Source organism: Marmota flaviventris, chromosome 15, assembly GCF_047511675.1.
Source record: "Marmota flaviventris isolate mMarFla1 chromosome 15, mMarFla1.hap1, whole genome shotgun sequence".
NCBI lineage: Eukaryota > Metazoa > Chordata > Mammalia > Rodentia > Sciuridae > Marmota > Marmota flaviventris.
Genome location: NC_092512.1, coordinates 34,610,130 through 34,898,487, shown reverse-complemented (window position 1 = coordinate 34,898,487; position 288,358 = coordinate 34,610,130). Strand labels below are relative to the sequence as shown.

General features: G+C 37.7%; 2 protein-coding genes and 2 pseudogenes across 13 annotated transcripts; 1 reads left to right on the top strand and 3 right to left on the bottom strand.

Moving 5' to 3' along the window:
* Nucleotides 1-30,486: 30,486 nt before the first annotated feature.
* Rrm2b (ribonucleotide reductase regulatory TP53 inducible subunit M2B) lies at nucleotides 30,487-71,441 on the bottom strand. 2 transcript variants are annotated; one of them, XM_027952583.3, is made up of 10 exons: nucleotides 71,213-71,441; nucleotides 59,077-59,232; nucleotides 54,351-54,467; nucleotides 53,201-53,334; nucleotides 52,647-52,741; nucleotides 48,189-48,322; nucleotides 42,110-42,214; nucleotides 40,495-40,608; nucleotides 33,818-34,007; nucleotides 30,487-31,419 (listed from the first exon to the last, which is right to left on the bottom strand). In XM_027952583.3, exons 1-9 carry the CDS (start codon nucleotides 71,258-71,260, stop codon nucleotides 33,855-33,857), a joined length of 1,056 nt encoding a protein of 351 aa, XP_027808384.1. In that variant the 5' UTR covers nucleotides 71,261-71,441; the 3' UTR covers nucleotides 30,487-31,419; nucleotides 33,818-33,854. The 2 variants fall into 2 exon arrangements, with proteins under 2 accessions (XP_027808384.1, XP_071458303.1); XM_071602202.1 differs by having other exon boundaries at nucleotides 30,487-34,007.
* Nucleotides 71,442-75,426: 3,985 nt separating this feature from the next.
* Nucleotides 75,427-79,534, bottom strand: LOC114101802 (small ubiquitin-related modifier 2-like; annotated as a pseudogene).
* Nucleotides 79,535-96,372: 16,838 nt separating this feature from the next.
* Ubr5 (ubiquitin protein ligase E3 component n-recognin 5) lies at nucleotides 96,373-224,589 on the bottom strand. Of its 11 annotated transcripts, none has more exons than XM_071602200.1 (59): nucleotides 224,471-224,588; nucleotides 186,364-186,408; nucleotides 185,805-185,886; nucleotides 185,283-185,359; nucleotides 184,368-184,487; nucleotides 170,922-171,111; nucleotides 170,576-170,735; nucleotides 169,486-169,635; nucleotides 167,433-167,644; nucleotides 156,732-156,848; nucleotides 156,537-156,647; nucleotides 155,771-155,925; nucleotides 154,918-155,035; nucleotides 151,240-151,424; nucleotides 148,377-148,486; nucleotides 147,345-147,457; nucleotides 145,926-146,069; nucleotides 145,718-145,829; nucleotides 145,321-145,475; nucleotides 144,879-145,076; nucleotides 140,604-140,814; nucleotides 139,602-139,728; nucleotides 135,503-135,654; nucleotides 134,957-135,001; nucleotides 134,470-134,593; nucleotides 134,011-134,108; nucleotides 133,196-133,344; nucleotides 132,614-132,705; nucleotides 131,307-131,453; nucleotides 131,090-131,208; nucleotides 130,861-130,987; nucleotides 130,635-130,764; nucleotides 129,521-129,681; nucleotides 129,194-129,433; nucleotides 126,938-127,076; nucleotides 126,248-126,359; nucleotides 125,290-125,421; nucleotides 124,660-124,917; nucleotides 123,851-124,119; nucleotides 123,461-123,672; nucleotides 120,410-120,640; nucleotides 119,850-119,923; nucleotides 118,667-118,839; nucleotides 118,468-118,581; nucleotides 117,290-117,510; nucleotides 115,512-115,632; nucleotides 115,323-115,427; nucleotides 112,443-112,686; nucleotides 111,013-111,124; nucleotides 110,256-110,400; nucleotides 109,813-109,943; nucleotides 108,047-108,107; nucleotides 105,730-105,905; nucleotides 105,201-105,285; nucleotides 103,346-103,501; nucleotides 102,886-102,999; nucleotides 101,634-101,778; nucleotides 100,053-100,138; nucleotides 96,373-97,003 (listed from the first exon to the last, which is right to left on the bottom strand). In XM_071602200.1, the coding sequence occupies exons 1-59, from the start codon at nucleotides 224,530-224,532 to the stop codon at nucleotides 96,791-96,793; spliced, it is 8,367 nt and encodes a 2,788-aa protein (XP_071458301.1). In that variant the 5' UTR covers nucleotides 224,533-224,588; the 3' UTR covers nucleotides 96,373-96,790. The 11 variants fall into 11 exon arrangements, 8 of the variants coding, with proteins under 8 accessions (XP_071458301.1, XP_071458296.1, XP_071458297.1 ...); XM_071602195.1 differs by having other exon boundaries at nucleotides 134,957-135,052; nucleotides 224,471-224,587; XM_071602196.1 differs by having other exon boundaries at nucleotides 115,329-115,427; nucleotides 134,957-135,052; nucleotides 224,471-224,587.
* Nucleotides 224,590-281,641: 57,052 nt separating this feature from the next.
* LOC114101832 (small ribosomal subunit protein eS12 pseudogene) lies at nucleotides 281,642-282,108 on the top strand (annotated as a pseudogene).
* The last annotated feature ends 6,250 nt before the right edge of the window (nucleotides 282,109-288,358 follow it).

The window sequence follows — 288,358 nt, the reverse complement described above, 5'->3', positions numbered from 1 at the left end:
AACTGAACAGGACACTTTGAACGGGTAAAGTTTATGTTATAGAATGAATGATATGTGATTAAATAAATAATTTACAATATCTCTAGCTTTTAAAATGCAAAATTAGGAAAATTAGAAAGTACATATAACACAAAGGAGAAAATAAAATCACCTAAAACTAAAAATTATTAATAGTAGGATATAATGTCATTTCAACTTTCAAGGGACTCATATTTTGGTATTCAATATTGCTAACTAAAAGCAATACAACATACAAAGTGCAATGAAACTATGGCCTGCATACAAGAATTAAGTATTTCTAGATAATCTTTCCCAAGATGTGCACAAAAGGGATAAACTTCCTGCCAATCTTCCACCCATTATAATTAATAGAGAGGATTCTAGCAGTGATCATGTTTCAAAAAAATTGCTGAGCCACCCCCTGGCAATGATCTGTGCCTAGGTTGACTCTTAAAGAACTTTCTGAATTGTAAATGATCTGGCAGAGAAGACTAAGCCAAGAAATATCAGTGAAACTGGGTCCAGTCAAATGACTATGCTAAAAACTTTTGGTTATTGTACTTTTTGTTTAGCAATCCCCATCATATGTACCTATTCTTCAGGCTCTGGGCCACCTAGCAGCTTTTATGGCTGAAGGAACTTCAGAAAGTCGTCCCAAATATATAATTCTCTCAAAAATGTACCGACATCTTTCACAGATAGGCCCATGTTAGTGTCCTGCTCTTAGGTGCTGCTCCCAAAGTCTTTCTCAAATATCAAAACAGCATTCTAGAACTTTAGAGACTTTTCTCTCCAGAGAAGCTAAGAAACGATTATCTATAATCACTTTCTCTCTTCTCTCTCAGTGCCCGCCCCTCCACTCCCTCCAGCCAGCTACCATTACCCATCAGAGGCAGCTGGAAGAATTTCTTCAGAGAGAACCTAATTGCTTAATTGTGCATTGCAGTTGAGGATACTCTGCTCCTGGTGTTGCTCTTTGATGTGTCCCTGTTTTGCTTTTGTGGTGTAAGTGTGATCCTAGAGCGTGCCTATTTCCCTGTTCCTGGAAGCCATGTTTTGGTTCTGATGCACCAAAGTGCAGCAAGAACTCGTGGGCTTCACAACAGGAGAAACAGCCTCACAAAATCCCATTGGGAAGAGAAAAGAGAAAGGAGAGAGATTGGTGTGTAACACTGTGGGAAGGGGCAGAGGGGCCAAACCCCCAGGTTTCAAAGGCCCTGTGTCCTTAGCACTCACTTCCCACTCATTGCTTTAAATATCCAGCCTTTTGTTTCTGCATCCTTGTAATCAGTTCTGTCAGAGGGAATTGGACTGTGAATTCCCACCTAGAATTCTTTAGTTCTATGGCTAAATAAGAGCATAGGCCTAAAAGACCAATCTGAACAAAGTCCTAAGATGAGAGATGAGCATGAAAGGAAGGAAGAGACCATGGGGTGGCTCTCTCCGAGGAAAGGAAGCTGAAAGAGCCCAGGAAGCCCAAGAGCAGGATAAGCATTCAACACTTTGAATATCCTTAGTGTTTTAGTCAGCTTTTCATTGCTGTGACTAAAAGACTTGACATGAACAATTTTAGAGAAGGAAAAGTTTATTTGGGGGCTCACAGTATCAGAGGTCTCAGTCCATAGACAGACGGCTCCACTCCTCGGGAATCAGGGTGAGGCAGACCATCATGGCAGAAGAGTGTGGTGGAGGGAAGCCTCTTACCTGATGATCAGGAAGCAGAGACAGACTCCACTCACTAGATTTAAAATATGTACCCCAAAGTCACGCCCCCAATGACCCACCTCCTCCAGCCACACCCTACCTGCCTTCAGTTACCACTCAGTTAATCCCCATCAAGGGATTAATTCACTGATTGGGTTAAGGTGCTCATAATCCAATAATTTCTCCTCTAAACCTTCTTGCATTATCTCACACATGAGCTTTTGGGGGACACCTCACATTCTAACCATAACAGCAGCATAGAATTCAGGAAGTGGCATGGGTATTGCTGGCAGCTTTTAGCCAAGTTTATTGCAATGCTCAGAACAGAAGGCAGAGCAGAAAGTGAAAAACTTGGACTTGAAAGGCAAGAATAAAACTAGGGCTAAGGGAGTTGCCGTTGTTAAAGACATTACTGCCACTGAAGAAATGCTAAAGACTTTTCCCAGAGACTCTAAGAAAGATGGCTTGAGGTCATCTCAAGAGCTGGCAAGGCCACACCCATCTCAGACTCAAGGGAGTAAAAGTAAAAATTCTCTTGAGACCCATGCTGCACCCTTCTTGCACAGGGGGGCCTAGGAAATTTTTTAACATGCTCAGCTACCCAGGTGCTCAGAGGCTTCTACAGCCAGGGTCCCTGAAGTCTTGGCCACTGCTCGAGATGGCAGCAGACCTTGACATCAACCACATGGTGCTGGTTCTGCAGGAATGCATGACGCTGGAGTTAGGGGGTCATGGAGGCTTCCGTCAAGACTTCAAAGGACAGCCTGGGAGGCCAGGCAAAGCACAGCAGGGTCAGAGTCCCTGCAGGGTGCCCCTCAGAGGGCAAAGTGCGTAGATACAAGGAGGAAGCCAAAGCTGCAGTGTAGACCCCCAAGATTAATAAATGTCAGTACTGTGGAATGTCCTCTGAGAAAAGTCACAGGAATTGAACTGAGACAAGCCATAACCAACAAGGCCACAGGGGCAGAGCTACACAAACCCTTTGGAAAGAACATCATGATGCCTTGTGCCCCAGAGGCTGGACACGGAACTACAGGACTTGTTGCCCAGCTGGATTTCAGTCTTGCTTTGATCCCATTCCTTTGTTCTATGACCCTATTTTTCTGAATGGAAATGTTTACTCTGCGCCTTTGTATGTGGATATTAGTAAATTGCTTTAATTTTTACAGGTGCTCACAATAGGAGTTTGCCCTGAGTCTTAGAGGAGACTTTGGACTTGCATTTTGGGGCAATTTTGAAACTGTTGAAACTAGGGGGACTCTTGGAAATGGGCTAAATGTACTTTGCATTGTGAGATGGTCATGAGATTTTGGGGACCAGGGGAAGAATGTTAGGGTTTGGATGTGAGGTGTCTCCAAAAGCTCATGTGTGAGACAATGCAAGAAGGTTTAGAGGAGAAATGATTGGATTATGAGTGAGTTAATCTTTTGATGGGGATTAACTGAGTGGTAACTGAAGGCAAATAGGGTGTGGCTGGAGGAAGTGGGTCATTGGGGCGTAACTTTGGAGTATATGTTTTGTATCTAGTGAGTGGAGTCTGTCTCTGCTCCCTGATCATCAAATAAGAGGCTTCCCTCCACCACACTCTTCTGCCATGATGGTCTGCCTCACCCTGATTCCCGAGGAGTGGAGCCGTCTGTCTATGGACTGAGACCTCTGAAACTGTGAGCCCCCAAATAAACTTTTTCTCCTCTAAAATTATTCTTGTCAGGTCTTATTGTCACAGCAGCAAAAAAAGTTGACTAAAACAGTTTGCAAGTGGGTCCTTTGTTGAGCCCTCAATCACAATCCCATGGAATTAACAAGACATTGTGTCATTCAAGGCAGAAGTATGCATGGCAGAATTTGTTCTATTGTTAGTCCAAGGGGCCCAGCAGTTGGGTTGAATGGCATCAGAATCATGGTTTTTAAGTTTTCATACTCATGTATAATGCACACATGCATACTCATACAACACACCTGTCAAGAGAGATTCTAGAATGATTCCTAGTAGAGAAAGAGAGCAAGAGTGGTTTGGAAAACTCCCTAGGTTTTCTGTTATATGATTATCCTTGACCAAACCATTGCCCTGGTTTGACATGAGAAACCATAGGAACTCTCCTTTTCATCCTACTCACAAATATGCCCTTTGATATACCAGTTAGAACAGTAAGCACGTTTCAAACCAATTTAATAACTAGATGATATAGTGGCTCACCTCAGTGTGGATTTAGGTGCAACTTGATCTAGGATTCAATATCACCAGGATATACTCCCCATTTCCTCCATTTCTGCTCTCACTTCCTCAGGTTGCCTCCAACCTCTGGCACCCTGTGGTCATAGATGGGTATGGCAATCCATGCAACTATATCCAGTCTCCTTCATATCCACCAAAAAGAGAGTAAGAGTATCTTTCCCAGGATTCCTGGTGACTATATCATTGCATATCATTTGGTCATTCCTGAACTAATCACTGTGATCATAAGAATGTGACCCTGTAACACTACAGCAAGTACGTTCAGTAGTAACCCCCAAGGTCTTCTCCAAAGGGAATTACTTCTATTTACTTGGATAGCTATGCATTGAAGAAAGGGGACTTTTCAGGTCTTTCAAGAATTTCTATATTGAAATTATCACTCAGGAACCCAAATTGCTCTCATCGCTCCCAGTTAGAGCGGGAACATGTGAGGAGCAGGCTACAAATGGAATCATGTTTCAAGTCTGGCTCACAGTCCCACTGGGTTCAGAAAGCTAAACCTGGTGTTCCGATTCTCACATGTGTAATAGATGTGCTTGGCAGTTTCTGGAACAGATTACTTACATTGATTCTTTTACCTGTGGGGTATTCATTGTAAGGAAAAAGGTCAAGTAGGAGAAGTCTCTGAAACTGCCCAAACTACTGACCAAAAAAATATATAAAAAATAGGACTGCTTCATGGGAAAACACCACCAATTAGTACCAACTTGAAAAACTTATAAAGAATGCAAGGATAGTGGTTCTGTCATACCCACTTCTCATCTGGCCTCAATAGACCAGATGGAACATGGCAGATGATAATAATCAACCAACTAGTGGGCCAGTTAAGGTATCTCTGTTAGAGCAGGTTGATGTGGGCTCCAGCACAGAGAAGATGGTCATTGATCTAACAGCCATGTTCTTGTTCATTCCTACTGGGAAGGAGAGTGAGAGTAAATTCCCATTCACATAGGGCAGAAAATTGTATGTAGTTATGGTTGATCCAGAGCTATGTGAATTCTCTTGCCTTCTGGCATGATACCGTCAGAAGGTACCCAGACTGTCTGGAGGAGCTGAACAGTAAAAGTATGGTCCCCTATATCAATAATGTCATGCTAATCAGAACTGATGACCAAGGGGTAGAAAGTATATTGGAGCATCATAAGACTCCATAGGTACTCCTGAGGGAGAGAGAGAAATCCTACAAAGATGCAGAGTACCACCATGTCAGTGAAGATTTTACGTTGGTCCAGGACATGAACATCCTCTCCAAAGTGAAAAAAAAAAAAAAAAGTGTTCTCATTCCCTATCTCCCACCACAAAAATGAAGCTCATTTGGTAGGAGTTTGTGAGATTCTAGATGTGGCACATTTGAAACATCACTCCATCCCATCTATTCAGTAGCCCCACAGGATGACAGATTCAGGTGGGACCCTGAGCAAAAAAATGCTCTATAGCAGATTCAGGCTGAGGAGTAAGTGCTTGTGCTTCTTGAACCATTCAACCCAGTAGTCTCTGTAATATTTGAAGTGTCTGTGCTAGGAAAAGATGCGGTTGAGGTAGTTAATGGCAAGCCACAATAGGAGAATCACAATGTAGAGCCCTGAGAGTTTTGAACAAGACCACGACATCTGCAGCAAAGAAGCTTATACTGTGCACTATCCAAAAGAAGGATTAGCTTACTACTGAGCCTTAATAGGGATAAAGAATCTCATCTTAGAGAAGACAGAGCATAAAACACCAAGTGTCCCATGCAATCAGAGATACCCATCAAGAGGTAGGTTCTGTCAAAGGTGAGAAATCCATGATAAGACGAAAGTGGTAAATACAGGATTAGTCACAAGAAGAGCCTGAGGATACAAGCAAGTAGCACAAGCAGGGAGCCTGGAACCCCTCTACTTTAGCTCACGCCTATGGGTACCTGAGGGTGGGAAAGCTTGTGCCCACTTGAAAGAGGAAGAAAGTAGAGTTATTATGGTTTGTGGGTAGGATGCATACTGCTGCTTTACAACACCACTTAATAAGGGTTCTGAAAAGCAGGGACATCCTCCTGATTGGAAAAGTTCTAGGCAGCACACTTAGCCTTCTACTTTGTGTGGAAGAAAAAAGAATTAGCCTGAAGTAAGAATATATATGAACTCATGAGGTATGGGCAATAGCTTGACTTGTCAGTCAGGGGCTTGGAAAGAGAAATTGAATATCACATTCAAAAGATCTGGGAGGGCTGGGTTGGTAGCTCAGTGGTAGAGCACTTGCCTAGCACATGTGAGGCCCTTGGTTCCATCTTCAGCACCACATAAAAATAAATAGATAAAATAAAGGTATTGTGTCCATCTACAACTAAAAAATATTTTTAAAAAAACATCTGGGAAAGAAACATATGTATTTATGGGATGGGCAAAAATGTCCATATATCTCATGCTAACACCCCATGTAGATCACCCACAATAGAACAGGTACTAAACAACCAAGTCGACAGAATAATTGGCCAATTGATGTCAGCCAGCCTCTGATCATCATATGGCTGGTATAATGGGCTCATGACTGACAGCCAGGGTAGCAGGAATGGTGGTTATGCAGGAACCCAACAGCATGGATGATCACTCACCAAAGCTGATCTAGCTACTGCACTTATGATGTCCTCGCTGCCCACAACAGAACTAAGTTCCCTGACATGACACAACTCCTCATGGAGGGCGACTGAATATTTCCACACTGAAAGGGGCAGAAATTTATCTTGTCTAAAATTAAAATACATATTTTGGATATAAGTTTGCCCCTCCTGCCTGTAGAAATTTAGCCCAGTGAGAACTTGCTGAGTTTTCATCCTCCTGTGTCAAATACCAGATAGCACTACCTCAGAATAAAAGATCTACTCTCCAGGAAAGAAGGGGGAGCCGTGGGAACATGACGTGGCATCTGTTGTTCCTTTTACGTCTAAAAGGCAGGGGCCTGATGGCAGAACAACCTCTTAAACACAGAGATGAGATACAAAATCAGAGATGACAAAAATGAAAGTTTTTAGTATTGGGAGATACGTTCCCAACAGGTAGGAAATATGGAGTCAGGAGACCAAGGGATTGTAAGGTGGGCCCCACTTATCCTCACAACCCAGAACATAACACTGACCCATAATCTGTGAAATCTGTTTCCAGTGAGACAAACTTACTATAAGAATCAAGCCAATCTGAATGGTGCAAGGTTAGGCTGGAATGTCATGTTAGCTTTTCATCACTGTGACCAAAATACCTGACCAGAACAACTTAACGGAGGAGAAGTTTATTTCCTCTCACGCTTCCGAGATTCAGTCCATGATTGACCAACTCCACTGCTCTGGGTCTGAAGTAAAGCAGAACATCATGGTGGAAGGATGTGACAGAGGACAGCTGTTCAGCTATGGCAGCTGAAAAGCAGAGATAGATCATCACCTTCTGACACCACCAGCGACCCACCTTCTCTAGCCACACCCCACCTGCTTACAGTTACCACACAGTATAGTAGTCCTTCCACATTATTAATTCATCAAGTGAATTAATCCAGTGACTAGGTGATATCTCTCATAATTTAATCATTTCACCTCTAAACATTCCTGCCTCAATGCAGGAGATTTTAGGAGATGCCTCATATCCAAATCATAACAAATGGATTCTATGGAACTCCACCCAGATCTTTTGAGGGCCAATGAACTTATTCCCAGTTGCTGAGAATATCATCCACTAGCAGCTCACAGCTGCACTTCTCACTGAACATTGTCCTCATCCAGAATTATGCCTTGCTCAAGGTTAGGCCCCTTCCCAGAGGACAGGCCATGACTATGGTGGGTTGATTCCAGGTTATGAAGGCCCAACTCCTTTGCCTCCATGAGAGACAACCATGGAAGGCTTTTCCACCTTCAGTCTCCCCACATAGTGAGCTGAGGCCTCAGCTGCACTGTGTTACTAGTTAGCTTCTCACTCTGACCAATCCTGCCTTCCAGAAGTCAGTTCTTATGGGCACATACCCTAAACGCATAACTTCCCCCCACCAAAAAAGTCCTTCTCCATGCATCTCTGTTTCAGAATGTTTCCAGGGGAACCCAATAAAAAATCTAAAGCTTCCATTCATTCTAACAAGTAAACACAGTGAAAGAGAAAACAAGAAATTACTTTAATTTTAGGTTAGTACTAGGTGCAATTAAACTTTCATTTTGATTTTAGGCAACTTTGTTATTTTTTAAAGAGAAATATTGTACACTGGAATTCTCCTTGCTACCTCCACCAGCTCCTCCTTGGCACTCTAGACACCACAACTGCCTTCCAGACAGTTGAGAAATGGGTCTGAAGTGCCATCTGGAATATCCTGGAGTGGGAAAGAGGACGGTTCTAGCCAGAAAGAGAGAAAAGGAGAACACTGAGAGTTTTGTAATCCACATAGATTTCATCATACTACGTTCAAATTCTGCTGTGTATTGTCACTAGAAATTGATTTTGTGGCTGCCTTTTCACTAGATGGTTTTGAGGGAGCTAATGGCAGTTGGATGAGTAGCTGAATTGGGATAGACTAGGTTACATTGTGGTCATAAATGGCTCTAAACACCCAGTGGCTTATAACAACAAAAGTTTGTTTCTCCTTTGTTCTGCTTATCCAGTGAGTGTTATCTGTTGCTCTGATTTTATTAATTTTTGTCTTGGGACTCAGGTCACCAGTCAGTTGACATTGTGAACCATGCATGTGGGCTCTTAACAACTTCTGTGAAGAAGTGGCCCACATTTGATTGACCAAAGCATGTCATGCAACTTCTGAGTTCAGCAGGTCAGGGATGTATGATTTTCCCATAGACAGGGACACCTTAGACAGGAACGCCAAAAGTAAAGGTGAACAGCAATACAGTCAGCACAGTGAGGTGGTTTCTATTGTTTAAAATGTTCCTTAAAAAATACTCTTTATACTCAGGAACTGAACTGGAGTGGGCCTTTAAGTAGAGTGCTTTTTGTCTTCCTATATTACTAGAATTTAAAGATTAACAATAAGATGTATTCAATCTAAGACAACAAATATTTCTGATATGAGGTAAATACCCCATGGTCTTTCACATAAAAGGGCACTCTTTTATTGTTTTATTATTGATAAACACGTAGCTACTTATAATCACAAGAAAATTAGAATCTTAAAATATGAAATAGAAGGTAATAAATTAATATCTTGCTAATTCACAAATACATGAAAGGAAGGAGGAAGGAAAGTAAAAGAGCAAGAGCCAAAGACAGAGACAGAGAGCTACCAGAAATTCAGCACCATGTCTAACATTGGAAGGTCCAGATGTGACCTTGGCTTCTGCAAGGAACCACCATGGACAGTTCCCATGAGCTCTGCCATAGAGAGAACCACCATGGCCCAGTGCTAAGTTCATTCTGCACAAACCAAAAACTCCCTGCAAAAGTGACCATATTTCTCCTTGTTGAGAGGTATGGAGCTTAAGCTAAATAGTTAAGTTTATCATCTTTTCAAGGAAAAGGAACATTTGATTCCCAGAAAGCCACTTGTAGCATCTAATAATATAAGCACACTTGGGATAAAAACAATATCTTCAATTCACAAGCATTTTGAGTGGTTACAGAGCTTCAGTGGACTAATGCAGACACCTCTGTATCTCTGGGTGCCAAAGAAATGTCTGCAAGTTGATCCTGACAAAGAAGAGAAAAAGCAGAAGTGATCCTGTCTTGGTCAAGTCCACAAGAATCAAGGTGTGAGTAGCTCAAAAACTAACCCAAGGCTAATTTCTAATTTCTAAAATTTCTAATTTTCTTGTGATTATAAGTAGCTATGTGTTTATCAAGGCTAAGGAACTGAACAGACACTTTACAGAAGGAGAAATACAATCCATCAACAAATATATGAAGAAATGTTCACATCTCTAGCAATTAGACAAATGCAAATAAAAACTACACTGAGATTCCATCTCACTCCAGTCAGAATGGCAGTTATAAAGAATACAAGCAACAATAAGTGTTGGTGAGGATGTGGGGGAAAACATACATTCATACATTGCTGGTGGCACTGCAAATTGGTGCAACCACTCTGGAAAGCAGTATGGAGATTCCTCAGAAAATCTGGAATGGAACCACCATTTGACCCAGCTATCCCACTCCTTGGCATATACCCAAAGGACTTAAAATAAGCATACTACAGTGACACAGCCACATCAATATTTATAGCAGCTTAATTCACAATAGCTAAGCTATGTAACCTAGATTCCCTTCAACAGATGAACGAATAAAGAAAATGTGGTGTATACACACAATGGAACATTATTCAGACTTAAAGAAGAATAAAATTATGGCATTTGCTGGTAAATGGATGGAGCTGGAGAATATCATGCTAAGTGAAATAAGCCAATGCCAAAGAATGAATGTTTTGTCTGATATGTGGATGCTAATTCACAATAAGGGGGGGAGGGCTAAGGAAGAATAGAGGTACTTTGAATTAGAGGGGAGTGAAGGGGGGAGGGCGTATGGGGGTAGGAAGGATAGTAGAATGAATCAGACATTATTACCTTATGTGCACATATGATTACATGACTGGTATAACTCTACATCATGTACAACCAGGAGAATGAGAAGTCATACTCCATTTATGTATGATGTGTAACTAATTTGAATAAATAAATGAATAACCCAAGAGTTGGTATGACTTAGTCTCACAAAGTCAGTGGTGTTTGGAAGCAAGTATACCTGAGCCTGTCACTCACCAGCCATGCAACATTGAACAACTTACAACCTCTCTGAGCCTGATTTCCTCATCTATAAAATGGGAGTAATAATAGCCCTTAGTCATAGGTTGTGGTGAAAATTAAATGAGGTGATATTCCTGGTACACAATGAGTTCTTAATAATTTGTAGCTATCCGCAATAGCAGCTTCATCTTCTCCATCATCAATGTCATCATCATGGGCCAATCTCTTGAAGGAACTAGGGAGGTAGGAAGGTCGCTCAATCATGAAACATTCATGGCTGGTAGAGATAATGTTTGTTTTCACACATATATTCATAGTAATTATGTGTCCTAGATTTCTTATTTCAAAAGCATTATGATCAATCTTATTAATTAACTGACTAGGGATTTATTATTTTTTCAGGTTTAGGAAAAAACTGGGTATCACAATGCTAATTATTTTTCTCATTAAACTCAGCAGCAACCACAGCACTACAAAAAAATTTTAAAAATGAGTGTCTTCACAAACTATTTCCATCCTCATTGAGAAGTGTCTGGAATTTATGATTTTATTAACTGCAATCATTCTCTGTCCTCATTCAAAAAGAGAAAGCATCTGCTCCCTGATAATAATTCCATGAGAAAATTACCACAGAAATACTTGTGTATTTCCTTCTTGGATAAATTTGCAAAACTTTGTAACTTTGGGATCCCTGGAGGGAAAAGACGAATTTAAATCCATCGGAAAAAAAAAATCTTTCCTTCTAAACTTAGTTGCTGTTTTATTTGCATATTCATACTGCTATTGGGTGAAGCACAATTTGTGGGATGGTGTTTTTCAGAAAAGTATAGTGGGGGAAAAGTTAATTACAGAGATCTAGAATTTATTCACCCAGCAACATAGAAAATATATACTAGTAAATGACTTTGTGGTGGTAATGGACATATAGCTCAGGTATAGAGCGAGGCCCCCGTTCAATCCCCAGTAATACAAAAAAAAAAAAAAAAAAAAAAAGAAAGAAAGAAAAAGACTTTGTGTGGATAACTAGAGTTCATTCAGAGATAGAAAGACTACCCTCCCTGAGATAGGAATGAGCTTTTCTTGGGTATCCTGAGTAGCTATAGGCTACTTACCTGGAATATAGTCCTGAGCTTGCCAAGTCATTTCATTAAAATGCCATTTCATGTCAGTTCTTTGGCTATTTCATATAGTTTAATTTAATCTAATTTTTTTTCTTACTTGAGAACATGAAAATTGAAGATGGTTCATTGGTTCCCCCTCTTGTGGGAACACCCCAGCAGGTACTGTCCAAAAGTGGACCACTCATGAGAGCGGAACTTTATATAACTAGAAAACAAAAATCTGACCTGTCCAAAGCAAATTTTAGAAATTTTTTGTTTTCTTGTAAAGTTATCATTTTTGTAACAAATGCAAATACTAGCAAAAATGTTGAGAAATAGATGCCCTGTCCACTGTGGGCAAAATCACAAGCTGATATAAAATTTTTGAAAGGTTAGTATTGCATTTCCAAAGCCACAAATCTGGAAATCCTATGAAAGACAGGTTGAGCCCATAGGCTCTGTAGGAGTTCAAGGCCAGTCTGGGCAATGTAGTGAAAGTCTGTCTCTTAAAAAAAATAATAATAGGTGGCGGGGGTGTGGCTCAGTGGTAAAGCGCTTGCCTCCCATGTGTGAGGCACTGGGTTAGGTCCTCAGCACCGCATAAAATTAAATCAACAAAATAAGGACACTGCATCCATGTACAACTAAAAAAATATTAAAATAATAATAATAATAATAAAAGATCACAGGGTGTAGAGTTGAAAGTCTGTCCTCAAATTCTTACACATTGGGGCTGGGGTTGTGGCTCAGTATTAGAGCACTTGCCTAATATGTGTGAGGCACTGGGTTCGATCCTCAGCACCACGTAAAATATACAAAGGTTTAAAAAAAAATTCTGACACATTACTTGTTACATGATTCTGGTCATTTTCCTAACTTCCCTGAACCTCAGATTCCTTATTTATGAGTAATAAAACCATCAACCTCTTAAGGCTTTTGTGAAAATTAATTCAGATAATATCTACAAGGAATTTATCACAGCATGTTAGTTTTTGTATTGCTGCATATCAAAATCCCACAAATTGAATAGCTTAAAACAATACACAGCTCTTATCTCATATGGCCTAGGAGTTGAAATGGGCCCTTCACAAAGCCATGATCAAGGTGTCCGCCATGGTTGGCTGAAGATGGATCTGCAGAAGAATGCACTGTGGGCTCTTGAAGGGAGGTCCTTTCATCTCTTAAAGGCCACTTACTTCCTCAAATCCAGCAAGGAAGAAAGTCTTCACAATGAATTTGTTAGCAAGACTGAGTCTTATACCATGTAACATAATCACACAGTGACGTCTCACCACCTTTGTCATATTCTACTCATTAGAAGAAAGTCTCAAGTCTTGCCAACACTCAATGTCAGGAAATGACACAAAGCCATGAATGTCGGAAATGGGTGGCAGCTTAGTCTATCCACCACACCGAACCTGACAATAAATGATACCTATTGCTATATACAAGATGAAGTTTGTTTATAGAATTATGTATGACATTGAAAAATGTGAAACGACTTAAATGACCACCATTCAAGAAAAGCAAACTCAATGTGGATGAAGCACTGCACGATGCTATACCAGGGGGCACACATCAAAATTCTCCTGTGATACAAAAACCACACTATTATTATCAGAAAGTTACCCCGAGCACCACAGTGACAGGAGTAGCAGGAGTCGGAGCTGGGACAGTGTGAAACAGCTCTTCCCAGCTCCCATCACCTGTCCACACCTGCTGTTCTCCTTGTCCTTGGCATCAGATCTTTCCATCCCATCCATGCCCTTCTTGGGGATAGTCTCTAATTTTGTTTCACCTTTATGCTTGGGTCTATTAGGGTCTAAGAAAACTACCCCCCCAAATCCTTCCATGCTCTCAACCCACTTCAGCCATCCTTATCTATGATGCTGCTCTCCATTTATTTGGACAATCTCAAAACTTTTAGATTCTGTCTTCTTTCCTGAGTGTGGCATTTGATCATTCCTGTGCTCTCAAATGTTCAGTCCCACTTCATCAGCCTTCTCCCTCAGCTAGGCACCCAGAACCAGGGCCTCTCTTTTCTTTCTTTCCATATCCAAGGCTTTTTGTGACTATGACTTTCCTTATCCAGTCAGATCCAATGGTCTGTCTCTTTACTCTCTCACCTCTTGAATTTCTTGCCTTAATTAATTTTAACTTTCATATTATTATTTGTGTGTGTGTGTGTGTGTGCAGTTAGAGTCTCCATTCCCCTACATCTGGTTCCAATCCCCACTCTGCTTTGCTCTTGCCCTAAGAGGCTGATACCTGGGGATGGTGTCTTCCAGTGTCCATTGTCACCTGGCTTCTGGTTGGGTACAACCAATGGGAAGCACCAGAGGGAGACTGGTGGGAGGGAAAGAGGTTCCAATGCTCCTCACCTCTACACACTCGCCCAGCTCTGATATAGTGGCTCTAGAAGGAAAAACATAAAACTGCCCAAACCTTTCTCTACAGAAAGAAAAGCCTTAAATCACTAGGTATGAGCAAATTCTGTTGGCCCCAGGGAACAAGAGAAGACCTATTACAGCTGGGGAAAGGGCAGAGAAAAAAAGAACTTTTCCCCCAAGGGAAGGGCAGGCAAAGGTCCTGAGCCCAGAATACTATCCCAATGTGATTACAGGTCTCCTACCACCAGGGAGGAACAGGAAACACTCTCCCACAAGAGATGCTGTGCCAAACGTACAAGCAGAGGTTGGTTTCCAAGGAGGAGAAGCAGGATGACTGAGAGACTTAAGCCCTGGCACAGAACCAAAGACTGGGGATTAAACCAACACAACAGAAAAACCCTGGCCAACCCTGCCCGGAGTAGCAAGTGCCAAGTACAAAAGCAACAGTGGCCCCTATAACCAGGGGCAAGAATAAGGAGAGAGAGCCCTGGAGAACAGGTGCACAAGGACAGCAGAAAGCTGAAAGTGAAAAAGGAGAACAAGGAGGAAAACTTTCTGGCACCATCACCCCACTCCAGCAAGGTTAACACCAGAGGAATCTGAAGTTGGTGGTACACAGAACATAACCATAGCAACGGCACCCAGCTCCAACCCAACTCCTGACTGGAGTGACTCATCCTGTCTCACCCACCACCACCAAAACACACACTAGCAGACAAATCTGTGCACCATTTCCAGGCACAAATACCATATTCCTTGTATCCTACTATCCTCCATTCAGTGGACTGCATTCAATAAAAAAAATTATGAGATATACGTGCACATGCGCACACACATATACACACCTTTGTGGGAAGAACCTACTGCCAAAAGATAAAACAATCAACAGTATCCAACTAAAGGAATAACTTAGGTGCTAGAAATATCACAGAGACTATAAAATTACTATGATTAATATGGTAAAGACTCCAGTGGAAAAGCTGGATAATATGCATGGATGGGTAAAATTTTTCATTAGAGAGAAAAATCAAATGGAAATACTTAGAAGTTTAAACACACAGAGAGAGAGAGAGAGTAAAAAAAAATGCCTTTAATGGTATCATCAATACAATTGACACAGTTAAGGAAAGAAAAAGGTAAATCAATGGCAATTACTTAAACTAAAACATAATGAAGAATAAAATCAAACAGAGCAGAGCATCTAAGAATTGTTTAAAAATATCAGTGGCCCAATTAAAAATCCAGAAAAGAGAAAGAGAGTTGGAAAGAAAAGATATTTGAAAGAGAATTTGGTTGAGAATTTTCTAAAAATAATGAAATACATTAAATCATAGAGCCAAAAATCTCAGGGAACCTCAAAACACCCTCCCCAAAGCACACAGGTACATCATAGAAAAATTTCAATATGTGAACTGCAGAGAAAGAGAAATCTTAAATGCAAACAAAGAAAAAGGGACACTTTGTATGCAAAGAAACAAAAGAAAGGACTACAGAGACATTTTCTCAGAAACTATGCACGCCAAAAGACAATTGGAGAGATACGCAGAAAGGAGCTGGGAACTCTCAAGCCAGATTTCTATATCTGGCAAATATATCATTCAAAACTAGGAGTGCAATAAAGACTTTTTAAGGTTAAAAAAAATGTTCAGAACCCCAAGAGCTGCAAAAATAAGAAACAATTCCTGCCCTCAGAAAGATCAAAGAGCCTATCAGAAAAAGAATTTCAATACAATGCTGTAAGTGATGGGAAAGATAATGAGTTTGATTTAGATGACATCTGTGCCTGTAGGATGAGTAGATGGAAATGCAGACTGGAAGTCACAAGAGAGGAAGGAGGTCTACAGTTAGAAGAATGGCCTGGAAACACATGAAATCACTCCACAAGAGTATGTAGCAACAGAAGAAAAAGAAGGTGGTCAAAAGGCGGAGCTGCAGAACACCAGGTCTAAAAGGGACAAAGAGGGTTCCATTTTCATCTGCTGTCTTCAACTATCCATGAGCCCAGGAACAAGGGGAGGAGGCCAGAGGAAGAACTAGCACGGATGTTGCTCTTAGCAATGCCAGATATGGCTCTCAGCACTTTACATTTCTATTCTTATCACTGTTATCTTATTCAGTTCTCACAGCAGCTCTCTCAGGTGGGTGCTTGATTCCATTTAACAAATGAAGAAATGGAGGCACAGAGGTTAAATAAGCCACCCCAGAGTCACGGAGTAAATGGTAGAGGGATCCTAAGCTCAATGTTTACCCAAACCCTGTCTGCTTCTTCCTATTTTATACAATCTTCAAGGAAGGAAGCAAAGAAGCACCACTGTGCTGAGAGCCACAGCCGAGTCCGAGTCCGGATGGCACCAGAAGGAGTGGTTAAGAGGTGATGCCAGCGAGCCATTAAGATGATAATTAAGTTAAGCTGTGATTAATTGCTGTGACTGCATGATCCTGGATTGAAACAGGCTGTGTATTCAATTGTATATAGACCCCTGCTGTCCGCCTCGGCACCCGCTACTTTGGAGTTTTGGGATTCCTGGAAAGTTCCCATTGATTGGTGAAGTTCAGGGGGAGGGAGTTCCGGTTGGTGTGTGGTGTGCCTGGAAGGGCCGCGTGGGTGACGTTTGCGTGAGTTGGGAAATAAAGTTTGTTCCTGCTTGAGTGGCTCTTGATTTGTGCCCAGCCAGACTGTGGCACCACTGTATTCATGAACACTCAACCACAACCAGAGAGGAAGTAGATACTCCAGTTTTTATAGGAGATGATCAGAGGTGCCTGGGGGAAGATTTCTAGCATCAACTTCCCATGAGATACAGGCCCTCGTACTCACTACCGTCCAGTTCAGACCCAGACTTCACATTTGGTTTCCTTCTAAATGGCTGTGCTGGTCCTAAGGCCATGTTAACCCATTTAACAGAAGCCTGGTACATCTACAGAACAGCATGGGTAGATCAACCGGAGGTAGATGGCATTAGTCATGGGGTTCTTTAAAAATAACATAAAATATTTCTTTAAAAATAACATAAAATATTTTGTGATGCACATAATTTCTATTGGTCATAGAGAGCAGAATTAGGCTCTAAAATACTGATTCTGAATAGCCAGGGGAGAAAGTTTATAAAGTTTGCAAATCCAGTAAATATAATGGATTAAGGGTTCATTTGGTGGCAGGAAAGACAATTTTCTTAACAATGCTCTGTCTCAAAGATATTTTTTTTTTCCTCAAACCTGTTGCCTTCTCAGCCCATTTGCATTCTGGTCTAGCAAGTGTTTAAATCTATTTTCTTGCCATGGCAACAAGTGATGTAGTTAGTTTTGTCTCGGGGCCATCACATGCAGTTGTACAAGTTGGGCACTGGACAACTCCAGGGGAAGGGGAAAGGGCCACCATTCGCATTCATAGACTTTTTCCTGGTTTTCACAGAGTCTGCTTGGCAGGGCATTTCTGGGTTTTCTCTCTAGCTCCCATTGCTCCAGCTTGCCTGGGTCAGGATTGGGGAAGGACGCCTGGGAAGAGAAAGAAAACTTCCTCTCAAACCTGTTGCCTCCTTGGCTAGTTTGTACTCTGATATGACAAGTGTTTAAAGCTGGCTTTTTCTTTTGTGGGCTCCTATGAAGATTTGGGGAGCACTTCCCCACAGCCCAGCCACTCGAGCTGCGAGCCTGCAGTGTGGGCAATGCCAGGCTCCCTCCATCTGGAAGCTCCGAGGCCCTCTGCTCTGTTTTCCTGGGGGTTCCTCACATTCTCTGCTGGCATGTCTTGCCCCTGGTGAAAGCCCCCCTGATTGGGACAGGAGCAGGGGGCGGTTCCTTCAGGCAGATCCATGGGGCTTCTGCATGCTTACCCCAAGCCCTGCCTGCTGCCCCAGGACATGAGCTCCTTGGGTGGGAATGGAGGGCTCTGAGTCTCCTCTCAACTCAGGGAGCATGTCCAAGGGACCCACAGAGGCCATTCACCAGGCTTGACACTGAGGTGGCCCTGCCCTTCCCAGAGGGTAGCAGGCTCACAACAGGACAGCATTCTCCCCCAGAAAAATCATCCACATCATCTGTTTATTCCACTCCAACTCTTGTTGAGCTCCTCAATCTGCCTGAAGGGCCCAGGCCTACAGAACAGGTCAGCCCAATTTCCAGTGTGAATTCTGCATATGGAGCCAGCCATCAATGGCCATGATATTGGGACCTTCTGAACTTAGACTCTAATTCTACTTTTTCTTTCCTATTTTTTCTTTTTGTGGGGTGGGGGAAAGCTACCAGGGATTGAACTCAGGGGCACTGACCACTGAGCCACATTCCCAGCCCTATTTTGTATTTTATTTAGAGACAGAGGCTCACTGAGTTGCTTAGTGTCTCACCATTGCTGAGGCTGGCTTTGAACTGGCGATCCTCCTGCCTCAGCCTCCCGAGCTGCTGGGATTATAGGTGGGCGCCACCACGCCCCGCACTTTCCTAGTGTTAACTGAAATATTAAGACTAAAATTTCAAGGAAAGCCATAATTCTCCTTTTAGATCAGCAGGAAAGATGACACCTGAGCTCACTGGGGTCATAAACTCTGTCCAGATCCGTGGGCACCTGCTGGGAGCCACACTGGAGACCTGCTTGGGATACTGAGGGCTCTGCCCTAGCTTCACCGGAATCATGCTGCCATGGGACAGTGTGGTTCTTTCCATCAATTTAGTAAGTGTCCCAGTGCTAAAGAACCAAATGTAAGATACATCAAATTAAAGAAAATCTTGAAAAAATAATAATTATTGAGAGGGAGAGATAATACCCCCCAAAGCATTTGGTTATGAGATGAAAGAGAATTCTTATAATTACATTGTTAAATTTTTTATTTAACATTTTGAGAAGTCCCTCTCAGACTCTCACAGAACGATTCCCAGAGATGTCCCTCACTAGTGCTCCAAATCAGCATAAGAAGGGTTCAAAGATGCCTTCTGTGCTCCCCTGACCAGCTTCCCTGGGCTTGCAGAACAAAACTCTCAGTTCTTGGTAATTGCACAGAGGCTGTGCAGAAAGGAGGAGGTCCTGGGGCTACTGGCATCCTGGCTACTACAATGGACAATGGACTGGAAACCCCAGAGTTTCCATGATGATACTCTGAAGGGCTCTGCAAAAACAGCATATGCTTAGGCACAATGATGTCCCAGCTGAGTCCAGACTAGAATCTGGACTCTGGCTCATTGAAAACCCCGTGGGCTGGGGACTCTTTAGGGTACTCATTTGCACAGGTTGGTGTGTATATATACATGTCTCTAGGTCCCTGATTATTTTTTACTTCCTCTAAAGAAAAATTTGAGACAGACACTGGAGGAACTGTCTCCATGAGGGAATTTGTAAGATGCAGGGCAGACACAATATTGCTTCAAGACTCTGGGGACAGATGAGGTGTAAAACTGGGGACAGGACTATCGCTGCCATCCTAGCATTGAGTCTAGGACCAGGGGATGACACTTAACCCAGACACTGGTGTCTCATAGGTACGACACAGGCTACCACTGGGTTTCTGGGGGTGCTCTGTAAGCAGAGAGCAGCAGCAGGGGCTATCAGAGATGGGATATGATGGGTGGTGGGCTGTACCTGGCAGACTGGCTCCTGAATGGACCTTCAGTGGCCTCTCAAGGCACCTGAGCCTAGGGGACTTCACAGAGCAGGTGAGGGAAGAATGGGAAGTACAGGAGACTGACCGTAGGGGCTTCATTCCCACCCACAAACTGACTCGGCCTTGGTTGCTGACATGCAGCCAAGAGGCCTCTGCTAAATGAAGCCTTTACATAACAGTGGAACCTGCTTCCCACAGACCCACCTTGCATGGATCAAGGTTTATTCTGGGGCAAATCCTTACTGGAAACAAGTCTGATGCCTATTGGAACTTTGGGGTATATGAAGAAACCCTGCAGGTTCCTCCTAAGCATGCAAACTCTGGGCCCCCCTCACCCAGACTGAGCAGAGCTGGGTGAGGCCCAGGAATCTTCCAGCAAGCACCCTGTGCTGAGAGAACCAGTGAACTGAGGCCCACGCTCGGCCAAATGCTCTGTATAACCACCAGGCCGCGTGCGCAACAAAGGGTTGGAAAATCCAAGTCCTGCAATAAAATGAAGGCTGCAGATGCATCTGCCCCCTCTACCTTCCAGAGTGGCTCTTCCAGCCCCTCTCCTCTGGGAGCTGGAATAGACTTTGAGAGAGGCCTGTGGCTAAAGGTCTCAAAGAAGTGTCACCTAGCTGCCAGGACAAAGAACTGGCCTTTGTAAACAGGAATTTCTCCCATGAGGACATCCACAACTCCCACCTACTTATGTTGGAATAGATGAGATCAGTAGTGAAGGGACCCTCAGACAAAAGGAAGAATGAATGGGCAGCTGTGTCAGGTGGCAATGCTTTGCTCTGAAGTTTAAATATAGAAGACATAAGTTGCCCAAAGAGAAAGAGGATGCAAAGGAACCGTCCCCCGTGAAGGGAATATCTATTCCCATGATTTTTAAGAGAATAAAATAGTCACAAAGCTGAGTTCTCCAGATTCCCAGCCCCAGGGACCCAAAGTTGGGAAGTGAGTGAGGGGAAATGATGGGCAGGAGGGGCCCTCTCCACCACAGTGTTGCCTCCTTAGCCCTGAAAGTGCGTGGAGGGGAGGGAAGAGGAACAGGAGCTGGAGAGTGAGCTGAGAGGAGGCCAGGGGTGGCACTGGAGAGACAGGGGACAGGCGACCATCCAGAGACAGGCTTTGCCAAAACACCTCGCATTTGCCGTAACACCGGGGCGGCATTCTGGGCAATGTGTCTCATCATGTGGTTGTTGACTTATTTTCTGCTCTTAGCTAATATTTAATAAATGGCAGGTGTTAGTCTGCCCCACAGTCCACTGGCTCTCAAACTTCCGTGTGCCTCAGAACCACCTGGAGAGCTTGTTGAAACATATCTGTGGGTCCCACCCCAGGGGTTCTGGCTCAGTCTTTGGGGGTTGGGCCTAAGAATTTGCCTTCTCACAAGTTTCCAGTGTTGCCAGTGCTTAAAGCGCGACCAGGTGCCACACTTTAAGAACCACTCAGCCAGCACCTCCTCCCTGGAACAGGTAAAAGAAGATGGGAGGAAGCTGGAGGGAAAAAATAAAAAGGGAAAAAGGACCTGAGAAGAGGTCGTCAGCAACAGTGTGGAGAGGCCAGGCTACTCTGTGGAAACTTAGTGGTCATAAGAAAGTTAAGAGTAAACCTGGTGAAGTGGCACATGCCTATAATCCCAGCTACTTGGGAGGTTGATCACAAGTTCAAGGCCAGCTTGGGCAACTTAGCAACCTGACTCAAAATTAAAAACAATGTAAAGGTTGTAGCCAGTGGCACACACCTGTAATCCCAGAGGCTCAGGAGGCTGAATCAGGAAGACATGAATTCAAAGCCAGCCTCAGCAATGGCAAGGCATTAAGCAACTCAGTGAGCCCCTTTCTCTAAATAAAATACAAAATAGGGCTGGGCATGTGTCTCAGCGGTTGAATGCCCCTGAGTTCAATCTCTAGTACCAAAAAACAGAAAAAGAAAGTTTAGAATAAAACAAAAAGTTTCTATCAGCCAAAGGATACAAGAAATTCCCCATGCAGAACTCACTGCACTGATTTGAAAGCAAATATCCCTGGAAGAAATAATACTCAAATCCACCATTGGTCATTTATACCTTACTCTAAATGAGTTATAAAATTCATACCTACAGGCCAGACATGATGACACATATCTGTAACCTCAGTAGCTCAGGAGGCTGAGGCAGGAGGATTGCAAGTTCAAGGCCAGCCTCTGCAACTTAGCCAAGGCCCTAAGCAACTTAGTGAGACCCTGTCTCAAAGTAACACATATAAAGGGCTGGGGATGTAGCTCAATGGTAAAGCACCCCTGGGTTCTATCCCTGGGACAAAAAAAAAAAAAATCATACCTATGAGTGAGATTGTCATAAGCAAATAGAGATAATTTTACTTCTTTCTTTCCAATTTGGATGCCTTTTCTTTTTCTTGCCCTATTGCTCTGGCTACAACTTCCAGTACAATGTTGAATAGCAGTGGAGGAAGTGGACAACCTTGCCTTGTTCCTTACCATAGGGGAAGCTTTTAGTTTTCACTGCCAAGTTCAAGGTTGCCTGGGGGTGAGATTCATGTCTGAAAAGGTTGGGAAAACAGAAAGAGCAGAGAACCCCCAAGGTTGGGGATGGCCTATAATTTATTCAAATATCTCATTTTACTCTTGGCAGAACTCAAGCTTGAAGTCAAAGTCACTAAGCAGTAAAGTAAAAGCAGATAATCTATTTGTTCTAGCTGAAGTTGCTGTTCTGTCTTGGGATAGCTGCGGAAGCTTGGGCAAGGTTCTTGATGTTTCTGGACTTTCTTCTCCTTCTTATAAAATAAGACTGCCAGTGTGAGTACCACAGCTTCATGGCAAGGTGGCGACTGGCCTGAGCTTGCCATCACTTTCAACCCACCAAGACCAGCTCAGCCACAGCTGGTGCTTGGCACCCCTCCCCCTCCCCCAGTGCTCGTCCCTGACCACACTGTTCTAATTCAAGCTCCATGATTTTTCCCATGGGAGTTTGCCAAGCCTGTTTTGTCACTCCTTTAAACACCTGGTCAGCAGGCATCCCTATATTACACGTGGGAAAACTGAGGTTGGGAGTTTAAGCCACTCCCCCAAGGTCTCATGGTTAATGAATCCAGAACTATTTCCTCTTTCCACTTTACCGTGCTACGAAACTACCAGCCCAGGAGTTTTTAATGTACCACAAAATTGGAGCCCCCATTTCTGTTGAGTGCAGCTAGCAATACCTCCACTTGAACCCCTGCCCACCCCCTGCACTCCCTCTTTAGTTATGGAACCCTGCTGAGGGCCATTGCTAAGTAAGAATGACACATGGAAATTTATTTGTCAGCCTACCCAATGTTGCTTAGAGGAAGGACTCTCCATATTGACCCAGGTCATTTGCAGTGTCATTGCATGTAAGGTGACCTTGCTCAAGGATCAGGGCGGATCCGGGTTTAGGGCGGATCGGGGTTTAGGGCGTTAGTTCTCGTTGAGTTCTCGTGGGATTCAGAAAGTATTTGGGATTTTGCCCAGAATGTGATCGGGACCCAGAACGTGAATTCCCCCAGAACGTGTTTGTAGAGTGCCGGTGTGAGTTCGGGAATAAAGAATTGCTGTTTGAATCTACAAGGCTGTGAGTGGCTCGTGATTTTGTGCCCAGCCAGACTGCGGCAGAACCCTGAACCAAGGAGGGCACATTCCTTCTGCTCCTGTCCCTTCCCAACCCAACTGTGCATGGCATGAGCATGTGGTCCCACAATCTCCCCAAAGGCTATTCGTGTAAGGTATGGGCCATCGGGTGAAATAAGCCCTGCAATTTAGTCCTGTCTCAGGAAACTTGAATATTAGTTAAAACACAACAGGAAGGCAGCCATCCAGGAATAATGCAATCCAGCATCTTATCTGTCCCACATACCTGCAGAAGGGAGATGGTTCCTGCTGCCATACAATCCAAAGAGATTGCAAGGTCCTTTGTATTCCAGTCATATCTGAGGCACTGCTTTGAGACACAGGTTCTCATTTGAACATTAAGCACTCCTAACATGGTATCATTTAAAAGGTCCCACCTGCCCTCACCCCTCCCCAGGAAGAAGGGCACTGGGGTATGGTCCTGGAATGATAGGCAGGCAGGACAGCCCAGTAGCAGAACCCAGGAAGCCCTTGGAAACTTCCTTTTCTGATCTTAGCACCACTGGGGGATGAGGCCATGAGAAGGCAGCCAACCAACCGCTAAGGGCCACTTTGTCCCCTCTGCCAAAATGCAGAAGAGCCAGGCTAGACACAGGCTGGGTGGGGATGAGTGTTGATGAAGGATCCTAATTGCTGAGCAGTGGATCTGGGTGTCTTGTATTTTTAAATGCTTTCTAAAAATGTAGTGAGCATAGGGATATTGAAAGTACCCTGTGGGTGAGAGAGATAGGCTGAGATGGGAAGGATAATGATCTCATTTTGAATTATTATTAAAAGGGGAAGTTATTTTAATTAAGATTCATTTGTTATAACTAATTGAAGCCATGAATAAGAGTGGCTCAGGTAATCTTAACATTTATTTTCTTGCAGAACAGAAATTGAAGGTAGGAGGTTACAAGACTGGTTCAACCATGTAACAAACAATAATAGCTTAAAAAAACAGGCTTGGGCTGGGGATGTAGCTCAGTGGTAGAGCACTTGCCTAGCATGTCCAAGGATCTGAGTTCAATCCCTAGCTATAACTTATTTTTTTTAATATTTATTGTTTAGTTGTAGTTGGACACAATACGTTTATTTTATTTTTTTATTTTTATGTAGTATGGAGGATTGAACCCAGGGCCTCACACATGCTAGGCAAGCACTCTACCACACAGCCCACAACCCCAGTCCTATAACTTATTTTTAATAACCAAGAAAGAAAGAAAAGAAGCAAAAAATAGGCTTGTTTTTCGTTTTACCTTTGCCATTATCAGTACATTTTCATTCTTCCTTGTGTTTGTGGCCTTATGGTCATAAGATGGCTGCCACTGTTCCAAGAATTACAACTTCACACTTCTGTTTGGAGGGTATAGAAAGGATGCCTGGAAGATATCTTATTTTCACAAGCCTCATCCTTTGCAGAGAGGGGGGAGAAATTCTTCATAAGACCCCAGTCAGCTTTTCTATCTCATTAGCCAAACTGGACCACTTGATCACTTCTAGGTGCAAGGGAGTCTGGAAAATCAAGTCTGCAGTTTTCCCAACTTATACCACTGGAAGTAAGCAAGGGCTCTGAAAGGTTTTGGAGCAGAAGACTACAAGTATCTGCTATAGGGATAAATAGAAATGTGGCCAAAATTGAAAGTGAAATAAAAGTCCTTCCCCTAAGATCAGAGGAAAGGTTTTTGAAGATATCTACAGTTTCAGTAAAAAGGAAGTTTCTATTGTTTAAAAAAAGAAAAACTGACCTTAAATATATCTACACATGTCCACACTCAGTTCAAAACAAAACAAACAATGAGTCAGGGAAGCTTCAAAATTCTGCATTCCTCTGACCAAATTTATCTCAGGAAAAAATTCTGTCTGGAAATGAAGTTGCACGTGTCAGGTACAGGGGTATGTATATAATTATACAGAGAAATGTTCAGTACAGAAGTTTATAATAGCAAGCAGCTAGAGCAAACCAAGCACTCCTCCTACCCAGTCCTGCTCTGCAAGGTACTGAGGTCAAGTACAAAGCTGGCCTGCAGAGGAGAACAGCCCCTCCCCTCGTGCTGTCCTCTCTGTGCTGTCCCCACAGGGGAAGGTTTTATGAAACCACCCTTTTAAGTACTACCTTCACCCCATTCTACCTGAGAGGGTTTGCACAATGGCCTTTATGCTACATTTAGAAGCTCTTCTTCATCCCACCTCGTGGGGGCAAATCTCTCAGGCCTGTGTCCTTCCCCCAGGGTAGCTTCTCTCCTAGGAGACCCCCTGCAAACAAACATCAGGTGGGCTGGGCGTGGTGCTGCATGCCTGTAATCCCAAAATAAGAGAATCCCAAGTTCAAGACCAGCCTCGGCAACTTAGTGAGGTCTTGTCTCAAAATAAAAAGGGGCTGAGGATATAGCTCAGTGTTAAAGCGCCCCTGGTTCAATCCCTAGAAACAAATATCAGGTAAGATACCACAGCTCTTTCCTCCACATACCCAGCCACGCTTGACTCCCAGAAGGTGGGGCTTAGGTGCAAGTAGATCTCCCTGCTGCAAATGATAACCAGGCAGAATTCCATCTGGTTCAAAGAGGGGCTTTAAAGACAGAGTAGCATTGAGTCTGGATTTTCAAACTGTCAATCAGTTGAGGGAACACAGGTGAGATCTCCTGGGACTGAGGATTCTTTTTAGAGTATGATACATTGTGCTACTAAAGCTACATGAGACTCTCCTACTTGCAGAACAGACAAGCGAATTATTCATTATTAAAACTTGTGATTTGTTTGCTAACCTTAAAGGGAAATGTTCCCGATAACAGCAACAAAGGATATTAAACGTGTACAGATAATAAAGGTGAACTGAATTTCACTTGCTCCTAATTACCATGGGCAGAGTAAAGCTATCTTATTAAGAAAACAGAAGATTATATCCCAGCTAATGAAAATGCTTTATACTAAGACAACTTAGAAATACAAGCTAAAAACGTGCATGGTCAGTCTGCAAAATGGAAATGAACACTTATACGATGAAGAAATTATTAAAGATGACATAACAGGAAGCTCATCCTTGAAGAACCATTGGTTTTAGATCCCTCTAAAAGGAATGTTCCTGCATAGGGTTCTATTCTAGTGCCAGATAGAAGCAATGTGACAGCAATTATACTTATTGAGGGCTTATCATGAGCTGGGTGTTGTTTTATGTCTTCTACATACTCCTACCGCACGGAAGGGCCATTCTATTGTCTGTCCAAGTTTATAGGTAATAAACTTGAGGCATAAAGAAGGCAGGTAACTTGCCAAAGTCACCCAGCCAAGATGTGGCTCCAAGACCTGTGCTCTTCCTTATATCAAGCATAGCACCCCACATTTGGAGGTACTTTCTATGGGCTGCAAGTGAATTATCTGAATCAACATGGATTTATTTTGCAAGGTGTGGTGTCATTTAATGACCCCCCCCACCCGCCAGCTCCCAGGAAACCTGCCCCTCAGACCCGTATAGGGAAAATACTGTCATTCTGTCCTGACCTCAGGCTGAGATGAATGACCTTCAAGTAACCAGAGCCAAAGGAACTTGTGGGACCCTTGCGTACAACAGACAAGAGCTAGAATGTCCCCTCTGTCCCCAGCTCCTCTCTGAAGGTACCAGAGGAGGGTAAGTGATAATTTTCTGCCATTTCTAAACCTCCCCTGTCCATCTAATCCATGGATAAGCAAATACCAAAATCCCCTCGGACTCTGCACCTTGTCCAGGCCCTCCGACACCTCTGAGATCTGTGACTTGAACCATTGTTCTTTAACTGCTTGGGATCTGTTACAGAAACACTCTTCCTCTTTCAGTTGGTTCAGAAATCAGGGTTTCCCTGAGCCACTGTGGCCTAGACTTTCATCTCTGTACCCAGGGCTGAAATTCCCCAGGGACTTCTGCTGGCATTGGTCATCCTAAAGGGGCCGGAACCAAGAATGCAGATCTTCTTTGTGTCTACAGGCCTCACTCCTGCTGGGCATGTTTCTCTGAAAACAGAATCTTCCTTCTTTAAAATCTTCCTTCTGTGTCCTGCAATGAAGAAGCAGTTTCTGAACTGAGAAGCCAGTGGCTCAAGGGCTCCACCGTGAGGAAGCCAAGAAAAACTCATCTTCAGGAGCAGGTGCCACCGGTGGGGTGCCCAAGGGGGGAGATGGGGACCAGACAGCAGTGGGGCACCCAGGTCATGACCCTGGCCTGTCTGGAAAGGGAAAGACTTGACACAGTGTCTCCTTCTGCCCACATCTTTGCTTTCCTCGACCCAGGGAAGGCAGGAGGCCACACCAGCCTCCCCTGGCTGGCTTTCTTCTGCCTCCATGCCAGGCACATTGGGGACAGATGACTCTGAACTCGTTTGTTGCAGCTGGAAAGTTGCTGAAACTGTTCTTCCCTTTCTGAGAATTAGATTGAATTGGCTTCACTAAATTCTCCCATCAACCCTGCCCACCAAATCCCCACCCAGACTGCAAGGCCAGCATTGACTGCCAGCTGCTAGCAGGATGCCACGGTCCCTCTGCTGGCTTCTCCTCCTGGAATCTGACCCCTCCTGCAGCCTGACCCCTCCTGTAGCTGCCTGCTCTCCCTGCCCCCTCCCCAAACTGCTGCCCATCAGTGGCACCAACATCTTGACTAGAGGATTCTGAGCAAAGTTTTTTATGAGCTTTGACATCAACTGGAACGGACACAGAATGCTAACTCTATCTGTACCACTTTAGGAGTAGACATTCTCTGAAACTCACCTTGAAAATGAGGGCAAAATTTTATTGACTTTATTGTGTGTCTGCCCTGCTACAAGGTTGACAGTATGTCTTGTCTTTTTCATGATTTTATCTCTAGCACCGCGATGGTACCTGGCATGTAAGAGACCTCTATAAAATTTAAAGGGAAAAAATATCTTCCCAATAGAATTGTTAGGAGAGTAAATGAAATGACATATATAAAGCACATAGGTCACACGTGGCCTGTAAATAATGGTTTCTAGCTACTCAGTTATTTTGATAAGATAACAGGTTTCATGATGCAAAATAATTCTGTCACCCATCCAATCATTGAATACTTATTGAGCATCTGCTACATGTTGCACAGGACAACACAAGTATATTTTGCTATTTTTTCGCAGTACTGGAGATCAAACCTAGGACCTTATGCATGCCAGGCCAGTGTTCTAGCAATGAGCCATGTCCCCAGCTCAGGGTGAAGAACACGGTCCCTACCTTAAAGTGGCTCAACCACAACTTCAGGACATAGTGTGCCAAGATGGCCATAAGTATAGAGAGCCATGAGCATACATAGACTAGGCAGTGAAGAAGGCAGGAGCAGTGGAAAAGAACATTCTATATGACACTCTTGTGCCCATTGATAAGGATGAGTCTCTGGAGATGAGAAGATCACACAAGGGAGACATGCTTAGAATAGCTTTTTTTTTTTTTTTTTTAACTAGTCTATTTGTTCAGAGAGGAAAAGGCTGATTATAGCTGGCTGTTGCCTTCAGCTGGCCAGACTCTGTTTCAAAAGAACTGTGTGAAGGGCTATGGGAGCCTTGAGATTTTAGGTTCCAAACCAAGAGACCAAAACCAACAGATGGCAGGAATGAGAGGCAGGTGCTGCCTTACCGTCTGGAACTTACACAAATTGTAGTAAGCATATCTTTGTTGGCCACCACTTTATTACCCTGGGTTCTGGGCAGGACTTCTCAGGAAACTCTTCCAAACTCCTTAGGCAGCTCTGAACATTCTAGACAGGCGATCACATAGTGTGGCCCACGGTTAACACTTACCACATGCAATCACTGTCAGCATATGCCATTCTGAGTTCTATCTGTACTACTGCTGTTCCTAATATTTTAAATTACTTTTTTATTTAAAGAAATGTTTTCAGAGGATATCTATTTCCCTTGCAATATGGATGTCTTTACACATTTTTGCCACTCTGGTCAGGCTCCAGCAGACAGCGCCCCTCCACTCCTTCTACAGAGTGAAGCTCAGACAATTGCCATCGTGCTGAGGGGCAGGACCTCAAGACATGCAGATGAAACTAAACTGGCACCTGCAATGGAGTGTGTTACAGGCTGTGCAGGTCAAGGGGATCATATCTCTCGAAGATCTTCTTGAGTACCACCAGAAGTAGGAATAGAAATTTGGGTTAGTCGGTGAACAGATGATGGGATTTAGAGCCTTGACACCTTGATTGGAGAGCTGCTGCTAACATCTGCTAGCTCTGGGGCCTTGGACAAGAAAATGAACTTCTCTGAGCCTCAAGTCTTATGACAGCAATTCCTCATAAAATAAGTGAACCAACAAAACAATTGGCATGACAGGACTGCAGAAGCACTTTGTAAACTCTTCAATTTTCACAAATACCAATTTTATTGAGAATTAAATTTTCAAGACACATGAAGTTGGACTTTATCATTGATGAGGGGCTATCATGATCATGGTCAATATCTTGACCAGTGCTCAATTAAGTAAGCAAATGAAGGATGCCTCTTGCCCCTTTTTCCTGTGTATAAACAACCTGGATAAATGAACAGAAGGCAGGTGTGGTTGTGAGAGCTGGCACAGGATGCAGAAAACCCAGATGCACGATGAGGGCTATCCTGCCATAAACATGTCCTCTAGAAAGGTCGTGGAAAACCTAGACAGCTGGATGGTGGTTCTTTGCCCCTCCTGCCACACCTCAACTCAGCAGGTTTTAAAAGGCCAGTACTCTCCCAACTACCACCACCTCAGCATCGTCCCCACAGTGTTCCATATTGGCCTCATTCTTGACCCACCCCCTCATGTCTTCTGCCACCCAAAGCCTTGCCCTGTGCCTTTGGTGACCCCCTGCTCCAAAATCAGTCCACTCTGCCCCTCTACTGCCTCTGTTATTGGAAAGTACTTTGCTCTGGGAACTTTTTTTTCCCACGCAGTCCTCCTAAGAGATTTTTTTATTTTCTCATATGTCAATGGACTCCCAGGTCTATGAGGGAAAGTAGGGCTGGATTCTCAGTGGTCACACTGCCACCTCTGGACCATGAGTACCCCATTCTTTTGTAACAAATACATTTGAGAATCACAACTCATCTCTATTCCCCTCTCCTTCTCCTGACAATACCCCTCATTCAGTGAAGACCTAAATATCTAGCTGCAGAAACATTCTTATTCAAAAAGGACATACACATAATGATGTAGCAATGATAGTTTATTTTAACATACTAAACCAAAAATTAACAATTTCTTTCTTTGAAAAAAATATGAATTCTGTACATGTGGGGTTGGTTTAAGTGACCATAATGTATTTTACCAAAAAACAAATTGTTATAGCCCATCTTATAAAGATTTCTATACAGAGAGTAGATGCTAAATAATTTTGCTGAATGATTTTTAAAAAATCTACATATAGTTGTAAAATAGTTAAGTTCATAAATTAAGAATACTGTGAATTTACTTAACTGTACAAAAGAATCATTCTCTGATCTTCCACTTTTACATATATTTTCTTTTACAGAATTCAATGATTAAATCCTCTCTCCTAAGGTCCTAAGAATATTCTTCAAACCTTCAGCAGTTTACAAATGAGCAGACCACTTAAAGGGAAATGGTGAAAAAAGGATTTCATTTCTATGCTACTCATTCAGAATCTGCTGAGTTGGCCACCCATTCACTCAACCTGGTTCAAAATCTTGATACTTGAATATAGGTTTGATTTGGCTTTCATGCAGCCCATCAGCATTCATGACATTTATCTCTTACTTAAGCTGTACAAAGGAAATCTGGAAATCCTATGACAGTGATGTTATCATACTTAAATGCAATATGCAAAATTCTGAAAATTAAATAACTTATTTTTTTAAATATACATACCACAATCTTTTTTTCAGTAATCACTTTTTCCATGTACAAATGAAAAAAAAATGGCAAAAGAAACAGAATAATCTGGATATTCCAAAATAAAATGACTATAAAATTTTTATTTAATAAAACATGGTTGAGGTACACTTTTATTGTATAAGTAATTGTTAATTACTGTATATAATTGGACAGCAAAATCCAGCCCTGTCTGAAAGCACTGGGTCAAACTGTCTTTTTAAGTCCTTCCAGGCCATGATTCTTCATGCTGCAATAAAATATTTTTTAATAAGTGCAATTTATCATAGAACTATGTATGCACTTTTATGTTCCTAAATATAAAAACTTAATTGTAACTACCACAGACATGATTTAAATATATGTGTTATGAAGAGAAACAGTATAAACATACTCAATTTTTTCTTGTGAGATATTAAAAAGGGATTTCATGTCATGATTCTGAAAAACCTAAGAACAAAAGTACTGAACATAATAAATAAATATGCAATCTAGAGGCATTAAAAATGGTCTAAAATACTGAATGTAACAAAATCCAGTGTATTAAAGTTCAGTATTTTAGTATTAAGCATTCTTCCCCAAATGCAGTTACATAAGCTTCACATTAAGGCACCTGTCATTCCCTATAAGAAAGATCTGGATTCAAATAAAGGCAAAATGCACTATAAAACTTTTATTCTTTCATTCTGATACCTTTATATATTACCATCTTTAAATAATTTTGAACAGTGTAATTTATCATAGATATATAAATATCTTTGAATATAATACTTGAATATAGTTCAAATGGTTCCCAGTGGTATTTTGAGACTCTAATTAAAGTCTGTCTATATATTAATACTGTGATACTATGTGACATATTAATTAACAAGGAAATAGGTAAAAAACAAATCAAGATGGATGGAAAAGAACCAAATTTTAAGAGATGTGACAACCTCTAAAAAAATTATACCGTAGGGACAGTGACTATGAGATCTTGATCAACTTTTTTGAGACTCACTCTCTCCATCTGTAATGTTTCAATAATAGCTCCCTATAAAGCTTAGAAAGCTTTTGTGTGATCAAATGAGATGATGTAAAAATAAAAACACTTGGCAAACTGGGAACAAATAGAATTATGATAATCAGAACATCTCAAGTTTGATATTCTAATAATAAAAGTTATGACCTTCATTCATCACTTGAGAACTCCAGTTTTGATCAATTAGTTGATGAACAGAAGCAAAAATTTATACAGAGAGAAAATCTCTCAATTTTAGCTTCCAGAATTTTATAAAGTACACTTGGCTGTGAATAGGAAGCTACCTCTTGACACTTCCTAAAACTGAAGAAGGGGCAGATTGCCCAGACACCTTGGCTCTTGGTCTTTACTCTGTTTCCATTAAAGAGACTTCCATCTCCCTCACCATCTGTTATCATGCAAGATACATGGTTTCATTGAAAGACACTTTCCTTTAATAGCATAGAAAGATTTTAAGGATATTAAGAAATAGCTGGAATCAGTCTTGGATACCTTCCTCAGCTTGATACAAATATGAAAGGATTCAATAATATCTATCAAATTTTCCCTTTGTTAGTCCATTTCTTGTATGTAGAAGTGATTCTAGGCCAGCTTTTCCCAGTGTATGTTCTGAGGAACACTAGGTGAGGGGGGATATTAATAGGTGAAAAACAGATCTGTGTTGGGTATGTTTGAAATATACAAGGAGAGATTAGTGTCTGGACTGTAGACTTTCTCAGTCTTTGAAGTCTCACATATACATTCTAAAGAAAGATGGAGAGTACCACTTTTCCCAAAATCATCTGACCTCCAAATCCCTTTTACTCACACATACACATACAAAAAAAAATCTAGAGGGGCTAATAGTTCTGGGAATATTCTTTGGGAAATGCTATTCTAGCCAATTCATCCTGGTTCTAAACATTCCAGGGCTAAATCTGGCAACAGTTACCATTTTATTTCTGAAGTAGAAGAATCATTTTGCTTTCAAGGTCAACCACCATAATAACCTCCTAGATTCTACTCTATGAATATCCCTTCCAAAGCAACTAAGAACTAAATTTCCTTTCTACTGAGAAATTCAATGAAGTTATTCTCATGTAGATAATTATGTCTTTCTAAGGAAATTCTTATATTATTCCCCCAAACATTAAAAATAGGGATCTAATTATTTCTAGATCTTAGGACCCAGAATCATAACTATTTGAAAGAGAGGACATTTTATCATAATATCACTCCAATTAACCCTACCAATAATAATGATAGTGGTGGTAGTATTAACTAAGCACTTGATCCTCATATTACTCTATGAGTTTAGGATCTATTATTATACCTATTTTAAAGATAAGTACTCTGAGGTTTACAGAGATTAACTGATCTGCCAAGAGTCACACAAAGGAGTAAGGGCAGAACCTCAAACCCATATCTGACCCTTCACCCCAAACTCTTAACCACTAAATAATGCCATCATATACTCTAGTAACAATAACAAAAAAGCAATTCCTATTACAGGAAAATTAGAGTGTATTTATATAAATTCAATGTAATTAAAATTTGGTTTTAGATTTCCTTTTGATCAAATTCCCATTTCTTTAAAGTAAATATGTTAAGTTTTTTTTTAAGTAGAGAAAAATAGACTATTATTTACCAATGAAGGCTACAGGGTCTTTAAATAGAAGAAGGTTTTAAAAATCTGCATCCAAAGTGAAGACATTATCTGTGGTTTCTGCCATAACGGCAAAACGCTGATACTCTGAAACTCGTTTCTCAAAGAAATTTGTTTTCCCTTCTAAAGAAATGTTTTCCATAAAATCAAAGGGATTTTCTGCCTGAAAAATCTGAAAAGAAAAGACACATTATTAGATATTCTGAAGAAGCCAAATAAATGATATCCTACAACAATGGCAAAAATGACAATCAATCAATCAATTTTATTTTATTTTTCTCTCTGGAGATTCTTTTTTTTTTCTTTTGGTGCTGGTTCAAACCCAGGGTCTCATGCATGCTGAGTACCTGCTCTACCACTAGCTACAACCCTAGCACATGCCAGTATTTCCTTTTTTTTTTTTCAGTTTGAGTATATTTTATTTATTTATTTATTTATTTTTAATGTATTGGTTCTTTTTAGTTATACATGAATAACAAATAGAATCCATTTGAGCTTAGATTTCCCAACACCTTTCTAGTCACCTACATGGTCATATTGTTCTCCTAAGGTCCTGGAGGCACTGAAATATGACCTAGTCAACAATCAAGCTTGACAAATTTTCATATGAGTGACGTCACCTACTAACCTCCTCCAAGAATACCTTTGGTATTCTAATAAACAGGAAATATTTCAGGAAATGAAATATCTAATACTAACAACCCAAGGGAATGTTCTCATGGCTTGCAAGATTCAATACACCATAGAAACTAGAGGCATTTTTTCATAGGAATTACTATCAGGTAGTCATCTATACACAATATACAAAATATTAAATTATCAACAATGTCCTGAGCTCTTAAGTATGCTTCTTAGTTCATAACAGAATACATAAGGTCAAATTGACCTTAACAGGTCATAATCAGGAAAGATAAAATTAACTCTATCCAGAGTGACTAGATATCTGCAAACAAAGTCCATTTCCTGTATGTAGAAATGATTCTAGGCCAGCTTTTCCCAATGTATGTTCTGAGGAACACTAGGTGAGGGGGGATACACGCTGGACACATGCTGGACACATGCTGACAAGAAGTTTTTTCACTACTGAATTAAAGAAGAAGGGCTGGAAATACAGCTCATTGGAAACATTTCAGTGATTCACAAGGTACAATAAAAAAGGATTTCCGAGTTTAGGAGTATGCAAGCAGGAATTACAAACATCACAGATGAGAATAGATTCAAATAATCCAATTTTTTAAATGGGTAAAGGATCTGAATAGACACATAGACATTTCTTCAGAGAAAATATACAAAAGGCCAATAAACACATGAAAAAATATTCAACATCACTATCCATTAGGGAAATGCAAATCAAGACCCCAATGCTCGAATAAGAGAGATAACAACTGTGGGTGAGGAGGTGGAGAAATGGAAACCCTCATATACTAGTGGGGATGTAAAATTGTGCAACCACTTTGGGAAACAAGCAGTTCTTCTTATGATTAAACATGGAGTTACTGTATGATACAGCATTCTCAGCCCTAGGTATATATTCAAGAGAAATGAAAACATATGTCACAGCAGCATTATTCATGATAGCAAAAAGTAGAAGTAACTCAATTGTTTGTCAACTGATGAATGAACAAATAAAAATTCCATATAGTCATATAATAGAATACCATTTGGTCATAAGGAGTAAATAAGAATTGATGCATGCTACATTGTGAATGAATCTACTAAGGAAAGAAAAGAGTTACAAAAGTCATGCATTTAACAATTCTATTTATATGAAATGGAATACACAGAAGAGTCAAATTTATAGACAGAAATTAGATTAGAGATTGCCTAGGAGTGGAAGGGATGAGGGGAAAGAAGGGGTGGCTGACTGTTAATAGGGTAAACTTTCTTTCTGATATTATAAACATGTTACCATGTTCTAAAATAGATTGTTGTGAAGATTGTGCAACTGTGAACATACTAAAAACCACTTAATTACCAGGTGGGATAATGCACACTTGTAATCCCAGCAACTCAGAAGGCTGAGGCAGTAAGAAGGCAAGTTCAAGCCAGTCTCAGCAACTTAGTGAGGCCTTCGACAACTTAGAGAGACCCTGTCTCAAAAAATAAAAAGGGCTGGCAATGTAGCTCAGTGGTAAAGCACCCTTGGTTTCAATCCCAGGGCTAAAAATAAAAATAATAAAACAACTATACATTTTAAATGGGTGAACTGCATGTTATATGATTTATATCTAATATATATATATATATATATATATATATATAATCTGTAAACATAAGTGCACATATGTATGTATATGTATGTGTGTGGATATATAAAGATATATAGATAAATAGAGTACTCATATGCTGTGTGTGGCTGATAACTGAATCCTGTGAAACTGCCTCTCAGAGAGAGTGAAGCTGCAAGACACAGCAGAAAAGACAGTGTACCAATAATAGATTCACTGGATTTTAGAAATGGGGAACTTCAGTAAATTAGATCTGAATCATTTATGGCATGGACAAGGTAATCAAGCTAAATTAAGCAGCTTTTTTTTAACACATAGAAAATTTTTAATGTTTTTTGACTAATCTGTAGCTAAGAGAAGTTGATAACATCAATAATGTGACTTCTATTTAAGAAACTGTTAAAATGGCTGGGGATGGGGCTCTGTGGAGGGTGCATGCTTAGCATGCCCAAGGCCCTAGTATTCAATTCCCAGCACCACAAAAAATAATAATCATAAAAAGAATCCATTAAATGATGATCATTTACTAATAATCTTCTCAAAAACTGTCAGTATAGAATAATTGTTTTCAAGCTCCTTGGGTTCAAAATTTAGTTCATGTGCTTGAGATTGTTTTCTTAATATTCACATGAACTTTCTGAAAACCTCTCTGGTTGCATTCTACAAGCTTTGAAATATAGTAATCTTACTGTTATATTTTCAAAGTTTATTTTATTTTTTATTTTTTGGTACTGAAGATTGAACCCAGGGGTGCTTAACCACAGAGCCACATCCCTGGCCCTTTTTTAATGTTTTTGAGACAGGGTCTGGCTGAGTTGCTAAGTGCCTCCATAAGTTGCTGAGACTGGCCTTTTTTAAAATTTTTTTAATTTATTTGTTCCAATCAGTTATACATCACAGCAGAATGCTCCTTGATTCATTGTACACAAATGAAGTACAATTTTTCACTTCTCTGGTTGTACCCAAAATATCTTATATCTTATACAAAATATAAGAGGTTTGTGCAATTTCTGATTTTTCATTCATGCAATCATACATGTACCTAGCGTAATAAAGTCTGTCTCATTCCACCATCTTTCCTACCTCCATCCTCCCTCCCTCCCTCCCTTTGCCCCATCCAAAGTTCCTCCACTCATCTCATGCCCCACCCCCATTATGATAAGCATCCAGTTATCAGAGAAAACATTTGGCCTTTGGTGTTTTGGGATTGGCTTACTTCGCTTAGCATGATTTTCTCTAACTCCATCCATTTATCTGCAAATTCCATGATTTTATTCTCTTTTACATGTATATATACCACAGTTTCTTTATCATCTATTGAAGGGCATCTAGGGTGGTTTCACAAAGGCTATTGTGAATTGTGCTGCTATTGATGAGGCTGTGTCCCTGTTTTTAAGTCCTTTGGGTATATGGTGAGGAGTGAGATAGCTGGGTCAAATGGTGGTTCCATTTCAAGTTTTTTAAGGAATCTCCATATTACTTTCCAGATTAAAAACTATTTTGAATGGTTATACAAAATGAAAAATTTACTTTTGTCTTTTCACTTTTCTTTTCATCTCCCCTGCCTGACAGGTTTGCAACAGTTTCAGAATCTGACCTTGTACAACCTTTAAAATAAAATTCTAAAGTCAAAACAAAACAAAACTATTTTGAAAATCTATACTCCAGTAAAACAGAAAATCCTGAGGCTAGCTTTGAACTCACGACCCTCCTGCCTTGGCCTCCCAAGCCACTGGGATTACAGGTGTGTACTACCGCGCCTGGCTCAAAATTTATTTTTTAATTTTTAATTTCTCTCTCTCTCTCCCCGCCTCCCCCTCCCCCTCCCTCTCACTCCCCTTCCTCATTTTGGTACTAAGCACACTACCACTGACCTACACCCCTAGCCCCTTTATTCTCCTTTTGATGAATACTTTTTTCCATTTCTAAGTAGATGGAGCTCTTTGGCAACCTTTTATTGTTAACCTTTTGTATGTTTTTTGCCTTCAAAAATATAAGAGGTTTGTGCAATTTCTGATTTTGGGAATTTATTCAGATATTTTGAAGACCCAGGAGAAGATTTATACCGAGTTTAGATTTTCTTTTGTAAGAATGTTTTATATAACTACAATTATCAAGTTCCCAAAAGAAAAACTGAACCCAAGGGTCAGCAGTTTTCCCAATAAGCAAGAGATCATGGATATGAGGATATGGTGGAGGTTAAAGAACAATGAATTCATTTTAAGGTTTACATAAGCAAATTAATTTTCCTAAAACCAAACATATCAGTAAAAGTTACTAACAAATAGAGAGTGTCTTGCAACTAAAACAATAAAATAAAATGGTTTGTCTCTTCATATATATATTTTTTTCATTTTTTAAATTTTTGGTACCAGGGATTCAACCCAGGGGCACTTACCACTGAGCCACATCCCCAGCCCTTTTTATTTTTTGAGATAGGATCTCGCCAAGTTGCTTAGTGCCTCCCTAAGTTGCTGAGGCTGGCTTTGAACTTGCAATTCTTCGGGCTCAGCCTCACAAGTTGCTGGCATGGTTTATCTTAAAAAAAATTTTGCCACCACTTGACTATTTCAATAAGTACTTCTGCGGTTACCATAATAGAAATGCACTACCAAAAGAAGTAATGACTGCACCGAACATTGTGGATTTTATAAGTTTTATCATTAAATATAATTTAAACTTACAATTCCAAACTAAAAAATTAAAACTTACAATTTCTACTTACCATGTAAGAACATAGATACAGAACATAGTTAAGTAAGGCCCCTAAAACATGTTTTACAAAAGCATTTTCTATGACCATTTCACTTACATTGAGTACAAAATGACCATTTACTGTGCATTATTGTGTCTGAGATTATTTTAAGTGTTTTAGGTATCATCAACAATTATTTGTGGCATTATTATTTTTTTTATTTCCACTTTATGGATGAAGAAACTGAGATAGAGGTTAAGCAACTTGCCAAAGGTCACAAAGCTAGAAAGCAGTGGAACCAGGATTCAAACCTAGGTAGTCTGATTGCAGGCTCCATCTCCTGTGAGTAAGGTGAAAACCAAATATCTTTTAAAAATTCAGGTACATTATCTCTGATATACAAAATAAGAGAAAAAAACTTATACACAACTAATTTCAAAGAGTCAAATCAGGAATGGGAGCATAGCTCAGTGGTAGAATACTTGCCTAGCATGTGCAAGACACTGGGTTTAATCCCCAGCACCACAAAAAAAAAAAAAAAAGTTTAAAAAAAAAAGTCAAATGATGACATTTAATGTCTTCCTAGAAACTATCCCCTATTTAAAAGTATTAACCTCTAACTTGCCAAGTAAACACGTAAGAATTTAAAAAAGGGTAAATTTAAATGTAGATCAAATAAAATTACCTGAACATAATTCTATTAAATTATACCTGCAATATTACAAGGTAATGTATTGAACTTATTAGTGCTAATATTTACCAGCTTCCTATTTCTATTTTGAATTTCATTTTAAATTTCAAAGTTTTTTATAAAACCAATTTGTTCATACAAAATACATTTCTGCCAGTCAAAAATGGCAGCTACTAAGAATATAAACAACAATAAGTGTTGACAAGGATGTGGGGGAAAAGGCACACTCATACGTTGCTGTTGGGACTGCAAATTGGTGCAGCCGATACAGAAAGCAGTATGGAGATTCCTTGGAAAACTGGGAATGGAACCACCATTTGACCCAGCTATCCCTCTCCTCGGTGTATACCCAAAGGACTTAAAAACAGCATATTACAGGGATATAGCCACATCAATGTTTATAGCAGCACAATTCACAATAGCTATGATTGCAGAATCAACCTAGATGCCCTTCAGTAGATGAATGGATTAAAAAATGTGGTATATATATATACACAATGGAATATTACTCAGCAATAAAAAAGAATAAAATCATAGCATTTGCAGGTAAATGGATGGAGTTGGAGAAGATAATGCCAAGTGAAGTTAGCCAATCCCAAAAAAACAAATGCCGAATGTTTTCTCTGATATAAGGAGACAAATTCATAGTGCGGTTGGGAGGGGGAGCATTGGAGGAACAGACGAACTCTAGATAGGGCAAAGGGGTGGGAGGGGAAAAGGAGGGGGCATGGGGTTAGAAATGATGGTGGAAGGGGATGAACATCATTATCCAAAGAACATGTATGAAGACACGAATGGTGTGAATATACTTTGTACACAACCAAAGATATGAAAAATTGTGTTCTATATATGTAATATGAATTGTAATATATTCTGCTGTCATATATAACAAATTATAATTTAAAAAATTAAAAAATTACATCTCTGTCATGAACATTTTAAAAGTAGAATTATATATTATAAATGCTTTTGTAAAACATTTTAGGGGCTTTACTTAACTGTAACATTTTACCTGGTAGTAAAAGGGTGGTTTTGAACACCTTACCTTTGAGAATCCCAGTTCCACAAGTAATCTGTCAGCTACAAACTCAATATACTGTTTCATCAAAACACAGTTCATCCCAATGAGGCCAACTGGCAAGGCTTCTGTTAAAAACTCCTGGAAGGTAAACAAAACCAGAATAAAGTACAAAGACAGAACAATAAGGTATTTTCCAAATAGAGAGAAGGTTTTGGTTTTATTAATATTCTAAGACAACGATTTTGCTCAAGGAAAGTGTACTAGGATAAATTCTTTCAACATGGAAAATGATCACCACTGTTGCTTTGTTCTGAAATACCTAGAAAAAGATTCACCAAAGATGATCATCATGGGAAGCATGACTATGAAAGAGAGGTGGAAAGACAGAAAACTCAGTTAACAAAGAATATGAGATAAAACAGAAATGGATTAAGGGGTTGGGAGATAAACTGAACTCTACATTCAAAGACAATGTTAATAGATAAAAAACAAAAACATATTAACCACATGCTTTCCTCCTTCCAATATGAAAACCATGCTTGTTAAACTATGCGATGTTTTTAAAGCTAAGCAAATTTTATTTTTAAACTAATTTTTTCTTTCTTTTTTATTTTCATCTATTTATTTATTTATTGTGTGTGTGGCAGGGTGTACTGGGGATGTGTGTGGTCCTGGGGATTAAATCCTGGCCATCGTACATTCTAGGCAAGCACTCTATTGCTCAGCATCCTGATAAATTAATTCTTTAGAATAAATAAAAACACATTTTAAGTAGAACATCCAGCTTTTTGTAATCAGAAATCTTTACATACCATAAGTTAAGTTTTACTATTCAATAATTCATTTACTTATTGATCTTATAAACTGTACGTGCTTCATGTCAGGTGCCCTGTGAAGTTATTGAGAATAAAAACAAGAAACCACAATTGTCGGGCACAGTGGTGCACACCTGTAATCCCAGAGAGTCAGAAGGCTGAGGCAGGAGAAACAAGACTAGCCCGGGCAACGTAAGTATGACCCTGTCTCAAAATTTTAAATTTTAAAAACAGCTGGTGGTGTAGCTCAGTGGTAGATGATCCCTGGGTTCAACACCCACTACCACACACACATACACACACACAAATAGAAAACATCATTATCATCCAGTAGTCATTAAATTTAAAAACATAAAGCTATAACAATTAAAATAGTTTGTTATACCATGAAATTTGACAGATAAATCAATGAGACAAATAGCCCTAAAGCAGATTTTACTTATACAGAAAACCTTAAAATATAACAAACACTGATTTGTAAACCAAATTATAAACTGACATGAAAATTGCAATACATCATGAAATCATCATCTTGTAGGTAAAAACAAATATAAGCAGGTTTATATAGTCAATTTGACAGTACAAGATGATGATTTCATGAATCAAATATAATAATGCTAAAGTGGGCACAGTGGCACATGCCTGTAGTCCCAGCAATTCAGGAAGCTGAGGGAGGAGGATCAATTGAGCCCAGGAGTTCAAGGCCAGACTGGACTGTATAGCAAGACTGTCTCAAAATAAATAAATAAATAACACTAATAAAATAATGGCACAAACATCAGAAAAAGCGAGATGTGCTAAACTTTATAAATTTCCCTACTTACCTGCTCAATTTTGACAGCATTAACAATGATCTCCCTCACTCTTTCTTCTGAAGGCTTATTTACTAAGTACTGAAACATTAGGCAAGCAAAGTCACAGTGAAGTCCCTGAAATAGAAGACAAATGCCATTGTTAAAGCTTTTAATCTGCTATTTGCCCACAGTGATGCATACTGTATAAACATTGTGTAAACATGCTGGTGGGACTGCAAATTGGTGCAGCCAATTTGGAAAGCAGTATGGAGATTTCTTGGAAAGCTGGGAATGGAGCCACCATTTGACCCAGCTATTCCCCTTCTCGGTCTATTCCCTAAAGACCTAAAAAGAGCATGCTACAGGGACACTGCTACATCGATGTTCATAGCAGCACAATTCACAATAGCTAGACTGTGGAACCAACCTAGATGCCCTTCAATGGATGAATGGATAAAAAAAATGTGGCATTTATACACAATGGAGTATTACTCTGCATTAAAAAATGACAAAATCATAGAATTTACAGGGAAATGGATGGCATTAGAGCAGATTATGCTAAGTGAAGCTAGCCAATCCCTAAAAAACAAATGTCAAATGTCTTCTTTGATATAAGGAGAGTAACTAAGAACAGAGTAGGGTCGAAGAGCATGAGAAGAAGATTAACATTAAACAAGGATGAGAGGTGGGAGGGAAAGGGAGAGAGAAGGGAAAATGCATGGAAATGGAAGGAGACCCTCAGAGTTATACAAAAGTACATACAAGAGGAAGTGAGGGGAAGGGGAAAAATAATACAAGGGGGACAAACGAATGTCAGTAAAGGGGGCAGAGAGAGAAGAGGGGAGGGGAGGGGATGGGAGGGGAGGGGAGGGGGGATAGTAGAGGATAGGAAAGACAGCAGAATACAACAGACACTAGTATGGCAATATGTAAATCAATGGATGTGTAACTGATGTGATTCTGCAATCTGTATATGGGGTAAAAATGGGAGCTCATAACCCACTTGAATCAAATTGTGAAATATGATATATCAAGAACTATGTAATGTTTTGAACAGCCAACAATAAAAAATTAAAAAAAAAAAAATAAAATAAAATAGATTCTAAGAACACAATGTGGAAATTTATAGGGAATTAAAGAGAAATTAATAAGACCAAGAACTTCTTTCCTTCAAATCTCATTAAATGCTAATTCAATAACTTATAATAAAAAAATTCACTGCCAGAAAATCTTAGTTCACCAACATTAAAGAAGAATTAATTTACAAACAAACCAAGAAAAAATATACACAACCAAAAGCATTTTTAAAAAAGAAAACAAGATGAGAAGAGCCAAAATGAAAATTCATTAATCCCTAAATGTCAAAAAAATTAAGGGATGATTGAAAAATAATAAGTAGTATTTAAAAAATGGATGAAACTCAGAGATATTTCAAAAAGATATCTCAAGAATAGCTCAAGATAAAAATGAATTCAGTACAATGATAATGGAAACTATAAAATAATAAATATCATCTGAAGCTGTAAAAAGCAGAAGTGACATTACCATTAACTAAACCAAGAAAGAAAATAAACATACGAAATGCCCCGAGAACAAAATGATTATGCAAATACAATTAATATTATAAAATGTTCAGTAACTGGAGAACAAAGAGAGTCAACCTATAATCAGGATTCTGATATACAGAACAGATGGAGCAAAGCTGAAAATCAAAAGAACAACAAAAGAAAATTTTCACAAATTCAAAACAAAACTAAACTAAAGGGCCATACATAGAAAAATAATGGAATTCCCAGCAAAATTTACATGATAGCAAGGTAAAAATCAATTAACATTTCTAAATTACAAAAAATAATAATAATTTTGTAAGCAACCAAAGAAGGGAAAGGGGAAAAGGAACATATATTTTAAATGATTACAAGTAAGAGTTGCCTAGGTTTTTATAAATGAATCAACAAAACTCAAAGACAATTCAAAGATCCCTAAATCAAAGGTTGTTATTACAAGGATTATTTACCTGGTTAAGTTATCAATTCCCAGAAAAAAAAAACTAAAAGAAAAAAAAAAAAAAACACACATCTCTTTTAACAACTAATCTTAGAAAATTTACTAGTGAAATGTTCTTTTTCTGCAGACTTGATTCAAGAAGAATACTTCAAATTACAAGAAAGTTTATGTCAAATAAACTACTGAAAGATGTTAAGGAAAGAGTTGACGAGAACTGACAACTAGCTACCTATTACAGAGACCAGTAAATAAAAGGTAGACACTCATAATTGTCAAATCAATAAATGAATAAAACTAATTTTGTGTTTAAAGAATTCCAATCAAAATCCCAGTGGGATAGTGGGGGTGTTGGTAAGAAAGAATGAAGGACCTTTGGATTGTGCAGAGGGAGTGAGGGTAGGGGTGGGGCTGTGGGGATCGGAAGGATGGTGGCATGAGACAACATTATTACTCCATTTACATGTATGATTACACTGGTGTTGTGACTCTGCACCATGTACAGCCAGAGGAATGAGAAGTTGTGCTCCATTTGTGTACAATATGTCAAAATGCATTCTACTGTCATGTATAACTAAGTAGAACAAATTTAAAAAAATTTTTTTAATCCCAATGGGATTTTTTTTTAATTCAAAAAATAAAAATCTAGAAGAATAAATGGTGAACACCTTAGATCCTAATAAAAAAAAAAAGAATAAATGGTTAGGTCCACACAAGAATACTTAAAAAAGGAAAGTTTTCAGATTTATTCTACCAATTATTAAAATATATAACTACAATAATTAGAATAGCTTGTATGGCATCATAAAAAACTTACTCTAAGGTAAGTCAATGAAGCAGAAAAAATGACCATGAGACAGATTTTAGTATAATAAAATCTTAATATGTAATAAAGAAGACAGCAGAAACTGGTGGAGAAAGGATGGATTACTGGAAAGAGAAGTGAAAGTGTTTAAACTAAAACTAAGTTAAATTCTAACTTGCTGGGAGCCATTAGCCAAGTAGGTATGACAATTTCCTTGCCAGCGTACCCCATGTTGCTTAGTGGAAGGACTCGTGGAAATAGGACATTTTGCAGTGACATTGCATGTAGGTGACCTTGCTCAAGGACCAGGGCGGATCCGGGTTTAGGGTGTTCCCGGTTTAGGATAATCGGGTTTAGGGCGTTCCCGGTTTAGGGCGTTCCAGGTTTAAGATTATTCCTGCTGGGAATAGGGCGTATCCTGCTGCCTGAGTTCCCCTTGAGTTCTCACGGGATTCAGACAGTATTTTTTGGGAGACAGAAGCCCAGTGGAGGTGGATTTGGGTAGAGAACGTGGATTTCCCCAGAACGTGATTGTAGACGGCTGGTGTGAGTTCGGGAATAAAGAGTTGCTGTTTGAATCTACAAGCTGTGTGGTGGCTCGTGATTGTGTGCCCAGCCAGACTGCGGCATTTGTGCCCAGCCAGACTGCGGCACTAACTTACTCTATATCATACTGCTTTTATTCTAAATTCTATACTTATACTAAACAAATTCCAATTGTATTAGAGAATTAAATGTTAAAAAAAATCAAGAAAAAAAATGTGATAATTTAGGGCTGGGTACATAGCTCAGTTGGTAGGGTGTTTGCCTTGCATGTACAAGGCCATGGGTTCAATCCCCAGCACCACAAAAACAACAACAACAACAACAAAGTGATGATTTAACTTTTCTGGGAGTAGATCAATAAAATTTAAGATTTTTATTTTTTTTGGAATACTGTACTCAGTTTAATGTAATAAAAAACCCATGACTGCTAAATTGCTACAATGAAATTTAAGATTTTTATATGCTAACAGCAAAACAAAATTTAAAAAAGGACAAACAGAAAATATAAAACAAATATAATAAAATTCACATATTCTGTTATATTCATGCAATAAATATAAGAAATGAATATACAAATTCAGTAAACAAACACTTCTTGAAAGAGTTCAATTAGTCACTGTATATTGTGAATATACCAATGAACATGCAAACATTCATCCTTCCTTTAAGGATTATAGACTATCAAATAAATAAACCTTTAAATATTAAGAGCACTCCCAGTTAAATATGAAAAATATTAATATAAAACAGAAATGGAGGCAAAAAACAAAAATATAATAACTACTGAAAAATACAAATGACTAATATAATTTTGAAAAAAGTTCAATCTAAGTAATAATCAAAAACAAAACCAAATAATGAGATGTAAACTGCTCTTATCAAATTTATCAAATACTAGGCAAATTAACCCAAATTCTGGTGAGTATATGGTAAGAAAATGATCATACATTGCTAGATGAAGCAGAAAATGTCTATAAAATTTCTGGAAAGAAATCCGCAAGTGTAAGTGATCACATAACCTGCTAATTCTACTTCTTGTGATCAAGTGTAAGAAAATAATGTAAAGTTAGGACAAAGCTTATATACAAAGTATATATAACAACAACAACAACAAAAAAATGAAAATCCTAAAGACAACTTAAATTTCCAATTATTGTCAAATAAATAATGCATTCATCTACTATTATATATCTAAAAAAACTGTTTTCAAAAAATACTTAATAGCATAGAAAAATGCTCATAATATTTTCCCAAGTGAAAAAAATGAAACTATGATTTGTGAAACTATTGTATCTATATGTATTTGCATAAATATAAATGTAGAAAACAAGTTTAGAAATATAATAAAATTGTCAAAGTGATCACCTGTGCGTTGTGTAACTTTTTGTTCTCTAAATTTTCTATAATAAACATATAATCATATATGACATTTATGATAAAAGTTATCAGAAATTTAAACATATTAAAGTCAAAAAGTAATTATAGAAAACATTTTATGGCACTTAAAAAATACTATCAGCTGGGTATGGTGGCACACACCCATAATCCCAGCAAATTGGAAGGCTGAGGTGGAAGAATCCCAGTTTTGAGTCCAGCCTCAGCAATTTGGTGAGAGCCTGCCTCAAAATGAAAAATAAAAAGAACTGTGGATGTAGCTCCGTGGTAGAGTGCCTCTGGGTTCAATCCCTGGTACTGAAAAAAAAAAAAAAAACATGCTTTCATATATACTGTTCATTGCATTAAAAAAAAAAAAAAAAAAAAAGCCCTGTTAAGGTTTATAGTTGAAGAAACTAAGGATCAGATAAGTAAAGTAACTTGACAAGGTCACTTAGATATAAACTGAGGAACCAAGATTATTATAGTCAATAAATGTGAACTGAATGGCTGTAATAGGATGACTATTGAGACAGAAGGATCAATGAGACCAGGTCTCTATGCTAAGAAACTCAAACTCCAGCAGAGAAGAGACAAATATGTATTGTCGACTCTAACACAGAAGAACAAGTTTAGATTTTGAAGGGATACATAAAAGACAAAAATGGTCAATTTGACCCAGTTGGATAAGGAAAATTTTAAGTTGCCTGCTTTGAGAAGGTCATCAACAGGTAGAAAAAAAAAAAGTGGTAGGAAAAATGGAAAGGGTTTTGTAGACAGAGGGAGAGATAAGACTTACGACTGGATGTGGCTCAATAGGAAAAAAGCAATTTGAAATGACTCCCAGATTTCAAACTGGATGACTGGAGGGTGGGTAGGGGGAGACTCATTAAGGTAAGTAAAACAGAAAAAGAACATATTTTGAAAGAAAGATGATGTGTTTGATTTCTGAAATGTCAGATTTGAGATACCTGTGGACTAATCCAGGAGAAAACAACTAAGGTGCACCTGTTTGTTTGGAGATCAGGAAAGACTATCTGGGATAAAGATAAAGTCTGGGGAACTGTGAGCTTTTAGATGGTAGCTGATATCATGTGAATAAATAAGATGAGCCAGAAGGTCATACAAAGTCAAGGAGTCAGGGAGGCCAAAGCAGATGTCCAGAAGCATACTGATGTTAAAGAATGAGCAGGGACTGAGAAGAATGATGAGAGACACAGTAAGAAAGTGCAATCTTACCGGCCATAGAAGAAATGACTTCCTATTTCCTTTTAATTACCAGGGTATTTGAGTCACCATAAGCATTTCCCAGAGGAAAGAAAAGTAGATGAACATGACATATGAAAACAAATGTAACTGGAGAAACACTTCAAACCTTACTTCATCTCTGCTGATCAGTTCATTGGAAAATGTGAGCCCAGGCATGAGACCTCTCTTCTTTAACCAGAATATAGCAGCAAAAGATCCTGAGAAGAAAATTCCTTCCACAGCAGCAAAGGCCACCACTCTTTCCCCTAGGAGAAAAAACAGTTTCGCTTTCTAAATATCACATACTGCAAACATTTGCAAGTTTATATATTTTTTTAATAATACCTCAACTATTTTTCCAAGAAATAAACAAGTTAGTGCAGTGGCCAAAGATCTTCAGAGAAGGAAATATTCTACCCTACCTACTAGGACAGAAAGATATGTCTACTTCAAATCCTATATCAAACAACTCCTGTAGACTTGGTTTCTGGGCAAAGAAAAGACAGAAGGATCAATGAGACCAGGTCTCTATGCTAAGAAACTCAAACTCTACTCAAAAAAATAAGTGATTTGCCTGTAACCTTCAGGTGCTTGTGAATGCAGGCACATGCATGTGAGTACAGTATGTGCACATACTGCTGAGATTTATATTTTTAGCAACCTATATAGCTTACAAACTAGTTATAAAATTTCAAAGACATTGTCATGAATATGCAATTAAAAAATAGACGAACCCAGCTGATGATAATACATATACCTATAAGGTAAAATGTCTTATCACAGCCAGGTGTGGTGGTGCACGCCTGTAATTCTGGTGACTCAGGAGGTTGAGGTGGTGCACGCCTATAATTCCAGTGACTCAGGAGGTTGAGGTAGGACAATCTGAAGTTTGAGGCCAACCTCAGCAACTTAGTGAAGTCCTTAGTAACCTTGCAAGACCCTGTCTCAAAATAAAAAATAAAAAAGGCTGGAGGTGTGGCTCAGTGTTCCCAGGTTCAACAGCTAATACCAAAAACATAAGCAAAAATATCCTATCATCCAAGCAAAAATACTATCCTCTGCTAAATACATAAGGGCCAATTTCAAAAGTTTCTTTCTTTTCAGAAGCCTATTCCTGAAATATATCTAGTGGCATAATCTATAACATCATCTCTAGGAAATGATTATAGACTTAATCCAAAAGATTATACACATGCCCCTTATGTCACCATACTGCATATCTAGGGAGAAAGGTTGTAGATTGTGAGATAAAGGCACTGAGTGCTTGAGGAAACTATAGGCCTTTGTTACTGATGACATAGTTTATATTTCTTATACATGTATCTTTTTTGTGGGGGCTGGGGACACCAGGGACTGAAACCAGGGATGCTTAACCACTGAGTCACATCCCCAGTCCTTTTTACTTTGAGACCGGGTCTCACTAAGTTGCTGAAGCTGGCCTCAAACTTACAATCCTCCTGCCTCAGCCTCCCGAATCACTGGGATTACAATTGTGCACCACCATGCCCAGCTAGTATCTTGTACTTTATATCCCTTGAACTTACTGCAGGAGCAAACACATAGCAGGTACTTAATAAATGTGTCCTCAACCAAACCAATGGAAATTATAGAAGATGTTAAAAAACATTAAAATTCATTCTATAGAAAACACAAAAATTTGATGTAGAAACTGAATAAATATTTTAAATTTCCAGAACAAATATAATTACAATATTTAAATTTTAAAAAGAAAGCTGACTAAATTCAAATGTTTCTGGCTGTCGCTAAATAATGCTCTGGTTTGTCCTTGTTTCTCCCTGATTATCAAACCAAATCAGATAGATCAATTATATCATATACTTGGTAATCCAAATTTCTATTAGTAGTCTAAAACATGGGAAAGACTTATGAAGTATTTCATTTTTACAGACACAATTTTAAAATTAACTTCAGAAAAAAACAAAAGAAATATAAATTAAATAAATATTCACTATGTCAAAGGAATGGTTGATTGGTTGATTGGTTTTTGGCATGGATGAGGATAAAACCCAGGACTTCACACATTCTGGACAGATACTCTACCACTGAGCTATACCCTCAGCCCTCAATTGTGGAAAAGAAGATTCCTTGATGTGTTATATATTAACTAAATATTAAAATGTAATAAAAATAATCACTAAGCTTAAGCAAGACATTCATCATTAGTTTAACATAATTTACTATACTTTTAAGTTCCTATTAATAAAATGACAGGTAGTTATATTTGATACTTTTTAAATTGGCATTAAGGTAACATCATATGGGTAAATATCTATAAGAAAACAAGACTAATAAAAACATTCTGATGGGCGTAGTGGCGCACGCCTGTAATCCCGGCAGCTCAGGAGGCTGACACAGTAGGAACATGGAGTTCAAAGCTAGCCTCAGCAAAAAGCGAGGCGCTTAGCAACTCAGTGAGACCTAGTCTCTAAATAAAATACAAAATTGGGCTGGGGATATGGCTCAGTGGTCGAGTGCCCCAAGTTCAAATACTAATACCCCCCGCCAAAAAAAAAAAAAAAAAAATATATATATATATATATATATATATATATATCATTCTGAACAAGGGGGAAATTGTCATTTTAACCATTCCATGCATTCATATGAATACCAAAGAATGAGAATCATAATAAATAGTTATAGATGACCATTTTTGGAGAAGATTGAAGGATTGTAAAGGGTAAATTTTACAAATTTTCAAGAATATATGTGAAATTAAAAGAGAGTCCCAAAACATTTCTTCTAAAAGGAAATGAATGTTAAAGCCTCATGATTTGTTTTAGAGAGAAGAAAGTGGAATATATTTTTAAGATAGCTGAGCTCTATGATGCAAGACTGTATAACTAGAACTTGAAGTATAAAATATAATTTCATTACATATATTAAGGTTTAATATATCTGTTTTAAAATTTTTATCTCTACTACAATTGAATCTCCTTATAATATATGAACTTAAAACTAACAATTTAAAAAAATTTTTTTTAGTTGTAGATGGACACAATAACTTTATTTATTTATTTTTTATGTGTTTCTGAGGATCAAACCCAGTGCTTCATAGATACTAGGCGAGCAGTACTCTACCACTGAGCCACAACCGCAACCCCTAAAACTAACTAATTATTTTTTAAGGAGTATTTTTAGGTCCTCTTTAGCTAAAATTAATGGATTACAGGAGTCTGGAGATAAGGAAAGAACAGTTGCTACAGTGGGTCCTCACTTGGTATGAAAGTCACCTAGAGCATCCCCCAAAATGTTAGGCAAAGACCTCAGCCAGATGAAAGAGTTGCCTTGTCAACCTAAAGTTACTAATGGTGTAGATGGCACAATTAATTTTAAAAAATGCACTTGTTCTTTCTTTAAAGGAAAGTACAGTATATGGTAAAGCAAAACAATAATTCTGTGTTACTGTCTTTTAGTTCCACTTGCAAAATAGAAAGCTGCCAATGTGCATTTCACTCTTCTCCCTTTCCCTTCTTATTTCACTCCTCCTCCTGCACCATTTTAAAATATATTCTTTCTTCTGAGACCCTAAATCAGAATCCTAAGTGGGATTTTCTTTGAGATTAAACAATATGAAAAAATCTAACTGAAGCCCCTGCTGTGGCTGCAAGATGATTCCATCCTTCTCTGTTTTCTCTATTTCTAGTTTGTCTTTCTTGGGTGGTATCAGAAAACACCAACTTTCTGTAAGTTATTCATCATTTTCTATCAGTATCTATCCATACTAATATTTTCAACGCATATTAAACACCCTGATATTTTCCTGCTTTTTTCTCTGAAGTCAGTATCCCAACCTGTGCTTCTCAAACCACTTGTGAAAAAATCATCTGGATATGAAATGCAGATTCCTCAGTCCCACTTGCACTTCCTGAATTACTCTGTCTAGTGAGAACCAGAATTCTACAGGGTTTTTCTACAAATTTTCCAGATGCTATTAATGCACATCAAGAAGCACTGCTTTTCTCATTCTTACAATGAACTGGAGGCAATGCAAACATATCTGTTTCTTCACCAATATACCACATACTTGCCCATATAAGCATTACATCACTTGTTCTTGAGTGTGGTCCAGGTGTCTCTGGGAGTTCTACAGACACAAGAGATCTATGAGGTGCAAACTAGTGTTACCTGTAAAAAATTGCTTTTGTGCTTGTCTGCTAAATCCTTTGGAATGCTGGTCATACAATGGGACAAAGCAAGCTAATGATGTCACTGCTTCTGTATCCTACCCTACAGAGCCTCCCTCCTGTGGTAATTGGTGTGGAACAGAGAGCACTGTGGACAAGATAAGTGCTTGTCCAGCCGGCCACTACTGGACCAAGTGCCATGAGAAACAGAGGCACTACTTTCTGGCAAAGCACCATGACAATCGGAGATGTAATCTATCCGGCCAGTCACCCCTGGACCTTCCTCAAGCAGTCTTCAATAATCCTTATGCTATCTCACATGCCATCTCCATGCAACTTCTTTAATCTCTTGGCAAACTATCCCACTACCCTAGCACAACTGGGCTGTGGATAGTACATCATCCAAAGCAAATTTGATTACATGTAATTGAGAGTTACATACCAAAAGTAGACTTTCTATCTGCTATCCATCGCAGAGCCCAATCTGCTTTTTTCTTAACATATGGCATTGTTTCAATTGCATTAAATAAAAATTCCCTGTAAGAATAACAGAATTCAGGGAAGTTATTTACTTGTTTCTTAATTGGACTAAAGTTTAATGGTTTAATCAGAGACTAATTGTAACTCTACGATACACTACCAGATATGTAATTTTTCTATACTTTTGCATGTTCATAAAATATAAAAATGAAAGCAAAACTCAAATTAGTGGTTTGAATATGGTCTGATACTAAATCAACTAAATGCAAATATTCAATTTCTAAACAGAATGTGCTAATGAACAGTTTTTTAAGATACTATAAAATATCTAAAGATTAACTAATTCTATATAAGCTTTTTTTTAATCTAACACATTACTGGGCAATAGAAAACACAGTTGTTATAAACTTCTTTGTGTAAACAATCTTTCCTTAACGTTTAGCTTTGTTAATAAATTTTGCAATAAATTTAAGCACTAGGATAAAACTATGCAAATAAAAATCTCAGCAGGAATACCTTTTCTTGGGATCTCTGATGTAAGTATCTATTAGCAAACTGTACATCTCTGAGTGAACATTCTCGATGAGAATCTGAAAACCATAGAAACAGCGAGCCTCTGGAACCTGCACCTCCTGACTAAAGCGCTCCACCTAAAAAATAGGGGAAACAGATCCAGTGCTGTGGTCTCTCACAAAACACTTGGTTAAACATTGCAAATCTGAATCCAGACATCAGAATGATCATTAAAAACTGCCTGCCTGCAATAAACAGGTCAGAAAGAAGTTAAGGGTTAGCTTAAGCAGTATTATTTATTCATCAAATCCTCCACAATAAATTCATTGCATAATATATTCTTATACAATTATATGAATTGTCCTGTTAGGTTGAAATAGTGCCCAAAGAACAAATAAACTTTAGAACATCTACCAAAACTAATAATTTTCCTTTGTGGAATTTATTTCCAACAGTAAAGAGATCTGTTAAAGGATCTTCTATTCTATGATGGAAAGTTATATCTCTATTCGCTATTCTTTCTCTCTCCCTCTCTCTCTTTCTAAATTTTGAGGTAGGGTCTCCCTAAATTGTCCAGACTGCCTTCAATCTTAAGTTCCTCCTGCCTTACCTCCCAAGTAGCTGGGATTACATGCATGTGCCACTGGGCCTGGCTCTATTCTGTTTAACAAGAAATTCTGCCTCCAGAATCAATATAATACAAAATTTTTAAAAGAGAAGCCAGAACCCGGTGTTTTATACAAAGCTCAATATGATTATTAAGGTAGAGATTCTTTTGTTATTGTTTTTAGATATACATGAGAGTAGAGTATATTTTCACATGTTATACATATACGGAGTACAATTTATTCTTATTAGGATCCCATTTAAGTAGAGAATCTCTATTAGATTTATTATCTGAGGATAAAAAATAAACCTAAAGTTTAAGCAGGTTTTAGTTGGCACATTTTACGCTTCATTTCCTGATATTTAGCTGATTGGATAGCAGAAATCTATCCTTTCCTCTGCACTTTATCAGAAAACACTTTCAAGAATCAAGCTTCATCTATTCAATTACTTAGGCATCTTTTCTCAGGCTCAATCTAATGATCTTACTTATAGTATCATCATTTAATGGCTAAATAGCACAAAAGTAAAATAAAAAAAATCTTACCAAATTTTCATTTACAATTCCATCACTGGCTGCAAAAAAGGCTAAGATGTGAGAGATAAAATACTTCTCATCTGATTTAAGCTTGTTCCAGTGAGGGAGATCCTTTGATAAGTCAACCTACAATAAAAATTTTTTTCAAAAATTTTAACAGTTACTGTTTAGAAAACTAATTTCCACTCTAACATTAAGAAAGGATATAACAACAAGCAGTAAACTGTGAAAAAGAAAAAATGTTAACATCACAAAGAGACTAAAAAAACCCATTCTGTTAATAATAGGGTATTTTATCCAGGACATCTGCTAAACAAGTAAATTTTAGCTATTCTTGGGACAAAGGGAAAGATGGGCAACTGTGTGACATAATAGATATGTTAATTATCTTATAGCAATCATTTTACTATAGATATAACATATTTAAGGTTTCTAAGATATATATATATATATATATATATGTATATTATATGCCAGATATATCTAGTATATTTAAGATTTATCTACAATTTAAGTAAAAGATAACAAAACAGTATGATAGAATGATTTTCTGGCTAAATGAGAAGCTAGTTAAGATGTACTTTCAAAATGTTACAATTATCAGATTGGCACTGGAAAAAATGAAGAGACAAAGAGGAATGGTAGAATAAAACTAGTCAAGAAAGAATTGAGGTGAATAAACAATGACTTTCAGCAGCCATTGTTTTAACATTTTACATGATATTTACTATGTTGTTACACAAATAATAAAGTAACTGTTAACCAACTGTATCTTCTACTTTATCATCAACTAACCTACTCTACCCATAAGTAACGTCAGGCAGGAAATGTTCTGGGTTTTGAGGCAGTTTATAGGTTTGCCTTCCTCAGGGAATAGAAATATTTTTTAAAACATTTATCAGAATTAGTGCTTGGTATTAAGAGAGATGCACTATAGAATTCGGCAAAAATTTACCATTTTAAAATAACCTTTACACCTCTAGCTGCTATAACAAATAGACTGGGTGGATTAACCAACAACAAGATTACTTTTCACAGTTCTGGATGCTAGAAAGCCAAGCTCAGGGTGCCAGCCTGCTTAGTTTCTTAGTGAAGGCCCACTTCCTCATTTACAGATGGCCACCTTCTTGCCATATCCTCACAGAGCAAAGAGAGATCATCTTTCTCATACTTCAACTCTCTCATATTTCTTCTTCTAAGGGCATGAATTCCCTTCATAAATGCACAGACCTTATTATCTAATTACCTCCCATGGCCCCCACCAACACTATCACACTAGGGATTAGGAGTTCAACCTATAAACTGGGGTGGTGCAGCATTCAGTTCATAGCTTTTCTGGATATTTTGTATTAGAAAAATATCTTAAGTATGTTTCACAATAACTTCATAAACATTTGAAATATGTGCTGGGCACAGTGATACATGCCTATCCCAGCAGCTTGGAGGCTGAGGCAGAAGGATCACAAGTTTGGGGTCAGCTTCAGTAACTTACTGAGGCCCTAAGCAATTTAGCAAGACCCTGTCTCAAAATAAAAAATAAAATGGGCTGGGGATGTGGCTCAGTGGTAAAACATCCCTGGGTTAAATCCCCAGTATTAGGAGAAAAAAAATGAAATGAAAAAAATTCGTAACTGACCTTGTAAGATGTGATTATATTGTTTTTGTCCTTATTTTACCTATTCTTAAAAAAAGCCCCAATGTCTTTGACCTTTCCCCCCAAAAAAGAGTAATATCCATAATTTTCACTTTTTGTTTTCTTTCCTAAACCCCTATTTTTTAGATGTTTGCTGAGAACTTACTACATGCCCAATATTATGCTAAGCGTTGAGGATACGATGGGATGGAGAGGGTGTAATATTTGTCTTCATCTTGTAAAATAAATACACTAGAAATCAAGTTGTGTTCTACTAAGGGCTCAACTTAGGCTTCACAAAGGACATCTTCCTGATACTGACTTTTAATGTTAAAATATGTTTGTTCTTAAATATTAAACTTATCTCTTTAAACATATAAATTTTACTTATACATTGGTCATATTCCCTTCCAGAAACATAAACCTTCCTTCCTAGTTTTATCTCTCTTGAGCAAATTCTCACTTCCATCATCTAAAAATGGACTCCAAACTAGCTGCCATAGTATGGATCCTCAATGTTTCCTGAGGTCCATGTGTCAAAAGCACAGTCATCAACTGTGGCGCTACCAGAAGTGGTAGACCCAGTAGGAAGTGGGACTTAGTGGAAGGAAATTAGGTTGCTAAGGGCTTGCCCTTGAAGGGAATATTGGGACCCCTGGTTACTTCCTCTTTCTTCACTTCCCAGCCACTATGTGGTGACCAGGTGGCCTCTACCATGCACACTGGACATGATGTACTGTGCTGTCACAGGTCCAAAGCAACAAGGCAAAGCAATCATAAACTGAAATCTCTGAAACTGTGAGCCAAAAATCAATCTTTCCCTTTATAAGTTGATTTTCTCAGGAATCTTGTCACAGCAACAGAAAGTTAACATACTAGCTGATTATCAAAATTGCCCAAGTGACTTATTTAAAAAAAAAAAAATCCCAAGGCCCTGACCTTTTGCCTTCCAAAGTGGGGGTTTAATATTGAGAAGTTAAGTTCAACCACTGATTTTTTTTAAAAAAAGTAGAGTCCAAAGTTGATTAAATGATAATGTACATAATTTGTTTAAATGAAAAATATGTGGAACTAAGAATGTGTTTGACTTCCCTTCATAACAAGCACTTGAATCTTCCTACAAAATCAATATCAACCTGCATATTTTAGTTTTTAAAAATTAGTGTTTCTTAGTCATAGAACACTTATTACATTTGCTAAAAACAAATATGGTTCCCAAATGAATTTCAAGAAAACCCAGTATCACAAGTACCTTTTTAATGTGAAAAATCCCAGCTGTATACTTCACTTGTTCTCTGAACCAAGTCTAACAAAAACTTTCTAAAAACCACAGACAGTTAGGGAGAGTCAGGTGTGCCAAGCATTATGACCCAGTATTAAAATACTGAATGTGGCCAGGTGCAGTGGCCTACGTCCGCAATCCCAGCAACTCAGGAGCCTGAGGCAAAAGGATGGCAAGTTCAAAGCCAGCCTCAGCAAAAAACGAGGTGCTAAGCAACTCAGTGAGATGCTGTCTCTAAAGAAAATACAAAATAGGGCTGGGGATGTGGCTCAGCAGTGGAGTGCCCCTGAATTCAATCCCTGGTAGCCCCCTAGCCCCCTAAAAATACTAGATGTTTTGTTTGCTTTTTTGCTCTATATGTCAACTACAGTATAATAAAGATGTTGACAATATAAGAAGGGAAAGTGAGTAAAATTGGTTTAAGAGAAATTTCAGACACTTGTGCCTTTCTGATTTCTAGGTTAAATCATACCCATTCTAGGCATAAAATAAAGCATTTATTTAATGCTTACTGTCAGGTACCTTTCTTAACTTCTCATTAGTCCTAATGGGCTAACAACCTAATAGGCCAAGTACTATTAGCCTCATTTATCTATGACAATACACAAAGAGGGTAAAGCAACTTTCCTAGTTCTACAACTAATAAGCAAAAGAGCAGGATTTGTACTTAGGCAGCCAGGCCCTAGAATCTGCATTTTTTACAGGGTATGTTTATATGTATAGAATAAATCTCTTGAAAAACAGACCAATCCAAATGTATCTATCCAAATAGATACATCTATCTATAGAAATAGAGACATTACTTATGTGTATGTACACAGAGCAAGATGAAGGTCATATCTATTTGTGTGTTCAACTAGACTACAAAGCAGTCATTTGCATGACCACCTGTCCTTACCAAACCAGCAAGTATTATCTAATTTGCTGTGTTCAACTCATTTCCTTGGTGGAAAAAATCACAATAACAGACAACATTCTACATCTATCCTTTTAGGGGGAACTGTATCAGGTTTTTGTTTGTTTTGTGGTGCTAGGGATCCAACCCAGAGTCTTCTGCACACTAAGCCAAGTGCTCTACCTCTCGGCCACATCCTCAGCCCTTGAATCAAGTTTGATGCTGCTGAGGCAGAATGGAAGAACTGTGAAGTCAGCCTGGTTAGCTCCTTTTGTACAGTCAGTTAAGCAATTCACATAATTTGTTTAAATGAAATCAGGGTCCTTAAAGCTTTCAGTCTATTTTTCTTTTTCTTTCTTTCTTTTTTTTTTTTTTTTTTTTTACCATAGTTACAACTTTGCTTATTTTGCTGAGCACAAGTAAAGACTAATCTATGTGGCCATAGCAAACCAAAAGTATGTTTAAAAGTAGAAAATGTCCTAAAATATATTAGTGTAAAAATCTATAGCTGGCACAGTGGCACATGCTTGTAATCACAGCTACTTGGGAAGTTGAAGCAGGAGGATAGCAAGTTCAGAGTCAGCCTTGGCAACTTAGTGATATCCTGTCTCAAAATGAAAAATAAAAAGGACTGGGGATATGGCTCAATGGTAAAGCTTCCTTGGATTTAACCCCCAGTAGCCCAAAACAAAACAAAGCACCAGGCAGAACAAGATGCATTTTTTTTTTTTTTGCAGCAGATAATTTGTTTATAGAAAGTGATCTAAACTAAAATATTGGAGAACACTATGTTTAGTCTCAAAAATTCTTAACCTCATCTTATACAATTGGTCTTAATAAAAGTTAAAATGTTTCAACACACCATAACACAGGAAGTCAACACTGCATTATAGGCCATGAATGTTAATAAGATGATGCCACATACCTCTTCTGCTGTCCAGAAGGATGCCTGTGCCTGTTTATACATTTTCCAAATATCAGGGTACTGGATTGGAAAAATGACAAATCGGCGAGAACTCTTTCTTAGGAGTGGCTCTTCATTAGCTTTCACTTCCTTTTCGTTGGTATCTGAAGATAACCTCTTTGAAAAACAAAGTACAAACACCCGAGGTATGAAGATATTTCCTCTTATTCATAAGAAAACATACATCTGGGGAAGTTGGGAGACAACATGGGTTTGGGAGCCAGTCTACCTGGGTTGAATCCTTACTATTATACTGCAGTTGGCTAATAGAGTTTGGCTAGTTGCATGACTGTAGGAAGCTGACGAAGCTCTCTGAGCCTCAGCTTGTGCAGCTGTAACATAATGTCTTCCTCACAGATTTATTCTAATGATTAAAAGTGCTTAAACATCAGTCATGAAATCCACTTGGAAAAACAAGAGGCCCAGAATAGCCAAAGCAATCCTTAGAGAGAAATATGAAGCAAAAGTCATCACAATATCAGACCTTAAATTATACTAGAGCTATATAGTAATAAAAATAGCATGGTATTGGCACAAAAACAGACATGATGACCAATGGAACAGAATAGAAGACACAGAGACAAACCCACATAAATACAGTTATCTCTTACTGAACAAAGGTGCCAAAAACATACACTGGAGAAAAGAGCCTCTTCAACAAATGGCAATGGGAAAACTGAAAAGTCACATGTAGTAGAGTGAAACAGAACCCCGATTTCTCACCCTGCACAAAACTCAACTTAAAGAGGAGCAAGGACCTAGGCATCAGACCAGAGACCCTGCATTAGAAGAAAATGAAGGCCTAATTCTCCAACATGTCGGCTTAGGAAACCAACTTCCTCAATAAGACTCCTAAAGTACAAGAAGTAAAATCAAGAAACAGTAAATAGGATGGACTCAAAATAAAAAGCTTCTTCTCAGCAAAGGAGGCAATCAATAACTCTAAGAGAGAGCCTATAGAATGGGAGGGAAATCTTTACTACGTGCACCTCAGATAGAGCACTAATCTCCAGGATATATAAAGAACTCAAAAAACTTAACATCAAAAAACCCCAAATCATCCAACCAATAAAAGGGCTAAGGAACTGAACAGACACTTCACAGAAGAAAAAATACAACTGATCAACAAACATATGAAAAAAATGTTCATCATCTCTAGCAATTAGAGAAATGCAAATCAAAACTAAGATTTCATCTTACTCCAGTCAAAATGGCAATTATCAAGAATACAAGCAACAATAAGTGTTGGCAAGAATGTGGGGGGAAAAGGTACACTTATACATTGCAGGGTGGGGCTGCAAATTGGTGCAACCAATCTGCAAAGCAGTATGGAGATTCCTCAGAAAACTTGGAATGGAACCACCATTTGACCCAGCTATTCCACGCCTCAGCATATACCCAAAGGACTTAAAATCAGCATATTACAGTGACAAAGCCACATCAATGTTTATAGCAGCTCAATTCACAACAGCTAAGCTATGGAACTAGATTCTCTTCAACAGATGAATGGATAAATAAAATGTGGTATATATACACAATGGAATGTTATACAACCTTAAAGAAGAATGAAATAATGGCATTTGCTGGTAAGTGGATGGGTCTAGAGAATATCATGCTAAGCAAAATAAGCCAATCCCAAAGAAGCAAAGGCTGAATGTTTTTCTAATATGCAGATGCTAATTCACAATAAGGGGGTGGGGCTAGAGAAGAGTAGAGATACTTTGGATTAGACAGAGGGAGATGAAGGGAGAGAGGAGTATGGGGGTAGAAAGGATAGTAGAATGAATCAGACATTATTACCCTATGTGCATATATGATTGCATGACTGGTGTAATTCTAAATCACATACAACCAGAAGAATGAGAATTTATACTCCATTTATGTATGATATGTCAAAATGCATTCTACTGTCATGTATAATTAATTAGAACAAATTTTTTAAAATACTTAAACATGCATAATAGGCACTCAAAATTTTTTGTAGTGATTGTTACTTAGACAGTAAGTATAAAGCAAGGTCCATAAATGCCATAGTGGGAAAATTTCTATTTGCAGACAAAATGTCTCTTCAGTACCACTCTGATATAGAATGATGCCATGAATAGGCCACTATTATAAACCATTTTTTCATTTTAATGTTTTTTCTACTCTTAAATGAAATACTTATTATATTTATCTGAAAACTCCTTACCAACAATTTATCGGCCTTTCTTCCTTTTAGCCATCCCATATACCAACCTATTATTCCTATTTGCATTTTCAGATTATTCTTTATAGTACAAAATTATTTTCACTTACAAGGGCATTCATGTTCTCAGCCAAATTACTTAACCTGAATATTGTTATTTGCAAATTAAAGATAATATTTGCTAAGCTTATTTCAAATAACTGTTAGAAAGTTTAGAGGAGTTAATATAAATAAAAGTACTTTGGCTGAGAGTGGTGGTGCATGTAGTCCTTAGTCCTAGCTATTTGAGAAGCTGAGACAGGAAAATGACATGGTCAAGGGCAACTTCAACAACTGAGCAAGACCCTGTCTCAAAATAAAAGATAAAAAGGGTTGGGGTTGTGGCTCAGTGGTGAAGCATGCAGGGTCCAATCCCTAGCACTGCACATAAATAAATAAAAGTACTTTGCACATTCTCAAGTGCTGTCAACTCTAAAAATTATCATATTATTGACTATCAAGACATTGTTGATTGACCTTTTAAAGGTTGTCCCTATATTTAAAAAATTATTATAATGGCCAGGTATTTGATGAATCAATATCTTCTGTAACTTCCTTAAAGGAATTTTCACTCATGAAATAGAGAATGGCTGGAGAGGCTTAAAAAGTGAGGTACTTGGGCTGGGGATATAGTGCAGTTGGTAGAGTGCTTGCACCGCATGCACAAAACCCTGGGTTCAAACACCAACACTACAAAAAAAGAAAAAGTGAGGTACTCAAATATAACTGAGATTAGCTAGAACTGAGGCCCAATTGAAAAGGCAAAGATTTACACTCAATAGGTGTTTTCAACCTGTTTTGATCTACATTGCCCTTCCTTTAGTTCCTCTAGATTATGCTTTTATTATCATGTTGGAATATTTTGATACTATTCTGCAGTCTTCTTTTTGCTATGTATTTTATTCCAGAGGTACAGAAGTCTATTCAGGGTTGGACATCTCTATCTACTCCATTTGCTACAGGGTGCACATACTTAAAGTTGGGAAGGAAACCACAAGCAGTAACACTTTGGCACAGTGGATTAATCTCTTGATGACTAATCCTGAATGGAATTTTTACACACTGATACATAACTGATCAGTGTCAGGATTTATGAAACTGCTGAGTATACCTTTATATTGAAATGAAAGCCACATTTGCATATATGTTATTCCATTCTATCCTCATAAAATGTGGATTAAGAAAAGCTAAATTAGGAGAGTAATATAAGATTTTGCAATGTGAAGAGAGGATATGTAACATTTGATATGCACTAGAGATGACATAATGCTTACTTCACGGTGTATATTTAATACAATTCAAGAGGTTCATGCAGGGTTATCCAGGGTACCCTCTGTGGACCTATGCTAAGAATTCATATTTCAGAAGAACTTGTTTTTAACAACTCACCTTTATTGAGTTTTCCAAAGCCTTCAATTAAAGTTTTCATAGAAAGAGCTTTCTTTTCATACTCATACTTTATTAGTTCACATATTATTTAATTAAATTGCAATAATTATAATACAAGTGTAATTGATATAAATAGAATTAGAATTAAAGAAAACTGATCCTGGTAAGTTATAACTCAAACACTGAAAACAGAATTACATGAGTATATGAGAGAGTAGCTTACTCCTGGCCATATGCATTCTAAAGCTCATGAGTATCTGTTTATTTTACAGGGTTGACTAATCAACAGAATTGTTTAACAGCTAGTTGATTAAGAGAACTTCTGATAAATATATAAAGACACTGCTTGTTAAGTTTGATATAAATCTCCAAATTTTATCTATACCCCAATTCAAATGGTGGGTTCATCAAAAGCCTCATAATTCCATTGACTGACGTTACAATCTTATAAATATTAACTTAAATAAAATTATACTAAAAGACAAAAGGATTTCATCAATTGGTTACACTTATGATTTTGTTTGGGAAAGGGTTCAGGTGTTAAAGTTCATGGAAATGTAAATATTATGGTTTGGATCTGGAATGTCCCCCAAGGCTCATGTGTTGACAGTATGGTTCTCAATGCAGTAATGTTCAGAGGTGGGGCTTTTAAGTAATGATTACGTCATGAAGGCTTGGACCTGCTCAGTGGATTAAATCTCCTGATGATTAAATGTACTTCTAGAAGGTAGAGTACAGTTGAAGGCAGTAAATCACTAGGGGCAAGGTTCAGAGGTGGGGCTTTGGCTTGGACCTGCTCAGTGGATTAATCTCTGGATGACTAAATGCACTACTAGAAGGTAGAGTACAGTTGAAGGCAGTAAATCACTAGGGGCATGGCCTTTGGGATTATATCTGTCCCTGCCCCACTTCTTTGCTTCCCAGCTGCCATGAGCTAAGCAACTTTCTTCCGCCATGCCCTTCCACCATGAGACTTCTGCAATCGTGGACCATGGACCAAGACCTCTGAAACTATGAGCTAAAAATAAATCTTTCCTCCTCTAAATTGTTCTTGTCAGGTATTTTAATCACAGCAATGAAAAACTAACACAATAAATATATATTGATTTTTCCATAGCCATTTTCCTATAAGCAATTTTCTTTCTTTTTTCCTTTTTTCTTTTTTTTGGTAACGAGCATTGAATCCAGGGTGCTTAACTACTGAGTCACATTCTCAGCCCTTTTTATTTTTTATTATGAGACAGGGTCTCACTAAGTTGCTGAGGATGACTTGGAGCTTGCAATCCTCATGCCTCAGCCTCCAGAGCCATGGGGATTATAGGCGTGCACTCAGCTTCTTCTAATCACTTTGATATAACTATTTTCATACTTTATCTCAGTGTCATCATTTTGATAAAACAAACAAAAACTTAAATGATTTTACAATATGTACTCTAACTCTAAATGTGATCTGAGTTTAGGCTGGATATGTCTATTTTGCATTTTCATTTAATGAAAATTAAGAAGTTTTTGGAGCAGGTCAATGTGGCCTACTTTGATACATTGAGTTGATACTACATTGGCTTCTGGCCTATAACATGAAAACTATTGGGAGCCACTGAAGGTTTTTAACCAGACAAGTAACATAACTGGATCTGTATTCTATGAACACTTGCAGAAATGTAGTTTTGTAGAGAAATTGGAGGTGGGAAGAATAATTTAAAACTTATTGGACCACCCATCTCTTGCCTAACTTAGAATAGCATTAATAACACACATACGATTTAAGAGATATTCTATAGTAGAATTCTTGCTAAAAATCTCCAGCCCCAGCAACTAGGTGATAAACAAGAAATAAGAGGTACATTGAAGCTGCTCAATACCTAAATAACTGAATAAATCAGTCAAAACTCTTGCTTCTCACATTGAATGTTTCACAGAATTTAAACTAGCCTGTCCAACAACCCAAGCAACAACAATAAGTAGTATACACAAAAATCTCTATAAAGCCAACTTTGTCAATAAAAAAAAAAAAACTATAAATACAGTTTCAACATGACCAGTAGCTTGCTAAAAATATAACACTGTGGCACAGGAGTGTTGAAGATCCCATTAATGGTTGCCAAGGGAATGGATGTGATTATCCAGGAAGACTATATAGAGAACAGCAAGACAAGCAAACATAAAGCCTTAGAAAATGCAGACATTTAAAGAGCAGATGGAAGAAGGGGAACCAGCTGGGATGAAAATAGACTGAAATGAATTCAGGACGAACAAAAGCAAAGGCAGAAGTCATCTACCTGATTTGACTAAAGCTAAGGGTTCACAGACAAGAGAAATTCCCTAAAGGATACAGACTGTGGCTATTAACTAAGCTAAGAGCTAATTTTGTGGGCCAAAGATTTGCAAACATCTGGGGGCCCAGAGGCTCATACTCCAACTCTCCCCCCTTGTCCTCAGTGCCCAGATGCTGGTGCTCACTGTAGGATACATTTTGACTATAACTATGAACAGTCATGGAGGATTTCTGAATAGAATTAAGACAAACAGAAGTGGCATTAGGAAGATTAATCACATGTAGACTGAATTAGAAAAGAAAAAAAAATAGATTTTGCTACCAATTAAGATAACAATTTTAGCAATTGAAATAAATACCTAAATTAAAAAGTTGCATGAAAAAAGCTATTTTAGAACTTTGCTGGCCTGAAAAAATTCGTGTGTGTGTGTGTGTGTGTGTGTGTGTGAAAGAGAGAGAGACTGAGAGAGAGAGAGAGAGAAAGAGAGAGAGAGAGAGAATGAGAGAAAGAACTGGGACATTTTGGTAAGCTTATATTGGGGGAATGACATCAAGCACTAGTTTAATGAAAGACTGATCTGGCAATAATAAATGGAATTGAATAGCAGATAAGATACCAGACCTTAAACTATACTATAAAGTTATAATAACAAAATCCACATGGTATTGGCACCAAAATAGATATGTAGACCAATGGTACAGAATAGAAGACACAGAGACAAACCCACATAAACACAGTTATCTCATACTAGACAAGGGCACCAAAAACATACAGTGGAGAAAAGATAGCCTCTTCAACAAATGGTGCTGGGAGAACTAGAAATCCACATGCAGCAAAATGAAATTAAGCCCCTATCGCTCACCATGCACAAAACTCAATTCAAAGTGGATCAAGGACCTAGGAATTAGTCCAGAGACCCTGGACTAATAGAGGAAGAAGTAGTCCCAAATCTTCATCATGTTGGATTAGGCCCTGACTTCCTTAACAAGACTTATAAAGCACAAGAAATAAAATCAAAAATTCATAAATGGGATGGACTCAAACTAAAAAGCTACTTCTCAGCAAAAGAAACAATGAGGTGAACAGACAGCCGACATTTTGGGACCAAATTTTTTCCACACACACATCAGATAAAGCACTAATCTCCAGGATATATAAAGAACTCAAAAAACCTAACACCAAAAAAACAAAAAACAAACAAACAAACAAACAACCCAATCAATAAATGGGTTAAGGAGCTGAACAGACACTTCTCAGAAGAGATACATTTGAAAAACAAATATATGAAAAAATGTTCAACATCTCTAATAATTAGAGAAATGCAAATCAAAACTACTCTAAGATTTCATCTCATGCCAGTCAAAATGGCAATTATCAAGGATACAAACAACAATAAATGTTGGAGAGGATGTGGGGGAAAAGGCACACTCATACACTGCTGGTGCAACTGCAAACTGGTGCAACCAATCAGGAAAGTAGCATGGAGATTTCTCAGAAAACTTGGAATGGAACCACCCTTTGACCCAGCTGTCCCACTCCTCAGCATATACCCAAAGGACTTAAAATCAGCGTACTATAGTAACACAGCCACATCAATGTTCATAGCATATTCACAATAGCTAAACTGTGGAAGCAACCTAGATGCCCTTCAATAGATGAATGGATAAAGAAACTTTGATATATATATATATATATATATATATATATATGTGTGTGTGTGTGTGTGTGTGTGTGTGTGTATACACACACACACAATGGAATATTACTCAGCATTAAAAGAGAATAAAGGGGCTGGGGATGTGGCTCAAGCGGTAGCGCGCTCGCCTGGCATGCGTGCGGCCCAGGTTCGATCCTCAGCACCACATACAAACAAAGATGTTGTGTCCGCCGAAAACTAAAAAAATAAATAAATAAATCTTTTAAAAAATTAATTAATTAAATAAAAGAGAATAAAATCATGGCATTTATAGGTAAATGGATAGAGTTGGAGAATATCATGTTAAGCAAAGTAAGCCAATCCCAAAAAACCAAAGGTCCAATGTTCTCTCTGTTAAGTTGATATTGATCCATAACACGAAGTGGGGAGGCATGGGGAAAATAGAGGAAATTTGACTGGGCAAAGGGAAGGGAGAGGTAGGGAGGGTGCATGGGGGCAGGAAAAATGGTGGAATGAGATGGACACTGTTACCCTAGGTACATTTATGACGGCACATACAGTGTGACGCTACATCATGTACAACCATAGAAATGTAAAGTTGTGCTGTAATTGTGTACAATGAATCAAAATGCATTCTGTGCCATATATACCTAATTTTAAAAACAAACAAAAGATTAGAAGTAGAGAGATAATTAAGTTGTAGCTACACAAGTGAGAAGTGATGGAAATTTTTTCCACACCTATTTTATTGATGCATTATAGTTGCACATAATGGGATCTGTGCTATATATTTGTACATGCACAAAATATAACAATATAATTTGGCCAATATTGCTCCCCAGCAATTACACCCTCCCTACCTTCCACTCTTTGGTCCCTTTTCTCTACTGATCTCCCTTTGATTTTCATGAGAAAAAGCCCACCTTTCTTTTCCATTTTCTTCTTGCATATGAGAGAAAACATACAACCTTGACTTTCTGAGTTTAACTTATTTCATTTAACATAACGGTCTCTAGTTCCATTCATTTTCCTAGAAATGAAGTTTCATTTTTTTATAGCTGAATAAAACTCCAATATGCATATATACCACATTTTTTTTTTAATCTTTTCATCCACTGATGGACACCTAGGCTGGTTCCATAGTTTAGCTATTATGAATTGTGCTGCTATAAAAATGTAAGGTGATAAGAATTTGAAATATAGTTCAGCAATATTCCACTATCTTTTGCAAACTAGCACTTCCAGTTTCTTCTGCCTTAGTTTCTGACCATCTAGTCTTAAGAGGTATCTGGGCATGCCAGGACAAGATTGCCCAGCAATGGCAAGGAAGTCAGGGAAGGGCACAGACACAGTTACACAGAGAATGTAAATTAGTATAACCACTATGAAAATCAGTATGGAGATTCCTCAAAAGACTAGGATTGGAACTGAGATAGAAATTTAATAATACAGAAAAATAAAAATATACTGAGTCTCAAAAGAGAAGGGCCCATGAACCTTTGGAATACAAGAAAACAGTTAGAAACCTCTGGAATACAAAGCAAAAAATTCAGACCACGCCCTTGACCCCATAAATTTGCCTGCAAAAAGTAACATGAAGGCAATGTACAAGTGCTAGAAAAACTGGCACAAAATTGTGCAACTTAGCTCTGCCTCTACCATTAATTCAGCCCCTAGTTACTGCCCCTCTATAAATAGTACCACAGACTAAGAGGTTACTGTCTCTCCCTCTGGAGATGGCCATATTCTTCCTTGAATATGTACATTGCTCACTTTGCCCCTAAAGCTTCTCACTTTCAAAATTTGAAAGTCTATTTCTTTCTTTATCCCCAAACACTTCTCTCACTCTCAAGATGGCCCACCTTCTCCCTTGAGCATGTATTCCTTGCTTTCCTAAATAAAATTCTGTGCCTATACTGATGCCATGTTGAAATTCTTTTCTATGGCATAGGTCAAGAACCCTGCTTGTCCTGAGTTGAGTAGCCCCTTCTTTGAGAATTTCTAATGACTCTATTCCAGAGATATTTTTTTCCCCTGGTGACAGCACCACCATATGACTGAGCTATAGCACTCTTGGTATTTATCCTAAGGAAGTCAGCATAGGACAAAGACACATGCATACCCCTGTTTAAAGCAGTGCAACTCATGATAGCCAAGTCAGGGAACCAGCCTAAGAGTCTGTCAACAGATGAATGGAGAAAACAAATGTGAATATATATACACAATGGAGCTTTTTTATTCAATCATAAAGAAAAATGAAACTGACATTTCTAGGAAAATGAATGGAACTAGAGAGCATAATGTTAAGCAAAATAAGCCAGGCTCAGAGAGTCAAAGGTCATATGTCTTCATATGTAGAAGCTAGGGAAAAAAAAAAAAAAAAGATCTCTTGAAAATAGAAGAGAGACCAGGGGGTCATGGAGAAGGGGAGCTCAAGGGGAAGTACTGGGAATGAAATTGATCAAATTATGTTATCTGCGTGTATAAATATGTCACAATGAATTCCACTATTATATATAATTATTATGTACTTTTTTTTTTTTTTTAAGAAAAGATTCCCCAGTAAGCACTTACTATGTCCTGATCTAGGCTGGCATTCTAATGGCCCCTACCTCCTAGCCAGCTCTAATTCCACCACACCCAGGTGTTTGCCTGTACCTCTCTTCTTCTTCTCCAGTAGAATACTCAGATGCTGTCACAGTCATATTTTATTCATAAGGTTTTTTGGTTTTGTTTTTGTTTTGTACTGGAGATTGAACCTTCTCTGAGAATTTCTCATGACCTGGGGTACTTAACCACTTGGCTGTATCCATAGCCCTCTTAATTCTTCATTTTGAGAAAGGGTCTAAGTTGCTTAGAGACTCACTAAATTGTTGAGGCTGGCCTTGAACTTGCAATCTCCGGCCTCAACCTCCCAAATCACCAGCATTACAGGCATGCACCAATATGCCCAGTGGCAGTGTTTCTTAAAATAGGTGTATTAGGAACACTAAGGTGCTTGTAAACTCAGCACTCTTAGGTCTAAATGCAGACCCACCCTAAAACTGATTTACTAGATCTGGAGTGAGGGCCCAGTAATTAACATTTTTACAAAGTACTCCAGGTGATTCAAGAAGATGGTCCACGCCTCACTAACACATCTGAGACAAAATACTTTAGGAATCTTTGCATGTCAATTTAAAAACCTTTGTACTAAGATGCTCAATAAAATTCTGCCTACCTTTGTAATAGAAAGGTTAACTTCCAGCTGGGCATAGGCCTGTTATTCCCAGCTAATCGCGGGCTAAAGCAAGATAATTGCAAATTCCAAGGCCAGCCTTGGCAATCTGGTTAGACCTCATCTCACAATAAAAAGGGCTGGGGATGAAGTTCAGTAGTAGAATGCCCCTGGGTTCAATCCACAGTACCAAAAAATAAATAAATAAAATAGAATGAATAAATAAATATATAAAAACAAACAAACAAAAAAACACTGCCCAGGTGTTAGATCAGCATGACTACAGGTGCCATTAACAAAACACCAAAGTTTTTCCAGGAGTGGAGAATGTGTTTGTTTCAAGACTTATTTACAACTTGCTAGTAATCAAATGTTTGCAAAATCAAAATAAAATGAAATCTCAAACCTGGAATCTACAACTTTGTAAAAAATATAGGGCTAAGCAGCAAACTGAGACTTTCATGTTCTCTTCATATCATTACAATATTAAGTCTAAGACTCCACACAGAAGTAAGATCAAGTACAAGAAGTATTTCTCTCATTTCAAGTGGTTTAGAAGTATTTGCAAAAAAAAAAAAGGTATGCAAATTATAGAGCAACCAACCATTTAAACTACCATACAACCCTACAATCTACTAACTCCCAGGTTTGTTTTTTTTTTTTTACTGTTTTACGTACTTCTATTAGTATAGAAGCAAAGAAGATGAGCAAGTTAACTTGGGTTTATTAAGCACCTATGACTTTGCATAAAGCACTTATTTTCTGTGAGGAACGCATCCCTGCCACTGTTTAAATGAAGAAACTGGCACTCCAGCGATACACAGTTAAGTAGCTCGGTGTGAGTCAATCTGGCCTCCTAATCTAATTTGTTTTCATTGTTATGAAGATTTCCCATCTCCCTTCCACCTGTCACTTCCAGCTCATCCATCTGTGTTAATTTCCATACGCGTTTTCCAACTCTTTTTAACCACTCCGGGGATGCTACAGTGCGCCACAGTCCCTTCCTGGCCTCAGACTCCCGGCCAGGGTTCCAGAACAAGGGAAGAGTGAAGACGGATAAACAAAGGGGTTGCGCCTCTTCCCAGCCCGAAGCCTCCGAGCACTGCCCTAGGCTGGCCCTAGAGCTGAGCAGCCTAGCGGAGAGGAAAACCGGCTCGCTCTTCCCCCTTCCCGGGGGAAGCTAGGGCACCCCAAGGGCCTACACCGGGTTTCTAACAGCACTGAACAAAATTCCCTGCAACGGTCCTGCAATTTGCAGGTTGCAGCCGCAACCTGTCATGCAAGGCCTGATGTGACCACCAGACGGAGGCTGAAGCTACAGCAACATTTACCTCATCCTGCTCGGGCATGCCCGCTTCCGGCCTTTCCGGGTCGCCCATCGCGCAGACTCAGCCAGAGCTGCCGGAGTGCGGCAGGCCAGCACCTAACTAGGACAAGCTCCAGATGACCCGCGGGTCGGCCAAGACCGACCCGCCTAGCGCCCCCAAAACCCGCCCCTCTGCGCAGACTGGGCTTTCTTCCAAGCGCTTGGAGGGACTTTCCTTGAGCTAGGCCTGCTTCGCCCCGCCCCCCGCCTCAGGGAACCGCCTACCTCGGCCGGCCCCGCCTCACTCCACTGAGCCGGACCCGCCCCCTGTCTCGGGGACCACCCCCTACCCTCGGTCGGCCCCGCTTCAGGGCCCGGCCCACCTCAGTCGCCAGCCTACCTCAGCTGGCCCCGCCCCTCAGTCTGCAGCCTGAGGGAGTCTCCACTACATTGGTCTCTATTGTAGGACCTGTCCCCCTCTTTGCACTGAGAGTCGCCTCCTGCTCAGGTCGGCTTTGGCCACCCCGCCTCGGGGCTCCGCCCACCATCTTTGGCCCCACCTCACTGAACGGGCCTCACCTCCCACGTTCCCAAGGAAGGACTCAAAGCGCGCCTCTGGGCCACGCCCATCTCTCCTCAGGGCCCCGCCCCTCCTGCCCCCGCCCTCCACAATCCATCTGCCCCCTGGCGCGAGGACCGGTGCCTGCCGGCTGCCAGCCGCTCTTGGCCCGCCCCCGGCTCTCCTCACCTGGTAGATGCCCCGCATGCCAGGTCAGAAGTCCACAACTAGCCCCCGGCTCTCCTCACCTGGTAGATGCCCCGCATGCCAGGTCAGAAGTCCACAACTAGCCCTAGTGGTGCCCCAAGAACACGGTAGGTTGCGCTGACTTGGCTGGTCCTGAGAGACTGCCCGGTGGCTGGAGGGCGTGTCACAGTGTGAGGCGTAAAGAACGCGCTGATAGATGTGACTCGGTAGGGAAGGGGGAGTCACAGCGTTTAAAAGTTAATGAAAAAAGTTGGCATGTTTTGCATTTCAGCGACCGTAAAAAGGAAGTGGTTGCGGGGGAAGTGTGTGTGTGTGAACTGGGCTTGAGAAGGAGAAAGGGGAGAATCTACTAAATTCAGGGCAGTATTTTGAAACCTCTTTGAAAATGTTTCAACCATCAATAATATTGAACTTTCAGAAAATGCCAGCACCTACACCAGGCATCTTATACAAAAAATATAAATTATTTAATGGTCAGGACTTGACTGCAAGGTAGATATAGCAGTTTCCCTCCTATCACAAAAGAAGAAACTGAGTCTTAGGATAAGTAATTAAGAATAATCCAGCTAAAAAGTAGTAGACTCCAAAGTCTCCCTGCTGCATGCTCTTTTCAAAGCCAACGATTAAAGTGGTGGAGAGGGCAACACTCCTGTATATTGTAAGGGCAATAGACAGTGGCTACTGACCGTGACAACAATTTGTTTGAATTACTAATTACTGCTCTCAGTTATCTAAAGATAACTACAACAGAAAGAAAAAATAGTTTGGTTTAACAAAATTAAGGTGAAAGAGAGTTAAGTAGATTGAAGCTGAAATGCATGCACCTGTTTTGTGAATAGCTGTCTGAAGTATGGTAAAGTAATGTAGAAGTTTTATGTGAACTTTGAATATGGCTTGAAAGTTCCTTCTAAAACCTAGCTTAGAATGGGGAAAGAAAACCTTTCTTAAAAGCAACTAGTAGAGATTAAATGCTGGGTGAAAATTTTTATAGATATTCATTTTAAATAATAGTCAAATAAATTCTATTAGGAAATGGAGACATAGGCCCCATGGCAAATAAACTAAGAGGAGGATTCATTCATTTACTTAATGTTATCAAAGAATTTGTCTACTATGTGCCAAGCATCATGTTAGGTTATTGAAAATACAAAAATGAATGAACTCAGTGAAAACATGGACACTGAAACAGTATCATCATGGGTATGAATTCTAGTTCCCTTATTTATTAGCTGTTTCCTTGGGCAAGTTACTTAACCTCTTTGAGACTGTGTGGATTTAATGATATCTCACTTATGCAATACTTCCTGGGATAGGAAATTATCTTGGGTCAGTGGAAGTTTCCAAGTACCGTACTAGTCAGGCCATCCCAGAGATCAAGGAACAGAAAGGCTCAAATCAAATTGAGATATTGAGTCACAGTTCATTAATTTTTTTTTTTTTTAATTTTAAAGAAGGTGACATTGACTTGAAGGGAAACTAGGATTTTTTTTTTTTTTAAACTGGGGATTTAACCCAGGGGTGCTCAAACACTGAACCATATCCCCAACCCTTTTTATTTTTGAGACAGGGTCTTGCTAAATTGCTTAGGGCCTCACTAAGTTGCTGATGCTAGCTTTCAATTTATGAGCCTCCTGTCTCAGCCTCCCTGGCCTCTGGGATTACAGGTGTGCTACACTTGTATGGAAATTAAGATTTTTTAAAAAACTTATCCCTATTTAAAGACAAATTGACCTACATTTTAACAGTTGCATACAAAAAAATCATAAAATTGTTCCTGGGCATGGTGGTCCATACCTGTAATCCCAGCTATTCAGGAAATTAAGGCAACAGGATGGCCAACCTAGGTAACTTAGCAACATCCTGTCTCCAAAAAAAAAAAAAAAAGCTAGGGATAAATTTTTTTGTTTTTTTAAATATTTCTTTTTTTAGTTTCAATGAATCTTTTGTTTTATTTATTTATATCTGGTGCTGAGGATTGAACCCAGGGCCTCACACATGTCAGGCGAGTGGTCTACCAACTGAACCGCAAGTTTTAAAAGAGCTCAGTGGTACAGTGTCCCTGGGTTCAATTCCCAGAACATTAATAAATAAATAAATAAACTTGCTTTTGCAATGATAAATGAAACAACAAAAACCCTCCAGACAAGATATGCAAGGATTTTGGGGTGGGTGTGTATATGAAAATAGAGCAAAAGAGCATGCTACAGGGACACCGCTACATCGATGTTCATAGCAGCACAATTCACAATAGCAAGACTGTGGAACCAACCTAGATGCCCTTCAATAGACGAATAGATAAAAAAAATGTGGCATTTATACACAATGGAGTATTACTCTGCATTAAAAAATGACAAAATCATAGAATTTGCAGGGAAATGGATGGCATTAGAGCAGATTATGCTAAGTGAAGCTAGCCAATCCCTAAAAAACAAATGCCAAATGTCTTCTTTGATATAAGGAGAGTAACTAAGAACAGAGTAGGGACGAAGAGCAGGAGAAGAAGATTAACATTAAACAGGGATGAGAGGTGGGAGGGAAAGGGAGAGAGAAGGGAAATTGCATGGAAATGGAAGGAGACCCTCAGGGTTATACAAAAGTACATACAAGAGGAAGGGAGGGGAAAGGGAAAAATAATACAAGGGGGAGAAATGAATGACAGTAGAGGGGGTAGAGAGAGAAGAGGGGAGGGGAGGGGAGGGGAGGGGGGATAGTAGAGGATAGGAAAGGCAGCAGAACACAACAGACACTAGTATGGCAATATGTAAATCAATGGATGTGTAACTGATGTAATTCTGCAATCTGTATATGGGGTAAAAATGGGAGTTCATAACCCACTTGAATCAAAGTGTGAAATATGATATATCAAGAAATTTGTAATGTTTTGACCAACCAACAATAAAAAATTAAAAAATAATAATAATAATTACTGAGTATTTAATTTATCCATTCTTGAAAAAAAAAAAGAAAATAGAGCAAAATGATTTGGAATATAAAGAGTTAAGTGAATATGACACTCACTAACAAAGAAGGGTTTTGAACAGAACCAATATTTTTCCCCGTGATGTTGATCAAAACATACCATTACATTTACTTTTTAGACAAAAAAATACATTATAAATGTTGGAGGGGATATATACATTCAACCTGACACATTATACAATGCATACATATATCAAAACATCACACAGATCCTATATATATATATATATATATATATAGTGTTCTTGTTTTATGTATCAGTTTAAAATCAAATTTTTAAAATGTTAAAAAAAAGTAATATGCTTGTGCATGTATAACAATTTATTTATGTTCATTAATGATTTGGGAAAGGGGAAATAAAAATAGAGAAAACTATATCATTAGTAGTCAAGCTGTAGTAAAACCAAATTGTAGTTGAATTATAGTAGAATCTAACTGAGTGTATTTTTGGTTTGCAGGAACATAATTCTGGAATAAAGCAGGAGATTCCCTTTTTAGTAGACATTTCCTGTCTGCTATTGGAACACATCAATTGTATCTTCCATCTCCATTTTTAATTGTGCAGGTGTGTCTATTTCATTGTCCACCATTCTAATCTGCTTCATTGACAAACATTGTCATTCACATAGGCTTTCTGTAGTTTACTAAGCAGTTTACTGTGCCTCTTAAACTGCACCACAGAACTATACTGCCCCACCACCCTCAAATTAGTATGATCATAGTTCTCAGTCTTGATTCCTTCCTTGGGCTTTTTGTCAGCTATGACCAGTACCAGAGTCTCCTCAGCTGCTGCTTCACAAAAGAGGTACCAGCCACATGTGGTGGCGCATGCCTATAATCCCAGTGGGGGCTGAGGCAGGAGGATCATGAGTTTAAAACCAGCCTCAGCAACTTAGCGAGGCACTTAGCAACTCAGAGAGACCGTGTCTCTAAATAAAACACAAAAAAGGGTTGAGTAAGTATGTGGCTCAGTGGCCAAGTGTCCCTGGGTTCAATCCCTGGTACCAAAAAAAAAAAAGTGTAGACAAAAGAGGTACCAGGTCAACATCTAATGAGAATATAAGCAGCACCCTATTAAAACATAGCAAGGGGAAAGAGATGGGGCAGGCTAAGGGGCCTGTAGGGAATGGAAGGATTACAATTTCTGAATCTTGTTTTCTTTTCATTATGTCTGAACCTTGTTCCTACTCTTCATGTCCTATGTTTGGTAAATCAGCCTTCTTTACTGGTGGTGTAATTATGAGGACCAGAATTGAGCATGAGCAAGAGCATTCAGCAGACAGAAGGTGATGCCAACACATTCTTGCTCTTTTGGAGAGATACAGGAATAAGTATGCCTGGTCACAGCTTGCCATATAGCCTGCTAAACAGCGGTGGGTTGTATCTGTTTCCTAGGCAGAGCACATGTGGAACAGAATGGATTTCACCAATGGGTGGTTGTCAATCTGAAAGTGACATGGTCCTTGTGAATATTTAAGGTGCTAGAGGTGCAGTTTAGCAGTAAATTGCTTGCCTAGTATGTGTGAGGCCCTAGGTTTGATTCCCAGCCCCCAGTTAAAAAAAAAAAAAAGATTTGGTCCTTCTGCCTATTAATGGCACTCTAATTTGTCCCATTTTTATTATCTATGTTCAATAGATATGTTCCATTTATTCTGTCTTTGATTTGCCTCCAAAATCAATAACTTGTTTACTATCTTAAGGATCTCATATGTTTCACAAGCTATTTGCTCCCGTATTTACTGCATTAGTTTTCCATTGCTGTGATAAAATACCTAAGATACACAACTTAAAGGAGGAAATGTTCATTTTGACTCCTGGTTTTAGAGGTTCAGTTGACTCCATTGTTTTTGGACAAGTGGTGAGGAAGAACTTCATGGCAGGGAATGTGTAGTAGAGCAAAGCTGCTCACCTCCCCAGCTGCCAGAAAGCGAAAGGAAAGGAGGAGGAGTCAGGGGCCCTATAACCTCCTTCCATTAGATCCCATCTCTAAAGATTCCACCACTTCCCAGAAGTGCCACAGGCTATCAACCAAGTCTTTTTTTTTTTTTTTTAAAAGATTCTCTCTGGGGGAAGAGAAGCAGGTTGTATGACAGCTTCTGATCTCTTCCCAAATGCACTGACTTCACTTTTTTTTTAAAAGAGAGAGAGAGAGAGAGAATTTTAATATTTATTTTTTAGTTCTCGGCGGACACATCTTTGTTTGTATGTGGTGCTGATGATCGAACCCGGGCCGCACGCATGCCAGGCGAGCGCGCTACCATTTGAGCCACATCCCCAGCCCTCAACCAAGTCTTTAGCATGTGCATCTTTGGGGGACATTTAAGATTCAAACCATAATACTACATTTCTTTTAATTTCTATAGCAAAAATTGAATATTCATAAATAATACATTAAAAACATTATAATGCTTATAATAGTGTAGACAGTATATATTTCCCCCAGATGTTTAAAGTAATTGGGAGAATAAATACAAAAATTAAATGTGCAATCAAAAGATCTCTGGGAATAAGAGGATCCTACACCTTTATGTAGTCTTGAGGGCAAGTAGTATTTTCCAAAAATGGTCACAACTATATTTAGACCCACATGTCATTCTAGAATTGTGATACACATTTTATCAAAAAGGTGGAGTCTAATACCCTCTCTTTGAATATGGACTGTCACTAGTGACTGACTAGCTTCTAATAAATAGAATATGTGACTTTCAAGTCCAATTCATAGAGGTCCTGACACAAAATAACAACTCTGCTTTAAAGGAAAATAAGTAGTTTATTCTGAGCCAGATATGAGTAATCTTGGCCCAGTAATTGACCTGAAAGAGTATTCCAAAAAAAAAAAAAAGAAGAAGAAGAAGAAGAAGTTGTAAGAATTTTTATAGACAGAGAACAAAGGCGATCATTAATCATAGTGAATATAGTGGTAGGGGCACTACATAGAGAAAGTGGGAAAAGTTTGATCATTGGACTGAGATCATATCTTATTGCATTCTTAGAAGATTGCTTAAGTCATGGGTATATTCTCTGTTAAGTTATGGATAGTTAAACAAGTCAAACATACATCCCAGAAAGTTTACCTAATAGTCACAAGAATGTTTGGTCAGAATCAAAAAAGTCAGGAGTAATACCTTGATTTTTTTAAAGGCCCAAAGTAGCCCTTACTTCATAAACCTCTCAGTGCTTGCCTGTCATCTTACCTCTTCCTGAGAAGTACTTGTTAAAGAGTTTATTGTAATAAGCCAAGCTTCTTTGGAAATGCTTAATTTTACAAAGTACAATATACAACGTTTGCTTGGTTCTCTCTATTTGGGGAAGTTTGCCCTTTTAACCATGTCCCATTTACAAGCTAGAAGAATCCAAAACCTATCCCAGAGAGATTGACCACATGGAGAAGCCCATGTGGAAGCAACTGAGGCACTCAACCAACATCAGCATCAACTTCCAGTTGTGCAAATGAATAAACCTTTAGAGGATTCCAACTCTTAGCTATCACATTGCCGAAGGCTGCCTGGCTGGGCAAAATAGCCGGGGGGGGTGACGGACAACTTGTGTACGTTGATACAGCAGGAGTGGGAGCCGTTTATTGAAGGACAGGAGCAGTATTTATACATTCCACACAGCTTATCTAATTAACATAAACTAGATACAGCAGTCAACCAATAAGGAATCTCCACACTTAATGGCTCGCTGGAGTTACTTCACAAACCACTCCCTCTGGCAAAATGCCAGGCGCCATCCAGACTTGTTTACAGACTCTAACATTTGCCAGGCGCCATCCTGACTTGTTTACAGACTCTAACAATTCCCCCTTTTGTTTAATTTAAATAACGACCATAGTGGTTTTTACATAAACACCACAAATAATCTGCTACGAGCAGAAGGGGAGGATACAAAATGCCACAATACCAAGCCAATTGATGGCTCCATGCAAGAAGCCCTTGGAAAAATTATACCAGCAATGACACCATTAGCAAAGATACTGAGTTACAATTTGTTGTAGATTATAGTTTGTCGTCTCAGTCCAGGTAAAGCAGTGTCTCAATAGATTAACTCACAGTCCAGGTAAATCACAGTCCAGGTAAGTTCTGCAGGCAGCTAGCTTAAATCACAGTCCAGGTAAGTTCTGCAGGCAGCTAGCTTGATCCGAAGTCTCGTCCAGTTCTCAGCCGAAGTCTCGTCCGGTTTTCAGCAACACTGGAAATTTTTCCACCTTGGTCTTTACCGGCACTGGGACGAAGGCAGGAACTCCGGATGGCTAAAGAAAATCCTGTAGCATTCTACTAAGAAAACAACCTTTTGAACAATTTAGTACATTATCTCAAGGTTTTTTTTTTTCACATTTGAAATAAGCCTTAATACTGCTCATTACTCATTAGCTTCCAGGTGTGGGAGAACCATTGTAGCTTAGTTATTGGCATTGAAAATGACCAAACATCAGGAACACTGGTAGCATCTTTTGTGTCTTCTGCCGGCTGTACCATCCCGGGCAGCCCCAGATGGCCCTGGGGAGAGACCCGGTCTCAAACTGCTTCCGGGCACAGGGAGCAAGAGCCTGCGAGACTGTGCCTCCGGGTCAGGCTTGGATTTGGGCTCTTGCAGTGGCATCCCGCTTCCTGGGCAGGGGGCGGGGAAGAGCCAGTTGCCGCCGCTTGGAAAGCCCTTGCTGCGCCATGACCAGCTCGCGCACGTGGCAGCCACAACTGCGCCGATTGATGCACCCTCCGGTAATTAGTAATAAATTAGTATTTAGTAATAGCCTTTTGCTGCAACTTTTTTCCTGATAATCTTTCTTCTTCTGAACTTTCTGTTTCTTTCTGACTAGAGTTCCTGGGCTTCTATCAACACATGCCCTAACTATTCTTGGTTCCATTGGGGTGCCTTCTTCCCTTAGTAATTTACTTTTCACTCCTTCCATATTTTCGTCACAAAGACAATACAACATTTCAAGACAAAACAAGACACAAACATACTGTATCAATCTTCTCCATTTTCTCGAAATGGCCATTTTTCCCCTCGCCCTATCTGCCTAGGGACGAGCAGATTTGCTCCCGTCCTATCTATGGACGGGCAGCAATTTTTCGTCACTTGCCCCCGAGTGTCCCGGGGCTCCCTGTAATGGGCCACCAAATCCAAAACCTATCCCAGAGAGATTGACCACATGGAGAAGCCCATGTGGAAGCAACTGAGGCACTCAACCAACATCAGCATCAACTTCCAGTTGTGCAAATGAATAAACCTTTAGAGGATTCCAACTCTTAGCTATCACATTTTCCAGTTGAAACCCCAGACATTATGACTAGAAAAAGGCCATCCTGGCTGTTATTTTTCCAATTCCTAGCCTGTTGAGAGCCACAGCCGAAGGGGCCCCAGCAAACTTCCAGCTGCCGGCTGATGATTGGCTCACAGCGGCCCCAGCAACATCTAGCTGATTGGCTCCTCTGCGGTGATGCTCATTGGGCTGTTTCCCTGCCCTTTCAGACCACGGAGCTGCTCACTGGGGGACTTTTTTGGCTCCGCCCACGTGACCCAGCCAATCGGCCTCAAGAGCAGGAGGATTGTGGGAGGTGGAGAGAAGCTTGTGTGGGAGAGAGAGGCTTGTGGAAAGCTGGTGGTGGCAGTTGGGCTCTGAGGGTTTTTCCTGAGAGGCTGTTTTGTTTGGCGTGTGTGGTTCTAAAAATAAAGTTAGTTTCTTTTGACAAGTGGCTCCTGATTGTGCCCAGCCAGACTGCGGCATTTGGTGGCTCGCACGGGGAGCGACTGAGGGTAAGTGATAAGGTAAACTGCTCGCCCCTGAGGGCAGGGCGAGAGGATGGGTAGCCATTTTAAGATTCCTCTTTTATTTTGCTTCCCTTTTGTTTTAAGTTGCCTGTCCCTGGAGATGAGTGAGACGGAAGAAAAACCGCTCACATCTGAGGAAAAACTATTTACGTCTGAGGAACAGATAGGGAGAAAGGACGGATGCACATGTCAGGAGGATAGAAAGGCTATAATGACTTTTTGTTGTTCCCTTTTTATTTCATTCTGTCTCGGTTTTGTTTGGCGTCATCTTGTTGGGTTGTATTATAGTAGAAATACGAGATCAGAAATTAGCAAAAAACAAACTGAAAGAGTGTTCAGTAAATTGTTAGAGGAAGGAGGCATCTCAGTAAAATCAAGAACAGTCAGGGCATACGTTGATACAATACAAAAATGTAGCCCATGGCTTTTTAAGGAGGAGTTGTTAAATATATCACAATGGAACCATCATGGTGAAGATTTAAAAAGAATAGAAAAGAAAAGCCCAGGGACTCTGCCAGTTGGCACATTGCCATTGTGGACGTTCGTATCTTGTTTGCTTAGTCCAAAGCCTTCAGTTCAGACAATGGTAGAGGAAGGAGAAGACATAATGATTCAAGTAAAAGAGAAGGTCTCTCAAGTTAGACAGAGGAAAAGATTCAAGTAAAAGAGAAGGCCTCTCAAGTTAGTCAGACAGAGAAAGAAAGTGTAAAACAGAAAAAGCCATCAGGGGGAAAGTTACAACAGGAGACTGCTACTAACACCTTTCTATCACCAGAGGGTGTAAGTGTCCAACCAACAGCACCACCTCTACAGGAGACTGCTGCTAACACCTTTCTATCACCAGAGGACGTAAGTGTCCAACTAACAAGGCCACCTCCGTATGCTGGGAGGTCCCCAACCCCCGCAGTTGATAGTTGGGATCCTGAGACAAGATCTCAAATATTAACATGCCCTGTATTTGAGGCAGGAGGGCAGCGATTTTACCAAGTTTTAAATTTCAAAACAGTGAAGCAGCTAAAAGAGGCTGTAACAACCTATGGTCCTCAAGCACCCTTCACTGTAAGCATGGTCGAATCCATTAACAACTTGAACATGACACCAGCAGATTGGGCTAATATGTGTAAAGCTGTGCTAAATGGAGGACAATACCTGTTATGGAAGGTTGCCAATGAGGAATTTTGCAAGGAGACGGCTAGGCGAAATGCAGCAGCTGGTTATCCTCAGAGAAATCTAGATATGTTGTTAGGAAAGGGACCTTATGAGGATCAGCAGCAACAAATTGCATATGATCCTGGTGTATATGCACAAATTGCTGTAGATGCAATTAAGGCATGGAAGACTTTACAAGGACATGGAGGTTTACAAGGTCAATTATCTAAGGTAATACAAGGAGCTAATGAACCTTATGCTGAATTTGTAGATAGGCTTATTCAAACAGCTACCAGAGTTTTTGGGAATACAGAACAAGCAATGCCAGTACTAAAACACCTGGCTTATGAGCAAGCGAATCGTTGGTGCAGAGATATCATTAGACCATGGAAACATGAAGATTTAAACACATATATTAAATTATGTAGAGACATTAATGAACAAGAGCAAGTCGTGGCAGCTGCAGTAAAACAGGCTTTAGATGCCAGAGACATTAATGAACAAGGGCAAATTGTGGCAGCTGCAGTAAAACAGGCTTTAGATGCCAGGCCAAGAACATGCTACAATTGTGAACAAACAGGACATTTTAAAAGGAATTGCCCCATTGGAGGAGGGTTTAACAAAACTAGGTATCAAAGGAGTAGAATACCAGGTGTTTGCCCACTATGCCGTAGAGGGAGACATTGGGCTAATGAATGCCGTTCTCAAACCACCATAGAGGGTACTCCATTATCAAAAAACGAACAAGGACCAGGTGTTTATCCACGATATCGTGGAGAAAGGCATCGGGCTCCATTGCCAAAAAATGGACAGGGGGGCCCAATGCTCCGGGGCCCAAAACCACAAATATACGGAGCACTGGAGGAACCCAGCAACCCCATCAGGGTAGTGCCCAGGACACATTGTCCATCAGATCCCTCATCAGACAAACCAGAGGGAGCGCAGGGTTGGACATCTGCGCCTCCGCCAGAGCAGTACTAACTCCAGAGATGGGAGTTCAAATCATTCCCACAGGGGTGAAAGGACCTCTTCCCAAAGGAACAGTAGGCTTATTATTGGGACGCAGCTCTTCTACTCTAAAAGGACTTATGATAAGTCCTGGGGTAATTGATCCCGATTATGAAGGTGAAATAAAAATTATAGCCAGTTCTCCAAAGGGTATATCAGTAATTTCACCAGGAGATAGAATAGCACAGTTACTAATAATACCCAGCCTACATGATAAATTTTCCAGTCGTACTGTAGAAAGAGGTTCCAAGGGATTAGGCTCCACAGGTGTAGATTGGGCTATGCTTTCTTTAAATTTAGATTCTCGCCCCATGCTAAAACTAAATATTCAAGGACATGAATTTAATGAGCTACTGGATACAGGCGCAGACCTTAGCATCATCTCTCGTCAAGAATGGCCAAAACATTGGCCATTACAACAAGCCACTCAAACGCTTCGAGGCCTAGGAGTGGCAACTAATCCCCATAGAAGTGCAATGGTATTAGATTGGAAGGATCCTGAAGGATGTGAAGGAACTATACAGCCATATGTATTGGATCATCTTCCCGTAAATTTATGGGGACGAGATGTCCTAGATCAATTAGGTTTGACATTAACAAATAACATCAACCAAAATGCACCCACTATTATGACTAGACAAGGTTTTAGGAAAGGAAAAAGATTAGAAAAACAAGAACAAGGTATAGCAGCACCAATACAAATAGATCAAGGAACAGACAGACATGGGTTGGATTTTCAGAAAGGGCCACTGAGACAATAAAAATTACTTGGAAATCAGAAAGACCAGTATGGGTTCCTCAGTGGCCCCTGACTAAAGAAAAGATACAAGCAGCCCATGACCTGGTCAAACAACAATTAGCAGAAGGACATATACAACCTTCTGTATCTCCCCATAATACTCCCATTTTTGTCATCAAAAAGAAATCTGGTAAATGGAGATTATTGCAAGATTTAAGAGCCATTAATAATGAGATAGTTATTATGGGACCTGCTCAATCAGGGATTCCTCAGTTGTCTGCTTTGCCAAAAACCTGGTATGTTTTAGTTATAGATATTAAAGTTTGTTTTTTTTCAATTCCAATTCATCCTGAGGATAGTCCACATTTTGCATTTACTATCCCTGCACTGAATCATGAAGGTCATGATCAGAGATATGAATGGAAAGTACTCCCTCAAGGGATGGCTAACAGCCCAACTATGTGTCAAATTTATGTTAACAAAGTAATCCAGCCACTTAGAAATCAAAATCCTGAACTACAAATATTTCACTATATGGATGATGTATTATTAACACACAAAGATAAAAACACATTGCTAGAATGTTATGCCACACTTACAAACTAATCTAGAGATAGCAATAGATAAAGTACAATTAAACTTTCCAATTAATTATTTAGGAGTTCTATTATCCTCCACCATGGTCCGTCCACCAAAAATTCAAATACGAGTAGATCAACTCAAATCACTTAATGACTTTCAAAAGTTATTAGGAGACATAAATTGGATAAGGCCTTATTTAGGTATACCAACAGGAGAGTTGGGACCTTTATTTGATATCCTAAAAGGTCCATCAGATCCAAATTCACCCCGAATGTTAACGCCTGAAGCAAGAAAGGCATTAAAAATCATTGAAACATATATGGAAAATATGCATTTGGATAGAATTGATATAAGTTTGCCTTTATTATTTATTGTACTACCAACAAAAAATATTCCTACAGGAGTATTTTGGCAAGAAGGTCCATTATTATGGATACATTTATCTTATTCTCCTAACACTATTCTTACTAGGTATCCTGAGGCTGTAGGACAATTAATACTCAAAGGAATAAAAGCAGCAAAGGGAGTGTTTGGAATTTCTCCCAATAAAATTATTACTCCATATACTATGAATCAAATTGATGAGTTAGCTAATGAGTTAAATACTTGGGCAATAATCATGGGCAAATCTAATGTTTCATTTGATAACCACTTACCATCTAATCCTTTATTGTCTTTTTGGTCATTGCATCCTGTAATTTTTCCAAAAATGACAAGAAAAACACCTATCATGAATGCTCCAAATATATTCACTGATGGGTCAAATAATGGTACAGCAGCAGTAGTTACCCCTGATCAAACTTTTACATTTTTAGTACCCAAACAATCGGCTCAAAAGGTAGAGCTTAATGCAGTTTTACAAGCTTTTGTGATGTTTAAAGATTCTGTATTTAATTTATTTTCTGATAGTCAGTATGTAGTTAATGCTATAGTATCTCTTGAAGATGCTGGTAGGATTTCCCCTTCTTCTACTGTTTTCTCTTTGCTTTCCACTATACAAAGTCTAATCTGGGACAGAAAAGATCCATTCTTTATAGGACATATCAGGGCACATACAGGATTGCCTGGAGCCCTTAGTTTGGGCAATGATTTAGCAGATAAAACTACACATGACATACTTATTTTCTCTACACTAGAAGAAGCTATAAATTTTCATAAAAAGTTCCATGTCAATGCTAATACTTTACAAAAGCGCTTTAAAATAACTAAGGAACAAGCTAGACAAATAATAAAACAATGTCAAAATTGTGTGACCTTTTTACCACAAGTTAATCTTGGAGTCAATCCTAGAGGATTGATACCTAACCATATTTGGCAGATGGACGTCACACACTTGCCAGAATTTGGAAAATTAAAATATTTGCATGTTACAGTTGATACTTCTTCGGGATTTTTGATGGGCTCCCTTCATGCCGGAGAAAAAACTAAAGATGTTATAGCTCATTGCTTACAAAATTTTGCCACTGTGGGTGTTCCAAAACAGTTAAAAACAGATAATGCCCCTGGTTATACTTCTACCTCTTTTAAGCAATTTTGCTCAACATTTGGCATTACTCATATAACAGGAATCCCATACAATCCACAGGGACAAGGCATAGTTGAAAGAGCTCATCAAACTATTAAAATGTACTTATTAAAGCAAAAAGAAGGAATTGGGAAGGGGTATATATTCCCCAAAGATAAACTTAAAATAACCCTTTTTACTCTAAACTTTTTAAATTTGGATTCATCAGGACTTAGTGCTGCGGAAAGGCATATGTGTCCAAAAAATGTACATAAGCCCAAGGTACTTTGGAAGGATATTCTAACAGGACAATGGAAAGGTCCTGACCCAGTAATTGTCTGGAGTCGGGGGTCTGTTTGTGTGTTTCCACAGGGAGAACAGCAGCTGATTTGGATTCCAGAGAGATTAACCAAGGTCCTGACCCAGTGATTGTCTGGAGTCGGGGGTCTGTTTATGTGTTTCCACAGGGAGAACAGCAGCCGATTTGGATTCCAGAAAGATTAACTAAAGCGATTTCTACAGACCAAAAAGAAGATGATTTGGCTGAAATCCATAACAACTGATATCCAAAACTCCAGTTTGGCTATTCTTACATCTGCAACAGAACCAGGATGCTTTTTTCAATATCTATTTTATTATTGCCCTTTGCCATATCATGAAGTTCTATTTTGTTTTTTGAGCTCATACAGACCTAGGTTAATGTTTTGCTGATCAGTTCTATTTTTTGACTATAGAGTTTTTAAACATTGCAATGGAGATTTCACCTGTAAAAAGTTATAAGGCCTTTACTATAATGTTATGTGTTGTATGTATTATATTATGTGTGCACACTTGTGTTTTGTGTTATATGTTTGAATGTATGTATGTCCATATATCATATATGATGAGCGCTCATGATAAAATGGATCCAAATATTTTGTTTTTTCACGTGATTTATATGGTTTAATTTAAATTGGGTAAACAACTGTTGAGGATTTTTTTAATATGTAAACAAAAAAGAAGGTTAACAGATCTGTTTGTTTACTTTCACCTTTCCTTTTCATTATATTTAATAATTCTCTTAAAGATAATGTAAATTGTTAAGAAAATTGTTTTCTTTTAGTGCCTTCTGTAATGTTACATAATTTTTTCTTTAGCCATTATTGCCAGAATTCCTATCTTCATCCCAGTGCCGGTGAAGACAATGTAAATTGTTAAGAAAATTGTTTTCTTTTAGTGCCTTCTGTAATGTTACATAATTTTTTCTTTAGCCGTTATTGCCAGAATTCCTATCTTCATCCCAGTGCTGGTGAAGTCAAAGATAAAACCAATATACAGCTTCTACAATAGCCATCACTGAACTGCTTGCAGAACTTGCCTGGACACATTGTGAGCTCACCTGTATGCATTGTGAACTATCTGTTGGTGCAGCGACTTGTGGTAGTGTTGGGGTATTTTTGCTGATGATGTCATTGGTGGTACAATTTTTCCAAAAGGAGCCGTCAATTGGCTTGGTGTATCTTCCTCCTTTCTGCTTGTCATGATCGTCCAGCTAAAATTTGGGGGCCAACAGAGGTGAGGCAAAGAACCTCACCCCCCCACTGGTACAAAGACCTCTCCACAGGTGTGGCTGTATACTGGACCGGTTGTCAGTGACAGGTAAGATCCAATTGCAATGGTACCAACCTAAGGACCATATGTACTATTGGACAACCTAAGGCAGGCACGGTCCCTAAGCCACATGCTTGTTGTTTAAACAGAGAGGGGGAGATGTTGAGAGCCACAGCCGAAGGGGCCCCAGCAAACTTCCAGCTGCCAGCAAACTTCCAGCTGCCGGCTGATGATTGGCTCACAGCGGCCCCAGCAACATCTAGCTGATTGGCTCCTCTGCGGTGATGCTCATTGGGCTGTTTCCCTGCCCTTTCAGACCACGGAGCTGCTCATTGGCGGACTTTTTTGGCTCCGCCCACGTGACCCAGCCAATCGGCCTCAAGAGCAGGAGGATTGTGGGAGGTGGAGAGAAGCTTGTGTGGGAGAGAGAGGCTTGTGGAAAGCCGGTGGTGGCAGTTGGGCTCTGAGGGTTTTTCCTGAGAGGCTGTTTTGTTTGGCGTGTGTGGTTCTAAAAATAAAGTTAGTTTCTTTTGACAAGTGGCTCCTGATTGTGCCCAGCCAGACTGCGGCACTAGCCAACAGAATTCATAGCATAGTAAATGATTATATGAAGCACCAAGTTTTGGAGTAACTTGTTATGCAGCCATAGTAACTGGGACCAGCTTGCATTCTACTTATAGACATTTGTATGCTTTTGACTCAAGAATACAGTCTAGCCTGTGGTACAGAATATATATAATTTCAGGCTACTGCTGGCTTATTATGGATCATGCACTGGGTAAATCCTCATTTCTCAATGTCTCAATCCCTTTTAAAGGAAAAAAAATTCATAGCCACCTTGATATTGACTTTAACTATATATATTCACATATATGTATATAAAAATACAGATGTAAATATGTACAAACCTAAGATCAATTATAAAATTCTTATTTTTAGAATTTTATACAAATAAAAAATTAAATTCAAACAAGACTAGAAATGCCAGGTATGTTGGCACACACCTGTAATTCCAGCAACTCAGGAGACTTGAGATAGGAGGATCACAAGTTCAAGGCCAGTCTCAGCAACTTAGGCCCTAAGCCCTGTTTCCAAAGCAGCTGTACCACTATGCATTCACAACTCAATTTCTCTATACCCTCTTAACATCCTGGTATTATCTGTCCGTTTTATTATAGCCTCTAACAGATATGAAGTAACATTTCATTGTAGTTTTGATTCATTTTCCTGTTAAGCATTCATATATCTTTTTGGGGCAAAAATTCTGATTTAGATTATTTGCCCATTTTAAAATTGGGTTATTTCTTTTATTTTTATTTGAATCCTAATAGTGCTTTATACATCTAGATATGTCTTTTATCAGATATATGATTTATTAAATGTTTTCTACCCCTTAAAAAAAAACTTAGGCCCTAAGCAACTTAGACCTTGTCTCAAAATAAAAAATAAAAAGGGGCTGAAGGTGTAGCTCAGTGGCAAAGCACCCCATGTTCAGTGTCCAGTTTAAAAAAAATATATAGAAATGGTGAAATTCAAATTTTTAATCTTAAGGAATGGATGATGTTGCTTTGATGAAACTGTATTGGATCAGTGTGAATTTTGCAGCCATTGCCGTTAACTGTTTTTCTACAACTCTCCTAACATTACTTGTCTTTCATGAGGAACAATGCTTCATTTACATATTAAATTTACCTCTCTAACCTTTAGTCATTAAAAAGTTATTACTTGACATTAGTGCCATCAATGGTCACCTAGATAATCCACAATTCAAAATAAAATCCTTGTACAAAATTGGCAATTCCTGAATACTAGCTTGAAAAATCACTAACATAGATGGATTCATATTTAATTAGCCATTCATTTATCATTCAGGAACACTTCCAATGTGAAGGAAGTTTACAAATTTGGAGGCGTAGAAATTAGATTGTAATGAATTGGAACAGGCTCAGTGCAGGATAATCCAAACTTGAAATAAGACAAGGGAATGCAAGAGAGAATGGTTAATGCATGTGAGTAAGTATATTCAAGATGTCATGATCAGCAGTTAGTTAGATATGGAGTGTATGGTTGAAGAGAGATTATAGGATTGCTACAACTTTCTAATTTAGAGACTAGACAGCAATGCCGTTACCAGTGAGTCTTGATAGGAAGATGATGAATTACATTTCAGACACATTGAGATCATGATGCTTATGGCATCCAGCTGGGAGTATCCAGTTATGTAGAGCAGAAGTAACTGGTTCATAGATATAACCAACTTTGACAACCACAAAACCATACTTAGCCATACTTCATATTCATAATAAAGCAGTTGTCTCAAAAGAACCAGCAGAGGGCTAGAGTTGTAGCTCAGTGGTAGAGCACTTGCCTTGCATATGGGACACACTGGGTTCGATTCTCAGCACCGCATATAAATAAATGAATAAAATAAAGGTCTGTCAACAACTAAAAAAATTTTTTAAAAAAAAGAACCAGCAGACAATCTAGGGTTTTAAAATAAATAAATATATATTTACATATATTTATAAGTACATATATATTTAGTTTTATATATAAATATTTATAAATATATAAATATATATTTAGTTTTAGCTGGACACGGTAACTTTATTTATTTTTATGTGGTGCTGAGAATCAAACCCAGTGCCTCACATGTGCTAAGCAATCGCTCTACCACTGAGCCACAACCCCAGCCCCCAATCTAGGGGGTTTTGTTCATTTGTTGGCTTTTAGGTTTCAAGTGGGGTACAAAGAACATCCCCTATCCTCTTAACTGTTTTAGAGTAAGTTGCTGACATGTCTAGACCAAATGAAGAAGAAATGAAGTGAGACCACTTTCTTCTGCTCATTATATTAAGTATGAGAGCACTGGAAAGAGTAATTTGGGGTAAAAAAGTGGGAGAGTAAGACTTAACATTTCAGAGGTGAATAACTCCAGTATGTTCCTAAGTTGGTCACTAGAATTCATTCACTCAAAAAAAAAAAAAAAAAAAGTTATAGTGAGCAGTGGCCAAGAAAATTTAAATGAGGAAGTTCTTACTCATGAGGAAGTATAGTCTGCCTCACCACATGCCCAAGATGCTGGACCAAGTTACCATGGAATAAAGCCTCTGATACTTTGAGCCACAATAAATCTTTCCTCCTTATAAGTTGATTATCTCAAGTATTTTGTCACAGTGATGGAAAGCTCACTAGTAGAAAATTAGTACTGACAAATGAGGTCATGGCTGCAATTATATCTGACAATGTGATTCAGAAGCTTTTGGAATTGTTTGCAAGAGAAATTTGGAATTTTGGAGAAGCAGGCTAGAGAAAGCCTGGAATGCTACAAGCAGGGCCTGATGTGATTCTGGTAGGGGCTGAGAAGACCAGAATGCTGACAGAAATGATAGTAAAGTTTATGCTCATGAGTTTCAGATGGAAATAAGAGTATCCTGGAAATTGGACTAGAAGTCATATTCTTTACACTGAAGCAAAGAACTGGAATGCATTTTGTCCATTTCCAGATACTTTGTGTGAGACTGAATTTAAAGGTGATATACTAGTTTATCTGGGAAGGAAATTTCAAGCAACACAGCACTCAGGCAGTGGGTATTGCTCATAGTGAGAATTGGGAGCAAAAATGAAGTGGAAAGATGAAAAACTTGCAGTTTGGCCAAAGAAGACTGTTTAAAGTTGTGTCCTGGAAAGTGTGGTTGCCAAAGAGTAACACCATTAAAAAGAAGTCAAGTACTTTGCACTGAAATGGTGGCAAAGATGCGTGTCTCAGAAATTGGCAAGACCTTACCTACCATAGGCTCAATAATGTAGAAATGTAAATTCATTTCAAAAACTTTCCTTGAGAAGAATTCCCTGGAATATTCTGCTTGCAGAGTGACACCAAGGGAATTGTTTCACTAGGATTATTCCCTCATGTTCAGCCATCCAGGCAATCAGAGGCTGCTACAGCTGTGCTCCAAGAAGGTCAGCTACTTCTTGATGCTGGATTTGCAATATGTAAGACTTGTAGGGTCTTGGAAACTTTCACTAGAATCTCAAAGGAAAGCATGGGAATTGAGGCAATGTTTGGCAGGACTGTAGACCCTGCAAGCAAACTGATGTGATTGGGAAGCTTTGAGTTAAGTTGAAGATGCAGTGGAGACCCCAGGATGTTAGAGATGCCACACATATGGAATGCCTACTAAGGTAAGCCTCAGGAAACGAACAATCAGCCCAATATAGTAGTCACATGGTCTGCAGCCTGAAAGATGGTAGCGTTGAGAGTCCAAGCCCTTGGGGCCCCATATCCTGCCATCATGTGCCCAGGTGCCAGACAAGGATCTACAGCTGGATTTGGGTGTTGCTTTGACTTGGTTTCTCCTTGCTGTTTTCCTGTACCTCCTTTTGGGAATAGAATGTTTAGGCTGTTCTAAGTATGTAACTTTTTATAGGCACTTACAGCAGAGCTTGCTTGGAGTCTCAGACTTTGGACTTGAGCTTTTGAGCAATCTGGAAGATTGGAGATGGACTAAATTCATTTTGTAATGGAAGATGGACATGTTTCTTTCAGGGTCAGGGGTGAAGGGTATGCTTTTGATATTATATGCACCCCAAAGGCCATGTGTTGAAGCCTGGTTTCCAGCCTATGACGCTATGAAAGGTGGTAAAACCTTTAGGAGATGGGGCCTAGAAGTTAGATCATGTGGAGCATGCCTTAAAGGGAATATTGGGATCCTAGCACCTACCCTCTCTTTGCTTCCCAGCTACCATGAACTTTGTTCCACTACATTCCCTTAGAGTGGACATGGACAGTAGATGAATTCAAGAAATTAGGATTTAATAATTATAGGGCTTTATGGTTAATTTGAATGTGAAGGAGCTAGTGAAGAAATTGAATAGGATTTTAGGGTCATGGAACCTTTCACTAGAATCTCAAAGGAAAGCATGGGAGGTGAGGCAATGTTTGGCAAGGCAAACATTGGGACTAATCAGTTTAGAAATGATTTCCAAACCAGGTTTGTCATCCTTGTGTAGCAGACACATTATTGTGACTATTTTATTTCCTCTCACCCTTCCCCTACCCCAATCCACTTCTTGGTAGTTAAAGAGATTATTAGATTTTTCTGTGGAAAGAATTTTATTTTGGGTGATGTTGGGATTGAACTCAGGAACCCCTGCATACTGGGCATGTTCTCTTACCACTATGCTACATTTCCTGCCCTATGGGCAGAACTTTAAAGGAAGGAAACATGAAACAAAACTAGATGCTTCTTCTTTACCAGTACTAAGTGAATATGGTAAAGGTGATCACCTCATAAGCCTTCCATTTCTAAAAGCACAAAAGAACCTATGATTCCATTAAACAAACTAAAAATTTTAAAGTATCGATGGCTACCTAGCAGGACACATTTTGTTTACAAAGACACTAAAGACTAATTCATAATACTCAAAACACATCTAATTGTTATAAACATGCCATAAGCTAATCAGACTAAGTGTATTTAAATTTAACAGCCAAACTTCATCTTCTCCACTGAAGAAAGCATTCCAATACAAGTATATTGCCTAATAATATTTTTCCCTGAAGATGCACTACTTGCATTGAAGTAACAAAGTTCAGCAACTAAAAGCAAAGACATATTCTGAAAAAGATACAGGGAATTGAGTTATCATGAAAGACAACTGCTTTTTAAAGAACTCACAGCTCTTTTACACCTTACAAGGAAACTTAGGAATGAAAGTTAGTTTTTCATGATGTGCTTTTCATTTTAAGACATTTGGACTTAAATGTAGGTACCACTGTTGGACTTTAGAAAATCCCCATAGCTTCAGAGTTCTAATTATCACCCTTAGGGAAAGCTACTGAAGGAGAAAAATGTTTAGAAATCTAGCAAAAACACGTGAATCACTGCCTTTTCAAAATAATGCAGCCAGACTATCATTTGAGAATTTCATTATTTTATGAATTCGTAATCATCACACCTTCCACAAAATAGTATAGCCTAAATGTTTAAGAATACAAACCAGAATGCCTAAAGATGTAACACTTTTAGCACTCCCTAGCTGTGAAACCTTGCACAAGTTGATCAACCTTGTGTCTTAGTTCCTGTCAAGAGGAAATAAGATTAAATGAAATAAAATGTAAAACACTTGACAAAGTACCTGCACATAGTTAAATATTCAGTATGAGTAATAGAAATGTCATGTTGCACAGCCAACAATCTGATACTTTTGAATTATAAGCAAGGTATCAGAAGAAACTTGACTTACATTTAATGCAAGATAACTTAATATGAATAAACAAGCCACATTTAAAATATATTTCTGCATCAATCGAATGGTATTTAAAGAATTAATCTCTATGTTCGTGTCTACTTAAGTTGATGTAACACTAATTTTAATCATTACCTAGGCAGTCTAGTGAAGGCACTTTCAACCAGCCCTTACATTGAAAAAGAATCTAGTCCAGGAATTGATGATCAACAGATGCATATTTCCATAAGTCTTAAGTAGGAAAGGTTTAATTTTAAGGAACTTCCCAGCAGATGGATTTATATTCATGATTCTTTTAAAATAGAAAGGGGGGGGGGCCCTCTGGGTAATATTTCAGAATCATCTAGAGTGCTGTGTTAGAATGAAGATTTTAGGGGCTGGGGATGTGGCTCAGCAGAAGAGCGCTCGCCTAGCACATGCAAGGCCCTGGGTTCGATCCTCAATACTACATAAAAATAAATAAAGGTATTGTGTCCAGCTACAACTAAATAAAAATAAATATTAAAAAAAAAAGAATGAAGATTTCTGTCGAGCGTGGTGGCATAGTACTGTAATCCCAGCGGCTCAGAAGGCTAAAGCAGGTGGATCACACACAGTTCAAAGCCAGCATCAGCAACTGAGCAAGGCCCTAAGCAATTTAGTGAGACCCTGTCTCTAAATAAAATACAAAAAAGGGCTTGGGGATGTGGCTCAGTGGTTAAGTACCCCTGGGTTTAATCTCTGGAACCATTTAAAAAAAAAAAAAAAAGCTGGTTTCCACCAAGGAAAAGTTAGTAAGGGCAGTGCTTTAGAATTTGCATCAACTATCTCAAGTGAGTCCCCAATCCCCTGTGGTACTGGGGACTGAACCCAGGGCCTTGCTCCTGGTAGGCAAGGGCTCTACAACTGAGCTCCTGCCCCAGCCCGAACCCCATACAGGTGAATATTACTCAGGAACTCAAGAGAAGATCTCAATTTTTTGACATTAAACCTAGAAACTGTTGCCTACTTTTAAACAAAAATGATCACATCCTTATGGGAGGCATGTACTAAATGGTGAAATCATTCTTTTGAAAAACTCTTTTTAAGTCTCCCCAATGGATATTCAGAAGACTGGGGGTGGGGGAGTAGAAGTAGCAAAATTTTGAAATCCCTCAGTAAAGTTCATTCTTGGTCTTCGCTTCCTAAATTTGTTTCCAACTCTATTAGATTTAATCACTAAACAAGACCAAAAGAGAACTTTATTTTACATGACTTTATTTTACATTTAGAACCATTTTATGCTTTACTTTAAAAAAAAAGACTCACTCTTGCTTTTAATATTTCTAAAAGCATTTTAACCAAAATCTTGATTTAGGAAGACTTACGACATTGTGCATTACTTTAAATATTTTCATTCTTTCAATAACTACTAAAAATAAGTTCACAATTAGGGTTTCAAGTGTCCTAATCATCTCTAGTTTGCTCTCATTTAATATTTTATCAATCCCATCATGTGCATACAGAGGTTAAGGTGATATATAAATTTTGTATCTTTCAAACACATTGATGCTAATCAGCTCTTAATCTAATTACTATTTCATTTATTCAGAAATAGCATTTAGACATAAAAACCAATGTCTCACTCTGGCTAATTTACACACATCTAATACAGCGTGTTATTATGTGTTTTAATACAATGAGGTTCACTACTTTCATTCACTTTGAAATATTTTTAGTGTCAACAAGTTTGAGAATATCATGTGGTTCAGTCTTTTAAAGGAAGTTATATAATAAAAGCATAATGCCTTTGAACCTGAAAACTATCCCCAAGGCCATAAGGTCTATATAGGAACAGAAAAAGGAGAAAGTTCAAAGACTTTCTCTCATTTTTTAATATGTAAAGTGACTAGTTTAAGTCTCCGTGAAGACTTAGTGAAGAAAAGCGCTCCTTATTATGCCACTGAAAATAATGTGTTCTTTTAAGCTACTAAAACCACAAGAATTTAGGGATATTGGTCCTAGGCTACATAATTCATGACTCATCAAAAAAGAACCTGTCACTTAGTTATAAGTAAGTTAACTTTCTATGCCAAGTAACAATCATATTTCATTTCTCCCATTTGTAAAAAAGAAAAGGTGGCCTGGCCAGGTGCCATTCAGGATTCTCTGCTAACTGTAAAATGTGGATTGATTTTCTACTATTTTTATAGTCCATGTGTATATAAACTTTCAGTTCTTTAACTAAAAAATTTTTATGCTCATAACCATATCAGTGTATTGCCCTTAGTTTAAAAATGTACAACTATATAAATAAAAACTATTGTTCCTTCAGTGTTACTTGACATTTCTTCTATAATTTATTTAAAAAAGTAAATGTAACAAGATACTTAAAAAAGGCTAGATACAAAAGTAGTTAAGCTGCTCACGAACATTTAAAATTTTCCAAAATGTATTTTCAATAATCATGATCTTATAAAACATTTTACAGTTATCAGAAAGTGCCCAGGCTGAGTTTACATAACTGAAATACCTTAGTACAAATGTCTAGTTAGAACTGAAGTGCAGTTACCTCCTGACTGACTGCATTGAAATAGGAATACAAAGAAAAATAGGTGATTGTGATAAAGTACTGTGCATTGGCCCCATCATATGTACAAAAAAAGTGCCCTCACTCAAATGAACAAATTACATGCAAAATATTAGTGATATCATTTAATATCCTAGAGCTCAATGCAGCTGAAATAAACCGCAATAAAAGTGTTTTTTTTTAATCGGTAAAAGTGATTTCATCTTGAAGATCTGAATGTCAAGAACTTTTTACAAGTTCCATATACATGATACACAATTGCAGCCAACCACAAATTAAACACCATAAAAAAGTTAAAATGAAAACACAGAACATACTTAATTTTTTATTTTGAAATTCCCTATTCCCTCTATACAAGAACCTTTGCTGAAACACTTTCCACAAAGGCAGCAGTGAATTTTCAGAACATTTTACATTTTTCCCCCTCAGCAAAAAGATAAATCACAGTGTAAATTATGTTGTTCTGCTGTCATCTTTGGCTGGGGTTAGACCCAGAAGTTGTCGACTAGCAAACCATTATAGCCAAATGTTGCTAGTGCTCCTCAGGCCTTTAAGCTACAAACTCAGCAAGGAATGTCTGTATTTAGTCTCTTTAAGGAACCACCAGGGGGGTATATGACAGCTTTAACTTCCATAAATTTTTATAGACAAATGGAAAAAATCTACAAAATTAGCTAGTAATATTACACAGCAATACACACTTTTTATACTCTACACAAAACCAAAATTCTTGGTCTTAATGGCGAGTAGCAATTTCTGTTTGAGAATCTGTTTAGAGGAATAGAGTGGGACATAAAGTCGAGAAATGCAAGTATTTGCAGTAGGAAGATGTTGGTCATCTGGTGGTCTTATTGTGATTGAGGGCATAGGCTGAAATCCTTCTTCACTGGCTGGCAATGATGGGCTTGATGTCCAAAAGTAAACCTAAATAGGAATATGATAATTACAATTTAGACTTTTATAGGTTAACGTTCAACCCTTAATTCTGGCAACATAAGAGCCCCATTCCTGGAGCTGGGCTGCAGCTCAAAGTCAGAGCACTTGCCTAGCATGCATGAGGCACTAAGTTCGATCCTCGGCATCACATAAAAATAAAGTAAACAAAACAAAGGCATTCTGTCCATCTACGACTATAAAAAGAATTAAAGGAAGGAGTCAACCATACCTCAATAAAAAGCACCCCCCCACACCCAAAGACAGGGAGAAGTAGTATGGTCCAAGATTAAGAGAGAGAAAAGTATTTTTTTTTTAAAGGCAATTTCATCTTTCAGGGTTTCAGTTTTCTCATATATAACATGAAACTACTGAGCAAAATGGTCTCTAAGGGCCTTTTCTATGGCTAAATTTCAGAGGGGATCTAATAGTTTGAAAAGGACACAAGGCTTCCAAACAAAGGACATGATTCTAGGTTCAACACTTATAGCTTATCCAAAATAGTCATTTTGCATTTTATCTATTAGCAAAAATAATAACATTTTCATCAAAAACATTATGATACAATTTTAATTATAAGTAAGTACTGGGGAATAGCTACTGTAGATAAAAGTTAATGCAATCAGCCATATAAACATAATGTTGGCAATAAATGTTAACTTCTACTATACTTTTTGTACTTAGATATAATAAGGATATGCTTTCCTGAAATATTTCTCTGAATACATATTCACTGATTCACTCTTCTATACATACATATATACTAGTTTTTGGTACAGTATTCTGATCTCTTAAGAAGAAAGATTTTTTAATCTACTGTCTTTACTGCACACACCTAAACAATTTGCCAGAGTGATTCAGAAACCTAAACAAACTAATTTGTTACTTCCTAAAACATAGTTGATTTGTATGAGAAACCATCCAGAATTATAGATTAAAAAAAAAAAAGGACTGGGCCAGCTTTAACAGATTAATGTAAAGTGGTTCTCCAAGGTGGATGACTATATTACTAGACTTTCAGGAAATAAGAAGAGAAATATTGGCAGACTTCACAGAACTACACTCTCCAAAAGAGAAAAAAACTATAGTTCTTCTCCAATATCCATGACATTGCAGGACTAATGATAATTCATGGAGACCTGTTTGGGAAAGTCCTATTAAATTCTTATGGGCTTCAAGCTCTTCCCCTTAGACATACCAGGTTAAAATCATATATATGTGAAGGATGATTTCCAAAATGAGGGTAAAGGGAATAGAATACATGTTGCTTAAAACTAAAATTAATTTTGATAGGCATTGAAAAAGTGAAACCCCCAAATTAAAGCTGTTGATAAAATTACTAGAAAGGCTAAGCCAACAACAAAACCAGGTAGCAGCTAGGACCCCTGAACAACCTGTCTTGCAATAGTAGAAAAATACTGCAAGGTTCCCGGAGCCATATATTCAGGAGAGCTAAAAGCAGCTCCTGATTAAACTGAAGGTAATCAGAAATTTGTAGGTTTTGTGCTTTCCTGAACAAGTAATTAAATAAAATGACATATACACTTAGAAATGATCATTTTTAAACAGTGAATGGTCTGGTTTAGATAACTAAGAATTAAGGCTGATTAGACAAGGGAAATGTCCCAGGGAACCCTGAGGAATTAATAGTAAGGATCCCTGGAGTTTACTGGATAAGGAATGCCTTAACTTCTACAAGAAAGTCTAGAACAGATTACTACCTTCAAGATTAATGATAATGAGCAAGCTGATCTGGTTATGAATACACCTGAGACTAGATATAGATTGTAGACTTTCCATTGAAATCAAAGTTTATTATCTAATTTATAATTCTAAGTTGGCTGGGGCTTTGTGATAATATTAAGTAGGACAGAAATAATAAATTTAGCTGGGCATGGTAGAAAACAACTGTAATGCCAGCTACTTGGGAGGCTGAGGCAGGAGCATCTCAAGTTTGAAGGCCAACGGGCAATAAGACCCCATCTCACAATAAGAAGGACTGGGGCTTATTTAACTCAGGGAAAACCCTTGGGGGTTTAATCTGTAGTATAACAGAGGGGGAAAACCCAGAAAAATAAATTAGAGGAAAAATTAGCACATATAAGCACTACATGATAGTTCCCCTTTGTCTGTGGTTTTTCTTCCCATGACTGCAATTATCTGTGGCCAACTGTGGCCAAAAATATTAAATGATAAACTTAAAGGAAAAAAACTCTAAATTGGCTGCCACTATTCCAGTAGGGATGTCAAAGCATCTCTTTGTCCAACATTACACATATTGTATACACTATCCACTGAGTAACTTAGTAGCCATCTCAGTTATCAGATTACTTCAACACAAGCATTGTTGCAATCAATTATTTTATTTAATAAGTGGAAGAACAGTGATGCTGGCCAATTTGTACATGCCATAGAGAAGCCTGCTCAGCTTAAGAAAAGCAAATGTTGCTGAGTAAGGTCACAATTGCTAAATTTTGAAGAAGGAAAATGAAATCCATGCTGATTTTAATGACTCTTAAACGGTAAACATTACAGCACAGTGTATGATTAATGCTTAGTTAAGATGAAAAAGGCATAAAATTGTGGGGCGTGGTACTATCCTTGGTTTTAGCCTTCTACTGAGGGTTTTGGAAAGGACAAGGGTGGCTATTGTAAATGGGGCAGGGGGCATTAACTGTGTCACTACAATAAGCTGTATTATCTTTTGGGACAATGACAGCAAGATTAAGAGATAACATACCTTTGGAGGTTTAAGAGAAAAATAAAAAACATCCTTTTATTTCTGACCTTTTACAATTTCTCCACCCTACCTAAAATTAAAATGACCATTCATATAAACAGTATTTTAAAATTTGGGGAAAGATGTATAGCTCCACAATAGAAAGCACAAACTTACCATGTCTGAGGACTGGGTTCAATCCCCAGCACCCATTCCACCCGCACCCAACAAAAGAGGGGTTAAAAAAAAAAAAAAAAAAAAAGGCAGCAACAACAAACCACTACATTTCCTTGTACAAATTTTGTGAAGGTTTTAACTTACAAGATCTTGTCGTTCCGTCATGCTCATTTTCTCTACTATTGACCAGAACCAACGTTTGAACTGCAGTAACTTCTCAGCATTTTCTCCTAAGAATGAAGAATATAAATTCAATATTCTATATCAGTACTATAAACTTCTTATAATAAAAAAATACAAAATTAAAATACTATTTAACATTTGAGGGGTCTAATTCTTAACACAAATTAGGACCATATGCATAATGTAAAAAGCTCTATAGTTGATTAGCCAATCCAGCCTTAAGACGACCAAAACAAGAAAAATGAACCACTATTCTCAAAAGTGATAATCAGACTTTAAAATTTGTTTGTAAATCATGATTCTTCTCATGTCCGTAAGCTTCTTAGATGAATGGGTTTATAAATGACATAGATCTTCTGAAAAGCAGATTGTCATTCGCCAAGTCTGGGGGGTAAGTAGAGGGAACAAAAGAGTCTACATTTCTAAAGCTTTGGAATGATGCCTATAGTGCTGATCTGGTCCTTGGGCAGAAATTTTGTTTCTCTCCTAGATTTTTGGTTTATAAATGAGACAAGTTCTTAATGTATTGAAAAGAACAAAACAATTATAGAACAATTTATGTATTTCCAGGCATGAAGAAAAAATGTACCCAAATTTAGTTTTTTATAATTTGGCTAAAGCTGCTTGCAAAACTGAAAAATAAAAGGGAAAAAATTGGTTATCTTTACGTATGTAATAATTTTGGGACTGTAGGTATAATTTTTTTTAATATATATATTTTTTAGCTGTAGATGGGCATAATACCTTTTATTTTTTTATTTTTATGTGGTGCTGAGGATTGAACTCAGTGCCTCACATGTGCTAGGCAAGTGCTCTAACACTGAGCTACAACTCCAGCCCCTATAGGTATAATTCTTTTACAGCAAACTTAGTAGAGCTTCCAATGTTTATTATATAGTTGCAGTTAAAAACTCAGGACTATGGGGCTGGGGATATACAATTCCACTATCATACTTAAGTATAAAGCATCAATAAAAAATATGGAGGGGAAAACTCCCATTTAAAAAAAATACAACTCAAGGCTAGTCTCAGGGACTTTCAAAGTCCCTTTATTCTGAACTGTAGAATAAAACACTGGAGATAAAGTTTATTTTAGAAAAATTATCACTACACTAATCTTTATTCTAGATTCTCCATGTATTTGTATGCTGTCATGTCTTTGTGAGTGTGAATGGGTCCAGCTCTACAAAACAAACATCGTGCAATCAAATTTTTTAGAGCTGAAGACACATGAATCAGGAAGGACCAATAGAACATCAGTATATACAAATCCTCTGCTGACCACAAAGAATTTTTACTTGCATTCTTTAAACCACGTTTTTTTTTTAAAAAAAACCTAAAACAGTTATTCCACATTAGAATCAAAATAACCTAATGCTAAGCTACCAAAATGTTATTTAGTGCAATCATACTATTAAAAATAATGGATAACATGGTATTTCCCAGATCCTGTAATAAGGTTGAAGAACCAGAAACTCAGAAAATGCTGACCACACACTTATACAATTTATTCCATAAGTAAACATTTACAGAAATTCCTACCTGATTCATCATTGAAAGAGGTGAAACTAATCAGCATCTGCACATTAACTTCACCACAGCCATTTACCAAAAGCCTAAAATCTTCTGCTGTTAAATCTTCTAATGAGTTTTTTGGAAGCACGTCTAGTAGACCTTTCCTCATTGCCTAGAGAATTTTAAAAATTATCCTTTTGTTACAATAAGTACTTTATTTTCCACATGTTTGAACTGTTTAAAAAAAAAAAATCCAACTTCTATAAGAATGTCACTTTCCATTTTAAACCAAAAAACAGTTTTGTATTTTGAATTTATTTCATAGATTCAAAAGGAAGGGGAGAAAGGCAAGTGAATAGGTCACAGGTTTAAAAAATAAATAAATATTTTTAGACACTAACAGTTAACTAAAATTATTTTTAAAATTGTGTTAATAACAAACAAGCTGGTCATTAAATAAGAATAGCTTCAATTTGCCAAAAGTGTTCTCTCCTGTCAGCATCTTAGATAAGGATGACAACAAAAAACCTTCCATATTCAAACCTAATATCTGGAGGGTAATAAACCATGACCTAACCTGAACTCTTGAGATCAGAAATATATGACTAAAAAAATAAATAAAAAATAAAAAATGACACTATGAGTAATAAATTTACATAAACATTTTACCCTGGAAATGGAAAAAGTTACCAAGAGACCTGATTTTGCTTTTTAGAAGGGCCTGTTGGGCTTGGCTGATATCAAAGAACCTGGATTTTCGAGTGTCCCTCAATGAACCCAGCTGTAAGAATTTGCACAGATTATTTATGCAAATAATGTGATTTCACATGTGCTTTCCTTAAGAGTCTGGAACTTTAGTAATCATGGCTGGTTGCACGGTTAAAAAAAAAAAAAGCCACAGGACTAATAACCTCCAATAAAAACTCTGGTCTGACATCTAGGCAGGCTTCAAAAAGCAGACACAGTATAGAACACATTGCTGCATTTCAGAGCTAAGGAAGAGCTGTGGTGTGACAGCCCATGCAGAGAACTTTGGAAGCTTGCACCTGGATTCCGCCAGAATCTGCCTAATGGATCCTTTCTCCTAATCTTGCTAGGGGTCCTTCTACTAATAAGCCTGAGTCCTGTGAATAAAATACTTCTAGCAGATCACCCAATATATTAGTGGTGATAGAACCCTGAAAGAACTACATTTCAGCCCCACAAGCACCTTTTCCAAACTCTGATGAGACAAAAAATGCTTTATCACATGACTTAACACTTTCTAGAAAACACTTACATGTAATGGCTGTTCTGCAACTACCAACATTCTGTGTTCTGCATATTTCCGCACATACTCATACACATTCTGGGGAGTCACGGGTATGTTCACACCATTAGGAATGAGTTCAACCTGTGAAAAATTCAACAATGAAGACAATTTTATCCAAGAAATATAGTAAGTCAGCAGTTGACAAAATCTTAATTTCCTAGAAATTTTAAATCTAAAAAATAAATCTTAAATTTTAAATCTAAAAAATACCTAAGAGTTTGAGTAAGTAGAAAAATCCCCTTCTATTCTCAGTCTGTATCACTAATTCCTAAGTCATCTCTCTGTTCATATCCAGCTATGCTTGCTTCTCTTTCTCAGTGTGTGCACACATCTTTCTCTCTCTTCCTAAACTGCTTCTGTATGAAGCAGCAGCACAACAAATTAACCCAGTTCTCTTGCCAGAATAAGAAAACTGTATATGCTTTACCTGTCCTCCACCTTCTTCTTTACACAGGTCAATCGCAAATGCCAAATCCATTGCTGAAAAAACAGCATCAGCATCTGAACTCTGAGAAGCGAGGATTAATTGCCGCAAACTTTCATACATTACAGGGTCAAAAAAGGCAAAATCATGCCAGTTGACCTAAGACGTAATCATATGAAACTCAAATTATGAAAGAAACATTAGCAAATTATTATCTGTGATAAAGAATCTTAATTAATTTGAAGATATACTGATAAAGAATTTCCCACTAAATATATGAAATTACTTTGAAGAGGTAAAATTTAATGTTTCTTTGAAAATGAAATGTTTTGTCAGAGTCAAAGTACAAAAAGTGTGTGGGGGGAGGATGTCAACAGCATGATAAAGTTTTAAAAATTTGATTTAAAAAGCTACCACTAGTTGGGCACCATAGCACGTGCCATAATTCCAGCTACTGAGGCAGGAGGATTGTTAAGTTCAAGACCTGCAAGACCCTGTCTCAAAAAATTTTAAGAGCTGGGAATGTAGCTCAGTGGTACAGTACTGCCTAGGTATACAAAGCCCTGAGTTCCATCCCCAGTACTACAAGAAAAAAGAAAAGCCATTATTATTATTTACTGAACAATGATTATGTGCAGCAGCTGGTTCTCAACTAAATATACATCTATTTGTTCTTGATAAAAATTTTAAAAAATACAGATTTATCAAATCCAGTTGATAAATCTGATGCTCAAAGAAATTCAGTAACTTGTACAAGGTCAAGTCACTGAGTTAAACTTGAATCTATGAGCTGTTCAGTATACATTATTAAAAACTCAACATATTAACCTCTCCATGTTACTGAGATTTCAGTCTAGTTCTAAGAACAATAACAGTTTATTAAGAACTTAATGGGGGGGGGGGGTGGCGGGGGCACTGGAGTTATGGCTCAGCAGTACAGTGTTAGCCTCGCACTTGAAAGACCCTGGGTTCGATCCTCAGTACCACATAAAAATAAATTAATAAAATAAAGGTACTGTGTCCAACTAAAACTAAAAAATAAATATTAAAACACACACACACACACACACACACACACACACACACAAAGAACTTGAATGGGGCACAAATTACAGGGGGTGGGGAACAACACCAAATTACATTACATATAATGGGATGCTTGTATTTAATAGAGAACAATGTTCATCAGTGGGTTTGATTAAATTATTAGATTACAGCTTTGATGATTCTAATTTATCAGATGTGACATGCATCTAAAAAAGAATTTGATATTTGCTATTTTGTATCAATTTACAATACCTTTAAAAACAGTTTTTTGTTGTTGTAAATCAAAAGCTGCATAATTAGCATTATACATCAATTTTAAAGGCTTTCTCCTCTCCCTCCATCACAAAGAAATGTACACGCTGTTAAACTATCAAAACACAAAATAGGCTAATTCCATTACCTGAAAATAAATACTAAGCATGTTATACTATGTTTTCTTATATTCTTTTGCCCCCCCACGTAAATATTACATATATTTTTGAAATTGGAATGTTCTTTCAATACTACTACTCTCTTCCATTGCCACTTGCTACAACTAATTATAGTGGATAAAATTTACTGGTTACTACTCTTTGCTAGTCATGATGCTGTTTCTTTACCACTTTACAAATGAATATGCCAAAAGTGTCAGGGGATTTATCTGCAATAGGATCCACAATCTGTCAGACCCAAAGCTACCTACCTGTGTACCCAACTCTACTATGCCATCTCCTCCAGGTATGAAAGATTCTACGTATGTCATATTGGAATATTATTTATAAAAAGATTCTTTGTAATTGTAAAAACAGTTATGTTAATCAAAATTACTTACTTTTCTACCAAGTAGTACTTTAATTACATGTCTATTCAATGTGATGGGACATAGTTCATTCTGCAACAGACACAGTCCAAGAATCCTAAAAACAAAAACAGAAAAAAAATAAGATTTTAATTTAAAAATATATTTAGAATACACTACTCCACACATATATACATAAGCATTCATATGATTAAGAAATTCTCTTCAGCTTTATTTCTATCCACTATGAAATAGAACATAAGCCCAGTTTTAAAACTAATGTGTTATATCCAGACACAGTGGCACATACTTAAAATCCCAGCTATTATGGAGGTTAGGCAGGAGGATCTTGTGTTTGATAGAGGTCAGCCCCACTGGAGGAGTGGGGCTGACACACATTAATATTTTAGAAAATCTCATTAAACTGTAGTTTTTAAAAGAACTTAAGAGGCTGGGGATGTAGCTCAGTGGTAGAAAGCACATTTAGCATGCTCAAGGCCTTGGGTCCAAACCCCAGCACCCTTCCTCCCCTCAAATGTAATAATTTTTAGAGATATTTTACCTGCCAATGTTCCTGAAACAATTCAACCTTGCTTCTGTGTTTTTGCCAGGCCTTGGAGTATAAAATCCTCTTTTTCCGGGTTGGTAAAACAAAGGGGCATTGTCATCACCATCATCAGTATCATCTAAGTCCATATCTACAACACTTCGACTAGAGCCATGACGCTTTCGGTTTTCCTAAAAACAGAATGCTACAGATTAAGGCCCAATATTCATTTTTAAAAAAATGAAATGTATTGGTGCATGGCTGTAATCCCAGTGCCTCCAGAGGCTGAGACAGGAGGATTCTGAGTTCCAGGCCAGCCTCAGCGACTTAGTGAGGCCCTAGGCGTTTTATCAAGACCACATCTCAAAAAATAAAAAGGGAGGGCTGGGGATGTGGCTCAAGTGGTAGCGCGCTCGACTGGCATGCGTGCGACCCGGGTTCGATCCTCAGCACCACATACAAATAAAGATGTTGTGTCCGCCAAAAACTAAAAAATAAATATTAAAATTCTCTCTCTCTGTTTAAAATAAAAAATTCTCTCTCTCCCCCCCTCTCTTTAAAATAAAATAAAATAAAATAAAAAGGGCTGGAGATGTGGCTTAGTGGTTGAGTACCCCTGGGTTCAAATGCTATTACCCCACCACTATCCCGAAATATATAAGGCTTGGGGATATAGCTCAACAGTAGAGCACTTGCCTAGCAAGTATGAGGCCCTGGGTTCAATCCCAAGTACCACAAAAGAGGAAAAAAAGAATAAGAAATGTATGAACTGGTTCTCTGAAATCAAAGTCAAAGTCAGGAAGGCAGAACATTCATATTTAAATGTGTCTAACAATATTAAAGGTAAACTTAATTCACTTTTTCAGAACTGTGGTACACAAACCTCATGTACATAAAGTAACACCTGTTATATAAATAAAAATTACTTAATGCAACTCAGGTTAGTTTCTTTCACCTTAATACTTGAAGATATTTTCATTGGATAAAAAATTCTGAATTTCCGGTTTTTAGCACTGCCTTTTGGCCTCTGTAGTTTCTGGTAAGAAACCTACTATTTCAATTCACTTTTTCCCTGTATCTCGGACACCATTCTTTAGCTGCTTTACAGATAATTATCTTTGTATTAATCACAGTAAATTATGATGTGTCTGGACATAGTTTTCTTTTTATTTATACTGTTTGAAGTTCACTCATGTTCTCAAATCTGTAAATCTATGTCTTATACCAAATTTATTTTCAGCCATTATTTCTTCAAAAAAATTTTCCAAAGCAATTTCTTTCTCCTCTTCCTCTGGGAGTACTCCAAAGACATGAATGTTATGTTTTGATATTGTTCCAAAAGCTCTGAAACTATTCTTTGTTTTAAATCTTTTTCTGTTATTCAGAAGGGACTGTCATATTCATTCTACTTTTGAATACCTATCCAACTTAAAATTTGTTTCAGATATTGTACTTTTAATCTTAAAATGTATTTGGTTCTCTCTTTTATACTTTCTATTTCCTGTATCTTTTCATTCATTATCTTATACAACATGAGATAAAGTCTTTGATAATCCCAACAAATGGATCACCTCACAGATGTCATCTACTGGGTTCCTTTCCTGGGTCAAGTAGCCAGTCTCTCCTGGTTATTTATATATATATGCTGAATAATTAATTTTAGAGCCTTTGAATATTTATATGTTGAACGTTTCTAATATCAAGTTGTGAAAACGGGTTATGTTAAAATAGTATGGAAGACTGGCTGGTTGATGAGGGTGTGTAGTATTATAAGGATTCCAATGATAAGCTCTCAAAGCTTTTACTAAGATGTTTGTACATATCCTGCATATGCACCACTTGGAATAGTCTGAGAGCTGGGCAGTGGTTTATACTTTAGTCTCAAAGTCTGTTTCCAGGTAAAATGAAGTGACAGGATCAACTTTACCATACACACACACACAGTGATTAACTGATTGATTGTAATGGGTATGCTCTCCCTGGTTGGCACTGTAAGTTCTCCAGTAGTTTTTAGAATAAGATATATGCAGTGAAATACATCATGTCCTAAGAAGCCTCCCTTGCTGTGATACCACATGTATCTCTGCACCTTTGGGGCCTTGAGGAATTAGTCTTGGAATTTTGTCTGCCTCTCTCCTTCTCTGTTATTCAGTTCATTATATCAAATGCATATATAACAATTATATAATTATCTTGGCTTCTCTTTCTCTATTGTAATCATGTATTTTACTTACAAAATTACTTATTTAGTTCCTATATCCTACTTTTCTCCCAATTTCCTTATAATTTAAATTCAAAGTATCTATTAGCATGTGAAGAATACAGCTCTTACCTGTACCTTTTCTGAGGAGTCTAATAATCCAAGATCCAGAATACTATCAGCTCCATTTTCCCTAAAAACAAACAAGAACCTTTCATTTTCCAGACAACTGAAACATTTATAATTTAGTATGATATGGAGAACACATAAAAAATTTTCCAAGAATTCATCACTAAATTTAAGATTTGGGATTAACAAGTATCCAAGACACTTACTTCTCCTAATGTGGTTCTGAGGAGCAGAGACATCAAAAATATATTTTGTTAAAACCCACATGATGTTACATGTATAATTCATGATAATGGGCTAAAGACTACCTGATTTAAGTCAAAATAAATGCTGTTTTCACCAAAGAGCTGGAACTTAAGCTCAGAGCAAGCATTGTAGAAACACAGAAGAATTGTTTAGGAAGCAATCACAAATAAGGACTCAAGTTCTACAGCATATTTAATAATTCTAGAATACTATTAATAAATTCATTGCTCCATAAAGCCAGGAGGAAAGTAGTTGATACTGTGCATTAGTTTTACTCAATCAAAAAAGTACTAATTTAGTAACATATATATACATGAAATATATACATATATATAATATATATACATAAATATGTATAAATCTTTTTTAACCAAAATGCACATTCTTTTGAAATTTTCCCATAATGGCTAAACTATAATAGTGTGCGCTGATAGCTCTAGAGACAAGGCAAAGGAATAAAGAAAGTATACATAAAAGTCCAGAGATGCAGAATACATAAAAAAATAAACTTTAACCAACAGTCTCTGGCCTGGACCATTCAAAAGCTTTTGAAGTGGCTGTTTCAGTTCAGTACTCAGCCTGATTGCTTATACACCTGTAGCAATGTACCTAATTTCATTCTTTCAAAATCGTGATTGGGAAGAAATAACATTTTTTTATTAAAGAGTAGGGGCTTGTAGCTTAATGGCATAGTATTTGCCTAGTATGCACGAGACCCTGGGTTCAATCCCCAGCAGCACAGAAATTTTCATATAAAATAATCAAATCTTCAAAGCTTCAACTATTAAGAGTAGGCCTAAGATAGAAGTCACAGAGTAAATATGGTACATCTTCCTAATATCACTTTTACTTGTCACCGTGGAAAAAGAGGGTTAAGTAATTTAACTATTAAATATTTTAGATTTATATTAAAGCAAACAAACATATTACAAAATAGAAAGCAAAACCTGCACGAATTTCTAATGTGAATCAGGGGACTAAAATAAATTTCATACTTATGGCAAGAAGTTAGGTGCTACACTCCAAGATTCTTTGAGTATAATATGACCTCTTGCCACAAGGGGTATTCTGGTGGAGAATTTGAGATGTACTTCTTGGAAGCAATTCCTAAACATCAAGTATATAGAAGACCTTTTAGAACCAAAGTGACTAATAAAACACTACCATTCTAAAACAAAATCATGATTGGGTTTTTAAAATCCATGAAATTTAATTAGCTTTCTCTGTTTTATTATTCTTTTGCTATAAAATATGTTCATATAATTATGCACAAACAAAACACAACTACTTTACAGGCTGCATGTTTTTACAGGTTTTTAAATTCCATGAATATATACACTGTATTTCCATTAATTTTTCTTCATCAGAGAGCCAAGCTCTTACAGATTCTAAGCCACCACTTGATAAAAATTATTAAAATATCATACTTTATGGTATAAGATTTAAGATATGCTGGCACACACATACTAAAAACAAAACAGTTGATGATTAAACTGATAGGCCTTCCCAATTGTACACATTACCGTCCATGTGCAATAATGAGTTCCATGGCCTCATCTACTCTTGCTCTCAGAGAATCTTCACTTGCTAGAAGGAGAAGCAGCTGAGCTGGGGATAATTCCAACAGCATGCCAGTAATTTTACTTGCAAATGCCTATAAATGATAAACAAATGTTACTTGCCTACTCTCTAAAACTGCTTGTCAAAATCTACAGTCAAGCCAAACAAAAGAAATGTGTGTGCGTGCATGTGCTTTAAAGAAAAACAAGAGGAGGGGCTGGGATTGTGGCTCAGAGGTAGAGCACACACACAGCTAGCATGTGTGAGGCCTTCAGTTAGATCCTCAGCACTACATACAAATTAAACAAAGGTAGTAGTTGACAGTTTTTCTTTTAAATGGCCATTTCAATTCAAAAGCAAAAAAAGCCACAACCAGTTAAGAGTCAGCTAACTGCACATTACGTACTGGTTGCATTGCTTGCACACGGGGATAAAGCCTCTCCCCAAGTGCCTGCCGATGTGCTGGCAAAGGATCAGGATCATCACTAGGATTTCCTTCGGAGGCAGGTCTGAAGGGCCTTGTGTCAATGGAAAGCTGTCTTCGAAAATCTCTGTAAGAGGAAGAAAGCTTTTGAGTTCACTTACTTTGACTGCAAAGTGAAATTATCAGTACAATGAGAAAACAAGAGCATATAAATTATTCCAGCTGTGATACCAAGGTGGAATGATATCTAAATACATGAGAGCTGGAAAATAAAAATTGTCTACATTTTGTCACTTGAAAATCTATGAATTTGCAATGTGTAATTTGATTTTAAGGGGGGTAGGATCTGCAAAGACCAGAAATCAAGAAATCATCCACAATCATAATTCCTGAAAATTATGGGCCAAAGTAAAATGTGACCCATCTAACAAGAGTAAAATCAAAGGATTTAAGCAGCACAATTTGCCACAATAAGATTTTAAGAGAGGTAAAAAAAAGAATGATATTAAAGGTAGTAAAAATGTCAAATAATTAAGAACTCAAATGGATAATTTCAACTGCCTCTGGGTTTTTAAAGCAGAACTTCTAAGCAATAGACAGATAATTAGCTTATGTCCAAATATCAAAGCTGATTTTCTTAAATAAATAGTCAGTACATAGATAGATTCTTTCCTTTATAAGCCAACATTCAATTCATCCAAAATGCTGGTATTCAAAATAAGATACAGAATCTTCATACCTATCCCGGTCTCTCCGAGAACCCGCTCGCAAGCCACTACTCCTCCTCATTTCCCGTTCCCTCTCCCTTTCCCGATCTCTCTCTCCTCTGTTCCTTAATCTCTGCATTAAACCTAGGAGAAAAGGTGAAATACAGCTTATGTGGATAAATGTAAATGTGACTACATTAAATTTCAGTCAATGCAAGGAAATAAGTCAAACACAAGAAGACATGACAGCTCAACACCATCTTCCTTTTAATTATCTGTGTTGCTAGTGCCTTTCTCCCACTCTCCCTTTGATTTTGAGGGTTGCAGATGATTGTACACCTGGCACATCAAAGAAGTTCATTTCAGTATTTGTGAAATGTATTCTTCCCCTGGTCATGTCAAAGCTGTGAAATAAAATATAGCAACTAGGTTTATGTTAATTTCACTATAAATAATCTTGAGATGTCTTACATGATTAGTAATTTAAATATCTTCTTTATTCTTAATTTTTGGCACTAAAGCATTATAGGCCACCAGAACATTAGCTATAATTATTTTAAAATTTGTAACCCCAAGCTAGAGTATGGTTTCCTAAGGCATTTGCTAAGTTTCCATATTCAAAATCTGTTAAACTATTTTTATGATGAGACTATAGAAAGTCAGATGGTAAAAATGATGATGAAAAGCTGGTGAACTCTCCCCATTTTTTCACTCTCTTTCCTTTATACAGCTCATTCAGTTTTTATGGTGGTGGTTTACAGAACCCTAGTGATAAACAGGTAAAATTCAGAATTTTCTTTGTTCAATTATTGTTACCAGGGCTGACATCTTCTGCCATACTTGACATGAATTAGCAATTATCAACTCATGAAGCTTTTGTAATTTTACTGATTTTTTAAATTTGCTAACTGAAATCTTGAAATTAGGTTAAGAGCCCTCACTCCAAAGTGTTGTTTCTCAATTAGGTAATAAGCTTGCACTCTTCTCAAGGACGTTAATACAGAAAGCCTTACTTTAAAGGGGGGGGGGGGGGGGCTTTTTAAATTAAAATAGTGAGCTAAGTCATGCAAGCTCCTTAACTCATGGGGGACTAGAAACAAGTTTGTAAATCATACTTAGAATAGCCTATCTAGAAAACTGCGTTTTCTTCTCAAATATCTGTATCAATTAATACAGGGGGTAGAGGGAATACTAAGTGCAGTTTGCTTACTGAATTTTTATATCACCATATTTTTCACACCCACACTGAACTCCTGAAATAAGTAACAACTGATATGAGAAACCACTACAATCATAACCATCTAGCAAATGTGGCAGTAAATAAGCAATTAATCTAGAATAAAATTATATGAAATTGTAAATGTGCATTAAAATTCACTAAAAAGATTCATAAGCATTATTATTACTATTTTGATGAACAAGGAAGTAATTTTTGCTTGTTATGACACTAGTCTATACTTACTTGTGTGGGTACCTTTGTTGGCATTTTGGATACAATCTAGATTTGGCAATTTTTCATTTGACAAAAATGCTTGTGCAATGGCTGTATAAAAACTTCGTGCTACACCACTGCCCTCTCCTGGCTCGTCCTTAAATGTGACTTTTACTCTGTGGACAGCCATTGGAGTAGTTGCACATCTTCGGCCAAAATGATTGTTAAGCTGCCTCATAGTCTGCTGAATGAGGAGATCTCGATCCCGATCAACCTATTAAAACATGCCCAAAAGTAGTAAATCCATCACTGGAAATCACTTTGAAATTTTCTATGTAAAATGTGAAAAATGAATTTTACATTTTCTCTGATAGTTTTTCAACTTACAAGTACTGGGTTGTTAGAAGCTTATACATTCTAAAGCAAATTAGAAGGTTCTGCATTAAATCAGGACAATAGAATTTAATTCAATTTGAACATTTTGTTTTCAAAACTACTGGAAAACAATTTATTCTGTTTGGGGATAAACCAGGATAAATTCCAAATTAATTTTTTTAAAAAATGAATTCCTTGAAAACAATTTATTCTATTTTGGGATAAACCAGGATAAATTCCAAATGAATTTTTAAAAAAATGAATTCCTTGATAAAAGAAAACAAGCAAAGTGGAGTAAAATGACAATTGGAAAAACATTTACACCTTCTAGCAAAAAGATACATATTCATGAGCAACTATATATCATTCTAAAGATACATAAAGAATGTATAAAGTGTTAAGAAAAAACAACTTTGTAGAATAGGCAAAATACATTGCATTCATTTAAAAAAAAAAACTGATCCTAAATACAAAAGTTTTTTGGTGGAGAGGGTATTGAGGATTGGATCAAAGAGTGCTTAATCACTGAGCTACATCCCCCCCCAGTTCTTTTCATATTTTGAAAGAGGGTCTTGCTAAGTTGCTGAGGCTAGCCTGAACTTGTGATTTTCTTGCCTCAGCCTCCTGTGATACATGCCTATAATCCTCCTGGGATTATAGGCATGTACCACCATGCCTAGCTTAAAATAAGTGAAATCTAAATTGAAACTATACTAAAATGTCATTCCTTACCTAATCAGATTAGACAAAAATCTCAACAACTGCCAGAAAGATTATGGTGTGTCAATCATTTCATACTGACAGTAAGATACATGCATACACATACATACATACATACACACATACCAAAAACAAAAACAAACAAACAAAAACACCATTATGCAGAAGTACTTGCCAATATCTGGGAAAATTATATATGCACATATGCTATGGACCCAGCAACGCTGCCTAGGAATCTACCTCACAGACACATTAGCAAAACTGAGAAACAAACACAAGGTATGATGATTGTTGACTTGACTACACTATCTGGGATAGCAAAAAACTAGAAAACAAACCCAAATGTCTAGTCATAGGGGGGTTGCTTAGAAACATTGGTTAAAAACCATAAAATACACTACATTAAGCATTTATAAAAGGGGGAACACTTCTCAGTATAAAGCTATGGCTATACTGGATATACTGTTAACTGGGGGAAAAACATATAGTATGCTGGGGATGTAAGGGAAAATGAGTAATGAACATACAATTTTTTTAAATGGGGGAATACACTTTTTTAAATGGTGAACAATGGGAACTAGACATCTCTGAATATACCTTCTTATAAAGTTGACTTTGCAACATTATATATTTTACATAATTAGTATAATATGAAATATAATTTATATTAAACTGTTTATATTTATTTATATTTATACTTTACTTTTTAAACCAACAGAGAAGGCAATTCCTAAAAACTAAAAGCAAAATGAAACAAAAGGCCATAAAACCCACCAAGAGGAATTATTTCATGTGAGTAAAACCAATTTGTCTATCTCTGAGTATGATTTAAAGACAAACAACTACAACTTAAACTATTTTCAATAACCATTTCGTTGATGTTAAGTGTAGATGTTGTAATTCTAAGACTGCTGTGTATATACTGTGGGGGGAAAAGGAAGTGAATAATTTTATTCATGTTGTTGAGAAATTGGATTTTCCCTTTGGAACAAAGGAGACACAGATTTAAGGTGTAAGAGATGAAAATAACAAGCAAAACAACCTTGTGGTCCTAAATCTTGAATCTGAATTGGGAATATCTTTATGAATTCATAATGTGATTTTTCTTTTTTTGACTTGAGGTTGGAGCTGGGGGTGCATTTCCTTACACTAAAAACCTTAAAACAATGATCAACCCAGTATCAATGAGCAACCCAACTAACTACCCACATGCAATCTCAAAATACAGTTTCCTACAAAACAGATTCAGGGGCTTCTTGAAGAAATGGATGATTTAAGCTTTGTGACAGAAATGCACATAAAAAATACTAGAAAAAAAGACTATTGGGATAATGTTAAAAAGGACTCAAAATTAGTCAAAAAGGAGACAACTAGAGCATCAGTAAGAATAATCTCATTGGAGGGTGGGGGATATAGCTCAGTTGGTAGAGTGCTTGCCTCGCATGCACAAGGCCCTAGGTTCAATCCCCAGCACCACAAACATACACACACACACAAAAGAATAATCTCACTGGAATGAAATATATCAAAACTGTTTAAATCCACAAGCACATTAAAACAAACAAACAAACAACAACAACAACAAAAAAAAAAAAAAAAAAAAACAACTGAACACTCTTTGGTCTAAAGGATTCTAAATTTGCTCAGAAAACTACCATTCTAATTTGGGGATTATCATTTCTTTAATTTTTTTTCTCCATTTCTTTAAAGTTTTAATTGTAAATACATATTCCTAAGAAGATCTATTTGTTATTTAGGATATTTTTAAATTCATATAAATGGCATTCTGTAAGTATAGTAAGAAAATCTAAATACCTTTACCTCTAGTGATAAATCTCTTGACTGCTGGTTTCTCAGTTTTTCCATTTCTCTGCGGAATTTTGATTCTTTTACCTCAAAACCACCCAATTCAGTTAGGATCTAAAGGGGAGGGGATGACAAAATTACTTTCTGAAATACATTCTGATCAGGCAGAAAATAATTTAAAATGTACAAAATACATACTGATCCAGGTTCTGCTCCAACATCTTCCATGAATACTCTGCCAAATAGTTCTAAAGAAAGACGCCAACGTCCTAGCAGCATGTCATGGGAAATAACCATTCCCATGAAGCTACACTGTGGCCTATAAGAAATTTAAGGGGAGAGAGGAAATAATTTAACCAATGCCCAAAATTCTGGTCAATATTAGTAATGTACTTTGTATTTTAATATTCTAAGGTCTTCAGTATTACAAATTATGTTCTCTCTAATAAGAACATTTCCACAACTACTTGGAACATCATCCTGAGGGTGCCTCCTAACTTCAACTTTCATTTTACCTCTTTTCCTTAAAATCTAATGTCCATCTCCACTTAGGTGATTCACAGATCTCTCTCCAGATCAAACTTTCACAATAAACCAGAATTTTGATTTGTTAAATATATCTACATCGGTGATACTCAATTCAAACTCAACATGTCTACAAGTCAATACGGACTCAAGGCAATGATATTTCCTCCTGATCTTTTTCATTATTACCATCTATTTCCCCTCTTGCACAGACTTGAAGCAAGTTCTTCCTCCTGTTCCTTCAGAGTAAAAAAAAGTTTATCAGAGTTTCTCTTCCTTACAAGATTTCTTTCCCATCCCCAAAGCCAGTATTCTACCTTAGCCTCCTTTTCCTCACTAAGTGGAACTAATAATAAGAGTTTCTAACTGGTCTCCCCTCCAACCTGTTTCTATATATTCTAAACCTCTCAGCTCCAGCCATATTGCCTCTGGGAAGATTGTCCCACTCCAGTCTACACACTGTCCCTTAGCTACCGACTGTTAGACTGTTGTATCTTGTTTTCATTAGCCAGCTCATTAATTCCTTCTAAAATTTATCTGATTCCTTGTAACCAAAGAACATAGAGCATAAAACAAAGTGTAAACAAATCATTTGGAAGTTTCCCATACTGACCTACAGTATATACTAATGAATTTTTAAGTAAACAAAACCTGCCTCATGCTAGAGTATCACAATCTGTGAACCATGCAGAGTAGCCCAAGTAAGTACGAGTCATGCATCCAGAATATTCTACTCTTTCTAATTATCAATATGTCCCCATAAAGCTGTTGGTCACAAGTCTATAAATGGCAGTTTGACATGGAGATATATATATATATATATATATTAGTGAAAGGGGAAAATTCTGATTATCAATAGAATTTTTTTTAAAAAAAGAGAGAGAGAATTTTTTAATATTTATTTTTTAGTTCTCGGCGGACACAACATCTTTGTTTGTATGTGGTGCTGAGGATCGAACCCGGGCTGCACGCATGCCAGGTGAGCACTCTACCGCTTGAGCCACATCCCCAGCCCTGGATATATATTTTAGCTCTAATTATTAAACTTAAAAACAAGGTACTAGGGGCTGGGGTTGTGGCTCAGTGGTATAGTGCCTGCCTAGCATGCATGAGGCACTGGGTTCGATCCTCAGCAACACATAAGTGTAAAATAAAGATATTGTGTCGACCTAAAACTAAAAAATAAATATTAAAAACAAACAAACAAAAAAAACCCCAAGGTACTATAAGTTCTTCAACGAAGTAAAAACAATGACAAGTCACAGCCCAAATCTAGAAAATGAAATTTTAAAATGTAAATATCAAATAAACTAGAAAACCAAGAAAAAATTTGTGTATAAATGAAATAAAATAAAAATGAAATAAAACATTTATAAATAAAAATTCTTTAAAAGAAATTTTAATAGCTTGAAAGTAATGCAACAGAAAGAAAACTTTCACTTATCAAGTACCTGAAAGATGTAAGAGGTGGTCCTTCACTTTCAGTAAGTCCTATTTCTGCTAATAAACTACTTTTCAATTGTGCAGCAAGATCATGAGCAGATGGCCCTGGTTTTGAACTCTCAGTTTCTTCTGCCAGCACATTCTGTTCTTCCCCTTCTTTTTTTTGTCGATTTTGCATGTTCATTACATTTTTCAGATTGGCAGCATAAGACATTTTAGTTGGAAGAACCTGTGAATTTTTATATTTCAATGTTATACATTAAGAAAACAAATGAAGATTTTAACTTAGCAAGGCTCCATAGAAATTAATCCTTCTGGAGCTTTGCCTATAAAGTATACAGCCTCATCTTGTTTTGTGTGATTCCCCTGGCTGACCATCAATTCCAGTACAAACTAAAGAGAACTTCTGAAGGAATCTTTACAATACCTCTGATACTTAAGTCTCTTGCACATTTTTAGTATTGCATTCTCCTTCACCACTTAGATAATTTTAAAATGCTATTCAACTACATTTTTTCTACGTTACTACTTTTTCAGGACAAAAAGTGTTGTTTTTGGCTCTAAATTCAGACTTGAATCTTAAAGTAGATCTGCCATGTGAAACAGACATTCTCACATGAAATCTATTTATAATCTCTCATGTCTTAATTTCTTACCCATAAAATCAGGATAACAACACTTCCTACTCACCATGGTTATAGATATTAAAATAGTGCCCAAGACCCAGAATTACTCAATAAATGTTAGATATCACTAATGTGACCTTCTTTATCTACAACTTTCTTTGTGTATACTGAAGACTGCACCCAGGTATGCTTTACCACTGAGCTATATCTTCAGCGCCTCTTTAAGACAGGGTCTCACTAAATTGCTGAGGCTGGCCCCAAACTCATGATCTTTCTACCTCAGCCTCCCGAATCACTTGGATTATATATGTGAACATTAAAATTGTCAGTACTGTGTAACGATCAACTCTGTGAAAGAAAGCACATAATAAAACTGACCTAACAGAGCAAGTTAATGACAGTGGTGGAATTCCTTCTATGGTGTTATTAAGGCAGGAATTTTGGACACCTCTATTATTTAGGGAAATAAAATACTCTGAATTAATGCATTTCTAAAAATCTAGACACTGAGACAAGTTCTTCTTAACAAACATTCTATTACACAGACTTTTATATCTTACCTCAAGGCAGTTTCTGTCCATTGTAACCTCCATTAAGCACTTCCCACTACTGGCAGATGAAGAATAAAGACCTTGACTTGGACGGCCAAAAAGATCCTCTTTTCTAGCATTTGGCTGAAATTTTAATAGATATTCTAGTTATATTAAACACTTAAAACAAATGGCAGTTAGAAAGAAACCTAAGACTAGTTTAATTCACCTGCAGCAAATGTGGCTGATCAGCCAAAGGGATGGCTTCAGCCAGAGGCACTTCAAATGGATTTGGGGGTATGCACCCCAGGAAAGTCATTGAGTCTGAACGCCGGAAAAATGGATGGTTTTGGCCAGTCTCTGCAGGAAGAGAGTCATCGTCCTTATCATTCAGAGTAGCACCTAAATATAAAAATAAAATGTTTTATTTAATAAAAATAATTATTAGGGAAGAATAAAAGACCATTAATCTGTTGTATCCAAAATTCCTGATCTTTTTATAAAAATTATAATGAACTCAAAAACAAGTTAATAGTCCATAATTTTGATATTTTAAAGTTATAATTCAAAATATAATAGTTTGATATGGTTACAGTGGTAAATTTTATGTATATTACAAAAATTTTAAAATGCAAAATAAAAAATGTAACAATAACACTGTTCCATTCTGTACTGGTTAGTGCTTCTTGTATCTTTCTATCTATATAGAACAAGATTCCTAAGCATATCAGGACCCAACTCACTGATGACTCCAAAAGGAAAAGATACCCAGGAGCTGTAATCTGAGCATTTATTTACCACAGTAAAATAAACTTGGGCAACTCATGTATCTCAACAATCAATCGACACACTGGGACCAACTCTCCTTAGTGAAAGAAAATTTGGGCAATGCTTAGTGTGTTGTTACCTATGACTGGATTCTCAAAAATAGTAGTCAGCTGTCTTTCCTTAGGCTAAATAAAAGTACTAGTTGAGAATAAGAAGCTTCTAACTGAAATACTAACAGAAAACTATAAGTTGGCTATAGAAGATCCCCAAGTACTGTGGTATAAAAAGTTATGAAAAAAAATTCTTTAGTTTATATTAACTGCTAAAAGTTTTGATATTCAGAAGTGATTTTCATTTTCTTTACTACATCTAGAAAATACAAAACAGACAAATGTAAAAAAGAAATATAGTAGGAAAAATATCCAATATTTAAAAGTTTGTAACAGGTCTTTAATCCTTAATTATGAAATATATAATGCAAGGATGTGTAAAAGAAAAATGGACAGAAGCGATAAGAAATGGGACATAGAGAAGAAAAGAGAAATTCCCACCCAGACAGAAAATAATGAAGTTAAAAAGCTTGAAGGGGAAATACTGAGGCAGCCATTTCTTGAAGTAGATTAGCAGATTTTCTGTGCACTAACTTTGATTGGTGTCATCATCATTTTCATGTTCTGAATCTTCATTATCAATACCCAGTTCCAAAAGTTCTCGTGTCCTTTAAAAAGACAAGTGAATCGTTTTCAATGAAATTAGTTGTATAATCTGAACAGGAACAAAGGCAAGGGGAACCCAAAACAAATAAACAAACAAAAAAAACACTGAAGAGGTCAGTTTGATATCTGATTTCTTACACTATGGTATAGTTTCAGATTCTGGAAAATGATTTACCAATCAGCCTAATGTATTACAATAACAAAAAGAGAAGCAAAAATCACCCCAAGAAATATGAGTACCTGTAAAAACTCTAAATAGAAAACACAGTAAGTACTCAGGCTGAACTATTTTAAGTATGAAGCTTAAATGCATTCTTAGGTTTCCCATTTTAAGTTAGGACCTGCAACAGAAAATAAGTTATACTTTCCTACATAAATGTTCCTATACTGTTTTTCTTTTGCATTGCTGTTCTCCTTTACTCTAGAATTTCCCTGCAGAGACCATACCAAGCAAGTATTTCTTAAAACTAGCCTCATCGTAAATATACCTTTTACGTTCCAACTGAGGAGTATCCAATGTCGTCTGCTGGTTCATTGCTTTAATCCAATATATAAGGGCTTGAAAAACATAGGCCACATGCTTCAATGAACAAACATCCAAAACTGGAAGAACATCAGAATGTTCATCATTATGAGACCGCATTAAAGAGAGAGCATAATTTAGGAAGTCTCCTCGAGCAGACATCATTCCTTGTCGGGCGCTAAGCAATGTGGCACGTCTACAGGGGGAAAAAAAATTAAACAAGTTTACAAATAAACACAAATGTGAAATCTGCCACTATCATAAGTAGGCAAAACTACAAACTGAGAACATTCATAAATACTCATTAAGCCTGTGGCTCTGCTTTAGAAATATAATCACTGTGTACAATTTATAGTCCTATACTTATTGTATAAGAAAGGAATTGTATCCTTCAGAATGGCAGAAGAACTTCTTCCCTAAAAACGGGGATTCTCAAACTGCAAGGTTCCCCCCAACCCCCCCCCACTACCACTGCCACCCCAAATCACCTGGAAGGTTTATTTAAACAGATAAGCTGACCCCACCTCCATAGTTTTTGGTAGGTCTGGATAAGGCCCCAATATCTGTATTTCTAACAAGCTCCCAGATAAGGTTGAAACTGCTGTTCTAGGGATCATACTCTGGGAATCAATTGCTTAAAATGATAACAAAATCATAAACAACAACAAAAAAAAATGGATAAACTGGACTTTACTAAATTAAGAACTTTTGCACTTCAAAGAATAATATCAAGAACACGAAAAGATAATCCAGAGAATTAGGACAAAAATTTTTGCAAAAACGTACATTTGATAAGGAACGTGTATCCAAAATATATGAAGAGCTTAGACAACTCTTAAAAAAAAAAAAAAAAAAAAAAAGACGAACCAATTAAAAACTGGGTGAAAGCGGGGCATAGTGGTGCATGCCTGTAATCCCAGCACCTTGGGAGGCTGAAACAAGAGGATCATAAACTCAAGGCCAGCCTCAGCAACTTAGTGAGACCCTGTCTCAATAAAAAATAAAAAGGGCTAGGGATGCTGTTCAGTGGCAAACTGCCCCTAGGTTCAATTTCCTGTACCAAAACAAAACAAAAAGCAGAACAAAACTGGTGAAAGATCTAAACAGACATTTTGCCAAACAGCCAATTAACACATGAAAAGATGATCAACACCATTAGCCATATTAAGAAATGCAGGACAAAACCAATTCCATAAGATACTATGTCACATCCACTAGGTGGCTATAATCAAAAACATAACAAGTGTTGGTAAAGATGTAGAGAATATATCTAAGAGAACCGAAAATACATGTCCGTACAAAAACCTATACACAAATGGGTGTAACTGCAGTATTATGCTCAATAGTGAAAAGGCTAAAATAATTCAAAATGTCCATCAACTGATGAATAAACATAATGTGATATCAATGAAATTTCAGGAAGTAATAAGGAATTAAGTTATTGAAACATGATAAATCTCAAAACCATTAGGCTAGGTACAAGAAGGTATATATTATGATTTCAATAACATGAAATGTCTGGAACATATAGAAATAGGAAACTGGGTGGGGAGGTAAGGGGAAATGGAGATGACTGCTTATAGTTATGTGATTGCTTGCAGAAAATAAGAAAATATTTCAAAATTGATTGTGATGACAGTTACACAGCTCTGAAAAACCAATGAGTAAACTGCACAGTATGTGATTTATATCACAATAAAGCCGTGGGGAGTGGGAGGAGAGGGAGGGAGGGAGAAAGAACACACAATACTGCCACCAATCAGGATCCATGAAGAATTCTATCTGTTTGTTTTTGATACTGAGGATTGAACCCAGGGGTACGTAATCACCAAGCCACATGCCCATCCCTTTCTGACACTTTACTAAATAGAGACCGGGTCTCACCGAGTCGATTAGGGTCACACTAAATTGCTAAGGCTGGCTTTGAACTCACAATCCTCCTGCCTCAGTCTCCCGAGCCACTGGGATTACAGGCATATGCCACTGCACCCAGCGAATTCTGTGTTCTCTGAGTAATGACCTAAGCCTAACAAAGACAAATCTTTTAATCTTTGTGGAGCAGGCTTACCAGGACACAGAATAGCTGCTGGCTTCCAAATCTATATCTCTAGTCCAAACATCTATTCAATTTTGCATACTAGGCATGTGTCCATTCCACTCTACATTTTTCTCTAATTTTCCTGTTATCCAGGATCAAAGTCTAAATATAAATACTGCCTCGACCTGCTCTTCCCTTCATAAGGCCCTAAATTCTTGTATGTATGATTTCAATGCTTCTCGTCCCTCGGTAATTAACTATTAACTCTCTTGAAGATTCCAACAATTGGCTTGTTTTCTAAACTCCTAATTATTCTAATCCATAATTGGGGGGAGGGGGTGAAGGAACTTTGGATTGTGCAGCAGGGAATGAGGTGGTAGGGTATGGAGATGGGATAGATGGCGGAATGAGATGGACATTATTACCCTTTATACATGCATGATTACACTACTTGTGTGACTCAGTAGCATGTTCCACCAAAGGAAGCAGCAGTTGTGCTTCATTTGTGTACTTGTCAAAATGCATTCCGCTGTCATGTATAACAAATTACAACAAATTTAAAACATTTTTTTAAAAAGTATAGACAGACAGACACACACACACACACACAACTAAAGAGAAGTGTTGATGATTACATACACATTCCCCATCTTAAGTACAAAGTTCATTCACATTCAAAAAAAGTTTTCCATAAATATATGCCTTGCAGAGGGAAGGCAAGGAGGCTTAGGTACAATAAGGCAAGGCTATGAGCCATCAACTTCAAAAATGAAGACTTTATTACCAGACCCTAACAAAAATGGGGTTTTTTAAAAAAAAATAACTGGAATTATAGCTAACTTATTTTGCTTTAAAAGAGTAATATCCAGGCATTTACTTTCTCCTTCACAACAAGATCAAATGTAATAGCACTCAAAAAGCTCAAACCTTCTAGATATAAGAACTGTCTCAACACAAAGTACTTGAAGAATTTCATACCGTCTGCCTTCAAGAGTTCGTAAACTAGCCTCTTCTCGCGCAGTCATCCTCTCCCTTCGCGCTGAATTCTGAGAAGCGTGAAGAGGATGATTTGGATGTCCCGGATCACCAGCAGATGCTAATGCAGAACCATAACGTAATTGAGCTTCAGTAGAATCCATAATACTGACCATCCAGTTCCAAGTGGGAATAAGCTTTTCTTCTACATAGTTCTATGAAGACCAAACTAAAATAGTTAAAACTATCCAAATAGAGCTAAATTTGATGTAGTAGTAGTATGTCAACATTTTAAACATTTGTGATATTAATACCCATTAACTGGAATTCTCATAATTGATAGCAAAAAAAAAAAAAAAAAAAAAATTGAGCAACTTTTCAATAGTTTCATACCTGTAAGTTTACTGCATCTTGGTAAGTCAATTTCACAGCTGCTGGAATCTGAGAGTATACTAGGTGATTATACTTAGGAATAAGGCCCATCAAGTCCGAGATTTGTCTGATGACAATGCTGTAAGCCCTGGCTAAACTGCTTGCAGATGTTAAGTAGCTGCTGGCATTGCTAGCTTCCAAAGCAGCTGCTGCAGCTGCAGCACTTGTACTGATGGTACCACTCCGGCGTAAATTTGAAGGATCAATATAAATCAAACCCGCGGAACTTGCTATAAGGAAAAAGGACAATCACAATGAGCTAATGTCAGTTGCCAACTCTGCTGCTGTGGCACTGTATATACTTCTGTAAATCTAAATGGTCAACTGTTAATAGTGAGTGAAAACCTTTTCCTAAACATACACTAATTTGAGGGAAGTGTTAGGAAGAACAAGAATTAATATAATGTTCTCAACCAATGGTGACTTTATACTTCCCATCCCCTGGCAAAAGGGGGCATTTGGCAATGTCTGCAAACATTTTTAACTATCACAACTGGGGGGAAATGAGGAAAGTGGGGTGAGAGGGTTGCTCCTGGCAGCTATTAGACCCGGAATACAGATGCCCTTTAACATTCCTAACAATAAAAAATTATCCAGAACAAGGTAGAAATAGTGCAAAGGTTAAGAAACCTTGTGATAACCATATAACCTAATTTTTATATTTGAAACTCAACAAAATAATAAAACCACAAAACTAATTGTTTTTGAGATGAACATGATAATTTAAAACACTATTTATACTCTTAGAAATACTCAGTTTTTAGACTTACCTGCAGGTGTGGATGTACTGGATGGGGCTGTGCTGGCTGCTCGCTGATGCTGGGTGTTACGAACAGCCCACTGCATTGAACGGGGAGCTTGGGCAGCACCATTGGCATGGGAGCTATTCGTGGTTCTTTCTAAAGGTTCATCAAGCATAAAGGTCTCCTGTTCTATGTCGTCACTCTGACTACTGCTGCTATCAGAATCACTTGAGTCATTTGATTGAGAATCATCTTCAGAAAAAAAGGCAGGAACACTGCTCGCTCCTAAATTTTGTATTTTTAAAACCAAAACACTGTGAGTTTGTTGATAGTTAAAATTACAATGTACACCCTCAATCAGGAAAATATGCATATTAAGCACAATGCCAGGCTGTATGCAATAGTCCACAAAACCCACCACTGAAATAGCTCAATTAGAAAGAACTCTTTTAAATGAATCAATCTTTTAAATAACCCATTATTTAAAAGCCAGAAACGTTGGGGGGGGGGGGAGGATAATTAAAATAATACCTTCTTCAGCATCTATAGAGAAAAAAGATGAAGTTATTTTCAAAAGTTTTTAACCACCCTTGTACACATTATACTGAGTATTAACCATTTCATATTGAACATACATTGCCAAGTAAGGCAACACACCTGCTTCTGAACCAGCAGTTGCTGCAGTGACAACACTTCTGCGCCCACTAGCATTGTCTTGGTTGCTGTGGTTACTTTCACTGTCACTTTCTGTTTCAGCTGCTGCTAACAAATCCAGCTCCATATCACTCCCTAGAAAATATATTTAAATAATATTAAGGAAAAAAGCATAAACTCACTATGGATCAAGACAGCATTTGATAAGCCACAATATCATAAGGGTAGAAACAAAAAAGTCGTCGTACTGGTAAGGGAGGTGGGGGGAGGGCAGTGAGAAGATAATTACTACATTGAGAATAAGTGACTAATCCGCATTAGAAAAGCGATGAGGGAAATTATTATGGTCAGTGGACTGTTACATAGCAATTCAAAATCTCTCCTGCAGAGTCTTAGATATCTGCAGAAAAGTACTGGGGGACATCAGGCAGAAGACTAAACTAGGTTCCCCTTCTCCGTTTTCGTCTGCTTTATATATTGGACTTCCAAAAGGAGAAGTTAAAAATGCTCATTCCTTGTATTTCACAGTAATAAATCAAAATCTATAAATTCTAAAAATGTGCTTTTTGATTATCTTAGGTGAAAAAGAAAAGTCACAAAAATTATATATATAATCTTTAAAAAAACATGCATGGGAATAGAGCAGTACAGGAGAAGAGTGCAAGTTTAAAAGATTGTTGTTATCTCTGTGGGATTATGGGTGATAAAACGCTCTAATTTCCAAATGTTGTGTAATGTAACTAAAATTATTTTAATTTTTAGAAGTCTTTTATGAAAAGAAAAAGGGAGAAGAGGATTATTTTATATATCTATATAGCCACCTCCTAAAATATTGAAACATATGTTTCAGAATCCCTTGGCAGAAAGCAAGTCGGACAATTGTACATCAAATGGGGTTTTTCTCTCCTTTTAAGGAACCTGGTTAACTCATACTGAATAATTTCTCAAATAACCTGCATACCATCTTCATCATGCTCATCATGTTGTCCCTCTGCCTCAGCATTTTCTTCCCCATGTTCTTCCTGTTCATCATGATGATCCTCTTCTCCAGCCACACCCTCCACCACCTCAACCTAAATCCAGAATCTTATTTGTAGACAATGAAAGTATATAATAAACCCATACCTCTAACTAGTGCTCCTCTGCAGCAACTAGTAAACTAAAATACAAAGATCTCTAACAATGAGAAGTACTACATTATATACTAAGCAGTTATAATTTTTTTTTGCTAGCAACAATTTGTTACCAAAACTACTGTCGACATATCCCAAAGTTTATGCAGAGTCCTAAAATTAAAAGTATAAAGAAAATTCTTCTGGGGGTGGGAAGAGGGTTTTTTATATAGTTCAGCCATTATAAAATTGAATATCCTCTCATTCAAATACACTGCCCAAAACTACTGAATTTTTTTCAACAGTGAGAATATCTTAACTCTTAACCCTTACGTAGAAATAGTTTATGTGCACAATTTCCTAATATCTAGTGTATCAAGCATTATTAAAATCATTTTAATAGGTAACCATAAGTTACACATTAATATATAACACAAGTCTACAGGCTAGATGCAAATGGAAACAGTTAAAGAGCATATAGTGCAAATGCAGAGAATGACTATATATATATCCTTCCCAGATACAAGCTTTTCATCTACCACAATTAAAACCACCTCTTCCACATCTGCTGAAACAATATCATCCTGTTCTTCATCTCTGCCCCTAACAGGCTGGGACTGGCTGATGTGCCTCTGCTGTGGATTCCGGACGATATAAGATGATTGAGACTGGCTGGAGCTGTAAGGAATCAGCAGGTTTATGAGTATACTGTTGCCACATCTCAGACATAATGCACATACTTTCATGCTTCTCATTAAGAGTTTAGTTCATTTCATTGCACATGAGACTATTTTAAGTCTAACTTGAGAATTCTTGAAACATTAATCTACAGTACATTAGGAAATATAAACTCAAAAGAAGTTATTTTACTATAGATTTAAATTACAACTCTCATAATTTGCTTTTACTTTTTAAATAAGTCCATTTTAAATCTGTTGATAGACATATTTGCATAAATCCTTCCCATTGAAAAATTATATGAAGGAAAAAAATCTTTTCCACTGGTTTTCTGCAGCTTCCAAAGGCTTTCATGACAACACTTCATTAACAGAAAGTGTGCTCATCAAAACACATTAAGGAAACCTGACATAATTTCTATTTTGCATTAACCACTGAGTTGCTAATGTAACGAAAAATGTCAGTTTAAAAGTATGGCTTTAAAATACAGTAATAACCAAAAGTGGGGTAATGAAAGTTTCACTTCCCTCAAAACCTGATGTCGAAACAGCCAAAAGACAGATGCCTCCATTATAAAGTAGAGAAAAAATGCTTTAAATGTAGGCCAGAGATCTGAAGACAGTTGTTAAATGATACTGTAATGATACCTTAGGAATTAAGAAACTCAATTTAAAAAAGGTTAAAGTCAAAAGATTTTAAGTGGTTGTGCCATTAGTGTTCTCGCCTCACCTTAGATCTCTGAGAAATGAAAATTAGAGCAGTTACATGTGAGAGCAACTGTGCCTTCAAATAATCAACCAAGTAGTCTTGATGCTGTGTTTAACACATAAACTTTAATGGTAAAACAGTTACTGTAAATTAGGAGAGGCAAAGAGATGAAAAGGATATTTCTAACCACTGAAGAGACTACAACATTTCTACAATATGAAAAAATAAGTCATGCCAGGCACAGTAGCACACGCCTATAATCCCAGCAGCTCAGGAAGCTGAGGCAGGAGGATTGCAAGTTCAAAGCCAGCCTCAGCAAAAAGTGAGGCACTAAGCAACTCAGTGAGACCCTGTCTCTAAATAAAATATAAAATAGGGCTGGGGATGTGGCTCAGTGGTTGGGTGCACCTGAGTTCAATCCCTGGTACCTCCCCACCAAAATCAACAGTGTGAAACCACAACTAATAAGTATTTTCTTTGTTAAAATAAACACCTTGGGGAAAACGGGCAGCAAAACTACAGTTCCTCAAGGTAACCACTTACAGAAACTATGTACTTCATATTATGATACTACCAATACACAAATCACTCCCATTTAGAAATGGGAGTTTCACCCTTTTTCCCCACCAGAGACTTGCTGACACAGTGAAGGGCCACAGGCCTAAAATCTAGTCTAAAAAAGCTATGTTAAACCTTTAGGGCATAACAGTTTTGAAGAGTTGGAGGGGAGGAAGAGAGAAAGTAAAGCTACTGCGTTCAACACTTCATACTCAATGGATGATACATAATAGTCATGCAAGGGAAATGCAAGCATCTGGTCAAGTGTATGCTTTTAAACACTTGGTCAAAATACACCCTTATGGAAAGAGTTGACTACAACCATATTAGACGAAGGGCTTGTAATATCAGAAAACATTAGCAATATCTCAATTATCAGAGGAGATCTGTAAGAGTTTGGGACAAGAATCAAGTAAAAGGATTGGAGTAAAATGCTTTAATAATGAATTAAGAAAAAGGACAAGATGACATAAAACTTGAAACTCAGTAAAAAAGCTAATGGATAGTGTTTAGAGATGAGTTGATGACCAATTTTTTTGTGTTCTAGAACAAAATCAAGGGAACAGAGACAAAACTTCACAAGGTAATAATACCACTTAAGTACTGATGAGTCCCTCACAGAGAATCTGATCAGTAGCATAACCTCGAGTCCAGGTAGATTTCACTAAAAAAAAACATTTGATAAGGAGGTAGATTTGACAAGTCTGAAGATAAATATCTTGAAAGTACTTTCACATGTCCCCAAATAAAATATCTGCACATAAATAATCATGCATACCACCTATATGTTTATGCAAACATGACATCAACAGAGAATAAATTAATCATAATTTCTTATAGTAGAAATTTACCTGCTAGACTGATCAGATGATGGTCGTGGTGGCAATGGTTCTACTGAAAATAGTTCTTCACTGCCTTGCATGGCATCTATGCTAGTACTAGCCAGAGTAAATGGTGCAGTGGGGCGAGCAATCCCCATTCTGACAGGAACAATCAATGACTCTGCAACGTTGCACAATTCTTCTACCGCATAAGGTAACAATGCTTGGAATACACGCTTGCATTTTCCAATTGGTTGTGGAATAAAGTTGCTGGGGCAAAAAGGGAAATAAAGAAATATTTTATGAGTCCTGCAGAAAAAAATGTTGTAAAAGCCAAAATATATAAGGATGGCTTACTTTTTCTTTTTGGATGAGGCCATTTCCACACTAAGAATGACAAAAACTCTTGCAACTGAACGTAGAAACCTCATTGTCACAGCAATAGCTTCTTCTCGACGTCCAGGTGTGTATTTGTTTTGGAGTTCTTTCACTAATGTACCTAGTAGAGTATCTAAAAGCTTTAAAAATAATTGTAATTGTTCTTATTAAGATATTTCATAAGATAGTAAAACATTCATTAAGTAAAAAGCCTAACATTTTTCAGTTAACATTTCATAATAGAATTTCAAAATAAATTTAACCAAAACATTCAGTCTCTACCACTGTGTTCCATAAATAGGTCCCAATTGTATGATTTGTTTTTGTTCCATAATCTGATGTAAATCAGAACAGAAATACTAAATATATCAAAAGAACTTTTTCACTTACTGTACTCACAAACAGCAGATTCAAATATTTATGTTACATTCATAATCCCATCTCCCTCATTCAACTGATATCACTTTCTAATCTTTTCCATGTGTGTGATTTACCACACAGATATTAATTATAGAAAAAAAATCCAATTCCATGTAACTATTTCTCTATCACTTTTTTTGGGGGGTGGGGGGAGATACTGGGAACTGATCCAAGGAGTCCTCTCCCACTGAGATGACCTATCTGAGACCCTATCTCAGAAAGTTGCTGGGCCTCAAATTTGCAATTGTTCTATCTTACCCTTCCGAGTAGCTGGGATTACAGGCATGCACCACTGTGCCCAGCTCTTTATGACAAGTTTTCAGAATTTCAAAACAAATTTATTTTTATTGCACTTGACAATGACAGGTTGTTTTCCAAATATGGTCCTCAATGCAATGCCACCTCATCAGTGCCTAAGTATGTTCTTTTTACTATAACCTCATTAGCACTGAGTCTTAGTTCCAATTTGGATTTGTAACACATTTTAGGTTTTTTATTTCGAATTAAAGGAGCTTCTGCTGTTATGTAAAACTATTTAAATCACCCCCAAATTTGATTCCCTTAAATGTACTGCTTAATCAGAGCCTATCAATACTAAGAGGGATTTGGCTTTTAAAACCATGCAATGCAAATTAAGAAAAAAATACTTATAATAAATATTCAAAAAGCTTACCAAAATATCTGCTGTACACTTGACTATAAGGCAATGAGTGAAACAGTCCAGCCGAATTGTGCCACTTTGTTGATTGAGATATACTTGCTCTTCTGGCAAAAGATGGCCTATCCTACTGCTGGCACTCAGACTTGAGGGGGGAAGGAGAGACAGAATGCACTGTAAAAACATACACTAACATGGGAAATACACAAATCTAAAAAATGTTTTCTTAATGAATACATACGGGTCTTTATTCTCCTGTGACCCAAACATAATCATAGATTTCAAAGCATTCCAGTCCTGTAGAACACGCTCCAATGCAAGCTGGGCAAATCTTGGAGGCTCTAAATCATGATCAGGCATATCTGAATCTAAAAAAGAAAAGAGAGAGAGAGGAAAAGAAACAAAATAGTAAGATAAAAATACAACCTAACTGCTTTTCATAAAAAATCAGAAGTATTAAATTTACTCACCTTCAGGACTAGCTGTTTTTCGATTACGATCTTCCCTGATTCGAGGTGGCCTATACTGGCAATGCTCCACAGTCTGCCTGGCTACGGTCTGCACTAAAAACAGCAGAAGGTGCTCTCCCCTGCCAAACAGAACAGTGTGGTAAGGGTGGGGGAAGGTTACTAAAAAGTGCCATGATCCTTCTATTTTACTCATTTTGTGTCCTAAAAATCCACTTGCCTACTGTTTGGCAGAGTGACCAGATTAGTAGCAGTGAGCAGGCGATAAAGTAGATCAAGACGAGCAGATTTCTGTCCAGCAATTAGAGTTTTACATTTACATTTCTCCCAACAATCACAATAGGCTGTTGGTGATGTCCGTTTGAGTCTAGAAAGAATTCACCAAAAGTTAAGTACTAAAATTCTTAAAATTTGCAAAGATCTTTACTGACATTACTAAAGCACAATTCACTGAAACTAGATATTAATATTTAAATGTAAAGTGTTAATTGTTAAAACATATACAACAGGAAGGATCACTTTTATGGTATGAAGTCTATAAAACTACAGAAAATTCCCCTGAATTACACTTTAATGACTCAAGTGAAGTCATTTCTGTTAATGTCTTTCCTGAATTCTGTACACCCCTAATCTAGTTTAAGTAATCTTCCTGTAGGCATCTAATGACTTTACAGACAGCTATTTCTCATACGTGTTCTCTATGTGACAGGACTACAAATCCTGTCAGGACAAGGATCGCCTTGTTCACCCCCATCCTAGCATCAGTGTGGTGAGCAAGTTAAACGAAAAACAGGTTACCACTTTTAGATGCTTAAAATAAGGAAAAGTAAGAATATCAGCAAATATTATAACTAAGCATCAATGTAAGAAATTTCCACTCATCCTATAGGGCTACTTATTTTAGAAACATAATAGATGGCTTTTATAATCCAATTCTCTATTACCTTAATATCTATACATCTTTAACAACTTTAAGCTGATGTTCCTGTTGATAACATTATAGATGTTAGTGCTAGGGTATTTTACTGTGTGCTTCTATGAAAGCTAATAAAACTAGCTGGAATGACTAATTCTGCTAAAAAGGAAGATTACTACACTTAGTTTAAAAAGTTAAATAAGGGACAGTCCAATTATTCACCATGATTCACTCAACGCCGACAGCAATTTTCTTCTAATAGACCCTATGGGATTGGGTTGGGGAAGATGGCGGGGGGTGGGGGGTATCTTTGCAGAATACAGACAAATAGTTCTGCCCACATTTTTCTGAAAAGATTAATCTGATCCTAGTCACAGTGTATGATCATATATTCCTTAGCACATGAGCCTACATGTAGCACATTAGGACTAGCATTTCACAGTATAATCTAAATCAAGAACCACATTTTTATACATAAACTGGCTTTATGAGGGAAACATGAAAAAACATCACACTTTTTGAATTATATATCAATAAAACATGGCAGCATAAACTACATTATTATAGCAATATAAATCTAGCTTGTAAAATTAAACTAGAATTGTACTTACTTGCAATCATGACCTTTATGACAAACCCTTGCACATTCTGTACAACAACATAGTGACTCCAGCAAACCACAAGTTCGACACTCAAAAATATCCTAAAATTACAATTTTAAAAGAATAATTATGTATATATATCTACATAGTAATTGTTTCTGGTATTTTCTAAAATAATTCAATCTCAGTGATAGCAGAATAAAACTAATAATGCTCTAGAAAAGATGCTATATAAGATTATAGTAACTATATAATTTATAAATTATATAAGTGAAAACCAAATTCTATTATTATGATAAAAATAGTTTATATCACCTCAAGAAAGGCATTATATATAATTATAAAAATCTGTATCAAGATTTGCAGACTACTGAACCTATTTAGACTCTCAATTCTTAAAATCTGCCATATTTAAGTTAATAATGAACTCCTGCTTCATTTATTTAGGAATTAAGTCAACATTTATTTTCTTTAGAGAATTTTATGACTCATAGTAAAAAGAAAAATACTTATAATCTGAAAGCCAAAAACTCTATAGTTTTTCAAACATAAACCCAAAGACAGCATAAATACAGACAAAAAATAATTTACCTGGTTAATGTGCTCTGCTCCAGTCCAAGTAAAACTGCAGGTATCATTACAACACAAGACATATAAAGGAGAGTCATCAGGGTTGGTACCTGATGGACAAACCATTCCCATAAATACATCTTCCTCTTTTTCACTTGAGGATCCTTCATCTAAAACAATCATGAATACAGTAGTTATCTCTCAAAAAAGGAGGACTTAATAACAATCTTCTATACGTTCTTCAAATGGAAAAGCCTTAACATCTATGCAGTATTCATTAGAAACTACTGTATATTAATTTCTAAAAATTGATGCACAAAGTCAACAAGCATGGAAATCCAGGAAATCCTGAAGCAAAGAAAAGCCAAATCAAAATTATAACCAAACATGACGACTATCTGACTCCTCAGCAGTGTGTCAGGCAGTTAAGGCTGCAGCCTTAGCTCTATTTAGCAAACCATGGACCATCTCATAAATTATTTATTATCAGTATTCTTTAAAGGTAACTAATATTTTTAAATACTGGACAGCAGAAATTGATATTTCTTACTGCATTCTATTAAGCAGGAATTCCAAGTTAGAAGTACTACAGTAAGACATCTACCTATCATTTCTATAAACTTTACTACTACCATCCATTAAGCACTGGAAGGTTCTATTAGTAATCCATCTTCATCTTTCAAAAGAGTCTATGATATTTACAAGAATTATCTCGATGTTTCCATCAATTATCGTTATATATACCAAAAATAAGATTTGAATGATATTATATGTACAAGAGAAACTATTCAAATTGAAAACCAAGCAACTCATAGGCCTTGAAATATATTCATTACCTTTTGCAATTTTCTGGGCTGTTTCTAAGATAGTAATTGCAGCAGGATAAGCTCGGCCACTTACAGCTGACATAAATGGGGTCATTCCCCTTGCATCCCTAAAATGAGAAAAATTGTATCAAAAATATTTTTTTCTTTTTAAATTAAAAAAAAAAAATAAGTCTGCATGACAAAGCAACTAAATGTTCTTTCAGTCACAGACTATTCTGTGATCTTTTTAACACAAAAATAGACCCTGATCAAGATAATGTAAAAGTTGGTTTGTATCTATTTAGATATCTATATGATGATGTTGACGTGGCCTCTGCACTGAAGAGACCTTAGCAGTGCAGTGGGAATACAATGCTGAATTCTGATAAATTGTTTTAAATTCACATAAAACTATATACTGCAAAAGATTAGCTTCAACAATAAAATCCAATAAGCTAAATCTTCATAAAAAAATATACTAAAACTTACTTGGCAGAAAGGAGTTCTCGTAGATAGGGCTGTAGAACTGTACTGTCGCATAGTAATTTTAATATAAAATGAGCATTTGCTTTTCGATCCTTGGATTCTACTACAGAAGGCTCTGTGGAAGGACCTGTAATTAAACAGATCCATTTGGTACCAAAACAAGAGTAGATGTGAGAAAGTAAAAGAATGTTTTAAAATATATATCAGCCATATATTAAAAAACAAAAGAATATTCTAGTATTAATAATAAATTCATTCATTTCATTACAAAGAACTGAAACATATTAGTATACAAATCAACTGATTTCTTAATGCATGTATATACACACCATAAATCTTTCAGATACTGAAAGTAATTCAGAGAATTAGATGCTTTTCAAATAATGAAAAGTCTCCTTGAGATAAAAAGTGTGAGTGTATGGAATCCTATATTCAAAGTGTGTTCTTTTTTCTTGCAAATGTTGAGACAGATAAATTTATAGATTCTTACCTGGAATGGTAGAGGTGCTCGGTCCTTGACCACTGCCAGTCGCTGCTGTGGTAAGAGATCCCACAGCGGGGGCCAGGATAAAATCAATGTCACCATCTTTCAGTAAACAGAACAGCAGGATGTATATCATTATAGGCGACATATCCCTAACATTTCTCTTTAACTGGCCTTAAGGCTTTTCTCTGAAAGCCGAAGGTGAGATCAGACAGAAGTTTAAGTGGGAACTTCTGTTCCAAACTATAAGAGAAGGAATCCACTACACAAATTATTCATTTACCTTGATATGGTACTAATGAAGGGACTATCTAACTTCTTACCAGTATAAAAATAAATATTTCAGTAGAGGAGTGGTACCTGACAAGTTTTTAGAATTTTAATTTTTAAAATACAAACCCCTTAAATCAAGTTTTTATAACTAAATAAGTCACAATACTCATGCTCTTTAAGATATTTGAAATTTCTAAATATCCCATTAAAATGTTCAGTATTTTTTCTTTCATACCCTTGTCAATTTGTTAAAAAAATAAATAAAATATGAGATCTTACCAGGATCCATTGCAGGAGGGTCAGGAACCCAACTAGGGGGAGCTATAGGGGGTGAAACTGGATCCTGATGGTCACTGGATGAAGCTCCAGCCTCATGTCTACCCAAACCAGCCGCTCTCAATGAACGTCTCATCATTTCCCGTAATCTCAAACTAGAAGAACATGGACAAAATCAGAGCTCACTACCACATCTAAACAAAATGAAAAGGTGTACAGAAACTTCTCATCTGAGAAGATCAAAGTATGTTCTACAAGTTAACACTCCAGGCAAAGGAAATGAAGTACAAATGCCAATTCTGGAAATCACAGGAAAATCAGCAAGGGATAGAAATGAAACTAGGGGATCCCAGTACCCAGTTCAACACTAAAACCATTACGTTACGCTCCCCACAAACTTAAGCACAGGGAACAAAAGTTGCCGTGAGATAAGATTAGAAATAATCTTTCATACAATTAGAATAAATGAAGAATTAAACAAAGTTTTTCTGTCCCCTGTTTATAGTCAGATAAGTAGTATTAAGTTTAATAATAGACATCAGCAAACATACTGATTAGCACAAAACCAATATTGTTAGCCTACTAAGTCCCTTTTCTGTGATAGCAAAAACAAAGAAATATCCACACATGAGTAGTTTTAAAACAAAGATCAATTTAGATTCTTTCATACAAAAAAAAATTTTAACATTACAACTTATATCCCAAAGAATTTAATGAATGAAACTAGAGTTTGTAAAATATATTGTTAGATTAATGTATGGGTGTGACTTTTTTTCTCCTGCTATGAAAAAATATACTGTACAGGTATGCACATCATTAAAAAGAAAAATAGTCACAAATGCAGACCTCACTGGGGAACTGGTGACTGCCTATTCAAAAACCTATACTTTACCTCTGAATAAAAGCTTACAGAAACTTCAAATTTAACACATTTAGGACTAACAGCAATTAAAAGAGAGTACAAATCCCTTACTCGGCCACAATTTTAGAGATTCTTAATAAAGAGTAAAAACGAAACTTTAAGGGCAAGACAATACATAAGGGACTTCATCCTCCCATGCAGACTTAATCTCAAAGACAAAACATTTCTGATGTGAAAGACCTAACAACTTATTAGTAAGCATAATACATCTATAAATAAGTAATTTTGAAATACTTTTGTTAATGTTTGAATTTCTAATTGTAATAACTACTTAATTTGAGGGTAAATGTGTTTTCCCATATCAACACATTTTCAACTTTATAAGGAAATTTATTTTTAAAAAAGCATTCACATAAATTTTTAGTGGCTACTTTCAGGAACATATTTTATAAAGCTTATTTATGGTATATTTTTTGAAATAGAAACACTCTTTGTAAGATTGTGCAAAATAAATTTTATTGTCTCAAATAATCTATTAGCTCTTATAATAGTCACTACTAAAATATACCTATAATACATTCTTTTATTATATCAGTATATTTTCCCCAATTTAGAAATTTGAGTTAAAGAGCTTTTATAATACAGAAGGGAGCAGGATACAGTGATCATTTCAATCAAGGTCACTTCCCTGCCCAAAAGTTATCACCCACAGAAAAAGGCCAGCTCCTTACCAGTAACAGCACACAACATAGTGACTGTTCAGTGTGATGATCCTATACAACTTAAATTGTAAGCCCGACACAGACACTTAGTATCCTAATGTGTTATACTCAAACACAGAGGGGACAAAAAAAAAATCAGCAGTAATTGGGAGGCACTGCAAATAACCTGAAAATAAATGCATGTTTTGGGCTTATCAAGAAGTGATAAGGTCACAAATGAAATGAAATGCCTATAGGTCAGAAACATAAAATATAAATGAGTAAAGGGCAGGCAGGTATAAGAAATGGGGAGTGGTAGCAAACTAGAGGCATACATGCTCATCTAAAGGAATTCAAATTAAAGAAAAAGAAAATTTGAACATTGCACAGGCCAAAAAAACTTATGTGGGCTATTCTCCAACATCTATCTTAGAGTAGATTAAGAATAAATGAAGATAAATTGAGACCATAGTCTCATCTTGAACTTGCAAATTCCCAACTTTGTTGTTGTGATGTAGTCAATTCAATATTAAATGAGGGGGTCATTCCTTGTCATTTTTAAAATTGTCCTTAACCTCTTTTTTCTTCATTGGGTCTTGGGAACATTTTTTAAGTACAATGCCCAGCTCCTCATATAGATTCTTAAAAAATAAAAAACAAAAACAAAAAAAAGAAAATTATTCTTCAAGATGTTGTACACAATTCATGAAGATTCACCTGAATCCTCAGTGGCTGAGGACAATACTGAGGAGATACCACCTTGGCTGCTAAGATTCAGAGTTTTGACATTTCTTCGTATAGGCTTGCCTGGAGTCATCGTATTTTCTGACAATATGGAAGAATTCAAGGATGATGTAATTTCCTCTTTGTAAGCACGTTATATCCATGCTACAGAAGCCTTAGAATCCAGTCATGTTCAAACATAACACTGTGACAAAAAAGCGAAGGTCATGTGTCTTCCAGATTAACAATCTCTAGAGTACATACACCTGCAATCAGATGCATCAATCAAGCTTTCCACTAAATCTGCCCTTTGTACTCAGGAACTATTGAGTCACATAATAAAACTTCTGAGTCAAATCATCATCTGAAGGCATTTAACAGTACTCCATTCAATAGTGAAATTGCATCAGTTTTGAGCTTACAGCTCATGAATCCCAGCCTGCATACTCATCAAGGGGCATCGCCTAGAAAATCCATTGTAGGCTAGAGGAGGGTTTCACTTCAGTGAAGCAGAGTCTGTGGACTTCCTACTGCCCGGCGTAGATAATAAGACTCCTGTGCTTTCATCTGTTCAATCGGCAGCCCTGAGTTTGAACTGGTTAAGAGCACTGCAGTGAAATCTTCGGCAAATTCCTCAAAGGAGCTTACTCTGCAAACTATTTCTGTGAGCAACACATCACCCACTCTTGAAGCTCCTTTTAGTCTTTGCCTTCAAAATAATCCTTACATTGAAAAAAAAAGATGGCAGCACTGGCATTGGACCAACCATATCAGAGTCCAACTTGATTTGCACCTGTAATTTCCCTGAGGAAATGAAATACCTGAAATAATTGAGACACTAATTTCTTCATGAAGAATTTAAGTTGCTTTCCATTTTAGACCAAACACTTTGTCTGCCTAGCATGGTCCTAGATAAATAAGCTGGCGATAATTTCCATTCTGTGTTGTCTACATGTTTTTGTACTGTTTTAAGATATAATTTGGTCACCCACAAATAGTTTGACAAAACTCTTTTCTAGATGTTTTTGAACTCAGGAAGCTATCAACTTGGTAGTCTTCCTGGTGCCAATTTAAGAATAACCTTTTTTTAGAGGGAAAGATGAATATGGAACAGAAAATAGGCAAGGAGAGTCTTCATTTTAAGTAGACTTTACAACCTATCACATTATCACACAGTAAGCAGTGCTTCCATTCATAATCTGTCAGTAACCAAGAACTTTGGCTTTCATATCTAGAGTGCATGTGTGTGTGTGCGTGTGTGTGTGTATGTGTGTGTGTATGCTTGCTATAGAAAGAAAACTATACCCTGAATTCTAACAGTGTTTAATGTTATAAAGATTTGTCCATCTTATAACCCAGAAAACCTGAAAATTTAATAATGAACATTTATCATACACACCAACCTTTCATTTCTTCCCAGATCATTAAGACACCTGAGAAACTGACCTTTACATTAGCAATCTGAAAATTAAAAGATTGAGGTTCTTTTAAATACTATATTACTTCATCTCCAACTAAAGAAAATATTTTTCTAGGAAGGAAGAATGATGAATTTAGTACAAATTCAAAGATTCAAGTTTGAACTACTTATTTAAATTATCTCCAATTTATGGAATGTCAGAATCCTATCATTCTACATTTAAACTCTAATTAGCTACCAGATATTTTTCCCCAGGGCGTTATTAGGAAGAACCAAAAACAAAACAAAAAGGACCCACCAATTCATGCTTATGATAGGTAAGAGATACACTGGCTTTCTGTACTTGGACTTTTTTTTTTTCCTCCAATTAAACTTTCCTTGTAAAAATCACATTACCTTCGACTACTTGATGATCCAGCCCGATTACCTGGGCCATTACTTGAAACAACTGATATTGCATTTGCAATGGCCTCAACAGCGGAAAGCCTTTCTGCAAATGTATTTCTTTCAGAGCGCTCTGCTTCTGAAACATAAAAGAAAAACTTAGGATCAATTTAAACTTAAAAAAAAAAAAAAATTGACATTTAGTATGTATAGACCACTAAACACTAATTGCTAGGCATACTGGTGTTCCAATTTACATGCTAGGTAACCACTGGTTCCCCCTTCTTACAGTAATAAGCACTTAGGAGAGACTGAACTACAATCTTTAATATAAGACTTATTTATTCTGCCTTACTTCTCAACTCCCACAGATCAAAAAAGTCACTAGGTTGTTTTAAATTTAGTTGTTAGAACCAAGAAGAATGGGACCCACTTATCAGTATCTCCTTCTTGGTTTACATACTACAATCCTCTAGTGATTTCAATAACAATATAAAGGTTAGAAATCAGCAAACCACTATTCAAAGATGTAGCTACCAGAATATCATTATCAGAATTCAAAATAAGGAGAAACATTGTGAACTATGTAGTTGTACTTTAGGTTGTCAGTTTTTCCTTCCATGTAGCCAATTACAATCATGGCAAAAAAAATTACCTAACTTTCCAAACATATCTACCAATTCATTAAGCTTATCTTCCCCTCTACATTCTAAATATTGGGATAAAAGTGACATTAATATAACTTGGCTTAACATGCTAAATAATTCCCTTATGGTAATAAAATCATCTATAATTATAAAAACAATAAAACTCAATTTACTACTGTGTATCCAGCTTGTATATTATCACAAAGAATCTAAACAATAAAAACACATCATGAAAATTTTTATTTTCTAAAGTCAAAACTTCTAGGATTTACAAAATAAAGTAAAAATACATGCAAATTCTTTACAGTCACATTTTCCAAATTGCCTAAAATTCTTTTTAAAGACCTTGTACAGTGCTTCATCTTACCCTCTTCCTCTTTAGTTTCCTTATTACTGGTTGGAAAACAAACCGATACACAAGCATGCAAAATATTCCGATTTCCATCACATCTGTGGCTGATGAACGTCTGTAACATCTGTAGATTCGGATCTAAAACAACGGCTTGCTCAAGATTCATGAGATATTGTCGACATGCCTCATAGTCACAGCGAAGAATATGTTGCATTAAGGTTTGTTTCTGTACTCAGACAAATTAAGGAGAAAACATCAGTGAATTGGAATCGCATATAGTATATGTTGAAAATGTTTTATGACCAACACAATAATCAGATCTTCAAAGAAGTAAAGACAACTGCAGGTGGCCTGACAAAAGAAAGGTGTTGAACTTAGAAGCACCCTGAAACATAATATACAATTGACAAGAATAGAAAAGGCAGTGGAAAACTTTTCTGTAAAATACCGGTAAATATTTTCAGTTTTCACAAGTAACTCAGCTTCACAATTGTAATGGAAAAGCATAAATGAATACAAAACCTTTAACTCCCAAAGAATTATTATAATTTCCAAAGGTGAGGACTACTGTAATTACCAAAGACATAGTAGTATTGATAATGTGTGTATAGAACGTGTCATTAACTATCTAATAAGCATCATGAACAAGTCATGAGGTTTATTAAATGTACTTCCCTAAGAAAGAAAAAATAAAATTACAGCATATTTAATGGAAAAAATATGAAGTACTCAAGTTCTGCAAAATGAATAAACCTTTTAATTTTAACACGAACTAGAAACAAGTAGGTGGGAAGAATGTGGGGGGAAGGGAATACAAAAGAAGAAGAAAAATGCACCTCAACAACTTGCAACCTCCCAGAAACTTCCATATAAACTCTCCTTCCCACAACCTTGTGAAGAAGGTAAAGAGGATGGCGGGAGGGCAGTACTCATATAAGAAAATACATCTTAAAAAAACTATTTTCTGTACCTATCACATGAGAGACAGGCCATTTTGACTGCAGCTAACTAGAGCCCCGAGGAAACCCATCAATGGCAAGCTTCAGTTCATGAGGTGGGTCACAGAACACTAAACTTGCCCAAGAATAGGAAAACTTATGCACTAATCAATACATTGAGAGAACATATCAAAAGTCTCTCCAAAGGACAAAAAGCACAACACTTTCAAAGGCAACTAAAATCAAGCTATTCTGCTGCACACTGCTGTGTTACAGACTGTTTTCAAGCAGCCAGCCAGTCATTTACTCTACAGGAAGCTCATTTCCAACCTGTTGGACTGTACATGGACTCTCACACTGAGACTCTCAATATCACACTTAGCAGGTTACAAGACAAAAAAAAAAAAAAAAAATCATTCTACTATCACTGTATATTGTGTTTGTCACTATACCAAAGAGCATAGGGAGTTCAGTAAAGTATTTCTGTGGGTCTACTGTGTGCCAAGCCCTACTCATTAAGATAAAAGATAAATGACGACTTCATCCCTACCATGGGAATGATGACACATTTTATCTCTGCCCTGGAGATGCCGACAAAGCGCAGGGGTCATAGAATCAAATGCCTACATTTAATAATAAATGAGTGAAGAGGGCTAAGTATAAAAAAGATCACACAATCTATATAATAAATGGCAACTAACACTTGGACTCAGCAACAAACTGTAGGTCATGGGGACCTCAATAAATTGGAGAGACCATGCACAATAGGCTCTAAAAAGGGCAGTCTATTGTTCACATGATAGAAGTTATTAAACTTAATCCTACCAGAACATCTGGTTTTAAAGAATGGCTGAAAATCTGGATTTTTAAAATATGTATTTTTTAGTTGTAGTTGGACAAAATAGCTTTATTTTATTTATTTATTTTTATGTAGTGCTGAGGATCAAAACCAGGGCCTTGAACACACTAGGCGAGTGCTCTACTGCTGAGCCACAACCCCAGCCCACGAAAATCTGGATTTTAAATATAAATACTGTTGACTTTTAAATGTTGGCAACCAAATGAGAATTTTAAAATATGAAGGCTATTTCTTGGGACATTCTACAGTTTGGAACCACTAATCTAGTAGGTTACAATCACAGCTAAACCTAACTAAATGTATGTGTCTGTGTCTCTAAGCAAATGCTTACAGTTAGCTTTTAAGAGTACTGGATTCAGTCTATTTTACATGCAGTTCCAAAAGTTTGCTTATCACCTCTAACATAATAAGGGATGAATAAGCTTCCATATTAGACTCTATTTCCATCCTTTACAGTAAATCTCAGTTCTCAATCTCCAGTTTCTCACCTCCCATTTTCTCCTTAATTCAATCTAAACAGACTTTCATCTGCACCTATCAACAACGGCCAAACTACAACAGAGAAGAGCCAGTCCTTCACTTCACCTGAAAGCTCAAGACAATTGTTTGGTGCATTCTGCTTGACATAAGCTCTTCGTTTGGCTTCCAAGACACTATTCACCCAACCCTCATGGATATTCCTTCCCAGGAGTCTATGCTGGTTCTCATTTATCACCTAGGCATTTAAGTGCTAGGACTATTATTGTTGCTTAGTCCTTAGAACTTTTCTCCATGGCCTTGATAAGCTTATTCAATATAATTCCTTTAATTAACAACTCCCACATACATTTCTCTACCTTGATCCTTTATTTTCTGGACTTCAGATTTACAATTTTTTTTTTTTAGAGAGAATTTTTTAATATTTATTCTTTAGTTTTCGGCAGGCACAACATCTTTGTTTGTATGTAGTGCTGAGGATCGAACCCGGGCCGCATGCATGCCAGGCGAGCACACTACCGCTTGAGCCACATCCCCAGCCCAGATTTACAAATTTTTCCATTTACCATCTCTTCCTAGATATCTGATATATTCTCAACTTCACATGTCTAAACCCAAAATCCTGATGCTATCACCCCAACTCCTGAACTTACACACCACTACAGTCTGCATCTTGATAAATGGCAGCTTTTTATTTCCAAAACCATTTGCCCTCATTTCCTTGCTTTGACCCAAACATATCTAGTATCAAATAATTTTTCGTTAATAGCTGTCTTCTGAGCCAAGTCACCATCATCTCCCACTTGAGTTATTTTAATGGCTTCCTAATCTGCCTCCCTCTTGCAACTCTTCCCCCTACTACTTTCAGCACATAAGCTGTGATCCTTTTAAAATGTCAGTCAACCTCAGCTAAAATTACAATACCTTCCAAGGATAGTACCTCGACATCCACATCTAACAAATGCTCAACCACAACACATTGAAAACTAAACTCATCCTCTTCCTTTACTCCTTCTATATTTATTGTCTAATATCACCACACCCAAATCAGAAATGTAAAACAGCTGATTTTCATTTACTGCTAATATCCAGTAACCAAGAGCTCAGCAGCTTCTATTGTCTTAAGATTTCTCTCAAATCTATCCCCTCCTTTCTCACTTCCAAGTTCACTTGTTTCTAACCTGGATTACTCTATTATCTGTCTATGTGATATGTAAACTTCTGTTCTTTATCAACTTCTCCCTAAAAATCTGCCCTTCGCTGCCCTTGATGCCAAGCACACAAGCACACGTGCCCTCACCACCTCTGGGAGGCAGGGGGTGCGGGCAGCAGCAAACCTTCGGCTTCGTGCATGTGAGGTAAGCACTCTACCAATGATCTATATCCCTACACTCCCACCCCAGGTTTTTTCATTTGGAGACAGGGTCTTGCCCAAGCAGGCCTCAAACTTGTGACTCTCCAGCCTCACCCAACCTGTTAAGTTGCCTGGCAATCACTAATCTTTCTTAAAAACCAAATTATATTATTTACCAACTTAAAATCCTCCTGCTCTGATATTCATGGAAAAATTTAGGTCCCTTAGGTTAGCACACAGGTTCCCTAGTACCTCTCTCCAGCCTCATCAGTTACTATTCAGTGATATAACAACAAGGTAGAGATCATATCAAAAGAATACACATGTTCTCCCAAACTATTAATGAAATCCTCAAAGATCACTCTTGGCCTCCCATCTTCATCCCTATATGAGCAAAGATCTGCCCCACATCACTTCTTCAAGGCAGCCTCCTACACAGTTATAGTCTGATTTCTGTGCCTCTCCTCTATATTCCCTCAATATTGTGCACGCTTCTCTCAAATAAAATTATTCCATAATCACTGATTTATTTGTCGCCAGTGTTCTAACAGACTATTGGCTCCTGTAGGGAAGGAAGAGGCAATGAATGATTATTCAAGACTGTTTCTCTAGAATGCAGAAAAATCCTCTGAATTAAAATGCCAAGCAGTTTCAAAAGTTACCTCTACAGCCATGATGATAATAGCAGCTTTCTTTTTGATTGTTGAATTGGCAGGAAGATTTATTAAAGAATGCACACCCATTCCAAGACTACTAATAGGTGGAAGATCAAGCCAATCAGGATCCCTTATTCCTCCCATGCAATCTTTGGCCATTGGATAGATCGTACCATTTCCATCTCTAAGAATAATAGGAGATTCCTATAATAAAGGGAAAAATAAAAGTTTATTAGCTCCCAATCAAAAATGACTTTACAATACATATATGTATTTCCAAATTGGATGTTAGTATTAATAATGAAAAAAAAACTTACATTAGAATGTTTATCCTAATATTTTAAATACTTAGAAAGTTTACTAAGAAGCAAACCAAAGACAAATCCTAAGATGCACAGAAATGGCAGTGTGCCATCTCACTTCTGAAGAGCAAAAATGAACCTCTTACCTGTCCAGCAGTGAAAATGGCTACATTCCTCTCATTCTGACCAAGGAAAGCAATGCTGCTTGTAGGAAAATTATTTTCCTGTTCAGCTTTTCCTGTAGCAAGATCAAAGATACAGTACCGTACCCAGTTTCCAGTCTTCAAAACAGCATGCACACCTTCAGAAACACATAAGTGGGGAAAAAAACCAAAAAACTGTTATACACCTTTATTAACGTCTTGTAAATGTTTACCAAATTCGGGCTTCTCAGACCACATCTGTGAATCAATTCAGCACCATTTTATTCCATAAACTATAAATAAGGAACAAAAAACATCACTCATCATTTATCCTATTCCCATTTACTACAAAAGTATTAATATGATACATAGCATGCTAAATTAAAGTTATAATCTTTACCTTTGGAATCTACGTTCACTGCTAATATTTCTGTTTTTTCAGGTATACAGAGCTTTTTAGGAGTCCTCTGAAAACAGTCAGGAACTTTTGGAGTTCCACCAGTTTTGACAACCTACAACACACAAAAGGAATTCCATTCTCAAACACTGTAACATACTCAAGGAGTCAGTCCTAATATTCACCTTCTGTACAAACCCTCTATACTTACCTGCAGTTCATCAATTCTAAGTAATCTACAATCCTGCAGGAGAGAAGAAGGATCAGCATCTGGACCAGAGCTGCTCTGACAGTTTGTATTACTGGATGTTCCTGGAAATTTTACGGCGACATAGGCACCATCGACTTTTAGCACCTAAAAGTATAGGCAAATACACTGTAAATTAACAATAGTTTATATAAAACCAAGGCACAAATTGTACTCACTGAATTAATTTAACATGGCAATTAATTCTTTATTCTTCTATAAGCATAAATTATAAAATTAACTTGGACAGAATCACTAAAGCTATGCTCTTGATGTCTATATTCAAAGCTCAAAAAACTGACCCATATAGTGACTGCAGTCTGAATGTTTATCAACAGACTGGAAGAAGTAGGGGGACGGGGTGCACGCACACAAAAAACATCCTAAAGTAGAACCAAGGAAATTCGCTCATCTTCCCTCTTCATTAGTTTAAAGGAGCACTGTCCAACAGAATGTCTTTGATGATAGTATATGTTTTACATCTGTGCTGTCTAATAGCCCTCAGTATCTACTGAGCACTTGAAACGGAGTTGAATTTTTAATGTTTCTTAATATGAATAAATTAAATAGCCACATAACTAGTAGCTACTGTAGTCATCAACACTGGGAGGAGGTCAGCAATGCAAAGACAAGCACAGGACTTGAAACCAGGGCATCTGATTTTGACTTTTGAGCAGTGTGACTTCTTAGAAGAAAATACTTGCTCATAAACTACAGTTGATGAAAAGGTCGAATAAGAAAGGACTTTGTAAACTGCAAAGCATGGTATATCTACTCTTCCCTAAGTAAAATGAAAAGAACATTTTACAAACTAAAAAGTAATCAGTAAAACCTTCACTTTGCAGATATTCCACAATTGTGGGTACATTTTAAGTCAATGTTGGGAAAAGATTGAATTAATGGCATTCTACCTACTTGGCTTCTTGGAAGGAAAAACCCTCTTCAGGAGGGAGAGAGGAAAAAGTGGAAGGTCACTCAGTGAGAGCTTTACCACATTTCTGTGTTAAGGAAGAATTTTCAATGTAACAGAAGATCGCCATTTATACTAACAGTGAGAAAGAATTAACTATATCAAAGTTGTGTATCTCTGAAAGCAACTATTCGGTAAATCTAAAAATACCCCCAAATAACATGTTAAAATAAAAAAGAAAGAAAAGCAACATATCACCATAAACACTCAAGGCAAAGCAAAATCTCTTCATCAGTCAAGGACAGAGAAAACCTATTCCTATATTGGATTCAGAAATGGGATAAAAGAAACCACCAAAGGTGATGAATAAAAAAGCGTTAAAGAAAGGGTTCACAGACACCAACCTTAAATCCCTGGGTAACCAACAATGTTATGCTTCTGATAGTACTGATTCTTAGCTATTTTGAACCAACCTTGCCAACAGGAACATTCTTAACATCTTCCACAAAAACGACTTCTCGAAGAGACCACTGCTCTTCATTCACCTTTTCCTCTTCTTTCGGGGCAGGGGTTGACCGACGTCGTTCTTAGACAACAACAAAATGGTAAGTACCAAAAAGAAAATGTAAAAGAGACTTTATCGATTTCATCTAAATATATGAAGAATGATCATTTTTAAAGGGATACAAAACTGAGATTTCTAAACAAAAATGTTATGAACTACCCCTTTCTGAACTAGGGTTTTATGACCAAATGATACTTCAAATAAATTCAGAATAAAGAATTGTTAACCGTCAATGTCTAATTATTCTAAAGATACTACAAATTAGAAACAGCTATAAAGAACAAAAGAGTATATTTTGGACTCTCAACATTAGGGTTAACTAAAGTTTAAAAAGGAAGATCTGCTAGGCTATTGTTAAAACTATTTGATAAATAAAGGAATCTTAAATTTTGAGGGGCTTTTTAAAAATCCTTTAAATCGATGGTAAATCTGTATTTATACATGCTACAAATCCTTTATGACCAAGCCATAACTGACTTACAAAATAAGTCAGGGCTGGGGTTGTGGCTCAGAGGTACAGCACTTGCCTAGCATGCGTGAGGCACTGAGTCCGATCCTCAGCACCACATAAAATAAAAAATAAAGATATATGTCCACCTATAACTAAAAAATAAATATTAAAAAAATAAGAGTCAAAATATTCTGGTTAAAGGCAGTTATTTCCCTTTATTTTATAATAAATTTTGTGCATTTTTTAAAACTGTAATTCTCAAAAACAGAAATGGTCAATACTATAAATACTATCTTTCCATTTAAATAAACTTGTGCAATACATACATACATATATACATACATACACTAGTGAAAACACACCTCATATAAAAAGATACTTTAAAACTTAAAAATTCACACAAGTTAATTCCAGTCAGAAATAAACCGAGTACACACCTATCTACCTGGGACTTGACTTTGACCAATATAGACTACATATAAAACTTACTATATGGCATTGACGCACTGCTGGCAATTGAGGATGCATCACTACAGGTGGATGCTGGAGATGGTGGAGGACCCATTTCTGTTTTCACTGGTTCCTGCTTACTTTCAGGCCTACAGCAAGAAACAAAGATTTGCCTTATAATTATATGTATTAAGACAAGCTTATTCTTGTAAGGGAATAAAATAATTAAAAGTTTTACTAAATGGTATAATTTTATGACACAATACACTAAAAAGGTACACAGGGCTGGCTCTCAACTATAGAAAAACTATATCATACGAACCTATAAATAACCTAGGACAATGATGCCGATAAAGCTTTATCTAGGAAGAACAATAAGTGTTGTTCTTAATTTATCAGCATAGCTTTATCAAATAAGCCTGATGGGCAAAGAAGTTTCATACTGTAATAGTGAAAATGGTTTATAGCAATTTAACTTCAATAAATGGTAATTTCAAATAAATAAAAAGCCTAGAAGGTCATTAATTTCTTAGTTTGAAGAAGAAACTACTTATACCAGTTTATAAAACTCCATACTCAAGCCATCTAGTAATCGGATTAAGAAAACTATGCCTCTTCAATGAACTACTTCATTAATACTCAAATAAAAAGTTAACTACAGTCGGTGGCATATGCCTGTAATCCCAGAAGCTAAGGCAGGAGGATTGCAAGTTCAAAGCCAGCCTCAGCAAAAGCGAGGTGCTAAGCAACTCTGTGAGACAATGTCTCTGAATGAAATACAAAATAGGGCTGGGGATGTGGCTCAGTGGTTGAGTGCCCCTAAGTTCAAACACCAGTAGACAGACAGACAGACACACACACACACACACACACACACACACACACACAAACCAAAAAAAACAAGAAGTTAACTACAGCAACAATATAACATTCTACAGCTGGAAAAATCAAATGTTTTTATTTATTAAAATGCAGAGATCAGTTTTCAGTCACAAAAATGACTTGTTAAAAATGTGTTATTTCATTCTGACACATATCTGGGTCATAATCTTAACCCTCCAACCTCTTATTACTCTCACTAGGAATTTCACCTGAATTTAGAAATAATCCAAAAGAAAATCAATATTATTTTCCCCAGAAGTGCGCAAAATACGCATGCTGTCAGCAATGGTGGCTGCTTGACAAATCCTGTGATGCCGGGACAAAGGTATGTCACTAGCATACCTTAAAGTGAAGGTCTTTTGTTGAATAGCAGGTGCTAGTGACATGTCAACAGCATGCTGTTGACATTTAATTTCACTTAACTATTACAACTTTCACTAATAAAAATGGCCAATTTCAAGGAAAACCTTGAAAAACTTAATTAAGTTACATGATTTCAGTCTAATCTTTTTATTGTTTACATTTGCTCGCATCAAATGTTCTTACAAAATTCATAAAATAGGGCTGGGGATATACTCAGTGGGTAGAATGCTTGCCTCAAATGTACAAAGGCCTTGGGTTGAATCCCCAGCACACCCTCCCCCACCAAATCATAAAACAATGAAAATGTGTTTTGTTACTTTTTAGGACAAAAATCAATGTAAGTAGTAGCATAGCCTAAATCTTTAAAACTTAAAAAAAAGGAAAAGCACTTAAATAATCAATTAGGCTTCCAGTACAAAACTTGGTTGTACATTATGCTTTTAACTTAACAGAAATCCCTGTTTCTGAATTTTAGTTTGCATTTTTAATATTAGAGGAGAAATAGCAGTGATAAAGCTAATAAATTTATACTCATTACACTTGTTTGAGCATAAAGGGAGAGCAAACTAAAAACTCACATCTTAAAAAAAAACTTTTATATACCATATAACTCCAATAATTTTTGAATGGCTGCCTATATTTTTAAAAAATGTAATTTATGGAATGTGATAATCCTACTCTTTCCATGTTAATAGTCAATTTTTTAAGTTATTGATGAATGTTTATTTTATTTATTCATTTATATGTGCTGCTGAGAATCAAACCCAGTATCTCACACATGCTGGGTAAGCGCACTGCCACTGAGCCACAACACCAGTCCCAGATTTTTTTTTTTTAGATTAAAAGTTATTGCCAGGCACAGTGGGGCACACCTGTAATCCCAGAAGTTTGGGAGGCTGAGGCAGGAGAAAGAGTTCAAAGCTAGCCTTAGCAATTTTGGGAGGCCCTAAAAAACTCAGTGAGAAGTCTCTAAATAAAATATAAAAACAGGCTGGGGATGTGGCTCAGTGGTTGAATGCCCCTAGTATGAGGGGGTGGGGGGGTGGGTTAAAAGTTATTTAACAAGTTCATTAAAGATTTTTAGTTCGTGTACTAAACCACCAAATTATACTACACATATTCTAAATGATGAGTGAATGTTTTTTAAAGAATAGATAATAAAATCTCTATAGCCTTCTAATAATAAACCAGCCCAGAATAGGGGACTAGATAAAAATCAGTGGTATTTCTGTTCACATATCCCTCTAATATACACAAAAAAAGTTTACAATCTTTTACAGAATTTCCTCCCCAGCACATGTAAAACCTTTCCTATGATCCTGATTAAGGCAAAGCATTAGATAGAAATTAAAATGATATACACAGGGACAGGGGAGGCCTAAACATAAGGCTGAACACATTGTAACTGCTACTCATATAGCTCCTCCCAAGGAACACAATCTAATGACAAAAAGGACATCAAAAAAAAAAAGAACACCACTCTGCCATTCTGGCCACCATCAAGAGCAAATTTAATATACAAATACTAAGCAAAGTAGAAACAGCAATTGTTCCTGATTTCTATGTCACTATATACTTCTATATATCCTTTGATTAGCCCCATTAATATTCACAACAAATAAGAAACTGATATTAAAGCATAGGGTACAATACTTACTTAGTTTCAGTAGTTTTGCTAGCTTTTTCCATGCTTTTCAGGCTTTCAGGAGATCGTAGCTGAAATCTACAGCTGTCATTCATATTCCAAACTGATTCCATTAGGACACCAACTTTAGGAATCCCAGCACTAATTGAAAATGCAACTGCTCCAGCATGATACAGAGGATTATTTCTTAGGCATACCTAGCAAATCAAAGAAAACCACCATAAAGATGGCATAACTTTAACAAACTGAAATAACTGTCATAAATGTATGAAAATGCAATACATAAAGGATTGCTTCCTAGGTTTTCTGGTACAATCTTACACAATCAGTAAGGTTGAAAAAGCACCAACTTAATAATCTCTAAGAAAATTTGTTCCTAAAACTAAGGTGCAAGAGAAATTTCAGCATGTTTGCTAAAAAACTAAAAATTCATGCAACAAATAACCATTCTACTAAAACGAAACTAAACAGCAACTGAAGAGAAACCAAACATAGTTATCAATATAAAATTGTAAATAAAATAATTACTTTGTTTCCTAATTTCAAATTATTTTCCTCCTTAATTCACAAACCTACACAGGCTCCATTAGCTTCATTTCATTCCTATAAGATGTTGGCTTTCCCAGAGACTGTTGTTTTGTACTAGCCAAAATTTTGGTGGACATTGCAATTTTTATTTTAAAAACAATATGTAGATATTGTTATACTGTGTGCCATGTATGAATATGTAACAACAAATCCCATCGTGATGTATAATTATAATGTACCAAAAAATGTGGAAAAAAATTACACGAAGATGTTAGTATCAGGAATTTAAGTATAGGAGTCAATAAGATATAAAACTCTGTCAGGGACTAACCTCAGGTTACACACTGAAAACACATGGCACTGTTAAAACATGACACAAATAGCTCCTCTTTTGAGGTCTCCAGCCATCCAACCTTACCTATATTATTTTCAGTTGACCAGGAACTAATGATGATCTTATACTTGACCAGTATCAAATATTTTTGGATAAAGAGACAGGACAATGGTGGTACATTAGAGAAGTATGGGAGGTGTAAACATTGGCTTAGAGTTGCAATTCTACCAAAAAATAGTATTGTGTCACTAACTATAGCTCTATGGCATAGATGAATAGTTCCTAAAAGCAGGCTTCGTGGGAAAAGTAGGTTCTGCATAACTTAGTATACTATTTCAAGGGAAATTTCATTCCGAATTTTTTAGAAAAGACTAGCGAATGCTTAAAGCCTGAACTGGGTTCAATAAGAAGACGGTAACTAAAATAGAAATGTAGCATTCTATAATGAATTATTTACTAATGTCTTCCTATAAAAATAAAGGCATCTTAAAGACTAGGAGGAGTGTTGGTGGAGCCTACCATATCAAGATATACAATGAATATATGCTAAATACATTACTCCTGACAATTACTTTCTGTGAATGGAGAAAGAACAGAATACTCTTAAGTGGTCAACACTCTTTCTGATGTTCACACATAAAGTACTTTCCTTTTGTTGTGGCTATTTAACCCAGTTTTCAAAAGCTTAAAGGAAAATCCATCCATCACCAAAGTGTTTTAATATGATTTATCTTTCAGCAATGTAGTAGTGCCAAGCTACTTTCTTTAAAGCTTTTCTTTCTGCAATGCATCTTTATTTTTCCTGCCCTCTCCGCCTGCAGTACTAGCAGAGTATTAGTGTAACCTGCTAATAAGGTAGCTGCTATGATATCTTACTGTTATGAGAGTACAGTTGACAAGGAACTTCTGAGAACATCAGAAATCAGCATTTGAACAAAATAGGGAAAGAGGGGAACATATTGGGGATAGGGCAACCACCCTGCCCAAAGTAACTTAGATAAATAATGAAACCTGAGTAATAATGTCTAGAATAGTGGGTAATTAATTACTAAGAACTTTCTAGTTGGAAGGCCAAAAAGAATCAGAAAAAGACAACTGTTGAATAGGACAAAAACAAAAACAAAAAATTCAAAACAGCCAGAAACAAAAAGAATTATGTATATTTAAGCTGAGTTTGGAGAAAAACTTAACTTAAATAGTGACTAACTACTTTTTAAAACAGGGGATAGAGGTCATTGTACCTTTTGGTGATAAAGAAAAAAATCTGAAATAAAAATGCTAGATGAGGGCTGGGATTGTGGATCAGTGGTAAAGCACTTGCCTTGAATGTGTGAGGCACTGGGTTCAATTCTCAGCACCACATATAAATAAAAAAAAAAATAAAGGACCAACAACTAAAATAAATAAGTAAAATTTTTAAAATGCTACATGAGAGAGGGCTGAGGTTATGGCTCAGCAGTCGAGCGCTCACCTAGCACATGAGAGGTGCTGGTTTCGATCTTCAGCATCACATAAAAATAAATAAAAGTATTGTGTCTGATTACAACTAAAAAATATGTATTTTTTTAAAATGCTACATGAGGAAATTAGCACATTATGTAACAAAATCCACCATAAGTTTTAAGGATTATAAATATGTTCATTACTGCACTTGCTATAACAAATATAACACTGTTTTACCCTGAAGTTGAGCTTCCACCAGACTCTAAAAACCCTTTTCCACTATTAAATAAGTATCCCAAGTCCCTTGATTATGTGGCTAATACTTTGTTTTAAATAATCAGTAATGTAATGTATTAGTAACTAAAACTGAAAAATATTTGCTAAGCCAGGCAAGGTAGCACACATCTATGATCACAGTTCAAGTCAAAGCACCCTTGGGCAACTTAGCAAAATAAAAGAGGTAGCTCAGTGGTAGAATGCTTGTCTTTCATGTGTGAGGCCCTGGGTAGGTTTGGTGGTGGGTGGATGGGTAGGTAGGTAGTAGAAAAGAAAGATTTTAATTTATTAACAGTAATAAAAACCCATGTTAATATAAAACAACATGCAAACATAAAAATAGAGTTTCAAAAATAAGAATGAGGAAAATGGTCTCATTCACATTTTTGCAAATTTCTTAATGTCATGTTGAATACAAGAACTGCTGGATTCTCCCTACTGCTTCTGCATTCAACCTGTTTCAATGTTATTCTGACTTCAGTACATGGAGACAATTTACCTTCAATGAGACAAAACTGGAAAACAAAGGGCTTTCCAATCTCTCTGAAAGGGGCAAGGGATCAGCAGTAGTCTCTGAACCACACTTTGAGAACCAATGGAGTAATAGAAATCACCCACCAGAAAATAATTAAAGGAGCCTAAAAGCATCTCACAACCTCAAAATAGAAACTCATATAAATGCAGGGATTTGGCAAAGACTTGTGCATCCTGCTGAGGCACAAGAGTAATATCTTTCAAGAAAAATCTTTCAAAAAAAAATTTTCAGTCATAGGAATCACCTGGCCTATCTGTTAAACATAAGGACAAAGGGAAAATTTTTTGGTAGAGGATGACAACAGGTTCTGCATTTTCAAAGTACCAGCTAATTCTAAAAATGCAGCAAATACAGAAATTGTGTCCCATAGGAAAAATACTAACATGAGGCCAGAATCTGTAAAATGTTACTCATTTGAAGAAAAATGAATGATGCTACTCTGGACCCTTGTCCTTCAAATAATGCTCTCATCTATCAAACTACTTATACAAAAATTACTTACAAGAGAAGGAAGCGATTTTTAAGAGAAATTATGTCCCTTAGGATAGGCTTATTCTTAATTCTAACCCCTTACCTGGGTACCAACAGTGATGTTCGGCATGGAGGAAATACCAGCACTGGATTTGGGCTTTTTATTTTTTGCTCTAGCTTTCTCTAACATTTTCTTCCTTTGACTAAAAGGAACTACACCCCTGGAAAGGAAAACCATAAAATGATCAAATAAAGCAGAAACCAAGCCCATAAATTAAATTTGAAACTACACACATACTGTCATTTAAAATCTGATATATTCCTTCTCCATGTTTTTTGCCTCAGAATACTTTTAACATGTGCAACTTGTTTAAATTCAATAAATAACTGGATCTAGTTTTTATTAAACTTTTTTAGGATTAAATTTTCATAGAAAATGTTATCAGTGGATACTTTCCTTCAAAATAATTCCATTTCATTAGGAGACTCTTATATATTTGCCAGTACAAATTTACTATTAAGATACAAATAAAATAAATTTAGGTGCCTTCTAACATTAAAACTACAATTAAATAAAAGAGAATACTCATGCTATTAAAAATTTTAAATATTCTATATATACTTCCAATTATTTAAAAACAAAATGCATATTTATGTATGGGTCGGGGTGGGGGTGAAAATACCCCAAATGTTAGCAGCAGTTATCTTTGGACATAGAATTCTAGATGATTTTTATTCTACATCACACTATTATAAATTTTAAAACATAGTCACTAAGTACACATTACTTTTATAAATTTATCTTAAGCGCTTTTATTTTAAGGTAACAATGTTCTAAATTGAAATTTCTGTCCCTATTTCTTGACCTTCTCATATTAGTATTCCATTCCCCAAAGCAAGTCTCCATGCACATAAAAATATACACTGAAAGAAATTCCTCCTCCCTACATACTTACCACCAATATAAATTGTTCTCCAGCTGTGCACATGTATAAAGGGCACAGCAATGTAAAGAAACTATCCGTTCTCCTTGAAGTTCGGAGTAAGTCTGTGCCGTGTGTTCTAACTTAGAAGCCACAGAACTTAAAGTTTCATCCACCCATGTAGCAACCTAAAGAATAAAAGGTTAGAGATTCAAACAAAAATAAATAAATCTTCCAAAAGAATTGTGATCAAAACTGGAGTAAAGCATACATACTTTATAGCCAAGAATTCTAAAATGTTGAGCTAAATACTATAGTATTATAGAACAGATTCTTAGTAATACTGGATATTAAAATACTTTCTTCACATGTAAATTAAAATAGCAGCTATTGAAATGAATGTCTAATGCCATCTTTAAGACTTAACCAAAACTATACATTTGCTCCAACAATTTTTAATAGAATTTAAAGTCAAACTGATCATTGAAGCATAATACCTATATTTTCTCAAACTATACCTTTTTTTAACCTCCCTGATTTCCCTTGTCTTTCACTTTTCTTGAATCTTTTCCTTTCCTTTAAAAGTAGAAAACTACTTTTGAAGTTGGATTACAGCATAAACTAACCTCCCAGCCCTCCAAAAAAACATTGGATCACTTTCTTAGAGTTTGAGACACTTTGTATTTATGGACCTAGTTAGACAGAAAGATAGAAAATGAAAAGATGAAAAGGAGCAAGAAGAGAAAAAAAAAACAAGAATTTAAGCATGAAATGTTTATTAATGCAAAGTGACTCCTACCTTGTTATTTTCTGTAGCTACAGTTGCTCTTATGCTATTTGCAGACAGGAGGACTATCTTTTCATTGGTTAACCCCAAAAATGTTGCTCGTGGATGATGTGATGAAGGATTCTTTGAAAGCATATAAGAAAAATGATTACTGTTTTATATGTTGATATGTAGAGCTATTCAATGTAAGATTTAATAATAAAATACCTGTGCATTTCTGTAAGGCTCAGATTCACTCCATTTCCACTGATAAAGTTCTCCTTTACTGCTGACAGCCAGAAGTTCAGAATACAGAGCTCCAATACAAATAAATTTGGTTCCATCCTATAAAGGAAAAATAAGACCATACTATAAACATAAAAATTACCAAATCTGCTGGTTTGGACAGTCAGTATAATCACTAAATCAAATCTAGATTCATTATGTGAACACATAAGTCACAGGTATCACAACACAACACCTTTAGCACAGCCTATAAAGTCCCCACATAAGGCTCTGGTTCATTCCATGAACTCAGGTCACAACTCATGGTCCTGTTCCTAGGCCATGTCCATCAGGACCCCATCCTAGGACCACTGTTGCTGCTATTATCTCTGCCTACATTACTTTTTCTCAGGCAACTCATCCCCCCACCCCCACCCCTGGCCTCAATCAAGTCTGTTCAAAGGAGACTTCCGTAACCATACTATCTAAAACACCACCACTCTCACATTCTGGCTCCTGATTTTGCTATTTAGATAACATTTCATGATTTATTGTGTTTACCTATTTATCTCACACAAATATAAACTTGTCTTTTTCCACATCATATACTCAACAATGTTCAAACAGTAGGTGCTCAATAAATGTTAAGGGGAAAAAACAAAACACAACAAGGAAACTCAGAGTCAAAAAAGAGAAGATTCCTAAATTCCTTACCCCCTTTTCTTCCTGAGTCTTTCAAACATACTGAGACAAATGTCTTTTTAAGGTATAAGTTCATTAGCTTTTAAGGTAAAATACATGCAGTGAACTGGGATACAGTTAAATTATAAAAAGCTTGGAATTTTGGACAATAAATGTAAATCAACACGAACGATAATTTACAAATGTTAATTATTTTAATATATAAGACCAAGGATTACAGACATGAAGCTAACCAGTAATCGCAGAGCAAAACTTGCCAATAACAGATCTTAGGTTGTGTATTTTCCTTTTGGTCTATATATTACTTCCTCTCCTTGGATTTCTATATACTAAACTAATCATGTCTTTCTAGTTTTCTGCCAAACTTCAATCTCACTTGTTAGATGGGTTATAGTGCTCAGATAAATCTTATAAGGTCTACCAAGATTTATATTACATACTAGCAATGGATTATACCTTGTACAGAAAAAACGTTAATTTTAATCTTCTATTTTCCCTATACCAAACAGGTCTTATTTTCAAGTACTTCTATGGGGGCACAGTAAAGAAATTAAATTTGAAATTCTTTAATTATTAAATTCCTCTCTTCCTTCACCATGGGTTTCTGAAAATCATTGTTTACTTTCACTATGGCAGCTGCATTGAATCTTACTTTTTCTACCTCATTCTCTATCTCAATCCCATGGTTAAAATAATCAGACCAAATGAGTCCAAAATGTGAATCCAACACATATTAAGTTAGTGGCTGCAAGTAAATTATGTAATTTCTCTGAACCTACTTTTCACCTCTAACATGGATATTATAATACATACAGGAAGGACAAATACATCGCATAGAGACCAGTGCAAAATAAGTGTTCAAATTTAACTGTGATTACTACGCTCCCCTGACTTCATCTCCTGCTCATGCCTCCCCAAAAAGGAAGAACAGCTCTTGTATACAGGCTTCCTGAATATTCCCACCTCTAGATTTACTTAATGAAAGTACCATTCTCACCTTTTCCCTTCTTAGAGAAAGAAAAATCCCCCTCCCTTAAATATAAACCATATACACAGTAAATGAAACCCCTGACCATATCCCCCCAACAACCATCCAAATTATTCTTTCCTTCAGAAATCATGATCAAGTGAATCCTCACTTGGTATCACCATGTTCGCTTTTACTCGGTATTTGTTCTGGAAGCTATTCTCTCCTTTGAGAGGAGAGGTCTCCAGTAGAGGTCACTACTCTCTACTGGCCTTCCTCCTACCTGCGTGGCTACTGTCTCCATCACCCTTATACGACAATGCACTCCCTACACCACAGATTCTGCCCTTGTCCCTTGATTCAAATTATGCTCCACTCTCATCCTCAGTGACTACGTCCACTAAAGCACCATGCTTTTACACACGTCTTTATCTCATAACCCCAGATTCATCTACTAGAGATGTCTTCCTGGATAGACAGGCTCCAAAACAAATTCCTCACCACCTGCAAAGCTGCACCTCACCTGTAGCCCCCATATAAAAGAGTAACACCCAAAACCTACCTCGTCCTAGAGACATGGAAACCTGGGAATTCTCAACTCCTTCCTTTCTCTCATCAATCAAGTCACTAGTAAAGGAGTGTTGCATTTGTCTCAAACTCCTTTCAGACTCTTTCCTTCCTGTCACGATTGCCCCTGCATTCTGAAATCTTCACAATTCATTCTTTAACAATCTTACCACATTCATTGCTGAGTTTAGATGTTTCTTCCTTTACATACCTTTCTCCCATGATGCCAACAGAATTCCCTTCCTTCAAAACAACTTTATCACATCACTTCTCTAAGGACACTTTTAGCTTCTTAGTTACTACAGAGTACATCTTAATTAACTCCTTGGCCAGTTACCTATGTCACTTTACAATCCTGCTCCATCCTACTCTTCTACTCCCTACCATAGAGCAGTAATTCTGAACTTTTCATTGTTCCACAAACACACCTTTTATGACTCCAGGTCCATGCTTGATGTTTAGAATACCCTTGCTTCTTGGACAATGCCTACTTAGACCCAAAACTGTTGCTTGGCCAGACATGGTGATGCACACCTGCAATCCCAGCCTCAGCAACCAAGCAAGAACTAAACAATTTAGCAAGACCCTGTCTCAAAAGAAAAACAAACAAACAAAAAAACTTACTGCTTAAATGTCACCTCCTTTATGAAGTCTTTACCAAATCTATCTGTAAAGCCCTGTGGAACTTTATGCACACCTTTAGTTTAGTACTGACCATGTTAGGAACACATCACACTACATGAATGTTTGTGTTCCCTACATTCCTCATGGGAAGTTCCACATCACAGTCACCTCTACATTACTACAGGTCAGTTTGGCACACAGCACACACACACACAAAAAAGCACACCAACCAAGTGCTGAATGAACAATTGAATCTTAACTCCAACTTCAATTAAAGGACTTGTTACTTCAAAAGTCATGACCAAAACATCCCTGGATGCAGAGGTCCTCTCAGAATTGACTGGTCAATTGAAAGGTCAATGCTCCCCATAATGGAGACATTTTGAATAAGCCAGTAGAGTCTCTGAGGCCCTGAAAACCCACTATGGACAAGTGTACATAGACGATACAACCATAAGTCTAGGAAAGATGACAAAAATTAGACACCTATTCTTGTTGCTTCAAATCTATCCATGTAAAAGAAATTTATTTATATTTAGAGAAATATAAAACAATCAAATATACAAAAAATAACAATATATCTCAGCTCACTCATTTCATAACATCACAGGCAACACGTTTACGGTCTTAATGAAAAACTATTTGCTGTTTCTGAGTAAGTTGGGTCTGCTTTATATCAACTAGAAAAAAGTAGATAGGCCCTATTTCTTTAAAAAACAGTAGTATAATTTGTTTTTGGTACAGGTGACTAAGCCCAGTGACACTTACCCACTGAGACACATCCCTAGCCCTTTTCATATTTTATTTTGAAGCAAGATCTTGCTAAGTTGCTAAGGCTGGCTTTGAACTCACAATCCTCCTGCCTCAGCCTCCCAAGCCACTGAGATTACAGGTATTTACCCCCCACAACTGGCAGTTTTGTTTTGTTTTAAACAAAAATTGCATCATTAAAGGTTAAATCTAATTATCAAATTTAAAACTGAATAACTGCATGAGTCCCTCCCCAAAGAGAAGAGAGTAACTATTAAAAACAATGAGAATAAGTTAGTTGCCAAAGCTTAAGAAGAAGCAATTAGCCCAGAAACAGGAACTCCTACTGACCATATCTAAATTTAAAATTTTATTTGAAAAGTTGATCTTATTCTTCCTAAACTTTCTCCCATAAAACTTAGTTTTCATCTTTTTTTGTTTGCCTAACTGTCTACCATCAGCAAACACTAGTTTTGCTATTAACTTCCAGCTCCAAGTCCTGTCACTCAATGCAATATACTGTGTTCTATGACTGAAAAGAATAACAACAAAAGGTTTTACTGTGCAATTTGAATTTGGTCAACCATGTATGTTCATATTCATTTCTCCTTTCCCTATTCTCCTTTTGCCTAGCTTATTCTCTTTTTTCTGATCAATTCTCATTTTGCTCATTTCATTACTAAATTGCATTTGTGACACATCTAGCTAACAGTATTTCCTGGAAGCTTCCAACTATCAGTAATTAAAAAAAAAAAAAAAAACAGCCAAGACCTTCCTCCACCCAACATTCAATTCTAGAACACTGCCTTAGCTCTCATCAGTATGGAAACCAAAATAAAATTGAAGCAATATAACCAACAAGTTTGAACATTCTAACAACAAGGCTGCTGAAAATAATTTACATACTAAGGAGACAAATGCCATGGGCCTGTTTCTTTTCAATACCATTCAAAAAACCAGAATACCTTAGAACATAACAATTCAAATGGCGGGTGAGAATAAATTTATTATTTCCACTAAATTACATGAAATAGATCCAGAACAGTAAGAGGTATGACTATTAATTAACAGTCCCTACTTGCTGGATCATTTTTCTTTCTTCCACCACACAATAACCAAACATTCCTGGGAACTTAGTGAATACAGAACAACATGTGCATCCTTTAAATTCAGACTATACTTTATTAGAAAGCACAAAGTTGTTATGTTTAGCAAATTTACCTAACATGGCTTTCTGTAAACTTATTATATCTATTTGAGGTTTGTAACATGACATTATACAATACAAATATTATTACTACACTGCAGTAGATTAATGTATCAATCATCTTACTTTTTGCGTGTGTGACTCAGGGGGTTATGATCTAAAAAACTGACAAAAATCCCTAATACAATTTTATTAACTATAATCCTTATGTGTACGTTAGATTTCTAGACTTTTTTATCCTATGTTTACATATGCTGATTTATATTCTTTGACTGCATCTCCTCATTTCCTCCCCATCTACAGTAATCAGTGTTAATTCTCTATATATTTGTTTTTTTAAAAAAATATTCTACATATAAGTAAGATCATGCAATAAATATTTTTCTTTATGTCTGGCTTATTTCACTTAGCATAATGTCCTCCAAGTCCATTGTGACAAATAACAGAATCTCCCTCCTCCTGAATTATATTCCAGTAGGGGCATGTATCACATTTTAGTATCCGCTCATCCATCAACAGACACTCAAATTGCTTCTTAATCTTGCCTATTGTGAATAATACAGCAATGAACATGGATGGGCACATATCCTCACTAGGCAGTGACTTCATCTCCTTTGGGTATATACTCAAAAGATGAATTGTTGGGCCATATTGTAGTTCTATTTTTACCCTTTTCACAAAACTCAAAATTGTTTGCCATAATGGCTGTGCCAATCTATATTACTAAAAGTCTACTAGGATTTCCTTTTCTCTATACCTTGTCAACATTCATCTCTTTTATTTTTGATAATAGTCACTCCTAAAACATATGAGGTGAGATGATGTCTTATGGTAGTTTTAATTTGCATTTCCCTGATGATTAGTGATGTTGAGAATCTTTTCATATATCTGTTGGCCATTTTTATATTTTTTAAGAAATGTCTGTTCAGATTCTTTGTCCGTTTTTGAACAAGAATATGTTTCTGATGTTGAGTTGTAAGATTTTTTTTTTTAATTTTGCATATTAGCCCCTATTAGATAAGTGGTATATAAATATTTCCAAGTTCATAGGTTGCCTTTTCATTTTGTTTCCTCTGCTGTGCACAAGATTTTTAGTTTGATACAATTCCATTTATTTATTTTTGCTTGTATAACCTAAGCTTTTAGTGTGATATCAAAAAAATCATCACCAAGGCTAATGTCAAGGAGATTTTATATTCTTTTCTATGAGTTTCTGGGTTCAGGTTATTCACTGCCTAGTGAAGATATGTGCCCATCCACGTTCATTGCTGGATGGGCACATATCTTCATGTCTGTAATCCTTAGTCTTATATTTTAAAAAATTATCATTCGTAAATTATCATCCCTGCTTTATACCAGATCTTACTAGAAAAACCCTCACGTGTTTGTTTGGGTCTCTGATCCATTTTCACTCATTTTTTATGTATAGTCTTAAGATAAGAGTTTGATTTCTTCCTTCCTTCCTTTCTTATATGTAAAAATCCAATTATCTAAGCATCATTTACTGAAGAGACTATCTTTTCCCCCATTGTGTCCTCTTGATGCCCTTTTCAAAATTTAGCTGACCATACTTGCTTGGATTTACATCTGGGCTCTCTATTCTGTTCCATTGCTGTTTCTGTTTTTATACAAAGGAATACCATACTGCTTTGACTACTATAGCTACTTAATATAATTTTAAATCGGAAAGTGGAAGCCTTCAACTTTTACTTTATCGGTATTGCTTTGGCTACTTAAGTATTCTGTGGAGCCACATATTTTATGATTGTCTTTGCTACTTCTCTGAACAATGCCAATGGAATTTTGAGAGTGATTACATTAAATGTGTGTATCATTTGGGGTAGGAAGAACATCTTAATAATATTAACTCTTCAAATTCCTGAACATGGGGTTTCTTTTATTTGCATCTTCTTCAATTTCTTCCATCTATGGTTTTATAGCTTTCAGTGTGTAAATCTTTCACCCCATTGTTTTGTTCCTTTTGATTCTATCATAAACTATTTGTTTCCTTGGTCTCTTTTTAGCTAGGTTGTAAGTTACCTGTATACAGAAATACTACTAAATTTTGTATGATGGTTGTATATACTTCAACATTTCTAAATTATTAGTTCTAACAGATTTTTGTGGAATCATTCAGATTTTTCTACAGACTGGATTATAGTATTTGCAAAGAGATGATTTTACTTCCTCCCTTTAGATTTCAAAGAAAGATTCTTTTTCTTATCTAAATGTGCTTGCTAGTACTGTTTTTATAGAAGTGGCAAAAGGGGGCATCCCTGCTTTACACCAGATCTTACTAGAAAAACCTTCAGTTGTTTCCCACTAATTATGATGTCAGCAGTGGATTTCTCATAAATGGTCTTTATTGTGTTGAGGAACTTTTCCTTCTACACTTAAACTGTTAAAATATTTTTATCAAAAAAGGATGCTAAGGGCTTGGGTCATAGCTCAGTGGTACAGCACTCGCCTAGCACGTGAGAAACCCTGGGTTCGATCCTCACACCACATAAAAATAAATAAATAAAATGAAAGATATCATGTCCATCTACAACTAAAAATTTAAAAAAAAAAAAGGATGCTAAATTTTGTCAAATGCTTTGCCTGCATCAATTGACAATCACGTGGGGTTTTTTATTGTTTATGTTTGTTTTTTATCTTTATTTTGTTTATTTATTCTTATGCGGTGTTCATGAGTGTGAGGTGATCACTCTGCCACTGAGCTACAGCCCTAGCCCAATCGTGTGGTTTTAATGTTTCATTTGGTTAATGTGATATATCACAGTGATGTAAAAACACAGGACTGACTTGTATATGTTAAAGCAGCCTTACATGCCAGGGATAAATCCCACTTGGTCATGATGTTATCTTCTATTTCATGTGCTGTTATTTCATTGAGGATCTGCATTAATGTTCATTAGAATATTAGCCATTAGTGTTTTTTTTTTAGTAGTATGTTTATCGACTTAGGAATCAAGATGATGTTGACCTCACAGAATGTGTTTAATTTAAATTCTTGTTGGAAGTAGGTTAATATAAGTACATACATAGTTACTATTTATATATAAGATATTCAGCAACATAGAACCTCAATTTTTATTCTAAGAAAAATAAGCTATAAGAATGACTAAAAAGTAAAAATAGAGGTATTTTAGATAACCACTGAACTGAAAACTTATCTCATTATACATAGAGGATCTCAAACACAAAATATAAACTGCAACAGACCTACATGGGAATACCCAAATCTACTACTGGTCTCTCTCAGCTCTCTGTACCTCAAGGAACAGCCTGTTTTCTCTTTCTGAAATGGGACAATGCTTCTCCTTGTTCTTTATGCTTAATCTATACAAATTCAGTATGGAATTCTCACAATAATCCTGTAAGGTAAAAATCATTATCCCACCAGGTCCCTTAGCACAATCACATCTACATCTTAAGAGGAAATAAAACAATGGGTACATGCTCATTAACTGCTGTGTTAACTGTTGGCTTAAACATGATGCATAAACTGCCCTGAGCTGGAATTCCTTCAAGACCCCTCATTAGACCCTCAGCTCTTGGTGGACTTGTCTCTTACAGTGCTAGTTTCTCCATCAGTAGCAGCAAGTACACTCAATATCCTATTTTCCTGCTTTTTCCTCCTACTTCTCCAATCCCTGCCAAGCCTTTCCCCTTCTCAGGATTCACTACACCCAACCAATTTTGGAAAACCAATATGGCCCTTTTCTTCCGGTAATACTTATTCCCTGCACCTATTATGATGAACTATACTAAAGCTAGCTGAAAGCAGGGTCTTTAGCTCTTTACAATCTAAGTATATATCATCAAGCCCTGCAAAAAGCATCTAATGGTATTTGTTGATGACTGTGATAATGCATAAAAGTTTACATGGGCTTAATCTGTTTTCCTTCCCAGAACTGAAATTTCTTGTGCCTAAATTTCAATCATGAACTAATAGGAAGTGTTTTTGTCTGGGCATGGTGGTGCACCCTATAATCCCAGCTACGTGGGAAGCTGAGGCAGGAAGAATAAACATTCAAGGCCACCCTTGCAACTTGGGAGACACTTTGTCAAAATAAGAAAGATTGAAAGGGCTAGGATACATTTCATGATAGAGTGCCCTGTGTTCAATCATCAGTGTCACAAATTAATTCAGTATAGTTAATTAATTAAATTAAAACAAGACTAGGGATGGTAGAGCTAAACCTTACATTCAATTCTCAGTACAACTGATCAATAGATAAATAGAAAAAATAAAATTAAAAAAAGGACTGGGGTGTAGCTTAATAGTAATCTTACTACATATGTGAGGTTCTGGGCTCAATCCCTACTACCACCCCAAAAAATTAAATAAAGGATTTCTTTTTAAATGATACTTTCTAAGCCAACTGTTTAAGTGTGTGGGGGGTTAACTTTGTTTCACAAATTGCTCTTCTTCCATTAATTCAATGTCTAAATAAACCAAAATTGTATATAGTCTCAAGATTTCATAAAGCAGTTAGTATAGTAACTATCTCTGGAAATAAGTGGTATCTAAAAGCATGCCTATCAGTAAAGACAAAAAAAAAAAAAAAAGGCTAGCTACTAAATCAAGAAGATGACACAAGAATGGTAATGATTCCTGAATTCATACTGTTCAAAAACACTTTCATTAACAAAAATAATACACAAAAAAGAAGCCTAGACAAATAATATGTGATGGCACTAGTAAATGATACATGAGTCCTTTATTACCTCCTGTCAATAAGAAACACATTTTCCAGTTTTATGGAAATAATGCAATTTGGGGAAAGTTTGGAAGCTGCCAGAGAAAACAGAATAACCTTTTGCTTCCAAAGAAACTGATTAAAATTCATGTTTTCTCTTACATTCACGTTTTCCACATGAGTTGAATGTAGAGGAAAATAAATGAGTTACATCAAGACTCACCAAAAACTATGAAAACATAAATTAATAAAGTTAATATTTTCCCAAATTCAAAGAAAAGAAATCCATGTCAGACTCTCTTTATCCTCATTTGGTTTATTTCTGCTTAAGAAAATCTCCTACCCAACTAGTTCTGGAAATAAGAACAAAGAGGGCATACAAAAATGAATGAAAAGTACATGGACACCTGCAGAACGCTCTAAAGAAAATTACCAACACTTAAAACAATGAAACATATACACCATCAATAGGATGCATCTGCTCATCCCACTTGTAGTGTTGATGGCTTTTTGAAAATTCCAAATCCACAAAACAAATCCTAGTTACTTTCTGAAATCCACTCATTATTCTACTCCTCAGGATGCCAAGCACAACTCTCCCAGTCCATTCCACTTCAGACTGCTTCATCTCCCCCAACATTCACAGCAAAGCGTCTCTCGGAATTCATCATCGTTAAATGGGTCAGCTAACTAATCAAAGAAAAACAGGTCCCTTCATCTTGTCCTGAGGCATGCAGCATCAAAGACCACAAACTTGCCCTTCAGAAACTGGGGTCCACCTGACATTTCAAATTTGGGAAAATAAATTTCTACTAAGGAATATGACCATTATTAGAGTAATCATTACTAGAAAAGAAGTCCTAGAACAGAATGCTGATGTGTTATCTAAAATTACTCCCCCACCCCAATTTCTCTGATCTTATTCATCAAGTAGGAAAAAAAATAGCACCAGTGAACACAATCATTCAGATGACTCACACAAGAACAATGAAGATGTACTACTTGAATTTAAAGGACACTTATCAATTTATATTTGTGGGTTTACTTGGGGTTTTTTGTTGTTGTTCTGGAAGGGGGGAGCGCACAAAGTATAAATAAAACAGAAACCTTTTTAGAGGGGAAAAAGAGGTATTTGACAGGAATTCATTTAAATGGAATAATGTGAATGTTTTTCCAAATACCTTATCAGGCCACCACTGCAAATCTTCTCCTAGAGATACTGGACTTTGAACAGGTGTATTCTTCTTGTCCAAGTTGGGCTCTCCTTCTTTGCTAGTAGAACCCCTTTCATTATCAAATGAGGCTCCATCAAGCCACCTTCGCTCACGTAAACGTAAAACGGATTCACGTTCACGTAACAGCTCAGAGTCTCTCTCTAAGGGAAGAAGGAGAACTGGTATGCAATTGGGTCACACCAGTGGGATAAAAGTAAGCCACTCTCTAGTAAAGACCCTTTAGGATGCAACTAATAGCAGTTTATCTACTCACAAAAATGTATGTAAATGTATATCTAATAAAGCTGACATGCAACATTCAAAACATTAACCCTTTTCAAGTGAATGGATGAAAATTATTTAAGTATTTTTTAAACCTATATAGAGGAATAGTTCAAAAGTGGTCTAGTACCAGCGATTATTTCAACTATATAATTTTAGAGCAGAATGGCTTTATTTAAAGTTTGACTGCGTTTTTATTAAATAGGGTTAAACAATTGGGGCTTTCATTAGAAATGCTTAGTATAAATTTTCTAAGTTAGAAAAATATACATATTAAAATTAACACATTAGATAAAAAGAAGCAAACCAAAAGAGAATATTACAAAGTCTTCAGTTATTTAAAAAAAAAAAAAAAAGCTGACGGAAAAAAATATAGATTCCCCAATACCAATAAAAAATGATGATGATGATGATGATAAAAAAAAATACTTGAATAGGTTAAATCCCATTAACAAACTAATTATAAAATTTTGGATAATCAAGCCCTTGTTTGGGGTAATTTTTAATAGGCTGGATTTTTATGAATGTTTTATTTTAAAGTTTTTGAAGAAAAAAACAGGTTTGGTTTTGTTTTGTTTTAAGCATCTATAGAAAGAATTTCCTTGACCAAAATGCTTCCCCTGCAATTGGTCTACAAACTATTTAAAGTCATTTTTCCCATTTTCTAATACATTACTTTTTAAATAATGTAATCAAAATAAGCTTTCTAAGATTTGTATAAAAGGTTTAGGAACAATACATAGTTGCACCATACAAAATTGCCAAATATGCAGTTCAAAAATGGTTTAATACCAGCTGGTTTTCATGGTTTAAACTAAAAGTAATGCCTATACAGAATGAACACAGAAAAAGAAAAAGGGAAAAAATTAGGAGTATGGTCAGATCCTAATTATTTTGAAATGTAATACTTAATACATCTAAGACAATAAAGTACACTTTTAAAAAAAAACTTTTAAAGCTACGACATAATATGTTCAGTATGTTAAAAGATCACCCATAGGTCTGTTATTTAAGTACTAGGTATCTGCAGCAAAGTCATAATATAACATGGTATCTTTTCCTGTTTATTAATGATCAGTAAATATAGCTTATTTTTGCCTATTATTTGATCAATTAGTTTTAAATTCTAGAAAATAAAAATATAGAATCTATATTATAAAGGTAAAGTTGCTAAAAATGTACACAGAAAGAAGTCAGCTTAATAGTTTCAGAGTTATCTTTCTAACCTTTATCACGTACTTTAAGGATTTAAAAACCTTTAAGGATTTCAAACTTTTGAAAATAGCATTTTAATAAGCTAAACATTTACCTATACATTTAATACTGTTCAATCTCATTCTAATGTTTTTCATATTTTACTTTTCCATTTAACCAGGATTTAAAATGAACACAAAAATCCTGTCATTTTAATCAAGGAGACTTGTTTTCTGAATGCTGCATGTCACTGTAAAGTAGAATTCTGCTTTTAGTTCAGAATCCAAATTCCTAATTAAAAATATAGTTAGGTAAGTTGTACCCCTTGATATGCACTATAAAATATAAATAAGGTCATCTCTAAAATACTACTGTGGCTCTTCAAACTAAAAATTAAAAAAGCTACTTTTAATGCCAAAGTACCCAAAAACACTAATAAGGAATGATATCATCTACTGTAATTTTGCAAATTCAAATACAGAGAATCTACCACTCTCTCTCTATGCAGCCAATCCATGATCAAAATGAAATATATGCAAATTACCTCGAGATGAGCCTAGCCTGGAAAGTGATGAACGTCGAAAAGAAGGGTAACCGAAATAGCTAATGTCCTCAGAAAACATGGCATCCGCATCAATAATGACACTTGGGTGAGCAGAATGAATGTCAGCATCAAGAAGAGACATAAGATCCTCTACAAGCAGAAACAAAAAAATATAAATGAAGCAGCTATAGAAAGTACATCTACAGAACACTGAACGATCTGTAAAATTAAAATCAGTGATTAATATTATCTAAGGGGGAAAAAAACAACAACTATCTAGGAAATGAAATTTATATTACTAACAAACTTTAAGGAACATCAGATGCATAGTTGTTGCCAGTTCTACTTACTAAATTATCACCAGAAAAACAAAAAGGACTGCTTAAGATACAGAGATAATACAGTCAAAATCTAAAAGAAAGTCAGGTAAGATAGCATACACATGTAATCCCACCTAGAAGGGAGGCTAATGCAGTAAGATACCAAATTTGAGGCCAACCAGAGCAATTAAGGAAGACTTTATCCCAAAATAAAATAAAAAAGGGCTACAAATGCAGTGAACTGCTTGCCAACCCTGAGTGTTTGTAAAGCCCTGGGCTTAATCCCCAGTATCACCCACCCATCCCCGCCCCCTAAAAATAAATAAATAAGCACAGTTTGACTATTATCTATTTTCAGGACCCTAATATATCTTTAAAGGTTTGTTTGTTGGGGTTTTTTAGCAAACTGCTGGGGAATGAATCCAGAGCCTCATGCATGCTAGGTAAGCATCCTACCATTGAGTTACATCACCAGCTTATAATCTATTTTCATTAATAAGTTATCAAGCACCAACATTCCAGAGTCACATGTAAACCAGGATAAAGCACATAAATAACCATGTCTTTATTGGAACCAAGTAGGAGTCCACTGAGCCAAATATTTCCCCATTTTCCCTTTACAGCAATGTTGCAATTAAATTGAGCAGCTCTACAGGGAAACCATCCACCACCTTTAGGAATAGTCAGAGAATCAGTTGTACTTTTAAAACTCCATTCTTCAGTGAATGAGCACTCCAGAAATGAGAAAACCATGATGGTAATCCACCAACCTCCTGGTAAATAAGATTCACTGGCTGTATCATCCCCATCATCTCCATCTTCATCATCTCGGCTAAGTAAATTATTTACAGCAAGGTTTACATCAAGATTTGTTCTCTGGAGTTCTCGAATAATGACACTTCTGGATTTCCCTTGTAAAACAACTTGAGCCTAAAATTAAAAATGAAGAATACTATGCTTATTTTCTTTAAATTCTTTGTCAAAATCAGCTTTCTACAACCAATACAGAAAAAAAAAAAAATTTCAAATTCATGCTAAAAGTCATACAGATGACCCACAACATTCAGTTAAGCCTCACCTTTTCCCACTGTCTTACATTAAATGTAAGATCCATACCTGTGAAATCAGTTCCTCAGGAATGACGGAAGCTGGAATAACTGGCTGGGGTTGGCTACCCAAAAGTCCAGACCCTCGATCCCGTCCTGTCCGAATGACTCGAGTCTGTCTCCGGGAATCTCGAGCTCCAGCTGATGACCTTCCAGAGGATCCTCCTCCACTTCCACCCACTCCAGAACTCCAACGGCTTCTAAATATTGGTGAATTTGTAAATTTAGCATATTAAACAATCCATTCTGAAAAGATGACTTCAGTCTCATTTTCTTTCTTTTATGTTAAAGTACTATCTAATTGTTTTATTTTTAAAATATTTTATTAGTTGTTGGTGGACCTTTATTTATGTGGTACTGAGAATTGAACCCAGTACCTCACAAACGCTAGGCAAGCGTTCTACCACTGAGCCAGAACCCCAGTCCCTGTTATATTTTATAGCAATGATTTTTTTTTTAATTTTTTATTGTTGGTTGTTCAAAACATTACAAATTTCTTGACATATCATATTCCACACTTTGATTCAAGTGGGTTATAGCAATGATTTGACAAAAGAAAACGGTAATAGACTGGAGTTTTAAAATAGCTGTCCCAATTTTTTATTGTTGTTGTTTTGGGGTTCTTGAGTTTAATCCAGAGACAATTTACCACTGAGCTACATTCCCAGCCCTCTCTATCCACTCCCCATCCCTCACCGTTTTTTGAGACAAGGTATCACTGAGTTGCTTAGAGGCTGGGCTTGAACTTGCAATCCTCTTGTCTAAGCCCTCCCAAACCACAGACATGCACTACCATGCCCAGCCCATCCAATTCTTTAATGCTTAATGTAAATTCACTTTTTAGAAAGACAAATATCATATTTTTTCTTGATTAAAAAAATTTATATGCATGCACATTCCTTGTCTTAACCCTAAGATAAACATATCTCGCCTTAGCATTAAAAGTCCCATTAGGGGCTGGGACTGTAGCTCAGTGGCAGAGCACTTTGCCCAGCATGTGTGAGGCACTGGGTTCAATCCTTAACATCTCGCAAAATAAACAAATTAAAGGGATTCTGTCCATCTACAAAAACGAAAATTAAAAAAAAAAAGTCCCATTAAACTCAAATACCAACATTCTGTTATACAAGAAGTAAAATTCAGTTCAGAACTCAAAGAGCTTTGCTTGGATAGCTGAGGGTATAGTTTATTGGTAGAGCGCTAAAAGAAAGGGGGGGAGAAGAAGAAGGAGGGAGGGGAGGGGAGCACAGAGAAAAACTGGTGTGATACTTGTTGTTGCCCATTATCAATTCACATTTTTGCAGAATATGCATCTATATAGTTCAAGAAATGTCCAAGACAATTTTGGACAAAAGCAGTATTTTGCATCCTTGGAACTATAATATAAAACTGCACTTACTTCAGCGAAGTAACAGATTTTTAGATATGTCATATTAAATAACCATTAGTAGATCAGAAAAAAAACAAAGGGGATTCATTAAAAATACATTGGATTAAAAAAAATAAAAGGATATTGAGAAAATGATGCCATTTACAGTAGCAAAATCTTAGGAATAAACTTAACCAAATTGAAAACTTATAAATTGAAAAGTACAAAACATTGCCTAAAAAAAAAGAGAGAAGGAGAAATTATAGTAGGTAGGAAAAATACCCTACATTCATGGATTATAAGATTTAATATGGTTAAGAAGTCTATACTACCCTTGGAGCTGAGGCTGTAGCTCAGTGGTAGAGTGCTTGCCTAGGGTTCAATTCTCAGTACCGCATATAAATAAATAAAACAAAGGTACATCAACAACAAAAAAAATTAAAAAAAAAAAAATCTATATTACCCAATGCTACCTACCACTATTTCTATAGCCAAGATTACTCCTACTAAAGTACCAACAGCTTTTTTAAAAAAAATAAATAGAATCATGAAGAAAATCATCATAAAAATTCACATTGGGGGGACTGAGGTTATGGCTCAGCAGAGTGCTCTCCTAGCATGTGCAAGGCACTGGGTTCAATCCTTAGCACCACATAAAAATAAATAAATAATATAAGGGTATTGTGTCCAACTGTTACTAAAAAAAATATATGTATTTTAAAAAATTCACATGGGGGCTCGGGTGGTGGCTCAGTGGTACAGCACTTGCCTAGCATGTGTCAGACCCTGGGTTTGATCCTCAGCACCACAAATAAATTTAAAAAAAAAAAAAGCATTGTGTCCTTCAACAACTTTAAAAAAAAAAAAATTCACATGGAATCTCAGGACTCTGAAAAGCCTAAAACTATTTTGGGAAAAAAACAACAAATTAGAGGATCCAATGTTTTTGAACCATATGACAAAGATACAATGATCATAAGAGCACAATACTAGGATAAAGACAAAATATACTGAATGAATTGAACAGAGAGCCCAGAAATATACAGTGTATATTTGAGTATACAGTGAAATGATCTCAGATAGCAGCACAACTAATCAATGGAAAAACAACAGTCCTTTCAAGGACTGCTCGAAAAACTGGATCTCCACATGCAAAAGAATAAAAATGAATTGTTAAAAATGAAATCGGGGGGGGGGGGGGGGGGGGGCTGGGGATGTGGCTCAAGCGGTAGCGTGCTCGCCTGGCGTGCTTGCGGCCCGGGTTCGATCCTCAGCACCACATACAAACAAAGATGTTGTGTCCGCCGAGAACTAAAAAATAAAAATTAAAAAATTCTCTCTCTCTCTCTCCCACTCTCTCTTTAAAAAAAAAAAAAAAAATGAAATCGGGGGCTGGGGCTAGGGCTCAATGGTAAAGTGCTCACCTAGCATGCATGAGGCACTGGGATCAATCCTCAGCACCACATAAAAATAAAATATTGTGTCCCCTAAAACTAAAAAATAAAATTTAAAAAATGGAAATGGACCACATAGAAAAATTAACTCAAAAGGAATCAAAGACGCAAACATAAGGCTTTATGTTCTAAACAAATTATAAAACTCCTAATAGAAAACACAGGGGAAAAGCTTTACTACATTGGAGTTGTCAATGATTTCTGGGATATAACACCAAAAACACAGGCAACAAAAGCAAAATTAGACAAATGGTCTTTAAAAGCTTGTTCACCAAAGACACAATCAATAGGGTAGGAGGCAATCTACAGAATGGGATAAAATATTTGCAAATCATTCAAAAAAGAGGTTATTCTATAGGAAATATTGAGAAATCCTATAGGCTGTGACACATGCCTATAATCTCAGCTATTCTGGAGGCTGAGGCAGGAAGACGGAAAGTTCAAGGCCAGCTTCAGCAATTTATTGAGAACCTGTCTCAAAATTAAAAAACCTGGGGATGTAGTTCAGTGGTAAAGTCCCTGGGTTTCAATCTCCAGTACCAAAAATGGAAAAAGGACTTGAATAGACATTTCTCCAAAGATTATATGCAGATGGCTAATAAGCAATTCAATGTCACAAATTTACAAATTTAATTAGGATGGCTACTGTAGAAAACAGAAACTAATAAATGTGCATATGGGTTAAAATTCAGACATTTATGCACTTTTGGTAGGAATTTTTAAAAGATACAACTGCTATGGAAAAAAGTACGAAGGTTCCTCAAAACACTAAAAGGAGAACTACTACAATCATCTAGCAACAGCACTTCTGGGTGTACATCAAAAGAACCGAAAGCAGGGTCTTGAAGAAAGATCTACACAGCCATATTCATAGCAGCACTATTCACAGTAGCCAAGTGGCAGAAGCAATCCAAATATCCACCGAAGGAAGATGGATAAACTAGATGTAGTACACAATGAAATGTTATTTATTTAATCTTAAAAAAGGAAATCCTTTGACAAGCTATAATACAGATAAACTTTGAGGACATTCTACTACCTGAAATAACCCAGTCACAAAAAGAAAAAAGTGATTCCACTTAAAAAGTAGTCAAATTCATAGAAAAAGAATGGTGACTGCTAGGAGACTGAGGGAAGGTAGAAAAAGCGCATAGTTGTTTAATGGATACAGTTTCAGATTTGAAAAACAAAGAAGATTCAGAGACCTGTTTTACAACAATGTGAATATACTTAACATTACTGGGTTGTATAGATGGTTAGGACTTTAAATTTATAAAATACATCTAAAAATGAAGTCATTCAGTTGGTACAGTGGCACATGCATGTAATCCCAACTACTAGGGAGGCTGAGGAAGAAGGATCAAGTTCAGCAACTTAATGAAACCTAAAATAAAATAAAATAAAAAAGTAAAAAGGGTTGGGGGCTAAGGCTCAGTGGAAGAGTGCTTCTGGACTTGACCCTAAGACTGAAGAGGGAACAAGGAGGTTGGGGGGGAAGAGGAAGAGATTGAAGAGGAAAAAGGGGACAAGAAGGAAGAAGAGGAGAAGAAGAAAACCATACCAAAGAAATAATTAGGATAACTCTAAGCCTCGGTTTGCCTGGGATAGTGCCAGTTTAACCCTACTATCTGAGCCCAACTACTGATTTCACTCTAAAATGTCCCAGTTTGGACAAGAAATTATATGACCAATGAGATAAAAGGAATATGACTTGATATTTCTACCAAGTAATGCCAATCATTTTTCCCCAAGCAAATAATGCTAGAAACCCAATCAGATATATTACTGAAATATAAGTGCACTCCTGGACATACTTTATAAGTATCACAAACTAAAATTTCCATGAGAGGTAAACAGACAACACAAACAGGGAAAGCCATAGAAACAGGGAAAGCCATAGTAACAGGGAAGAGTGGAGAACATATCTGCCTATCTAAGCATTCAAATTTGTTAAGCACTGCTGGTTTTAATCTGTCACACTTCCACCAACTGCCAGCTTGCAGTTTCAGCTACACAAATTCTAGACTGAGTTTACTGAAAAGACAACTATAAAATACATCTGACCTGTCCTTATATGAGTGCTACCACTGAGTACACCAGGTTTTCCCTCTCTCACCTATTATGCCATGTTTCTCCTATCAGAAATCAAACCAAAACATCTCTAGCCATTAGAGAAATACAAATCAAAATAACACTGAGATTTCATCTCACTCCAGTCAGAATGGCAACATCAAGAATACAAGTAACAATGAATGTTGGCCAGGATGTGAGGAAAACCATATATTCATACATTGCTGGTAGGACTGTAAACTGGAACAACCACTCTGGAAAGCAGTATGGAGATTCCTCAGAAAACTTGAAATGGAACTACCATTTGACCCAGTTATCCCATTGTTCGGTTTATACCCAAAGGACTTAAAATTGGCATACTACAGTGACACAGCCACATCAATGTTTATAGAAGCTCAATTCACAATAACTAAGCTATACAACCAACCTAGGTGCCAACAGATAAATAGATAAAGAAAATGTATATACACACAACGGACTATTGCTCAGCCATAAAAAAGAATGACTTTAAGACTTTTGTCAGTACATGGATGGATCTGGAGACTATTATGCCAATAACAGGCCAATCCCCCCCCACCCACCCCCCCCAAAAAAAGCTGACTGTTCTGATATATGGATGCTAACACACAAGTGAAGTTCAGCGGATTAGACAAAGGGGAATGAAGGGAGCGAAGGGGACAGGAATAAGAAAGACAGTGGGATGAATTGGACATAACTATGTATACATAAAAATACACCACAGTGAATCTCTACATCATGTACAACCACAAGACTGGGATCCTAATTAGAGTAAGGTATACTCCATGTTTGTAGAAATATATTAAAATACACTCTACTGTAATGCATAACTAAAAAGAAGGAAACAAACCAAAAAATTCAAACCAAACACCTGTCCCTAGATCTAAACATCTCTCTAACCAGCTTGCTGTCTAAATAAAGATTAATCTGTTAAAATAAGCATGCAATACTGAGATCCATTGGTAATCACAAAAGAATAGGTGTTCCTTTTATACAGGATAAAGAGAACTACATAATTTTTAACAATAAGGTAAAATTATACACACACACACACACACACACACACACGGGAACCTGGCTGGGTCTGCTTTCTGTCGTTTGTTTATCAAATTAATCCTACTATTCTGATTCCATTATATAGGACCAAGGCACACAAAATGATTCAAAATCAAAAGGAAATCATGACCTATGGATCAAGTCTTACCCATGTATTTATGAGGTTGGTTAGGTATATATATAATCAAAAAACAAGGAAAAGACTGATATATTCTCCACTCTTCCCTGTCATAGTCAAGGGGAGTGTTAAGAAAAACTGGGATTTTAAGAGGGAAAAAAAAAGACATGAGATAAAAAATAAGGTAATGTGAATAACATAAGAACTTTAGTTGAGGGCCAGGGTTGTGGCTCAGTGGCAGAGCATTTGCCTAGCATGTGTGAAGCACTGGGTTCAATTCTCAGCACCACATATAAATAAATAAAATTTAAAAAAAGAAGTTACATTACTTAAAAAAAAGAACTTTAGTTGATAAAACATATTAATATTCATTAATTAACTATAACAAATATATCATACTATGCAAGATGTTGTAATAATAAAAACTGGGTATGGGGTATATGGGAACTCTCAGTAATTTTTTCTCAGTCTACATCTCCTAAAAAGGAAGTTTATTCTTAAAGTTTATTTTTAAAATTCACATACATATGCACATACATGTACTAATAAATGTTCAACTATGTACATTTGTGTATTTATTTGCACAATGAGTCCCAACATTTAAGTCAGGAGATCTCATTAAAAATACAGATTTGGCCAGGTTCGATGGAGCACACCTGTAATCCCAGAGGCTCAGGAGGCTAAGGCAAGAGAATCCTGAGTTCAAAGCCAACCCCAGCAAAAGTGAGGCACTAAGCATCTCAGTGAGACCCTGTCTCTAAAACACAAAATAGGACTGGGGGTGTGGCTCAGTGGTGTCCCTGCCCCCCAAAATGCAGATTTGTACATTTTCTTCAGACCGAAATAAAAAAGTGTAGCAGGCCACAAAGATCTGGATTTGGCAACAATGGCCCTGTATTTTCCCACAACAATAATCAGTTTATCAACTGCCTCCTTTAAAAATTAGACATTCAGCTGGGCATGGTGGAACATACCTGTAATATTAGCTATTACAGAAGGATTGAGGCCAGCCTCAGCAGCTTAAGTAGACCCAGTCTCAAAATAAAAAATTAACAAAAAAAAGGGGGCTGGGAGTATAACTCAGGGGTACAATGCCCTGGGTTCAATCCCCAGTATCATGACAGAGAAAGATGAAAAGAAAAAAAGAAGGCATACAGTTTGTCAGAATCCTGATATGTAGCATCTTTTGCACTTGGTCAGCTTCAACTATTTGTCATTTCCAAGTACCTGCTTGGCTTTTAGATTTTAAATCTAATTATTGCCGCAAATTAAATCTTAAAGAACCACGGTAGCTAAAAACAATGAAAAGCAGATTACACCTATCATCTATTATGTCCAGTGTTAACAAATAATAGAAGAGACTTTTGAATAATAACACCTCCTTTTAACCTTATTATTAAACACAAATAAAGTCCCTTGTCTTCTCCCATGTAAATCTGGTGCTCTTATCATTAAACTGGTTTGAAATGAGACTAACAAAAATATCTAGGAAACTGCTGAAGTATCCTCGAGGATAAATGTGAAGTGATTATTAAATAAAGAAGACAACAACAGGCAGAAAGTATAAGCACACAAACCTGTCACTTAGCACAAGCGCGCGCGCGCGCGCGCACACACACACACACACACACTCTCTCTCTCTCTCTCTCTCTACAGGAACCGCCATAATTCCTAATTATGCTCATTCACAATAAAAAATCACCTCTCAATAATCCATAAATGATGGAAAGAAAAACAGTATTGATTATCCCAAAATCTGTCAAACACAGCTTTCAAATAGACAATTCACTTCCTGATTCAGAATATCTCCAAGGAGCCAAAATAAGTAACCCTAAATTCTGTAGGAAGGGGTTAAAAACCAAGATCAGCAAGGACTGTCTCTTTCATATTAGATTATATCTGGTACATTTGTGGTTAAAAAGGCCCCTTTGGGGACTCAAGATCTTCCTGTGCTGGATTCTCTTAATACATGTTATAAGTTTCAAATGTTTTTAAATATAATTATAATCAATACATACACATACACACACAAAAAAAAAACTACACAAAGGGAAATGGAAAATACGAATGAAAATTTTTTGACTCTAAAATTTCTTGGTTTACAAAATAACATGATCACAATCAACAAAAAGAATTTTCATAGAGCCTAAGAGAAACATGCCTTTAAATGCTTACACATAATAAGAGATCCACATACCCAAATAAAAAATAAAAAAAATAAAAAATGACTGTCTCTGAGTTAGTCAGTGGGCACCTATGACACTTTTCAATATTGCGATCCATGAATCCAATGCTAAAGTTAGTTTACAGGGGAGAAGAAACTTGTGTAGGGGGTTAGAAGAATACAGTCAAACATGGGCAAGGGAGGATTTCCAAGAACTAATGCTTCTTTCTGCATTTTAAAAGAGTCGTAAAATTGGCCCTAATCATCTTTGGAGTGTGTCTAAAGAGGTTTTATTCAAGCTTGAGTGTATTATTTTATCATTGTATCTGTTACATATTTTAATAGCAAATTCATAAAATTCCACTGCTCTATTTCAGTATTTCTGTAATACATTCTATAATAAAGCTTGGTTCCATCAAAGCTTTCTTTATTATGAAAAGAGGACTTGAATCTATGGGATAATTTGAGCAACATAATAAATAATATTAATGGATTATAATACACAAAACAAAACAAATATTTATGAGACTACAATGATTATATAAATAACCAATAGAAAAAGATAATGTGGATATTAAAAAAAAAAACAAAAAGATGAGAGAAAACTATTCCTTAAGTACAAAAGAAATGATAGGGACAAGTTTCTGGCTGTAGTGGGGACTAAACCTAGGCCTCACATTGAACTATATCCTTAGACCTTATTTTAATTTTGTTTTGAGATAGGGACTCTCTAAGCTGCACAGACTGGTCTAAACTTGCAATCCCCCTGCCTCAGTCTCTAGAGCAGTTGGAATTACAGGCTTATGTAAACAAGCCTGGTTAAATGATGGGAATAGTTAAAAATCAGTCAACCCCAAAGTAACAACTAATTCAGACCAAAAGCAACTATCAGTGAGCAGAAATGAGATATTTACAGTTCACAAAAATTGACTTCCCACAAAATACTTATTAATGACAAAGAGGAAAACAGTAATTTTATAGTGGGAAAACCTGGCACATACCACCTTAACTAAATAAACAAAAAATTTCATCCACAGCAATGAGAAATCAACATCACACCAGCGTGGTATTAGGCACAGAGAAGGGCGTATCATCACTTCTGCAGTATTCTTGCCAATAACACATCATGAGAAAACAATGGAAAATCCAAATACTGTATAATACACCCACCAGCTTTTCAAACTCATCAGGATCTAAAAAGACAAAGACTGAGGAGCTGTCCCAAATTGGAGGAAACTAAAGAAAGGTGTCAGCTTAAATTCAGCTGGGACCCTGTATTGAATCCTGGACCAGAGAAAGGGTACTGGTGGCCAAATAGCAATATGCGAACAGGATCTACAGCATAAGCAATGATTATGTTAATTTCTTGGTTTGTAGAATTTGGCTATATAAGATGTTCACATGTGAGGAAACTGAGTGAAAGGTACAAACACTAATTCTCTGTAATATTTTTGAAAATTTTTAATTAGTTACATTAATTCAAAATAAAAAGTTAAATTTCAAAATAAAAGAACACAGGATTAGGAATTAATGCTAATGGGAAACTAAAATAGGGATCAGCAAACATTTCTGTAAAGAGCAAAGGCTAAATAATTAGGTTTTGGGAGCTAACCAGTTAGTAAGTAACCACTCATCTTTGCTATTACAGCACAAAAGCAGCCACAGGTGCATGGGGCTCAATTTGGCCTTCAGGTTGTATACTTTGCTGACCACAGGTAAACAAAGAAATGCTTATATTTAAGAAAGTATTCTTTGCCATAGCAGACATTAATTATTCTTTCTTAATATAAAAATAAAAAATATACAGGCTTATCTAGTGAATTAAACTTCATTTGCTATATGCTATTTTTATTACATGCTATTTTCCAAATTTCTTATCACACACTATATGCAAAAGACCATTAAAAAGTGATACAAGAGATGGGGATACAGCTCAATGGTGTGAGTGCTTGTCTAGCATGGCCAAGGTCCTTAGTTCTGTCCCTAGCACTACTAACATAAAATAACATAAATTAAATTAAATAAGATTAAAAAGGTCTCTCTGCTTCCTGATTGTCCTATCCTGAGGGCATTCCTCTGCCATACTCTTCTGCTGTGATGTTACACCTCACATCAAGCCAAGAACAAAAGCTGGCTGTCTATGAACTAAGACCTCTGAAATCTGATGTCTCCCTTTTGCATGTACTCCCTTCATGATGTCATCTGCCATGTGACATAGCCAACAGGCCCCTCATCAGAATCAAGTTGATGCTGGTGACAACCGCCCCCCATCACTGAGCTTCCAGAACAGTCAGTACTTTTCTCTCCATCTTATCAATAAAGGAGCAAAGGAAATGAAAGGAGAGAATGAACACTTGTGCGGATAAAGCTGAGAAGACCCAGAGAAAGTAAATCACTTGCCAAAGATCATTACGTAAACTCAGTAATGGAACGAACATCAACAATGAGGTGTCCCCATTCCAGTTTCAAGGTTCTTTGATCTATGCTGCCCTATTCTCCAAAATTAGTTCCAAGACTCCACTTAATGTATTATAACTAGTGGCACATTGACTTTTTCTTATAGATAAAACTAGTTTTTAACTTTCAATTTTCTAACTATTATTCAAATTGGAGAAATTTTGTTTTGATACAGTCTGAAATATATCACAAAAGACAATATTATATCATCCTCTGGATAAACAACATCTTTGTGAAAATATTTTTAAAAACTAACCATTATCATTTTTGAAGTATTTATGGCAGCATTATTTTAACTGTTTACCTATTTTAACTTACTGAATCCTATTATCATCATCATCCCTACTTTGAGAATAAGGAAATTCTCACCAAAGAAGAAAACTTCCTTGCCTATGGTCACACAGCTGGTAAGGGCTTCAACAAGGATCTGGACCAGGTAATCTGGCTCCAGTGTCAGTGCTCCTTACCACTATACCCTACTGTCTTTCAAAATTATTGTTTTGTTATTGTTACTAAGGGACTTTAAAATATAAAAAAGGACAAAGAAGAAAATAAAGTTCATCTACCACCCAGAGATATTATTAATGATACTGAGTTGTATTGTTATTATTTAATTGTAATTCAAATTATACAGAAATATGGGAACAGCCCTGAAAGTTCTCTTCATGGATATTATACTCTGTTCCAAGGATGGAGGTGCTCCAGTATACCTTGGGTCCCATAAAATAAAGGACTGCTTTTGAAGACTATTCCCTATTAATATGACACCAGTGTACACTCAGTCTCTTAGGCATACTGATAAGATAAAATTTAAAATAAGCTTCCCAAATGAGGTCTGGGATACCACTGGACAGGCTAAAACTTCTGTGTCTATCTGGTTTGCTTTCAACCTTACCAAGGAGAGAGACAGGTGGAGGTCCCTTTCCTCAAAGCTGGTAACATACCCTAAATTAATGGGCTTGCATGTATAAGATTATTTAGAATTCTTGATGAAACTGGTTTTCCATATCTGAGCAATGATTCTATTGTTATCATTAACACAAAGATAGAGAAATTCCAAAAGCAGGCATTTAAAAAAAAAAAGCTTCCAGAATAACACAAAGCTAGCAGCTAGACATACCACAGGCCCATTCTTCCACTTACTTCATTAGGACTAGTAGCAAGAAATCTACTTAAGCAATTTTCTTGGGTTACCCATATTAATTCCTCCAAATAAGGGCAGGAAAGCTATTTGGGGAGTAGGCAACTTCTAGGATCTGACTTAAATGAATGCTAAGCATGGACTTCATTATATATATTCAATGGTTACTGTTTTACTAAACAGAGAATTTTAGGACACACAAATGAGGAGGATACATGTGTTTTTTAATTTCCTTTTGGCTCATTAAAAATAATTTAATAAATATGCATAATCTCATGAACAGGTGAAAAGGGGAAATGCTCATTTCAAATACTGAAATAGTTTGGTGTCCTAGAAAATGCATATGGCCTCAACAATGTAAATACATCTTCTTTCCTGCACTTGTGACATTTCAAATTAACACACTGCCTTTATTGGTCTGTCATGCAAGAGACCTTATTTAATTATAAGACATAAGTTGCTTCTATGTGTGTGGTTTATTTATAAGTCTCAAAATAACTATTTTTCACTTTAGCTTCCAGTAAATTTCTAAATTATCCTGAGAATTTAAAAAAATCTTTTTTTAATATTTATCTTTTAGTTGTAACTGGATACAATTTATTGTATTTATTTTATTTTTATGTGGTGCTGAAGATCGATCCCAGGGCCTCGCACGTGCCAGAAGAGCAATCTAGCGCTGAGCCTCAATCCCAGCCCCTCTTTTGTTTTTTAATTACTTGCAAGAGGACAAAATTTTTTGACATTTACTCTGCAATTAAGTCATGATTCCTACAGCCAAGAAATAATACAACTGTTTTGAATTATATAATATATAAAGAAAAATCAAATAAAGAATGGAACTATATTTCCTATCAATAAGTTAAGGGATACAGAGAATGATCTAAACAATGCACTTACTAAATGACCTCATTCCCAGCTCAAAATGAATTCAGTTCAGCACAAAAGCATAGGAAAAAAGTAATCATTTTTGAATCTTAATTTTAAAATCTAATTTTTGATTCATCTACCAAGTCAGTGTATAAAAATAAATATTTTACCCTTGATTATATTTTGAAACAATTTAAATTGCTTCTAGTTATCTTTCTCTACCTGGCCTTTGAACAAATGATTTGACTGGACTGACATTATCTAATCATTAACCAAGTATTTTCAGAAAATCTGGACATTCAAGAATCAGGGTATATTAAAATATACAAAAAACACCTGGCTTTGAATTTGTACACGTTTTGACAGTATATAAACTTCAGATAAAGTGGTAGAAGAGGTGAGTTCTAGTGTAAAATTAGAAACTACCAGATTCAACCCAAGAAACGACTAAAGATGAAGTCATTTAAAATTCTAAATGAGACAAATGGTACAAGTAACAAAAGCACATGTATACCTTTTTACATGTTTAATAGGTCAAGGAACTCAGGTTAATTAAAATTAGCTTAGGTAAGTCATTTTTATCATGGTGGCTCACCATCAGCAACATGAACTCCCCACCCAAAGTTTACGGAAACTCCCTCTCCCCTTCTCTAGAAAACACTGAAGATAATCAGTCACAATGGAAAACAGTCACAGGACAATGAGACACACCAGTGGATGCCTTCAACTGAGCACAACTTACCCCAAGGTGTTGCCTGCCAGCCTGCCCAGAGTCTCAGAACCTGAGAGAAACCACGGGGAGTCACTTGTCCTACCAGGCCTGGAAGTCCTCCCTGCACCCGAGTTGCTGTTCAACTTTGACCTAGGAAAAAACAAGAGATAGAATAATTACATCACAGTCTCAAAATGCTAAGGCACATACCCGGAATTCCAAAACTAAACTGCTCTGGGACTTCCTGTAGTAAAGTATCTACTTAATTCCTTAATTACTCCTATTAAAATTTATACTTCATATCAAAGAACAAACCTAATAACTTGTGGTCTTCTAACAATACAGTGTTCTTTCCTAAGTAAAAAAAAATTATCACATTTCAATTACAAATGAATGTTAAACAATAGATTGTTCTTAGATTTTTTTTTTAAATCAATGTCTTCCTTAGAAGTGGATTAGCTGAAATTCATCTTACATTATATCTAGCATCATTTGTACATACTATAATTTTTAAAGGCCAAAATGCTAGCGACCTCGGTTGCATTCAAATTGAGTTATCTGGTTTGGAAACATTAAAGAGAAAAATACATGTGTGAAACCATTTCAAAGAGTAGATCTGACTTGGAACCTACCAAACATGTAATTTCTTCATTCCCATAAAGTGATCATTGATTCCTTCACTTACAAATCATCTTGCTTCCTTAGAATTTAAATCTGAACTATAAACTTTACCATTTATTTTGAGCATCTGGTTTTCTGCAGTGCCTTTTTTTTAAAATTTGAGAATAATCAAAATCAAAACATGGGTTTAATAATAATACCTTCTAAACACTATATATAAATACTGTATGGAATAAAAAGTACTGGCTGAAAATAGAGTTCAATAACAGAGTACTTGTCTAACACCAGAAAAAATACATACATACAAAGGACATAAGGCCTTACCCATCATTATTATCAGGTTTACCCAATTCCAATCTGTCTGGCTGCACTGAAAAACCAATCCTGCAAACTCTACCGTCCTAAAAGCAAAGAAAATAGAAGAAATTCTCCAAGTAAAAATATGCATTAAAATTTGAATTTATTCAACAGATTTGGTGCCTATTGCTATCATATTCAAAAGACACCCAATATGCTCTTCTACAGAAAAAAAGAGTTACAGAAATTGACACACATAATCAAGAAACCAGCAGAAAATAATTTTAAAACATCTCAATTTGATAGAATTTAAAGGGAGGAAATAACTAAGATATTAGGAGCCTCCCCATTATGTCACTATGTTTCAAACACTAGTAAATCATTAAAACTTTCTCCAGAACAGAGGATTTATACAAGGAAAGAGAACTGGGTGATCTTCAAAGTGACTCTATCTAGTAGCTCCAATGTTCCTTGGTTAAAAAGGAAGAAATGATACAGAGTTGTATTTCAACTATTTTTCTTTTCTCTACCTTAGAGTAAATAAGTTACCTCAAGAAGAAATGCAGCATGATTTGGTCCCACCACACACTGTTTAATAGTGGCCTGCTCCAATACATTCAAAGGGGGGTGGCTACGGGGAAAAAAACAAACAAAAAAGGATGTTAGTAAAATTATTTTTAAATGGTAAATACGTTAGAGGATTTTTTAAATTCATTAACAATAGGAGAAATAACTGGCAAAATCTGTTTTTTAAAAATCAACATATGTTAAAGCAACCATTTAAACATATTTATGTCCGGTAATCACTATAGCTCCTTGGTATGCTGTACTGTTTAAAAAAATCAGTATGAATAAAAACTGTTATTTAAATGAACCAACCTTATAAACAAATGGTAGAGTAAAAGATTAATCATAAGAAAGTTTATCTTGATCATATTAAACTACTGCCTAATGAGTTCTTTTTCCTAATAGAAGAAAAAATTACTTTTTGAAAAAAAGACTTAAAATATCTAGGAATGGGGATGAAGCAGAGCACTTGCTGTGTACAAGGTCCTGGGTCAATCCCCTATACTAAAGAAAATATAGATTTATTTCTTAAAATTCTTACCTGTTTAAATTATATTTGTTGAGTTTTTCTGAAACTTCTCGTAACCTTAAAAAAAAAAAAGTTAATAAACTACATGTTCAAATCATCTGTAAATAAATAGTTCTGATAGGTACTTGTTTCATTATTTGGGTGATTCACAATAGTAGTATACAAAACAATTGCTGTGGCAAGAATGCGTTTTGTATTCTTTTTACTTTTGTTCCAATGAATAAATAAACAAACAAATAAGAGGCTGCAGTTCCCTTCCTTTTCTACCCCATTGGCAACTTCAATAACAATAATCTTTATCAATCCTACTGCACAGATGAGGAAGCTGAGGCTTCTAGAGTCTATTTATCAAACAATTGGCAGTAGATGTGGTACTTGAACCAACACCCAATACAAAACCAATTTGGGGGGGTGGGGGGACCCTGCTATCGGCCCCAAAAGAGCTTCTTTCCTACTAAGAAAAGAAGTTGGGAGTTCTACCACTGAGCTACATTCCCAGCCCTTTCTATTTTTATGATTTGGGGGTTTGTTTATATTGGGGATTGCCCTGCCAAGAGATTCTTGAAGTTTGTGAATATCACACCAAATGAAAATACCTGGAAAGCACAGGTCCTTTAAGAATTTAATATAACTGGGGAGAAAAATATTCAAAAGTCTGACTTAAAGCTCAGTCTGGAGCTCTTAAAGGGACTTATGGCTCAAAAACAAAGGAAAAGAACAATCCATCCCATTTCTAAAAGAGTACTGAAGATGCTTAGAAATATCTCAAAAAAAGCAGTACAACAAAGAGATTAATTTGTATTGTCTGTTATGATTTTACTGTTTACCTCAAGAAAACAAGCTTAAATTCATATAAAACATTTTAATACAGACTCAGAAAATGTAAACCAGGTACTTTGTTAAGCTAAGAAAGAAATTATGTAACATTAAGATGTAATAAAAGAGGGCTGGGGTAGTAGCTCAGGGGTGGAGGCCTGCCTTGCACTGTGAGGCACTGGTTCAATCCTCAGCACCACATAAAATTAAATAATTAATTGATATTGAGGGCTGGGGATGTAGCTCAAGCGGTAGCAAGCTTGCCTGGCGTGCACGGGGCGCTGGGTTCGATCCTCAGCACCACATAAAATAAAATGGGGATGTTGTATCCACCGAAATTTGAAAAATAAATATTTAAAAAATAAATAAATAGATATTGAGTTCATCTACAACTAAAAAATATTTTTAAAAGATGTAATAAATTATTGATTTTAAAGGTTTAATTCTCAATTAAGTCACCAAAACAACTACCTCATCATTTAAAAATATTTTCACAATTCTTACAAACTGATGATTTTAGAAAACAATGAGAAAAAAATCAGAACACTGTTATCAACAGAAAATTCTACAAATATTGCTCTCTAAAAAGTGATCTATAACAGTTCTCACCCCCTTGGTCAATCATTTTGGGGGAAAGAGACGGACAGCTATTTTTCAAGTTGATTCTGACACTGCATCTGAAATATAGCAGATGTTCACTGTAGCATTATTTATAATAGCAAAAGCTGGAGACATAGATGTCTTCTAAGTGCAGGATTGGTTAAATAAACTATAGTACCCTTAGAAAGGGAACATAGCAAAAAAGAGGGACAAAAGTGAAGTCAGATTTTAATCTTGTACAGTTTAAGATATAAAAACTGCCACAAATCATCTATCTACGAACAAATAACCTAATTATTTCAATAAGAGATTCTAAGTCAGCAGTCTTGTAACTTATAAATTCTTGTAAATTCTATCCTCCCTATTCACTAATGAGGAGCATCTTTTTCAAACAAACAAATTAAAAAAAAAATCACCAAAATCCAACACCAAATCACATTTGGCAGCTAAAACAACTTTCAAATAATGCCACAGGTAATTTGCCTTGCAAAACACTCACTGATGACTTTATTCTCACTCCTAAAGAACAGCATCTGATCTTGTGTGATTTGGCCCCCATAAAATACATTTTCATTTTTGTAACCCAGTACTGCATTCACTTTCATTAACAAAACATGTTTTTATTGGTCCTAGAAAGTTGAGTTTTCACAACAAATTTCAGTTTGCTCATTTACAAAGCATACTTCTGTGTTTGAAAACAAAATCCAACACTCTCTAAGAGTAATGCCTTGTGGAACTCATGAGCTCTGAGAGAAGGCTTATTAGAAAATGAGGAGAAAATAAACTAAAACATCATGTTTCAGAGAATAACAGTAGCCTTCAAAGACCCTGAACAGAAGCAGAAGGAACTCTTACTTTCCTAGGCACAAATTTACCACGAGCAATTTACAAAACTTTTCATCAGAATAAGAGCCCGAGTATGAAAACCAGAGTAGTGACACACTCAGAAGGTATTTGTTCACTACAATACAACAAACCCCATTCATTTTCATTCCTTTTTTGTTAACCCAAAACTTTTCTCTACAACTTTCATAAAGTGAAGGGATGAGGGGGGACAAAGTTTTTTTCCAAAATGAACAATAAGTGAGAGTGAGAATTAAATGCTTCTTCCTTGGCTTCAAATATCATTCCAGGTAGATATTACTTATAAAACTAAAATAAGCTGTGAGAATATAAAACTCTAGAAAATAATAAGACATCAACAGCAAATTCAAGGATAGAAAGAGATGGTGAAAATGGTTCCTGTTATCAATTTTCTAATCTTCAAAATCATAATGCCTTAACCCTATCTGAACACCAATTTGCACTGAAAACAATACCCACCAAGTAGGAAAAAATCTGGGGTTTACCTCCTGCTCCTCTATTATTCATATTTCACCTAAGTGAGGAAGGACTAGTAGTCATCTTTGGATCTTTTCAGTCTCAAAATTCTTATCACCGTATGAAAAGCAAAGGCATCAGTGAAAGATATATACGTAAGAATAAGAAATAGCACTTATTCTCAATAGTCAATTTTACCTACCCATCTGAAAGCTTCATATACAAATAGACTTTATATGGATATCTAGAATGTTTCCTCAAATATAAAACAAAATTTAATTCTTAAATGCAATCCCAAAATTCACATAAAATGTTATCATTCTTTCAAATCTCCAAAGATAACTAAACTGGGCTCCTAACAAATTAGTTTACATGGGTCCAGGTAATAGTAGCAAAGCCTTTGGGCAAATAATGAACTATATTAAGGAGTATATGCTTCTCTATAGTTTTGGATGCAGACACCCAAATCACAGAATTACCACAGGCCAAAGAGCACATCTGTTTAAATTTACTAAGTTTCTGAATGTATTTATATAATTTTTTTTTAATATTTTATTTACATTTTAGTTTTCAGCAGACACATTTTTAGGAATTTTGCAGTTTTTAAAGTTATTTTAACTTTTTTTTTTAGAGAATTTTTTTAATATTTAATTTTTAGTTTTCAGCAGACACAACATCTTTGTTTGTATGTGGTGCTGAGGATCGAACCCGGGCCACACCCATGCCAGGCGAGCGCGCTACCGCTTGAGCCACATCCCTAGCCCCTTATATAATTATTGAACACTCATCCACTTTAAAGAATCTTGGTCCACCAACTTCCAATGCTGAAAAAGTTATTAAGTAGATTTCTTCTCCTGGCAATATTAACAAGTTTTCCATCTTAAAATGACAACCAGCTAGCGCCCACCAAATTTCATTTCTAAATAAACCTTTATATGGAACAACATAATATTACAAATAATCTCATAACTCAGCATTTAATCTCATTCAAGCATAGCCATACAAGTCTTTGCAGGGTGCCTATAACAATATAAGTTGCTGAATCCTCCAACAGCAAAGATGTATTCTATATTCTGATTAAATCACTTATTTTGTTCTTTAGATTTATAGATCATCTCACAGATCCAAAGGCTAGAATTTTTTTAAAGCAGCAACATCCAAACTGATGTAAAGAGACAAGATAAGTAGAATGGTACCTGCTAGAAATTAAAATACATCATTGTTACTCTTGAAAACCCCTGTGATTTCAATCTCATTTTCTCCAATTTAACATTACAATCTCAAAGATCATTCATCAATTCACTGATCCTCAACTGGCAATACTATTTAGTGCAGGTGCTTCGTTTTAAAATTCTCTGCCTACCTCCTACCACATAACATGCCTTCATGTTCAGGCACATATCTGAACTGAATTAAAGCCTGATGCATCTTTCTTGTCTAATTTCTTTAAAAAAAAAAAAAAAGTTTTTAAGTTTTAATCTTCAAGGACAGAAAGATATTCTTCACATCCCACCATCCACAAAGTGATGACTTTCATATATCTGGACAAGGCGCACCCGCTCAGGTTTCACATTTACCAGCAATCACCTTAATGGTAGAAGTGGCAAAAATCTGCCACCAGTACATTTCCTCCAGTCTCATTCCTACATAACTCATGCCCAGTTCAAATGCTACCTACTCCATGAACTTTTCTTGGTGGTCCTACTTTTTTCCTACAAAAGTCTATAGTTTCTATCTTATTTCAGACCTTTTCTGTCCACTTCATATCCTAGTCACCGGATGTTATTCTATCTCTAAGCAAAGATTTGCCTAGTCTTTTCCCTATCCCTCTACTTCTTTTCATACAGGTCCACGGGTCAAAAATCTAAGTTACTGTTTACAACACATTACAGAGGCAGATAAGGCTCCTCACATTCAACTCAACAAAACTAATTCCCCAGGACTTCAAATTCAAATGAATATAAGGATTTCTTTTAGGATAGTTGCCCATATTTAGAAGATCCATGAACATGGAAGAAACATTCGGTAAATCACCACTTCCTTAATAATCACCTTAGCAAACCACCCTAAAATGACCTCACCCTAACCTCTGGATATCACCTATCAAAGTACTAAAACTTTTGTCTAACCATATCATTTTGTTTTGGAGTAAAGGTTTTAATAAATAACATAAAAACTGAAGAGACAATAAGTCAGTAAGCTTATCTGCAATACTACACCACAGACACTTGCAAACAATGCCTTAAAATTCAATCCTGTTATTGTTATCAGAAGACAGGTATTGCCAAAACACAAACACAATACTCATTAAAAATCTGTGACCACACAGATTGTGATCATAAAAAATTAATACTGTAGGACCATTTCTCGTTTCTCAAAAGACTGGGGCTCGAAATATGGGAAACTGTACATAACTTTTAAAATTCTGGAGTGACTGTTACTAGATAGATGGTAAAGACAGGTTCCAAACCCATCTCTCACAGAACTCAATGTTTCCACTAGGCACTTTTCTAAGTGTAATCAGTTCTCAACTTTCATAAGCTGCTCTTTCATACAACTACTCTGTCATCCTATTTACACTATGTCCCTCTTTGTGGCCTCTTCACATGCCAACACACATTCGCATTGATAACAATAAGTTCAAACTAACACATGGTGGTCCTACCACCTAATAGCTGTTACAACTGGAGGAAAAGGCTATATTTTGGGCAAAGCTACAGAGGGCATTTTCAGATGGGTTATTAATTTGTGCCAGCATCTAGTAGGCACATCCCCAACACCCCCACACCCCTCCCCTAGTAAACAGAGAGCCTGGAGCTAACTTGTTCAATCCAGTCCAGAGAGGTTAACCAACCCCAAATTCCTTTTCACACAGTTCTGGAACAAACAAATCGCCTGAGGCAAACTCATGGGGATTGCCTTCTTGAGGATCTTTAGTATAAGATAGAAGGGATCACTAAGTGTTCTCCTCAAGCTGCACTGTGGATTGGATTTTGGGTAAAGGGAGTAAAGCTCTTCACCCCTATGCACTCTGTATTGTGACTTAGGCACTACCTTGACCCATGGGGCTGAGGCTGGTAAAGAGCTTTAGCAGGATAATATACCAACCAGATTCTAATCATTCTCTCTCTCTCTCTCTCTCTCTCTCTCACACACACACACACACACACACACACACAGGGGGTTGGAGTGTGAATGGGATGTCAAAGGACATAGCCACATCAATGTTTATAGCAGCACAATTCACAATAGCTAAATTGTGGAACCAACCCAGATGCCCTTCAATAGATGAATGCATTAAAAAAAAATGTGGCATATACACACAATGGAATATTACTCAACAATAAAAGAGAATAAAATCATGGCATTTGCAGGTAAATAGATGGAGTTAGAGAAGATAATGCTAACTGAAGTTAGCCAATCCCAAAACACCAAATGCCGGATTTCTTTGATATAAGGAGGCTGATTCACAGTGGGATAGGGAGAGGGAGCATGGGAGGAATAGATGAATTCTGCAGGGTAGGTAATTAATGATGGTTGAATATGATGATCATTGTTATCCAAAGTACATGTATGAAGATATGAATTGGTGTAAATATACTTTGTATACAACCAGATATGTGAAAAATTGTGCTCTATATACGTAATAAGAATTGTAATGTGTTCCACTGTTATATAAAAATTTTTTTTTAAAAAGAAATAAAAAGTCACATCAGCCTTTGGGGAATGCCTCAGCAAAGCAAGAAGCACCAATGTTAGGAATGATTCTCTTCACCTCTTTAAGTATGAAGAACTGTATATGTGGAATCTGAATCCTAGACATTCAATTTCAGACACATTTTTAGAAATCCAATTTGCAATGGTTGTATCTGAATTTAACCCTGATTATGGTATCCCATTTTCATGATTTCATAGAAGAATAAATTAAGAATAGAAAAGTAAGGAGAGGGGCTAGGATTGTGGCTGAGCAGTAGAGCGCTAGCCTAGTCCATGCGAGGCCCTGGGTTAGGTCCTCAGCACCACAAAAAAGAATGAATGAATGAATTAATAAATAAATAGAAAAATAAGGAAAGGCAGTACTGTCATTTTAACCACAAAGTTTTAAAAAAAAATCACTCACTACAATTCATTTCACACAAAAACTGTAGGAAAACCACAATCTGAGAATATCTCTTTAGCTGTATTTAAAATTCTCCATTTTTCCCTAATTTTTTCTCATATCACAGCTAACCACAGAAAATTTCAAAGTTTAACATTAATGAACCAATGTAGCTGGGCTCGGTGGTGCACACCCATAATACCAAGAACTCAGGAGGTTGAAGAAAGAAAATCCCAAGTTCAAGGCCAGTCTGGCAACTTAGAAGAACCCTGCCTCAAAATAAAAAATAAAAGGTCTGGGGATATAGCTCAATGGTACAGCACCACTGGGGTTCAATCCCCAAGTGGGGTTGTGGGGGTGGCACACACAGGAAAGAAAGAAAAGGAATCAAATTAGTTACTGCAATGGTCAAACAGGAACTAAAAATGTTACACACATCCCCCCCCCCAAAAAAAATGCAGACTATAAAGATTTGTTTATTCGTATCTCCTATAAAAGGATTTTCTGAGTCTCTGGTTCTGAGGTGAAAAATCTATATAATAGTCTAACAACCTTTTCAACAGCTTCCCTTCCCCACTCATCATGATGTACTTTAGCAACTCTCAAACTTCTTGATCTCAGGGCGATTTTATACTAAAAAATTATTGAAGACCCAAGAAACTTCTGTTTATGTGGGTCACATTTAACATTAAAACTAAAAACAAAAAATGTTTAAAAAATAAACTTGTTAGGGCTGGGGTTGTGGCTCAGTGGTACAGCGCTTGCCTACCACTTGTGAGGCACTGGTTTTAATCCTTAGCACCACATAAAAATAGTCAGTGTGTTCATCTACAACTTAAAGAAAAATATTTTTAAAAATAAATAAATTTGTGTATTGACACAAATTATAAACCTACAGGGCTGAGGATATAGCCCAGTTAGTAAAGAGCCTGCCTCACATGCACAAGGCCCTGGGTTCAATCCTGTACCACAATCAAACAAACAAATTATGAACCTACAAAAAAAAAAAACAAAAACAAAACTATTTCCCCCCCCAAAATTTGATAACTGTTTTTGCAAACCTCTTTGTTATCAGGCTTAAGTTAGTCAGATTCTCTCAGATTTGTTTTTGCATTCAATCTACACAGTATGTTGTTTTGGTTAAAGTATCTGGGGATGGGGTACAGCTCAGTTCTAAGCGCATGAGCACAATGAGCAAGGCTCTGGATTCAATCCCAGTAAAAAGTAATAACAACAATAAGTATATGAAGAAAAGTTGGCCCTACATAAATAAGTTGTTGGAAAAAGGGAAGAATATATAATTTTTATTTCTTGAGACGGGGCCTATGTTGTCCAGACTGGCCTCGAACTCAAATCAATGTTGGGGGCGAGGGTAATTATTCATTCTTCTTACAGCCCCAATCGTCAGCCAAAATAACCTCCTGTTTGTGTTCTTTCAAAATGATTTTCAAATTAAGGATATTCTCTGATACTACACCAAAATTCAACAAGTCAGTTTTCTAATGGCTGGTTGCAACATACAATCTAAAACCTTATTAATAAACTTTTTGTACTCTTGCACTAAAACCCACAGGTCTAGTCTTGTACTTTGAATATACTGCTTACCTATGTATGATTGTTCAGATATAAAATAATACAGCAAAGTAGCATAATGGCCACAATGACAATATTAAGCTTCCATGAGGCACTAGTATCTATCATGAACTTACAATAACAGAGGGGAAGGCAGGTAGTAGGGGCAAAGATACAGAAGAATCTCTTTTAAGGTGCACAGGCAAAAGCTAAAGGCATGGTTAAGGAGATGTAACCAACTGCCAGCCTTCAGATGGACTTTAACTGAATCACATGGCATTTCAAATATTTTTAAGCTTCTTGGCCAACATTTGAAACTGGACAATTTTACAAAGAATTTCAGATTTCTGGCTTCTCTTGAAAAATGAGATCTAGAAACTAGGTTTAGTTCCTTAGTGGTGACCAGCCGTGCCCTTAGCTATTTCTGGTTATAAGAGCTAATACAAAAAATATTATTCCTCCACCCTCTAAAACAGGGTATTTCCTGGGTGAAGAGTAATCTGATCCCAATCTTATAATAAACTCCTCAAATTATCAGCGTGTACATTGAGACCTAATATATCTTTGTGCAGCCACAAGCTAAGCTACATTTTATTTCTTTAAATTTGGCTTGACAATGTCTAAAATAGCAGTCTAACTTTTCTCACTTATTGCCTAACCAAAGAACTGTCAAGTAGCAAACATCTGACTTTCTCTTAAATGATCCCAAGTCACCTAAATGGTGGCTTTTATAGGGGGAAAATCCACCTGTCAGCCTCTTGAATCACTGTCCATAGGTAGCACTTACACTTAAGAAGATGACAAATGCTAGCGTATATAATATAATGCCTTCAATTTACCCTGAATGATGTGGCACATTCACCTTCAAAAATCCATTCAAAACCAAATGAAGACATTTCTAAATATTGTAAATTTATAAAGTGATTTTTTAAATGTGAACCTTTTTAATCTATTCCCTCTAAGATGGTTTTCAATTGAAATGTAAAAGGTTTCTACTAAACTGAGAAAATTCAGATTATAAAGGAACACTCTGCAAACTACAAGAGAAAAATTACATTAAACCCACAATTAATTTCTTCCCCCAAACTGGAAAATATTATGGTTAGAAATTCCTACACAGTGTCATGAATAATCTCCTTTTCATATTAGAGTGAAAGGGAGACCAAAATCCCAAACTACTGTGCCATTTGAAAGATAAACACATCTCTGGGAAATGAAATGCTGAACACACACACACACACACACACACACAATCATTCTCCTCTAAAGTAAAATCAACCATGTTATTTTCAACTCCATTCAAAACAGGAAAAGGGAAAGAGTACACATGCCAAATGGACAAGAAGAAATTTGGTGGTTAAACTTAAAAGGTATGGCCTTCTTGCATTCTTCTTTATAATTTGATAAGTCCTTCTGTCTAATCTCATTTTTTTTTCCTTTTCCTTTTATTCCTTTTGTGGTACTAGAGATCCAACCCAGGGGCACTCTACCACTGAGCTATATTCTCATCCCTTTCTATTCTTGATTTTAAGACAGGGTCTTACTTAGTTGCCCAGGTTAGCATCAAACTTGTGATCCTCCTGCCTCAGCCTCCCAAGTAGCTGAGATTATAGGCATGTGCCACTAATTTCTTTTTTTTTTTTTCCAACAATAAAACTTCACAAACATACAAGAATTGAACTGTGCTAATAAGAAAATGATGTCTCTGGAAGTCACATCCAAAAACTGTAGCACCCACGCAAAATTTCAAGAGAAAATAGTTGGCTTTCTTCACCCTTAGGCCATATCCACATTTCTGAATACCACAACTTCATTCACACTAAAGTTTCCACCAAATGTAGATAATGCATTCAAATTGTTACAATTCCAATTTCAACTACATATAAATGAAATATCTCATAATTGATGCACTTCATAGGATAAGCACTTCAATCCTTGAGATAGATAGAACTATAAACTGAAAAAAAATCTGCAATGAAATTTGATTTTTCTCTTTTTAAAAATATATTTATTATATTTTTAGGTGTAGATGGACACAACACAATGCCTTTATTTTTATGTGGTGCTGAGGATCGAACCCGGGTCCCACTCGTGCTAGGCGAGTGCTCTACCGCTGAGCCACAATCCCAGCCCGAAATTTGATTTTTCTACAGGAACAAAACAACTAGGAAGTTATATACCTGACCCAGGATCTCGACAGCCATTATCTAAAAAGCTTCTCTGAACAGAGCTACCCGGATTCACTTCTTGTTATTCTTTTATTATATCAAAATTGAAGCACCTGCTTCACTGCCTTTGAAATTTTGCCTCTTAAGCTGCCATCCCACCTGCCCCAGGAGCCACACCTACACAGTGTGATGGTGGGAAAGAGAATGAATGCACTGTGGTGTAAAACAAGCCTGGTTTGAGCCCATCCCTACTGTTACCTGGCTTACTCTAGGTGGGTATCTTTAACCTTCCAGAGCTTAGTCAGTTTCTCAGTCTGTTAAATGGAAATTAAAAAAAAAAAAAATCTGGCAATGTTGCTTATAGAAGGATTAGAAACAATTATATAATGGACCTTGGAAAAGGCTGAGCACTTAAATGCTCAATAAATGGCATCTATTATCAATATTATTTAACCGTATTTTTCAACCTTGGATAGCATGCTACATTGCAGCTTCAAACCGGCCAAGTTCTCGCTTGAATTGATTGCCAAACTAAATAGGGCCCAATCTGAATCCTAATATCTGGTAGAAATCTGAGGATCCAGGGAATTACAGCTAAGTCTGGGATATCCTGGAAACAGATATCTGTAAATGCCCTATAACTCGAGGTTTCTTGTGCATGAGTGTTCAATCTCACAAAGAGAGATTTCTTCTTTTCTTGCCCTTATTTCAAATCTCACCTCTTCTTTGATAAGCGGTCCACCACTCCAAACATCCCTATCTTGTCACAAAATTATATTCAAACTACTTTTTTGTTGTTGTTTTTTTGGGGGGAGGGTTGGTACTGGGGATTAAACTTGACCACTGAGCCATATCCCCAGCCCTATTTTTTGCTTGCATTTAGAGACAGGGTCTCACGAAGTTGCTTAGCACCTCACTTTTGCTGAGGCTGGCTTTGAACTGGTGATCCTCCTGCCTCAGCCTCCCAGGCAGGCACCACCGTACCTAGCTCAAACTACTCTTTTTTAACACATCTATTCCCTCAGCCTAACATAACTATCTCCCACTGACTTCTGCAAACCCAGCTAATAAGAAACCTTAACTCAGCCTAAATTACTGTTTAAGCGAGGTATTTTTCTAAATTCAATATACCTAGTGCCTATTTTGTCCACAGCATTTCTTACAATTACTATGTTTGATTTTCAGTGCCCAACAAATTCTACGAAGGCAAGAACCATGCTTTATTAATGTCTAAATCCCCAATACCTGAAACACAGTTAACACTAAATGGAGACTGAATGAAAGTCATATGTCTTAGTTCTAGGCCCAACATTGCCTAAAAACGGTGGAGTCATGGTTTGTGTTTTCTGTTTAGTCATTTTCAAAATTTTTTCAGATGTTCTGCTTTGTGACCAATATTACAAGACTGAGTTTCTTAAATCACAACAAAGATATTATTCAGCAAAATAATCCTCCAGGAGTCTACAACTTTAATTCAAACAGCACTGCAATAGGTAGGAGGAGGATAATTAGCCCCAGAAAAAAGATTTGACCAGAAAGACAGGAAAATACATCTAATACTGTTATTGTCATAGGATACTCTCCCCGTCTTCTCCTCCTCTCTCCCTCCTGCTTGGTTTAATCTAGGTTAGTGTCAGGGAAATGTGAAAATAAACAAACAAACAAACAAATACTGGAAGCAAAGAGCTCATTAGGAAGAAAAATTACAGATAAAAGTCTAATAGGCAAACTGCCTTAAAATTCAAACAACAGAAAGTCCACTTGTTGTACATCTCCTGTTGGTAATAATGCAATAAGAGAAATTCTAATACCTAATGCTAAGCCAAAATAAGAACATGCAGATAAAAATATGCATACTATATTCTATTGGTTTGGTCATTCATAAACATCATAGCTTCATGAGAAGGAAAAATTGTGCCAGTGTGATCCTACCTAGATACCCAAAAGAAGCCTGGGGTTTTGAGTCCTGATTCTGCCACTCTATAACTCTTGAGTACGTCCTTTAATATAATATTCTCTTGCTCTAATTTTTCACTTTGGCCAAAAATGGAAGTTACTACATTTCACAAAGCTGTTTTAAGAAATAGATAACAGGTACCATCTAAAAATCATAATTCCTTATCTACTTGGTCATCAAAATCTCTGGGGAACATTTAAAACAACATTCCCAGAATCTACATAAGACTACTAAAATCAGAGATTCCCCCACCCCAAGGAAGAAAAACCAAAACAAGGTTCAATAATTTGTGTTCTGGTTGAACAAATATTGGTACACATAGGAACAGAGCAAGAATAAACATTTTTCAGTGTATGTCAATTTATACTATTCAATTTTTGACCACATATTACAAACTCAAAATTAAAAAAAAAAAAGTTTTTAAGTAAAGTGATCCTGATGAGCCCCTAAATCTAGGACTCAGTACTCTAAAATATCATAAATACACATAAGGATTATCTAAAATATTCAAATTAGCAGTCCATTTAGGGAGATATTAAATTATTAAATAAGCATATTGTTGCAAGTTTGGAAACTGTTGATTAGGGTAGCCTCCTCGAAAATTCACAATTCACAAACCTCATTAAAGTCTCTTATAAAGTCCTGCAATATAGAAACCTGTTTAATTCTGCTGAATCTTGTATTTCCCAAATTGAAATTGGATATGAAACACTCTTCCTAGTATAATCATATAAATTTGGTATCTAAGCTAAATTCCTTAAAATGTCACTAAAATAGTTAACTAAGTTAAAAACAAAAATTTAAATTGTCAACCCTCCTGCCTTTTTGTACAAAGAAAGCACACAGTATTTGTTCAACCAAATTCACAATTGTGATTCTGGTCTTATCTACAAAAATGATAGAAAAATTAAATCTATTTCTATCTAAAATGTATACATACAACTTTATATATCTTAAAGGTTGCTATACATCAACAGAAATCCTCTGAGGATTGCCTTTAAAATCTGGATTGTATATATTATTAAGTCTGAAGGATCCTCAGTGTCAGTGAAGTCATGAGAAACCCAAGTCACTTTTTTTTTTAAAGCAATTTTATTAATCATTCAAGAATAGTAACATCTAGTAGGACTGAGACAGGATTGGAAGTCCAAGACACTTTGAAAAGAAGAGCATGTAACACCCAGAATGTTCCAGCAGAGAATAGAGAGATGGGAGTAAGGCAGGCGCAGTGGTGCACGCCTAAAATCCCAGCTGCTTGGGAGGTTGAGGCAGGAGGATCATGAGTTCAAAGCCAGCCTCAGCAAAAGGGAGTTGCTAATAAGTAATTCAGTGAGACCTTGTCTCTAAATAAAATACAAAAAACAGCTGGGGATGTGGCTCACTGGTAGAGTGCCCCTGAGTTCAATCCCCATTACCAAAAAAAGAAGGAGACAGACAGATGGGTAAATCACTGTACAGCACAGGGAAGAGTTTGGGGTGAGGAAGAGAAGGAACAAAGACCAAAATAATAAAACATGCACACATAACACACACGGACAAAGGTCTCTTTATAAACTTAAAGGAAGAGCTCTGCTGAGCTTGCAAAGGAGCTCCTAACAAGTTCTACTTGAAACCAAGGGCCTTGATCTTACTTCTCAAAACTCTCTTCCTAGTTTCTGAAGTTATTGGCTTGGCCCAAGTCTATAATATAAACAAGCCAGAAAAACTCTAACCACAACAACCTTTAAATTAAAAGAGTTTTGATCTGAAATACTCAGAGAACAGACAAAGAGTGGCTGAGTCCTTCAACACATACCAAGAGATAATTTAACATAAACTCACTTCTATTATGGCAAAGTTTACTTAGACACTTGAACCAATGGGGTATTGAAACACCAATATGCCTAGTACAGAGGCTAGTAAGAAATTCAGCTGCTCTTGCTATTTCTGCCTAAGTGAAAGAAAAGGAAATGCTAACAGGGAACTAGTTTTAAAAAAAGAAATCTGGGGACACAGAACTGCTATTATTTAGGGATAGTATCACACTCTGAACAAAGAGAGGAAAGGGTGAATTCATCACAAAATATGCACCAGGGGCTAGAGGCATAGCTCAACAGTAGAGCACTTGCCTAGAATGCACAAGGCCCTGAATGTGATCCCCTGCACTGCCCCCACCATCCTCCTCCCAAAAAAAAACTGAAAGATATTTAAAATAGATCTCATAACTAACACATAATAAAAACTAAGACATAACTGAAGATGATGGGTAAACTAAGTTCATAATTATAATAAAAATAATGTGAGGTCATGCCATCTATCAAAATCCTGATAATCTGGGGCTGGGCGTTATGGCTCAGTGGGAGAGCACTTGCCTAGCATGTGCGAGGCCCTGGGTTCAATCCTTAGCACCACATAAAAATAAACAAATAAAGGTATTGTGTCCATCTACAATTGAAAAATAAATATTAAAAAAAAAAAAAAACAACTCTGGTGGCTGAGGTTGTGGCTCAGCAGTAGAGCGCTCGCCTAGGACATGCAAGGCCCTGGTTTGATCCTCAGCACCACATAAAAATAAAGATATTGTGACCAACTAAAAAAATAAATATTAAAAAATAAATAAATAGAATTTTTAAAACCCTGGGAATATTATTCAAATTACATATAAAATGACCTCAACCCAAGTTACATATCAAATATCTACAAAAAGTATAATTAGGATACCACAGTACAATGAGTATTTATTTCCTCTTTTTACCTCCCTCAGAACTTCTCATCAATTCTATTAATAATTTACTGTTTTGAATTTTTTCTCTGAAACTCCTATTTTTTTTACACTTCTCTAAGCTCCTCAAGGACAAGGCTTTTTTGTAGATGTAATATTTAGTACACAGTAAGTACTAAATGGACTGACTAAAGGTCAGGATATTATACAAAGCCAAAGACCAACTACAAATACATAAAGGATGGAAACAATTCAGCATTATTATGATAATGATTCTGATGTCTATAGTCCACCTTCTTATACCCTATCATATTAGGATGGAAAGAAAAAGCTTCCTAGCTAAGTAATAACATAGTGACTTTGGAAACAGTCCTAGTTTTAACAACCAACTAAACAAGACTGTCACTTTATACATGGTCCTACCTTCTCCATCAAACCTCAGGTTAAGAAAGATAAAGGATACATGATAATGATCCTGTCCTCTACAAATAGATCAAATTTTTAAAGCAATTTTTTAAATGTAGTCATGTAGTCAAGATAACACTTAATGTACTGCTTTTAAAGGCTACAGCACTCCTTTTACTATGACATTTTATGTATAAATGTTTCAACTTTAGTTCACAAAAATGTGCCCAAGCACCTCAGCAGCAGAGCCTGAGGATGTTGTCTTAATGACCAAAGGCATGTGCTCAGACTCACCACTTCACAGCTATGCACTGAAGAAGCACACTTACTCTACTCCTTCAATTCAAATTTCCTCCCCAAGGTTTAAATGAGGGAATTTTGGAAAATTCAGTGCTTCCAAAATAGAAGGGAGTGGGGCTGGGGATGTGGCTCAAGTGGTAGCGCGCTTGCCTGGCATCCGTGCGGCCCGGGTTCGATCCTCAGCACCACATACAAAACAAAGATGTTGTATCTGCCAATAACTAAAAAATAAATATTAAAATTCTCTCTCTCTCTCTCTCTCTCTCTCTCTCACTCTCTTTAAAAAAAAAATAGAAGGGAGTAACAATGCTAAGATATTACTTAAAATGAACAAACCTCATGATTTACCTGATTAGTCTCTAAATATTAATTTTAGCCCAGAAAGTCATGCCCCTCAGTCACCAGAGGGGCTTCTACAAAACAATGAGTTTTTATAATTTCAGTTTTTACCAGTGCTCCATTCAGTCACATAAGAAAAACCCATGCATCAATTATAAAACTCACTATGAGGGTTTTTTCAGTATCTTTAAAGTAAAAGATTAACTAAAAAGTTATCTCTGACCATGATTAAGAGAAAAGTTCTCTGTGACACATAGTAAGCATTAATACATTAGGCATGGCATATCTCAGCTTTCAGAAAGTCTTAAAAACTGACTTTACTTAATTTGACACTTGATGCTTCCTAACATCTTTCCCATCCAGTTAGATTTTGAAAGTTAGACCTAGACCTACATAAGCCCCTAGAAACCGTCTAGACATGTATACTCATCTTACAATGGCAACACTTAAATCTTTGAGATAAGGCTTTTTTTTTTTGTACTTAGAAAACTAAACAACAAAGGATTATGTAGGTGTGCAAAATAGTGTTTCTTTTCACATTTACCCAAATTTCTGCAATTTTATCCCATATTCCATAAGAAACTGCAAAATATCAAGGAAAATAGCATATATGACTAATATCACTGGTCCCATTAATAACAAAATATCCCCTTAGGCAAAGCAATGAAATAATAAGGCCTATTTCTTATCTTTTTTAGGCGATGGTACAGATTCAATTCAGTGCCTCCTGCATGCTAGGCAAGTCCTCTACCACTGAGGTATATTTAACCTCAGCCCTATTTCTAATAAATCTTCCATGCAACAAATGTCTGATTCATATTAATCACACTCACAAGTTACATAATTATTTCAACACTAATATCTCCAACCAAAAGATTTCTAGAACTCTCCTTTTAGAACCAAACTTAAGCTTTCTTCTGAATGCTACTACACATCCAATATCTAATACAGTGCCTGGCACACAGTAAGCACGCAAACGACTAAATAACTATACAAAATAGCAGTAAAATTTAGTTATTTCAGGACAGATGTACTATGAAAACAGAAAACATTTGATCCTAAAGCTGATTCATCAAATGATTGATGAAGCCAAGTAGTTCTTATCCAAAGAAAGCACTATTTCACAGGAAATACACCCTGAGATTGAGCAGTCATTAAAAAAAAAAAAAAAAAAACCTCATCACTAGCCCACATTTCAATTTTTAAATCTCAAAATACATAAAATGTTTGACATTTCCTGAGTAATGTGCCTGATCATACACTTGATTGCATGAGCAGTATCCATAAAGTCAAAGAAACACATTTACATTCTTCTTTTGTAATTCTGCCCTGGATGCTTTTTGGGGTCTCTGTGATGTTAAATTGCTTAACTGTCAAGTTCAATACCTCTATCTACAAATATATGTTCATTAGTAGTTACACTTACACAAAATGCATTTATAATGTCTGTTGGGGCTTAACACCCATCAGTGCCTAGACTTATTGTTCTTGAAGTTCAACTAAAAAGGACTCCCAAAAATGAGTTGGGTGGAAAGAAGGAAAACTGGCCACTTCTCTTATCTCCAATCTTTAAGTGGGGATCAAAGCAGAAGGAATTTGGGGCTGGAATTGTGGCTCAGTTATAGAACTCTTGCCTCCCATGTGTGAGGCACAGGTTCGATTCTCAGCACCACATACAAATAAATGAATAAAATAAAGGTCCAGCAACAACTAAACATATATATATTAAAGCAGAAGGAATTCAATTGCGTAGCAGTCATGTACTCATAAAATACCCGAAGAAATCTATATGCAATTGGCATGCTATCTACGTGCATACATATTCCCCTAGCTTATAGGCATGATGTAGCCCTCCACTTTATCTTGGCCTGCAACCCAGGGAGCACATGAGTAAGAAAAGTGTCCAAGCCTTTCTTAAATCCTCTAAGTTCTTTCTTTGGTATCAGTAAACAGTATGAGGAACTTTTGCAGCCCTGGAGTTGAACAATGTCCAATGCTATAATGTCAAGCCTACACTGCTTCTTCATGGCACATAAATCAGAGTAATTATGCTTTATTATAAGTTTTTCATCTTTCTTAATGCTGGCTTTTAAAATGCCAAATTCTTTGACACTCCACCCATTATGAGGTAGAGTCTAATTACTTTCCCCCAAAACATGGGCTACCTTATGACTAGCTTCTCAAAAACAGAATGAAGCAAAAATGGTTTATTGCTATACAGTTGCCTCAGCTTAGGTCATAAAAAGGCATTCCACAGGGATGGGGATACAGCACAGTGGTAGAGCACTTCCCTATCAGGCATGAGGCCCTGGGTTCAATCCCTAGTAAGGGGGGTAGGGCACAGAGGGCATTCAGCCTGGCTCTCTTTCTTGGGTCTTTGAAACTCTGAACTACCACGTAATTACTTTAGCTACCTTGCCAGGTGTGGTGGCACCTGTGTGTAAATCCCAGCAACTAAGGAGGCTCAGGCAAGAGTATTACAAATTCAAGTCCACACTGGACAACTTAGTAAGATCCTATCTCAAAATAAAAACAAAAAGGTCTGAAGTAGGGGCTGGGGATATAGCTCAGTTGGTAGAGTGTTTGCCTTACATTCATAAGGCCCTGCGTTCAATCCCCAGCACCAAAAAAAAAAAAAAAAAAAAAAAAGGTCTGAAGTGGTAGAGCACCTCCAGGTTCAATTTCCCTTGAATCCTCCATGTTGAAGATACCACACAGATAAGCACAGATGCCTAAGACCTCCTCTATTTGAGTTTTCAGTGAAGATTACTTCTGCTACCTACTCTAAGATTGCAACTATGTAAAAAACCCAGAGTATGAGGGGCAGGGGTTGTGGCTCAGCAATAGAGGGCCTGCCTAGCACGTGCAAGGCCCTGGGTTGGATCCTCAGCACCACGTAAAAATAAATAAATAAAAGTATTGTGTCCAACTTCAACTAAAAAATAAAAATATTTTTTAAGAAACCCAGAATATGAAACATCTAGCTGAATCCTGTTAATTACTCAGAACTGAGAGATAAGAATAAATGACTGGGCTGGGGTTGTGGTCAGCAGTAGAGTGCTTGCCTAGCACATGCAAGGCCCTGGGTTTGATCCTAAGCACCATATAAAAATAAATAAAATAAAGGTATTGTGCCTAATTACAACTAAATAAATAAATAAGATTATTGAACGGCTGGGGATGTGGCTCAAGCAGTAGTGCGCTCTCACCTGGCATGTGCGGGGCGCTGGGTTAGATCCTAAGCACCACATAAAAATAAAAAAATAAAGATGTTGTGTCCACCTAAAAATATTTAAAAATTCTCTCTCTTCTTTCTCTCTTAAAAAAAAAAAAAAAAATGACTGTTGTTTTACCCTGTAGGTTTGAGGTAGTTTATTGCTATTAGCAATTAAAAAAAAATCATAACGATGATCAAAGAGAACCTCACCATTTCTTTGGCTTTGGTTTCACTGGTATATGAATAAAAGCCTCAGTAATGTTGTATCTTTGACATCTTCCTTACCACATTCCTTTAATTGTACTACATCTAAAAACGGAAAAACAGACTGAGGGTATACTTCAGTGGAGTAGCACTTGTCTAGTAGGCACAAGGCCCTAGGGAGGGAGGGAGGGATGGAAGGAGGGAAGGAAGGAAGGAAGGAAGGAAGGAAGGGCTAACATTAGTCTTCCTATACATTCATTTCAAATATCTTATTTACAAATCTATTCACCCATAAACTCACCTAAATGGTAAATCTTTGCTCAAAATAAAAAGCCAGTCCCTGCATAACACCAACAAAAAAAGCCACATTTTTATATACCCTAGTAAGTAGTACAACACTGACAGGCAAACCCTAAACAAACACACCTGGTAACATATACTTACAGAATACTCTCATTTCCTCATCCCTAGTCAAGGACTGACTGCATAGGAAAACAAAAGCAGAAGGACCAAAACCTTCATCAATCATTAATTTCTTAAAAAATGGTCTATGACCTGGGCACAGTGGCACACACCAGTAATCCCAGTGACTAGGGAGGCTCAGGCAGGAGAATCACAAGTTCAAGGTCAGCCTCAGCAACTTAGCAAGATCTTTTATCAAAATAAAAAGGGGTGGGGATGTGGCTCAGGGGTTAAGTAACCTGGGTTCAATCCCCCATACCAAACAAGAAACAAAAATGGTCTCCAAACATCCCACAAATTTAACTAGCGCACAACCCAGCCCGTGACTTCCATGTCTTTTGAAGTCAAGTTACTGCCATCATAAAGGTGTTACTTTACAATTCACCATAGTTCAAAGCAAAATATCTGCAAAGTGAAATTCCAAATGTTACAAAAGGCACCAGATTTCATTTATTGGGAAATTCATCAAAATATACCCACCTCTGACAATCAAAAATATTATATACAGATCAATTAAGGAAAACTGAAAACACAATTGTGCTTTGAAATAGAATGATTTGAATATCAAATGGTTATGTGTGTAGCCCTTGGAAAAACTGCAAAATACTTTTGTAAAAATTTCATTATAGCCAGGTGCAGTGGCACATGCCTATAATCCCAGCAGTTCAGGAGGCTGAAAAAGGAGGATAGCAAATTTAAAGCCAGCCTTAGAAAAAAGCAAGGGGCTAAACAACTCAGTGAGACCCTGCCTCTAAATAAAATACAAAAAATGGGACTGGGGATGTGGCTCAGTAGTCAAGTGCCCCTGAGTTCAAGACCCAGTACACGCCCCCCCACCACCAAAAAAAAAATCTTTATAAAATTTAAAATGAAATCAAATTCTGGCTTGAGAAACTCCACTATTATAAGACATTTTTGAGGCAGGTAAAGAAAAGTGAGTGTGCATTGTCTATTTGATTTTTGTTAATTTTCTAAGGTATAATAACAATATGTTAGTTAATATGATACACTAGATCCATATCTAAATGATATAGTACATGCATTTAAAGAAGTTGTATCATGAAAACTGCAACTTTCAATAGTTCAATGAAGCGCTTTTTTTTTGAGGGTGGGAGGATCCTTTGCAGTACTAGGATTGAACAGGGCATTCTACCAATGAGCTATACCCCCAAAATCCCCCTTTTTTGAGACAGGGGTCTCACCAAGTTGCCCAGGCTGGCCTCAAACTGTGATCCTCCTGCCTCAGACTTAGGAATTGCTGGAATTATATCATGCCATCATGCCCAGCTTCAACAACGCTGTTTATATATCCATGCATTATTTTGCAAATACAGCAAAATATTAATTACTGAGTCTACAAAGTAAAAAAATGAGACAATTCATGTTTTTATTCTTTCAAGTTTTCTGCATAACTGAAATTGCTTATAACACAATGTTGAAAAACTTTTTAAATAAATAAAAATCAATCTCCCCCAAAATACACAAATATATGAGAATCAAGGATCATTACATTTAATGGGAAGGGTTGTCAACTGAAGTTACAATGTGCTAACTCCAATGTTAGTCAGAATATTCTGTTTACAAAAACACAAACACTTGATTCAGCCTTTATTCTAAAAAAATTTAAATATAGTTGTGAGAACTAAATTTTATTAAATATCTTGCTGTCAGACACAAGTCTATAATCCCAGCTACTCAAGAGGCTGAGGCAGGAGGATTGCAAATTTGTGGCCAGCCTCAGCAAGACTCAGTCTCAAAATAAAAATTAAAGGGGCTGGGAATGCAGCTCAGGAGGTAAAGCATCACTGGGTTCAATTTCCAGTATTGCAAAAGAATTTTTAAAAATTGCTTATTTTTGAAGTCTAATTAATTTAAGAAAAATACATACTAGTATATATCAGATACTAAGGATACAAAGGCACCTATAGGCCTGTCCTCAAAGAGGTTCCCCTCAAAGCTCCTGGGGGGCACTGAATTTAAAGCATGGCACTGTACCAATGATTAGAATGTCTAAAAGATCATTTAGCAATATTACAAAGAACAGTCAATTCAGAGGGCCTTTCCGTGTCGGTAATTAGTTTTTAATAATACATTTCAAATAAATGAAAAGTATAAAATTTAATTTTTGCCTCTTTTCTTTACTGATGTACAAATATCTGATCCCAAACAAGCCCTCAATAAATATTAAAAGTCACTTTTTTTAAGTTGTAAATGCACATGATACCTTTATTGTATTTATTTATTTTTATGTGGTGCTGAGGATTGAACCCAGTGCCTCACACATACTAGACAAGTGCTCTACCACTGAACCACAATCCCAGATGTCAACAATGTCACTTTTTTAAAAAAACATTTTCTGGGGATCTTGATTTATATTTAAGTTAATATGAAAATTCTGGTGAATGTATTAGGGAAAAAATTGCTTCAATTTTGTAACAATTTTTTTTTTAACAAACTATCTTCTCTATCACCATATTCTGAATGTAAAATGAAAACAATAAATACTTGACTGAAACCCAAAAGACTTTCATTACTTACCCCTTCTTTGGAGCAAGGATATGAATATTTTGTAAACCCAAGTAAAAATTAGGCCCCTGTATCTAAAACTCATGGGATTTGTTAAAAATCAAAGCTCCTAATAAACTATTTTTTTTTGGAGGGGGGGAGGCGGGGGGATACCAGTGATTGATCTCTGGGTCACTTGCCCACTGAGCCACATCCCCAACCCCATTTTGCAACTTACTTAGAGACAGGGTCTCACTGAGTTGCTTAGCACCTTGCTCTTGCTACAGCTGGCTTTGGCGATCCTCCTGCCTCAGCCTCCCAAACTGCTGGGATTACAGGCGTGCACCACTGCTCCTGGATTCATAATAAACTTTTAAAAATAATAAATCAAAAAAAAAAAAAAAACCTGATAACGAAATGCTATTTTAAATTAATATACTCCAAAAGATTTTTGGAAATCTAATTACATGGCTTTGATAAAGGAAATGAGTACATAATGATTATGGGAAGTATAAGTTGGTGCCAATGTTTTAACAATTGATAGCAAGATCTTAGGATAGTGAATGTTTTGATCCTGGGATTTACTCTAATAAATGTTTGCAAATACATTTCTGAGAAAATTTTCTACTGCATGTATAAAATTTGTAAATCTGTTAAAAATTAGCATTATACTCATCTTTCTATGTAAGTTTCCATTTGTAACTTCAAAAAGATTTTTAGAATAATAATAATAATTCCATAAACTCAACATCCTTTTAAGAAAAAAAACTCTAGCCTGTTTTGCAGTGTTGAGAATGGAATCCAGGGTCTCATGCATATTAGGCATGTGCTCTACCACTGAGCTACAACCCCAGACAAAGAAAAAAATCTTTAGAAGAAATTAAATAGGGGGCTGGGGATGTGGCTCAAGCGGTAGCACGCTCACCTGGCATGCATGCGGCTGGGGTTCGATCCTCAGCACCACATACAAACAAAGATGCTGTGTCCGCCGAAAACTAAAAAATAAATATTTTTTTAAAAAATTCATTCTCTCTCTCTCCTTAAAAAAAAAAAAAAAAAAGAAAGAAATTAAATAGTTATTCATTATTCAATGCTTCTGATGTTCTTATTTTTAGGGGGGAAAAAAACTGAAGTACTTGCCTAGGAATTTATTTTCTGTTAAAATAACATTTATAAATATATAAAATATTGAAACACATTAATAACATCAAAAATAATCACCCATGCTCCACACGCAAGTACACTTGTCATTTTTTTCCAATATTTCTAATGAAACTTTTAACATGGTTAATACCATTTTAATCTCTTAGAAAAACACATTGTCTTTTATTCGTCTCAGTGATACCGGTCTGTAAGCAGAATTCACACTGTTCCCAATTGCAGTAAGGCATGTTTATCTTCAGAAATAGTAAATCACCAACAACTTGGTCAAACAAAGGGGAAGAATGCTATTTGTAGTCAAGAAATCAAGCAAGTGGCCTAAAATGGGATGGAACTGACACACCTCTTAGTGTACTGGTTCAGTTTCTCAAATCTAACCACCTAGATAAACCAGTTACAGCTAAATATGACCAAGCACAGCAAACTTATGATAATACTAAGATCATTATTGAATACAGTTAATATAGTATCCTTTTGTACAAGAAACTATTAAACTGATTTGAAACCCTACTCATCACTCTTAAGTATTTGGGGCTTTTAATTCCTCAAATCCACTGCACACTTTTACCTTGGGGTGTTCACACATGTTGTTTCTCTACCTAGAAAGCTTTTCAATTCTTAATGCTCTGTACTGCCTCCCACAGCTCTCACATAAGCCCTTCAGCCTACCACCTACTCACTATCCCATATGCATTTGCAACAGTTCTTCTTTAGGTAAGACACCACCCCAATACTTTCCCAAGACTAAGCCAGGGGGCTCTGATAAAGAATCTTAAACATCTCCTTCATTGAACTTATCACAATGCCCTGTCATGTCATGGTCTATCATTCCCACAGACTAAGATCCACCACAACACACCCCAGACTAGAACTGACATGTAGCTGAATACACCCCCCCCCAATATCTTGCTGAATAATTAATTACAAGCCCTTTTTATTTTGAGACAGGGTCTATCTAAGTTGCAGAAACTGACCTCACATTTGCAATCTTGCCTCAGCCTTTTGAGTAGGTAGGATTACAAGCATGAGCCATTGTGCCCAGCCGAGATAGTATATTAATGGCTTCGAATATTGTGTACAAATACATATAACAGGTATGTAAATATTAACATATAATTACATTTACATATATCTTAACATATACACATTATTTAAAAAGCATGTGCTGGTAACAAGTTTCCAAAGGAAAACCAATTAGGCTAAGTTAATGTAGGCTCTAGCCTTTGCCACTTAACTGATCTAAGCACTCCAACCCTCATTTCCCTTAGCTATAAAATAAAATCCTAAAATCCTTCTTTGTGTAAAATTTTGAAGAACACCTCAAACATGACATATTTGATCATGTCAAACCATAAAGCATCATCAATTATTATTCTAAAATTCAGAATGTTAATAGGTATCCTGGAAAATAGAAAAGTTTCTGAGTACTTGGCAATACCAGGACCTCCTATACAGCTTTCCCAAAGAGTAGAGCAACTGTTTCAATCCATGAGAAATCAAAGGTGAACAAACACTCCCAACTCTAAGAGATACCACTGTGGGTGTGCTTTTGTTTTATCACATGCTATTTCAAATAAGGTTTTTTTTGTCTTGTTTTGTTTTTAACCACACAGAACTTTCCGCTACTAAATTTATATGAAAAACATAATTAACAGATAATACAAATGGACTGCATTTATTCATGTTAAATTAAATGCACCAGCCTTAGTTTAAAATTTAAAAAATAATAATAATGCAAAAGAGTTAAAGCTGTTTATTTTAAAAAGCTCAATTAAAATAAGGTGGAAAAGGTTTAAAAAACTCTATTTTCCATCCACTATTTTCATCCACACTCCTGAATATCGATGAGAATGATTACAAGTCGTGGTACACGCCTATAATCCCAGCAATTCAGGAGGCAGAGTCAGGAAGATCACAAGTTTGAAGCCAACCTCAGCAACTCAGGAAGACTCTCAGCAACTTAGTGAGACTCTGTCTCAAAAATAAATTTTAAAAGGGCTGGGATTTAGTTCAGTGGTAAAAGTGCCCCTCGGTTCAATCACTACTACTATTACTGCTACTACAATACTGTGGTGGTGGTGGTAGAGGAGGAGGAAATAGGAGCAGCAAGAGGAGGGAGAGGGAGGAGGAGGATCAGGAGGGAGAAGAGAAGAGGCAGGAAATAAAAACCAAAGTTTTGAAATGGCAGAGCTGGCCAAAATATATCAAATACAATTTGTAAAATAATATCACAGGCCTAAAGATTCAAATTAAAATGAACTTTCAAACATTACATATACCTCCTCATATACAAAATGAGTAAACTGAGACTGCAGGAAAATGATGATAAGCCTTGAGACTCCGTGACTAGTTCAGAGAGACCAGAAAGACTCCTAACTCAGACCAGAGTCCTTCCACTTCTCAAGAGTTCTGGTGCCTGTGGCACACAGAATCTTTCAGATATCATTGCCAAATTCTGTAACAATTGTATCACTTGATAAAGAATGTCAATATTAGAAAACAAACCTTAAGAATTAAACAGATACATCTGAATTCAGAAATACAGTTTTTACTATTTCATTTCACCTTGGGCTCTTAGGAAAATAAGTGTGATATAAAATTCTATGCCCATTAAAATATTACATCATGCCAACATGGTGTCATATGCCTAAAATCCTAGCAACTCCAGAGGCTGAGGCAGGAGAAAGGCAAATTCCCAGCCAGCCTGAGCAACTTAACAAGACCCTTCTCAAAAAATAAAAAAGGTTGGGAATATAGGTTGGTGGTAGAGCACTCCTGGGTTCCATTCCCAGTAACACAAAAATGAATAAATTTTTAAAATAAAAAAAAAGTCTTCTGATCTATTTATTTCAAGGGAAATATTTCTCAAAAATGCATATAGGAAAAAATTAAAATTAAAAAATTAAACGCATGTGGGGAAAATGTTGCTTTCTAGCTTCAGTACTTTGACAAAAATACCTGCATAATTAAGAATTTGCTACTGGAGGAAACTAAGTGATGGATACATGGACTTTTCAATACTATCTTTGCAAATTCTTGGGAGTCCATAATTGTTTCCAAATCAAGTTAGAAAAACAGTAAATTGCATAATCACCTGCAGTCACTCCCTGAGCCCACTAATCTATAACCTTACTATGTGTGTGTGTCTGTGTTGCTGGGTATTGAACTCAGGGCCTTGTGCATTAGAGGCAAGCACTCCACCAACTGAGCTATATCCTCAGCCCAACCTTACTCTTCTTTAAACTTTCCCAATGAGCCAGAGGTTCCAAGCACTTCCTAATCCTGAATTCCAGGAAGTGCTGGTGCAGCAAGTGAAACACATAAGCCATTCCTAGCGGAGCACATTTGCACATGAGACGCACACAACATTTGCTGAACAAGGAAAGTTAATCTTAACACTGTTCTCAAACTGTGTAGGCAATAGCAAGGCAAATGTTGACACAGCCCAAACTTGACTACCTCTTTTCATCAGTCTTTCATAATCTACTACTAGCCTAGCCTATAGACCAACTTCCCTGTCCCGCCTAGACTGTAACTTTATGAGCACAGGCGAATTTTTCTTTGTGGTACTAGGGATTGAGCCTAGGGGCACTCTAGCACCGAGGTAGAGCCCTACCCCCTATTTATTTTGAGACAGGTTTTTGTTAAATTTCTGAAGCTGGTCCCCAACTTAAGATCCTCCTGCTTCAACCTCTGGGATTTCAGGCATGGACCACCATGCCTGTCCTGATGTGTGTTTTTAAAAACTACACTTCCAGTGTCTTATAGTACCAGGGTGGAGCTACTATCTATGTAAACTTAACTTGAATTTTTAAAACTTCATGGTAAAAACAAATAAGTAAACAAAACAAACTACTGCAAATGACTTCCCCGCTTTCTGGTTTTACTCAATGTATGCAGGCAGGGCTTTGGAGGTAACTCAATGGTACAGAGAGTGCTTACCTAGCATGTGTGTGGCCCTAGGTTCAATCCCTGGCACACAAAAATCAAGGAGCAAGAAAACACTCTATTCTCAAAAAAGACAGCTAAGAACCTGTAGTTCCTGCTTTAAATCAAAGAACCTCTTAACTGGAAGAAAAAAAAAAAAAAAACAACCACAGTTAATGATTTTATTTCAATTTGGTTAAGCTACATTACTCATATAAAATATTCTTATCAGAAAAACTTTTCCATTTCAAAACAACTATGAGGGGGCTGGGGGCATAGCTTAGTAGTAGAGAATGTGCTTATAGTCAGTGCAGGCCCTGGGTTTCATCTCCAGCATCAAAAAACAAACAAACAAAAATATATCATGGCCGCAAAAACAAACAAACAAAAAAAAACCTATCACCTCTCAAGAATGTCCTAGAATTTACTAAAGGAAAAGCTTCCAGCAACCATCAGTTCACATTTCCAAAGAGTCTTCTGGAAAGTAGAGATGTCATAGAGAAGAAAAACAAAGTACCGATTGTCCTGAAATCGCTGCAATTCAAAAATTTTATGAAGCCAGAAACATTCTGGGTGTATGGGGTAGCTGCTAACTATCTACTGACTCCCATCTTTGGATGCAAGTGTTGAATGTACCCTTCATTGGCTCTCAGAAGTCAACATATCGCCTGGTTCTACATCTACAGCAATGACAGAATTCTGATTAGGGAATTGTTAGGATCCTGTGCCAGTTATCTGGACTCATGCTCCTGTGGCAACAATAGGAGGCAAAGAAAAAGTACTTCCTAAACTCCTCCAAGGACAAACCAAAGAAACAAAAGGTCGAAATGCTCATTATCAAGAAAATACTCCATATCCCCCCCCTCAATTATTCCCTAATCTATACTACAATTATTCCCTAATCTATACTAATCAAGACACCTGAGAAGCAGAGCATAATCACTTAGGTAAAACACCAATGAATTTCTCAAAGATGAATACTTAATTCTAAGCAGGATTTTAAAAGAATCCATGGCTAGGGGTTATAGCTCAATGGTAGAGTATGTGCTTAGCATGTGCAAAGCCCTGGGTTTCACACCTAGCACCAAGAAAGGAGAAAGAGTAAGAAATCAATTGTTTAAAGAAAAAAAAAAAAAAAAAAGCATCAAATTGGTGCTTCCTTTACAAACTTAAAATAGAAATTTCTAGATTCAAGTGATGACACAGAACAATAAACTGGACAAATTCAAATTACTTCTGGAGCAAGACATGGTGGCACATGCCTGTAATCCCAGTGATTCAGGAGGCTGAGGCAGGAAAATCTCAAGTTTGAAGCTATCCCAGGCAACTTAAGGAGAGACTGTCTCAAAATAGAAAGAACTGGAGATGTAACTCTGTGGTAAGGCATCCTTGGGTTAAATTTTCAATACCTTCTCCCAAAAAACCCTAAATCCCCACATACACACTTTCAATAAGAAACAATTACTATTATAATGTAAGAAACCAACCAACTACACAAACCCAATAGCCCTCTCTTCCCAAAGCCTTTTTGCAGGGTGGGAGTTGGGTGGGACTGCACTGGGAATTAAACCCAAGGTGCTACACCACTGAGCCATTTCCCCAATCCTTTCTTGAGACAGGGTCTTGATAAATTGCTAAAGGTCTGACTAAATTGCTAAGACTGGCCTCAAATTTATTATCCTTCTGTCTAAGCCTTCAGAGTCACTGGGATTACTAGCACACACCACCTCACCCAGCTCCCACAGCCTTTTATACAAAACCCTGTTCTCATCAAGATATTAAGATTGGGCTGGGGATGTGGCTCAAGCGGTAGCACGCTCGCCTGGCATGCGTGCGGCCCGGGTTCGATCCTCAGCACCACATACAAAGATGTTGTGTCCGCCGATAACTAAAAAATAAATATTAAAAAATCTCTGTCTCTCTCTCTTAAAAAAAAAGATATTAAGATAACCCTACCATGTTATCTCTGCTTTCTAAAATTTTCCATCAAATTTGGCTAATCTCAAATTTGGCTTTTACTTAAAGTTTACACAACACAGAACCTCTTCTCACATCACATCAAGCAGGCTATCACAAAGAACAACCAAATGAATTTCCACCATGCCCGAGTAAGAGTCTTGGAGATGCTCAGGAAAAGACCTGGAACCTTACATCACCTGAATTCAAATAGGTTCACACTGGAGCAGAACCAGCATAAAATGGTAGCTTCAACCCCTTTTTCTCCTATACTACAAAAAAATGGGGCCTGAACTAATGGGGGGGAAAGTAACTCTATTGATTCATTCATTATAGTACTTGACAGACTGGACACAATCATAACCTTTGTAACCAGCAATCTAGAATACAATCACTAGATTTAATGAAATTTTAAAATATATCTTTACATATGCTAATATTATTTTTAATTAACATGCAAATTTGCTGTCAATAAAAATACAATGTTGCTGGACATGATGGTGAATGCTTATAATTCCAGCAACCCAAGAGGCTAAGAGGCTGGGAGGCCAGAAGGCTGGAGCAGGAGGATGGAAAGACTCAGCAACTTAGTGAGATCCTAAGCAACTAAGCTAAGAACCTGTTTCAAAATAAAAAATAAAAAGGGATAGAGATGTGGCTCACCCCTAGGTTCAACCCCCAATGCAAAAAAAAATTTTATATACATGCACATACACATAATGTTTTACTCTGCCTGCTTCCTATGAAAAATATCTTAACAAATTAGTTAAGAAAAAATTCAGGTATATAAAATTATAGTCAGATACAGTGGCACACATCCAGTGACTTGGAAGGATAAGGCAAGAGGATTAAGTTCAAGGCCAGCTTCAACAACTTAGGAGACTGTCTCAAAAAAAAAATTAAAGTAATGCAGATGTGGCTCAGTGGTAAAGCACCCCACCCCACCTCCAAAAAAAAAAACGAAAAAGAAAAAACTTAAAGTCAAACACACATGTAGCTCATGTAGCTCAATGGTAGAGTATCCCTCATCCCTGAGGAAAAAAAAAGAACAGGGGATGGGGGAGAATTTAAGGAGAGGGAAGGAAAACAGAGAAAGAAGGATAGGAAGGGTGGGAAGAGAGGAAGAAAAATTGCAAAGTCACCAACATGTTAACAGGGAGAGCCAGAACTTTTCATCTCAAATTTGAGATTCTCTGTTTTCCACAAGAATTTTTTTTATAACAAGGAATTTTTTTTTTAAGAATATGAATACTAGGGAATGGCTCCAAATAGAAAAACCCAAATTTACAACTATAAAACAGATTTTATAATTATGGTATAGATACACAATTTAATACTACTACCCATTAATATATAAAGAAACTACTACAAAAGCAATGCATAACAAAAGCATTGTTCTAAGCAAAAGAAACCAGACTCGTGATTCCATTTCTACAAAATCCTACAGAGGCAAAACCATAGTAAAAGAAAGCAGAATAGTGGTTGCAAGGGACAGAAGAGGTAGGGAGAATGGACTTAATATACAAAGGTAACTTTTTGGGGTGATGAAAATGTTCTACATCTTGACTGAGTGGTAGCTATGCAAATGTACATTCTTCTCAAAAAACTTGATCAAATGGTACACTTGAAATGAATGAACTATACTGTTGTAAAGTATAATTGTAAGATGTAAATACTGAAAATATATTATTAATGGGAATACCCTTTTTTAGGGGGGGAGGCTGATACTGGGGATTGAAGCCAGAGGCATTTAACTGAGCCATATCCCCAGCCCTTTTATTTTATTTTATTTTATTTTGGAAACAAGGTTTCATTAGTTGCTTAGGGTCTGATTAAGTTGAGGCTGGCCTCTAATTGCAAACTTGTGTTCCTCTGGCCTCAGTCTTCCAAGTCACTGGGATTAAAGGCATGTGCTACCATGCCCAGATAAATACAGTACGTTTGCTATGCAAAAAGACAAACTGAATTTACCAGGGAGATAACATTCAATATTAACACTTTATTTAATCGCGAGTTCAAAGCCAGCCTCAGCAACTGTGAGGCACTAAGGAACTCAGCGACCCTGTCTCTAAATAAAATATAAAATATGGCTGGGGGTGTGGCTCAGTGGTCAGGTACCCCCTGTGTTCTATCCCCAGTACCAAAAAAAAAAAGTTTCAAAGCATAGGTAATTAAGGATTTAACATATTTCTCATTCTGAAGTGTATTATCACTACACTGATTATATCAAAAAATAATGAAATATTAGAGATAAATTCTTAAAAGATAAACTCGGTTTACTAATACTCTCACTGCTATATATTACTTAGAAAAATATCACAAACTTTTCACTTGACCTTATCTTATTCTTCAGTGTATATCCCCATTGAAAATCATTTAATTTCATCATTAATTGTAAAATTACAAAATGACTGTTAATAAAATGCCATTATACTGGAGATTAAGAAGTTACAACCTTGGAACTGGTGGTATAGTTCAACAGTAGGGCTCACACTTAGTAGAGGCCCTGGGTAACAGCTTCAGCGCAAGCGAGCGTGCACACTCACAAAGACACCCCAAAGCATTGAGCTGTCGAGAATATTAAGATTTCCAATGTGATCCCGCCCTCCCGCCCATTCTTCTAAAAAGTTACAAGCCAAACAAGTTTTCTGGTGGCATGCCCCATGCTTACAATCCCAGTCTATAATCCCAGCTACTAGGGAGGATCTTGAGGCAGAAGGATGGCAAATTAGAGGCCAGCCCTGGCAACTTAGCAAGGATCCATCTCAAAATAAAATGTTGGAACTGGGTATATAGCTCACTGGTAGAGTACTTGCTTTTGTGAGAGAGATTAGGCTGTGTGGGACAGAGCATCATATCATCAGTGGAAAATCTTAAGTCTCTTGAGTTATGTGAGAGATTGGGTTCCATCCCAAGTACCACAAAAGAAAAAAAATCAGCAAAATTACATCAACATTTCATAATCATAGAGACCCAGGAATCTATCAGAATGCCAACATATCAAAATCACAGAAACACAGGTGGTGCCCAGGCACAGTAGTGCAAGCCTATAATTCCAGCAACTAGGAAGGTTAAAGCCAGAGATCACAAGTTGGAAATAAGTTTCAGCAACTTAGCAAACCTTGTCCCAAAATAAAAAAGGGCTGGGGATGTGGCTCAGTGATTAAGCATGCCCCTAAGTTCAATCTCCAATACCAAAATGGGGGGAGGGGGACAGTAACTGGACCTTTTCTTTATTAGAAGTATGATAAAATGGGGGAAAAGAAGGCAATAAGTACATCCTCTTTCACCATAAAATTGCTCCCTTCAATATGCCCTTTAAGGTCTACTTAAATGTAATTTAACAGTCTTCAATGATTAAACTTTCCTTTAGAGATCATTTGCTAAATTAATAGTTAAGAGAAAAAAATCCTACCCTTCCTAATTCCATCCCATTTCTCCCAGTTGTACTCCTGTGGACCATATGATTTCCTTCACAAGTGCCTGTTTATTCCTAGGTCTATGATTTAGTAATCAACTTCTTAAATGTAAATTTAATCTGCCCTTGTTTCAATCTTTTAATCTTTCCTTCAGCAATTTCATTTAATCACTTTATGCAGCACGGCTCTGCCTTTCCAGTAGTGTTTCCAGTACTGTTTTTAGGTAACAATCCCAAAATAATGAAGAGTTAAGATTTCCCACTGATGATATGATGCTCTATCCCACACAGCCTAATATGTGTTATTTTGGGTGGGTTTTGGGTTTGCTTTCTGTTTTGTTTTCACTTGAGGATTGAGTGTTTTTGTTTTTTGGGGGGGGTGCCACCCACTTAAATTTCAGGCAGCTTTCAATTATGATAATCTCCACCCCCCACAACTTTTGTTCAACTCATCATAATACCTATCTTCTGGTTTCTACTGAGAGGGCAAGGATATTCCTGAGTCTTTAAATACAACAGTTTCCAATCATGAGCACTTACTAAATACTATGCTCTATGCAAAGAATCACACTTTCTCTGACAATACTCTCCAAGAGGACTTTCAGTGATAATGGCACTGTTTTCTATCTGCACTGTCCAGTGTGATGGTGAGTAGCTACATGTGGCCTTAGAACACTTGAAATATAACTAGTTACCAAAGAACTGACTTAAATTTTAACTTTAATTAACTTTGATTTAAACCATCATGTTTTGAGACTAACAAGAACTTAATATTGCTTGAATTTTCTTCATAACGTAATTTTCACTTATTTTTACATTTATAAGTACTGAACAAAACTAGGCCAGGGTTTCTCAACCTTACCACAAGTGACCTTTTGGACCAGATAATTCTGTTGGTGGGGGGGCTATCCTATGCATTACAGGATGTTTGGCATCATCTCTGGCCTCTAACCACTAGAAACCGGTAGCAATGTACCAGCTGTGACAATCAAACAACTTCTTCAGGCTGGGGGTACAACTCAGTAGCAGAACATGTGCTTAGCATTTCCAAGGTTCTGGGTTTAACCCTCAACATTAAAAAAAAAAAAAGTGTCCAGACACTGCCAAATATCCCCTGTGGCATATGAGCTGAGTATCACAAACTTAGGACTAAGAGTCTAGATTCTTCACTTAAGGCTAAGAATATTAAGACAAAAGTGATTTGAGTTCCTGTTTTCCTATACAGAAACCAGGCAACACATAAAAGCAGTTAAACGAAACCATCTCTTTATATTTTACAGAACTCACATTATACTTTATAATAGTTGTTTTCCCATCCACTATTAACTGTTGACCTTGAGATGGATATTATGCCTAATTCAGAGATTGAGATGGAAGGGAAGTGCAGAGAGGGAAGTTCGAAGCAGTTAAATGACATGCCTACCAGAACATGCTTCCAAACTCCTATCTATACTATCTTACCCTGTAGCCTTACAGCACCTAAAGGGAAAAAGAAAAACCCTTTTGATATGACACTCTCAATCAAGACTGTTTATGATTGCACAACACATTACAATGCCAAAAGGCAAACCTCACAGGAAAATTCCACATATAGACAAAGAGAACTGGAGTAACTAACCGGCATCCTGAGGAATAATTCAGGGACTGGCCATGCTGCACCCACATCACTTTAAAAAGGCCTCTCCTAGGGCTGGGTTGCAGCTCAGTGGTAGAGCACTTGCCTAGCAAGTGTAAGACACTGGGTTTGATCCTCAGCATCACATAAAAATAAATAAATAAAGGTATTGTGTCCATTTGCAACTCAAAATTTTTAAAAAATTTATTTTTTTCTACTAACCTAGTACTAGGAAAGGGTTCAAAGGCTCAGCCCCCTGACTAAAGGTAAAAGTCAATCTGGAGCTCTGGAGGAGGAGTTAAAAGAAAAGGAGAATGAAAACTAAGACAGGTGGTTGGCTGCGAAGGCTGGCATGCCAGAGACAGTAGAAATATTCTGGAATACAGGCCAAGTGGAATAGTGGAAAGAACCCTGGACTTTTTAAAAAAAGAAAAAAAGGTCAGAAGACCCATCATGTGGAACTCAGATGTCTGTCAGTAGCTCACTATGTGTCTCCTGATAAATTCAACTCATTGGGGAGAAGATTGGTCTACATGACTCTGGGGACACTTTCCAGATATTGGTGAGCTTATGCCTCCAACTCTATCCTCAACCTCAATATGCAGATCCAAGTTCTCAGAAACTAACTCAAGAAATGCACTGAAAAGAAAGCCAAAGTGTCACAAAAGAAAATTCTGAGTAGAAAATGATGCTTTCAGGCCAAATTTTTTTTTTTTTCCTTTTTTTTAGTGCTGGGGTTATTCAAACCCAGGACCTTATGCTAGGCAAACGCCAAAAGTTTTCTTTAACTGAGCAATTTTTGTAGTACCACAATCCTCATGTAATCTTACTGTTTTTAGAGTAAAGAATAAAATATATCTATTTATACCCCTTTTCCTCCAAAACTATCATTCATTATTCATTTGCAACTCCCACAGGCACATTTTTCATATTAAAATGAAGCTATGTAAGCACACTCTTTCCTAATTCCATAACTTAATTAAAAAAGGTTGTGCTGGGGTTTGTTTTGGGTTTTGTGGTTTTTATTTTGTTTTGTTTTTGGAAGCAGATTTGTCTCAAGCAATAGGTTGGTCTAATTACTCTGCAACTAGGTATAAAAAGAGGAGTTTTCTTTCTGAAGGGTAGACACAGAACAGTTTCTGCCACAAGTCAACCAGGTCAAAAAACATACAGTGCCTTGGCTACCTCTTAAAATTTTACCTACACAGCTGTTCTATTTTCTCATTTATGTGAAACTTCAATTATAATTCAAATCCACTTCTCCTTTTCCCATTTCATGAGAAAACCCAAAATGATTTAATGTTAACATTGTGTACTGATGCTAGAATCAAAAACAAAATGTATTACTTTTTTATACTAGGAATGGGAGGGTTAGTTTTAAGATATGACTTGTAAATTTCTGAAACAGGTGAAGCAAAAGGGATACTAAAAAAATGAATCAAAGTGCCCCCCAAAACAGCAAAATAGGTTTTGGCATGCACAGCCAATTGAGTAAGCTAGTCAGGTACTTGGTACATAAAGTCAAGACTAAGAAAACACGCTCTACTTCTTTCCTCCCTGGTGCAATTTTCTAAGTTAAAAGACAAGTTACACGACAAGCATGCTTCTATGAATGACAGCAGAGCTATTCTCACTACTTGCCTACTTCTAAAATATACAAAAACTCCTATGTTGAAGTCTTTTATAAAAAGATATCTAATGAAATAAAGTTAGAGTAAGGATCACATAACAAAATATTAAATAACCTAAAGGTTATTTCCATATGTAAAGGAGCTATAAGACAACTCCAAATGGTTAATATTTTCAAAAGTAATTCCAAAAGTTTCACAAATACGTATTTAACAATATTGCTAGAGCAAAGATTAAACAAATCCGAACCCAGTTCGAGAAACTATGCCGCCAGCTCCGGATTTAAAAGCAATCCGCCCCACCTGAGGCGGTTAGATACATTGAGACAGAAGCCAATATCTTAGCAGCAAGTTAGGCCTCTACCTCTCTCTGGGAAGCGCATGACAAACAGGGCGTCATACAACTTGAGTCACCAGGTCACTTAGCAAAAATTACTCCTAACTTGCAAACTTGGGATCAGATGGCCTTCTATACTAAAAAGAAATATACATAGCAATAAAGGATTAGACTAGAGAGAGGATAAAATGCTCCACTTTCTGACCCGTAAACATTTGGCCCATCATTAGCTCTGAGTCCTAGATTCTAAGACATGCTTTAATGGAGGCCTCCCTCAACCTCCTCTGAGTCTGTTTTGCAACAGTGAAGGAACTTTTCCTGCATTATCTCAGTTCCCTTAGAACATGTGGCCCTGCAATTCAATATCCTAAACTGGCAAAGAACAGTAGCGGAGGGAAAGAGGAGGAAGCCAAAGCAAAACAGCCTTATGAAAGACAAAAAAAAAAAAATTTTAAATATCAAAATCCCTCCTCCTCCCATAGCAAAGCCAACCCAGAAATTTACAGCGTGTTAAGAAAAGCAGCATTGCGAACTGCAAACGTAAGAGTTTTCCTTTGACACTCTACGCACGGTTTTCAGCTGTCAAATTACAACTCAGGAAAACACTATCATTAGAATAAAAAAGGAAACAAAAAAGCTCGCACCACAGGGGCCGGGAGCTGGAGCTGCCAACACCATTTCAAGGGAAGGAGAGCAAAGGGAATCCAATCCACTTCCCCACCCCCGCCCAAATTCATCCCCACCCGGGGGCAGGCAAACCTCACGGCAGGGGCTCAAATTTAATAATAATAACAATAATGATGGTGCTTCCTCCCTTTCTCCCTCCCCCAACCCCCTCTCCGGATCTGCCGGGAATCGCAACACCCACCCACCCCCCGGGATCCCCAGGCCTGGCAGGTCCAGACTACCCCACCGGACACAGCTCGCGGGAGTCCTAGAGGACCCAACCCAGCCTACCCCGGGGCCTCTGGCCCCGCTTCTCCTCTTCCCTCTCTTTTTACCTCCACCATCCCCCATCCGCATTGTCTGTCTCAATTCAACTTTGACTAATATGGATTCCTCGGGCCTGGGCCGGGCGGTAATTACAGCCCGCCCCCCGGGAGCCGGAGCCCCCCCCATCTCCGCCGAGTTCAACGCGGCTCTATGCGGGAGGGGGAAGGGGGTCTGCAGAGCGCTCTTCCGTCTACACCGCGGGCCCGGTCTACACTGCGCCCACCCCCCCGCGGCCCCTAACCCCCGGGACGAGAAGTTTGCCCCAGAAGGGCCTACAGGGGGCAGTGAGGACCCCCCAACCCAGCCGGTCGGACGGCGCGTAAACACCCGCGCCGGCCCCGGCGAGGTCGGTGGGGGTGGGGGGAGGGGAGGGCGCCCCTCCCCCGCCAGCCCGCCCGCCGGCCGGCCGGCCCTATTACCTGTCATTGAGCTGGTCCTCGGTGCCCGGCAGCGGGTGAACCACGAAATGGATGGACGTCATGGTGCTTCCTTCTCGTCCTCCTACTGAGGACGGCCCCCTCCCAATCTCGCCCGCCCCCCGAAGCCCCTTCCCCTCCCCAAAACCCACGGCCGCCGCCGCCTCCCAATTCCCAAATGGAGGGAAGCGAATGCGCAGGGGCCGCCGCCGCCTCCCTGCCGGGCGTGTGTCCGCGGCCCGGCGGTCCGGCGGGGCAGGCAGGAGGACGGATCAACGCGCCACTCGCTCGCCCGGCCACTGCGCGAAGGGGCGCGAGGCCGGCGGCCGGGACCGGGGCACGCCGCCGCCAGCGGCAGCCGGGCGTCGGGAGAGGACCACTGGGGAGGAAGGCGAGGGGCGGGCGGCGGGGACCGTGTAGTCCTGGCGGCGGACGGGTCGGACTAGGGGAGGTGGGAGGGAGAGAAGCCCGCACCGCGCGTCACTGGCGAAAAGCCGCCGCCGCCGCCAGCACCGCCGCCGCCATCTTCACTTCTGCCCCAGTTTCTCCGTCTCGCAAGATCCGCGCCGGAGCGGCGGGGGAGGGGCGGACGGGAGGAGAGGAGGAGGGAGGAGACCGGCGGGCGGGGGCACGGCCGCGAGGGGGCGGGGCTCCGGGAAACGGGCGGTAAGGCCCTTTCGATTGGGCGGCTCAACGTTGTCGGGCCACGACGCTGTAAGGCGCGCGCCGATTGGCGCGTTCGGCTCCCGAGCCCAGCCCTCCAGAGGGCGGGGTGTCTCCGAGTGAGTGTTCCGGAGAGCACGTGTTAGGGAAGGCGGAGGCGGTGGGGTGAGCCTGCCGCTGGGGGAGTCCTAGAGGGAGGGAGAGTGAGTCCCGGAGGAGGTGGAGGAGAGAGGGGGCTTCTTCGCTCTCTCATTCTGATTTCCCTGGGGCAACCCTAATTATTTCTTGGATCCTTAGTGGGGTTTGTTGTTGTTTCTCGTCCTTCATCCGCAGTTGTATTTAAAGTGGAACTGTGAAATGAGTTAAGGGACAAGAAATGCACAGCGTTTTAAGGCAATTATGTAAGGCCCTTAACCAAAAGGTGATGGTAGGATTATGGAAGTGACTTTGCAGCAACTTATTTAATCATTCTTTCCTCTTCACCACTGTCCGAGTATCCACATAAACACAAAATGTGGAAATTTCCATTAATTTTCTGTTTAAGTGATTCATGATTTTTATATTACTCTCAAATGAAAAAATGATTCTCCTATTCTACAGAGGTTCTTCAGTTTATGATCAGTGAGATCCTAAGGGCAGATTGTTGAATGAATCCATTGGATTTTTCTGGGGCACCAGTGCATAGCTTTCTTCTCAAAGGTTTTTCCCTTGGAAAACTCAGGTACCCTTTTTTTTTTTAATATTTATTTATTTATTTTAGTTTTCGGTGGACACAACATCTTTGTTTGTATGTGGTGTTGAGGATCGAACCCAGGCCGCACGCATGCCAGGCGAGCTCGCTACCGCTTGAGCCACATCCCCAGCCCTCAGGTACCCTTTTTCAAAGTAAAAAAACTGAAAACACGAAGCCTCTTCTCCAGGCTATGGATGTTTGTTAAATCAGGGATTGTGTAAAATGTCCTTAAGGAAGTAAAAGTATCTCCTTTTCCTCTGTTAATGCATTGTACACACTTTTGTTTAGGAAGTTATATTGAACAAAATATATGAAAATTTATTTGTAAATCAGAGAACAGGGGCTGGAGATGTGGCTCAAGCGGTAGCGCGCTCACCTGGCATGTGTGCTGCCTGGGTTCGATCCTCAGCACCACATACAAACAAAGATGTTGTGTCCGACGAAAACTAAAAAGTGAATATTAAAACACTCTCTCTCTCTCTCTCTCTCTCTCTCTCTCTCTCTCTCTTTAAAAAAAATTAAAAAAAATAAATAAATCAGAGAACAGAAAACTTTATTCTGTCATCATATTCCACATTGTCTCAGATTAATTTAAACTAAAAAAGTAATTTCAACATCACTCTTAGAAGCCCCTCTGAGAAGGGCTGGGGATGTGGCTCAGTTGGTAGAGTGCTTGCCTTGCATGCACAAGGCACCACCAAAAAAAAAAAAAAAAAAGTCTCTGTGAGGCCTTGGGAAGCTAAGTAGACCAATGGACATTGGTATACACAACTATTTTAGGGAAAGACAAACTTGGATTTGAGTTTTGTTTCTGTTACTTAACTATGTGACCTTGATTATTTTCCCTATTATAGCATCTTAATATTCCATAATAATAACGGTCTAAATAAATAGGTACAATCCAAATAAAATTATGTATGTCAAACAAAACAGCAAAAGAAAATATGTGTCAAACACGTACGGAGGCTCATGTACATAGTAGATTGAGCAAATGCAAGTTTTTGTCATGTGCTTACTATATACCACTTTATACATCTTATATCTTGTTATACTGAAATCACAGTATTGAGTAAATAATATCCCCATTTTATAATGAGTACACTGAGGCTCAAACACCTTAGGTAAATGTTGAAGCTGAGACTAAAACCCAGATCTTATGACTCTGATTCCATTGCTCTTTCCACTATACTATAGCTGCCATCTAGTAGTAATAACTTAGAAGAAATAGACTATTCAAAGCCAATAGAAAAAAAAAGTATGATATAATAAATGCAGTAAGAATGCTATAAAAGTTAAAGGAGGAAGTGATTCCAGCCAAGAGAATTAAGAAAAGTCCTTTAAGCAGAGCCTTCAAGAATGTGGTAAGCATTAAACTGGGATGAGAGGTGGGAGGGAAAGGGAGAGAGAAGGGAAATTGCATGGAAATGGAAGGAGACCCTCAGGGTTATACAAAATTTCATACAAGAGGAAGTGAGGGGAAAGGGGAAAATAATACAAGGGGGAGAAATGAATGACAGTAGAGGGGGTAGAGAGAGAAGAGGGGAGGGGAGGGGAGGGGGGATAGTAGAGGACAGGAAAGGCAGCAGAATACAACAGACACTAGTATGGCAATATGTAAATCAATGGATGTGTAACTGATGTGATTCTGCAATTTGTATACGGGGTAAAAATGGGAGTTCATAACCCACTTGAATCAAAGTGTGAAATATGATATATCAAGAACTATGTAATGTTTTGAACAACCAACAATAAAAAATTAGAAAAAAAAAAAAAGAATGTGGTAAGCGAAGAGTATCTGGCTGTTTCCTTTTAGACTTGCTCCTGAGCGAACCACACCCTGTCCTTACTTTGCCTGTTTGTTTCTTCCAACTTTGCCCTTCTTAATCTTTTCATTATGCTTCCATCCTGCTTCCAACCTGATTTAGTCACTCCTAGTTCCCATAACTGAGACTCTCCCCTGGTTGAAGGTTGATCTCTTTCTAGGCAACCCATTCAAATTATCTAAATGATCTTTGACTGACAGCCCATTTTGGCATTGGAACCTTTCAATTCGTTGGGGGGCTGGTCTTGTAGGACACTTTAAGAAAAATTATCTTCTTAGAGGGAAGAGGAACAAGCAAAAGCATGGAATTGTGAAAGTCCATCACATGAATAAGGGAGAATGAAATAGAGCTAGGAGAATGAAGGAAACCAGGATTCAAACAAGCTCTTTGAAGAGCAAAATGTGTTACCAACCTATAAAAGGAAACTGGTATCCTGATGGTATGTGCCCAGGAATTAAGAGCCAAAAAAAAAAAAAAGAAGAAGAAGAAGGGAGCTAGGGGTTAGCTCAGTGGTAGAGCAATTCCCTAGCATGTATGAGGCCTGATTCTCAGCACCCCAAAAAAGTATGAAAGTATGTATACATACACACACACAATCTATGTGTATCTTATGTGTGTGTATATATGTATATACATATGTATACATAAATATAAAAGCTGGGGTATCATTTTTAATAATTTGGACTAACTCTCCCTTTGAAGACAACAAAAAAGGTAACAAAATTTTTCTGTAAATCTGTTTAAAAGCCAGACATAGTGACACACCTGTAATTTCAGGGACTCAGGAGGCTAAGAAAGGAAGATCACAAGTTGAAGACCAGTCTAGACAATTTAGGGACACCCTGTCTCAAAGAACTGAGGATGTAGTTTAGTGGTAGAGCACCCTGGTTTCAATCCCTGGTGCCAAAAATAATGATGATAATAATAATCTGCTTAAAGGCACCAAGAAAATTACCAAAGAATGAATAATTACCAAATCAAGATCCAAATACTCAGGAAAATATGTTCTGCATTTATGTTTGGAGACACTTTTCCTCTGGAATGGATGCCAATTCCACAAAGACAAACTGAGAAGCCAAGAGGTTGAACAGTTCTTCTGACAGGCTCTGAGAATTGAGACGATAGAAACTGAAGTCTAGGATCCCCCAAGGCAGTGGAGAGTGCTGAGAACCCTTCTTACTTTGTGTTGAGCCCTAAAGGACTGCATTCTTGAAATTGGCCAGGTCTTACATTTGTTTTCCTCATAGGCAGGTCTGAGACAAGGATTTGGATAAAAATACCTTATTTAGAAAATGATTGCAAGATGTAGAAATGGATAAGTAAGATAGGGAAGGGAGAAAATCCAAGAAAAGGTGTGCTGATAAATGTTTTACCATCTTGGACAACTGGAACTCAGTCTCACTGGGAATCCTTTGAGAGACTATGTGGGACACACCTCACAATTAACCTACTGAGGAGAGAGGAAACTAGGGTACTTAACCATCAATCCATTTCTGAGTAGTTGAGAGTTAACATACCTAACACTATAAGCCTTCCTTACCTATGGACAAAAATCACAGTCCTACAGTCAAAGAATAGCAGCAAGAATTTCAAGAATGAGGGCTGGGGATGTGAATCAAATGGTAGGTGCTCCCTGGCATGCATGCTGCCCGGGTTCGATCCTCAGCACCACATACAAACAAAGATGTTGTGTCCGCCGAAAACTAAAAAAAATTAATTTAAAAATAAATAAATAAATAAATATTTTTAAAAAATTAAAAGAAAAAAGAATTTCAAGAATGCATGTAGAACTATAATTTGTCATTTTAACAACAAAAAATAATAATTTCAAGGATCAAAGTATAATAAAGACATTAAGAAAAGACAAGAATGTGAGGAATTTTTAGCAAATTTATACTGAAAGAAATAATGAAAGCTATGTCTCAGGCAAAAGGAAGGTGCCCAGTATGAGCTCAGAGAGGCATAAAGAAATAAAAAAGTGGATCTAGGCATGACGGTTTATGCCTATAGTCCCAGCTACTGGGTAGGCTGAGACAAGAGGATTGTTGAGCCCAGAAGTTCAGACCAGCCTAGGCAAGACAGTCCTCATTTCTTAAATAAAAAAGAAAAGAAGGGCTGGGGTTGTGGCTCAATGGTAGAGCGCTCGCCTCACACGTGCGAGACCCTGGGTTCGATCCTCAGCACCACATAAAAATACATAAGTGAAATAAAGGTATTGTGTCCAACTACAACTAAAAAATAAATATTTTTTTAAAAAAAGAAGTAAAGATGAACAAAGAAGGAAAAGTTGATTGAAGAAAACAATGGGCCTTGCATTGGGAGTGTAACTTGGCAGTAAGAGAATTTGCCCAACATGTACAAGGACCTGGGTTGGATCCCCAGCAGCCCGAAAAAGAGAGCAATGGATTTAAAATATCAAGAGACAAAATATCACTGGAAAAATGACACAAGAGGAAATAGAAAACCTGACAAGTCCTGTAACTTAAATCCTAATTTAAACCCTTTCTACCAAATTCAAGGAAGACATAATTTTATTACTGAAGTAGACCTAATAATTAAGAAAAATGGTACCAAGTATGGTGGCCCACACTAGTAATTCCAGCTACACAGGAGACTGAGACAGGAGGATTGCAGGTTCAAGGCCAGCTGGGCAACTTAGCAAGACCTTGTCTCAAAAATAAGAATTTGTTGGGCTGGAGAAGTAGTATAGTGGTAGAGTGCTTGCCTAGCATGTGTAAAACCTGGAGCTCATTCCTCAGTACAAGGCAAGGGAAGGGGAAAATCATGCCCATATTACATAAACTTTTCAGGTAAATGTGAGGAATAGTAGTAGTAGTAGTCTATTTCATGATAGTAGCATGTCATTGCTATCAAAATCTGATGAAGACATAAGGAGAAAGGAAAATTATATGAATATAATGTTAAATCTTAACCAAATATTAGCAAAACAAATTCACTAATATATAGCAAGATAGTAGTCCATAAAAAAGTTAGATGATTTGACATAAAAAAAATTGAACAATTATAATTAACCATATTAATTGAATAAGGGAGAAAATCATTAAATCATCTCAACAAAGGAAGAAAAAGCATCTTACAAAATTTCATAACCATTCATGAAAAAAAAAATCTTGGAAGACTATGAATATAAGGGAACTTCCTCAATTTGGTAAAGGATATTTATAAAAACCTTATAAGATCCAGAGTGATATGTGCATCTGTAGTCCTAGCACTCAGGAAGCTAAGGCAAGAGGATCACCCAAGCCCAGGAATTGAGAAAGATCTCATCTCAAAAAAAAACATGCTATGGGAAACACCAATGTGATGGTATTTTGATGCTAAAATTCTCATAAAATTGGCCACAAGGATGTTCGTTCTTGCTACTCCTTTTCAACATTGTACTAAATTTCCAGCTAGAGCAATAGGACAAGAAAAAGGAATTTTTAATATAAGAAATAATTTTTTGAGGCAGCTGCCAAAGTTGGTGGAAGAGCAGATCCTGGCATTCAGTAGTTGAATTTATAGGGCTACTTGAAGGCTAGAGGGACCAAGCAGGTAGGTGATGGTCATACATTATGAGAACACTAATACTTCTGGTAACTTCTACAGAGTTCAGTGAAGTTTCAGGCTTTGGGCTGTACATGGATACCAACCAATCCTGTGTTCCCATTAGTCCATACCAAATCCATGTTCCCAGACACATCTTCAAGGTGTACTGTGGGAAACATGCTGCTCCACAGGATCAAGTATGCCCAGGCACTTTAGTGTACCTTAAGGTATTTGACCAAGACCAAACAAACAACTACAAGAAAACAGATGATAATTTCTACTCAGATTTGTGTGTCTGAAATGCATACACAAGTTTGCCTACCTGAAGCACCAATTGCTGGAAGCACCATGTTGGAGAAGGGGGAAGTGAAATAAGATCAAGATTCACTATAGCAAAAATTAGTTCACAGAGCCCAAAAAGAACCAACAAATAAATAGGTCTTCAGAACTTGTTGACTCCTGGCCATGGTCCAATTGAAAAAAAAAAACTGTTAATATATATATATATATATATATATATATATATATATATACACACACACTATTAACACGTATTTAGAATTAACACGTATACAGAATTAACACATACATATGATTAATATGTATATAGGATTAACACATATATAGGATTAACACGTATATATTTATTTATTATGTTTTGGGCCAAGCATGGTGGCACATGCCTGTAATCCCAGCTGCTCAGAGGCTGAGGCAGGAGGATCACAAATTCAAAGCCAGTCTCAGCAATGGCAAGGCAATAAATGTTCAGTGAGATCCTATCTCTAAATAAAATACAAAATAGGGCTGGGGATGTGGCTCAGTTGTTGAGTGCCCCTGAGTTCAATCCCCAGTGCAAAATAAATAAATAAATAAGTTTGGAAAGGAAGAAATAAAAATTTTATTTTTACAGGACATATTTTAATATATAAAAATAGAATTATAAAGTAAGAATTGGGGCCAGAGTTTTGGCTCAGTGGTAGAGTGCTTGCCTAGCATGCATGAGGCACTGGGTTTGATTCCTGGCACCACATAAAAATAAAAACAAATAAAATAAAGGTATTGTGTCCATCTACAACTAAAATAATAATAATAATAACAAAGCAAAACTTAGTTCACAGAGCTCAAAAAGAATATAGGGAAGAAAACCAACAAATAAACAGGTCTTCAGAACTTGTTGACTCCTGGCCATGGTCCAATTAAAAAAAAAAAAAAAAGCTAGAAATAAGTTTAATGTCCAAGAAAAATCAATTATGTTTATATACAAAAAAAAAAAAAGATAAATTAGAAAATGATTTTGTGTGTGTGTCGTGCTGAGGTTCAAACTCCAGGGCAACTCAGGGCATTGCACATCCTAGCTCTACACCAAGCTTTATCCCTAGCCCCTAAAAATAGAGGAGGAGGAGGAGGAGGAGCAGAGGAGGAAGGAAGAGGAGGGGGGAGGGGGGGAGGAGGAAGAGGGAGGGGGAAAGAGGGATTTTTAAAATTATATTTCAGATAACATTAAAAATTATCAAATATCTAAGAACAAATCTAATAAAAGATATGTAAAGGCTCTACACAGAGAATTTTAAAACATTCTTGAGAGAAAGCAAAAATTATCTAAATATTATGGAATTACTAAAACTCTCTAAACAGTCAGGTGCAGGTCCTAGTACTGCCAAAAAAAAAAAAAAAGATTTTGTGCAATGTCAATCAAGATTCCAACACTTATCTACCAGAGTAGAACTTTCAGGCTTATATGGATATGTAAAGAGAGACATAAACTTCAGTGAAATAGAATAAGGATCATAGACCTAGGCTAATAAGGCTCAAAAATAAGGTACGTGACTTATGACAACATCAGCACTTCAGGACAATTTGCAAAGGAAGGTGTTTGCATAAATTATACTAGGAATTATTGGATATCATTATTTAAGGTATTAAATCCCTACCTATATCATACAAAAGATACAAATGGATTGTAGATCTAAATATAAAAGGTAAATAATAAAATCTCTAAGATAATATAGAAGAATATCTCTATGACCTTAGAATAGCAAAAAACTTTTTAAATTGGACATAAAATTTTCACAAATCAGAATTCATTTTCATCAAAAACACATCATTAGGGGCTGGGAATATAGTTCAGTTGGTAGAATGCTTGCCTCGCATGCACAAGGCCCTAGGTTCAATCTCCAGCACCATAAAAAAATAAAAATAAATAAAAGCCAAAAAAATAAACAAAACAAAAAATAATTAGGACATTTAAAATAAAAGCACAGGATGGAAAAAGATATATGCAACCCATATTATTAACAAAGGACTCATATCCAGCTGGGTGTGGTGGCCCAAGCCTATAATACCAGATACCCAGAGGCTGAAGCAGGAGGATCCAAATTCTAGGCCAGCGTGGGCAACTGAGCAAGCCCCTGTATTAAAATAAAAAATTAATAAATCTGGGGGTACACACATTGGTACACAGCATCTGTGTGTTCAATGTCTAATACCACCAAAAAAAAAAAAAAAAAAAAGACTTATATCCAGATTATATTTTTAAATTTCTAGAAACTACGAAGGACAGAAAACCAGTTTTTTTTTTTTTTATGGATAAAAGACTATAATAAGTATTTCACCAAAACCTAAGACAAATAAACATTTTCAAAGATGATTGACTTCCTTATTCATCGGGGTTTTCCCTGATGATTAAAACCACAATGAGATATCCTCCAGGACCTGCAACAAGAACTCTTTTTTTTTTTTTTTTTGGTACTAGGGATTGAATCCATGAATGCTCTACCACTGAGCTATATCCCCAGTCCTTTTTTATTTTTGATTTTGAAACAGCTTCTCCTAAGTTGCTGAGGCTGGCCTCAAACTTGCAGTCCTCCACCCTTATCCTCCCAAATCACTGGGATTACAGGCGTGCCCCACCACACTGGCACTGGAACAAGATCTCTTATAGCTGGTGAGAGCTTAAGCTAAAACAAACACTTTGGAAAATAGTCTATCATTTTCTATATAAATTAAGAGACACTCATTCAACAATTCCACCCCAAGGTAGACACCAAACAGACGTGCATGCATGTATTGTGTACCAAGAGACAAGGAAAAGGATATTCCTAGCAGCATTATTTATAAAAGCCCCAAAGTAGAAATAATTCCAGTGATCATCATATTAGAGTTCAACACAAAGATAGAACCAATAGGATATGTGTACAGGTATATAAGTGGGGATTTATTAGGGGAATCACTTCATAAAATCATAGCAGCTGAGAAGTCCCATGACATCTAGTCTGTATGTTGGAGACCTTGAAATGCCAGTAGCAAAGCTCAGTTCAAGTTCAAAGTCCTCAGCACCAGGGACAGTGCTACTTTAACTATCAATCCCAAATCAAAAGCCTGGGAACTGCAGGGGGTCGCTGGTGTAATCCTGGAGCCCAAAGCCTGGACAACCTGGAGTTCCAATGTTCAAAGATAGTAGAAAAGTGTATCCCAGCTCTTGGAAAAGAGATCAATTTGCCCTCTTATTTATTCTGTCCACACCATCCCTCCTTTCCATTCCTGGATGGTGCCTGCTGCACACAGTGAGGGCAGATCTTCCCCCCACCAATGTATTCAGACACACATGCTAATCTCTTCTGGAAATACCCTCATAGACACATCCAAATACCAGGTTCCTAGATATTCCTTATACAGTCAAGTATTAAAATTAACCATCACAACCATTGAATATAGAACATTATGTTATGTTTGTGCAATGTAATACCATTCAGCAACAAATAAGAATGAAGTACAGCTACTTGCAAAACGTGGGGTAAAGAATCTTGCAAAAATAATGTTCAGAAAAAGAAGCCAGAAATTGTACACATTCATTACTATGAGACTCAAATATTGTCTAAATGATCCAGACATGTTGGCACACACCTGTAATTCCAGCAACTCTGGAAGTGGAAGCAGAAGGAGGCCAACCTAGACATTTTAGCCAGACCCTGTCTCAAAGTAAAATAAAATAAAATAAAATAAATATAATAATAAAATAGAAAAGAAAGGGCTGGGATGTAGCTCAGTGGGAGACTGCCCCTGGGTTCAATCTCTAGTACCACACACACACACACAACTTGCAAAGTGAAACTCTGCTTGTAAGGAATGCATGTATGACTAGGAAAAGCAAACAAGAGTTCCCTTAAAGGATAGCAGATTCTTTCCTGAAGAGAAAAGAAGGTTGATCAGGAAGTAGCACAAGCAGAGCCTCTAGAGTGCTGTGTCCCATTTCTTGGCCTGGCTATTAATTACACTGTGCTCTTCCCCCGCTCCTATCATTCTTTTCTTAGTTTTTGGATATTTTTGTGGCGCTGGGGATAGAACCCAGGGCTGCACACATGCTAGGCAAGTGCTCTACCACTGAGTTACAACCCCAGACTTGTACTTTTATTTTGAGACAGGTTCTTGCTAAATTGTCATGACTGGCATTGGACTGCTGATCCTCCTGCCTGAGCCTCCCAAACAGCTGGGATTATAAGCATGTGACACTGTACCTAGCTTGTGTTTTTTCATTGATTATAACTTGCACAGCTATGAATTTTTATTGTATTTTTCTATATGTGTACTAAATTTCACAATAAAAATTTTTTTAAAGCAGAAGGGAGGCCCTTACCTTGCACCATTTAGAAATATTAACTCAAAAAGAACTATAGACCTAAATGTAAGAACTAAAATTTTAAGCAGAGTGGTGCATACTTGTAATCCCCGTGATTTGGGAGGTTTAGGCAAAAGGATTGTAAGTTTGAGGTCAGCTTCAGCAACTTAGTCAGGCCTTAAGCAACTTAGCAAGACCCTGTCTCAAAATAAAAAATAAAGGGCTGGGGATATAGTTCAGTTGACAGAGTGCTTGCCTTGCATGCACAAGGCCCTGAGTTTGATCCCCAGCACCAAAAAAAAAAAAAAAAAAAAAACCATAAAAATAAAAAATAAAAAGGGCTGGGGACTTAGCTCAGTGGTAAAGCACCCCTTAATTCAATTTCCACTACTAAAAAAAATAAAAAGAAAGAAAAGAACTGAAACTTGAAAACGCTTAGAAGAAAACAAATTAATAAATCTTTATGTCACTGGATTAAATGACGGTTTCTTAAAAACATAAATAGCTAAAAAACAAATAGATAAATTAGACCTCATCAAAATGTAACACTTCAAAGGACCCCATATATCTGGGCATGGTGGTAATCCAGCTACTCAGGAGGCTGAGGCAGGAAGATGGTGAGTTAAAAACCAACCTGGGTAATATAGTGAGACCCCCATCTCAATCAATCAATAAATAAGTAAATGAAAAAAAAAGTGGAAACAATCCAAATATCTATTGGCCAATAATTAGATAAAAATAAATGTGACATATCCATACAATGGGACATCATGTGCCATTTAAAAAATGAACTACTGATGCACACTATGACATTCGTGAACCTTGAAAACATGATAAGTGAAAGAAACCGACACAAAAGGTCAACTATTATATGACACCATCTATATGCTGTATCTAGAACTGGCGGGTCCATAGAGAAGGAGAGCAGTTTAGTAGTCACCAGAGGCTAGGAGGAGGGGGAACTAGGAAGGAACTGTCAATGAATATGTGTTTTGTTTTGTTTTATTTTAAGGGGGCAATGAAAATTGTGTTCGTCAGCTTTCCATCACCAACAAAATACTTGAGAGAATCAACTTAAAAGGAGGAAAGGTTTATTTTGGCTCCCAGCTCCCCAGGTTTCAGTCCAGGGGTGCTGAGTCCTGTTGCTTTGGCCCTGTGATGGCATAGCATCCTATGGCAGGAGTGTGTTGAGGAGTGTGTGGTACAGCAAACTGTTCACCAAGAGTAGCCAGGAAGCAGAGAGACAGAAGGGAAGGGACTGGGGTTTGAATATTCCCTTCAAGGGGACTCCCCCAGTGACCTAACTTCATCCACTAGGCCCCGCTTTTTAAAGATTCACCACTTCCCAGGAGTGCCACAGGCTGGTGACCAAGCCTTTACCACATGGATTTTGGGGGACACTTATCTAAACTATGGCAAAAATACTCTTGAATTAGATAGCAGTGATGGTTAAATAGAATCTTAATACAGGAAATCCACTGGATTCCTCACTTTAAGTGAGTTAATTTTATGGTGTGTGAATTATATCTCAACAAATTTGTTATTAAAAAAAAAAGGAAATGGTTGTATGATGTTATACTCTCACCAGCAGTATATTGAATTCAGGTTGATATCTAAATTTTTAATTAACTAAGCTAGCTTCTACTTTCTCTTTTTAATTTTTATTTTACTTGCCTTTTTCTTTTTCTTTCTTTTTTTTTTTTTTTTTTTGGTGCTAGGATTAAATTTAGGTCCTCACTCATGCTAAGTACACATTCTAGTACTGAGCTACATTACCAATTCCTCGTTGTTATGTTATTTTTTTACTTGGTATTAGGGATTGAATCCAGAATCATTTTACCACTGAGCTATGTCCCTAACCTCCCCACCGTTTTTGGTATTAGGGATTGAACCCAGGGGCACTTAACCACGGAGCCACATCTCTACCCCTTTTATATATATGTTTTTTTTAATATATATATTTATTTTTTAGTTTTTGGCGGACACAATACCTTTGTTTGTATGTGGTGCTGAGGATCGAACCCAGGCCGCACGCATGCCAGGCAAGCACGCTACCACTTGAGCCACATCCCCAACCCCTATATATATGTTTTTTGAGATAGGGTCTCACTGAGTTGCTTACAGCCTGGCTAAGGTGCTGAGGTTGGCTTTGAATTCACAAATCCTCCTGCCTCAGCCTCCCAAGCCACTGGGATTACAGGCTTGCCCACTATGTTTAGCCCTTCCCTCATTGTATTTTCAAGAAGTCTCTATGATTTGTCAAAAATTATTTATTGAGTGACTATTATATACCAAACACTGAGTATAGGAGAATCATACAATAGGATAGATAAGGTTTCAGTGCTCAAAGGTTTTATAATCCAGTGGTGAGAAGTGGAAGGGATGAAGTTACAGATACTTCAACAGAGGTTTTGTCAATTGCTTAAAGTCAAACAGTAAATAAGAGAGTCATTAAGGAATGTTCAAGTTCCATAGGATCCTAGGGGTCACTTAACCCAATGTCTCCTTTCACAAAAAAGAATCTGAGGTTCAGAGGTTTATGTTGCCTAGTGACACATGGCTGTTACATACTGCCAAAATATACAAACATGTCAAATTTGGGAACCAAAGTAGATGTTAGAGAACTCTCAAGTTTCTCTAGGAATGTAAGTGGTAGAACTTTGCCTAGCATGTGTGAGCCCTGGGCTTAATCCTCAGAACTGCCAAAGGAGAAGAAAAGGGGAAAATTCTCAAAATCAATTCATGTAAGATTTCTAGCCTAATGGGTTTTGGCAGCTTACGGTGCCCTTAGAAATGAAAAAGACTTCCAAGATGCATTAACAACTGTTCATTACTATTTGCCATGCGCTAGGCATTATATTATGACTGGGAACCTGGCAGTGAGCAAGACAGGTGCAGTCTTTGCCCTGTGTCTTCATGGAGTCTTATATTTCCCAAGTGCAAGTTTAACAGCTGTTTCAATGGCTATCTAAGACTCTAGAGGTGAAGATGTCACATATATCAGAGCCCCTCCCTACTACTGTGATTCCATTAGTCTGGAGTCAGTTTTGGAATATTTTTTACATTCTCTGCAGGTGATTCTAGTGAGAGCCAGGTTTGCGAACCACAGACCTAGTACACCATACAACTTTTAGAGCTGAAGAAAAGTAAGATAGGGAGAGACTTACCGAATCCCACAAACAGATCAAATCTGTTTAGAACCCCAATTCAGGGGAAAATGATTCCTTTCTTTTTTTTAGACAAACACTTATTACCTACCATGTGCCATGCAATACTCTAGGAGTTGAGGATACGGCAAAGAATAAGCCAGTATAGTTCCTGCTCATATTTGGTAGAGGTAGGAATGGAATATAAAGAGAAAGACAAGAAAGAATCCAGATATCTAGAACTCTGATAATGAAAAGGACTACAAAGTAAGACCAAGTGAGTGCCCAGTCAATAGAGGGAGTATGTGAAGGTGAACCATGTGAAATGTATTTAACCTAGAGAAACAATTTCATGTGGTTCTGCTTGATACCCAGAAATTAGAAAGGTTGAGTGGTTTTCCCCAAGGATAAAGAGGGAAGGTGACCTCACAAGATGGGTAGAGCTTGAACAGGAGATTGACAGATAAAAGTCTAGAAGCAAGGTTTGGTTTGAGGAGATATTGTGGAGGACAAGTGGGAAAGAAGGGGCAGAGCCAGGCACGGTGGCACACACCTGTAATCCCAGTGTTGGGTGAGGTTGAGGCAGGATGATTGCGAGTTCAAGACCAGTCTGGGAAACTTAGTGAGGCTCTCTGTTTCATAATAAAGAATAAAATAAAAAAGGATGGGGATGTAGTTCAGTAGCAGAGCAGCACCTCTGGGTTCAATCCTGAGTAATAAAAAAAAAAAAAAAAAAATCAAGGAATGGAAGGGATGTTCATTCCATAGATAAGGACAAAACACTAAACTGGTAGTAGCACAGTTCAGAAAAGAAGTGTACTTCACAGTCCTATTTCTTTGCTGTTGCTGTTCTTTTTTAGATACACATGACAGGAGAGTGTATTTTGACATATCATACATACATGGAGTATAACTTATTCCAATTAGGATCCCATTCTTGTGGTTGAGCATGATGTGGAGTTTCACTGGTCGTGTATTCATTTGTGAGCATAGGAAAGTCATTCCGCTCTCTTTCCTATCCCCCATCCTCCCTCCCTTCCCTTCATTCCCCTTTGTCTGATCCAATGAACTTCTATTCCCCCCTCCACTATGTGTTAGCATCCGCCTGTCAAAGAGAACATTTAGTGTTTGGGGATTGGCTTATTTCACTTAGCATGATAGCACACAGTTCTATTCTTAACAAGCCTACACTTTAACCAAAGACACAATAAACACCATGAATAACAAAAATCAAACACTTATACATGAAGTTTCATGCAAGACTCACTACCCCAAACATTCTTCCCCCGATTGCTCCCCTGCCCAAAGTGCCCAACCTCAGTCCCTGACCCCAATGCTTCTCCCTATAAATGCTACCCCTCATCCTAACAGTCAGGTCAGTCCAGGCCTCCCCTGGACGTCCATGGCTCAGTCTTCGTACTTCTCTCTCCCTCTGCTGTGGACAACAGTTATTTATGGGCTCAACACCCTTCTCAGCACACTCAGGGATTAAAGTACCTTCTAGGACCTCCCAAAGTAAGGTTCCTTCTTATAGGTACCTTTTAGCTCCAACTCACAAAGATAACACTTTGGCTGCCATATGACTGCACTCCCCCATCAAGCTGCCATGTAGCTGAGTGCATCTCCAGGTAGGTCACAGTGGCCCTGGCCCTGGCTTTGGCCTGTCCCATCACTCCCTGGAACAGAACCCCTCCACCCCGCTGATCCAAACAGACCCTCTTCCAGCCAGCCGCCTGTAGGTCCCCTTCTCAAAATGGCATACAAGGGCTTGCTGTATTTCCCATGGTTGTTCTGTGAGGACTTGGAACTCATTGGGTTCCCTTTCATCTATCTTTTCTGTAGAGGAAATATTCCCTCTGCTTTTCCTCACAGCCCTGTTCTCCAGCCACTATGGCTGGACTTGAGTGGCAATACATTAGACCCAGCCCAGCCACATCTGTATGATTCAAGAGCTGGTTATTTCAATCTGTGAATTATCTGCCCCCCTTCTTTGCTTCTGCTATGTATGTGTGAGGAAATATTACAACTCAGTAATATTTCCTTCAGCATCTGTGAAGAAAACTAATACTTTCATTTGTTTAGTGCGTTGCAGTCTACAAAATGACATTACATATACAAGCTTATTTTAGCCACCTAAACGTCCTGCAGAGTAGATTTCATTATTCTTTTTCCAGCTAAGCGATGATAAATGACTTGTCTGTGATCACACAGTCAGAACGTACAATCACCAGGCCTAGAAACCAGTTTTTAATTTCTGGTCCAGGGTTGTTACTATTAAAACCAGCGGGGAAGGCAATCTCCTGATTCCGCTCTCCGTAAGAAGTCCTGGGAAGGATTGTTTGGGACAGTGTTTTTCTGATACTTCAAAGTTGGAGTTATCTACAGATTTACTTCTGTCAGCCTCTGTGGCTAGAACCTTCCAGCCTGGCTGCCAGGTTATGGCACCCACCCTTGAGTGGTCCACAGCTTCAACAACCATATGCCTCAGCCCCAGATGGACACAAGTTCTGAGAAGTATATTTTTTCAGATGTACTGTCATTGCTGAAGTGGTAGTATAAACACTAGTGACATTCTTGCTGCTGGATTATGGTGTACTGATTACCCAAACAACCAACCAAAATCAATATTTGTGCCTTGCTTTACCACTTTAAAAGCATTTCATAACAAGTCTTAGAGCTCTACACAGAAGAAAAATAACAGTATTAATATCCTCACTTCATAGATAAGAAAAATAACTCAGAGATCAACTCTGAGCAACTTTCTCCAGATCACAATGGGTTGGGGCTGTTAGTGTGGTGGAATCTTCTAACTCCAAATCTATGCTCTTTCCCCAAAGACTAGATATCTACAATATCTGTATTAATAATAATAATTGGCCTGTATGTAAGGCTTTAAATTTATGCCAGGTATTTTCACAAATATTCATTCATTTAATCTTTTACTGCTTCTGTAGGTGATGCTATTATTAATGATTCAACATTGTTTTTAAACTCTCTGCTATATTAGCACTATATCCTCTTACCTTGGAGCAATAGATATAACTCTCAAGAACATCCATTTATTTACTCAAAAGATGTTTTTGAACAGCTATGTGTAAGAGCCCGCACTTATTTACTATGGCCAGAGCCTATGATTTCTGTGCTCTACATTTTCCTTGTTCTCTGTACCAGTATCAGCACAGTGTCTTTGTGATAAGCCAAGAAGTGACAAAGGCAGACTCAACTGGTGCTCTTTTTTTTTTTTTTCCTAGTGCTACTGGGGATCGATTAAACTGGTACTTTTTGATCTGCAAAGGGGTGACAAGTTTTACAGAAGGGAAATGACCCACCACAGAGCAGAAAAGGCAGGTTGACAAATGGCACCAGATGCTTTAATTAGTGGCTGTTTCTACGGGCTAGAAAATAGATTTTACATGTGCAATCTAAAAGGGAACATTAGCCTAGCCTTGTCTGTAAGCCTTGTTCACCCACAAAGACACCAATCATTATGAGTAATGTCATCTTCAGATGCTGAGAATAATATTACAGGCCATGGCTATTGACTCAACCAATGATTAAAGGTTGGCTCTGCTGCCCTCCCTTGAACCTGTTTAAATTCTCCAGTTTCCATGCATAGGGAAATCAGTAGTGCATTTCAACAAGCAAGAAAAGAGAAGGCCACACACATCCTTTCTAGAAAAGTAAATTTCATCCTTCTTTTTATATTCTCTATTACCCAATGAGGGAAGGTCAACAATTAAATGGAGACCCTTGAGACTGAATTGGAGAGGGTGGGGTAGAGCTGGGTAGCCGGGGGAGACTGGATTTCATTAGGAGAAATGAAGGTTTCTGGAGTTCTAGATTTGCCTGATGTTTTATTCTTATTGGTACTAGGGGTTGAACCCAGGGGTGATTAACCACTGAGCACATCCCCAGCTCTTTTTTTATATTTTATTTAGAGACAGGGTCTCCCTGAGTTGCGAAGGGCCTTGCGAAGTTGCTGAGGTTGGCTTTGAACTCGCGATCCTCCTGCCTCAGCAGCTGGGATTACAGGTTTGAACCATCACATTCCTGATGTTTTAACCCATGGGAGGACAACTTGCCACTGCTCCTATTGTCCAGCTTCACTCTGATTGCCACCAGGATGGTGCTGAACAACTTACCAGGAGGTAGACTTGATTTTTGTCACTTTTCCGTGAGAAGCATACCTGGGAGGGCGAGCTGGGAATGAGGAGAGCATTCCCACCCCCTGTAGAGTTTTCCAAACTAGTGCCTTCTCAACCATCATGAAGGTGTGACATTGACAGTGAGAGTCATTCACAGAATGAAGCAAGGTGAAAACAAGACTGTGACAAATGAAAGGAAGGTTGACAAGGAGTGTCAACGCTTTATGCATTTGTCCTTCACCCCACTAGCACACGTGCCCTCTAACCCGTGGTGCAGGCCCCACCTGTACTGGATAACCTGTCTGCCCTTCCAGAGAGGCTCCACTCCCTTCTCCACAGGCTCTTGCCCTGCCTGGGTAGGTGACTTCCTTGGGCTGCATCCATGGGATTCCCTTTTCCTTCACCTTCTGGTCCTATTAGGCCAGTGGGCAGAGCAGAAAGAGATCTGGTATTTTTTTCTCCCAAATCCCTCCAGCACCCTCCCTCCTGGGTCAGTGTCTCACAGGGATTACAATCCCAATTGAAGGCCCCAGCTATGGGTCTCTGGAGTTCCAATAAGGCCACCCCACCCATGTACATACACACTTCTCCTCTTCAAACATGGGGGATGATAACAGCTTCCCGCTGTGGCTTCACCAGTCCTTGTTGGTTTTTCTCAATAGTGCTTCCATGAAATGTTATTCAATCACCTCTTTGGAGAGTGCCACCTGATTTCAGACAGGCCCCAACCCATCACATGTCTCAAAGGGTCAACCTCTCTCCAGGCCCACCTCCTGGGATGGGGTCCTCTCACTTCCCTCCCTCTTCCCTCTGTTCCTCATTCTATCAAATCAATATTTTCCCTTAACAATCCCTCTGGCACTTATCTGGGTCATTTGAATTAATGTATAAGAAAGTTAATATTCCCTAAGGCAATATTTATTGCCTTTAACAAGAACAAAGATCCCCTTGAACAAACAATTGTCAGGTCTGTTTTTAAAGTAACTTTCATCCAAAATAAGTATAAAACAAATCAAAGCAGTCTATCAAGGTGGCTTTGTGAACTAGACTCCACCACTTATGGTAATATACCCCGAAAGAGAGAGAGAGAGAGAGAGAGAGAGAGAGAGAGAGAGAGAGAGAGAAAGAAAAGATAAGAAAAGAAAGAAAGGCAAATGCAGATATTAATAAATAAATTTGTGGGCAAATCCAAACAAGCATTGATTGCATAAAACAAGAACAGTAATAACTCACCTGGGAAATATAAAAAGGGAGACTAAAATACCAAACAAATATGGAATCTAAGAGGAGAATGAGCAGAGGGAAGCTCTGTACAATCCTGGTGTCGTCTGAAACAGGGGTAAAGATGTGGCAATGGTAGCTTAGACTTCTTTCAAGTTACAAATGCTTAAGTAAAAATTTAAGAGTGACCACTTAAGTTATAGAAATTGAACAATGGACCCTTACAGCAGAAGAGAAGAACATGGATGGTGGTCCCAGGGAATAGAAAGGGAATTCCACCAGGTCAGAACAGGAAAGGAATTTCCTAGCCACACTGCTAGTGTTCCTGAGAAGTCGAATCTGTGAAAAGGGAATACTTATTAGGTGGCAATGTGTCCAGAGTTGCTCTTCCAAGAAATCAAAGTAAATGGAAATTCAAGAAAGTTGGGAAGCCGAAAGTAGTTATCAGAGTCCTAGCCTGAAGGCCTGACTCTGGGGGTCCCAACAGACCAGGTCTAGCCACTTACCCCAAAAACCAAACAGAAAAGGTAATAGTGAAAAGCAAGAAAAGAACTTTAGTTGACATGGCCATATTGGGAAGGCAAAGTGAGATCAAGCTCAGCCCTTTTTTTGTGGTGCTGACATGGGCTGTAGGTTGAAATAGAGGAAGGGACAGGGGCCAGAAGGGTGCATAATTAAGCAGTCTTGTTCAAAGTGTGATCTGGATGATCATTATTTCAGCTCTGGTTCTGCAGGTCACTCACGTCCTTATCACTTGCTGCTCAGGATGTTTATCTATCAGACCTGTGATCCTGGAAGGGGGCAGTTCAGTTCCCATGAGATGACTCTTCCTGATCAGGGGGGCAATCTTATCATGGGAGTGATCTGGAAGGTGCAGGGCAATGACTGAAGACTCCCAGGCGCCACTCAAATGGGGCTGAAACAGGATGCTGAAAATCTTGCCTCAGTCTTCAAAGGGGACAAGATAGATTAGGTAAATTTAGGGCTAATAACTTTTGTATTGCTGTTTTTAGACGACACCCCTTAAATGATTAACATGCTCATGCGCAGAGCTGACAGGGACCTCACCCCAAATTTAAGGTAATAAAGGAGACAGATACAAAATGAAGGCAGATATGCCGAGCTTTATCTCGCTTTTAGTTACCCATTGGGCATCTTCAGGTCTAAGTAAATAGTCCTTTCATTAAAGACGGCTTTCTCTATGTGCCTGTTACAAATGAAGACACAAATGTTGGAGCTCAGGGATGGCAGAGGTTGTCTAGGAGAACCGGGTCTCCAGCCTGTTTACTTATTTATTGCTTGAATTGTACATGCTAAAGTCCGTTTTCTGTTCACTAAACTTCAAAATGGCATTTATTTCTGACTTCAAAATAATACAGGTCACATGTAGAACATTAAAAAAAATTCAGACATAAAGAACAGTTCTTAATGCAACTGCATTGTTAGAGCATCTCTACTGTATTTCAGGTACAACTCAGCAATAGGTGCTGAAATCCACTTCCCATGGAACTTTGAGTTCAGATGCTCAAAGGAGGAAATTCTTACAGCAACCCCACTTATCCCTGGAGGTCCAGCCCCCACTCTAGTATGAAATACAGAAAAACAAAGGGTCTTAACTCAGGGGATGATCATGTTTTCTTTTTCTTTCTTTCTTTCTTTGTTTTTGTTTGTTTGTTTTTAACCAAGGATTGAATTTAACCCCGAGCAACACCCCCAATACTTTTTTGAATTTTATTTAGAGACAGGGTCTCTGCTGAGGCTGGCTTTGAACTTTTGATCCTTTTGCCTCAGCCTCATGAACTGCTGGGATTACAGGTGTGTGCTACCGAGCCTAGCTGAGGATGATCATTTTTAACTGGAAATTAAGTTTTCAAATGAGGAGAGCCCTTTCCTTGTTCAAGTGGCACAAAGAAAGCTACATTACCTTGCCAGGCAGGGTGGTACACGCCTGTAGACCCAACCAACCACTCAGGAGGCTGAAACAGGAGGATCACAAGTTCCAGGCCAGCCTCAGCAAATTTGGGAGATCCTCAGCAACTTATCAATACCCTGTCTCAAAATTAGAAAAAAAAAAAAGGACTGGGGATGTAACCCTATGGTAAAGTGCACCAGGATCCAATCCCCAGTAGCAAAACCAAACCAAAATAAAACAAAACAAAGAACATTACCTTATTCATGCAGTCTTCTGAGTGTATGTCAGAGGAAGATAAACTTCGTCTTCTCTCCTCCCTCCCAGTGATAATTAAGTAATAGTTCTATGATACATCATTTGTGGCCCATTTATCGCTTGATTAATTTATTTTTCTTGTGGAGACATTTTGCTATTGATAGTATCCTAACCTCTACAGGCTTTGATTTCTTCGTTATCTCATAAATATGGTTATACCTATTGCGCAGAGCTCCCTGATGTCTAAATAAATTGATTTGTATAGATTACCTAGCTCTTAATAGGTGCTCAATTAATATGAATGTCCTCCCTCCTTTGGTAATCTAGAGATGGTCTGGAAACTGAATCCAGGAAGGGTATGAGTTTTGTTTGACACAAAGATTTATTTCCTTTCTCTCTTTCTTCTTTCCTTCCTTCCTTCTTTCCTTTCTTATTTCTATTTTTTTGGTACTGGGTATTGAACCCAGCGTGATTAACCCTCGAGCCACATTCCCAGCCCTTTTTATTTTTTTGTTTTTGAGACAGGGTCTCACTGCTGAGGCTGGCTTTGAATCCACCATCCTCTGCCTCAACCTCCTGGAGCCGCTGGGATTATGCTGACTCCGATTTTCCTTTTTTAAATTAAACTCTATGCTGAATTTAAAAATCACATAAAATCCCAATATCCAAAATTGCTTACAAAGTTTTTAAATCCCATCATCCACATTCCCATATGCCAAGAGCTGCCCCCTGTCAGATAGAATTTGCACTCCCAGTTGTTGCCTCCCTTTGTTCTTACAATGGACCACCCTCATTTACTATGTCCTCTGCCTGGACCTTATAGACATTTGGCTTTGATGCTACTCTGATCTTTTATTTGCTGTTCTGGCTTTCCGCCTATAATAATTCCTCAAAAATTCAATACTTATGGCAAAACATTTTGATTTAAGTATACACAAGTCATAAAATGTCCAAAATGAAATTTCCCTACCATATATTACATTTTCTTTTCATCTAGTTACCAGGGTTGCGCTATCAAATATTTTTGTCCTTAATATTAATAATTAACCCATGAATTATATAGAGTCGAATTGATTTGCAATTATTCTAATATTTCTTTCCAGATGTTTCTGCTCCTGTTTTCTGTTAGTGAAAAATTACCTCCTAATCACATCCTGCCTCAAACTACGTAACATTGCAAGACAGTCTCTGAAATTATAACCGTCAGAACACCTTTAATCTTGCTTCAGCAGCTTCAATAACCTTCCAAAATTTAATGTAATCAGAGAATTAACTTTTCTACCTTTTGGTTGTCATTTGCTTGACCCACAAAGCAGAGCTCTTTCTGGGCTTTTGGTTCTGAGTTATAGTTAGTTCATTTTTAATTTCTTATCACCATGAAAACGCTATAATTTTCTTACACAATTATCTGCTCATAATAGGTCTCATGGAAGAAGACATGTAACTGGTGTCTAATTTTGTAGTGCTGGCCTATTTGCTCTGTTTTAGAATTTGGCAGACTTTAAAGAACAACGTGAAACTTTGTCCTAAAACTGTTAACACTTAAATGGTCAAAATTCACTCGATTTTTGCTCTGCCAAAAATCTCCATGCGAATCCTGTAATACAATGGAGCAATGAGAAAGAATATATGTAACTTTCTTCTCAAAGGAATTCAGAAGTCATTTAAAATCAATTTCCCAGCAACGATCAGAGAAAAATCTAGCCTGAAGGATTCCTCAAAAGTATATGGAAAATTTTCATGACCTTCTGCGGGGCATAAAACTGTATTTTAAAAGGCTTTGAATATTATTTGAACTTACTTTGGAGGAGGACATGTACTTCCAAGGTAGAAAACTATATTTTCTGAGTCAGTGATTTAAAATTTCAAAGGCCTTTTCTCCTGCTTCTCAGAATTCTTATTTTGCTTTTTTTTCCCCCTTAATTTTTCATTTCTATCTTCTTCAACTCCTTTTCTTTTCTCAATTTTCTGTCCATGAAAAATGTACTGGTTTTCCCAGACCCTCTGGTTCCTTCTTATAGTATAGCAACACAATGCGATGGTAAAATAACACATCCATTATTCATTACGAAGTGGAAAGGAATGTTTGTTGTATCACAAATGCTTTTTCCCTTAGGCAGCTGCTTGCAATGAATAACCTTGAGTTATCTGTAAAATTGAGTATATTTTTTGCCCAGAGTATAGCCATTAAAAATTCAAATTAAAAAAAAAAAAGTGAAAAGCAGCTGGCATTAGGCACGCATTAGTATCCGTGGTCACTAACAGGCACTCATTTCTCTGGCAGGCACTCTGTTCACTGAACTTGCCACTCCCTGTTGCTTATGGCAGCCTACTTCCTTTCTCCAGCTTTTCTTTTCTCATTCAGGTTACATGCCTCACCCTTCAAGCATCTCGGTTTGCAGGCCTTGAGACAGCTGGAGATGCTGAAGATAGGAATAGATCAATTTAGCCATTCATTCAGGGATGTCTATGCCATGGGGGTCCCACTACTTCAGGTCCCACCCAACCTGGAAACTGAAAAGTTTTGTTAAAATTCTTGGCAAGCTGGGTGCAGTGATACATGCCTGTAATCCCAGAGACTTGCGGGGCTGAGGCAGGAGGATCACAAGTTCAAAGCCAGCCTCAGCAACTTAGCAAGGCCCTGAGCAACTCAGTGAGACCCGTCTCTAAATAAAATCCAAAAAAGGGCTGGGGATGTGGCTTAGTGGTTAAGCACCCCTGGGTTCAATTCCCCAATACCAAAAAAAAAAAAAAAAAAAAAAAATTCCTGGCAAACTGACAACTAGTTAAATCTTCTCACAGGTACAGCGCTGAGAGTCACAGGTCAGTCTCCAGAAAGCAAAGCCCCTGCACAGTAACAGGCACTGTTCTGCAGAGTGCTTACAGCAAAAGCATTGCACAAATCCAGTAGAGAGACTGGAACAACAGGGCTTTGGAACTTCTGAAAATCATTTGATTTACTCTTTACAGAAAAAGCTCTCTTTTTAGAGGCAATCAGGACTGATAGTTTGTCTTAATTTTAAAAAGTACTTACATCACAAAATCTTTTTAAGAATGACACATAAGGCTGTGGATGTAATTTAGTGGTAGAGCACTGCCTAGCATGCTCAAGGACCCGGGTTCAAGCCTCACACCACAAACAACAAAAACAAAACTGTGTAAATTATAAAATACAAATTATGGTTCTTTTGGCTTGTGAAAACATAAAATATCAAATACACACACAAATATATATATATATATATATATATATATATATATATATATATATATATATATATAAAATTGAAGATTGAACCCAGGGATGCTTTACCCCTGAGTATATCCTCAGTCCTTTTTTATTTCTATTTTGAGATAGGGTCTTGCTAAATTGCTGAGGTGGGCCTTGAACTTTCACAGCCTCCCCAGTCTCTGGGATTATAGGCATACACCATTGTGCTGGGCTCATGTATACAAAATTTTGAAACAAAGAAAAACTAAGGGGACTCCTGAGCATTTCCCCTACAATGGAAATAAGTCTGGCATTGTTCTGTATGGAGTCTTTTGCCTGTTGCCCCACGTGGTCATATTTTTTCCTGTCTACATGGTTTTGCAAAATCTGGGACACATGTTTTTTGTTATTGTTTTCCTTTAGCGGTGTGACTTTTCAACTGCTGTCAGTTTTGTATGCCAATGTAAGTTTTGTTTGTTTTGAAACTATGGTTGTATTAAAATCTCACCAAAACAAAAGTCTGTTATCATTTCTTACAAAATGTACTAATATTTCATTGTGAATTGAAGAATGATGCCAGAGATGGCAGCATGCAATGAGGGCCATGTTGTCACCAATCACTGATCAGGGTTCATCTGCTGGGTACAGAGTGTGTCAGCCTCCACTTGGGGCTCTGCATGTTGCGTGAAGCTCATAAAATTATGTGATAGTATAAACACAAATTTATCTGCAGATTATAAAACTTCTTAGGTAAATTTCAAAGCTTTGTAAAAAAAATTCACATATATCAATTGTGGGTTAACTTACAAAGCTTTAAGGAAACTTTCAATGGTTGTAATAGGGTTTACAAATCATGCATTATTCTGTTATTTATACTTCTTGTTCTCCCCTAGCCTAAAAAACAAATTACTCATGAATCCTGGAAGGGTGGTGCAGACCATGCAGTCCCTGCTACTCAGGAGGCTGAGGAAGGAGGATCACAAGCTTGAAGCCAGACTTGGCAATTTAGCAAGAGTATCTCAAAATTAAAAAAGAAAGAAAAAATTTAAAGGGCTAGGCATATAACTTAGACGTGGAACACCCCAAGTTTAGTTTTCAGTATTAGGGGAAAAAAATCAGCCATGAAAAACCTCTAATGAAGAATCACCTTGAAAATTTTTAGGAAGCACTGACAAATTTCAGAAAGCATAGCACAGTTGAAATATATTTTGAAACATTGTAACTTGAGAGTGCATATTGATTTTTGAGGCAAAATCATTGCTAATACATTATCTTCACTCATTCAAGATGAGTGGGAAAGGATAAAATATGCCTGACATTCTTGGGTGAAAAAAAAAAATTTTTTTTGGTAGAAATCAGCATTTACTTGTAGGAGTTTATTTCATATGTATCCAAGGTTTTTTAGTGTTCATGAGCTGATTTCTATGACTATACAGATTCACAGTCATTGGAATGATAAAGACAAGGATGGTTGTGGGATATCATAAGTAAGATCATTTTCCTCAGCTTAGTTAAACTATTTTATTGTATGTTCGTTTTCTGACTTTTAAATTATTTTTCTTTTTTTTTTTTAAAGAGAGAAATGACAAGGACAATATTTTTTTAAAGAGTGAGAGAGAGAGAGAGAGAGAGAGAGAGAGAGAGAGAGAGAATTTTAATATTTATTTTTTAGTATTTGGCGGACACAACATCTTTGTTTGTATGTGGTGCTGAGGATTGAACCCGGGCTGCACGCATGCCAGGCAAGCACGCTACCACTTGAGCCACATCCCCAGCCCCTGACTTTTAAAATTTTCAATGCAGTTCAATCAGCTGCCTTGGGAACCAAGCCTTCAACATATAAGCCTTTGGGGAACATTCAAGATCCAAACTATAATAGCACTCTACCCTCAACCCAAAGCTTAACATTTATTTATTTACTCATGGTACAGGCAATTGAACCCAGGTCCTCCCCTTTTCAAGAGAGTTTCTTGGATGATGAAGACACAGCCAAGATGCTTTCTGTGGTTGTAGAATTATTTGCAGAAAATTATACTCAATAAGAATAGCATACATGATTATGCCTAGATACCGCTGTTAACACGAATGGAAAGGGAACACAGTCGCAGCCAAGTGTAAGAAAAGCTGCTACTGTTTCCTCATGTGCTCTTGTCATGCTCATCCTCTACATTAGTCACATAAAGTCTGGAAGGAAATGAAAGAACAGCACTTTCAATTCTTTGTATTCTGCTACTCTTGTATCTGTGAAAAAGCCTGGCAATATGAAAACATTTATAAATGTAGTTAAAAATGTAGCACACTGGAAACAATGTAATTTTTTTTCTGTACCAGGGATTAAACCCAGGAGTGCTTCACTTCTGAGCAACATCCCAGCCCTTTTTATTTTTTATTTTTATTTTTATTTTTTTGAGACAGAGTCTCACTAAGTTGCTGAGGCTGGCCTTGAACTTGTGATCTTCCTGCCTTAACTTCCTGAGCTGCTGGGATTATAGGTGTGCACCATTGTGCCCAGCAAATTCTTCTCAAGCTTATAAAATTGGTCATCATAGTTAATTATCTAGAGTTACTGAAAGACTCCAAAGCTTTTGCAATCTATTTTTTTTTTTTAATTACACAGGTAAACTAGTTTGGTTACCTGTGGAACAATTTGCTGGTATAGATGTCTAAATTTGACATTCTACTTTTATCACATAAATATGTGGTTGAGTAATTCACAATTGTTATCATCATTTTAAGAGTTTTAAAATAGTTAACTACTGATGAGAATTAAACAAAATATCATCAATTGAATGTCAGATATCTGCCGTTGCTTTTGTTGGATCTAGCTTAACTTAGAAATGCTGAAAGAAAGAAAGTATGGTCTGACCAAACCTTTATGCCTCTTGATCCACTTTGATTGGTAAATGTGATTGGATACAGAGACTTGGCGCTCTTGATGAGACAAGATCCTGCCAATGTGAGCCTGGGGCTGACAAACCCTGAGAGCACTTGACATCTAAAGCAAGCCCCGCATGGATTCATAAGAGGAATTCTGTCTTGGAAAGACTAGAATATTGTCAAATGGATTCATCAACAAAAAGCCTTATTTTGAAGTACCTTGTGAAAATATTTATCCCATTACCAAGTCCGACAATCTTTGTGTGCTGGAGGAGGGCTTAGTGAAACTGTGCATCTTGATGTTGGTCTACCTGGGGACTTGAAGCCAAAGCAGATTATTTCAACTGATGTCACCCCCTTCAAAACATGTGATATTCATTGCTTATAGTTTGAAATAGATCTTAATAATTGAGAGTGACGCCTCTTCCTTTTCTCATGGAAAAGAATAAAATCACCAAGATTTCTCTGTGACCTTCTGGGGTTTGTGCATTATTGGCCTTTAAAAAGTATTCTCTGGGCCCATTTTTGAAAACGTAGATACCAGTAATTTCAAAACTATGAACAGCCCTTGCCAAGCAAACTTGGAAGGAAGGGAAATTCCCGGCTCCAGCCCTAGGAGGCACCCTGAGAAGCTTGGCAGCTCACCCCGTGGTGCTGCCTTTTAGAGAAAAGCAGCTCTGCATGTTGGCCAGCAACCCTCAGTGCCAAAGACCCTGTCAACAGCTTTGCTATGCTGTGAATGTCTTCAACTTCCTCTAAGCCACGGCCTGAAGTCACCATTTTTTCAAGACATTTTTGTCAAATGACAGCAAAATGTTTGGGTTCAGTTTTTTTTTTTTTTTTAATTCATGATAGCAAAATATTATAAACCTCACTGAATAAGACAGGTCATAAAGTGCTTAGTACAGAAGTTAGCGTGTGTACTTAAAGAAAAGAAAAGCTACTTCTCTAAGCAATTCTACCAGGATGAGTTGCTCCCTGCTTGGCTTAGACAGGCGGTTTTCGTCATAGTGAATGAGGTGAATCTTCAGTTCAGGGTCCTGCAGTCACCATCCATAGTTCATAGTTCTGCTGGAAAATAAATAAAATAAAACTACAAGCTATTTTGACCAATCCTATGTACTTGGAGGAATAATTTGGAGGAATAGAGCTTCAGATTTTCCATTGCCAAAGCAAATGATTCTACAGGCTGAAGAGTAATAAAGAGGCATTCTTGATTTCTCCACAGTCAGAAAACTGTAATGACCCCAAAGCCTCAGAACCTTTTAAGTGTTACTTCAGCTCAAATAACCTTCCAGGGGAAAGAGCAACTGCAGTCTTTTCTTGTTGACAAAGATGGCAGTAATGAGGTGCTCCTTGCCAAAAATGATTTCATTAACTTGGGAACAAAGGAAATGAAGCAACAGGAACTCAACTTGAAGAGTTGTAGAGAATCCTGGTGTTCCAGATCCAAACCCATCCTTAACTGACCACGGGAGCCCTGATTCCATTTGCTAACTGAAGCCCTTAGCAAGTCAGGCTTTTGACATTCTTCTCCATCAAAGCACAAGTTAAAGTCAATTGTTTGATCATAATAATGCTTGTCTTATTATTATTTTTTTTAATGTTACAACTTATGAAACCAAAGGGTGGCATCTTTTTGTTGTTGTTGTTGTTGAAATTACTTTTGATCAGAACTAAACCTTCCTTTCTGTTCTGTTTTATTCTATATGCATGACTTTTCATTATTTTCTTTAAACTCATTTTAATTTTTATTTATTTAAACTTTCAAGAAGTATCAAGAAGCTGAGGCAGGAGGATCACAATTCTGAGGCTGGCCTTAGCAACTTGACAAGGCCCTCCGCAACTCAGTGAAATCCTGTCTCAAAACAAAAAATAAAAAGGGTTGGGGATATAGCTCCATGGTAAAGTGCCCTGGGTTAAATCCCCAGTATAAAATCAATCAATCAATTAATTGATTAAAAATAAAGAAGGGCTGGGGATGTGGCTTAGTGGTAGAGTACCCATGGGTTCAATCTCCAGTACTGCAGAAAACAAAACAAAACAAAACAAAAAATAAAATTTCAAGAAATGGTCACTAGTTTTGGCTTGAAGAAACAAATAAGAAAAGCATTATTTTGCTAGGCATGGTGGCATGCACCTGTAATCCCAGGTACAGGGGAGTCTAAGCAGAAGGATCCTTTGAGCCTAGGAGTTAGAAGCCAATTTGGGATCCCCAAAGACCACCAGAGACCCAAGATCGATGTAAGCAGCAAAGAGGTGTTTATTGTGAGCTAGCTCAGTCCTCCGCGCACACACACAGCAACTGGTGACGCTGAGAGGCCCCAAGCCCAGGGTTTGCAGCAGTATTATACATTCTTTGGAGAAGGCAGGGACCCCCTCATACATCATAGCATCTCTTAGCAAATCATCACACACCGCGGGAAAATCAAATAACAACTCTAAAACATGATTAGCACATTCACTGGCGGGAACAAGTTGGGTAGGGGTGATTGGTCAGTACAAAAGGGATATTCATTTGAACTGATTGGTTTAAGCCAAGAGGGGTGTTCATGCTGAACTACATGGTTTCCCAACAGGTTATCAACCACCATAAACTACTGGGAGGGTCATCTGGCATCCCAGGTATTTCCCTGTTTCATGCTAATTGGTGGCTGCTAGGGGGCTGCTATGGATCCCCACCTAGCCTGACTGAGTCAGGGACACCTGGCACAGCAGATCTCTCCTGTTATTTGTAGATAAACCACTTAGCAGGGTGGGAATGTGCCTAGGAGTGCTTTGTGGGTTTTTCCAAGGACAAAGGTGATGTCCCTTCCTTGGACAGGCTTTGCTCTGAGGTAGAGGCTGTTTTTTCAGTTTCTAATGAGACCCTGTCAGAAAGAAGAAAGGGAGTGGGGGAGAGAAGAAGGAGAGAAAGAATGAAATGGAAAGATTAATTTTTTTTTAATTTCCTAAGAGAAGGAAAACAATTTCCAAGGTAATAAAGTGAATTACATGCAAACTTTTATGTATGTGTATGTGTGCATTTTTTCATGGCTTTCATTAGACTTTCAGAGTGATCCATGACTCAAGAAATGTTTTGAACCACAGACATAACTGGAGATTACATTCCAGTTTTCAGAATCTAAGCAGGAATCGAGGTTGCTCTTTGAAATCTTCGGGTGGATACACTTAGGCATCTATAAGACACGAACTTTCCCCAGCTCAAACCTCATTCTACTTCCTCCCAAGCATCTGCATTTTAGTATGTTTGGCTTTGGTTTCTGTCAGTGATTGGGGAACTAAGGCCAATTTTGTTTAGCTGGTGTTAGCTTTCTTTTTCTTATTTAGCATTAAAGATGAATTTAAAAATATATTTTAGTTGTCGATGGACTGTTATTTTATTTTTTTAAAAGAGAGAGAGAGAGAGAGAGAGAGAGAGAGAGAATTTTTATATGTATTTTTTAGTTTTCTGTAGACACAACATCTTTGTTTGTATGTGGTGCTGAGGATCGAACCCAGGCCGCACACATGCCAGGCGAGCATGCTACCGCTTCAGCCACATCCCCAGCCCGATGGACTGTTATTTTATTTATTTACATGTGATGCTGAGAATTGAATCCAGTGCCTCACACATGCTAGACAAGTGCTCTACCACTGAGCCACAACCTCAGCTCCTAAAGATAACTTTTAAATAAAAACAAGAGATAAAAGCTGTCCAGCTCTATTCATTTTTTTCGGGGGGGGGGGGGGGGCAGATTACCAGGGATTGAACTCAGAGGCGTTCTACAACTGAGCCACATCCCCAGCTCTATTTTGTATTTTATTTAGAGACAGGGTCTCACTGAGTTGCTTAGTGCCTTGATTTTGCTGAGGCTGGCTTTGAACTCTCCATCCTCCTGCCTCAGCCTCCCGAGCTCCTGGGATTACAGGCATGTGCCATTGATATGTGTGTGTGTGTGTGTTTTAAACTACTTAACCTTTTTAAAAATACCTTCATTTGTTTATTTTTATGTGGTATGGAGGATTGAACCCCGTGCCTCCCGCGTTCAAGGCAAGCGCTCTACTGCTGAGCCACAACCCCAGCCTGTGATGTGTTTTTAAAGAAGAGTGATGAACAGATATAGACATTTTTCAGAAAGTATTTTTGAGGATTATTCAATATACCGACAATGACCAAACTCTTCCGACTTAGATCCTGTTGAAACAAGCTCAATGAAAAATTACATTTGATTCATCTATTGAAAAGAAATTATTATGCAAAATAGTCTTTCATACATGAAGGTAGTGCTACCCATATACCATCAATAGGACATATGCTTTGAGGTATTGTTTTAACAGTACATTTGGTGAAAATTGGCTTAGGTAGGATTTATACATGGCTTAGAACAAGAAAACTAACTGGCCTGTAATATCTCATCCATGACCATAGTCTCATTAGCACAACCCTATCCAACTGAGAGGATGAATTAGAAACTATTTGTGACAATAATATTTAATTTTTCTTAGTTCTCTAATTTTCTCAACTGTCTGTCCCTGCAGCCCATTCACATACCACTTTTTTTAAAAAAAATTTTTGATATATTTTTAGATGTTGATGGACCTTTATTTGATTCATTTATGAGGCACTGCTGAGAATAGAACCCAGTGCCTCATTCATGTATGAGGCACTGCTGAGAATAGAACCCAGTGCCTCATACATGCTAGGCAAGTGCTCTACCACTGAGACACAACTCCAGCCCTCATACCACTTTTTACAAAATAGCATTTCATAAATGTATCACTTCCAACAAGGTAGATTTTAAGGCTCCTTCTATCTCGTGGTTCTGTTACCTTCCAGGGCCTGGGAGATCTCCACAGTACGTTTGTATCTGGTGGCAGGTGAGGCCAAAACACACACACTATCCTATTGGACAGCCTATATTCTACTGGGCAGAACGCAGTCACATTGGTCCACCTGGATGTAAAGGCACAATTCAATATGGCCTACCAGTGTGCAAAGCAAGAAAGAGCACAGGGACTGAGGAATAGCTTGCTAGTTTCTGCCAAAGTCCATGCTTTAGGGAACTAATTCTGTTTCATTTTTCCTTCCACATAAAGTGATGACACTTCCCCTTGCAAAGATGACCAATCCAAAGTCCAGTCAGAAGGGCTGGGGATGTAGCTCAGAGGTAGAGCACTTTCCTAGCATGTGCAAGGCCCTGAGTTAGATTTCCAGTGCCTTTAGAAAAGATACCAAAGTCTCGGCTAGTGACTACATGCCACTCAAAAAGTGGGACCCGCAAGGTCCTTTGTAGTGCGTTTCTCACCAGCAGATCTGGATATGGCTCCTCATGGGCAGAGTCAGAGATGGTGGCACCCCATGGGAAAGCCCCTCCTTAAGTTCTGACTCCGAGCCAGGTCTGCCTCCCACACATCCTGTGATAAAATGGCAGAAAATAGAATTACTGCATTAATCACTCACATGTGGCAAACAGAAGACACACAGAAGTCACTGCTTAATGGAAATTTTGAAATCCTCTAGGTGTTCATACCCTCAGTTAGACCTTGATTCTACTTTCTGGAAGGAACTTTCTATTGTTTTCTGTGGTCCCTGGCTCTGTGGTATGGTCTTCATTGTATATCATCTTCCTTGGGCACAACTGAAGTGTATTTTGGGAAGGCTGCTCTTCTACAGAGCAAGATTAAGGGTTCAAAGCTTGAATAGCTAAAAGCATTTTTTTGCCTGTGTTCCTGGATTTAAAAATGTGGATTTCTTACCTCTTTACTTTCAGACAGTTCATGCGCCAGTCACCATACTCAAAGTCCCTTCTTAGACAAAGTCTTCAAGCTTGTCTTCTTCTTCTTCTTCTTCTTCTTATTTTTTTTTTTTGCTTCCTTTGGTCCCTGTCCCCCCCACCCCATGTCTCTTTCAATTTTTGTTGTTGTTGTTAAACTGAGAATTAAACCCAGGGGCACTCTTTGAGTTACACTCCCAGCCCTTTTTTATTTTTAATTCTGAGACCGGGTCTTCCAAAGTTGCCAGGCTGGCCTCCCGCCTCAGCCTCCTGAGTAGCTGGGATTACAGGCCTGAACCACTGTCCTGCACTCTTCTGATTGCGATCTCATTCTATAATTTTGCAACCAGTTTCTATTGAGGGAAATGGAGTAAAGGGTACACAGAATCCCTCTTTGTTATTTCTTATAATTGCCTATGAATTTACAGTTATCTCAAAACAAAAATTTAATTTTAAAAAGAAAAAACTCTTTTCTCAGACTGATTAGAAATCTATGAATTGGTTAGATGTTCCATGCCAAAGGCGACCAGGTTTTACTTAATAAAATATAAATGTGGAAGGGGGTATAGCTCAGTGGTAGAGCTTGTGCTTAGCTCTCATGAAGCCCTGGGTTCAATCCCCAGCACCTAAATAAAATAAAAATCTGAGGTTTTCAGAGCTATACTTAACAATAGGAGACCAAAGTTTGAGGTATAACTATTCCATTATATGCTACTCTTAGATGTTCTGATACCTTGAGGAGAAATCTGTCCACACCAATATAAACTGGTAGTCTTATCAGCTTGTCTCTGGGCTGTGACTTTATGGATCTTAATCGGGTCCAAGCTAAGTTGCATGTCCTGACTAGTGATGCTCAAAAGAACCTATACACCTTGAGAGTCAGAATAGGCATGGTCTCTTGACAGATTAGTTAATCTCCAATGGGACAAAATAGGAAATTGCTTTTGCCCTTCTTCCTTTAGACTTAGCAATGATAATATTTTTACTACTCTTGGGTCAGCGGAAGCACAACTTCCTGCTGTAGAAGAATGAAAAGGCAAGCATTCTCTTTTATGCAAATGACACATGTGAACTTGTCATCATTATATAGGAGTGGCTTTTATAGGCTTTTGGTCATGATGGCTAATTATTGCCCAAAAGAAGAGCTCAAGATCAACCATTCAGAAGCCAAATTCACTGATTTGAGCAGATATCCCACAACTTTGCTAGATTATCTCAAATAACCCCATAAGATTAGTAAACTCACTTTTGGTCTGAGATAAAGGTAAAAAAAGGAAGAAGGGCATATACTGTTCACCCAGAAGTAAGTCTAGGGTCCACTGGGTGGCCTTTGGCCTTACAGGCTTAGAAACCCAGTTTTGTCAATTGCACTTACCTTAACAAGGCATGTGAGATTAGATATTAAACAGAAACACTAATGCACCAATGCATTAACACCAGTGTATCTCTGAGAGACACATTATGTAATGCTCTGATGGATACTTTGAGACTATGATAAAGTATTCTCTAATGTCTTCTTTTATAATTACTTATTTTCTTAAAAAAAAAAAATCTCCTAATACTAGGAAATGAAGATGCCCATTTAGACTAACGCTGCAAAATCAAAATATAATGGATGCGATGGACTGAGTGGGCATGGAGAGCCCATTCTCTCCCTGTAGTCAAGCTATATAGGAAACCAAATCATAGACTGAATAACAATTAAGTTCATTTACAATGTCAAAGATAATTGTTATGAAGATGAGAATGCAGGCTATTGATATTCTCCATACAAAATTTCTCTATAGGGACACTGATATGGGAAGCCAGAGTAATGAGGAGATTGCTTATAAACATGGAATGAGAACAAGAGGAGTTAGATTAATAGCTACTTGACGACATTCTCCTGCTTTGACCCCCACATTGGGAATGTCTGTTTCAGGACAAAAGCAACAACAAAAAGTCAAGATTAAAAAAAAAAAAAAAAATCCCTTGGCTAAGATTTCTGCTTCCCTGGGCAGGGAGGGCTTGCTTGAGCCCTGCTGGTATTTCCCTCCTTGTTTTTTCTAGATCCTCAAGATTGCCTGGGTATCATTCTCTTTGTTTAAAGTGATTTTAAATATTTGTACTTCACCCTATTATGTTTTGCTTTTATAATTTAGAACTCAGAGGACCATCTTATTCCAAGCTCTTGGGATAATGCTCAGTAGCCTGCAAATACTGACAAGCAAATATCTTGCAACTTATCTTGGAAGCCACCCCAAGAAGCTGTGTGGTGGAAATCAATAGATTTTTCTTCTATTGACCCAGGTGGCCACTGGTATAACTGCTCTAAAACCTTCAAGGTCAAAAGGATTTCTGCATTGTTATGAAGCTAGAGGTCCTGGGCTTTTTGTCTGTAGTCTGTATCTGACCAGGCTCCCAATCATTTTCTTAGTAATTACTGATACCCTCAGGAGAATGTAAATAAATAAAATGATATAACACTGACCCTTCACATGTAGGTCCTTAAGCTAGATGATACTTCAAATGTATGTTTAGGAATGGGGCTATAGCTTCATGGTAGAACACTTGCCTAGCATGCACAAGGCCCTGGATTCTTCTTAGCACAGCAAAAAAAATAAAGGAAAACAAATTTTACAAAAAAGGAAAAAAAGATATATATAAATATATATGTATATGAAAAAAAATGTTATTTCCCCTTTTGAAGAATCTGTTTTCTACTGGTGGTTCTAGATGTCTTGCTTTTGTCATGGGTGATATTGGGTGACAAAGCATTCATCTGCCTGAAAGAAGCATTGTTATGCTCGAATTTGGGACCCCCAAAAGACCACCAGAGACCAAGATCGATGTAAACAGCAAAGAGGTGTTTATTGCGAGCTAGCTCGGTCCTCCGCGCGCACACACACAGCAACTGGTGACTGAGAGGCCCCGAGCCCAGGGTTTGCAGCAGTTTTATACATTCTTTGGAGAAGGCAGGGACCCCCACATACATCATAGCATCTCTTAGCAAATCATCACACATGGAGGGAAAATCAAATAACAACTCTAAAACATGATTAGCACATTCACTGGCAGGAACAAGTTGGGTAGGGGTGATTGGTCAGTACAAAAGGGGTATTCATTTGAACTGATTGGTTTAAGCCAAGAGGGGTGTTCATGCTGAACTACATGGTTTCCCAACTTGTTATCAACCACCATAAACTACTGGGAGGGTCATCTGGCATCCCAGGTATTTCCCTGTCTCATGCTGATTGTGGCTGCTAGGGGGTTGCTATGGATCCCCACCTAGCCTGACTGAGTCAGGGACACCTGGAGCAGCAGATCTCTCCAGTTATTTGTAGATAAACCACTTAGCAGGGTGGGAATGTGCCTAGGAGTGCTCTGTGGGTCTTTCCAAGGACAAAGGTGATGCCCCTTCCTTGGACAGGCTTTGCTCTGAGGTAGAGGCTGGTTTTTCAGCATGAACACCCTTCTGTGACTGGATTCATAAACATTATCAATTTATGTAGCTGACAATATTCCTCTTCTCAGTCTTGACATCGCTCGTGAAAAGTGCTTACATTTACTACGGAATTTTAAATGCTGAGTTTCTCTAAGTGGAATGATAATGGACCTTTGTTGCCGTACATCCTTAATGGGCAGGCAGCCTTGCTCAGGGGTTTTCCATTGGTGATTATACAGATACACACTGGCTTCTTTGCCTGGGTCCTCTGGTTCACATCAACCACATTTGCGGTTAAGGACTTGCCTTTGCTACCATATTCTTCATCAGTTGTCATCAGATGAAAGAACCTGGAACAGGAATTCAAATCTAGGTACTCTTATCATTGAGGGCAGAAGCCAGAGGTATCGGAGCCAGCTGCCTCTTCAAGCAAGTATTTCTCAAACAGAGCTGAGGTTCAGGAACATAACTAGGTTGAGAGTTTGGAACCCTGAACTCTACCCACTAGCAACATGCATGTGCCAGGGAGAAACCCCTACCACAAACAAACACCCAAGATTTAATATACACAATCCTGTTCTCCCCTCCCTCCCCTCTCAGATTCTCATTGACAGTGTTGTTGCAGGTAACCCATATCATGAAGGCACTTTATATAGAATTTCTTGTCTCATTATGACCTTTATAAATTTCTTTAAAATTCATCAATTTAATAATTACTATATTTTTTCTGGAAAGTTACCTCACTGATGCATTTTTAGTTGTGGTAGCCAACTAACTGTTAGGTGTACTAATATATTAGACCATTTGGCTCTCAGTGGAAATGTGTCAACATAGCTACAATGTCTTTCTTTCCAATTATCACTTGTATCTCTCATGGCCTTGCAAAAGAAATTTGGGTTTTTTTGTCCTGGGTAATTCCTGTCCTGCCTACATCATTGCATGATGTGGAGTTACAATAAAAGTAACACCAACCACCACCACCATCACAATAATAACAGTGTGAAGGTTAATTATATATGTCAGCTTGACTGGGCTAAGGGATGCTCAGATAGCTTGTAAACATGATTTATAGGTATGCCTGTGAGGGTGTTTCTAGAAGAGATCAGCATCAAAATGAGTACAATGAGTAAAAAAGATCCACCATCACCAACATGGTAAGCACATCCAATCCATTGTGGGCTTTAATGGAGCAAAAAGGCAGAGGAAGTGGGGGTATGTTATCTGAGCTGGTATTTCAGCACTTTGGATCATGGGTCTTTGGATTTCAGATTAGAACTTAAACCATTAGCCCCCAGGGTTTCAGCCTTTGGATTCCCCAGCTTGTAAACCACAGCTAGGACTTCTCGGCCACCATAATCACATGAACCAATTCCTATAATCTCCCTTCCTCCCTTTCTTCACATATGGAATATCCTATGGGTTCTATGTCTCTGGGAAACCCTGAGTAACACAAATAGCTCTGAAAATTTCAATTTTCAATAGCAGTTAACTATACATAAGTATTTTATATATGGAATTCTCACAATCATATGAAACAAATGATTATTACCTTCATTCTATAATCAAAAAAACTGAGGCACAGGCTGGGGATGTGGCTCAAGCGGTAGCGTACTCACCTGGCATGCATGCGGCCCGGGTTCCATCCTCAACACCACATACAAACAAAGATGTTGTGTCCGTTATAACCCATTTGAATCTAATGTATGAAATATGATATGTCAAGAGCTTTGTAATGTTTTGAACAACCAATAAAAAATAATAAAAAATTAAAAATAAATAAATAAAAAGATGTTGTGTCCGCCGAAAAACTAAAAAATAAGTATTAAAATTTCTCTCTCTCTCTCTCTCTCTCTCTCTCTCTCTCTCCCCCCTCTATCTCTCTCTCTCTTTAAAAAAAAAAAAACAACAACTGAGGCACAAGAGGTTAGCTTACTTGCCTAAGGTTATAACATACCAAAAGAAATGTGTGTATTGTTCTTCAAAAAAATAGTTTTTTAGCTATGTGCAGTGGCATATGCCTGTAGTCCAAGCTACTTGGGATGCTGAGGCAGGAGGATTGAAAGTTTAAGGCCAGCCTTAGTAACTTAGTGAAACCCTGTCTCAAGATAAAAAATAAAAAGGGCTGGGTATGTGGCTTAGTGGTGTGTTCAATCCCTCAGTACAAAAAAAAAAAAAAAAAAAAAAGGTTTTCTTTCTCTGTTTTTAGGCTATGAAAGTGAAGCATGCTAATAGTTTTAAAAGAAGTTCTTATAATACTGAGAATTGCAATGCAAAAAAAAAAAAAAAAAGAATTACACCAAATTCTATCACCTAGAGATAACCACTGACAACACGTTCATACTTTTTTAACAAGTAATACCATCTTTTCATTTTATATCCATGAAAGCCAAATGCCATATTCAATTTAAGTTGTTGGAGACAAGCTAAAGACACAGACGGGCACTTTGATGTCTAAGTCCGTTTCTTCCTGTGAAAATGAGAACATTAACAGCATCTACCTCTTTAGATTGCTGTGCAGATTCAATGTTAAAATGTACATTTAGCACTTAGCACTGTAGCTGGTATAACAGCACGTATTATATGTGCCTGTTCCCAAATGAAAATCTGCTTTCTGACATGGAAAAATGCCAAACGCAGAAGGTGGGAGGAGAGGGAAAGAGTGAGGAACAATAGTCCTAGTGACCCTTTCTTGAAAATTGGTGCTCAGCTTTTACCTTTTAACCCAGAGCTTAAGAGCTGGGGGTGATTTGACGTTGGCAGCGCCAGACTGACCTGACCAAGGCAGACAAAGCAGGACCAGTGCAGGTTTGGCCAAGGGGCTCTGACCTGTACACGAAGCCCCAACACATGCTCCCTTATCCCCAGCATCTCCCATTTCCCTGGGGGTTCCCCGCCCTAGAGGTTCAGTGACTCAGATTTTTGAGACTCTCCCAGGGCTGTAGCCAAAACAAGCTATTCCCCAGTCCCTGTGCTCTTTCTTGCTTTGCAGCTGGTAGGCCACTTTTAATTGTGCCTTTTCATCTGGGTAGGGTCATGTGACTCTCTCAGGGCTCAAGAGAGCCTACTCAGCCCTGTAAAATGGTCTTCTGCAGCAAAATCCAAACTGGAAAAATCATGAGTTCAGTCACTGATGATATTTTTTTTTTTTAAAGAGAGAGAGAGATAGAGGAGAGAGAAAGAGAGAGAGAAATTTTAATATTTATTTTTTAGTTTTAGGCGGACACAACATCTTTGTTTGTATGTGATGTTGAGGATCGAACCCGGGCCGCACGTATGCCAGGTGAGCATGCTACCGCTTGAGCCACATCCCCAGCCAGTCACTGATGATACTTAAGAAAACTTCCTTCAAACATTTCTTCACGTATTTAGGGACATATTATTTGTGGTTAATACAACACAAATGAAATTAAGCGCTCAGTACTTTTTATAATCTAGTTCTTCTGCTCCATTATATGCCCTAAGCATTAGCAGCCCTTTGTACATTGCAAAAAAAAAAAACAAAAAACATAAATCTCTCTGGTTATTAGAACAACCAGGGCTGAAGAGAACCTCCCAGACCCACTGGTAGAATGGACTTGGGATCAGTGTTTCTGGTCCCTGAAGGACTCTTGCCTTACTTCATGGCAGGTATTATTTCAGTCTAATTGTTAGCATAGCCATCCTTAAGAATGCAAAAAAAAAAAAAAAAAAAAAAAAAAAAAAAAAATTCTTCGAGAGTTTTTAGCCCAGGGAGGGCTATTGGCCAGTAACTGATCTGAGGGCCTGACCCCCAGGACCTTGGAGAATTAGTGCTGTTCTGGGCTGATGATTGGTTGGGTGATGTCTGGGGTCATGTGCCAGTTGGCACCAGGGAAGCCCAACATGCAGACATCCCTGGTGGTGAAGCTAAGCTGTCACTAGGGTGTGTTATCTCAGCAGTCCAGTGGCGTGGAATGAGCTAGAGAGGGAAGAAGTGGAAACCTCTCCAGGGACCCAGGTAAGCTTGGGGAGGATCCCAGTGGCTCGGAAAGCTGAGACAAGAGGATCAACTTCTAGGGCAGCTTTAGCAACTTAGCAAGGTCCCAAAAAACCTAGAGAGACCCTGTCTCAAAATAAAAACAATAAAAAGGGAGAGAGATATAGCTCAGTGGCAAAGCATCTCTGGGTTCAGTGCCTAGTCCCTAAAAAATAAAAACATAAAAATAAATTTTAAAAAATGCAAAGCTTAAGAGAGCACTTTACAAACGGATGCCTTAAAAAACAGTTTTAGGATAAGAGTTGCACCCATGCACCCCACTTAAAGACACTAGTCATATCGCAGTTTACATGAATGACAGGCATCGTGGGTTGTGCAGTGTGCCGCATGAGTAGTCACTAGTGAGAGACCCTCTGGGGATTAGCTGAGGATGGGCATGTCAGTTCCATCCTATAGCCAGTTAAAAGAGAAAAGTCATAATAATGATGGCAAGCAACAGAGCTTCCCAAAATGCTCTTTCAAATGTTCTTATACTCGTCTAGCTGTTTGTCATGTGTCATGTCTTTTGAGTTTTCCAATGACCTAGGTTAGTATCATCAAACCAGTTTATAGATGAGAAAAGGCCAACATAAAACTTTGGTTCCTAGTCTCATAGCTAGTCACTGGCAGAGCAAGGGCCTGACTCCAGCACTCCACCTTCACCATTTGTGTGTTTACCCACCAACCTTGAGGCCTCCAAGGCAGATACATATGGCTCCCGGTCTTTTTTTCTTTTCTAGTGATTTCCTCCTGACGTTCATGCTGAGGACCGGGGTAGAATATGGTAGTTAACACCCAGACAGACCACATGAAAATGGTATCTGCAGCCAGTAACTTACCTTCCCTGAACCTAATCTGTCAAATGAAGCTAGCAAATCTTCCCTCATGACACATGGTGAGAAGTTATAATTGCCTGGCACGCACATAGTACATATTCAGTACATGGTAGCTATGGTGAGAGTTTGGTAGGAGGAGGGGAGATAAACCACAAGGGCAAACCGGTTTTCAACAGGAGTTTATCATTGGGGCAAAATGACAGAGCCTAATCACACTCTTAAATCTCTTAAGTATACCAATTACAGGACACCAAAAGGCAACTGAGCCACAGAAAGAGAAAGGAGCAAAAAACTAACATTGCACCAGAGTTCTTAAGGTTTCTAACCAAATTCTGAAGAATGATTGGCCTACAGACCACCTCCCGTGCGCCCCAGCAGTCTGGGCATCTGATTGTCATTGCCTAAGTGGTCTGGCTCAGCCTGCTTGGTAGTTCCTTTGGGACCTCACCTCATTTCTGGGTATGATTAGAGTTTAGCATTCTTGAAATTTACCAGGACCTGACTTTAGTAATTCAGGGATTGTGGCTCAGTGAACAGGATCTGAGTTTCTGTTCTCCTTGAATCTCCAGCTTCTGGATATTCCTGGGTCCAAGAAGTAGTTTCTGTTTATTTCCTAATTGTTAGTGTTTGCCTAACACATGCCTATAATCCCAGTGCCTCAGGAGGTTTAGGCAGGAGGATCTCAAGGCCCGCCTCAGCAAGTAGCTGAAGCCCAGAAGGCAGGAAGCACTGGGAAGAGCTGGAGAAGCCCACCAAGCAGGTCTCTAACAGCATCTGACCCTGACAGCTCTGGCCTGAGTTGCATTTCATAGAAACCTTAGCCTCAGATATGGCTCTGTCAACCGTGCTGGGCTGAACCGTGTCTCCTTAGAATTCCTGTCTATTCAGAGCAGGAATGTGACTTTATTTTGAGAGAGGGTTTTTGTTGGTGTGATTAATTAAGATGAGGTCACACTGAATTAGAGTGGGTCCTTAGTCTAATGTGACAGGTTTCCTTATAAGAAGAGAGGGGCTTTGGGCTGGGGATATGGCTCAAGCGGTAGCGCGCTCGCTTGGCATGCGTGCGGCCCGGGTTCGATCCTCAGCACCACATACAAACAAAGATGTTGTGTCCGCCGAAAACTAAAATGAATAAATAAATATTAAAATTCTCTCTTTCTCTTTAAAAAAAAAAGAAGAAGAGAGGGGCTGGGATATAGCTCAGTGGTAGAGTGCATGTTTAGCATGCATGGAACCCCAGGTTCCAGCCCAAGCATCAAAAAAGGGGGGAATAAAAGAAAGAAAGAAAAGAAAAGAAGAAAGTGAACACACAGACATGTATAGACACACACAGCAAAGACGGCCATGTGCTGCCAGGGTCAGGTTTGGAGGAATGTAACTATAAGCCAAGGAAGGTCAAAGAGTGCCAGGAACCATCAGAACAGGAGGGGGCAACAAAGAATTCTCCTCTAGAGCCTTCAAATGGAGGATGGCATTTGATATCAGCTTCTGGCCTCTAAAACGTGAAAGAATAGATTTCTGTTCTTTAAAGCCACCTAGTTTGTGGTATTATGCAGTGGGAGCCCAAGGAAACTACTGCTGTCCCAAGCATTTACATGTGGCAACTGAATCCCTCCTTAGGGCAACGCCTTCATTCTGAATGCAAAACTGAAGACAGAGGGATGGTGTGTTCAATCCTGGGGTCGGGCTCCTTTCGAAATAGGGTGGATATAGGAACTAGTGTTTGTTAATCTGTAGATGGATCTTAAACTCTGCATCGGTGGGGAGGGGGAAAAAAGTCATTTTTCTGAAAGCTGGAGGAAGAACGCTTCCTGGGGAGAAATGTTTTGCTTGGGTCTTTTGGGGAAGAAAGATGTGGCCCTTCTTTCTCTCTTTATTCCCCTCTCCTGGTATAGCAAGAATAATTTGATTGCAGGACTAAAAGGCTGTTTTAGTCTGCTTTTTTCACTGTTGTGACTAAAAGACTGACCAGTAAAATTTTAGGGGAGAAAAAATTTATTTACGGGCTCATGGTTTCAGAGATCTCAGTCCATAGACAGCTAGCTCCATTCCTCAGGGCTAGCGCTGAGGCTGAATATCCTGGCGGAAGAGTGTGGTGTAGGGAAGCAGCTCACATGATTATCAGGAGAGAGAGAGAGAGAGAGAGAGACAGAGAGAGACTCCACTCCCCAGATACAAAATAAATACCCTAAAGATATACCCCCAATGACCCACCTCCTTTCCCACACCCTACCCACCTTCAGTTACCACTCAGCTAATCTCCATTCAGGAGATTAATTCACTGATTCAGTTAAGGCTTTTATAATCCAATAATTTCTCCTCCAAACCTTCTTGCACTGTCTCAACATGAGCTTTTGGGGGACACCTCACATCTAAACCATAACAAAGGCAGACGGTTTGACAGGGAAGAGATGGGGGAATCAGAAGCAGAGGAGCCTAGCGCCCACTGGAAGAGAAGGTGGAAGGGAATGACTGAGGAATTGTGAGGAACAAGGATGTAGAATACTCCATTCTGATTTTTTTTCTTTGAGTTTCCTTGAGATGTAATTTCCCTCCAAAGCTCTGAACCTTCACGAGATCTCTGAGTCATCCCAGCCTGGCCCTTAGAGAGATGATGCACATTAGGCGGTGACTACCGTGGGTGGAGATCTTGAAAGGGGGCAGTCTAGGGAGGGAATGAGATGGGAAGAATAAATACTGTCAGAAGAGACAAGGAGACATGCAAGCACCACAAGAAGCTTTAGGATAAGAGGAGGTCACTGGGTTTCTCACTTTAGTGATAAAGGAACGAGTGATCCTAGCAGCTTGGAGGGCTTTGGTGTTAAACAGACTTTTTTTCTTTTCTTTTCTTTTTTTTTTTTTTTTTGGTATAAGGGATTGAGTCACATGCACAGCCCTTTTTAATATTTTATTTAAAGACAGGGTCTCACTGAGTTGCTTATGGCCTCGCCAAGTTGCCAAGGCTGGCTTTGAACTCAGGATCATACTGCCTCAGCTTCCTGAGCTGCTGGGATTATAGGAATACACCACCATGCCCGGCCTAAACACACATTTTATCTGAATCAGATTAAGACACTTGATTCTTTAGTTATGCATGGATTTATTTGATCCTTGACCAAACAAAGCTGGGCTCTGTGGCGCAAGTGAAAGCCAACTATCCCTAATTTCTTTTCACACAAAGGATAGCATAATCTACTCACAGATCTTGCTTTGTGTGCTTAATGTAGGAAAGTAGTGTGGTCTAGATGTTAAGAGCCCAGGATTTGAGAGCTAAACATCTTGGGTTTAAATTACACTCCAACCATTAACTAGCCGTGTCTTCTTGGGTAAATTACCTAATTTCTCTGTGCTCTGATTTCCTCATCTATAAAATTGCAGTAAGAATGGTGCTTGGCTCATTGGGTCCTTGTATAATATTATGGATTGACTTGTATCCCCCAAAAAGATATGTTAAAGTGCTAATAACCTCCAGTACCTCAGAATTTGACTTCTTTTGGAAATAGGGTCTTTACAGAGGTAATCAAATTAAAATGAGGTTGTTAGGGTCAGCCCTAATTCAATATGACTGATATCCTTAAAAGAGGCGGGGGTAGGGCTGAGGATGTGGCTCAGGGATAGAGCACTTATCTAGCACATGCTAGGTCCTAGGTCCAATCTCTAGCATCACAAACAAATAAAAAAATAAATAATAAAAGAGAGGAATTTGGGCACAGAGACACAGACATGCACACAGGAAGAACTCCCCTTAAAGATTGGAGTTATGCTGCCACAAGCCAAGGAATTTCTGGAGCTACCAGAATCTAAAAGAGGCCAGGAGGGGTCTTTACCCTGAGGTTTCAAGGGGAGCATGGTTAGGCCAACACCTGGATTTCTGACTTCTAGCTTGCAGACCTGCATGGAACAATGAATTCTCTGGTTCTAAACCACCCAATTGGATGTACTTTTGTTACAGCAACCCTAGGAAAGTAAGATATATAGATCAAATGAGTCAATATAAACCCAGAATTTAAGACAACAACTGATCACATCAAATACCATGTACATGTTAGCTATCGTTATTGTAATACCTTTGCCTCTTTTCTTCTTTTGGGAGGGAGGGGAGTGTTGCTGGGGATTGTTGCTGGGACTCACGCATGCTAGGCAAGGGCTTTACCACTGAACTATGCCCCCCCACGCCCTATGTTTTATTTGTGGTATTGGCAAAAATTATCATTTAAATATTTTTATTGTGATCAAAATAATACAGTGCTCAAAATTAATATTAAAAAGTTTATATTGAAAAACAATATATCTTTGTCTCATCTGAAAACCCCCACCCAGTCTCACTTCCTAAAGGCAAAGATTTTATTTCTTTCTCTTTCTTTCTTACTCTCTCTCTCTCTCTCTTTTGTAGTGGGTCATTCTACCACTGAGTCACACCTCAGTCCTTTTTTATTTTTGCTTTGAGACAGGGTCTTGCTAAATTGTGTTGCTGAGGCTGGCCTCGAAGTTGTGATCCTCCTGCTTCAGCAGTCTCTGGGGTTATAGGTGTGGGTCACCATGCCTGGATTTAAAGGCAAACATTTTCAACTACTTGGCTCTTCTGTTGGTATTTAGCTCCATATTTTTAAGGTTGTGCTTATGCTGCTACTTCTTTCTTTCTTTCTTTTTTTAATTTTTAGTTGTTGATGGATCTTTATTTATTAATTTATATTTGGTGCTGAGAATCAAACCCAGTGCCTCACCCATGTTAGGCAAGTGCTCTGCCACTGAGCCACAACCCCAGCCCCATGCTGCTACTTCTTGATTTGTCAGTTTTAGATACTCTCTTCTGCCTCCCTGTTACAATAAATGAGAAGTTTGGTTTATCTCACCCTTATCCACTCCCCACATATACACTTCCCCTCTCATCATCTACACAATATGATTATATGACCATTTTTAGTTATATAATAGATTTTTAAAATAGATTTTTTCAGTCTTTGAAATTCAATTAAGACTCTAAATCTGAGAACAATAGGTAAAAAGAAGCCCCATATTCTAAACAGAGATTCTAGACAATCCATGTAGCATTTGCAAATGAGATGGCCCCAAAGTGATTTTTCCAGCCCTGGCCAATAACTACCTTCAGTCTATAAAAGAGAAGGCCATCACTCAGTGAGACCCTGTCTCTAAATAAAATATAAAAAAGGGCTTGGGATGAGGTGTAGTGGCAAGTGCCCCTGGGTTCAATCCTAGTACAAAATAATAAAAAAGAGAAGGCCAAGAATTAACGGAGGGTTGAAGGGGTGAGTAACAAGGATTGCTTCGGAGAGGGTCATCTGGGTTATATTTCCCACCCCGCCTCCAATGCTGGCTGGGAGAATGACTCTTCCCACTTGTTCTAGACCAAGTGAACGGGTGACCAATGGGTGTTCCTGGAAATTTGGAGGAAGGAAAGGAAGAAAATTCAAAAGCCAGAACCTGGCCAGAGCAACCTGCCTGGGAGCAGAATAATGATCAAGTTTGAACATTTCCAAGGATGTGGGGAGTGAGGACATGGTTTTCTGTGGATGAAAATGGATTTTGTTTGTTTGTTTGTTTTGTAACCAGGGATTGAACCTAGGGGTGTTTAACCACTAAACCACATCCCCAGCCCTTTTTATTTTTTTATTTTGAGTTAAGTTCTCACTAAGTTGTTTACAGCCTTGCCAAATTGTTGAGCCTGGCTTTGAACTTGTGATCCTCCTGCTTCAACCCCCCCAAAATTGCTGGGATTACAGGTGTGCACCACTGTACTCAGCAATTAGATTGGATTCTGGGGAAGAAAGCTGCCCTTGGGTGGCTATCAAAAGTTCCCCACCCAACAGAACCATCTGGAAGGGTGAAAAGTGATTCTAACAAAGAGTGAACCACCAGAGGCTATGTGCTGAGGAGACAGTTGTCAATGTCCAGGTCACTAATCTAAAACACCCCCAGAGATGGGGCTGGTCCCTTGAGTCAGCTTTGGACATCTGATACTCCAAAAGGGAACTCAGGGCAGATGACAACCATGCAGATCAAGAGCTTTTCTTCCTGGGCTGGGGATGTGGCTCAAGCGGTAGCGCGCTCGCCTGGCATGCGTGCGGCCCAGGTTCGATCCTCAGCACCACATACAAACAAAGATGTTGTGTCCGCCAATAACTAAAAGAAATAAATATTTTTAAAAAAAAAATTAAAAAAAAAAAAGAGCTTTTCTTCCTCTGATTTCTACCCTTTCCATGTCTGCCTATAAGTAGGGGCAGCACAGTGAGCAAGATAGAACACGTGACACTGACCCTATACCTAGAGTCACCAGGTTTAGCAAATGAAAATAACTGGATGGCCAATTAAATCTAAATGCTTTAAAATATGAGTACATCTCACATATTATTGGATACATGATTCTACTAGAAGTATTTGTTGTTTTTCACAATTCATGTTTAATTAGGAATCCTGAATTTATTTGGAAGCCGTATGTATGCTTCCTGAACACTGCAAACTTGAAGCCTGTGTCAGGTCTAAGTTGTGAGTGAGGAAAAGTATAAATTGAATAAAAGCTGGATGTTTTGACATCAAATTAACTCTGGGTTACCCTGGGGTGGGGGGAGAGACTATTCATTAATAACCCCAAAATACTTGGAAAAGCTATAAAAACTATCTGTTATTTCATCAATGAGGCTCAAAAGTAAGATGACGAGGAGGTTGGCAGCTTCTTTTCCCAAGTCCATTTTGTTCAGTAAGCTAGTTACGTTTAGGGTTTTCATATTACATAAATATTATTTGTTGCTGATCCAAGTTGTGGGTCAGATTGCATTTCTTACACAACTTTTTTTTTCTTTAACAATTGCCTCGTTTAAGCATTTTTCATTTTTAAAAGCTATTTGTGTTTCTATTTCGGTGAACTGCTGATTCAGGTCCTTGGTTGTTGAGTTAGTTTCTTTTTAATGTGTTTATAGAAGTTTCCTTATATATTCAAAAATTCACTGAAAAGAAAGCTCTTCTATTGGGGAATTGGAAGTAACAGATGATAAGTGGATCATTTCTGAAAGTGATATTGAGAAATTTAGATTTCCAAATGGGCCTCATTGTTTATATCTGGTCCAGCTCTGCAAAATGAATGTTCTCAAATCAATAGTTTCCTTAAATATTCCTTTAATGCTTACATGACCATTTCTTGGTTACAACTTTACCAAGGGTGTATATGATTAACATATGGCTTATCAGCATTTTTTTTTTCTTTTTTAAATGTGATAATTCATCCTTGCAACTTATACCCAGCAAATTAACCCTAAAGAAAAATAGCTGAAAAGTCACCTCAGAGATGTGACAGCAATTTCTCTTGAGTTACTGTTATTATGTAGTAACTGTATAGCTGGAACATGAATCACAAAGATCAAAATCTCAAATCCGTTTCCTCATGCTGTTCCTGATCTTAAGATTCTGATTTGATAACAAATTTCATTATACTGTTCAATTTCTCATAAGAATACCAGGACCTTATTCTTTACTTGCTGGTGAGATTTAGTCTCTGAGGTACCTCTGAAGTAACTGGAATAATATAAGGTAAACGTTACATTTAGGCTACTGTCACAGCATATAAATTTCCATTGTAAATGGTTGCAAACCACTTAGCTCATTTTCAAATAAGAATCCCTTCATTCTTGAGGGAAATAAAACATTCCAAAAACAAATGTATTAAAACATGAATTCAGAAGTGATTTTAGAGAACAATAAACAGAAAATTGCATTTCAGATGAGCTGTCAATCCAGTCCCACATTTATCAATAATTTCTCAGAAGATTCCAGGATGTGCTCCATTTCTTATTTTTATTTATAAATTCAATTTTGTCGCTGTAATGAGCCAGGCTGATTCTCCTGTTTCACTGTCTAATTTACTTACTTCTTTAGAATAAATGACATGTAGGAAGGGATGGATTCCAGAATCCCATGGCCTTGGAATAAAAAGTCTGTGCATGTCTCACAGATGCCAGCTCTGTTTAGTCTCAGCAGTATCATCCTCTGCATATGTAATGTCCTGCATTCTTGTTCAGCTTTTATCTCTCTATTCAATGGAAAACTAACTTCTTGGGTAACATTGTCTTAAAAATCAACAAAGAGTTCCTCTCTTTATTCCCCTGCAGCATAACAAGTTCATCTGTGCAGTTTTGTACTTATTTGACAGAGTAATGATAAGATAAAAATCGATCAGTGTACAAGTCGATCAATCAATAAAATGTAATGCAGAACATCCAAGGCATTGTGGGGAAAGAACATGTATATTTGCCGAGGGACAGTCATATTCCTGATACAAGTTCAGCTCTTCTCACTTATGTGGTTTTGTGGAACTCCTGTGACAGTTTCCTCAAGGTAGATGATGAGGAATCTGTAAGTCAGAAAGTTGCAGTTACTAGCTGAAGACCTCCGGTTGGCAAATGTCAAGAGTTTTCCCACTGTGCCTGCCTCACGTTCAATACTTTAGCCACATGGAACTCTAGCAGTTCTTCTTCAGCTGTGTGATATTGTGAAATATAGTGAGCCCTCCGTATCTGCAGATTCAACCAGCCTCAGATAAAAAATAAAAATTTAAAAAATTCAGGGCTGGGGATGTAGCTCGGTGGTAGAGCATTTGGCTAGCATATACCAGATCCCAGGTTTGATCTCCAGCACTGCAAAAATAAATAAAATAATGGGAATGTGTCAGTTAGGTTTACGTGGCTATGACAAAAATACCCAACAAGACCCACTTAGAGGAGGAAAAGTTTATTTTGGTTTATGGTTTCAGAGATTTAGTCCATGGTGGTCCTACTCCACATTGGTTGGGCCTGAGATGAGGCAGAACACTGTGGTGGAAGGGCAGCAGCTGAGGAAAGCTCCTCACTTCATGGCAGAGAGAGGGAGAGGGGCCAAAGGGAAGATGCATCCTTCCAAGGTACATCCCCAATGACCCACCTCTTCCAGCCACATCCCACCTGCCCACAGTTACCACTTAGTTAGTCCATTCAAGCTAGGACTAATGGAATGGACTGATTAGTTTACAGTTCTCACAATCTAATCATTTTGCCTCTCAATATTCCTGCATTAATACACAATTGAGGGGGTACCTCATAGCCAAACCATAATAGGGGATATGTGCATAAGTTATATACAAATGCTGCACCATTTAATTATTTGGGGGTTTGAATTTTTTTTTTTTTTTTTTTTTTTTTTTTGAGATGAGGTTTTGCTAAGTTTCCCAGGCTGGCCTTAAAGTCCTAAGCTCAAGTGATCCTTCTGCCTCAGCCTCCTAAATAGCCTTCTAAGTGCCACCATGCCTGGCCCTACACCATTTTTCCTAAGGAACCTAAGTATCTGAGGATCTGGGAACTCTTGAAGGTCCTGGAACAAATCCTTCTGGGGATATTAAAGGACCACTGTATATACTTGGTCCTGACATACAAATTCTAAAGTCCTTAAAGTGTCCAAAGTGATAAATATGTTTTTCCGTACTAATGAGTTGACTGAAGGCTGTCATTCCCTAGGTTGCTTCATGATGGCAAATTGGACAGTGGGAAGATTAAGGCAGGATTAGTCTGGGGAAGGCAGAGAGGCTAAAGGTTGAGTTAATCACCAATGGCCAATAATGTCATCATTCATGCCTCTGTAGTGAAACAGGGTTCTGGGAGCCTCTGGTAGCTAGACTCTTGGAGGTTCCTAGGTGGACACTCTGTCCCCCTAACCCCATATTTTTCCCTATCCATCTCTCCATCTCATTTTCATTGGTACCCTTTCTAATTTCCTTTATAAAAGCATATTTATGGGATTCCTTAAGTTCTGTGAACCACACTAGGAAACTAATGGAAACTGAGGAAGAGACTGGGGGACCCTATTTACAGCCTGTGAGTCTGAAGTTCACATAAACCCCCCTGGGACTTGCAATTGGCATCTGAAGGGGTGGTGGGTAGGCCCCTGTATTCTGTGTTGATGACTGAGAGGAGAGGACACTTAGTTTTCTTTCCTGTATCATCAGAGCTGGTAACCATTGTCCAAGCATCCCTGTTTAGTTTGGGACACAAAAATTGAGATAATATAAATAACCTTTGTGCAGGTTTCAGACAGTTGATGAAAATGATGTAGAAATGGTAGAATCATAGGCGAACACTGAGTTAACCAGAAAACAACTAAAAAGGAAGAAATTGGCAAGGATGAGAACAGGGTCTTCCAGAGAGAAATACTGACAAAAATAGATTAAGGGAGGCCACTGGGGAAAATGAAGTCCTTCAGCAGAGCTGCCAAATGAGCCACTGGACAGGGCTTTGGGGAAATGTAGACCACCCCAAAACATAAATTCAGTTGTTTTTTTTTTTTTTTTTGGTTCTAAAAATTAGAGCAGACTCACAATTACTATCTATATAATAACAATATAGATAATTTTTGTTTGTGTCATTTTATTTTATTTTTGGCACTGGGGATTGAACTCAGGGCAGATCCTAAATAGATGCTCTATCACTTAGCTACACCCTATAACTTCTTTCTCTTCCTTCCTTCTTCCTTCCTTCCTTCCTTCCTTCCTTCCTTCCTTTCTTCTTTCCTTTCTTTCTTTCATTCTTCCTTCCTTTCTTTTTTTTTTTTTTAGATAGGATCTCACTATGTTGCCCAGACTAGTCTCAAACTCCTAGGCTCAAGCGATCCCTCCTCCTCTCAGCCTCTAGGGTAGCTAGGACTCCACCTGTGCACCACTGTACCTGATTTCTATAATTTTTCTTTGTAATTTTCAAGAAAATTCTATTCAGTTTTTCACACGTCTTACATAATTTTTTTTGACAAATTATATTTATTTATTTATTTTGGTGGTACCATAGGTTGAACCCAGGGCCTTGTGCATCCTGAGCATGTGCTCTACCACTGAGCTGTGCCAATTCTCTTTATGTTTTTTGTGGCGACAGCAGTGACTGGGAGACCACCTGTCCTTTGTCATGCTGTTTCGTGCTTCTGACCTTGTTTACTGGTGTTCCCTCCGTTTGCAGGACTTTCCTCTGTTGTTCTGCAGAAAAACACATTTTGCCTGCTCTCAAATTCCACTATCACCTCTTCCATGAGTTTCAGCTCACCTTTCCAACCTGAGCCATCCTTCTACTGAAGAGATCCCATATCACTTTGGACCTACACCCACAGCTGCTACCCTCTGTATATAATGGTTTGTTGACATATATCTCAACTTACAGCCTATCACCACCTCCTCAAGAAAAAGCTCATCTCTCATCCACTTGGCATCTGCTGTGCCCAGCCCATCACTTGGTGCAAAGTAACTGCTCAGTGAATATTTGTCCAGTAGATGAATATGCAAACAAGTATACAGTAGTCCCCTGCTTATCACCAATAGATGCCTAAAACTGCAGCTAGTATCATATCCTATTTATACGTGATTTTTCCTATACGTATATACCTATAATAAAGTTTAATTTAAAAATTAAGTATGGGGCTGGGGATGTGGCTCAAGCGGTAGCGCGCTTGCCTGGCATGCGCGAGGTGCTGGGTTCGATCCTCAGCACCACATACAAATAAAATGAAGATTTGTGTCCACCGAAAACTAAAAAATAAATAAATATTAAAAAAAATTAAGTACGACTTATAGTCACATAAGGCACATGATTATATCCCAGCTACTCCAGAAACTGAGGCAGGAAGATTGCAAGTTTGAGGTTAGCCTCTGCAACCTAGCAAGACGCTATCTCAAAATACAAAATAAAATTTTAAAAGGGTTAAAAATATGAGTTAGTGACAGAACACCCCTGATTCAATCCCCAGTATCCCTGGGCCCCGCAAATAGGAAGAGTATGCTACAGGCATGGTAATGTATGCCTGTAACCCAGCCTCAGTAACTTAGCACACTGTTGTCTAAAAAGGGCTGAGAATGTAGCTCAGGGGTAGGGCACTTGCCTTGTGTATATGAGGCTCTGGGTTCCCTAGTACTGAAAAAAGAAAAAAGTAGGCACAGTAATGGATTAACAGCATCACTAATAATAAAATAGTACAAATTATAACAATATCCTACAATAAAAATTATGTGTACATCTCTCAAAATGTCCTGTAAATTCTTGGCATCTAGCATACAATGCTTTTCTTTCCTTATTAGATCAAGACTTTTTACCTTTTCCCCATATTTTTTATTGTTGCATTATAATTATACATCAAGGTGGAATTCATTGTTACATGTTCATACATGCACAGGATATAACAAAATAATTTGGTCAATGTCACCCCCAGAATTTCCCTTTTCATTTGTCTCTCCCCCCATCCCCACCCCTATCCTTCTCCTTTGCTCTCCTGATCTCCCATCAATTTTCATAAGATCTGCCTCTCTTCTTTCCCTTTTTCCTCTCTACCTTCCACATGTGAGAGAAAACATGTGACCCTTTATTTTCTGAGTTTGGCTTATTTCACTTAACATGATGTTCTTAAGTTCCATCCATTTTCACTTTTCTTTATGGCTGAATAAAACTCCATTATGTATATATACCACATTTTTTTTTTTTATCCATTCATCCATTGATGGACACCTAGGCTGTTTCCTTAGTTTGGCCATTGTGTGTTGTGCCGTTATAAACATGGGTATGCTTGTATCACTATAATATGATGACTTTAGGATAAATTCCAAGGAGTGGTGTAGCTAGGACATGGGGCAGTTTCATTTTTAGTGTTGTGAGGAACCTCCATACTGATTTCCATAGTGGTTGTAATAATTTACAGTCCCCCCAACAATGTAAAAGTGAAGAACTTTCCACCTTTTTTCCTTAAAGGAGGCACTTTAAGCCTTCTCTTTGGCATCTCTGAGTTTCCAGCATTACTGCTCTTGTGTTTGGAGCCATTATTAAGCAAAATAAGGGTTCTTGAACACAAGCATCTTAATACCTAGACAGTCTATAACCAAGGTGGAGATGGGTATCATACTCGGCAAGGGGCAAAGGAATGACTAAGGCTCCAGGTTGGATGGAGCAGACAGCACTAGATAGTGGTAAAAACCTCTCTGGGTTCAATACCCAATAGCAAAATATATATACATAGTTTTATAAACATATATATTAAAATTTTATATACATACATTATGTATGCTTATAAAATTTAAAAATAATAAAGCAGAAAAGGAATGCTGTTCTCTTTTTATTAAGTCATGATGATATTGTTGGAATGATTATGTGGTTATGTTGATGAACAGTTCCTGTGGTCTTATGCATTCTCATTTACATATTAAATTAAATTATCTTTTAATTTCCAAAAGAAATGGTACATATTCCATTGAGCCTTCCCAATTTCCTACAACTGAAATGACTCAGAGTTCTCAATTTTCACTTTTTTTGGTGATGATGGGATACTAAGGACTGAAACCAAGGACACTTTACCACTGAGCTACATCTCTATCCATTTTTATTTTTTATTTTGAGACAGGGTCTGGCTAAGTTGCTGAGGCTGGCCTTGAACTTGTGAATCTCCTGTCTCAGCCTTCCAAGTTGCAAGGATTACAGGTGTGCACCACAGCACCTGGCTCATTCAGCATTCTTATAGCATTCTTATATTTAGCGCCTAATGTCTGCCATGCTCTATGTCATGAGCTAGACAGGCAGTGAGAAATGTGACAGATATATTTCCTATCAACACAGAGTTTACTGGGCTGGGGATGTGGCTCAAGCGGTAGCGCGCTCGCCTGGCATGCGTGCGGCCCAGGTTCAATCCTCAGCACCACATACAGCAAAGATGTTGTGTCCGCCGAAAACTAAAAAATAAATATTAAAAATTCTCTCAAAAAAAAAAAAACAAAACACAGAGTTTAGTTTAGCAGACATGGAAAGATGCAGAATGCAGGTGCTGGGAGCGTGAAGGAGAAGGACAGTGCCTTCTGGGAGCATGCTCAAGTCCTTACCAGCAGCAGAGACAGTGCAAGGAAACAATCCTTCAGCAAAGACTAAGGTCAGATTGAACTAGGAGTGTATGTTTTGGGGTGGGGTGGGGATTGTAGACTGGTTTGGGGAGAATCCTAGGGAGAGGAACTGTGAGCAGGGAGAACCTGAAGAATGAGAACTTGGGATTCCCCTGGAAGAAGTACACAGCACCCTGAAATGGCTCTAATTCTGCAAACAAATTTAAGGGTATCATTATGCCTATATTATAAAATAAAAGAATAGGACCTAAATGTGAATTGAATGCCAGAGGAAATAGATTCTTCTGGTCCTATTAGATCAGGATGATCAGAAGGGACAATGTGTCAGCAGGTTTCCTATTAATTCCTTATTTTCAGTATTTGTTCATTTCACACTTATCACATGTCAGATGGTGTAAGAATTCTATTAAGAAACTCATTGAGTGCCCCAAATAGACTGGAGATGTTACATAATAAATGGAAGTTCATGCTCTTTCTATCTTCAGATTTTTGTTCCAGGGGAACTCACATCTTATTGATGGGTATAGTAATTATGAGTAGAATATCAGATTTTGTTTTCCAGTACAGTGTGTTCAAAATGTGACATCTCAGAACCCCTAGTAGAATTTATTAACAATGTATGTCCTGCTGGTCTCAGCGGTACACGCCTGTAATCCCCATGACTCAGGAGGCTGAGGCAGGAAGATTGCAAGTTCAAGGCTAGCCTGGGCAACTTAGTGATACCCTGACTCAAAATAAGAATAAAAAAAGGCTGGGGGTGTAGCTCAGTGGTACAGCATCCCTGTGTGCAAAACAAACAAACCAAAAACAGTGTATACCCATTTTTCCAGCTATTGCCCAGTGAGGAGGAGGCAAAGACTCAGTTACATTCAAGATTCAGCTCCAGCCGGGCATGGTGGTGCACACCTGTAAGCCCAGTGGCTTGGGAGGCTGAGGCAGGAGGATCCCAAGTTCAAAGCCAGCCTCAGCAAAAGTGAGGCACTAAGCAACTCAGAGAGACCCTTTCTCTAAATAAAATACAAAACAGGGCTGGGGATGGGGCTCAGTGATCGAGTGCCCTTGAGTTCAATGCCTGGTTACCCTTCCCCCAAAAAAGATTCAGCTCTACCTGGAACCCACAGCCATGACGGAGGAAGGCAATGCTGCTGGCGGTGTCAGGACCTTAACACTGCTTTATGAGAGGCTCTGAAAGGCACCTTTCACAATGGCCTCGCACATGGAATCCTCAAAGCTGTCAGTCTTGGACAAGCACCAAGCTCTGCTTTGTGTGCTTGCATCTCAGTAACAGCCTATGTGTAACAAGCTGGTGGAAGTCCTTCGAGCTGAATACCAAATGAGTCTAATTAAGGTTGATGATGACAAGAAACTATGGGAATGATAGGCGTGGGCAGAGATGGAAAATCTACTAGAGTGGTCAGTTGCAATTGTGTGGTAGTTAAGGACTATGACAAAGAATCCCAGGCTAAGAATGTCATTGAAGAGTACATCAAGCTGGGAGCAGTGGCGCACACGTGGTTTGGGAGGCTGAGACTGGAGGATCTTGAGTCTGAGACCAGCCTCAGCAATTTAGCAAGATCCTTGGCAATTTAGTGAGACCCTGCTGCAAAATAAAAAACAAAAAGTGCCCCTGGACTTAATCCCCAGGGCCCAACCAAAATAGCGTACATCAAATGCAGGAAATTACCAAATTACAAATTTGATTCTCTTAAAAAAAAAAAAAAAAAACAAGGTACATCCCCAAGTTCACCATGGGACTGATGAGAATCTCACAAGGGGGCCTATTGGACCAACAACCCCTCTGGGGGATTTTACTGGCACCAAAGTTTGAGAATCTCCACTCTCTCCAGTGGTGGCCAAAGTGCTTCACAGCAGCCTGGAGCCAAGCAGGTGACCCAAGAATTGCCTGGAGTTTTGGTTTTGAATATAATTATTAAGTAAATTGTATACTTTATTTGGATTTCACGAGTTCTTCCACTAATATCTTTTTCCTTCCCAGGATCCCACCCAGAATACTGCATTACATTTGATCATCATATCTTTTTGGTTTCCTCTGGTCTGGGATAGTCTCCTAGTGTTTCTTTGCTTGACAGTTTGACCTTGATAGTTTTAGAGAGTCCTTGTCAGGTGTCTTGTTGAATGTTTCTCTATTTAGATTCATCAGGTATTTTTCTCATTGTTAGACTGGGGTTATGATCAGGGGAAGAATAGTACAGAGGGGAGATGTGCTTCTGACCATATCAAAGTACACACTATTGCTGGGTGCAGTGGCCCACACCTGTAATCCCAGAATACAGGGAGATTAAGGCGGGAGGATCCAAGTTTAAGGCCAGCCTCTGCCATTTATCAAGACCCTAAGCAACTTAGTGAGATCCTGTCTCAAAACAACAACAAAAGGAAACTAAAAGGGCTGTGGATGTAGCTCATAACAAAGCACCTTTGGGTTCAATCCCCAGGATACCCCCCACCCCAAATACTATCAACATGACTTATCACATGAGGCTTGTTATGCTCGAATTCGGGACCCCCAAAAGACCACCAGAGACCAAGATCGATGTAAGCAGCAAAGAGGTGTTTATTGTGCGAGCTAGCTCTGTCCTCCAAGCGCACACACAGCAACTGGTGACGCTGAGAGGCCCCCAGCCCAGGGTTTGCAGCAGTTTTATACACTCTTTGGAGAAGGCAGGGACCCCCTCATACATCATAGCATCTCTTAGCAAATCATCACACACCGCGGGAAAATCAAATAACAACTCTAAAACATGATTAGCACATTCACTGGCAGGAACAAGTTGGGTAGGGGTGATTGGTCAGTACAAAAGGGGTATTCATTTGAACTGATTGGTTTAAGCCAAGAGGGGTGTTCATGCTGAACTACATGGTTTCCCAACAGGTTATCAACCACCATAAACTACTGGGAGGGTCATCTGGCATCCCAGGTATTTCCCTGTCTCATGCTGATTGGTGGCTGCTAGGGGGTTGCTGTGGATCCCCACCTAGCCTGACTGAGTCAGGGACACCTGGCACAGCAGATCTCTCCAGTTATTTGTGGTTTATCTACAAATAAATTTGTGGTTTATCTGTCCCTTCCTTGGACAGGCTTTGCTCTGAGGTAGAGGCTGGTTTTTCAGCTAACCTAGATCACCAATCTTCCTTATCATTTCTCACTCCCTCTCCTTCCCCAACAATAAGCAAGTCAAGAAGAAAAAAAACACCGTCAAAGGGGAGGTGGGAATTAAGCCTTCCTGGAGAAGGGGACATCTACATAAATTATTTCTAATTTTTAGAATTCTTCTGTAAGAAAGATGTGTCTCTCCTCCCTTTATTTATTTTTTCAATCATTTGTATATACCAATGTGGATTCATGGATATTTACTTTATACTCTGCATTGTAATCTAATACCATGTTATTTATTGCTCCAATATTCCAGTGTTGGCCTTTGGAAGCTCTTTTATGGTTTTTGAGTTTTTTGTGGTACTAGGGATTGAATGAACCCAGGGGTGTTCTGCCTCTGAGCTGCATTTTCAGCTTTTTAAAAAAGTTTTGTTTTGAGACAGGATCCCATTAATTGCCCAGGCTGTCCTCAAATTCTTGGTGTTCCTGCCACAGCCTCTAGAGTAGCTGGAATTTCAGGCATGCAACACTGTCCCTAGCTTGGAAGCTCTTCTAACTTGGCTCCTGTGTCCCTGTGACATGTCCCCATCCTTTTTTTTTTTTTTTAACATAAATTCCTGGCTGGGTATGATGCCACAGGCTTATAATGCCAGCTACTTCAGAGGCTGAGACATGAGGATTGTAAGTTTGAGGCCAGCCTCAGCGACTTAACTAGATCTTGTCTGAAAATTTAAAAAAACAGGGCTGGGAATGTAACTCAGTGGTAGAGGACCTGGATTCCATCCCCCAGTACTGCCACTGAACTGCATTCCAAGCCCAAACCCACTCCTTACTGATAAACATTTGGATTGTTCTGGGTTTTGGCATTCTAAGCAATGCTGCTGCAAACTTCTTATACAAATGTCTTCTCTGCCCCACCTCCGGCCCCACCCCTAATTGAGGATTGAGTCCAGGGGCACTGTATCACTGAACTACATCCCCAGACCTTTTTTATTTTTAATTAGAGACTGGGTGTTACTGAACTTTCCAGGTTGGCCTCAAATTTACAATTCTCCTGCCTCAGCCACCAGAGTCACAGGGACAATAGGGGTGTAGAACTGAGCCGGGCCTATGCATATATTTTCATACAGGTGTTAAGACATCGCTATGCTGAATTCAGAACAGTGAGGGCTGGGATGTAGCTCAGTGGCAAAGCGTCTGCCTTGCATTCGCAAAGCCCTGGGTTCGACCCCCAGTTCCAAAAAAGACAAAAAAAAAAAAAAAAGAACCCCACCAAAAAAAAATAAGATTAAAAAAAAAACAAAAAAAAAACCCTTTTGGGGCTGGGGATGTGGCTCAAGCGGTAGCGCGCTCTCCTGGCATGTGTGCGGCCCGGGTTCGATCCTCAGCACCACATACAAACAAAGATGTTGTGTCCGCCGAAAACTAAAAAAATAATAAAATATTAAAAAAAAAAAAGAACAGTGAAATCACTGGGTCAAAGGGAACATGTCCAAGGGAATATAAGATATGAACAAACAAGCCATCTAAAAAGCATATGTCAGTTGGATTTGATGGCGTGCCTATTTAGTTCTGGCTGTTCAGAAGCCTGAACTCCTGAATTTAAGCAATTTTTCTACCTTAGTTTCCTGAGCAGCTGGGACTATAGGCAGACACTACCACATCCAGGAATAATTGTATTTTATGTATTTATAAATATTTTGAATTTTTTAATGAGTGTGTGAACTACCTATTCATGTCTTTTTTCTTTTTCTCTGTTGTGTTAATGGTCTTTTCTTGTTGATTTGTAGGAGTTCTCTATATATATCAAGAAAAAATACATTCTTGTCTTCTGTATTGTACATGTTTTTTGAGATTTGTTATTATTTGTGGTGCTGAGGATTGGATCTTGCCTATGCTAGGCAGATGCTTTACTACTGAGCTACAGTTCCAGCCCCAGGATATGTATTTTTTAAAAGTTTCCCAAGTGAATTTGATGACAGATAGGTTGAGGAACCACTGCTAGGGAATTGTATATTAATCAGACATGGAGGTGGTACAGGCTACCTGAGACTGAGGCAGGAGAATCACAAAGAAAAATCCTACCTCAAATTTTTTAAAAACTGAACTGGTAAAGTACCCTGGGGTTCAATCTCTAGAACTGAAAAAAAAAAAAAAAAAAAGAAAGAAAGAAATGCAAATTTTGGGACCCTAGAGCTCTGATCAGAAATTGAGGTGATAGGGAAGCAGGCTGAGTGGTCTATGTGCTTAGCCCTCAAGGTGACTGTGAAGGTCAAATTGGAAAAACCACTGCTCTAGAGGGGAGTCACTATAACTGCCATGGCATCCAAATTTAGTACAATGGGGCCTTAACCTGTCATCTTGACCTTGACCCATCTGGGTGCATGGTTTTGGGGAATAAATGTTTTCACCAGAGAATTGGCATAAGAGTGTTATGTGCATTTCCCAGAAATCTTTCTCTCTATTTTGTGTTATTTTTAATTTTGAAACAGAGTAGGCATGCTGAATGAAGAAGAACTTAAGCAGAAAATTCCAGGGGAGGCCCAGGAAGTGAAGCTTGTCTACAGATAACGATCCACCCTTCTCCATGGAAGTGGAATTTTTTTTTTTTAATATTTTATTTACATTTTAGTTTTCGACGGACACAACATCTTTGTTTGTATGTGGTGCTGAGGATCGAACCCGGGCCGCACGCATGCCAGGCGAGCGCGCTACCGCTTGAGCCACATCCTCAGCCCCTGGAAGTGGAATTTTTAAGGCGAGTTGTGTTGCTGTAGGGATGGTGATGTTAATATTTCTTGTTCCAACATGAGCAGAGTGAGAGAGACCTGGGCTGCTTCATGCCTCTGTATTTCAGAGTTGAGCTGATTGTGCTTTAGTATCCCTCCAGTTTCCCCTGGCCATTACAGAATAGGTTAGGTTAAAAAAAAAAAACTTGATAGATTTTTCATGGCCTGAAAATAATTCCAGGGCAAGATCATTATTTCAGCTGTCCCTGTCAGCAAGCAACCTTAATGAGTACTATTCTGTGATTTATTGCCAAGTCACAATTTTTTTTTTTTTTGGTAAATATTTTTTTATAAAATATTTAAGGCTACATCTGACTTTAGGTCATTGGAAGGGATTAAGTTTCCTCCAAATGTCTGCTGCATTCTCCAGGGGTTTGGCAACTATGCAGATTTCAGGATGCTGCTGACAAGAAAACTCAGCTCCCAGACGCTGGTGGCTTGTCACCTCCACCCAGCAGAATTTAGCATCAACTGGAAGAGATGCGGCAGCTCTAAAAATGTTCACATTTCTTAGTTAAATTTTCTCTATTTTTCTTCCTTTGCTAGGCATCAAATTCAAAACTTGAAATGCCAAAATGGATTTTGGTATTTCATGTACAAAGCCATCTGACTCCTAGCCCGAGGACAGGAGGAAAAGGGGGCTGCTCTGGATAGAAAGGCTGTGTCCTCATTTGGTGGCACATGTCTGTAATCGCAGTGATTTAGGAGGTTGAGGCAGGGGGACCACAAGTTCAAGGACAGTCTCAACAATTTAGCAAGACCCTGTCTCAAAATAAAAAAAATAAAAAGAACTGTGGATGTAGGTGAGGGGGGTAAAGCACCCTGGGGTTTAATCCTCAGTATAATAAACAAACAAACAAATAAATAAATAGAAGTAAGAGAAACCCTAAGGCCTTCCAGCAAGGGGCGACAGAGGCTGGTCCTACAGCCAGCAGGCTGGACACTTTGGCCAGTCTGCCCACCACTCTCCTGTCCCTACAGGAGAACACATAGCACAGTCCTTCTGCAGGAACAAATGGGTTTTTGTAAATTTCCTGCTCCAGGCTGATAGAGGCTGATTCTGAGGACAGGGAGGCTGACAGAAGCTGGTTTTCCTCGGCTCAAGTTTCAAGTTTCACAGATTGGTTTGATTTAGTTACATTACAGTGCAGGATGCAAACTCAAGAGCTTTTACACACACACACACATACTCCAAAGGTAGCATTGTATTTAATATTTTAATAAGTTTTTGGTTGCTCTATCATAGATTTTTTTTCTTCCTTTTTTAAATTTCTGCAGTGCTGGGATTGAACCCAGTATCTCACACATGCTAGACATGCTAGTGCTCTACCACTGAGCTACCTCTGCCACACATTTCTACTTGGTTGTTCTGAAGACCAAAAGTAGCCAACCACAGGCTAGTAGTGTGGAGCCTTAACCTTGGGTTTACTGACTCCTTGAAATTATGCCAAATTGTATGTATCTACATTTCCCCTAGAACCTAGAGGACATAGCTTTCATCAAAGGGTCAAAGAGGGCCTAGACATTTAAGAACATCAGCCATGAGCTGGGATGTGGCTCAGTGGTAGCATGTATGAGACCTTATGTCCAATCCCCAGCATCACCAAAAAAAAAAAAAAAGAAAAGAAAAGAAACAACAACAACAAAAAAAAACCCCTCAACTTAGCTATTTGTTCAAATTTTAAAATCATGGCAATGATTAATTTCTATTGCCTGCAAATGGAATCTTCCTGAAGGACATGATCCAAGTTTTTCACTACTCTCTTCCCATCCAACTCATTCAATACAACACACACATCCATATGTCCAAAACCAAGTACACAGGCCATATTTTGCTTTCTGAGAAAAGCAACTTTTTAATATAGGAAAGTGAGCTTTTAACCTAAAATATCCCAAACTTCCTTGTAAATTCAGTTGTTAATATTTGTCCTTCAAGGCT

Coding starts and splice junctions, on each gene's coding strand:
- Rrm2b (XM_071602202.1), bottom strand. CDS start 71,260: ATGGGCGACCCGGAAAGGCCGGAAGCGGGCATGCCCGAGCAGGATGAG. Junction 48,323..52,646: donor AGATAGAAAGTCTACTTTTG/GTATGTAACTCT, acceptor TTTTTCTCCTAG/GGGAAAGAGTGGTGGCCTTT. Junction 40,609..42,109: donor ATGCTGTCAAAATTGAGCAG/GTAAGTAGGGAA, acceptor TTTACCTTCCAG/GAGTTTTTAACAGAAGCCTT.
- Ubr5 (XM_071602195.1), bottom strand. CDS start 224,532: ATGACGTCCATCCATTTCGTGGTTCACCCGCTGCCGGGCACCGAGGAC. Junction 155,926..156,536: donor TAGCTACAGAAAATAACAAG/GTAGGAGTCACT, acceptor TTTATTCTTTAG/GTTGCTACATGGGTGGATGA. Junction 135,655..139,601: donor GGATCATCAAGTAGTCGAAG/GTAATGTGATTT, acceptor ATGTTCTTCTAG/TTTGAGATTACGGGAAATGA.